The sequence below is a fragment of the Pholis gunnellus genome (genome assembly GCF_910591455.1).
Source record: "Pholis gunnellus genome assembly, chromosome: 3".
NCBI classification, from domain to species: Eukaryota; Metazoa; Chordata; class Actinopteri; order Perciformes; family Pholidae; genus Pholis; species Pholis gunnellus.
Genome location: NC_136529.1, coordinates 17,969,266 through 18,226,097, shown reverse-complemented (window position 1 = coordinate 18,226,097; position 256,832 = coordinate 17,969,266). Strand labels below are relative to the sequence as shown.

Here is a 256,832-nt window from a genome sequence, read left to right as displayed (position 1 = left end):
AGTATGCATTTATGGATAATATACAATGTGTTCTTTAGAAAGTAAAGAATAAAGTTAAATCTTATGGTTCACTGAATCAAAAAACTAAAAAAAATCAGTTTTATAAAAGGTGGCGATTGAAGTTCCTTTATAAAAAGAAAGGCCACATTTTTGAAAATGCAAATATCTTTTTACAATTAATTGCATTGTTTCCCATCGCTCTTCACTTGTCTTTGCAGGTTGTAGACGTACAAAACAAACAATAGCAGTGGATGTGGGGCGACTATGGGATACAGCAGGTTGGCGGTTAGATCCCCAGCTCCTCTTGCCGCATGTCAACGTGTCCTTGAGCAAGACACTGTGACTGTATGCAACGATAAAGTACTTTTTTTAAGTTTGAAGTTTCCTGCACATTTCTCCCTACCAAGAGTGGGAAGAAACTTTATCTTCCAGCTCACACAGTTTTGCCATCTTAAATTATTCAGCTTGCATTATGTTCTGTGTACATATCTTGTCTCAGCAGACTGGGGTGGAAGGGATGACACCTGTCATAAAACCCAAAACTCAATGTAAAAAAAAAAAACATTCACTTCAGCTGACTGTAGCCTCATAGCAGCAGAGTAGTGGTGCTCTGAACACAGCAGGTGATGTATGCTCCACTAAAAAAACAATATACAGTCATCTTAAAAATGCTCTTTCATTAAACGTCCACTCATCTTGTTTCTAAAATGCATGGTATTTAACTGGGCTTTCCTGGCCACATTTCAAGTGAAAGTTACTGTCTTGAACAAATACATTTGAACACACTCCAGAAATGTCTGGAGTATATTTAGTTTCTGGGTCAAGAGGAAATAACAAGGTAGGGAAAAATAATGATTTCCAAAGTTTTTGGATGGACTTTATTTGTACTTGACAAGTTACTACACCGTATTATTCCCAGGTTGACAGAATGATTCAGACAGGCTGAAACTAATGAGCATGAAAGGCAGCCAAATAACGGTTAGATAAAAAGAAGGTACAGTATCTTCTCCACTGTCATCCTCAAAGTTCTTTTTGTTGTGTAGGAGCCCTTTGCTGCATTGCAAGTCAAATGCATGCAGTCCAAGTTCATGCACATGCTTGCACAATACAGTTCTGAAACAACAACCAATGAAACAAACTGGTACATTACAAAAAGCATCAACTTTTGGAAACATAATGCCACCAAATCCCATGTCAAGGACGAAGTAAATACGAAGTCCATATTAACTGGGCTGTATCTGCAAAACACTCACTGCCAATGGTCTTCACTGTGTTACTCCTACAATATATTGTTATGTTTACCAAATAAACCAAATTACATGTCGTATATTATTACTTTAATCCATGAAAAATATAAATGAAAGTAGCGGGAAAATTATTTATTTCATTAATTTTGTTTTTTAAACAGATTTCTTTTTTTAAAGATATAAACGTATCCGGCTATGTCAATAAAGCAAGGAGAAGCTCGGGTAACAACGCACACAGTTCATTCTCTGCTCTGGTAGCCATTACTCCATTTTATCTTTAATATAGCAGCAAACAACTATTTGATATCTAATATTCAGAATGTTAAATATAGCTCCTTTAAGGTAAATTACATCAGACATTCTTGCATCACTATACGTCCTTTCAATTGCTCATCTCATTTTCAGGAGTCGCATTCTAAAACTTAAACGTCATTCATCAGATTATTGATTTGAGCTTTAAATTCTGAACCAGGACCATGAGTATTTGGATCAAGTAGCTCGTAAAACAAAAAGGTGTGCCAAATTTAGTTCACAGGTCTAATTTGAATGTGATACGTGTCTCCTGGTCAATGTATCAGATTGGACTTGGATTGTGGCCATAGAAAACCAAGAAGATTAGAAATGTACAATATTAACTGAGGGTCTCACATCCCAAATCATCAAAGCACTTCCTAACATAAAATTCCTCTACAAGGCTTTGTACAGCCTCTATTCAAGCCACTGGAGTGTTTCACAGAAATGAACACCAGAAACAGTTTGCCACATCTATTTTAGTTCACCCACATTCACTCTGTGCCCTTACTGTGTTGTCTAATGCATGGCATCAAACAACACCTGTGCTTTGGCACAGGACAGCTGGCCTTTAACCTTTCTGCATCAGCTCTGTGGTCATACTCAAGGGCTGCTGGTGTTTCTACAGTCTCCCACAAATGAGATGATGACGGCAGGAGCAGCTGGGATGTTAACAATTATCTGCCCAATGCCAAAAAAAGCAGTTATACGACTTGGCAGTCGCTAGAGTCATCAAATGAGTGGCTGGTATCACAGATGTTCAGCTGAATTAAGGACCGAGCATCTTAACTGCGACCTAAACAAAAACCTTGAATGGAAATAAATATCTGAGCCAATGAGGATATGAATTAAAATCCACGAGTGAACTAATCCCTTCTTTATCAATCAGCTGGGCAAATGTCAAATGCCATTTTTTTTTATAGATACGCAAAAGTATGGAAGCCTTACTGATTACCTGTCCAATAACAATGTTTTTTAAATGCTTTATGTCAGGCTTTACAGATTCTAACTCCAATAAAACAATTATGTTGAATTATGTAAGTGCTATTGATTCTTTTTTTTACCATCACAGAGAGTACGTTTTTTTCTATATCTGCTGTGTCTTTTGTTCTTTACAGCAGTGAAACGATTCCTCCCCGTCTCTCTTAAGAGTATCTGCACATGCAAAAGCTGACCCCAAAACAGACAATTCTTCTGGGACGCCAAATGAGGATAAGTGGCAACCGGCATTCCTGACGGAGCTCAATTCTGCATAACTATGAATGCATTATGGCATTCAATGCAACCACAAGACCTCACAGTCTATGCTCCTGTGTTCTTGGCTGTTGCTGCTGAAAACGTATAAGTTTAGTCCCATATGGCTGTAGCCTGCAGGTAGTGAGAGAAACTGTAGATACACTCTTTCTAGGTCAGGCTCCTTTGTAGGGGAGCTGGCTTCACTCTGCACATTATTAAGTAGGGAGTTCAGGAGTTTCATGCGACTGCTCTCGCAGTAGAGAAGTCCACTGAGGTGATTCACACAGCTGGTAAGCATGTGGAACATTTAAAAACGGGCGTCTGGCATGACCTACATTGAGAGGACCTCGGACTGGAACCACATGCCAGTTGGTACCGGAGTAATAGTTTGTGGGGGTTTTGTATATCACACTTCACAGGGAACTCTAAAACAAGACAAAAAAATGTTCTCTTAATGTGTTCAACTTTCCAAAACAATGGATCAGCTGGTAGCCAGATGAACAGGCAACCTTTGTCTGAATGTCTCTGTGTCTACTCATGGTTGCGAAGGATTCAACAGAAAGTTTATTTTAATAACTTTGACTAAGATTTTATCAAATATTCCTCTCATGTGGTTTGTAGACACTTAGCTCAAGATGATGAAGTATTACAATCACCTTTAAATATCAAGCAAAACTAAAAGTTTTGGCTGAAATCTTTATCATTCATGACATTTCTTCTATTTCAGTAAGATGATGCAGCCAACAAATAAGGAAAAATGTTTTAATTTGCCATTTGAAAAGGGCACTCACCCAGACAAAAAGGGCAGTATAGCTTTCGTCCACCAAACCCCCGACACCCACCCATTCAGGCTACTAACTCCATGTGGGACTGAATATCATAAACATCGTACTCCATGTGAGGTGACACAAACAGGTCACAGTGTCTGTAGATATTCAGCTGGAACACATTATGGGCTTACTCAAAAGAAACTCCAACAGAAATAGCCAACATGTTCATATACATTTCCATGTCAGAAAAAGGCAGTAACTTTTTTTCCAAAAAAGAGTTTTTAGTATTTGTTCAAATCACCAGCACCACTGTGAATTAAAATGCACAAAGAATAAGCCATGCAATACACTAATTGGTCAATAGACCACGATTGACTAGCTAAGAGGAAAGGATGTGCAAACTGTGTTGAGAAGAGGATAATTATAAGAGCAACAGCAAACAAGTAGGGAAGACAACTTCTAAGACAAAGTCTATAATCCTTGAGAATTAATTAATGTACTTGAAAGTCTACGTACGTTTCCTCCAGAGGATTAACAAACTAAAATACACAATTAAAAGATGGGGACCGATCTGTACCATCAACGGTAAGTTGTCATGTGGATGTAACCTCGCTGTCAGTCATAGTCCAATCTGTGCTCAGTAATTCATGAGCTGCTACCTCATCACTACATTGGACTTTGAAACCAAAAGTTATACTGTATATAAATACATTTTTATGCAGCAAATATTTCAGGATTTTAATACTGTCTGAGAAAATCTGTATTTGTTTCAACACAGAGAATATAGTTCCTTCATCCTTTGACATACTAGACAAGATACCCATCTGAGGCACAAACAATAATGATGAGATAGTAGAGTGTGATTGTGACGATATGTGGTTAGAGGATCTAAATGATTCAGGATGAAAAATGAACATTCAGCTTACTCCATACATCATTATTAGTTCAGTTCAGCCAACATACATGGAAAACAGAGTAGATATTTGCGGTATAGACCCTGACCTCATCATTACCCACAAGAAAACAAGCTCAGCACAGCAGAAACTGGGGAGTGATGAACATAAACCGCATTACATAAAGATCTCAACATTATATGGACTCAACCATGTGTGGGCCAGACACCAGCGGACATGTGTCTGATCCCAACAAAGCACCTCCAACAAGGGGAACACACCATCTAATGAATAAAGATGTGTACATTTAAACCCAGCAATTGATCTCATGCGCAGCAGCAGGCTAAGAACATGTCCTATATGCAGCACATAATCATTAACTTACAGGAAATGAAACACAAAAATGCAAGAATAAACAGCACACAATCCCTTCTTTGATATGTTGGCATCTTGGAAATGAGGAAGCCTACTGGTGAGTGTAGCAGCAATGTACAAGAGCTCAGCAGTTAACATTAAGAGTTGTAAAAGCTAACTGGCACATTGATGCACCGCTATTAAGTTGAAATATTAACAACAAGACAGTAGTTTACATCCCTAAGGCCCAGATATTAAATATCAACCTTTACCTGCGACCTGGGTTGGCAGAGAGCTAATAGAAAATCCCACAAAACAAAAGGCAACAGCCTGAAAGGAAATCAATTCAGCCCATAACTGACAATAGCCAAACGTGAATATTCATATCTCAACATTAGGTTAATTAACAACGAGGACACACCCACAATGAGGCATCATAATGAATGCGTCAAACAAACAAATAAGCTCGTACAATACAACACAACATCCAATGCAAGGCATTAGCAGCAGTGTGAGCAAAACATTGCAGCCAGCCTTCGCCAAGACATCACAAGCAGATCTCAGAGACACAGCCAGCAGTCTCACTTCAACAGAGCAGAGACAATGTGTCCACTCTTGACATGCATATTAGCATAAACAGCAACCACCTAACTTTGCTGATGTGAAGCAGTGGTCCCGGGTATGTGAGCAGAGGTTGGCTCTTTTGGGAACATCTGTCGCGGCCGCAAAGTAAACTCCAGATTCTGGCTTCAAGTGAGGCCAAACAAGTCAAACAAGCAGCTAAAGACCAGCTGGGAGCAGCACAACCGCGAGTCCTTCTCCAACCTTCATCAAGTCACGTGAACTGATGGCAGGTTAGCTAGCCAGCTAATGATATGCTGACTTCACCTGCAGCAGTTGTAGCAGGAGTTTGCAATAGAGGTCAACTAGCAGAGCAACTCATAAACGTCATGCATTTCAAATTGTACTCAGTAAAGCACAAGAATATTAGCATTGAAGCATACATAAAGCATATGCAAAAGTACTCATAATGCAGAATGGCCCCTTTCAGAATATATTACATAATCTGAATTTAATTATGAATGCATTAATGTGTTCATCACTTCAATGTTGCTGCTGGTAAAGGTGGCTTGTGATTTCCCCCTTTTAGGATCAAAAAAGTCTAATCTTATTTGATCTGGTAATACATCATCTAATTTATTTGTTGTTGATTATTTTAAAAATCTAAATAAACAACAGACAGTGGCAATTTACATATATTGTTTTAAAGTAATAAATTACAAATTAGGAGAGAATGTGATGAGCCAAAAGCGGATCATTTTAAATCAGCACTCTGTGCTTTTGTAAAAATATAACAGATCACAAGCACAAAAGTGCAACAATGTGGAGAAATTCAGAGTGACGTGCTGGGAACATTTAGTGGTGCCAGCAATGGAGTAAAAACAACAAAACCTGCAACTATTGATCAGGTATGTCATTACACAGAGCCAGAGGATCCCAGCTAAGCTCAGAAGAATTGGAAGCGTCTCTTCTCTGGCTTCTCCTAATTCAACAGCCACAGAAATGACTCCCTTTGGTATATATATATATATATATATATGTCTTATATATATATATGTCTTGGCAGCCTGTCTTAGTTTTTTTGATCATCAGCCTGTATTTTGTGTTTTCTGACTTACTAGCTTCTCTGTTGGGTCTCATACTGCCTTGTCTGATGCTTACGCCTAAAATCACAATGTCAATTATTATGTCAGAGGAAAGGAAACAGTAGAATTACTCATTTGCATTAAGGAGACAACAGTTGCAATTTGATTTCCTGTTAAATCTGGGTTTGTGAGAATTTTAGTGTAAAGGTCATCCACCGCATTAGTAATTTTTCATGCATTTTATTTCTGGTCTTTGTCATCGATTTCATCATAACGCTCCATAACAAAGGCGTTTCTCCTGACACTGGCATATTTATTAAAGTGTGCTGAAGGTTTGCATGAAGAGGCTCCAAAATCTGTGTGCTGTGCTAAAACTATGCAAATAAGCAAACAGAATAACTAAAGCCTGTGTGATCTCCTTTTGTAGGAATGATACTATATCTTAAATGGTTTGTTGATAATTGGTTACGCCCATGGGTTCTGTTGGATAGCATATCTTCCTGTATCAGTGGATGAAGTGTGGGTTAACAATGAGCTTTGATGATGTTTATTTCATCTGCGGCCAATTTTCTGTGTTTGTGACATAAAACTGACTTTAGTGTATCAGACAGCACGGAAGTGAGTGTGACAGCCCCGCTGATTATCCGGGTGTAAGATTCCTAATTTAAGACTTTACTTCATCCAGATAAGATGGAATTGCAAGAATGGGCAACCCAATTTTCATCTCTTTTTTATCTGACATGTCAGAGTACGGTATTTCATCTTCTCTGTCAGTCCTCACAAACAAGGCAGCTGCCAGAGTGCTGCGAAAACAAGACGTCGTTACCAAGATGAGTGTAAGATCTGGTGAGAAGAAACAAAAGAGACCAAAACCGCACAATTCTTCTATAACATAACCTCCCAATTTGGCCTTAGTCTTCGGTGCTGTTGATTCGAGGGTTTCTGGTTGGATGTTGGCATCAGTGTAACAAGATGGATGCAGAGTTCTACAGGCGGAGGAGGGTTAATAAAGCGCACACTGATTGGCTCCTTTGTGGACAGAGAGAGAGGAACACAAAATATTGTGAAAATATATAAACTGATAGGAGCATAGAGAGGTAGCAGACCCTAAGACACAAAGCTGTTCCCAAAGTAGATGCTAATTTGCCTGGAAAGGGGGAACCCAAAACAAATTGCTTTTACCTGCACTGGGATCTAAATTCCATTTGCTTTCATGCACAACATGTTGTGGAATGACAATAAAATGGCCGCATCCTTATACAATGCAGGTGCATGGTTGGTTCCGCTAGAAGACAAGTGACTGCTGGATGGAGATGTACAAATACCTCATTGTTGGTGATTAAATCAGTCAGTTTAATGGTGTGGGGGCATTTTGTGGTACTGTGGTGTTATGGTGCTGCTTGTCTCTGCATGCCATCCTCCTGAATGATAGGTGCACACCAAGCTAATACATATATGCATACACATCATTGGATATCTGTTATAATTGGAAATGTAAATAATGCAGGTGCTGCGGTAAAAAACAGAATTGTTTCGGTGATCAACCTCAATTTTTTTCAGTCACAGTGTTTGTGTGAGTGCATGGAAACCAGGGTGGGGCAGCACATAACAAAGAACGTCATGAGTGGGGGAATGTCACCATCTTCTGGAGGTAAAACGCAATAACAGCTAGTGAGTCAGTGTGTTTGACCATCCCTCAGGTTAACAGTGGTCAAATCTGAGTCAAACTGTTTTACTTGTGATTTTTTTTTTAAAGATTTTATTTAAAGTAAGTTAGTACATTTTGGTAATAGTCTAATGACTGGAGTCCCCTGATGTGAGCAACAAAAACAACAATATAATATGAGAGAAGTCATTAGTGCCAGATTTGAATCTGTCTAGAATCTTAAAACAACAAAATAAACCCATACTAAAGTACCTTACTTGACTTTTTTGAGATGAGCACAGAGCTATGCTTTGAGCTCAATTTGCCGAATGACAAAAATGTTGTCTCTTCATCAATGCAGTGGTTATCCATCCCCAGGCCTCAGACTGAAACTTGTCCCTCTTACAGTTATTTATCCTGGTACCCCAGGTGTAAATCAGTCTCTGATTATATGGCAAGAATAAAAAACAGTGAGCTTAATCTCCTGATGTTCTGTAAATACTGATTGTACAGTAATCTGTGTGCATGCATGATATATACATGTAACACATAGTGGGAAAGAGACATGCATAAATACATATTTGCAGTGGCTTTACAAGCTTTTCATTGTGAGCTCTGAATGTATTTCTGGTTGGGATAACTACCGAATCATACGTTGCTGTGTGTGTTGTATGTTTGCATACTCATCAGAGCTTTGTTATGAAGTTATGTACTCTCCGGCCATAAAATCATTCAAATTACCTGCCGATCATTCTTCTTTAATGACCTCCAGGGTTTGTTAATTTTTTTTTCAACCTATGGACCTTCTTTCTGATCCCATAACCGCAGCTGTTGGTTTATCTTAATTATGTTCCATTGTTGTTTGGTTATTGCTTCTTTCCAGGGCGGCACGGTGCTGCAGTGGTTAATAATGTCAGCTCACAACAAGTCCAGTAGGTGTGAGTCTGTCTCCTTGTGTCCACCCTGTGATAGTCTGGCGACCTGTCCAGGGTGAACCCCGTCTCTTGCCTAATGTCAGCTGAGAGCTCCAGCCCATAAAGGATAAGCGCTTACAGATAATGGATGGATGGATGCTTCTTTCCACGTCATCCACTTTTAATCCAGTTTTGAAAAGATGGCCGACTATTTCATTTCCTCCATGAGCTGATACTACTTATCACAGGACACAATCAATATATATACTAGGGTTGAGGTAGGCCGATGTCAGGCAAGGCAGGCACCTCCACTAAAATGTGGCAGCTTTAATGCAAGGTCTGTTATTTTCAGTTTGTCAATATTGTGATATCTGTCTCTGAGATTTCTACCTCCAACCCAATACAATGAAGGTGAGTGGAATATCCAAGGACAGTTTAGGGGTTATTTCTTAGTACACTCTTTCAATGGAAAAAGTTTGGAAAATTATCCTCTCACCTCTTCTGTGTTGGGCAGGAGATGTTGCTGTTGATTTAAAACTAATAATAATAATAATAATAATAATAATGCTGTGAGCATCACCAATAAATCCCACTGACCTCATTTGTATTAAAGGTGGATCTCAAATCTCAAAACGACAGATTAGATATCTCAAAACCTGGAAAAATAAACACAAAATGACCTGCATGGATGGATGCCACTAGAGACACTTTAGAATCGTTGTACACTAAAACTCTTTGTAATGTTCAAGGACCAATAATCGTGCAGAAATGTGTCAAAAAGCCTGATGTTCAGACCTGTAAACCTACAACTATACAGCTTAACTAAACTAGACGACACATAGGCCTGTTGATTTCAATGAAAGCTACAGAACCAGCATTTCGGCTCCGTACTTTCCTCTGAATAACTCCAGGTGACATGTGACCATATATGGCTGTGATGACGTACACTTTGAAACCGGAAGCGCAATCGTAATCAACCCTCCGTTTGCGGCTGCGCGATCTGTCCGATGTTCCATCAGCAGCAATGGCTCCGATTACACCTTTGCATGTCGAGTGGCAGACGGAGCAAATAATCAAGCATCTGTTTGAGGACGAAGACCATCGAGATCGATCATTCGACGATGGTTTGGAGGTGGACAGCGTAGCGAGCGACGGTTAGTTCAAGATAAAATGTGCTCGTGTGAGAGATAAGTGTTCGTACCGAGCCGGTGTTAACGTCAGCTACACTCAGTGAACTTTCACTTTCAGGTGATTAGATAATAAGATGTCAAAGTGGTAAACTCTAGTGTTTCATGCAGTAGGTTTTACACTCATTTTTTAGTCGATATCATGTTTAATGGAGCGTTATTAGACATGTTACACACACAGCCTGAATGTATAAAGTGTGCGTTGCTTTTGTTGTTTACAAGCTGCTCATTGTGAGCTCCGCAAATATTTGGGGATTGAATAACTAACACATTTGTTGTGTGCATACCGTACAACTCTCCAGCCGGAAAATAATTCAAATTATTTTCCACCTCGGTGTTGTTCCTGCTCTCTAGTTTTGTATTTCCTAGTTCTGCCGATATCAGGCTTCTTGACTAACCTCCGGGGTTTGTTTGTTTTCTCGACCTAGTTGGCCTTTTTTTTAGACTCCACAACCCCGGCTGATGGTGTACCTTCATCATTATGTTCCATTGTTTTTGGGTGCACTGTAGCTTCACAGGTTTCGATTTGCAACCCCGTAAATGGGTGACATTTTACAGTAAAGGCTATTGTACGTCACTGTTAACCTCTCTGTCTCAGCACCTACAACTTGTTGTTGTTGTTGTTGTTGTTGTTGTTGTTGTTGTTGACGAGGACAGGGTAGGTGGGTTAAGAACCCCCCCTTAGTAATGCTCCTACAGTAAAGTGAATCCTGATGTTTAGCCTGTTAAAACGTGACATTTTTCTTTCAGAGGTTGCTGTTGACCTAGTTATAATAGCTGATAAACTGAAGCAAGTGAGTGATGACATGATGAAAAACGTCGAATTTAAAGCTGCAGTCGATGGCCTCACCAAAGAAATAGCAAAAGAGGTACACACAGTGACAACCATTTATTTCTATTTTTACTTTCTATACTTTTTAATTATTTATATTTAACTTTTTTCCCCCCTACTTTTTATGTCCTTGTGCTGCTGCAACACCAACATGTCCCTTCAGTGCTAAACTTATCTTATTCTATATTAATCCATCGTTGAAATTTAGTTTCATTAGTAAATGTGGAAATACCCAGACATGTCAAAATACAACGAGAAACAACGTTTTCTCATTTGCATCCAGTGTTTTCCGTCCATGCAGTAAATGTTAGTGTTGTTTGCCTATGAGCAGTTTTCATCGGGACAGTTTCTTATGTGTAAACTCGATCACCGGTAGCTCAATTCTGCTTACATTGTAAAATCTGTTAGATTTGTGTTTTGTACAATGATTGTAAACCAGCACACAGTTTTAAAAAAGATCAAACAAAACATTAAGATTGATCCAACATTAAGTCAGAATGTGTTTTTCTGTTTCCAAATGTTAAAATGAAGTTAACTGGAGCATTGTAGGTGTATCTACTATGATGTCTTTACATTGAATTTGACCCCTCTATAATATCTGGACTCCTGTCTCATCTTTCCCCAGGCCATGGAAACGGCGTTTAGCCGTGGCGTGGACGCTATCTGCAAGACTCATGTCTGTCAGCAGCCTGAAGTGTCTTCAGAGATGCAGCTGATCAACGCCTCAGTGGCCTTCGGATTTTATCTCAAGAAATCCTCCCCAGGGCTGAAAATGAAAATCCAGGAGGTCATGCTTGCATTCATAACCAGGCGTGTGGGCCCATGGTTGAGTCAGCAGGGTGGATGGGTAAGAAGGTTTTTAATGCCTCTTCAGAAGCGACAGCTGTGAATGGACGCATTTTCGGGTTGTCAGTTCGACAACTCGCCAACGCCTTGAGCCAATTTCTTCAAATTTGGCGCAAACGTCCACTTGCATTCAAGGTTGAATTATTTAGAAGTTGGTGGTCGCAAAACACCGTTTTTGGCCATATCTTAGGAATTCATATGCTAATTAGGACAATTTCACACCAATGTCTAATAGGATAACACTATGAAGTGATGACATTTTGGACAGGCATGGATGTAAACTACAACATGACTGGCTGGGCAATCATTCTAGTTTTATGTATTTATCACTTGTGCAGGTCGGGACAGGTGGAGAACTACAATATAAAAGGGTGACGGTTTTGAACAACAAACACCAGCCCTTTGCACCTGAAGAGTGTTCATTTTTACGACACCAAACCCAGTGGTGCAAACAATTCAAATACTGCACAAACTAAATTACGGGAAGTTTCCGTTCACATTGTGCCACCACTGACCTTTTAGGTGCAACCGTTTTTACAAGCAATCGACTTATGATGTAAGTGGAGAAGATTTTGATCAGAAAAAAATACTTTTTGTCATTATTTTATGTGTTTTTCAGTCACTATAGTTCATGTCATGTCCCTGATTTTACAATAGATTATTCTTTTAGTTAAAGTGCGTCCTCTTCCAGTTTTATAAAGCACCACATCTGACTGAACCTGAATAGGTGCAGCATTGTGGCCTTGTGCTTACCCAGCAGTCTTTTATTCCTTGATGCAAGTTTAATTCTTGTGAAATGAAACTGCACTGAACTCGACTAACTTGTCTGCATTGACTTAACAGGGAAAAGCAGTAACATAGTTTTAATACCGCATTTAGTGGATCATATTTCTTTATGTCACCAGTACCTGAAACAACACGCCGCCACCAACCACCAATTTCTTTGGTTTGAACGCTCAATAAAAATGCATTTGTAGTCATTTTAAAAACTGAGATCAACCAGATGCACAATGCTACGTTGGACTTTGCATACGTGTCTACTGAGCGTGTATCCTGGATTAATACTGCAGCCATTTACTACTTTATTACACAGCATGATTTATTACACACACAATTAATATTGCAGCACAGAGGTTAAGTGTTTTGAAACCATTGCACAAGGTAATTAGTTTTATCAACACATTGAGAAACCATGCAGTTAAAACCAGAGCTCCACCTGTGCATCTGCATCCTTAACGTTGTAGTTCTGTTTTTTTTTTTTTTAGCCCCATGTCCAGTTTCGTTCTGACTGACTCATGAGTCAGTCAGAAGAGTTCTGTAAGGTTGTAAAGTTGTATTTCTTATTTATTTTTTTCAGGGAAATGTGGTTTGAAGAGGAATCTTGCCAAACCAGCCTCTCTGCGATGGAGAATGCTGACCTGAACAACAATATTTCACCATATGACCTCGTGGAGCCACTGTATTATTCTGCACTCTGTTGTCACGCAGGCAGACATCTGATCACACACTAAACTTCTTCATTTTAGAATATCAGCGCTTTCATGCTGTGTTTCAGTTTTATACAATCTTGCTTAAAATCCCAGCTGGTGATGCAGGTGCACGTCACAGGTTAATGCAATCATGTGTGTTAAGACAGTTTGTTGGAGTGTAACTTCTGCTAAACAGACACAAAAAAACGATTTTAAATAAGTCACTTTCACATTCTCTTAAATGTTTTTTCATCAGAAAACACTTAATATTACAAAATGATATTACTGATGTATCAGTGATGTTTTTCTCCACTACGGACGTCACTGCTAGCACTAGTATAAGAAGAGCTTGATTGTCTCCAGAGGAGTTTTCCAAGTGATCAGTGCTGAAGGCTCCAGTTTTGTGTATTTATTTTCTTGCATGTGTGTTCATCTATGGAGCTTCTGCATACATCACTGAACTAAATTCATTTAATATTCATTTAAATTCTTTAATTTAGCTGATGTGTCTCTTCTTGCAGTTGCAATAACTAAGCTGTTAAACAGACCACGTTCACACTTTGGCATCCATGTGTGTCTAAACTGTCTACTTGATAAGGATAATGCCATTTTGGGTGCTCAATCAAACTGTGATTTCATGTCATTTAAGTGTTTCTGTCCCTTATTTTTACACAAAATAGATACGGGTACTCTATTATGTCTTAAGCTAAAAAAACCTGTTTTTTGTGTCTTAATCACATTCAGTCATATTCTGCATGTACCTCTGGCAACATTTTACACACTGCATGCAATTTTTACATTGGGTGAAACATTTTAAAAGGAACATTTGGTATATTTGGAAACTTTGATATCTTGCATAAAGTCCACCAAATCATTTGAATTACACGTTTTATAGCCGCTTTGTTTCTATTCTCAGCTTGTTCTTTTTTGGTATTTTTCTTTTTAATGATTTTAATAAAAATGGGAAATTTGGAAATTATTTCTGTCTTACTAAATTCTAGATATAGCATTGTTGAGATAGTTTTATGGTTTTGATTTCAAACAAGTATGTTTTAGCATTTTATAAACAAAATGTATTAAAAAAATAAGTTAAATGTTGCTTATTTTCAGAATAATAGTTGTGCTGGTTTGGAGGGTTTCTGTGCTGAAAACCTGCTATAATATGGCTTGAGAATTGGAAGAAACACAACACACAAAATCTTCCAGTAATATGCCATTGTGTTGAAGATAGCAAGACTTCACCTCGTGTGTGTAAGAAATTAGAACTGTAGATATTTTTATCTCCTCGCAGACAATCATGTTGGATATCATTTAATCTATATCCTCTAATACTTTAATACTAAAAATACAGTGTTAGGAAAATATTTTGGCGACAGGTTAAATGATATTGGGACCAAGTTCTTTCTAAGACTGATGATTGTCTTCAATAATCATTGACACAAATTAGAATATGTGACACGGACGGGTTCTTTTTTAACGTTTTTTAAGTTAACGTTCCTCAGCCCAGTGTTGCCTATGTAGTTTCACTGTTGTGCAATAACCAGTAGAGTGCAGCGCTGACCGCTTTCAAGCACTAGATGTGAAAAATGCCCCACATATTTTATGCAACATAATCTACATGGAGTGATTTTAAGGGACCAAGAGAAGAACCAAACAAGCCTGGATCAAATTTGATATGCTGTTTCAATGCAACCTTTCCTCTATTATGCAGAATGTATGCATGGAGGGTGGACATATTTTATTTATTTAATTTTCAAATTGTTCTCGATCACAGAGCCTGCAGTTCACACTGGGATGTAAAGGTATCTGACTGTAGGTTTTCACCTCTGTGAGAAAGGTGGAGAGTCAAGGGTGTGCGTGTAAATATGTGAGACATTCTTGCCGACAGTCTTGACACAACACACAACTAAAACAGTGTTAACAGAACAATTCATTTGAAGTGACATACATGTGCTTGTCATGTAGTGTATTTGTTTTATTTGAAGTAATACAGACATCTCATTCTTGGCCTGTAGCAGAGATTCACGACCACTCCCGAAGTCGAGCTGTCTGCACATTCACACCGCTCTGTGCTGCTGTTTGGCAGTCTGCATCAACTCCACACTAACTCTGTGAGACATGACGGGGGACTTCTGGACCAGGCAAGCCAAACACGCTGGGAAGCAGATCCGCCGCTGAAGGCTTTACAGCGTGAAGGGGGAAATAATCTTTGACCCCAGACTGAGCTGAAATCCATTCACTTTTATTTACCATTTATAAGGTGAATACTTCCAACAGACACTGCCTGTGAGACTGCATTTCCATTTAAAAGTATCATAACCCAGGGGATTTATTTAGAATAAGTAAAAACACACCTCATTCATATATGTCAAACATTATACACACTTATATACAAGATTATATAGGGCCTTGAAGAGATTATTCATAGAATGAAGGTTCAGTTCATTGCCATAAAAACATACCCGGACCTTGACAACTTTGCTAGTATCAACACACTCTTGTGTCTTTGTTGTGCCCAAATGAGTGAGATTGTTGCACCTTTTCACATTAGATAGTTTGACTCGTCAGTGCAGAAAGATTACAGGTGGAACCAATAATATCAACGATGGATCTGTTGCAGAAAGTGATGCGGTGCAGCATTGAACAATGCTATTAGAGACACCTGTGCATTACAAGTCAAAATGACTCCTGAGAAAAAAGTCTGTTCAGTTAACAAGTTTTATAAAAACAAAGATCTATTTTATATCAATTTATAAAATGAAATCTAAAAGTATTTAATAATTGACACCGACCAACAGTGTGTCATACACTGTCGATTGCGCAGCCCCCTGGGACAAACCTGTGAATTCAGGCTATACATAAACTTGACTTGACTGTATGAGTGTGTGCATTTGACAGAAAAAGTGAGCAACTGAGAAAGAGAAAGAGATATCCTGGTATTTGAGTAAGGATGTTGTGTTGTTGTGACCTGCAAATGTTATCAAATTCTTAGTCAGCGTTCCATGATAAAAGCAACTTTATTTTCTTTCTCTAGTGTTTGATGGAAGTGTATTTGCCAACAGCACAGCGGTTAACATAAACTGCATTAGAAAAATGTTCACATTCAGCTGAGATTAAGAGTCTGCTTTTGGTGTCTTGACTCCATCTATTGACCTATTTATTCATGTAATCCTTCATAATTAGAGATTTGACAAAACCGCTCACCATATTATTACGCACTGCTCTAAACATCCAGCACATGATTCTGATTCAGAACAGTTTCTACATGTACAATATATAAGCCATGAATTGTCTTCTGATATTGTTAATGTACATCTGAGAATTTTGCACAAATTGTGTTTCATTTACCACAGTCAAAGTAAGCAGACCAAAACTTAAAAAGTCACAATGTTTAGAATTACAAATATCCAACATTGGCGCCACCCCAGTGGTGGTAAAAAAAATATACTGCGTTAAACAATGTGTAATCCCAACATCGCCACCCCCATGCATATATTGTCCTGACCTGAGGACCAACACATTTGTCACTCCCAATTCATCGAATTGGGGTCAGTGCCCCTGTGCTTCAAGCTGTGACGGTCCATGTACCCGTCTTTAGCATCGGTCTTGGATGTGTCACGGGCGGTGTGTCAGTTTCCTCTCAATGCAAGCATACAGTCTCCTTTCAAAATAGATTCCTACAATAATTTTAAAATGCTATAGGCTTACTATATTTTATATAGTGTATAATAAATTCTACACATAGTAGATGTATAAGCATTTTACAGAAGCACAAAAGTGAGAAAAGTATTACTTGGAAACATTCTTACAAGAGCAGCAGTGAAAATAACGTGAGTACACTTGTTTGACCAAGACTTGTGTGTGTATGTATGTGTGTGTGTGTGTGTGTGTGTGTGTGTGTGTGTGTGTGTGTGTGTGTGTGTGTGTGTGTGTGTGTGTGTGTATGTGTACTCTTGTAACAGAGTTCCACAGAGACTCTTTTACTCCTCGACTCCAGGAGTCAAATGACTTGTATGTGCACGCATACTTGGCCAATAAAGGTGATTCTCATTGATGAGTTCCTCAGCTGCACTCTCGCCTTCTGGTTTCCTTGTTAACAGAATAATCCTTCCCCCTTGGCCCACCTCACCACCCTAATACCCTCCTCCCTTCTTCACACATGAGTAGCTCTCTGCTAAGTGACAGAGGATCAAGGTGTGCACGAAATAACGGCCTCCCACCACCTGATGACTTCAGCCTCGATACAGAGAAGCATGAAGAGAAAAGTAGATGCCATTTCTGTCATAAAGCACAGAATGGATTCTGAAACTTCCACCTGCTAATGCACATTCAGCATTATAAATTTAAATTAGGGCTCACTGTATTCTGTTACATATTTTGGTCTATGTCATTAAAAAAAAATCTATTGTGATGCTTGAAGGGTGTATTTCCCAATCTGCTAACTCAATCAACAGCTGTAAGAGGATGTGGCTCAGATCACAGAGGTGAATTTTTTACGGTACCTCCCATTTACACGTATACACATATAAGCTACATACAGTACACATTATAAGTGCCAGCATTTCCAATGTCCAATCTCACTCATTTTAAAGGGCAACACTGGTCTGTTTACTAACAGAAATGACAGACAGTACGTGATGATGCTACATTGGTACACCTACTTTGTCAAAGATTCGGGGGGAATTGTAAAAAGTAAAACGCTTGCCAGTAGTGGAAAGGACATGGAGATATATGTACAGTATATAGAGCTCCAACATCCTTTAGATTCACAGTCCTGCAGCCACAGTTATAAAGCTACTAATAAGTGGCTCCACAGTTTTTTTAAATTGACCATTTGACAAATATCTAAAGGGGAGCATCAGGTAATTTTTCTTTCAGCATGGATGCTGTTTTCAGCTACAACTATAAGCTGTTATTATTAGTCATTCTGACAGTCAAATGGTCTTAAAAATGTCCAAAAAAATCCACCCATCTGTAAGGGCCATGACTCTAATGAGTTACTGTGTAACTGATATTAGTACATTGAAACCACACCTTCATCGTACCAAAGATCCTTGGTCCAAGCGAGTCAATTTACATGTTTTCATCCAGCCTCCACAGACTGTACATCCTGTGTCCCAGTCATCTCAAAGCACCAAGCTGGTTGCTCAAACTTCCTGCTTGCCCACGATTGGTTTACCAGATTAAAACTACTAAAATTGTTCCTCTTCATTACATTTTCTATCCTTAAGGCCACAGAACTAAGCATGTAAATCTAGCACACAATACGATGCACAACTATTTGTGACCATTTAGGTCATGAGTTTTAATTTTAATTCAGATCAGAAATACAATACAGCATTTACAACTTCTAGTATTTCTACCGTATGTGCTACAGATATACACTTACTGATTCAAGTTCAAGAGGTTGGTGTTGATACTGATGAGAAGTCCCTTATGTTATTCGAAATCATCTTCATTTCGTCAGTAAGTGTAGAAATAAATAATCAGTCTTCTTCAAATCAAAGTCTGATTTCGGATGTTTATCCGGTCTCCATGCCGATTTGTCATCCTGTCCTCTCAGAGTGTGTTGGATGGAAGAAATCAGTTAGTCCACGAAGGAGTTTCCTCATCTCTTTCATTCCTCTGAAGTCCTGCGATGCCATTAAGACTGTTTTGACCAGTAACCCCTCGAGCATGAAAATGTATCCAGAGTCTTTTCCATTCTGTGAACCAGTGGGGTGAAACGTAACAGTTACACAGCGATCCAATTAGTCGCCAAGGGTCACACATCATCATCATCATCATCATTCTGCCTCAGCCTCCTCTCATGACTCTGTCCTCTCTGACTCCCTCTTTGAGGAAGCCGCCCGACTGGATCCTGACAAAGCACATACTGTTTCCAGATTTTCCGGAACGCTGTGCGGAATTTCTTGATGCGGAAAGCGTACACGACGGGGTTGACGGCCGAGTTGCCGTGGGTGAGGATGATGGCGATGTAAATGAGGAACATCGGCTTATCACAGGCAGGGCAAAAGAGGGTGATGCAGTTGAGGATGTGAAGAGGGAGCCAGCTGACTGCGAAGAGGAAAAGAACGAGGGCGAGCGACTTGGCTAACTTGAGCTCCTTGCCAAAGTAACGGCTTGGGTCTGTGTGGCTAGCCGTCACCTACAAAGAGATAAAGGAGACGATCGTCAGCGTATACATTTATATCTAGTCTAATTAGTTCACATTAAGTCTGTTTTCATAGCAAACAAAGCGACCACAAGAAGAGGAAGGCCTCACCTTCTTGTTGAGCTGCTTGTGGATCATGTAGAAAATCTCGACATAGATGGCCAGCATGAGGAGCAGAGGGGGCAGCACCCAGCCAAAGAAGTTGAAGTAGACCATGTAGTCCATGCTGATGACTGTCTCAAACTCACAGATCACCAAGAGGTCATCAGTGACCAGGGAGCCATTGTCCCGGAGGAGCTGCAGGTTATTCCAACCCAACATGGGCGTGAGGCCAACTATGATGGACACCAGCCAACACAATAACACGGCCGTGCCAGCTCGTCGAGGAGTCACCACCCGCTTGTAGCTACGGTAACAAAGGGAGAAAGTCTTGTTTTTTTATTTAGTCCAATACAACATGTAAGTCACTGCAAAAGATTTACAACAAATACTCCCTTTGTGAAGCTAATAACTTTGGAGATTGTATCGTGGAGTGATTTTTTATTTTTTATTTTTTAACCCATGTTTCATCAATTAAGATCTTACCTTCTCGAAATATTAAAATTCCTACAAACTGTAACACATAATAATCGATTAATTCTCCATTGTAGCTTTAAAATCAGACAGAGGGAACAATTATCAAGTCTTTTCGAAGGCTATTGCAAGTACAGGGAGCAGAGACCATAAAAGCTTTCTTTCCCAGTTCAGTCCGTGCGCATGGAACAGACAACACATCTTGAGAGCTCAGGCTTGAACTGCAGTCAGATTTCTGTGTAATGAAAGTGCAAATGTATGATTGCAGTTTACTCAGAATGGCTTCAGAACAAGTACCGATGACGAAAAGGTCAGAGAGGGCCAACCAGTAAAGCCTACAATAATGAGTCGGGCTCAAAGAGAGACGATGTCACTTTTGTTGAACAGTGTCCACCGTTGCCCTATCTAGCATAAGTTTGGTAACATAAACATTGTGTAACCATGAGCTACTGGTCATACCAGACCATGTAAGGCTGTAGCAGCAAAACCCCTGAGTGTGTTGAATTAAGCAGTGGTGCGTTTTATTGCGGATTGCCTTAGTAGTTATCTGACATTTTCTTAACATTGATAAAGTGAAATCCTTGTTCAGAATATGTGTATTTTGCTGTACTGCCCCAGTTTATGGGCAGTGAGGTTAAGTAGCTTGTTGGCATCCATCTGTAGATTTGACTGCTCTACAGTAACATATAGTCTGTACATTTCATGGATATGTTTACAAAATAACATTGACCAAGTCCTTAGTTATACATCACATTACAAGTCCTTCATTGAGCACAATACAACAGTTTTTTTTGTTTTTTGCCCTGTGGCAGCAGGTGACATGGTTTCAATTTGATCTTCTTTCTCTGAAAATCACAGCTGTGTTCCCAGAAACAAAGCAAATGTCAAGCAGACACAAGCAAGACATCTCTGCTGTTCAGAAGGCTGTGGGAGCTGTTACCTAACATAACTGTCTGCAGTTCTTAGGACGCCACTCATCCTGTCTCTCCCACACAATGGTCTGCTATTGGACAGGTCCATGAATTAGTCATTGTCGGGCAGACATCAGAGATTCCTGTGGAAGACTGGACTGTTGATTTTTTTAGTTCAACCTTTATTTCAGAAGAGTTGGTGCTGACTCAATCAGACGACAGGGCTAAATCAACGCAGGTGCTCATTCTTACTCTAACACCCTCACCCTCTTGCACAATTTGTCTCTCTTCTTATCGTGCCTCCTCCCTGGCTAACCTCACTAATGCTAACATAGAAACACACTGAGATATTTGCCAGAGCCAAACCATCATTTTGTGCCCCCCCCCCCCCCCCCTTTGCTTTCTCTCACTTGTTCTTGCCTTTTCACTCTCTGTCACATAAAGCCCACACACAGTTCTGCCAGGGTGAGTCAGACACAACACAGGACGTATGAATGAATACTCAAAAGGATCAAGCGAGTCTGGAGTATTCCCATATGTGACGACAGTTTTTATCTCAAGTAAAAAACATTCTCTCCAGCTGCTTGTAAAGCTTGGCTGTCTGTCTGCATACAGATCAGCTGTCTGTTCTTCCAAAAATGACTTTTTGGGACTTGACTGCCCTCTATCTATCTCTATTTTCCTGAGGGATTTCCACCTTCTAAATTCCAAATATCCTCCAGCCAAGCGCACTAGCAATACTTTGGACATTTTCAAATCTCAGACACACCACCCTTATCACGACAGTGTGCTTGCAAACCACCTCCGCTATAAAAAGAAATCAGCGAGTGGTAAATTGTTTCGCTCTAGTCACAGGGGTGGTTTAGGGAGGGGGACTCAATTCTGACTCATGTCACTTAGTACGAGACAGTAAATTACAATTCACTTGCGTTTAAAATCTGATGAACAGATGGAAGTATCTGCCTATAATGGATCAGCAGTGAGATTGATGCACATTTTCTTAGATATGTGACTGTAAAAAGACAGAGCCTTCACCAGACAAAATATTGTATGACCTGATATAGAATGTGATTTATAATATACATGATACACAAAGTTACATCCAATACTGTGAGCTGAAAAGTGCTGAGAAACCCTGGAGCGCACTGATATACAACAGTTAAGTCAATAATATTTATCATTCTGTCACTGCAACTAGTGCAATATGTCCTCTGAGTAACAGTTTGCATGTTTTTATGTGAGCGTTGGTTGTCAGCTTGAGAAATTATGCAATCCATCAACCAGCCACCATGTGCCTATTGATCAATCATGCATTCTCTGCCAGGCTCATTGTCCGATGAGGCAACTTGAAGTGGAAACTTGAGTTTTCAGGGAAATTATGGGTAAGGAAAGAGGAACTTTCCATCTAACTGATGACATTTACAATTTTCAAACATCTGCACCATGCAACAGAAATGGCAGTCTACCATTAAGTTATAAACCAACCATATCAGAAGTAGTAAAGAAAGAGGGGCACATTGTAGATGTTTAGCTCAGACTGGAAAACAGCTGGCCTCCCCACAGATCTATCTATCTATCTATGCTCCTTGTCTGATACAAATACGTTTGTTGCTAAATTATATATTCAGATTTTAAAAAATCATGTAAAAACAATATAGCCAAATAATTTTTTGAGGGAAAATATTTAACAATCAAGATAATCAATAAGATATTTATTTATTTGTACATCACTAATTTATTTTGAGAAGAGGGCAGTTGATAAAAGATGTTTTATAGGTGCATTACTTTGTTCCTTACAGCTTGTAATTGGGATACAATTATGTATTGGAGGTGTGACACTTAAGGAGTTGAAAATAAATACATGAATAAATAATTAATTAATAAGTCTAAATATAGTTTGAAATTATATTAAAAACTGTTCATAAAATGTCAGCCTTGAAAATCACTGACTTTTGTCAGGCACTGACACCGTCTGGTTTCCCGTTGAGATATTTCAGATTATGTCAAAGCAGATTAATGTAGCCCTATACTTTAAGGTTACTGTAAACTAATTCAAATGATTAGACACACCTTCACACTACATATTAGCCTACAGTCTATTTCTGGCTGCAGCTGAAATTAAAATCCTGCATGGCGGCTCTGGTGGGTGCCCTTGGTCCGAGCAGCGATCCAGACACAAAGGCTTCTGTAGCTAAATGAGACAAGATATTGGGAAGTAGAATAATTCACCTTTAGGCCTACCTCATGGGTATTTTGACTCTCAGATAGCGGTCGATGGCGATGGCCAGAAGCGCCAGGATGGAACTTTGAGTGAGGACGAGCACTGTGCAAGCGACCAGCAAGCAGCTGTAAAAGTGCGTCTTGAGTCCGATGCTGATGGTTATGGCGAGGGGGATGACAAGAGCCCCGACCGCAATGTCAGCCAAGGCCAGGGAGACGATGAAACAAAACGTGGTGTCTCTCAGAGACCGGTTAATACGCACAGCCCAGACGACCATCACGTTACCGATGACCGACGACACGGCGATCACCACCTCCATCCCGATGTAGAGGGCTTTAGAGGAAAGCACACCCGAAGGCATGTTCACGGATGCTGGAGGAGTGTGCGCTCCGCGGAAAAACAGCCTGAACGCGTCGAGGGAGTTCCCTGTTTGAGTTTGTGGGCACCGACTGAGACTCCCCGACTAAGGTTTCGCATGTTTTATGTCCCCACAGAGGCAGACGTAGTGTCTGTTGCTCTGAATTGTTTTAGAATCTGGTCCAGGACATGGAGCTGCGCGCAAGACGCAGGACTTGGTGCTCCATATGGTCCGAGACGGTGATTCCGCGAATGAAGTGGCGATCCTGCCGTCTTGCTGGCGGAGGGACAAGACGGACACGAGATACCAAATGAATCACAATCAACTTCCCAAAGCGCTGATTGACAGTGTAGCTTTCATCTAAGTGCTAAAGCTTTGAAAAATAAGAAGAGTAATGTCCTGCTGAAGCTGAGTCATTTGCTACAGTTGGGCTACTTTATCAGGGTTTAGCTCCTCTATTTGGACATGCTTTAGTTGTCCCAAGGCACTCACATGTTTATTTGCCTCAGGGTAATTGTTTCTTGTGAAATAATCCCAGTTTATATATGTCACCCATGGGAGTTTAAAATATGATTGTCCATTGATCTTCTCTTTGCAAGGCAACCTGTGCTGAAAGCTCGCCCTCTTTCTGGACACACTGAGGAGGAGAATATCAAACATTGACTCATATGACAGGTGCATTTTACAGTCATTGTCAAAGATGCAGTAAATAGGCAAATCACACATTTCCCACATGCTTTCATTATTTAGACTCACTCTTTTATGTGATAAAAATACATATTTAGACCACAAGGCTCCCAAACATGTTATTATAAAGGGGGCTTTAACTGCTTTCCCCCAGTGTGACTGTAGTTGCAGGCGAGACTTAGAGTGGGTAAAAAGTACAAGCCTGTGAAGCTTTGACTCTCTGGAGAGGATGCACAGAAAGAAAGCTGGAGGAAGACAAATTGGCAGATCTTTTGTATTGGAGGGAGACAATAAACAAATACTGGACAACATCAGCTTGGTATCAGTGGAAAACAGCAGGACTCAGCTGGAAGACAGATGCACACAAACAAACCTATTTAGATGCAAATGAGACTCATAAACAAGTGACATAAAGAAATTGTTTTGCATACAGATAGGAAGTGTACACAGATACAGTACATATAGCGCCTTTATGTGCAATGTATTTGATTGCAAATGCTGCAGGTTTTGGACAAACTTACCATCTTCCCCAATCTGGATATCAAAAATACAGACCATCACTCTGGCAACCTGTTCAGACATAAAAAATGTGATGTCAAGGCCTCTCGCCTACCTTGACTACAGTGAAGGTCTGCGAATGATCTGTGTGTGTCATCATTCATTCGTCTGTTACTCTGTTCCAACCTTCTTCAAGCCTACAGGATCATTTCCACTACCTTCAGTCATGGACACTATTAGCAATATTTAATTCATAAACTTTTAGCAACCTCTTGCTGATGAGTCAATTCTACAATTCGTTCCTGAGCTGGAAAGAATTTCACAGAAGAAAGTTAATCTTTTGGCTTCATAGTGTAAGAATGTGCAATTTTGTTTAAAGTGTACTTTACAATCAAAAGGGCGAGAAGTTGGATAAATTGGTGGTAAGAAGCCTCATCTTGGCTCATTATAAGCCAATTGTCTACTCCTTCTTTCTTCTTTTTCTCTCTATAAAAAACAATTTGTCATTCAAGAATTTTTTTACTCTGCGCAAATTTTATCAAGTTTTCGTAACCAAAGTTAAAGGTGCTCAATCCAAAACTCAGAGCATATCTCTTGCCTCCACACGGCTCACATAATGGCGACGGCTGAGTCAGCGGCTCATAGCTAACAGTTCAAACAGCGCTAACAGTGCACACAGCGGCAACAGTGCCGACAGAGTTAACAGTGTTTACCTGAAGTGGGTGGGTGCTACACTTCCGTGACAACGCCGTTTGTTAGAACGTCATTAGTTGTAACCGCCATATGAGTGGAGTGCAGAGCAGCAGCATTTGGGGCACGCTCACATGCACTTAAAGCTCTTTGTTGACATAGCTGGGCTGGCTGCACAGAGAAACTCAGATTACAACACACACAGAGGAAGAGAGACTTCATTCTCTGCTCAGGTACTCCACTATATCTTTCCATGGATAATAGTCGTTTCCTGCTATGTGAATTCTTTGATTATTGTAACTTTTAAGCAACCTCGAATTAGTTCATATAATGCTCTTGAAGCATGATACAATGTTTGCTTACTGAATGGAAGAATGCATCAGGACAATAATCCTGTTTGGGCTCATATTCACGTTGCATAAACAAGGTGCTCTGTTGTCTTCCAGGCAGCTTTTGGGTGGTCTGTATGAGTGTTCTCCATATCTGTGACTCTTCTATATTACTAAGGTTGTATCTGTTGAGCAGATTGGCTCAAAACATCTGATTGATGCTATGTTTGATTTACTATCTGAGTGTAAATGCATAAACGCTGTGATTCTGTCATCCCTCCTCATACCGTACGTGCCACTTCTGAAGAAAGTCAGTGTGGGACAAAGTCTGTGTGTGTGTGTGTGTGTGTGTGTGTGTGTGTGTGTGTGTGTGTGTGTGTGTGTGTGTGTGTGTGTGTGTGTGTGTGTGTGTGTGTGTGTGTGTGTGTGTGTGTGTGTGTGTGTGTGTAAGTGCACAAATGGAAAGAGAGTGTGGACTCTTTTACTCGGTTATTATCTCCACAGACTTGAAAGGTCTTATCTTTGCTGGAACAACCTAGTTTTTATGATACATGGCCATGATTTGATGTGATACATACAGACTAGCTGCAATCAGTCACAACTGATGAAATATCATGTATGTAACAAGTATTTTTTTTTTCCAGCAACAAAGAAACAGCACTGCATGTAGTAACAATGGATTCCAATCTTTACAACAGAAACAGGGCTCTACAGTAATCCCAGGAGTGTCACACAATGTCTAGAAGCTGCTTTAATTAGACAGGTGGTGACTATTTTTCACAATGACCCACTTTAGCTGCAGACTGTCAGCTCCAGTCTGTGTCCGCACAGCAGACCGACAGCAGGTGCAGGCAGGCAGCATGAGAGCACGGACTGATGTAAAGAACAATACTGTGCTTGGAGCGGACCATGGGTTCAGATTGGTCCTTTCTTCAGTCAGAGTTAAGTTGCAGTGATACGACAGTACCACGCACATCTTTACTCCACTTTAAACCCCAGCAACAGGGCAGAGTTCATGCAGGTAAAAAAACAACTACAAATAAACAACTTATATGCACTGTACTTAGATATTTGTACTGGTATTATTTATAGTGCAATTACCTCGTTTTGGCATTACACTACCAAATTAAGAGCAACAATGCTCCCATACAATGTTAACGGTCTATATGATCACACTGCTCATAGTCTCTAAGGCTAATGCGATCTTAATGTAAATACGGAGACCCAGCAGGTCCATAAGCATTGAAACTTGCGAGGCAAGACTATTACTTCACTGTGTTATAGCCTCATAACATTGCATTAATTTACATCTGTAATACATCATTTTTACGCATTAACTCCAGCAAAGTTGCAATCAAACAGTTGTTTCACAAGTACTTTACTTATCAAAACAGAACTGAATCATCCAAAAATGTCACTTTCTGTCACCCAGCAAGACCTGCTCTATTGGTTGTTTTAGGGAACAAGCATAAAAAGAGTAGCAGCACTTTTTGAGTAAAATGAGTAAGACTGTTTTTGTGTTAGCTACAGTTCATCAATTCAAACAGCGGATAGTTTTCATCACCTGTTTATATGCACTGCAGATCAAAACAATATTCTATCTGAGAGCAAATTTTCTTCTGTCTTTCCAAGAAAAGAACTTTCAAAGGCCTGCTGGATGTTTCCCAGCTTGCATTTAGGCCCATTGTGTTGAATCTGTGCGGTGGCTGTTGAAGCATGATAATTTAAGGAGAGAACATGCAGCTCCTGATCAACCCTCTCCAGCTCGGCATAAATAGAGGGAATTGTTCAGACACTTTACTGGGGTGAGCCTCGTATTACGAGCACTTCATCTGCTGCAGGATTCAACAGAAAAGTAGCTGAAATTGAAATCTGTAATCTGTGCAATGACTAAAATTGGTGTTCCTGCCGCTCAGCCAATCTCATCATCACAGATTTGATGATGAACACAAAGATTTGATGCAATTGAACACAATGTTGAATTTTCACTTTCCTTGACTTTATCTTAGATTAAGCTTTAAAAGAGTCTGAGTAGGTAAGAAAAAAACTTCAACAGAGATGAACCCTCAAGTGCTAAGTCACTGTATATTTAGTCTTGCTACAAACCTCCATAGACAGACACGGGTGTGAGTAGCTAAAGACTTACGTGTTGTTTGTTTTTAACTTGCCATTCAAATAACTGATTGCTTGTGTCATTTTGAGGAAGTACTGCACCAAACAACTACTACATGGGTTCACAGGAACCTTTCACAACTTTGTCCTGTTGCGTAAACTTGTAGAATACTTTGAGTCATTAGTCATCGCTGTTCCCACAAGACACTGAATCACCATCACTCTCATATCAGTCATCAGGAAGCCTTCCAGCAGATTGTCCTTGAACTAATGTATTCAATGTATTCAAACTAATTTGTTTGAATACACTGAGACCTGAATCATCTAAAGCTGCTAGGGCTTGTTCAACACAAACATTCATTCACATTCACAGTAAGGAAAAAAACATATAAATACATAAATGATTGAAAGTTAATTCTTGACCTAGGAAACAGCCGTAAGTAAAGGGGCAACATAGACGAGAAGTCCTTAAGGTGCAACATTTCAAATTTAGATCATATCCATAACCTCCACACGGCTCTCAGCATGGCGGCGGCTCACAGCACTAACAGTGCAAACGATGTCAACAGTGCTGACAGAGCTAAAAGTGTTAACCTGAGGGGTAACCGGAGACAACAACTCTGGGTGAGCGTTATCAGCTGTAAACGCCGTATGGGCGGCTGTGAGAGAGTGACTTCATCCCACTTGAATCACCAACAACCTGCGGACGCAACGTTTATCTCCTGTGATTGGGTGCTGTTTCCTTGGCCTTGGGGTAGGAACACACTTGACTCACCTGTAACTGCAGGACTGGACCCTTACTACACAGAGTTCTCCTGTGACACTGGTGTTGATAGCAGCGCGTAGGCCCCTTCAGGCTTTGGCCAGCTCTCACTTCTCTTGATGAAAGCAGTTTAGGGTTACGGGTAAAAGATAGATGAAAAAGTGCCCCAAACGACAAATCAAACAGGATCATCATGGCTCCGCTCAACAACCACACCGATTGCTCCCCATTTCCTGGCTGTGTTGCATCAGTGGGTAACGAGCCGACTTCCCTCTCTTTCCATGCAGTTCTGACTGCAAACTTATCATCACAGATGATTGTGTATCAGGGAGTCCTTCAAGATGTTGTTTTCCACAAGTCAATATTCAACCTCTTCTCTTTTCATGCCTTTTAGTTGTCATTTTTCAGCATAACTTCTCCATGGAAAGAGAGCATGCCAGATCGTTCAGCCTCGGATTGAATGATTTTACATCAGTTGTTTGACATGATGAAAACTAGAAAATGCTGGAAATAGTGGGACACATCCCAGATAAGGTCACAAGAAGATCAAGACAAATAAAATTGAGCTAGATGATAGTAATTGCTAAAAAATTGTATACTTGACTGTTATCTTTTAAGTTTTCCAGAAGGACACATTTCAGAATCTTGTGGCTGTGTTAACATATTTGAGTTGTGTTTCCACCCACTTGTTGTCCTGAAATCTGTCGGAAGTAAGTTTGCTTTGTCCGACACGGTATGTACTCAAACAACTCAAAACAGTTATGTTCTGTGACTCGGCACATATGTACCAATTTTGCCATTAACTAACCTCTTCTCAGGAAATCCAATGACGTTTTCATGCAGCAGCCGATAAATACAAAGTATAAACCAACCCAGAAAGCCTGATGACCTCTGGAGGAACAGACCAAGCACATAATTTGTCACACCACTTTTCCCTTTTTCCACTATTTATGATGCTGACCTGTTTTGTAAAAAAACATTTAAGATGTACTGCATCGTGTTGCACTTCATCGGAGAGGATTTCTCAAGTGCCACTGTGTGACTTTGACTGTTGCACGAATGCCCATAGCAAACGCCAAGTATTATCAAAGGAGAGGAGTAAGAGCGAATTGGTTTAAGCAAATGGTGTGTGAAGGGATCATGGACAACGGATGCATGTGTGTCTTCATACTGCATGCAAAGACTGTAGTGCTACAATAACTGAAAAACTCAATCAGGTTTAATTAATTCCTCATTTTGGTAACACAGACTTTTTTTTCATTACAGTTGCATGGTCCATAAAACACTGATATTGCAGATGTGTGCTGAAGTATTAGAAACAGAGCAAAGAGTTCAGTGATGCGTGAATGTTTGAGGCAGGGGAGGCTTGATAATCCTGAGAGGAATGTATGCTGCTGATAGAAATGCTCAAAACATCACATATATGAAACACTCTGGATGTTGATGCCTCCAAGTAAAGTTGTATTTTATTTTATTTTATTCATTTCATAGGGGCACTCCTCTTATTTCACTATCCACAGGGAGTCCTACACAGCCTGTGAAAACAGCCACTTTATTAGGTACACCTGTACCATCTAATGCAATCTAATACAACTGTTCTGCTATAAAGTCTATTAATATCATACCCATTATGTTCATTTGTTGTTGACGCTGTCACAGAGGTGAAGTTTAAATTATATTATTTAGCATTGAGGTCACAGTAATGATGTTTTACTGCATTATATTCGGAGGGGTTTCTAATATGCCTCCTCTAGTATGACGTTTATTTGAGCAGATAGGGGAATGAGACAAACACACATCAGAGGGGGAAAGAGATAGAAGAGGAGAGGCTGAATCTCCTGGAGGACGCAGATCCAGATCCAACATTTGGAATGAGGCTCCGACAGCCAGGAGTGAGAGAGAGAGAGAGAGAGAGAGAGAGAGAGAGAGAGAGAGAGAGAGAGAGAGAGAGAGAGAGAGAGAGAAGTCCCAGGAAGGCGGATAGTCAAGCACAGAGAAGCCAGAGAAGAAGAAAGAGAAGAGAGACGGAGAGAGTCACACAGCTGTGCTTGTGGGACACAAACAACAAGAGGGTTTGCAGTGGCTTTTAGAAAGATGTCTCAACCATGTATACTCCTTTCCCACTAATCACCTGTATCTGCTGGAGAAAGGTTGTTATGTTTGCATTTAGAAAATGTCCATACATGCAAGGTATACCTGCACTATAGTTGCCTGAGAGGTTTGCTGAGGCTAAAACATTATTTCTTTGTAAGACTGAGTGGAGAACCAGTTGGTTTAAACTATTACTGAGAAGATTTTACCTTCTTTCAAGTTTGAGTGTTCAAACCAAGTCTCCACTTCAAATGAAGCTTCAAAGAAATATCTGCTTAGATACCCAGAACTCCACTGTGCTTTTGATGATGTCTGGAAATATTTGGCGAACAATTAAATGGAAGCGATGAGGAAAACAATCTATTATACATTTTAATTAGATGTTATTTTGTGTGCACCCTTTTATTTTCTCTAAATCTGGAGACACAGCTGAAAGATAAAAACGTAACAAGGCTTAATCAATAACGCATTAGTTTAAAAGGATTTTAATAAGTACACAATCAGTCGATTCTCGAGTTAAGATACAGAAGTCCTTAGGGGTCTTCGAAAGTTTGGGAATGGATTTTTTCATAATTTCTCTAAACCTCAGTTCATTGTTGCAATACAACACTAATGATATAATCAAATTCGAATCAATGCTGCATGCTTATGACTTTATAAAGTTTGACTTTGCAGTACAACTTCAATTATTTAACACCTGGCACATATCTCACGTCCAGTAAGTCTTTGGTTAATATTTCAGACAAAACCAGATTCAAAGAATGACAGAAAAATACCGGAGCTTACAAAGAATACTTGTGTAATAAAAAAACACTCAATGATTATATGTAATAATTATATACTGCATCAGTACATTAGTGAATGAGGTTGTTTTCCAAGGAGAAATACAGTAAGTACAACATGGATTAGATCATGTTGATTGCAAAGGATTTATAGACCGATGCATTGAAGTGCTGATGGATTCACAAGCAGAAGACAAAAAAGAACAAATCAATTCAGTGTTACTTTACCAAAGCATATTATTAGCTTTGGCATTAGCTTTGAGCTTAACGCTATCATCAACATGCTAACATGCTGTTTAGAAGGAATAATGTCTGTTAAGCGTCTTAGTTTAGTTTGCTAGTATGCGATTAGGGAGATTCCATTGTCAAGGCAATCTATCCAATAGTTATTGTTGAGCAATTGTTGGGATATGTTACTCAAAAACCATGAATGTCAACCTCATGGTGGCAGGTGATGTCTAAATTCATCATCTGGGAAAGATGAATGTCTTTGAAAAATGTGTCAATGCATCTTTCAGGTGTTGAGTTTGTCTGTTTGTGTTTGTGTTAAACCTGTGATGGATAGGCAACTTGTCCAATGGCTTTAACATATTGGTCAAGTGTTAATGTTTGATTATACCTTAGATAATGTATATTTAGCAAATGAACACCAGGATACTGGTGCAACTTCAAACGTAGCTGTTGGTGAGATGTTATTGAGTGGACAGTAGAGCTGAGCATGAAGGGATGAAACAGTGAAATTACATACCTGTATATGTATATATATATATAGCCACACTATATAATAGTCTAACTATTGATCATAAACCCTTTAGAGCAATAAAACACCAACACATTCTTACTGCACTGTCTAATTATGGTTTCGAACGTATTTGGTTGCAGATATCTATGTGGCATTTTCAACAATACATTTTACACGGGTACATTTCTTCACCACATTCATTTCTCATTATTCATTAAACAGGAAGTTTCACGTCTCAGTCTCTGGTAAACAACATGCTAATTATGCATTTTTGAGCCATGCAGTGTTGGTAGTGTCTCTTTCAGAAGATCCCACATGGAGCACGATAATGAGCAAACACTAACTCTGAACTTGCTTTTCTCGTCTTTTTTTTATTTAATTTTACATAAACCAAGTAAATTGTCTGAGTGTGTGTTTGTCTCACGTCTTCATGCACCTCAGGCTTCTTCTCAACTCTCTCTCCTTTCATATTCTACTGATGTGTTTTGCACAGTATGTTTTGAGACTGGGTGGCCTTGGTGGAAGCTGTGCTAATGAAACATCATTAGTAGAGAGGTATAGATGCTGATCAGCAGGAGGGCTCGTTACTTTATTTCTCATTTGTAACATTGGAATATCTTGAAAAAATAATTGATGATCTGCCTGAAACAAGAGTTAAGTCATGCATTTTAATATGTAAACACTCAACTCTCATTCAAGGTTGAGTTGGTGTCCAGTCTGGTTTGTTCATGACATTCACCAGTGTTCTCGCTGGGCCACGAAGCTAATGCTTTGGATCAACGGTCTGTGAAAAGGGAATCTTTAAATCCCTCTAATCTGTTTTCACTCATCTAGTGATTAGAAGATAAGAAATATAAACACACATATCTGCTCATCATCATTGTTCAAATACTCACAGAACACACATCTATGTTAGACTCTGAGGAAAAAATGAGTGGCTAACATTTTAAAAAAAATGTCAAGATATTTTATTTAATTCCACTCTATTCAAGCATTCAAATACCCATTTGAAATTTAGCCTACAACATGTTTTGTATTCTTTACTGTTATAAACAAATCTGTCTCATCTGATTTGGTGTGAAACTGTTTTATATAAAACGTATAGAGATATACCTTCATGTATTGTGTATGATATTTGAAATGCGGTAGACTTGCTCACAATATGAAAATGATATCATGTGTATATGTTGCATAAAGCCTAACTTTTGCCTTAGTATTTTTAAAGTCAGCCTCTTTCACAGCTACTCTGACAGAGGCGAGCAGTAGTCGGACAGCTGAGCCTCCACCTGTCTGCTCCTCTCCTGGTGATAACGAGGGCCTTTAGGTGTGTGTCCTTTCTTTGTTGTTTTTCTCTCTGAGCACAGATCACCCGTCCATCAGTCTACACCCTCCCAGTCCCACATGGCGTGTTAACAACAAGCCAGCAGACATGTGGAAGTGATAAACCTCTGATGGAGGATACATTGTAATCAGACTCTGATGGTCTCATCAGCAGGACCACAGTAGGATGTCTCACTGCAGTTGGGATATCAGATCATCATCATCAATGAGACGAACGAGATAGTCGCTAAACTTGAGATTTCACAGGCTGCATACAAAGAAGTATCTAGATAGCTGTTGCTGTTATTCATTGTGACAGTTGGGCTGTTAGCATTGTTTTGTCAGAGGGTTCAGATAGAAACAAACACCCAAATCTCTACTTCAGATTAGAAATGCCAGATCTTTAAATTCATAAATAAAATACTACTTCTTTACAATGACATGTACAGTTATGACCTAAACCTGATTATTTGGTCTTCATTTGATCATATAAGAAACATCCTTCCATGGAAATATTATTCATGTAAAAACAGAATACAAAATACGAAGATACCTACAAAACACTATATCAACTGAAATCATTAGCTGAAGACAAATGTACCTGCATGTTCTCCCTTTCTCTATCTGTGATGGAAAACTGGCAATTTAAATACTCAGTTTGTTATATTCGACATAACTAAATGCAGCAGCAGCTAAACCCCGATGACGATGAACAAAAAAACACTAAATAAACCTGGCTAAAAGGTAACTAGCCTATTTTAGCGAGTATCTTTGATCAAATGTTGATGTCTCACACAGACACATCTACTGCACAGATTGCTTTTAATTAAGAGAGTCAGTATGGTGCCACAGCTGTTCGGGGTAACACACACGGTATGGGGGTGTGCATTTTGTCCCCAGAAGGAAGGCGAGTCCCCACAATGTGGCTGTGTAAACAGATTCATGTCCCCTTAAGTCATGAAAACACACACGAACCTGCTAACTTTCCTTTTGTCCCCCAAAAATTGTTAGATACCTGCATAACTATAACATAGGCCCATGGCTAAACTGTGGGTGTGAGTATGTGTGAGGAACCCGTGACTCACCCAGCATATGTCTCTGGGCCCCAATTAAAATGAAAAAGAAAAAAAAACTATGACAGTGTTGGAACAATGCTGGTTTTGATGATGCCCATTACATCATCTGTGTTTGGCTCATTGGGACGCGAAAGTGGCTGTGGCCAATCAGCCGGCCCTGCTGGGCTTTGTAAAGGCTCTATGGCATCCTTCAGCTTGTTTCTTGTTTGTAGTTGAAGCAAATATAAAGTCTGCTCCTGCACTATGTCCTGTAAAATTGAACGCCTTCAGCATCTGCTTCTGGTCAGCAGTTTACCTGTGATTGTTGCTTCTTCTTTTGCAATCGAGGACCTGAGGATAGGAGCAACGTTTATATTGTAGAGGAAGTTATTCTCTATGTCTGCTTTGTAGTTAAGCAGATGATGCTTTGTTTGTTTCAAAGAACCATCGCAGATGGCGCTTTTTTTCAAATGTAAATGAGTATGGAGATAAATGTTTGTTCTCTCTGCCTGTTTGTGGCATTTACTGTAGCTTTGGATTTCAAGCTTTTCTCAAGTGTTCTACATTAAGTTCTTCTTCCATTCATTTTTTCTTTTATGTCTCAGACTCGACATTCCAATGTCTCTAGTTATAACATTTTAAAATGACATGTGTGCACACTTAGAATTGTAAAAGCAGTTTCATGTTTAATTCATCCATTCGGCCCATTATCACAACTTCCCTTCTAGCTTCTTCTCGTTTTATCCTCATTACTGTATTCTGCCTGCCTGAATAAATCAAAAAGACTTAACCCCTGGATAGATTTTGGATACCTTCTGATAACTTTAAGGTTTAAGGTCTAGGGTCATGCCTGAAATGAGGCTTAGTGTACACACAATGATCTTACACACACATCAAACTGAGCTCTCACAGATAATGCCGTCACATCAACCCTTGACTCAAACAAGGATTTCATAATATCCAGTAAAAAATGGTGCTGTGTGAAAAGACATTCCAATCAAACAAGAAATATTCCTTCACTGCCAGGCAGGAGGTTATGCCTTTGCATTCCTTAGATGTCAGATTTCTCTCTCTGTCCTTTCTCTTTTTCACCCTCAGTGAGCTATGAGTCTGTGGTTTAGCTTGGCACCGTCTATCCATCATCCAGATGAGTCCCCAGGGAAATGAGTGTGTTCACAATAAAAGGATGTTGGGTATTAGTGGTAGGATGTAAATAGATTTATATTCTGATTGATTTTGTCTCATTTCTTCACTGAGCCCTCCAAAGTATTAATCTTCAAACTGTCAGCCGCAAGGATTTGAAGTTCCAGTCCAAGCGAGTAAGATCGTTTGCGGCACAGACGTTTCAATTCAAATGAATTAAAATAATAATAATCGTTTTCCTTCGCAAGAATTGGATGATTTACACACAGATAGGCAAATTATCAATATCAGCTTTATAATTTTGTTTGTAGTTTCAAATTTACATAAACATTACGTTTATTAAAACCAAGCAGACTGTTTTATCCCAAGACAAACAAATAAACAAAGTAATTCGGCTACTTGAAGATGAATTCACAGATTTCTTAGACACATAATCTGTACATTATTGTGGGTTTTTTTTGGAAAGCTCCTTATCCCTGTGTAATAACACAGCGTTCTCATCTTCGACTGCTGTTAGAATCAGTTGCTGTTAAAAATAGCAATTTTCTTCTCTCCAAGACCAAATAACAAAATTGTTCAGCTCAGTGGTGTACTTTTATAGCCCTGCAGCTCCCTCCTGGTTTAGAGTTAAAATTCTGCTGCAACCTTTCTCCTTAGTGTCACATCTCTCTCCCTCCACAACAAAAAATAGATACATTTTAATGTCTGCCTTCTAATTCATGAGAAGCCTCTGGAATACAATGACAGACATGATTACTGAGTCACTTGACTGTTGATGTTGCTGAAACAGAGTGATTGAAGAGTAGTTTGTGGCCAGAAAGGGTCTCAAGAAGGCAAGAAAAACAACACCGGATTGTTGTTTAAAGCTCTCCTTGATTGTAGAGACGATAAACTGGTCAAATGTGAGAAATAAAGCCAATCTTTTAAGATTAATCATAAATTGGACACTGACAAGCTTCTGATTTCATCGAGACAAGTCTTTGCTTCTCTGTTGTTTAAACTAACATCACACGCTTTCCATTTTAATCAGATTTGTATGCAAATCAAGATAACTCTGCATAAACAAACTAAATCTAGTTTTGCATTACAACATCTCTATCCAATCACACCTCACAAGGTCAGAATATAAATGAGTCAGGTGCACACCAAAAAGCTTTTGCCGTTATATTGCTCTCTAACAGATATTGCTGGATGGGATGGATGTTGCACTTTTTTTTCTACTTTTAATAAGCTCAACCTCAATGCATTACATATTTTTTAATACACATTGACTTTGATCATTGTAAAAGCTGTTCTCCCATCCAAACCTTTTACTGGTTGGAGCTTTGAATCTCTTCCCTCTTTGATTTAAAAGGGGGCCTGCTGGGAAAGTTAGCCATTGTGGGGCAAATAGGATTAATTGGGTTAAATGCATGCAAGTTCAAAGTGAACCCATCAAAAGGGAACCTGATAAAACTGATCTTGTGTCTGTGTATTTTCTGACTGTAAAAGAATAGTTTGACATTTTGGGTACAGGGGTAACAGCTGGGTTCTAAGGTGACAAAATATGTCTGTCAGCACCTCTAAAGCTCAACTATAGAGAGCCAAAGTCCTGCGTTCATATCCAGGCTTGCCTTTGTTCCACTATCCTGTAACCCAATGCATTGTGCCATCCAGCATTTCTTTCATCGGCCGGAAAAAATGAAGCCTTACTTTCCACATTGTAACTAATGCATTAGCGTCTGTGACTAGACATGTTAGAGTTTGGAATTGTTAAAACTGCACAAAAAACTTTAACTCACATGAAGATTGACCAGTGTTACAGTCGTGTTACGACATTGTAACTTGGTCTTAACATCCACCAACTCTCTCTTTTAAAGTCATTAGTCAGTGTTCCTGCCAAAGTAGCAACTTATTTCTCGAGCAGAGGACATTTTGGGCTGGCAAGCTCAGCAATTTGTTGAAGGTCAGTTTCATTAAGAAAACTGCTTACTTGAAACTGCTCACTGCATCAACACACTGTCTTGCGTCACAATTTAATTATAAATTGCCAACATTCCCACACAAGTCCTTGCTGTCAGCAGATAGTTTAGAGGTTTAGTTATGGCTGTTTATTAAAGCAGAGACTGTCAAACATGCGTTTCGTTCTCCATGCTTCCACCGATCATCAAGACCCTGTCAGTTGCACACGGAGAATCCCAAAGAGTGAACCGAAACAAGCTTTAATTAAGGCAATTATTTAAAATATGCTTGTAGGCAAAAGGTAGAAAGTGCATCAATCATAAGATATAATTTCTTAATGGGTTAATTTGTTAGCAAAGATAGTAGAATGAATAGAAAATAGAGAATATCTTCCTTAGCACTTATTGTGTTCATATTAGTTTGTTGCACTTATTATATTTGTATTAGTTTGTTTCTGCACTGTACTTTTGCTCTGGTTTATGCTCTTAAATGCTTGTTTAAAAAAGGAGATGCACTTATGACTTCTGGTGCCTAGTAGTTCTCTTGAATACCGATGTTGAATACACTTATTGTAAGTCGCTTTGGATAAAAGCGTCTGCTAAATGACTGCAATGTAATGTAATGTAATGTCAGTGATCCCTTTGCTTTGTTTTCTCCTCTCTGTTGCTCAGAATGTTGTTGATAAAATAAGCCCATAAAACAATCTCACTCTCTCAGTGTTTTCACTTCTAATTTACCGTTTCTTCACTCACCTGAACCCCCCCCCCCCTCCTTCTTCTTACCTCTATTTCTTTTCCTGTGCCTCCAGTATCGACTCAGACAGACTGCGAGCTGAAGTTCATTGTAATGCTGCACACCACAGCACTGGAGCAGAACAGTGTCTCCGCTGTAACTGAACGACCTCCACGTACTGTATATCTTTGGTATGTGAAAGTCATTTATTATTTTTATCCTTTATTTTGCGTCCTACTTCCAACAGAGTCACCGCTTTGTGATCTCCCCGTAGACGGCGACATTTACATACAACCACATTATTTACTCAAATAAGGTGCCAGGTTTGAATAAAGATGATGCAGCCTCACACGAAAGTGGAGAATCACACAGACAAAGCATACCCTCCAGAGATAAACTAAAAGGAGCTTTGCTGACAGCATACCATGTGCATGTTGGTGGTGGTTGAAAGGCGCTCTGTTGTTTTTATATTTTTAAGGACACCTAAATGTCATATTGAGGTCTCTGCTCAGGCCCAGAGCTCATAAACTAAGTGTTTTTTTGGCATTTTGACATCCTGCTGCCACAGAATTAACAATAAAGGGGTAGTTACACTATTTGGAAATACACTTATTAACTTTCTAAAAATATTGACAGCTCTCATGTGGGAGAGTGGTATCGATCTTTCTCGTCTAACTCTCGGCAAGAAAGCCAACCCCAAAAATGTCAATCTGTTAAGAAATTGATTAATTCTTATTAATGTTTCTGTTGTTAGAGTTTCCCCTCATTTCCTCAGCCTCCACCGGCTCAGATTCTACTGTGAATGTCATTTTGCTCTCAGTGTGTCATGATAGCTATGTTGTCTCAAACCATCAAGAAGCTCAATTACTGCTTTATTCTAATCTTATGCAGCCATGGGGGGGTGAGCGTTTGTTGTCGTTGTTGTTTGTTGCTGAATATTTTCCATAGTGGGGCAGCTGAATTCCATAAATGCTGCATTTCATTGACACTAAATGTCTTGAAATTGCCTTGGGCCCTTCTCTCCCCAGGTACATCATTGTGTCTGGGATACAGCACTTTTGCAGTGACAATTGTCAGCACTCTAGTGTTTCTGCTCCATGTTGGTAATAGAGTACAGGTCAGGAAAAACATGTTAACAGGACATGAAGGGGGCATAGTACACATGGCATCCATCCAGCTGACCTTTAGATTTGAAAAGGTTAATTTGACAAAGAATAAATCATGCCATTGTCTATCAAAGTGCTCGTTGATCACAATAAAATGGTGAGCACTACTTCACTGTTCATATTGTGTCTCTCTAGAGCAGTGCATTTCACCAGCTATGTAGTTTGTAGCACATGAGAGAGGAGTGTGGTATTGCACAGAGAAAAGAGTGAGCGGAAATCTTGTTGGTTTAGACAGCTGTGGGCACCCGCAGTGTTACAGCTGTACACGAGGTGGTCGGTGCTCTGACATTTGTTGGATACGTCACTGCCTCAAAGAAGAGTCTGACCATTCATGCAGAGACACATCGTGACTGACTGCTCCTCTCTGAGGTACCGAGCCGAGACTCTCTTCGACCCACAGGCCTCCGTGTCTCTGTCTCAGCTCGCTCCTGTGCTTCACTCTGACATTTTGAGAAACCATCTCAGTGACTGAAAAAATGCAGAGGGATATTTGTATGGATGTGACCGGACTTGCTGTTAACAAGACTTTAATTTGCCAGCTTGTCACGTTTTCACTGTGTGTCCTTTATAAAAACGCTAGCTTTGACTTTCGGGTTTGGTGGGTCCTATTAAGAAATACTAATCAGAACGTTAATCTGTTCCTCTCATAAGCCCCGTCATTGTTCAACGGTGTGTTGTTTATTGAATGAACTATTGAATGTTGAATTGTAATGTGAGTGGTAAACTATGCATCTCTCATGTTGAGATGTACCTTGTAAAAAAAAGAAACATTTATCTTAAGTAGTACTGGTACCGAGGACGAACGATTGAAAGTCAGCGCTCAGCTTCAATCACCGATGTTAAAATCCAGAAATCTAGGTGTAGTTATGGATTCAGACCTCAACCTGAACAGCCATATCAAGACAATTACAAGATCAGCCTACTATCACCTGAAGAATATATCAAGGATTAGAGGACTTATGTCTCAACAGGATTTGGAAAAACTTGTCCATGCATTTATCTTCAGTAGACTCGACTACTGTAACGGTGTGTTTACAGGTCTCTGTAAAAAGTCAATCAGAAAGCCGCAGCTGATTCAGAACGCTGCAGCTGCAGCTCGAGTCCTCACTAAGACCAAGAAAGTGGATCACATCACTCCAGTTCTGAGGTCTTTACACTGGCTTCCTTTCAGACAAAGAATTTACTTTAAAATCATGCTGTTGGTTTATAAAGCACTGAATGATTTAAGGCCAAAATACATCTTTGATCTGCTGAACCATCCCGACCCCTTAGGTCATCTGGGACTGGTCTACTTTCTGTTCCCAGAGTCAGAAGTAAACATGGAGAAGCAGCATTTTACGACTGTATTTTATTTCTTACACAGCGTTTTAGTGTTTTACTGACTGTTTTTAATGTTTCTTAATTGTTTTTAAATCTCCCTTTTTGCCTTGTGTTTTGATGCTTTTAATGGTTTTATGTGAAGCACTTTGAATTGCCTTGTTGTTGAAATGTGCTGTACAAATAAACTTGCCTTGCCTTAAGTAATATGGGAGGATATACCAGCTGGACGATTACCATACAATCAGAACAAAATAGGATGGATAACATTCCATTCCCATGCAAACTCTGCACAAAATAGATGCCCATGTAATGGGATATAGGGGGTATATATATTACAAAATGCCTGAAACTTGTATTATATACGTTTCAGGCATTTTGCATTAAGAAAAAGAAGAAGACTGAGAGACTGAATACACACAGCGAAACCAAATTGAATGACATCCACTCGGGATGTCTAAGGGCTCCGTCCTGAACCAAGGTCGCTGTAAACTCATTTCAGAACAAATCTCTCCTGAGCTCTTATACAGTAATGTATAATAATAAAGTATGTACCAGGAAATGATGCAGCGCTCCTTGAAACTGCATAGAGATGGTTGTTTTGATATAGGATGAAGGAGGGAGAGCTTTGATGATACACTCAGGAGCTTATTGATTTTATCGGTTGTTTATCCCTGGGCAGCCTCTTATTGCATTTCATTCTCCACAGATGTTTGACTGAAATGAACCCTCCCTGCAAGCTTAACTAAAGGAAGTCTCGTCAGTGGAAAAGCTGCAGTCTCTAAGAAAATGGTTAAAAAAAGCTCTGCCTCAAATTGGACAATGTATTGTTGCATTTTCAAAAGACCGACGTTTTTCCCAGACAACGTTTTAAGATAGCTGCTACCACTCTTTTTACTTCCATTTTCTTTCATGGTGGCAAAAATATTGAATCCCTTTATGTAGAGGATGGATACGTCTTTTTGGCTTGAAGATTTTAAAGGTGTATTTATTGTCTTCTAATCATCCGTCCAGCTTTTGGCAGGATGCTGGAGAAAGAGTGCAGTAAATCACTTTCTACACTTACTGTGTGCCTAAACCCTTAATCCTTCCCTGGAGCCAGGCCGATTCGTTTAATGAGCAAGTCCATTAATGTTACATTGATCTTACATAAGGATAAATTATTTCTAGAAGGGGAAACAACAGAGGAGCCCCAGGGACCCGAGTGGGGCACCCCTAATGCAGGGCATCCCTGTCTCCCCACTTGGGTCAAAGCACCAGGGTTGTTAGCAAGTATCCTCTTTCATGAAGCTTCATCTCTAATGAGGCCCACTAAACTCAGTGCCCAGTCAGCCAAGACTCCCGTATCCTTTCACTTGCTCTCTCTCTTGCCCCCTTTCTCTCCCTCTGATACTGGCCAAACTAAAAGTCCTCAATATTATAGGAATTCCTGCATTTCAATAACTTAGAGTAACTTCAGAATAACCAAGCAATTTCCAAAAAGTAAAGATGACCCTATTTATGTAAGTTATTGTGGCTACTGGCAAGTTTATATGTTTTTAAGTTGCATTACTTTCCCATAAATTGCTCGTAGTGACTGAAACTGATAACCATCTTACATCAAACAATGTGGCTGAAGCCAAATTCAATGTTGTTGGGAAAAGCGATGCACAAAATTGCTTGATAAATGATATTCAGTGCCTTCAATTAAAAATGAATTGTAATGGTTATTTCTGGTAAAACTACCAGACATAGGGGATAGGGGGGATATAAGGTCTAAGACTGCTTCTGTGTGTAACTCATATGTTGCATGTCACCCCTTGTGTCATTCTCCACTTAAAACTGTCCAGTAAAGCAGAAAGGCCATAAAACAGCATGTGATGCAATAGCCTACATTGCTGGATAACAACAGGAGGCAAAAAGCACCATACACCTGTCAAGCTTACCATTCTTGCGATGCACACGTAGTTTACAGTAGCAGATTGACCACTTGAAATTCACAGTATTTCTTGAAACAATCGGTGTTACGTGTGGTATTTCATTTCTCCCAGAAGAGAAAAAAACGCACGGGCTACACATTAGTTTTAGCCCTTTGGGGCCCCAATGACGGCTTTCCCAAATGTAAGCTGCCCACAGAAAAATCCACAAGGCCCCTTTGGTTGAGTTAAAACTTTTAAATGTTTAAACATTGTAGAAGATCAATCTGATGTATTTATCATCCACATGAGAATGTTGCATTAGCCAGAGGTCTGCAACTATTTCTTGAGAACATTTTGTTGGACAGAAAAGTCTCATTCTTTCTTTTTGCATCTATTAAATTCACGCATATTTGAAAAGTGTCTGAATTTCAATAACTCATTGTATGGCTTTGTAACTTCGAACAGGGATGAGCACATGTGGCCTGACTAAATGATGATACTACTATATGCCTTGGCTTTGGAAGTAACGCTAGATAAGGCTACTGTAGGTACGCTAATTATCCAGGCATGTTAACTTTTGCAACTTACATTAGAGCAAAAAAGCACACTTTAAATATAGGATTTGTGAGGTGTATTTATTTGCTCTCATGCATGTTTATTTTTCTTATTGTAAACTGCAAACGTTAGCATGCCTGGCAAACAAGCTTATATGCCCTGTGAAAGATATTGTAGCAAGCCGCTGGTGTATTAGATCTGTTTTGTCAAACTGTGGTTGTAAGGCGGGCCAACAACATGGGACATAATTATTATTGTCACTCCCTGTTGATTTGCTATCCCTCACAGTGTCATGAAACTCTGAAGCTGGGTGAATTATTTTGCCACTTACAGGCGATCACTGCCAGAAGGTGGAAAAATACACAGATTTACCTGTTTGCCTGTTTGCCTGGATAGGTGGATCAGAAATACGGCTGCACATGTAATCCCGGAGACTTATGGTAGTACATGTGCACCTATCACATCAACATTAAAAGACCGCTGTGAAATATGAAAGCAGGGCCAAGAGAAAGCTAAGCTGCAGGAGACAGAGGAGGAAAGTGATGGATAGGGAGGGAGGAGAAGGGGGAAACACAGAGGTTATGGAGAGGTGGAGAGAGGATAAAAAAAGGATGTTATTTTGTAAAAAGGTAGCGATGAGGTTAAATAGAAAAAGAAGGGGAAGAGCAGATGTAGGAGGATGAAAGGATAAGGCCCAGACTCAACAAAGCATCAGTGTATCTGAGTGAAAAAACTGATATTTGACTGTGCACATGAACAATGAATTTGATCAAACATAAGAATGATTTGGGCTTGCATAGATGCTTGAGGCTGCATCCCACTCTTAAATCCCAGATGGGGTGTAACTTAATTTGGTGTCAACATTGTTCTTGAATTCAGATGTGGGATGAACAGATGTGAAGTCATGTCTCTCCTGCACAACAATAATTCTCCAAATTCCTCGTAAATGTTAGACTTGTTTTTTTTATTCACACATTCTAAAATGTCCTATCTTCTGTTTCCTTATCTGTGATCCCCAGTGAGCCTTTGAACAACTACATTTTGAGTAGCATTTTGTATCCAAGCATTTCCCTCCAGCTCTTTCCAAAAGCTGGCAGCAAGAGAAAGAAACAAAATGTGTGTTAGCACTGTGTGGTTGATGGTATTTGCACCTGAGATCTGTAATCCTATTATGGACAAATTCATTTTCTGTAGTGCTTATTATGGGTTTCCCCAGAGATTATATAGTAATTAGTGCACATGGCAAATCGTATTAGTGTAAAGCCACAACACTTTATAGCACGCCATAGACCTTTTCCTCTGCAAATTAAGAGGTCAAAATAAAAAGGAGGACAACTTAATAAGTTTTCATCTGTGCAATTAGTTTTCAGGAAAGCTAAGGGAAATTTGAAAGATAGATCTGAATCTATAACATCCAACATACATGAAATTATTTCACAATATATACAGTAGGCTATATATCTTCATCATTCTGTTAAATTATCACTCACAGATATGTAAAATGCATTAATGCTGCAGCAACAGTGTTCACTGGCGCTTTACATTGGAGCAACTTGCTTCAGCGCATCACATTAGTTACTGACTACACTGACTTACTATTGCCTCTGTTTAATTACTGAGAAAGCATTATTCATGCAGCGACATCTTTCCGGGTTAGGGTTAGGTCACATCTTTCCGGCCGGCCCTCAAATCACTTAAACTCCTGTCAGCATACAATATATACTTTAATTTCCACAATCCTCCAGAGGCCGTGTTGTATCTTGAGATAAAAACATCACACAGATGCAGGCGTAATCCTGCCGTCTCCTCTCTGTGAAGAAAACAAATCGATGTGTCATAGAGTGGTCAGACAGAAGCTGCAGGATGTGTGAGGTGTGAGAAAAATATTGACATATCATTAATTTTTCAGCTGACGTTTATATGTGTGTGTGTGGGTGTGTATGTGTGAGAGAGAGAGTTCAGAGATAGCAGGAAAATGAAAACATCCCCAGAGATATCATGTTTGCCACCACAATTGGATCGATTGGATCGTTCTCACTAGGTAATGACTCATCTTAAGCACAGACAACCTGAACCTGAAAGCAGAGTTGAAAAGCAGAACTGTAATCTGTAAAACGGTGGTTTTCTATTAAGGTTTTTGTCAACGTGTAATGTCTAAATAAGAGCCCTAACATATCATGGAGTTTTCGGACACAGTTGCTTAACGATGGGACAACGATGAATTCTTCTGATCTAAAATGTCTGGCAATATTGAGGAACTTTTGTGGTTTAAGCCTGTTCCACCTAGTCAAACAGATTTGTAGGCTGACCTGAATCGTCTGCCCAATAACCGACAGGACAGAACTGATAGCTCCAGTCAAGCTGCAAAAACTCTGAATCAGCCAACTGTCAAATTCATAAGCAGCAGCCTGTTATCTGACATTTATGAGAGAGATCTTCCAATAAACATTCCCCTTGACATAAATCAACATAACTAACAAAGTAGTGTCTGTTCTACATTACATTATTAGGAGCCAGTGAGCATCAGTTGAATGTGAGAACGCCAGTTTGTTGGTATTTACAAAACATAATCCCACCACCGCCTAATAAAAACTGCTCTGCTGGCTCCATCTGAATGAATATTTGCCAGCAGATTGTCATGACACATCTGCTGTCATTGTGGTAAACTAAACTCTGATCAGTGAGCATCACGCAATAAGAGATTTGACCATCTGATTGAATAACTGACAGTTCTTTATTTATATATGAGAAAGGAAACACATGAATCATATTTTTTAAACCCTTATTTATACATATAATGAGTTCTGATGAGAAACACTGAATGTAAATATAGCTTTTGTTTGTTTCCAAGAAACCTCCACAGCACACCTTAGTGCACTGTACTTCGCCGTAGTCTGCTGGGGGAGCAGCATTGGAGCCGAAGACACCAACAGACTTAACAAGGCCGGCTCCATCATTGGCTGGAAACTGGACAGTCTGGAAACGGTGGAGGAGAGGACACTGAAGAAGCTATTATCCATATTGGATAACCCTGACAGCCCTCTCCACCACCTACTGCAGAGACAGCGGAGCACTTTCTCCAACAGACTCATCCAGCTCTGCTGTCACAAGGACAGATACAGATCATTCCTGCCCTCTGCTATAAGACTTTATAATAAATCACCTCGGGACAAATCAATCACACATCTATAACACCATTACACTGTTTGTTTGTTTGGTTAAATCTTTGCACGATTGTTTAGTTAGTTAATTTAATATTATTCTATTTTATTGTATATGTTGTGCATTTTCATACTTAATATTATTACTCTGTTCTTTTTATTGCTTTACCTGTATCTATAAATGCTGCTTGTGGGAATAATAAAGTAACTATCTATCTATCTTTAACTCAGAAGAAAGACTGCAAACGGTAGGAAAACAAATAGCCTGACTCTGTCCAGATGTAACAAAATTCATCGACCATCTTCTCCACAGTTCACTGATAAACACGTTGTATCTCATTTGTTTAATCTGTACATGAAGACAAAAAGCTGTAGTTTTAACAAAGGTTCATGTGCCACACTATTTCTTGGCAGGAGGCAACGACTTCTGGAAATCTCAAATGGTTGCGTGGCAAACTCACAGTGACGACACAGAAAGTGAATACGCATATTCCCCAAAATCTCAAACTAAACCTTTGAGGCTGTCTGACATTTAAATGATGATTTATGTGTTTGTGATACACTTTGGTACACATAGCTTCCTCTCGGTCATCTCAAAAGATTAGAGATCTTAGAAACATATTTGCAGGAAATAGAGTAGATGACTAATTCTTGCTTTATGCAAAACTATGTTCCCATTTTATGCAAAACTATGTTCCCATTTTATGTAGTCCAGTGAATACTGGGCTCAGAGAAACTCTCTGCCTGCAGGGCCAGATAATAAAGCTGTACAGACTCCCTGCAGGCTACTCTGAACAGATGAATGCTGTTCCCCTGGAGTGAAAGAAAAGTCAATACTTGTTCGGAAAACATATATATCTGAAAGAACAGGGACAGAGAACCACACTCATGTGCAACATACACTATAATACAGTACTTATCTATCTATCTATCTATCTATCTACACATCAGGTACAGTATGTGTTGTGTTCTGTCTTTGTTAAAGATGAATTGCTGTTTCTAAAGCTGAAATATATTAATTGATGGTCAGAGATCTATTTACAAATGTAATGTAGACACTCGTTTAGAAGATATATGAGAGCAAATGACTGATATCCATCTCCAGTGCCCTCTGCTTCTAACCTACATGCAGCTACTGACCACAAACCACATTCATAAAACTTAATATTCATGCCAGTGTGGGCTATAAACTGACATCTTCACTGAATGCTTAAACTGGAGATCCATCAACATTTGAATGAGATCCCTGGAGAACACTCTCATCTCACCGCTCACTCAATCAATAACCAGCTGTCAGGCATTGAAACCTCTGTAGCTCATGAAGTTTTGATGCTCTCTGCTCAATTTAAGTATAAAGGAGATGGCGGTTGCTCAAAATGTAAAAATGTAAAAATGTCTGACAGGTTGGCTGAAAAGACTATGAATGCATTCGCAAAGGTAATTCCATAGACATCAGCTAGAGAACGAAATAGCAGCTCATTAGCTGCATGACAATTCAATTCATTGTATTTCTGTTGGTATTGTTGCGGTGCTGTGCAACTAATCGGTGATGTGGAAATGACAAACGGGTTCGATGTGATCATTTTACAGTTGAGCTACTTTCAGCCAAAGAAATAGTCCAGATGAATAGTGTTAACCGCAAACGTCTGTGGACTATCCAGAAACATGGAGACTGAGTTTGGAGAGAAAGGTTGCTGTTAAATTTATAAATGTACGACAAAATCCCAATCAAACCGGGTTTTTTCTAAGATAGAAGCAGTCATTTCAGAGATGTAAAAGCGTTGGGCAAATAAGGTCAAGACTATCTGCTTGGCGAGACACCACTCGAGTAAGGGAATATATTAATTTTTCTCATCATTTGAAACTGAATCATAAATTGTATGAATATCAATTACCCGAGGTTTTTTTAATTAACCTCTGTAAAGCCTCCAGGTGAAGCTCACTGTGAAATATAATTAAATTTTCTGTCATGACGGACTTAGTAACTCAAATCAGCGTGGGGTAGATTTTATTAATTAAATGCTGAGGTAAGTATCAAACTTCTATGGCGACAATAACTGTTTTAAGAGATGAGATGCTTCATGTTTTGCATTGAGCCTAATGTACATTTCGTAGTTAGCAGTTCGCAAAGTATTTACATATTTAGAGGTTGGGAGCCACCACTGAGTGAATGTCAAGGATCCTTACATGACCCCTTTACATGTGTCATCATTTGGGGTTGATGGCTGATTACACCACAGGGTCTGATTTGATTGCCTGTGATTGGGTAATGTAATCATATAATAACAGAGTAGAGTGATTGTTACATTGGATTGTGAGAATGATTTGCCCTAAGAGGGATGTTTTTCTCAACACCTTCTTTTTGGGAGCTAGTTTAATTAAAAGCGCAAATGAAATGTATAGTGTACCATCTGCATCTCCCTCAGTCTGCTGACTCCTGTAGTGTGCATCCACCGTTTCCTACCTGCCAGCACATTGAGGAGATGTCCCATCGCACTGCAAGTGTGATCTGATAAGTCTCCTTGATTTTGCCTTTTGTCTCAATATGCATGGCTGCTTTATAGTCGACATAGAAACATAATGTACTTGTAGGACCATGATAAATACCACAGAACTGAGCGTTCCTTCACATCTCATAAGACAAATATGATGAAGAATTGGAAACATATTGTAGTCGTTCTGAAAGATTAACTGGAGCATAAAGCTTGTTCAGGCTCAGTGACTGTCTCGCTCTCTTACTGATGTACTTTCCTCAAATATATTGAGCACGGAGGCTGCCATGTGCAAAAACATGGTCCAGCACAAGGTTGCATACAACCAGATACTAAGAGCTGCAGCCCTGAATGGGGAGTTATCAGTGTCATTGACACACCTGGACCCGGTGTGCTCCATGCATGAAAGCTTGCAGAAGTCATTTGTTGGCAGATGTCCTCTCATGCCATACCCTTGTTGTGGCTTTTGGTTGCTTGTCTTTGTTTTTACAGCTCCGCACCCATACAGCACATTTTCACACATCCAATCCCTACACTGCTGACTTTACAGATTCCTCCCATTCATTTATTTAACTCATATCGATTTATTTTTTGGTTAATATACTACTGGTTTTGTCACGTTTAGAGCCGGGCTGTGACAACATACTACAAGGCTTTATGATCTTATGATGGTTAAGGTAAATTCCAGTTTCCAGTGGTTACTTTGATAATGTTTTCTTTTAATTGCTTTTAATTTTAGGTAGATATATAGTTGGAAAGCCACTTATTGCATTTAATCAATCACTTGGATAATAAACTAAAAACATCTAGAAAATGTGCCCTTGCAGGTGGCAATTTTAAAACTACTGTCAAGTTAACGCATTAAACAAATTTAAATGGAAAGTACCCCACCAGGTGTTGTATAGCTGTTACTACAATTATAGAATACATATGCTTTACTAGGAACCAATCTTTTTGCTGTAAAGATGTAATCTCCAGTGGGCATTTGTTACAGCAGACGTTTTCTATTCAAGTTCCGTAAGCCGTGACAGTGAGCCAGCATTCACAATAACATGAGTCCTTTTATGTTGTTTTACACTTGTGCTTTTCGCACTCTGACGTCAAGATGCCATCTGTGAAAAGGGCACATTTCCTTAAAATATGTATCAGGTGATGATTATTAAAAGTTCTGTGTCTACATTCAATGGAGGTCAAACCTCTGATGCGCGCCGACTCCCTGGGTACGTATATAGATGCATCGTTACCGTTATAAGCAACACCTGAGCGTTCCCTTAAACGACTAACCAGAGTAATGAATGCTAAGACCTGCTCATGCAAAGGCTGGAGGTTAGCCTCTATAAAACATTTCATGTTAGATTCTTAAAGCTAGCTCTTTACATGTATACTGTATATATAATACAAGACAATTACAATGGATACTCAATTACTACTTTATTAAAAAATAACATTTAATACGCAATGATACAACACTGTACATTAGTGTGTGTGCGCAGGGGGAGCAAAGGTGTCCCAGAAGACTGTAAGTGAAGGGCTGCTGGTCAGCTGTGAGGACGTGCTGTAGTTGTCTCATGCTGCATTCATCACGCACGGAGGGTTCACTAGTGTGCATCAACTGACCTCTGACACACTCTGAAGGTTTCATATTTTATTTTAGTTCATCTTCTTGCAGGAGGTTCAGATGCAAATTGTTGATTTTTATATTTTGAATTGATAATGTCATGTTAATGTCTGCAACAAGCAGGGACAAATTCCATGGGAAAAGCCACAAACCCTGAGTTTCTGACTTTTATAAGAGCTGTTTCAAGTCAGGCGTTAGTATTTCTGGTATGCCCTCATGTGATGAATGCAGCATTAGTCCTGAGAGGAGGAAAGGTGACTGTAGGGTCGACTGTTCATGGAGTCAGTCCAAGGTGGGCAGAGGAACTACCCGATTCCACGATAAACAAACATCACCTTGAAAATCAACCACAAACGAGGCCGCTCCAAAAATAACCTCACATGTGAATGACAATTGTGGTGGAAACACAGGTGAACAGAGATCTTTGCAGACTGAAACCCCTGAAGAACCACAGATAGTCAGCTAATACTGTAGGGCCCTATTATAGAGTGAAATTATGCACCGTTTCAGACAGATGCCGTAGTGCATATCATTAAAAAAAGAAAACACCACACAATTCCAAAAATGAATGGTAGATCGAGACCAGTGGTATTTTACAGAATATCACGTTACTTCACACAATAGTGGAGCAGTCTCACAATAGATTGATCCATATTTCAATGGACAACATGAAGCACTGACGATGTGAGATGGCAGTGTTCAGCTCTGCAACAATGCAACAGCACTCGGAAGAAAAAGGAAGTTAAAATTAAAAAGTGTTAGGTCAGACTTCTCCTAGTTAGTCAGTCAAGCTTACAGTGTATGGGCGTTTTTCAGTGGCTTTTTGTTAGCCTACATTTTCAATGTTTAATTGCTTCATAAAAAAAATTTGAAAAAAGAAAAAAAAAAAAAGACTACTGGCAGTGTTACTGGCAGATGACACACACACAGGCTTCATTTGTCAGACCATCAATTCTCTAGTTAATTGAGAAAATGTAGATCACTTCATGCACTGACTCTTAAATCTTAGGTCGTAAAATAACGATTACAAGATAGATGTCAAGTATGCAGATTTTAAACTCAAGTGTAAACTTATGGATACGAAGCGACTGGTCGATAATAAGCTGTGTTGAACATTGTTGCATTTCTCAATGCATCTCAGTTTCAAGGCATGTGTGGAAGACTTCGTCATGCTAATTATATGACTATGGAAGGACTAGATAATTCAGAAAAGCTAGCTAAAAACTCAAATTGTGTCTTAGAGATGTAATACTCAGCGACAAGTACAAAATTAAGTAAATGACATACTAAACTGGCTAATACAAATTCTATGGCATGGAGCAGTGTTAGGTTAGATAAGAAACTTTCTCCACGAGTTGCAGAAACCCTAGTTCTTGGACAGTAGGAAGAAAAAAAAGCCTTGTTTTATTGGCAGCGATTTTAGCTTTTTGTAGGACATTTCCCTCATCAATATGATTCACAAACTGGGCTGTTTAACAGCATCATTGCCCTGAGAAATATGTTCCCTCGCGGCTATGGGTCTGGAGATGCCTTTTGATTTTGTCAGAACGGCTGAAGCATTTGCCACACACAGGGCAGCTGTATGGCTTCTCCCCAGTGTGGATCCTCATGTGAACCTTCAAGTGAGCCATCTGCGTGAAGCCCTTTCCACAAATCTGACAGCGAAATGGTTTTTCTCCTGTGTGGCTACGCTGGTGCTCCTGGAGTCTTCCAGACGAGCTGCAGCATTTCCCGCATACTCCACAGCGATAAGGTTTTTCTCGAGTGTGCACTTGTACATGCACATGCAGGTGGCCAACGTGACTAAACGCCTCCCCACAAACCTTGCAGCAAAAGGAAGACATGTGGCCTTGAACGGGGGATTTTTGATGAGGGCAGTCCACGGCATTGGCTCCTTGGTTGCGCATTTGAGAGGCCTGTCCTCTGTTGGCGCCACTTCCATTTCCCTTAACACCAACCATCTGTCCTCCATTCTCCACCCCGATAATGTCAATGTTGTTCTCATTTGAGCAGTTTGGGTTGACTGGTGCGAGTGGCTGGGCGCCGCTGTTGGAAGAAGCCGAGCCTCTGTGGCCTCCTCCACTCTCTACCTTCACGTGCCTCGAGGAGCCTCGAGATGCAGGATCCCTCTCCCTGTTCTCCACGCCTTGACTCTGAGGCTGAGGGAGGTTGGATGTGTGGGGGCCATCCTGAGGATACTCGTTAACAACACGCGGGGGAGTGAACAAGTTCTCTGGTGTGCTGCAAGAGCCGTGGCCACGGAGCTGATCCTCTCCTTGGTTGGCCCGGATATCTCTTTTATCCTTAATCTGAATGGGGATGCGCTCTTCATGCCCCATGCTGGGACTCCACTCCCGACGTGGGTGCTCACCCTCCTCCTCGTCCAACAGTGCCATGGATGGACGATCTGCGAACAAACCAAGAGGAAGATCAGATGAAAATATGAACTTCATTGCTGTAAACATAACAGTGCACATTGCAACGCTAATTGAACTACATGGCACTTGGTGTGTTTGTTGATACTTTCAGAGAAAGGTGAACCAGCTACTGCTTCTGGGAATTATCTATAGTGCTGACCATTTACAGAACAGACCGTGAAGCTGTGGCGGAGCCAACCGGAGCACATGGAAATAGTAATGTGGTGTTCTTCGGTAAAACACTCCTTTACCAGACTTTTCCCACCAAAAATGTAAAGAGCTGAACTCCCCACCTTGTCATACAATTCTTAAGAAACATCCATGTAGAAAAGTGTAACTGTGTGGTGATACACTGACTGAGCAGGTCAACATAGAGTACCAGTGTTTACCTCAGGAAACTGTGTAACAGAAGTGATAATCCAACAAAACCCTGACACATTTAGTTCACGTAGAAAAATAATGGCCTAAGCAATAGACTCTCTTGTTTAATATATTTAAATATGATACAAATCAGTCCGGGGAAAGCATGAGTACGTATAATAGGCAATAATACAGTATGTGATGCCTACATAAAGTATTCACTCCCTTGATTCTTTAAGTGTGCACTATGCCATTCATTCACAGTATTATTTAACACTGCTAACGAAAAAAAAGACTTGTCTACTGTACGTACACAATCTCTACAAATAGTTTGAAATTAAGAGGGCAATACTTATCATACTCATAATAAATATTTGGCACCTTTAGCAATACTTACAGCAGTTTCAGCCATGGGTCTACTCTGTGAGGGTAGGGAGTTTTAAAATTGGAGTAAACAAACACTATGACACGACAAGAGTGTAGTGTGAATCCGTTTAGTTAGTGCTCACGTGTATCTGTCCTGCCCTGTCAAATAAACCGTGAATTAGTACACTGAGTGCGTCAAAACGTTCACTAGCGTACAGATATAACAGTTAGCTATATGCTAACCCCGGGTGTAGGCTAGTCGGCTAAACTAGCTGGTTGGCTAACGAACAAAGGTTGCTAACGCGCTAGCCGCTCCACAACAACAGCAGCTAAAGTCAACTAGCTCGCTAACGGCTAAAGTTAACTTGTTTGGAAGTGAGGGAACATTACTCTGATACTATTTGTTGTGTTGTTGCATTGTTTCTGCACGCGGTCCTTCCCATTACACTACATAACGCCAGCCCCAAAAGAGTTGGCAGATGGGACATAAAGGGGCGCCACTGCACCGTTAGCTTTCAGCGGAGCTAACCTGGCCATATTTCAATTCCAGCGTCTCGCAGCCTGCGTCTCAAATGGTCGTTCTCCCGCTCCCTGATCGCTATCTCCTCCTGGTACTCCAAAATCGTGTCCTCGACAGATTTGTAGATCTCCTGCGCAGCAAGCATGAGACGCTCAGTCAAAAATACGTTTAAAAACTGAAGTTTGGTCATTTTTCTTGGGTTGCACAGCGCTCTTGCTACCATCCAAAATGGACCAAAAAAGATGCTCGACCCTGTCACGTGACCCGGAGTTAAGTCTTCTTCTTCGCCTCCTCCTTTCACATCGCTCCCCAAATATCTTCTGTGACACCACTTATTCTGTAGTATTTATAATCGGGTCTCACGTGACAGAACAACATGCCTGAATGTTGTGAAAGTGCCAGTTTATTTGACATTAATCTATGTTCACATTTGGAAAACTCTATTGATCTGCAAATGAGGAAATCAGTAACGCTCAGCTGAGCTCTGCATATATACAATGTAAAAGCGTCTCCTGACTATTTCCTGTCAGGCCCTCAATCAGTTTTCTCAAAGCATCAAAAAACAATCTTACACCTTTAAATAAAGCCACAATGCATATCTCTTGATACATTTTCAAAGTAAAAACATACTCATGCATACATAAAACTCCTTCATCAAGTCTAAACGTAGATTAATGTACCAGTCACCACACATCTAAAGTACAACTTGCAGTTTTGGTATGTTATTATGTACCTTGTCAAAATAGTTTAGCATTTACATAATTCCAAAAGCATCTGTAAAAAGTATGGATATACAGAGTAAACGGGATGCAGTTTGTCATCGAGCTAAATACTTCTTTAATATTATGATATATTATAATATCATAATATTAATATTTCTGCAAGCTTTGACATTATTGCATGAAGCCCAAACAAAGCATTCTTTATCTTTGTGGGAAAATGTGCCCTCGAAAATAATACAAACAAATACAAACAACCCAGTGGCATAGCTACATGATACATACTGTAGTCTATACTTATTGTGTTTGCATACAGTGTGTGGAATATATATTATTACAGTTACGTCTCCAATCAGGTGCCAAAGTACCAAATATACCAAATTTAACAACAAATAAACCAATGGATGCTGTTAATACCCTAAATATACAAAACACAATATGTAAATATCTAAGTTATGTTGCCGATACTTAAATATAATGAGTAGTGAAATAAAACATGGTAATAAAAATATAAATAAAAGTGCAAAATATCTTGCATTTGCTAAAGCTATGTTTTTTTTGTTTGTATTTTACATTGTTAAATAACAAGTCTTACAATTACTTTTCACGTTCAGTCATCGGATTTATTATCAGCAATTAATTATTTAATTAATCGGTAAAACGATGACAAGACCTGGAGGACTGGCTCCAGGTCTTGTCAGCGTCTTGTTTTTCATTTTAGATTGTGTCATTCATTTCCAATGACACTTCACATTTTCAAATAAATCTTAAATATTTTCAATTGAATTTCACCCGTTCCTTTTTACTATTTATTAATATTTATTATTCATACTAGTGTAGAAGAACACTAATCGATTTTAACTTTTTGACCAAAATATCCTCCATACTCCAGTCTGTATAAATCTCTCGGATGAGCTTACTATCCTCCAGCTCGGCAGGCGGCGAAACCTACATGTGCGAAACATGCGCAGAGAAAAGCGGAAATGACGAACCGTCAAACTTGCGGACTTCTCCACGTGCGAGACCAGCGCAGTCACATTGGCAGGTCCGCAGCTCCACGATGAAACGACCAAGTAAGTAAGCCCTGATATGAGCTCATAAAAACACATTTTAGGGCTTTATTGTTCGGATAATACATCCAACCTTACACCACCTGTATTCATCGGTAACAACCACCATTGGTCTGTCTGCTTTACCGTCGTTTTTGACTGAATGTTAATTAAATGTTCAAACCACGTTAAACGGTTTTACTTCTATCTTTTGTCTTCAGAGTTAAAGAAAGCAAGTAAGCGGGTCTCATGTTCCAAACGTTATAAAATACAGAAAAAGGTGAGTGTTTTTATCTCTTATTAACGTCACTTTAACGATAAACGTTTACAGTTTTTCGGTCGATGAGGCCTGTGTGAACGCGGCTGACGCAGCTAATTTGTAACTCGTTTTGACTCATTTTAATGTCTACAAGAAATTAAGTTACAATTGTTTTGTTTTGCTTTATGTGTGTTTAGGTCCGGGAACACAACAGAAAGTTAAAAAAAGAGGCGAAGAAGAATGGAGTGAGCAAACGCCCGAAGAAAGATCCCGGCGTCCCCAGCAGCGCTCCCTTCAAAGAGGAGGTCCTCCGCGAGGCGGAGCAGAGGCGGCTACAGGTCGGCCTCATTTAATCTTCTAACGTAGTTTATCACAACACCTACCGTTGTTTAAATTTGCATTTTGAGTGTTTTTTTTGTTTCAAGTGTGCTGTGTTGGACTGCTGTAATACTCATCCAACACGTTCTCGTGTCTCACAGATTGAAGAAGAAAAAGAGAAGAGGAAACAAACTAAGATAGTGGAGCGAGCCAAGAAGAGGAAAAAGGAGACTGCGAGTAAAGGATCAGAACCCACGGCCAAGAAGGCTCGGCAGGTAAAAGGCAAACACTAAAATAATCTGTTGGTTCAGAATTGCATTACTCTATGGTTGACTGACTTTTATTTTTGCGGGGTGTCTTTGTTTCCATAGGATGTGGTTGAGAAGCAGCCAGAGAAACCGTCTGCCCCAGACAAGAACTCCAAACACTACCTTTGCTCTGAATTAAATAAGGTAAACCTTCCCTATCCCTGTCAGTGGTTTACAGGAGAACAGGAATGTCTGTCACCTGATAATCTTTAGCGTGATCCCTCCCTCAGGTGATTGATGCATCCGATGTAGTCATAGAAGTCCTCGATGCTCGGGATCCACTGGGGTGCAGGTGTCCACAGCTGGAGGAGGCGGTGCTGCAGAGGGAAGGCGATAAAAAACTGATCTTGGTTTTAAGCAAAATAGGTAAGTGGACACGAGACACTGCCATGTTAGCTCATAGTCAAGAACACATGAGTGTGTTGTCTGTCGTGGATTTAAATAAAAAAATGTCTGGACTCTAAATGTTTGTTCTGTGTTGCAGATCTGGTACCCATAGAAAATGTGGAGAGGTGGATACAGTGCTTACAACTGGAGTTTCCAGTTGTGGCGTTCAAGGCATCAACACAGATCAAGGACAAAACAGTGGTAGGAGGTGCATTTGATCAAGAACACATATTTAGATTTATAAAAAGTATAATGGTTTATAAAGACACTAAACCGTAATTTTATAAACCTGTGTCTCGACTACAAGCTAGGGGCCTCCAAACTCTATTTTGACCAACACATGTTCACCCCCATCCAGCTTTATGCAATATAATTGGAATTTTGAATAGTCAGAATTTAGATTCATTGCAATTTAAATGTGTGACGGGACAACTATCAATAAGACAGCTTTAACTTTTCAACTTGAGGTGTGAAGTGAAATGTTCTCCTCCCCTCTTACAGTTTGGATTTGTTTATTAAAAACAAACGTGTTACATAGTTAATTAATGTGGAGGACTGAGAAGGTTGAGCAGCTTGTGCTGTGCTGTTATAACTGGTTATAACCTCCAAGAGTAACACACAAACCACTCTATCACATGGCTCTGTCACAAGCAGAGCTCATCTGTAGTGTGTTTGTTAACAAAATAAATGTGTTTTTCAGAAATGTCTTCCAATACGTGCATGCTGTGTTGTTCAGACAGTGAGAGTTTCAGCCTCTTGAAATGCAAACTAATAAAAACGTGGTTAATTTGTGGACGGTGCTTTATTTCAAGTAACTTAACTGGTCTGGTAATGTCGTCCTCAGCAAGCCAGGAAGAGCAGGATCGTGGCCTCCCATGAAGTCCTGGACCGATCCAGAGCAGCGGCCTGTTCTGGAAACGATTGTCTCACTGAGCTCCTCACAAGTTTTGCTGCAAACAAACAGAATGAAGCTTCGCTCAAAGTGGGCATAGTTGGTAAGCACAGCAGCATCCCGTTTAACATTATATTATGTTAGTTGTCAATTCTGGTTGTTTCTTAGAGTTTGCTCAAAGTACAAAATCTTGATGCTCATATTTTTTTGATGCATTCTTTTTTTTTTTGCCCTCAGGTTTTCCAAATGTGGGGAAAAGTAGTCTCATCAACAGTATGAAGGGGATCCTTGCATGCAATGCTGACGCGAAGCGAGGCATCACAAAGTGAGTGACGACTAAGCAAAAAACCTTAGCGCCAAACACAATCGTAGAATTTTCTGTGGGATCAGTTTTAGTGCATAGTCGGCAGAACTGGCATTTACAAATTGTAGTTATGCACATTACTGTGGGATTACGTTTATATTGTTTTAAGTTCTAATTACCATAACATGTTACTACTATTAACTACATACTTTTTCATCCTAATAGTCAAATGTTGCCTGTTGCCACCCCTCAGATCCATGCAGGAGGTGCACATCTTAAAGAACGTGAAGCTCATAGACAGCCCGGGAGTTGTGGCGTCGGCATCAAACCCACCAGCCTCCATGGCTCTGAGGAGCCTGCAGGTGGAGGAGGGCCAGCAGAATGTGCTGGAAGCCGTCAGGACTCTGCTGAAACAGTGTGACCACAGCCAGGTAGGAGGAGCTCCCATCACAGGAGAGATGTGTCGAGTCATGGGTGAACTGGTTAGATTGATTTACATTTTATGTGGTTTCAGATCATGCTCCAGTACAATGTCCCGGACTTCAGAAATTCTCTTGAGTTTTTAACCCTTTTCGCCAAAAAGCGTGGCTATCTGCAGAAGGGTGGAGTTCCTAACACGCAGCAGGCGGCCTCAGCGTTCCTCGCTGACTGGACAGGGTGAGTGCTTCTATGAACACAAAGGGTTGGCAGCTGTAGAGCATCAGTGGGGAAATGAGGACACAAACGCAAGTCTAGATTTTATTATGAAGACTTCTAATCCAACTCTGATCCCAACACTGTGCCAGAATAGCTGCATTATGTAAGCAGGTGGTGCTGTGTCTCCATTGATCTCACAGAAATCTGTGTCCCCCTCAGAGCCAAGGTAAGCTACCACTGTAAGGCACCGGAGAACCACAGCCTCCCCGCCTACATGTCCGATGCTGTTGTCACAGAGATGCAGAGCGGCTGGGATCTGAACAATTTGAAGAAGGGCAACGAGGAAACTCTGAAAGGTAACGGTGGTGTTTGATTTGAGTCCTTAAGGAGTGTTCTTCACATATTGTGTAAAGAGCAACATTTCTTCTTGGTGCCTCCAAACTGTTTTGACCCATCCAGCTTTATGCAATATAATAAAAAATTTGAATAGTTGGAATTTAGTCATTGCAATTCAAATGTGTGACGGGTCAACTATCAATAATACAGTTAACTTTTCCACTTGTGAAATGTTCTCCTCCCCTCTTACATTAAAAACAAACACGTATCACATCGTTGTAATGTGGAGGACTGAGAAGGTTGAGCAGCTTGTGCTGTTATAACTGGTTATAACCTCCAAGAGTAACACACAAACCACTCTATCATGTGGCTCTGTCACAAGCAGAGCTCATCTGTAGTGTGTTTGTTAACAAAATAAATGTGTTTTTCAGAAATGTCTTCCAATACGTGCATGCTGTATGTGGTCAGACAGTGAGAGTTTCAGCCTCTTGAAATGCAAACCCCAAAAAACGTAGTTCATTTGTGGACGGTGCTTTATTTAAAGTGACTCTAATGGGCTTTTAGACTCTGCTGAAAACAACTTTTGCTTTTTAGGTGTTAAATTCCCGAACCAGGCCAGCAGCATAGGCTTCATCTCTAAAGGCCCGACTGCAGGTCAGCTGAGTGTCCTCGAGTCCTCTGAAGAAAAGCCTGTTGCTGTAGAGGGAGCAGCAGAGCAGAATAATGAGAATGAGGTAATATTAGAAGTTTTTGTTTTTTAACTTCAAGTAAGGCTCGCAATCTGGTCTCCAGGAAATGAGGACAAAAATTCATGTCTTGATTTGCGTATGAAGACTTCTAATCCAACTCTGATCCTGCTGGCTGGACCATTCTCATTCACATCACTTTGCATCTGGAGTGTTAGACTTTGAATAGTTAAAACATCTGCTTGTCTTGCAGCCCGTACAAAGTGCAGAGGAGGCAAATAAAACAGAAGAACCAGATAAACCACAGACAGCGCCACTCAAGAGTAAGTTCTGTTTTTAAAAAAATGTCCTTTCATTTCTTTCTTACTAAAATATGCAGCTAGTGGGGCTTATTTTTACGTGTCGACTTGTCTTCCAGAACAACCAGGCCATGTGCAGTTCCAGTCTCTCCCCATCGACATCAGCCGCTCTGCAGCGACAACAGATGATGTCTATGACTTCAACACGCATTTTAAATGAGCTCTGCTTTCTTTGTCTGGAGGACATTCAGATGTGGAGTTGTCAGCATACACAAACATGCTGACGTACAGAATCACTGTCAGGGTGCCTTTGATCACCTCGTGACAGGCAGAGTTGATTCAGAATCCCAGTTTAAAAGGCACTACCTAGTTGAGTGGTGTCAGGACGGTCGTTGGTGTTTGTGCCCTGCCTTTAAACTCTGAATCTGGAAGATGGTGGGACAGTTTCCATACAGGGACCTTTATCCTCGACAACATTTTTCAGTTAACATAATTGAATCGTTTGTCTATGTGGTCATGTGTATATCCACCGACGACTTCTTCCAGATGTTGTTGGTGAATAATTGCCTGTTTTAAATGTCAAGAGGTCATTTGTTGTGTTCATGCGGAATACTGTATATAGATGTACTATAAATGTAATAAACCCTCTACAAAGCCTTCATTTGTTATATTTTTATAAAGTTACACTACAGCAGTTTAATGCCACATTTTCTTTGTGTGTGGCTCTTAACTATTTCACTCCCCTTTCGAGGCAAACTGGCCACAATCTTGGAAATGGAAAATCTTAACAAATGTAATTGATAAAATCTTTATTTCATGTGCCATACAAAGGATGACCAATATTTACAACGGCAAAGCAATGTGTATACAAATCCTGACTGAAGGGTTATAAAGCATAACATTGTGCAAATATTATTCAATTTCTGCAGAGGTGGAGTTGGCTTAGTGGTCTGCATAAAATGTCATTAAAAAACACTAAATATTAGCATGAGATTTAGTGTTCATTTATATTATAAAAGGCAGCGCAACATTAAATAGCTGCCCTGGATTAACAATTAATCTTTGTTTCAGAATAATGGAATTATAGAGGAAGGATAAACCATCTTTTGTAACAAATGCTGCACTAAGTACCGACCACTGTTAACAGGATCTGATAAATGTGTAATTAAGTGTAAAACGTGCTACTTTTCCACAGGAAGTATTGATTGAGGTAATGACATAATCTGCGTGGCTAATACTGGACTGGCTGTGCTATATCATAGTTAAGGTAACTAAAATTCTCCAGTATGCAAATAAAGTAAATTCGTCAGTATTCAGCTGTGTGTAAACAAACCTGCACATGGTTGTCTTGGTATGTTGTTGCAAGGTACCTCATTGCTGTGGCCTGGGATTGATGCATATGTTCGTATATCCTCCATTTCTCTTATCACAGGGCGGAACAGTCTATAGGCTCAAATATTTGTGCGCTCTAAGCAATAAGATATAGTGTATAGAAAAAAGCTGTTCAAGGGAATGTGAAAGTACACAAGTCTACAAATTCGGAGGATTACAGAAGTGGCGAGTGAAAAGGCTTCACTTGGATCCTGAGATATCACGAGGCGCGGTCCTGCTTGGCTGCTCGAAAGTTCCTGAAACCACATTTTTCAGTCTAGTTGTCCCCTGTGTGTTTTCGCACGGGGTTAAATTTTCCCATGGGGTCGGGAATTAACCACTTTTCCCACACGTCAGAAAAGGAGGATGTCCTCCCCCAGGGTTTGTAGTGTCCGTTCCAATGGAGGAGTTTGGCAGCTTTCACAAACTGTAGGGAGTAGCGGTTTCCAGCACCTGTAGTGCCTGAAAATTAAATGATAATATGAGTTTTATACTGTCCATTCATTATCACAATGACTTTCATGGGAAACAATAATTAGGCTTGGATCTAAAATGTGTTGGATCTACAGCCGATGGTTGACTGAGTAAACATGTAATGTATTTTAGTTTCCCTTCAGTAAGTAACCAGAACTTACCAAGATGCCTGACGTGCCACATCGGGTCGATCGTGGAGTGACGTTTGTAGAAAACGATGAGGAGTGGAGGGGTGGTGATACTCTCTGCTAGTGTCTTACTGTACAGATCCTCCCTAAAAGGAAACCAACAAATGCAGCTTAATTCTAACAGAAGGAGTCCACTATAGCCTCAATATTCACACATCTTTTTCACCAGTGTGAGTAACATACTGTGTGTTGAGTTCCATCCAGTCCTCCAGCTGCCGGGTTATGTTCTGGTTCCTCCACTCGGTCAGGTTGGCGATGATGACCCCGGGGTTGAAGGAGCACGTGTTGGCCCTCATCCCCAGCTTCTTGATAGCATCCTTCGTGAAGTCCAGGAAACCTATATAGTTATTCTGTTGGAGCAGATTCATTATTTAAAATCAAATGTCACCACATTTGCATAAAAACATTCGTCATGAATTGTTTATTTTTTTTTGCATAACTCAAAGAGGAGATGGCCCACCTGATTTCCAGCACCTCGAATGATGCCCTTAGCAGACGCTGAATCACAGTCATCCGAAAAGGCAGCTGCGTGTCCTGGTTTGAGGTTGGTTTCATAAAGCTCCTGAATGTCCCCTGTGATCCAACAGAACAGGCAAAGTCCATTCATAAAATCCCTTCCAGAGAACCTCTTCTCTCACTGTTAGTTTATGGCCACGGTACCTCTCTTTCTTTAAGGTGGTGTCTTACCTTGTACAATGGTATCGTCGTCCAAATAGATCGCTTTCTCTGCATCGGGTATGAACACAGGCAGATAAAACCTGGCAAAAGTCAACTGACAAATAGACCAACAGAACAAAGTTGGCAAGAGACAACCATTTGTAAACAGTAACATGAACATTTATTCTGGCACCGTGATAAAACATTCTGTTGTCTCACCGGTTTGGCAGCTTCCAGCGTCTGAGTGTCTTTAGTTATCTTCCCATTTAGGAGCTCAGGCTTGAAAATAACTATCTTATATTTGACATTTTTTAGCCGCGTATTACTAAGCCAAACACTGTTGGTGAAACAAGGAGATAAAGTTATGTCAGACAAGGGTGACTTAAATCACATGAGAATTACTTTTCACACATTTCTCTTCTTCAGCAAGACATACAAGCTCCATTGTCTTACTTTAGGTGATCCACCGTGTCATTCAGGGTGACGATGGTGAAGACGACATTGGCTTTACTGTGCTGGTAGACACTGTTCATGGCAGCAACCACAGCTCCGAGTCTTTCCTCGACAGCAGTGATGAGGACAGGGATCTCCTCTCCTTTCCTCACAGACTCCAGTTGAAGCTCCGGAGACAACTCGGATTCAAAGGGAAGACTCGCATCTGAATGAAGACATATTTAGGATTTCACAACTAATGCAGTGACTTTGTCTGATGACATATTTACAACAATACACTTCAAAGTCTGAGAAGAAGGCACAGAGCAACAAGAGAAACATACCTGGGGTTTCCATGTGTAAAATGTCTCCGAGGTTGAGGAGATTTCGTTGAACTATGATCAGGAAGGCTACAGCCAGCAGCAAAAGAATGACCACGTTTACTGAAAGAAACAGTGAAGAACTGATCTTAATGATAGCTGTGGTACACTGTGAAAGACACAAATCTGTTGAGTAATGCAGAATGTTAATGTTCCTATTTAACTATTGTTTTACATCCTCACTGCACTATCTAGACATGAAAACATGCATCTACACTGACTCACCTTTCCTCAGTGTCATGATAACGGCCTCATCTGCTCCTCCTGCACGCCTGATAAATGTAAAAATAAAAACAGGTGAAACGGTCAAAGTTGATCTGAGCGCAGCCCAAGATGTAACGTTATTAGCTGGCTAGCTACTGAAGACTGCATAAACCCGGCTTGCTGCTGCATAAACACAACCGGACCATCAGACTAGTGGCTTTTAACTGTGTGTTTATATGCTTAAATTAAAAATATATTCGGCGCAGGGGAAGTAAGCTACTAAAATATATCGGATAGGACAGCAATGGTAATTTACACTACAGCCAAACTGCCAACTCAACATCAACAAGTTGAACGCTCTCCGCCAACAAACGCGCACGTCGTAATAGATGCCCATGCCTTTGCCCTCTTTTTAACATTTAATTTGCTTGCTGTTCCCAGCAAATACAAAATTAAATAGTTTATTATTGGTATGTATATATGATTAAATAGATAGGTAAATAAATCATATGCTTAATCTAGGATAGCTAATAGACACTAAGCATATTGATGGACAGTCATTTAAACAGGCAACGCTTTTGCCTACTATGAAACCAGATCTGTCAACAACATGGGCACTTCAGTCAGAGCAGGGGTCCTTCACAACACGACGTATCTTTTTGAAACCGGAAGTTAAACTGCTTCGCTTTGCAACCAACCTGCCATCGTTAGAGCCTAATTCTTACCGTATTTGCTCGTTCCATCTTCAGTGGAAAGATGCTGTCTATATTCAAATCCATTCCTTCGCACATGGTAAGAGATGACTAGCGTATTTTTTGTGGAGCTGCATAGTTATGCTCGCTATTCATCCATGCTATTATTTCAAGCTAACGGAAGCTAACCAGTGCAGTGGTTAAACTAACGTTACGTTGGTAACAGCTGCTAGTTAAAATTGTGAGAAGATAACCAACCATCCAGTATTCATAATCTGTTTTAGGTTTTAATAGAATGACACATCGACATATGACTGGACTATAGCTAATTGTTGACTTTAGTATAGCCATTAAGCTCATTTTTGTATTACTTTAACGTTATTTAACCTGTCCCTAAGGTTAGTGTAGCGGTAAACGAAGCTTGTGGGCAAGCTTTGTTATTAATGTTTCTCTTTGGTTACAGGATTATAAAGGCCAAAAACTGGCTGAACAGATTTTCCAAGGAATAATACTCATCTCAGCGGTAACTAACCAGGACTCCTGCAAAACATCGCACTAGTGCGCCATTTAGTTTTTACCTGTTGTTAAGTTTACTGATAATACTTTCTCTCTCTTTTCAGGCTATTGGATTCGTGTATGGTTTGATCGTTGAACAATTTGGGTGGACCGTGTACATCGTCTTGGCTGGCTTTGTTGTATCCTGTGTGGTACGTTGTTGTTTTAATCATTTTTATGTGCTTTATTTGAGGGAAGGAACTATACAAGCTACGCTGTGCTCCCAGTAAAATGTATTATATATATATATATATATATATATATATATTTATTATTATTAGTATAATTATCTAGCCACTAGTCTGTTTACACAAGATAACGCCATAGATTAGTACAATTTAACACACTAATTGAACATAGCTGCTTGTGGTTGCATACAATGTAAATACTTCTTCCTGGGAGGCTTTACCAGACATCATTTTATAATCTCTCTTTCTGTCCTTTACTGTAGTTGACGCTGCCTCCATGGCCCATGTACAGAAAAAATCCTCTGTCCTGGCAGCCAATTATTCCAGACATCAGCACGGAGTCCAGCCAAAAACCTCAGGAAACTCTCAAGAAGAAGAAACACAAATAACTCACATCTGGCCCTGCCCGGCTGATAACACATCCTGATGATACATCCTTTGGTCACACAGTTCGCATTTTGGAAAGAAAACATTGTAACAGTGATAAGTAATTACTTGTGTCCGAATAATAAACATCTGATATTCTGTTTTATAAATGGGACGTTTCATTTTTGTTTGCAGGACTCATTGATGATGCTCTTGTTGCTCCCATTGAAACTATTTTATTGAGGTCTTCAACATTATGGAAAATGGGTGTGAACATAAAAAAAACATTTAAGATTTAATAAACAATTGAAATGTTAATATCTACAATACATCTACATCACATTATTGTGTTTAAGAAAATACAATACAGCAGAAGTGATCAAGTATCTTCAAAGATACAGCATGGGTAAAACAATTATTAGCTTGCCTTATAAATAATCACGAGTATCTACTAAAAGTAGAAAGACAAATGCTTTAACATGACTCAAAATCTTTGCATAGAAATCCTGAAAATTACAGGAATAATAAATTCTGTGTTTGAAGAATGAGGGAAAACAACAACTTTACAGTCATTTACATAAGATTGCTCGCAAAGGAGCAGCTGCATTGTGGAAATTCCACGACAACCAGAAAGTGGCAATGGCAGAGAAGCAGGTTGGTTTTTTGGCAAGAAACTAATTTTCATGAACAATAATAACCGTTTGTCAAACCATTTGTTTCTACTTAAACTGTCAAAATTCTCCCAAAGACAGAGTTTCCTGTTTGAGATCTTTGAAGACGCTTACCTCTTCTAACAAGTGGTGTCATAGAAATGTGTACGCTCCCGTATACACAGCGTTTTCACTAAACGTTCACGGCAACATCCTCAAAGAATTTCAGCTGCCTCACCATCACAGCATACGCTTGGTACTTCTCATCTCCCATCTGGTCACGAAGGCACAGCTGCAGGGAGAAAAAAGGAAGCCAACTGTGATCATTATGAAAACAAAGAACTGGTGAATTAGCTGCTGGAGTTCTCATGTAATACCATGGGTACAGTGTACAGTATATGGTTTGGTGTGATGCGATTTACTTCTTTAAAAGCATACTTCTCGTTTGGTGTCATCCTCCACCTCCATGATTTCCAGAACTCTGTCCAGCAGCTTGACCCCCAGACCCTTCACCACATCTGTTCTCAGCTGTTCTATGGCTCTCCTGATCTTGGCGGGACCAGATGTGGAGCCTTTCAGAGAGAAAGGCTGGTTAAACACAAGAAAGCTCCAGAATGGCTGACTGATGATAATAGAGAAAAGTATCTCACCGATTGGTATTTCACCCAGCGACAAGTTCTCTGCTTCCTCTCGAGCCTTCCCATGAAGCACCAGGGTATCTCGGTACTTCCTGTTCAGTTTAAATTCTGGTAAACCTGTAGAGCCAAAGCTGCCTTTGTCCGCCTCACTCACACCATCTCCAATATCCATACTCAACGTCTGGGTCATCATGTGGACCAAATCTTGCATGTCGCTGGATTCAGTTTTCCTGCATAAATCATGGATTACACAGCAAATATGTCAATACAGACTTTCCAGAGCTAATAATATGAATATAAATCAGTATGGTGACTACACTCTCTGGTCGTGTCTTTCACCTTTCCCTGCAGTCTCCCTCCGATCGTTCTGTGGAACTTGTGGATGAGCTGCACTCATCTTCATCCGACCTTTGCTCCGCCAATTTATCCTGCTTTGATGAAACACAGCCCACTGTTGTGACCACCATTTTGACACAGACCTCTGTTTTAAATGAACTGTGAACGTATCACATTAGAATCACAAGGCACATCGTTTCTGTTGACCAAAAAGACGTTGGAAAAAGTGTAGCTCCCTTCGTGTGAAGTAGAATAGAATGTCCCAGTGATGGGATGTCAGTACCTTATAGTTGGTCCCAGTGAGAGAGTCTGAAACAGATCTGGTTACTGGAGCATTGTAGTGCTCATCCTTGGTGGAAGAAACATCATAAGACGCCCTTCTTATAACACTAACACCTGTGGAAAGAGCAGGAAAGTAATCAAGAAAATAAAAGTAAACTACCAACTCTTTTTGTTGATGTTTGTTTCCCGCTGGGATTAAGTGTATATGTGTGCATGTGAGCCTGTGAATGCTTTTTAATTGCGGTATTCAAGCCTCTCATAACTTTAGTGTTCCTGTTGTTTTTTTGTGATGGGTCCAGTAATACATCTCAGGCTTCAGTTAGGAAAAGAGAGGAAGTACCTGGTTGGCTGGCAATCTCCCCGGACTGCCTCAGTCGTCTTCTCTCTCTGGCAGACAGAAGACGATCCTGGAAATACAAAGGATACATCTTTTCTGTGTTTAATAGGCTTCATCCGCTGATTCCAGCAATAATAGACCAATATATCAAAGTCATCAGCACAAAAAGAATTTTTTATATTTTTTGTAATTATTTAATATTTCAATCATTTAGTCCAAACTATGGCCTCAAATGCTTTACATCGACTGAAAAAATCGACTGCTTCAGGCAGAATAGATATTCAAAAATATACACATATTTGCAGTAAAGCAGCTGTATACAGGGAGCCGGTGGAGGAGCACTCTCACCTGTGGCAGTGGTAGGAATCCATCCGCAGAGGAACTAACTGATGTGGAGGTTGCAGCTACGCTGGCTTTCTTGCCCTCTGTGCCTCTGCTGCTCCTCTTCCTGCCGTCCATGGCTATGCTCTTTACAGGAAGTGGAGGTAAGGGTCTAGGAGCAGTCACCTTGGACTAACAGGAGGCAAGAGAAAAAGAGAAATATAAATTAAAATATGAAAAAAAAGATTAATTGAATCAACTGACTTTTGATCAGTGTGTTATTTTAAGTCTCCATGAGGCACTAGCCTCAATGATGAATGGAATCATGTAACTGAACTGCTTTAAGATTCTTTTATATTTGTATTAAGAGCCCAACTTGCACTTCAAGATCCGAAGTATCGCGTGACAATCGTTAGCTAATGTATCTGCCGTTACCTTGTCCTGATCCCCATGTGTCCGTCTGATGTCCCGCCCTCTGTGCTGCTGCGCTATGGACGGGTCTGATGACAAGTACAGAGGAGTTTGGTGTGGAGTGGTCGGACCCAGCTTACTGGCCGGTAAGGGAGATTCCTCTCGAACGGGCTCCTAAACAGACACATTTACACTTTTTACACTGCGGCAAAAATCTTTCCACAATACAGCCTATAGTCTTTATTCTGGCTAGAGTTCACAGAAAGAGTACAAGAATTTTAAAGCTCACCAGTGTTGAAGGGAACGGCTCTAACAGCTTTTCAGTAGATTCTAGGCTATCCTATGAAGACATAAATTAACACGTTAAAAAAGTAGGCACGAACTTGCCCTGAGGAAACAACAGAAACGCCCATCTATCACTCAGAGCACTTACTTGGATGTCTGAGGTGTGGTGTTGTGCCGGAGCTCCCTTGAGAAGGGTAACGGTGTCACCTTTCCCATCCATATTTAAGTCCACAATCGTTTCAATATTTTCTATGTTGGATTTGTGTGCAGATCTCCTCTCATGGATAGAAAAGGTACCCTCGCCCTCCACTTCCAGCTTTGGGTTCTGCATATCAGCCTCTTTAAGTAACTCCATGGTATCGTCCTTATCACCTACATCTGACGTCTGTTTCTCCCCACCGACAGAAAAAGCATCCCCGGGGCTCGGCGTGGCCTGTGGATTAATGTCTAACAATCCATTGGATGCCCTCCTCTCATCTGATACCGACTTCAGAGGGGGCTTAACAGGGGACGGATGTGGAGAGGGATCTGGTTTTCCTTTCCCCTTGCTGTCTTTGTGCACACTGTGAGTAATAGGTTCATTAACTCGACGGTGGTGTGACACAACTGACTGGGGCCCCGGCACCTGTCTCTTCATCGGGTCCTCGTCTTCCTGCAGTTGGACATCGATGTTGCTGATCGTTGCCAGGGATGCGATGCTGGCTTCAAGAGCATCGGCTGAGGAGGGTTTGGGTGGCTGCGGCGTTTGGACCGGAGTGTCTTCTCCGACGGCGTCCCGGACTTTATGTTGATGTGGTTTCTCTTCTTTCTGAGGATGAAGAGAAAGAAACTAAAAACAGAATTAACACCGACGATTCGCTGGCTTAACTCAGAGGTGAAGAAGCTTGGGTAAACGGGTTCACCTGGAGCAATCCACTGGACTGGGTTTGACCTCTCACTACTTGAATGTATCGACACAAACATGTCGAAAATAAATATACAATAATGGAATCTCTTATTCTGGACGGAATTAAGGGATTTGGAAATCTGGACACAATGTCATGTAGGTTATAAATCTAAAGACAATGCTGCAAGAACAAGATATAGTTTGTTGATTATGTATAAATTCCCCAATCAGATTTATTAAGCTTACATACCAGTATTTGCCAAGCACAGCAGCATACTGCTAGAATTCATTTTAACCGACATTGTTCAAGTTTAGCCAACACATCACTGTCCATGCCGGCCATATTCAAGTGGCAAACAAACACTTTCTATAAAGAGAGGAGTGAGCTGGCAAAATAAAATGCCTTAAAACGTGGTCACAGACATCAAGACCAGTTATTAAACAAATCAAAAAGTTCCTCCTCATGTTGAACCAGCATGGTTGAGCATTGCAGAAAATACCTGCATGTTACTATTAGTCTATTTTCAGATGTAAGAAATATAAGAAAATGATGGAATACATTTCAATACGTGAAAACACAGAAATCGATCAAATGAAAAATGTCAATATTCTAGAATGTTATAATATATATAAGATTATAGTATTACAGCCTTACTATTCTATAGTCACTCACGTGTTTCACCCGGACAAGAGGTTCAGGCTGGCCACTTCTCTCAGGCTTTGGCAGACAAGACCCCACAGGTCCACTGTTGGCCCTACAATCACCACTGCCACCGACAGATTTCTTTCTTGACTTGGCAGTTTTTCTGGTAAGAACCAAATCAAACATAAACATATAAGAGAAGATATAGATTAATGATAGCAGCTCACTGTGGCAAAGGAACAAAAACAGGGGGAGGGTAGAAACACATATCTGACAGTAGAAAATGCTTCTAATTGAAGCATAACACAGAAAGAAATTCAATTTCCATACAAAATATTGCTTTAAAGACATTAGAAATAACAGCAAGGCAGTCTGCTGTCAGTGCTACCTACTCCTTAGTGGCCTCGAGGAACATAGCAATTTGTCGTTTGATGTAGGGCTGCCTGAGGATGAGTTTGACTTCAGGCCTGTCTTCAGGTCTCTTACACAGCATGCTCTTGATCAGTTCTCCCAGCTGTAGATCATACCTACCGGGCATCTGTGGCAGCTGATGAGAAAACCAGAGAAATAGTTATGAGTCTTTGTGAAATAAATTACATTTCCAGAATCAGGTTTCGGAAAAATAGCATACTGTATAAAAGACAATTAAATACTAAACTCCCGATCAAGATTGCTAAAGTTACCAATTGAAAACCAACCGCTTTGTGGTTCCTCGGGACAAATTAAGACTATTCCAAACTCGAGACAGTTTAGGAAGCTAAAAATAATGTCCAGGAACTCATCTGAGGCTCTCAGGAAATGACAAACAAACGTGAGCCTCAGATCAAATACTAAAATATGTATCTGTTTGCAAAAAGACGACTGTCGTCACCTGGAATAGTACAACAATGTATCAAAGACAAAACCATTCAAACTTGACCTTAACAGAATGTCTAATAAAATATATGTAAAAAGATGAAACCCACCTTTCCTTGTACAATGCGGTAAACCAGTGAGTTCATGTCCTTGGCGTTGAAGGCGTGTTTCAGTGTGGACATTTCATACACACAGCAGCCCAGGGCCCATACATCTGACTAGAAACAAACAACATCCGTTTGTAAAGCATCGACGATGACCAGTCACAAAGAAACTACGCAGTGTCTGAGCAAACGACCATATTACCTTGTGGTTATAGGGTTTATTAGAGAAGAGCTCTGGACTCATGTAGTACGGGGTTCCTATGAGTGTGCTGGCCATATCATTCTGGTTCTCCAAGACTCGTGCAATGCCAAGGTCCCCAACTTTGATGATATTCGTCTTGGTCAGGAAGATGTTCTGTGTTTTAAGGTCCCGGTGAAGAATGTTCCTCTCATGCAGGTACTGCAAAGCAAAATCACAAATGACTTCAGATGTCCCGAACTTGTATAAAGAATAGAAATGATGTGTGACCTTGCATGGCCTTTCACTTTCAAACCACACCTGTAGTGCCATGGCTATCTGCACAAACCACTCCACCACCTGCCTCTCGGGTAAGAGTTCGCCCTTTTGCTGTTTGAGTCGGTGATAAAGGTCGCCGGCTTCGCAGAAACCCATCACAATGTACAGCTGGCAGTCATCTCCTTCCCAAGACTCCCTGTATGTCACAATGTTGGGATGTTGCAGCTGGGAAAGGAGCTGCGCCTCCTGCTCTGCAGCACGCCGCTCCCGCTTGGTGGAGGTGGTTAAATTCAGCTTTTTTATAACAAACTGTAAAAAAAAAAAAATATGCAGTCAGTTGGAAACAAAGGAAAACATATTATTGTGAAAAGGAACATGATTCTATATCAAAACGCTTGGAATCAAACATTAAATGTCACCATAAGGGGGGGGAAACTGAAGCATTTCCAACCAGATACAATCAACAGAACTCAGTTTTAATTTACATTGACACACGCATATATGATTTTAGCTAAAGTTAATGACAGCTCTTTACCTGAAGTAGTTTTTTGTTATTTTTACAAAACGTTATTTACAGGAGAGGGATAACAGTCACCATGCTGGTTATATGCATTCATTATCCAGCTCCAGTTTGTTATGGTTGAATGGGTTCAAATAATATACATGTCCCTGTTGTTTCAAACCCTTCGAGGTTCTAAACAACATTTATCAACTGTCAACGTGGGTGTTATTGCCCTGTAAATAACAACACACATTACCTTCACTAACATATGACTTTGCTTCGTCATGTCTTGTTGCTAACATTATAGTGTTTGCTCCATAAATCTCAAACATAACGTCAAAGAGCGTAACGCTGACTGTGAGGTTTTAGCATTCTTTAGCTAACTTTAAGCTAGTTGAAGCTTAGCTGGGTCTTTTGAGCAGTAAAGCTATAAAACGTTACGTTGTTTATAGTTGAGCTATTTTTGTCTGTGTTGAATTCCACACATACGTTTTTGTTTCTCACCTGTTTTCGGTCGGTTTTGTGTTTCACCAAGTTCACCTCCCCATAGCTCCCTTTACCAACGACCCTGATGAAAATATAATTATTCATCGTTCTTCAAAACGCTTCATAACGCGACCCCTGAAAACGCTGAAAAACGCTAGGCGACTTTTCCAGCAACGATAACGGTTTTATTTCGTCCCATACTCCAGAGACAACCATATGAAATCTGTTTGGAAAACTTCGCACTAACTAGCTCACTTTGTGCCAGCGTTGAGATTTTGAAAACGCAGGAAATCAGCAGTTCGATAGTTTTTCGTCACTAGGCAACTGTCAGCCGGACTGCTAACGACGAAGAGAGGGTCCGACTGGACCGAACACAGCGCCGTGTGCACCACAGCGCCCCCAGCGTCTGCATCGAGAAACGGTAACAGCTTTACTAGAGCAGTGTTTTTTTGTTGGGTCATTAAAGTTATTGAGTTCAACCTGTACTCTTTCTGCCATAGAAAAATGCAACAATCTTATGGGAAATAAGATCTAAAAATAAAATAATAATTAAAAAAAGTAAATAGTCACTATAAACATTGATGACTAAAAAATGAAAACAAATAAAAAGCACAACACAAATATTTAGTTTACTTAGCCTAAAAGTGCACCCGATATGATTCCCAGCATCACAGCATACTTCCAGTCAGATTGTTTCTATAGACTTGCCATATACTTGACTTTGCCTGTTTGGGGTCATGCAATCCACTAGATGGAGCACACCACCACCACAAGCTGAGACAACACACATTCAGTGTAACCAAGTCTGTTTGCACCTGGTAGGGTGAATAGACAAGGAGTCCATGTGGGCTTTATTCTAGGTTTTATTTTAGAACAACGTCACAAATAGATTAATGAGATTGGTTTGGTATTGGTGGTTTTATTTCATTCATAAAACTATATACAAACAACGCTCTCACTGGTCCACTCACATAAGATGCAGATAACCAAAACCAAAACAAAGATTCAAGAGTTTTAGAAACGCAAGTCTATAATTGTCGCTATACTCATGCTATTAGGCTACTACTATATACAATCACAGCTAATCGTCTCATCACTATGTTAGATTGTGACAATGTCAGCTTTCAGTTGGGGGTATTTGCAACAACTATGCGCGTCTCACTGAGGTTGAACGCCCTGGCGCCTACACACCTCCAAGCATTCCATCCCACACTACAGCATGGGTGTCACGGGTGGAGGCCGAGAAGTGACCAATAATGTCGCAGAGCTGTTTACCTGCGCCACAGCTCGAGCGGCGATTGGTCCATTGGCTGTCCCACCATGCGGTGACGTCAGGATTAGCGCTGCTGGTGAGGTTGCCAAGTACAGATTCCGTACGAGAGCGCTCCGAGTAGTAGAGACCGACAGACACGGACACTGGACACACGGCCGTTGGACCCTACCGACTGTTAAATTTCAGGTATGAACGACTGCCGCTACACTGCCACGACACTAACTTTAACTCCGACTACTTCCCTAAAGGCTGCATGGATGTTGGAGCGCGCTTTCCTGCCAGTGGGTTTTTTTTGACAGCTCATTTATCAGTAACGTTAGCTGGCATTAACGGGGCGCTTTACCTTTTCGCCCCGTGTAATGGGGACTTTTCGTTTGAAGGGGACGTTGTAACAACTGTTCTTTGAGGGAGATTGTGTGACTTTAAAACTATCAGTAGCGTTACCACAGGGGAGGCTGCTAAAGTTCACACGAAGAGACTTGTGTGAGACAGGAGCTGCACTTTCGAGGATCAGATACTGTCATGGAATATGGGAGGAACTGCAGTGTCCAATATGGCAAGACTATCCTCTGAATCAATGTGATAATAAAGTCAAGTTTATACAGTGTGGTCTGACGTGACGTGCATTTTTTGTTTTTACCCACTTACCCCCTAATTTCTCACACACACCAACTCATCTGCATGTGGGGATCTTGTCTGCCTATCAATTAATAAGCTTTAAGAGGAGATTTGGTGTGCGTCATTGGCACCAGCTGACCTATTAGACTGCTGTTAGAAATCTCTCTGTGTTTGCCATTCAGCCAGTGAATGCATAGAGTTGGTGGATCTAGGGCAGTGCGGTTTTGGACAGGCACTATGGCAACTCTGATGAGTTATTCCAATATGAGTTTATGAGGTCGATGTGTTAGAATTAGACATCTTTATTGTCGACTCACGTGGGAATTTGTCTCAGGCTTCACAGACATCCATACACTTGAAAAACGTCCTTTGACATGGTTTAAAATAGGCTACATGAGATTTAAAAAAACAAAGTAAATAGTAAGTGGGCCAAGCAGTTAGGATGAAAGTGCTTAAATATGAGCAATTACTGCATATCTTAAATAGACATCATAAACAGGAAATCACAAAGTGCCTCTTAACTGCTCCCTGCTCCTTTTCAACAAGTTGCTGTTGGCACGCAGGAAAAAGCACTTTGTCAGTTCGACCGTTAGATACAGAGAATCATTTTGTTGTTGTTGTACTAGACGTGTGAATGGAGTTTTTATTGTGCTGGCTCCAACTTCTTCGAGCTGTATGTAAGAGACTATTAAAGCCATTAAGATAACACACGTTAGAAGTCATAAAAAGGATTGCCATCAAAAAGTCATTATTCTGTATGAAATGTGATCCCGAACGTGGGTAGCGGGATGTAACAGATAGTGCTGAGCTTTGGTCTTCAGGCCGACGTCTCCTGCAGCTCTGAAAGCTTTAAAGATCAGAGATGCAGCAATGCGCCTGACCTAACGATGCCCTGAAAAGAAGAAGATGAAAATGATTACAAAAACTGTAACGGGAATGCAGACCGTTGACATGAGTTAAGTCTCTGTTCTTAACTTGGCGGCAGAATCTTCTCACGGTTTTGAGCTGTGCCGTAGATTGCCTGCTGAGATATGAAGTAATAGTCGTAAATGTGTTTGACAGTGTTTAAAGACAAAGAGGAGCTACGGTCAAGTTGTACCTTAACTTTTAGACATCTGGTTTTAATGTTAACTCCACGAGTTTTTCTGTTTTTCTGTTTGGCTATTTGTGTTCGTGTGTGTGTGTGTGTGTGTGTGTGTGTATTTAAGTGTTGCAAAAAGTTCTAACACCATTGCAAACAAAATTTCACACTCTAACACAGTTCCCACTTGTCATTTCGTCACGTTTAACTGTGGTCGTGTGTACATGTGTGTGTTTCTTCTGTCTACTGCACATCACAGGAATGGGAAACCAGTGAGTACAGCGACGCTCTTTTGTGTAAAGGATGAATGCTGCATGTCGCATACTAGTCAAGGATTGTGGTTTTGATATTGTGCATCTCCCTATTTCTAGCCTCTTCAATCCTTTTGCTTCTTGGGTTTTTGTCTTGAGCAGCTTATCTTCACCCGTTGGCCAAAAGTCATGTCATCAGTGGACATGGAGGGGCTGTTTTTGGCCTTCTACATGCTCATACGATACCTGCATGTGTCTCTCTCCTCTTCTATCCTGCATTTTGAAACTTGCCCCTATATGCCTTCAACTTAAACCGTATTCTGCTGTTTACAGCAGTTGCTTGTTTGAAAAACAGACCCCCTTGCTCAACTTTATCCTGAAAGCTCCAATTGTATGAAATATGTCATTTTTAAATGTTATATGAAGTTGCCTGAAAAATATCCAAATGCTTGTGCCATTGAAGTGAAATCCAAGTGTTTTGAAGGCGATTTAGCTGCATGTTGGTATTTCCTGTCGATTTCTAAAATGTATTCAAACCCGTGACGAGCAAGCGTTGATGCATTCATAGATTTTAAATGACTTTGATGTTTAAATGACTTTGATGTCCAATATCGCACATTCTCAGCGCATGAATTAACATGAATCTCAATGAATCTCCATATGAGCGAGGTGAGACGCTACAAACAAGCAGTGTGTGTGACGTGTTCACTGTTTCTCTGACTTCAGTGTTTCCTTCAAATGGTCTTATACTGTTTCTGTTATTTTTAGCCTCAAGGTTACTACTCTCTAAAAAGATGTACTTTAATGCCCTGTCTAAATAATACTGAGGTTAGAGCTGCAACTATTATTTTTGTTTTTATTTAATCCTTCTTGATACATCTTTTCAATGCATCAAATCATTATTTTGTCTATAAAATGTTCACAAATCTTCACATTTAAGATTTGCAATCAGCAAATGATTGATATTTGCGCTTAATCAATGATCAATTTGTATAATTATCACGAAATATTTCTGCGTTGACAAGCTAGTCAGTTTCAGCATTACAGTCATTTAGCAGACGCTTTTATCCAAAGCGACTTACAATTCAGATTCTGTCACACCGTAGGCACAGCTACGGGAGCAGTTTTGGGGTTAAGTGTCTTGCTCAAGGACACATCGGCATGCGACTAGCGGAGCCGGGGATGGAACCGACGATCCTCTGATTGAAGGACGGCCCTGCCCTCCACTTAGCCACAATCTCATAGTTCTCAACCTCGAATCCACACATTCAAAAGAATCTCGACATCACAGAACATACAAAAAACGACCCTATTCTTTGCATAACAACTGTCTTGTTAGACATGGATTAGTACGCATTGTCCTACTCCAGACTATTTTCAATGAAAAGATCATTATTTTTAAATCATGCTCAGTAATGGATCCTCGCTTCTCAAAGAAAGAGGCCGGTTTCAAGTTGAAGATGTGCTGAGGAATAGAGTTGCGGTCTACTGTCTATTGTTTGTTTGTCCCCTACAGTAGAGTAACGGAGGCTCCTGTACGGCAGATTTACAGCTTTAGTTTTAGACTAGACTTCCTCTTATCACTTCCCCTAAGCACATGCCTTTGCATGCTGTTTCATCATGCCAACTTCCTTTTACTTTGGTTGCTTTAAATGGCATGCAAAATGCAGTGGAGGAAATAATGGATGATATCAGGTTGAATGTTCAGCTGTGCCCTTTGTTCCTTCTTTTGGTTACATTGTTCAGTGAGTTTATATCGGATGCTGTATGTCGTGTGTGTCCCTGGTCAGGTTGTACGGTTTTTCACTGCTTCTTGTGTGTGATATGTCCTTCTAATCCATATCCAAGAACCACACATCGGAGGCTTGTGTGTGTGTGTGTGTGTGTGTGTGTGTGTGTGTGTGTGTGTGTGTGTGTGTGTGTGTGTGTGTGTGTGTGTGTGTGTGTGTTTAGTTTTTTTCAAACTAAACATAACACTCTGCAGCCAGCCATCGAAGTGACCGTAATGATTTCCACCTTAGGTGCCACCTGCCATCAGACACTAAAGCAATGGCGTCTCTCAGATACCGTAGCAGCTCTTTTGGGTTTCCATGGCGACATGTATGAAGCCGATTTCTGACATTAGTGAAGGCGGCAAGAGGGCCACCACATTGGTGTGTGTGTGTGTGTGTGTGTGTGTGTGTGTGTGTGTGTGTGTGTGTGTGTGTGTGTGTGTGTGTGTGTGTGTGTGTGTGTGTGTGTGTGTGTGTGTGTGTGTGTGTGTGTGTGTGTGTGCAGAAATCAGTGACTGTACCTCAATACAGCTAGAAGAGGCCCTGTCCTTTCAAACATTTATTCTGAGATAAAAGCAGTGTTACGCCCACCCGAGTCTACTGCTTAATGCCACTCATTAACAATTCAGCATTTAAATAAGTTGACTCTGAACCAAATATGGGAATGATTCACTGTGCCATCATCTAAAGTCTTAAACGATATTGCTCTTGTACAATCCAGAACAATACGTTGCATCATCTCACACAGACGGAGTGTGAAGTTGCCAGGCAGGCAGCAGGAACAGAGGAGGAGTGAGGCATGCTGATATGAACAGGGCTATTTTAGTCTTCCAGGTCTTAGAGTTATAGGCACTTTCTGGGTTTAGATGATGATGGCTGTGACAGCAGGGTCCTCTGATCACTCCCACTCTTGAGAGCGTGGTGAGGACAAACATCTGAATTTTAGCTTCTTCTGAAAAATTAGGAGCAACTGAGACAAAAGTGGAATTAACATTGTTTGTGTCTTTTCTTGACACTTAAAGGAAAGGAGTGTTTTTTTTTTATGCTTTACACCTTGACAGGATTTTTGATTTGCCCCAGTTTGTGAAGCTGCTTTGTATCACCTCACTAAAACTTGAGCATTACACAAGCTCGGTTAAGTCACACACACACACACCGTACACATAAGCTGACAGTTTTGGCTCTTCGAGTCGTCTGCGCCGCCTCAGACAGCGGCTCATCTTAAAGTGTCACTCATATCATTGTAGGTTTGACGAGACCATTGTAACACCAAAGTTAGCACCAGGGTATAATGCAGCTCTAACACTGCTTTGCTGTGGAAAATTGTATATTTGAACTTATTCTTCTCCAACAACAGTCGGGATACTAGAGTGAAACTATAGTTTACTTATTACCTCAGTAGATATTGGCCATGACTTTTAGCCCTCCAGGCCATAAATTCCACGCTTGCCGATCATAAAGATTTTTGAACGTGACTGACTAAACGAACAACAATGACTCTGTAGTTACCCGTGACAAGTATTTCAGTATAATGGATGAAATGCAGCCGAAGTGAAAATTGTTTTAGTGAGGAAGCATTCAGCGCATTCTTAACTCACCTGAGACACTAGCCGTTGTCTATGTAACAGACCGATCGGTTCTGCAACAGTCTGTTTCTCACGCTGCTCGTGATATCTTAAAATTAGGACAGTTCGTTTCCTGAACCTGAAATAGAAGTTGTCCTTTTGGCATCATGAGAATCGATTGTGCTAAACAATTAGTTACTTCACTTCCTTATGTGACCCACAGAGCTAATGCAAACGCCGGCCATCAACCCTACAACAACGTAATGCTCACACAACCATAGGACCTAATCTAATCTATGGTTAATATTAACTACTTTCAATTGCCTGCCAGTATTTCCAGACATGACATCATGTATTGCATACTGTTAGTGTGTCATCACAACTGACAAACACTGTAAAAAAATCCACGGATGTCATTAATCCAAGTCATAAAAATATCTAAATGTTGATTCGCTTCAACCGTATAAGAAAAGGCAGCCGCACAATAAGTGCAGTGTTGCATTTATTGCAGGTTGGAGATGGAAACAGTTAAACTGTTGGTATTAATGAGCTTCTTCTCCTTATCCTCTTTTTCTTCACTAGTATTGTTTCGGACCGTAACACCAAGAAGATGCCACTGGGTGACGATTGCCATGCCTGGAAAAAGAAGACCACAGATGTGAAGGATCAGTTTGACTTCAAAGAGATCCTGGGAACGTAAGTTTGTCAGTGCCAGCGGCAAAACCACTTGTGTTTCAGCTTTGTATGATTGGCTTTGTCCCACTCACAATAACGCAACAAAAAGGTGCTTGTTTTTGCATTTAATACGAATCGGTTAACCGTTCTCTTAGATGCATGAAGCACAGACTATTTTGAATTTGTTTTGTTTCTGACCCTTTAGTGTGGAATTACATTTTATAAATTATCATGCAAGTATTTGGGCAGATTGCTGTGTAATTGCTCAATAGACCGTACTTGGTAGGGATGGACTGGCCATGAATTTATTACAGCGCAACAAGACTCCTGACAAGGTTTGGCTGTATTTTGTAAACGTGTCAATGCTCTAAGTATATTTATCCTGGGCTGTTCCTGTCAGTGTCCCTAAATAAACAGCTTGATGCTTAATCGGACATAACAGGCTCTAATGGGAACCTGATGTGGTGCAAGCAGCACACATTCGGTAATTGTGTCCTGTTTTTTTTCAGGCCTTGGTAATTTCATGGTTCTTAACAAATTTGCTTATGTCAATGTAGGTGGAGTGTCACAGATAAGTTTGTTTTAACGTGGATCATGTGGTGCAGTGCAAACTGGTGCGTTTGTTTTGGCATGAAATTGCACCTGCATTTTCAGCTGCTCAGATCACCTCGTATTACAATGTTAACAACGACAGCTATTTTTTTGCTTTGATTAAAACACATAAAGACTTCCACAAAATCATATAAAACAATATTTAAAGCAATCAATACAGTCTGTCCATGCTGGTTAACTATTTCCTTCAGCTTCATCAAGTAAAATAATGCTGAGTACAGGAGGAGTCCCAAACACCATTTTTCCATCAAATAAACAGGCTTATTTGGAAGTATATATAGAGTCAATGTATGCAGTCTAATGCAAATGATTACAAGAACCCTGCGGTAGATTTTCAGTTATAGAATAGTACTGCTAATATTATCTATGTGAAGCTTCTAATGCTCACTTTTGTTGACACTGTGTCATCAGAAACCTGTTGATTTTCCTCTCGGTGTCACAGTGTCAAGAAACCAGCCACAAAGCATGACATTGAGAGGCTCATATTCTGCTCCCTTCATGTAAATGATTGTAGGCAGAACATCAGAAACGCCTCTTAACAAAGTGCAGTTCAAAGTGAAACAGCACCGCTAATATTAAGCCTCTTAAATTGCCTCCACTGACACAGTGTTAACAAAAACTGAACTTCATACGCTTCACAAAAGTAGGAATTATTGCTGGGCCGCTGTATTAGATTACATCAGAATGTACTTATGTAACGAAGTGGTAATTCTCGAGGATCTGTCAATGGACTTTACAAAGGCACGATACAGCTAGATCTAACTAATCAACAATAATTAAAAAATAAATAAAAATGGCTCAACACAGTGCAACTTAACTACATGTAAAAATGAGTTTTAATTCCAATCAGTTCCAACCTTGGATTCTAGCTTCTCATTCTTTCACCGTGTGTTTATGTCTGCATAGCTGGTGAGTGTGACACATCTGGGTGGGGGAAGGGCTGTTTTTGTACTGTGAGTAATTAGTTTTAGACTTTTTGCTGTGACGATGTTAATGCGCGTGTGTCTAAAACACGTACATTAATATTACATAAATTCAGTGCCACATGTACGCTGGGATCGGTCCTGCTTCAGGTCAACATGTGTTCAGGTCAACATGTGTTCCTACATTCATCCATTATCTTTAACTGCTTACCCTGTCCAGGGGGACAAGTTTGGCGACTTGTCCCCCTGGACAAGTCGCCAAACTTTCACAGGGCTGACATATACAGACAGACAACCATTCACGCTCACATCCTACAGTAGAGCCGTAAACAAGGTCTTTGTATGTTTGTGTTTTTGGTCTTAAAAAAGGCATGGGTCCATTTAGCAAGTTGGCAAGTTAAATCCCATATCAACAGAAGCCTGCTTTCTGCGAATAGTCTTGCACTGTGGAGTACTCTTGGGGTATTTTGAGTTATGTTGGATGTGTCTGTGTTGTGACTCTGCTGTTTATTCTGCTTTTCCTGGACATCTGCCTTAGACCTCTTCACTTTTGAGTGCAGTGTGTGTGAGTATATACTGTCTATTCTATATTTAACCTAATTCTGGTAGCTATACAGGACACTTGTCAAAACCCAAATGTAATTTGGCGCTCACAACAATAGAGCATATTCCATCACCAAGACAGGACCATCTCTGTCCTCTTGACCTCTCCTGGGGTTGACTGGGTCCTCCTGTCTAAATGGTCCTGCTATCTATCCCACAATGAAGTGCTTGCCCAGCTTTCCCACAATTGGCAGAAGCAGTTTGGAACCCAGTTTGCTCTCGAAGAACAAATTACTCTGAGAGTGCACTGCAGTTAAGTGTAACTTTTTTTTAAAATCCTACTTCTCTGTTTTATGATCCTTAATCATGGGTGCAGAGTGTCATGAGACAGGATGTTTATCTAAGGTGTCTCACTTGATGCGCCTTCTACAAACACCCGCATCCTTGTTAGCCCAGGATTAAGATGTGTGAACACAAGCTGAATCCAAGATTACACCTAAGCATGCATTGTGAGTTTATGAAGCCATCCGTAGCCTCTTTAGTTATTGATGCGCAGAGTAGAAACTATGTTGCAAGCACCTAATGAAAAGGACTGAAGTAACTTCCACAGTTACAATTATTGCAACAAAAGTCTTGATGGAAACTTGCCCTCCTTGTCAGTATCTATCTCTATCTCTGATAAAGGACAAATCCCACTCAAAAGAAAAGCTGCAAAGGCCAAATAATCTGCTGCCAAATGTGCAAGTGTGTTGACCAGAAAATGATTAATTATTTAAGATTCATGGGAATCAGACTCCTTTCTGAAAGCATATGCCTCAACACCGATAAACTTGCAAGAGCAACCGTGATCTTCAGTTCAAAGGGATGACTGAAATGACAACGCTTCATGATATGCGACCCAATGCGGCTAGTTTCTGTAAATGTGATCCATGAAATGTTTAGATTATTTTGCTAGCACCCTGTGTATCCGGACACAAGTCGGATATCATGTACAGGTAAAAACAGTATAGCAGTATCAAGCCTTAGTTGTGTTAGTGTAAGAGTACAATTAATGGGTGCATACATGAACATGTTTGCTCGTTCTTTCAACGCTCTCATTGTCATCCCTTCAGTCCTCCACCTGCCCCGGGTTTGGTGCTGAGCTTGTTTATGTAGAGATCACCAGCTCACCGCATCACTCAGCTGTGCGCCACATTCGTTCGCAATTGCTGGATTGTTGTCTTGGTAACAACAGGAGACACTTTCCATAATGGACTCAAACAGTCACTATGGAAACAAAGTTTTTTTTTTTTTTTTGATTTGCTAATAATAATCCTCCAACGGGTGCATATGTGTGCATTGTGCAAGAGATGAACTCGCTCTCTCTTTTACATGAAAACAGAGAAAAGAGGACACAGGTACAGATATTTCTCTTTAAATGTGCTCATGTTTCTAGAGCCTCCTTCATTGATATTTCTACCATGAGGGAGATGCACTGTAGGTGCTACAAATAACCTCATCACTGAATACCTCTTTCATCACGTCTAACACGTGAGCAAATTCAAATCATCATATTCAAGTATCAAATTGATTATCTTGTTTCTCTGTTTAGATGTAATAGATCATGTGATCATAAGTACACTATTACAACATAACAAATAGTTCATACGTTTGAATATTTCTTTCAAATGTCTGGGTTTGGTGACACAAATAGTAATTATGCAGGAACTTAAACCAGATACTAGTGGTACTGAATCCCCAGCTGCTGCCACATGTTGTTGTAATCAAAACAGATGGGAATTAATAATGCACACACGGGCAACGGCACTGTCACTGCAATCAACTCAAATCCTCTTTTGCCTTCCTTCTTTTCTCATTTCTACTTATGTTAAGCTATCCCCCCTCTTTCTTTTTCTCTCTCTCTCACTCTGTTCATTTCCTTCATGCTTTATTTGCACGAGTGTAACAAAGACAATATTGCCACGGTGTCAAGTAACAATGAGATGAGATTTAAAAGGAAAAGGTGTTTTTGTATGTGTGTGTGTGTGTGTGTGTGTGTGTGTGTGTGTGTGTGTGTGTGTGTGTGTGTGTGTGTGTGTGTGTGTGTGTGTGTGTGTGTGTGTGTGTGTGTGTGTGTGTGTGTGTGTGTGTGTGTCTTTCTCTGTTCAACCCAGCCCGAAACTCAAATCCAGCTCCCCATCCCTGTCACCTGCTCTCTCACTGTATCCTGGTTTCACACTGTGTTGGCTGTGGAACAGGAATCCCAGTGTGTCCTGCATCCCTGTTTTTAGTTTTAGCTGAATGCTTTCATCTAACAGGGCTCAGGACACAACGGGGCCAAACCATTTATTTTCAATGAGACAAAGTATAATTAATCTACTGTTACAGTTAAAATGTGGGTAACTTTAAAAACCTTTTTATACCATGTCACACATGCATACCCACCTATCCAGACCTTCTGGCTTCCCCAGTGCTTCCCTTGGCTTTATTTCAAATATTGACTTATACCCTGCACTCTCCAGCATACGTTGTTCAGTATGTCAGCATTCAAACCTGCTTGTGGATTCACAGGACACGTATTTGCAAAAGTGATATTGATATTTTCAGTATTTCGCTGTGACTCTATTACATCACTACAGAAACTATTTTTAGCATTGCACCAATTCTACTTTCATGTCCATCTCAAACAACTCTACCAGTTGACAGGTCTATGCCAGATAGTCATTAGGAATGAATGTACTCTGGATCTGGAAGTGCTGTGATATTGCTGTAACATACTGCCGAATAAGTTGTGCGAAAGATTCTTGAATTCAATAACGTAAAAGGCAGCTCTTTGTTTTGTTGTTGTGTTTATTATTTCCACGTTCCCAGACTCGGCTGCCAGCTTCGAGGTTTCTCTACTGATGACAAATTGCACTAATGGGCCACATTGCCTTTTCTGACATTTGAATGAATGCCGAGAGCGGCGAGGGGAAATTCTCTGCATTTTCAGCCCAGAATACATTGCGAAACACAGAGTGGACGGGGTAAGGGATGAAGTGAAGGGTAGGGGAGCGTGGTGTAATCATCTAAAATCGTTAGGGCTGATGGATTGGCCCCCGCCTGTTTCTGTCACTCATGTCGAACGGTGACCTAGCAGCCCAATGCGCTCGCTGGCTGTATGATCTGCTGGTTGGCTTCAATTGATTTGGGAAAAGTTGTGAATGTGTGGGTGAGGGTGAGACACACAGTTTTGGTTATGTTGTTCGTCTGTTTTTTCTGCACTGATGGTTCAGAGTTGTTCTGTACATCTTTCCTCTTTGTGTTTTCTCCTTGATGACCTTTTCCTCCAGTGTTCCCGTCTCTCTCTCTCTCTCTCTCTCTCTCTCTCTCTCTCTCTCTCTCTCTCCACCTCTATGAATGAACGCATAGCACCCATTCATCCCATATCTTCTCTTTTTACAAAGCAAGGATGCCTCACGCCCACAGGCTGTTATTTTTGATTTGACAGACTAAAGATCTGTTATTAAAACCTTACCCTGGCATTTTTTGTGCATCACGACTTCAGAGTTGTTGCCCTTTTATCCATTTTCAGTTGATAGAAGACCACAAAAATGTGTAGTTTCATTAGACACGTATGCTGATGTTTCAAATCTCGGATCTTGGATCCACAAAGCTTTTTGTTGTTTTGTGATTCACAAATTGTAGTCTGGGCTGGGACACAATCTAGTAGTCAAAAGAGGAACCTTTTGCTCCACTTGTGCCCGCACACTTGTGCCTCTCGGCTAAATTACATGGGTTTTAACGCTAATTTACCACTCGAGCTGAGGGCTCTCTGCTTGTGGAGTGGAAAGATTCAATAACTCAATACTGTGTGTTTGTGTGTGTGCACTTTTGCTTGCAGAGGCATTAGTGAAAGTCTACAAATTGTGTGACAAGAGGTGAGGCATTGACCCCTTGGATTAAATGCAGTAGATGAGTACAAGTTAGGGTGCCACTTCAACTCAAAATCGGAGGACATTACGAGTTTTTTAAAACTAAGGATTGTGTTATAGGTTACATAAAGAATGAACATTGTCGATTCAGAAATGAGTTGTCACATTTAACCAGAAACAGTTTATTATGGCCACCATTAATCAAAATGCATACTTATCCATTGATATTAACAAGCCATCATCCACAATGTACAGTGTGTTGCACACTTTTCAATCGATCTTCATACCGATAACATTTTACATTATATTGCAACTGTTGCACCACACTTATACTTACTCTGAATCCCTATTGTTGAACTTCATTTTCCTAATTGCTGTGATGTCTATCTTCCTGAATTTCAGATAGTGAGTAGGCAAAGCAGCCCGTGACAACCGATCCATCTGTAACCACACTATAATTTAGAGGTGCAGACACAGTGAGGAGCCCAGAGAAGGGGCTTGAGGGAATATTTAGACCAGACCGATTTTTCTTTTATCTTCATTATTACGCGTTTGTGTGCCAAGTTAGAATCAAATGAATTCAAAATGATGATAACAAAGTGGTTCCGACAAAAGGCAACAGCCACCTTTTATAGAGCAGATGAGTCTCCCAGCATGAGAGCTGTCCCACTTCATCTATTTTTCATCTCTGTCTCTCTCAGTGCTTCTCTTTTGCTGTCTGTGTCCCATCTCTTCCTCGCTCCCCATGATTTATATGATATTTATATCACATATATATTTAATATTCGTTGTATTCCCGTGATATCTCTTATTACAATTGAACTCTTCTTTATCTTCTTTGAATCATGTCTCTGTTTCTCTACAAAGGTGTCCCACATGCACCCTCCTGGCCTTTCTAGAAATGTGTTAATAATTTGTCCTTTCCTTGCTTAGCTTCTCTCTTGTTATAAGGTGTGACTGTGTCCAAGCTGTAGGATGAGAACAGCGCTAAGACCTTCCTTCATCAAAGGGGAGGAGGCACCTCAAAGCTCATGCAGGATAACATTTTACCATATCTGCCCTTGTAATTCTGTCTCAGACATGCATACTTTTAATTCAGTGCTCAGGCATTATTTGTGCTCCAAAGGTCTGCAGATACCATCCTGGACCTTTTTTAAACTTGATGTTGAGCCAAGGCTTCATTACAGGAATATAACATCAAGTAAGCTACGGTTTCATTCAGAGACTAAATCACATTTATTCCGTCACTCCAGCATTCATAGCAATTACAGTTTAACCTTTATTTTGAAAAATGACAACTTGAAACAATTCCCAACCCAATCCTGAAAATCCATCCCTGCTTATGGCACCCTCAGCCCTTCAGCCCTGCCCTGACCTAATTCAAACAGAAGCCTGCATCTCAGCACAGCTCAGCTCAGCATGGCATAGCCTGCAGTTCTTGGAATACACACACACACACACACACACACACAAACACACACACGTATGCCCAGTCCCACTGTCTGGCCCACTTATGTATCTCCATCTGCTCACAGCAATATATACACTTGCAGGCTTGTCATGTACATCTTCCCACAGTCTTTCGCAATCCTTATAATCCCCTATTGCCCATACTCTCCACATTACCAGCTGTCCACATATCAGCAAACTGGCTCGAGAAGACTTTCTTTGTGTTTTTTTTATCTCTGGTCCTAGAAATCCTTAGGGAGGCAAGTTCTTTGCTTTGCAGCTAAATTACCACTTTAGGAATTGGAGTGTGTGTGTGTGTGTGTGTGTGTGTGTGTGTGTGTGTGTGTGTGTGTGTGTGTGTGTGTGTGTGTGTGTGTGTGTGTGTGTGTGTGTGTGTGTGTGTGTGTGTGTGTGTGTGTGTGTCAAAGCAATTCCTTTCTGTAAGTGGAATTAAGTGCATTGAGCCACTTAACAGCTAATGTGTAAGGACACAATTACCTGCTTCCAAAATTATCCCTCCGTCAGGTTCATGTTTCCTGCGGCCTGACATATTTTCAGTCTGACATTTGCTCTGCTTTTAGCTCCATTTTAGTCTCCTGGGCAAAATATTTGTGTTCGTCATTCCCACCTTTTGGATTTACAAATGGACAGCAATGTTTGTGAAGCAGGTTGGGGAGGAAGAGTTGGAGGAATAGTGGAAGTCCAGTGTCGCTGTCCCCATTGCCACACACCTTACTGAAACTGTGTACTGACGGTACACAATATGAATATTTTATATTTCTTAATATGGTCATGACATTTCCTCTTGGTGAGCCATAGTGTGGCGTGCAGTGCACTGAGGTGTCCAGCCAAAGGACACAGTTACTGGCAGTTAGTCAAACATACCAGCACCATGGCAACACTCATATTAAGGGATTATAAAGATGATGGTACCAGCAGATTATATTTGTTATCAAAGTAGACTAAATTGATCCCTTTTTTATTACAATTGCAATATTTGGGGTATATGTATTCATCTGGAAACATTTTCTGTTCAGTATGCAACCAAAACAATAATGAACAGCATAGTTTCTTATCACACATATGTGCCTTTACTCAGAGTAAAACAGAATCCAAGCATACGCTCAAAAAGCTTCAGTACCAGCGGCTGGATTTTAACATAAGAATTGTGGCCAACCAGGCACTTATATTATTTTTAATTAATGCTTCCCGCACTGTATCACAAACATACCAGTCATGACCCCCAAACCACAGGATATATATCAGAATTAGACTTAAACCGGCATCAACTATTCAGCACCGTATAAGGTTGCATGTGTGAAGGAGCTAAAACGCTCAGTAGAGCTGACTTTAAGAATCGGGTGATAATTCCTTGTGGGTTTATAATAACTTATTTAACCCATTGTTGGTATAAAAATAGGTATTCTATCAGCTTTAAGATCTCACCTTTTCACCAAACATAATTATTATGTTCTTAAAAGTATATATCTCCCTTCCATATTTTATAGAAATCTATCTAGAAGTTAAATTGCTCTATATATTGTATTGGAGTATTAAATCTAGCTCGCAGTGCTTGCTTACACTAAGTTGTTATGCACTGTGTTGATTTTCAGATAAGGAGAGCGATTGTGGTTTGGTTTTGTAGATATTTTGGAGGGCCCACAGAGCAAAGATGGTCTTTTTATGTGTCAGGGCCAGAATCACAGTTGGGTATCTCTAAGCTCTGATTGGACCAGATGGTCCTTCCCTATGTCTCTCTGACCTTTCCACAGTTACCATTTTGTCATCTGCTTGCATACTTTCTTGACCAACTTCTCAGCAGGACAGATGGCACAATTGGTGTTTGAGAAATGTGGGATTTATAGGGAAAAGAAATACATGGCAGATAGTAAGAGGAAAGGTCTGTAGTCTCAAAACACCACAGTATAAGAGGAAAGGTCCTTGTTCGTTTCTTAATATAAAATCAAAATTGACATTATTTGAGTTCAGAATCAGAACCGTTTATTGCCAAGTACATTACACATACAAGGAATTTGACTTGGTGAATGATGCATTACAATGAACACATTGCAAAAATCAAGACATAATTAAAAAATATTAAAATGTACAATACAATGTGGTAACAAGCCAAACAGATAACAGTACTTTAAAACAAGTATATTATAAAAGTGGCAAGTGTATTTTAATATAGAAAGGATGAGCAAGGGTGTGTAACAGTAGTAAATTGTTCTGGGGATGGAAAAGTCAGAGTCAGTGGGGGGCCTGGGCTCTGTTGATGAAACCAATGATGTGACAAAACTGTCGTGAGGTCCTGATGGACCGCAGCCTCCTGCCAGAGGGAAGGAGCTCGAACAGTCTATGTTCAGGGTGAGAGGGGTCGGCTACAATCTTTCTTGCACGCTTCAAGGTCCTGGAAGCAAGCAAGTCCTGGAGGGACGACAGATTGCAGGCAATCACTCTCTCAGCAGAGCGAATGATGCGCTGCAGTATGCCCTTGTCCTTGGCTGTGGATGCAGCGTAGCAGACGCTGATGGAGGAGCAGAGGATGGACTCAATGATGACAGTGTAGAAGTGCACCATCATTGTCTCTGGCAGGTTGAACTTCTTTAGCTGCCTTAGGAAGTACATTCTCCGTTGAGCCTTCTTGGTGATGGAGCTGATATTAAGGTCCCACTTGAGGTCCTGGGTTATGGTGGATGGGGGCACTGGGATGGGATCAGGACTGTCACATTGTCCATCAAAGCGACAGTAGAAATCGTTCAGCTTGTTTGCTAGGCGTAAGATCGTTCATGGAGTGGGGGGGCTTTAGGCTTGTAGTTTGTTATCTGTCTGAGACCTCTCTAGACAGAAGCAGAGTCCCTTGCTGAGAGCTGGTGTTGCAGTTTCTCAGAGTGCTGTCGTTTAGCGCCTCTCACCGAGTTTACTTTAAGACGGCATGTGTACTGTGCATGTCTGCATTGGCACAGACTCCTTTGTAACACAGCAGATGGTAACAAAGGATAAAAACTGTTTCATTAAAAGAGAGGAGACTGTAGCGGCATATAGAGTGGGCCCTGCAAAAAGACAAGGCAGGTTGTTTTTGTCTTTTGATAATTGCATTTAAAAGTGTGACAGTAATATGTATACGGTCTTTATTGTTTTCATTGAAAGTCATCAGAGCTCTGCTGTTTTTTTTCTGTGTGGATGTAACCACAGCATCTTATAATGGTCTGCTAGTACATGTTTGTATTTATGTTGCGTGTCTCTGTGTTTGCTGTATAGTCATTAGCACAAATGTGTGCACGATGACATGTGAGATTATAATTCTTTGGTTTTAAATTCCTTTGATGCACCGAGTGAGGCATCGTGGCATGCACACATGAAAAGGTTCCTTGTAGCGACAGAACGGGTCAGAACGCCAAGTGTGTATTTTAAGCAAGCAGCTTACTCAGAGACAGAAAAGAGTGCTGTAATAAGGAGCTGAGTGATTTGACTATGCTAATATTTATTTATGCTAACTTCTTTGATCAGTGAAAGTTAAGAGGCTATGCACAATGCCCATCACTGATATAAATTGCATGTAAATATTTACTCTGTTTGAGGCTGAGGACGTTTACATTTTGTTGCTGCCTGTCTATATGTAAACTCTTGTGTAATGTATTTGCACAGTGAATTTATGAGAACACGCCCTACTGTTTGGATAGTGGCAGTAAGCAAGTATGTCTTTATTGAGGGTTTAGTGGCTAATAGCTGTAAAGTGTTACGTGTGTGTGTGTGTGTGTGTGTGTGTGCGTGTGTGTGTGTGTGTGTGTGTGTGTGTGTGTGCGTGTATCCTTTTCCTGGACACATGTCCCATGGTGGAGATAAGAATGTCCTGCAAGGAACAGGAACAGCTCGGCAAACACAGTTGTTTACCTCATAATCCAGTTGAAGCCTTCGCTAGGATTAAGCTCTCAGCAAACTCACCACACTACTTAGCATCCATCAAATATTCATCATAATCATGCTCTTCATATTTTCTGGGCCTGCACTGTGTAAGGGGCAGGGTTGATTTTTTGTATTATCAACTAGAAGGTCATTTTTGCCCTAATCAACTAACCTCTGTTCCACAGCTGGACACAGGCATCATCTATCGTTCAATAATAATCCTAATCCTTATTGTAGTAATGTTGTGGCTCTCCACAATATAGTCTGTTAAAAGGATGAGTGAGCGGATGAGAGAAGGGACAGGACTTGAGTGTGGAAGCATTGTCTTCAGCAGTGTTTTTCCCCGCGTAAAATTTCTATCAAACTTAAAATTGAGCATGATTATATTCTCCCTCCTCCTTCTCATCACAATAGTAAGCCGTTGTTTTAAGCAAGTGACATTGGCAGATCACTGCCAGCCAATTGCTTAATATAATTATTGCTATCACGCACAGAATGAACATCATCATGGGCAAAAGGGCCTTGTTTTATGGGGTGTACTGCATAGTCCACAATGTACAGAATTCACCTGTTTTGAAATGGTGTTGTGTTAGAGATTGTTGCTCAACACAATGAAAATGATACCCTGCAGGTCACTGACATTCAGAAAGAAGGAAGTATTTATTGGGACTTCATGAAAACAATGTGCAGTGCCATTTGATGACAGGAAGTCAAGGGTTAAATACTTTTGTTTCTGACTAACAGGCTTTGTCTGAAGTCCAGCGGAACTAGGGTCATTGTGTCACTGACTGTAATTAGGGGAATAATTAAAAAGGGAAACGTGTTGCAGTGTGTCATTACCTCACAAGATAACTATGTGCCACTGGAAGGGGTTTGCTTGCAAGAACCGGACAGTGGGACTATCCATAGTCAAAAACACATTAGTAATCTCAAATTTTCCCAATGTTTTTGTGAACCACTGTTTGACACTTCCCCAGAGGCCCTCGGTGGGAGCATGGAGAATGTCAACTAAATCCTCCAGATGATACAGAGGAATTTGCAGCACTGACAACCTCCTCCACACAGCTGGATTCATGCCAAAGCTAATGGCCTTTCTGTGACAATTTAACGTTCTTGTTGAAATGTGAACACAAGGCTTTGCTCCCAAGATACTGTTGTTGTTATTACTTTGATCAGCAAAGGTGTTCAGTGTTCTGTTAGCTTTGAGGTTAATATCACCCGAGAAGTTTTATGTAGGTCACTCCGGATAAAGTATGTGAAGGAACCAGAGATTAATTCTGTTGAGTACTTTAAGAAAGATGCAATTAACTAGTAGTAGTTTTTTACGTACCAGTTGTAAAATCATTGGGTTGGGACCCCTTGTTTCAGCTAAAACACGTACGTTTTTTCCCACAATAAACAAGATGACTCATCTGTGAGTGCAGATTCTGTATTTCTTTTGTCATTTCTTAGACCATGCACTCGCTAAACCGTTCTAGATTAGAAGCCATGCTCGCTGCATCTTTCCAAGGCTAGATGTACCCACATTCAAAACGGAATCACCAAATCCACCTTAGTTGTTTGGTCATGAAGCCAATGGAAATAAAGCAGCACCAAGATTATCATTAGCAAGGCAGAAATTGCGTGCTGTGTGCTCGGTGCACTTTCCTAAAATACACACTTCATTTCCTGTTAAAACACCCAGAGGGTCTGCCCGAGGAAAATATACAATTTCCAGTTATGAGCTGAAAAAACACGGTTGTAGAACAAATGTGATTTGCATAAAAGCAGTCAAACTCACTGTGGATTAAAAACACCAATCAGGGTGCCGTATTTAGGTTTGTTCATATTGTGTGAAGCACCTGTAAGGTTTCTTTCTGGACAGCAGTGGCTTTACACTGAAGAGTAAGGGTGGTGTTTGTAGAGGAGTTGTGTTCTGTAGGTCATGCACTTTCTTTTCTGATCACTGTGGCATGAAACCATGCAGTTCTTCCTTGTTGGCCACGCTGATACAGTATCTACAAACCTAGTGACCGGATGATTATGGTTCCTCTCTGCCCACACATACAGCTATGTGTGGCTGAGGAGATACTGTAAGATAGCTGACATTCCCCCCCCTCCAACACACACACACACACACACACACACACACACACATACAGTTTTGCTTTAATGAGGTAAATGCAGGATGTTTTTTTACATTTAGCAGTTTGCAAAAGCACACCAGCAGCTATAGTGGTGTAAGGTTGTCTTGTCTTTGTATGATTCCCATAAGTGATGCAAGACATCTGCATGACTTTTCTTCAACCTTCCTACCACATTGAGGAGACGGAGACATGTTTGAAGATGCTGACTCTGCCAACATTTATTGGCAGCACTGTTAGTATAATGATGAGATGATAGCCTGTTTCAAAACAATCATTTTTTCACCATGGGCTGATGAAAAGTGAATGACAGCGTGGTAGGAAAACATAAGAGGAAGCATGAGTAAGATCTGATGTGCAAACTTCCCTGTGAAATTGCAAACACTTTCATCCAGAGAAGTTACTCTCTGCAGATGAGGTTTGAATGGTCTTTGTTACTGCGTGACATTCCTGCCATCTATTGAGCAGTTAAATAGAGACAAAGACTTTAAAGCTGCTGCAGTTAAGTACATTTTGTGACAGCCAGGGTTGTAACAATGCCTCAGTTCTATAAATAAACACAGCAGCACATTCATATCACAAAGCATAACTGTGAATTAATCAACTCAAATAGATTTTGCCTCTACTGCAAGCACACAACAGTCCTGAGTTGTCTGGTGAAGTGAACGCTTACATAGTCATACACATGAGAATCTTTCCCATCCCTACAATCGATCCGTGGTGTGAAGTCACCATATGGTCTTGTTTGTAGGAGACGTTTTGCATCTGGGCTAATTACTGGAATGCCTATAGATACACTTTTCTGTAACTCCTGAACGCTTTGACGGAGAGTAATTTGGACGCTACCGTTGAACTCTGTGTGAAATGCTAGTCCAGTTAGCTGTGTGATATGCTAAGGGAGAAGCAATTGTTCCGGTTTTCGAGGCATTCTCTGAGTTGTTGTCTTGCCGGCTCTGGCGTAAAATGCGTGATATTGTGGCGGATCTTCTTAGTTAGTTAGTAGAATAGTTTATAATGATGTTTGCAGTGTGTAAAATGGTTAACATGATTAAATTAAGGAGACTTTTTTCGATAAAATAAAAAAAAAAAAATTGTTTTTAATTTCTTTATGAACTTTGATTTCTACGAAGCTCTCTTCGATTAAAACTCTCACTCTGAACCCCAAATGGGGCTCGCTCGGGTCCAAAGCAGCATTTCTTTCACACTTTGCTCACACTTGACTGATTCAGTATTCATGTCAGAAGGCTCTTTCCCTTCCTGTACCATGTCTCCTAGCAGTTATGTTGCTAATTGCGTTAGTGGGAAATTCATTAAAAACCTATAATTGTGGTCTGGGATTCCACGTAGTTATTGTAGAGGTTTTGGTCTGAGTGATAAAATCTCTGGACCTCGTCCAAAAAAACGCAAGAGGTTGTAAGAAACGTCTGCCTCTACCGTTGAATGGCTCATGAGAAAATGCATAAACAAAAATGCTAGTTTGAGTTGCGTTGCTTAACTTGTTTTCCATTGTTGATTTTAGTCGACAGAGAGACACGTGGAGAGAAAAGGAGGAAGAAATGTAATTGTTTATTGTAAATGGTGTCAGGGTAGAGAGAAAGAAAGAGGAGAGGTTTGTCACCATACAGTATGTTCCACAAATGATAATGTGGCTCAGTATTGGCAGCACATGAGTGAAACTTTACATTTAAAACAGTTTTAGGCCAATATAAAAAAAATGTCACCAAGATAAACCTCGGCATTTGATATTGGTGCTTCGAATTCATCTCACCAATTTGTCCCTTCTCCAAAACTTGACTCAGCAGCAACCCAAAGACTTCAGGGGGAGGCCGAATTTAGAAATAAACACAATCTGGCATCAGCAGGCTAGAATTTCTACAAGCACTTAGATGTAAGTAGCCAAGTTGTCATGAAAGTTTGGCCGATTTAACATCAAAGCAGGAGTTTCTTTTTTTTCCCTCCACAATGTCACAGATGCATGTGAAGAGCTCTGCACACGAAGATAAATGGACTGAGGCTTGACAGACTGACCTGTGTGTTTGTGTTTCAGGGGAGCTTTCTCTGAGGTGGTCCTGGCTGAGGAGAAGAGGACCCAGAGATTGGTGGCTATCAAGTGTATCCCCAAGAAAGCTTTAGAGGGCAAGGAAAACAGCATTGAGAACGAGATTGCAGTCCTGCACAAGTAAGTGGACCCAGTATTTCTTTAGTAATCAAAAAAACAATGAAGTACAATGCCATTTAAAATGAACGTGCATTTTTAAGCCAGTATGTATTGTAACCACAAACCTTTACATGTTTGCCGATGTGCAGTATTAGCCTGCATTCAAAATAGGCTACTAGCCACAAAACTTTTACTTTTTTCCTCACTGTATCTCCATTACTGCATCATGTAAGTTGTATCACGATACCATATAAGTCATATATGATATATACTGCACCTATTATGCATCATATTGAGCTTTTAGGACTTTGATCTCTATGTCTGGATTCATATATTCAGTGAGGAAAGGGCCAGTTCACTCAAATGAATCTAACCATCTGGTAGAAAATTCACGACCAACTTGTATTTCAGGAAACAATTTCCTGGTTATTCAGGGGAAAAAAACCTCACCTCACTGTGAAATGTTTTCATTGGAACTAGTTTCTACTGAAGAAGTAGTTCCTGTGAAACCTGTTCTGTGGATTAACCGAGCCCCAGGAAAAGCGCTGGGATTTGAAGCAATGTTGCATAGTGGCCAAACCGTAAATTACAATTTTCGGGCAAATCATTTGATGCCATTGGGCCCAAAGAGGCTTTTTCCCATATACTTACATTGGGAAAGAGATGTCTGTAACTAAGCAGATAATTAGTTTTGAGGTAAATCAACTTGAATAGCTTAATAGTTAATGAGCCCAAAACCAAGGCTAGACCCAGGGCTGGGAGGCAGGGTTAAAGGTAAGGCTAGTGCACTTGATCTATGGGCCCCATGGATGCAAATGATTGCTGGAAGATCCGGGTATTTTAGTTATTTTTATACATCCATTGGATTAACCTGACCTGCAGCTTCTGGAAAAAAAAAAAAGAATACTGCAATGGTTTGTGTACGTGTAGTTTTTCAATGCTGTGACCATCGTTACGTTAAATACATTAGCATTCAACCTCCAAGTGACAATAACAGTCCTTGTACTTGTGGAGCGGTTCAAGCGTACTTTCTTCAGATGTGGGGAATTACAGACCAAGGTGAAAATGACTGATCTACGTTGTGTCCCAAGTTATTTTTAGAGCTCTTGTTGCCTGGGTTACAGGAGACACAACTCTAGCCAATATACAGCTATGATCCGTCCTGAGGTGAGGCTGAAGGAATGAGAGAGGTGGGGGTTAGTTAGCAGTTACAGTTTTGACAAAAATCATTGTTCGCTTGCTTTGTCTGAAGTTTGTGAAGACTACAATACAAAAGGTTTCCTTGATCATTTTAACACGTCATCCTCAAATCCCCCTCGGTACACAGAGCATGTGGACAGGGTCTGACTGAGTTGTATTTCCTCAAAGCTTCATTAATCAATATTTTCATATTAACAGTGGATCAAATGACTACACTTAATGTGAGAGGCGTCACCCTCAGCTCTGTAATCTTTCAGACCATTTGCTTTTTATGGTTCACAACGTTACTGTTTGTTAAGAACCAGATCTTTTCTGATGCTTTGAAGGTCTATTTATAAGCAAAAATAGTTTTATATCTTAACATTTCCTTTGGTTTGCAGGAAATCATCAGATTAAAAATATATTTCCTCCTTTTGGATTATTCAGTCCAGTTAAAGGTGTAATCACAGCCACATGTTGGGGGGGAAGAAGAGCCAAGTCGACCTATCAACCGGTAGTATTGATAACACTAAATTGATTGTGTACCTGCATAATTGTTAAAAAATAAAATCCCACTTTTGTGTCAACAATGTACAATAGTCCCACATATTGACACTGTCCTCCCCACGACACTGAAGATTTACAGTGACGTAAACCTGCTCTCTTGTTTTTGACCACAGGAGACAGTTGGCACCTAAAAATGTTCTTCTGTAATAAACATGCCTGAGACTGAAAGGGTAGCAGGACATTATACGGCCCACTCTATATCCGCTCTTCCTTCCTGTGATGAGCCAAATCCGTCATCTAGATTGTTCTTCAAGGGCTCCTGTTGTCTCTCGCTGTAATCTATTGTTGTTAACTTAATGTTTACAACCCGTGTAAAGCACTTGTCACAGTGTTTTTATTTGAATATGAAAATAAGTTAATTTATTATCAATTTAGTGTCTAATAGCCCAGTTTGTGTTGGAGACACTCAGTCAACTCATCTCTGTTCCGATTACCGTTTGTTAGAAGCCTAACAGTAGTTTGATATACTGCTAATGTGGCCATATGGTATCCTCAAATTGGTTAGCTGGCTGTTCATCCTCTCCCCCTTTTATCCAGACCAAATATTTACTCAGACACAGACGTGTGCGAATACAGTGACTAATCACATGCTGCTAACTCATTTAGAGCCGTGCCAGAAGAATTGGTGTGAAGTTGCTACTATGAAGACTTTCTAACATGAAATGTCAAGTTGGTCGATTTCAATTAATGTTGGACTCCTAATAATTGTGTGTTTCTGACCACAAGCCCATTGAACACCCCCCCCCCCCCCCCCCCCCCCCCCCCCCCTCCCGCAGGAGCTTTAAGATCCTACAGATATTGTAAGAAGTATTAACTAATTTATGGCCGACCCACTCAGCGCTCTCGAAAATACTGTATATCAAAAAATACAAATTGTGCCACAGCTGTGAGAAAATACTAAAAACTAAAAGAAGAATTCATGTAATTCCAAAGGACCTGAGGCTGTGATTAAACACATTAATAAACGTTGTAATTATTTGAGAAACTCAACAGAATATGGATTAAAGAATCAGTAGATCTGCCAATTTCACTCAGATGTCTGATGCAGTCATTACTAGCTGCAGAGCTGGAAACTCTGTCCTCTAATTCTATGTTGAGATGACTCACCAGCTCTCAATAGACATTTCTCTCTGACAATCACCATGACCACTGCGTCCACCATGAGTTCATCACTAACACACTTGCACAGACCTTCAAATTCAATGCATCTTTACTGCATGTTTCTTACCTTCTGTAATTATGTGTAAAAGTGCATGCTTGGGCTCACACGATTTGCATGTGTCCGCTCACTTTGCAGGTTTTAATCCATTCATCCTTCACTGGGTCCATCTCTCCTTCCACACTGAGCTAAGCAGATAAATGAGGGTGTCCATGTATTGTTACAATCTGGATAAGAGTCGTTGCCGTAATCCAGCATGAGCTCATGCTGACTCGTACTGTACACAGTTACCTCTGGTACAGCTCAGGCTCATAGCTTTGTGTTGTCTTTGTCCTCCAAGCACACATTCATAGTCCAAACACTGAGGTGAATTAAACGAAAGGGTTGCACACATAAATATTATAGCAAGATCATTTCATGAGAAAGGAAATGCAGTTTGTTAGACCTCAAGGCTACACATACTGTGTTGTGATGAGAGGCACTGAATGTAAAATCAACTTTGGTTTGTTACCTTTTAAATTGAGAGTATTTAAGTGGTCACAAGGTAGGAATACGTGCATCTAGGGCGTCACCTGACACTTTCTGATACTAATGCTGATATGATACATGAGGTATATAGAGGCATGATAAAAAAACACTACTTTTCACCATACTGTGCCTTACTTTTGGAAATAAGAACATGTTTTTAACTAAACAAGCCACACTAAACACAAGCAACAATGCAATACATTTGTCGAAGTAGGAATGGCAAAATATTGACAGGAAGTACCTGGTGGATGATTAAGTAAACAACATTATGAACACTTCGGTTTATACTAGAAAAAGTAGTAAGGTTTAAAACCCAACCCTACAATTATTATGGTGGAAGGTGAAACAACCATTAAATACATATATTATTTAAAAGGAAAATAAAGGTTTAAACAGACATAACACCCTCTAATATCCTCACATTGTTCTTTTATGGTGCAAAAAGACACTTACATCACCCCTAGTTTGCAAAGGTAGAACTTATGGCAGATTAGTTGTACGTAATTGCATTAGATTGTACAGGTGTACCTAATAAAGTGGCCGCTGAGTGTAACACAGGTACGATACATACAGTTGTCATACCAATCTTGATCTTGTGTGATTCATCTTTTCATCCCTGTCACCGTACCGACGGGTCTCAAGGGGCAGCAGAGCACAGAGTTGAGCCAATTAGGGAGCTGAATGCCACCACACAGTGTAGCACATGTGACTGTTGGATGCAACTCTGTGGTGGATACTTACACTGACTGTGAGATCTTGTCAAATACTAATGGCTAAATAAAAAAAAGAGTTCTCCTCTCTCCTTCTTCACAGGCTTGAACACACCAACATCGTATCTCTGGAAGAGATATTTGAAAGTAAATCACACCTCTACCTGGTCATGCAACTGTGAGTATTCACGTGTGTGTGTGATTATTGATGTGTGTTTCAAACTCTCTCTCCCACACGCTGCACGTCACGTGCCATTTAATTGCACTCTGTAACACACAAAACAGTACTATGCCTACTCATGAACACGAGTCGGGAGTTCGCCCTCACACCTGCAGCCTGTGAGCCTCCCACCCACCTCAACTCCTGAAATGTCAGAGAGCGAGAGAATGAGAGGAGGAACAGATCAGGATCAGAGGCACTGTTAACTGTGAGGCTCCAGAAAACATAAATCATTTAAGCATTAATCACAGACAACGTCACATCAGAGGCATAAAAGGTAGAGGAAGTGAGGGCGTACCTTTATCAAAGAATGGACTCGTGGGAAATTCTTTTAAGTACTTCCCCATTCCCGGTAGTATCATTGTGTTCCCTCATAATAGTGTTTGTGTGTCCTCACAATATGTTTTGTGTTCAGTCTGAATAACAGGCGCACACTCTTTCATATAACACCCAGTGATTCCTCACAGTAGTGGATCTACTCATTTATTGTTACCTTGACCCAACGTCAAAAATGATGTTGCGAGGAGAAACCCCTTAACGCTCAGGACCACGCTCTTGTTTTTCTTCTTCATTTTACCATTTTTCCTTCCCAAGGTGTGTCTGTTTTGAGTGTGTATGTTAATATCGGAGGCTCAAACAAACTGCTTCAGATTAACTGTCGACAGGGCGACGTCTCCATCTAGTGGCTTCTAAAGCCTGAAACAAGTTTCCTTGTTCAGATTAGTGGGGATTTATTTAACAAAGTCCCTATTTTGTATTTCCCTAATGGCACTTCCCTCTCAAACTCTTTGGCACTCTTTTTTTGTTTACCTATATTTTCAAAATGTGTTTTCTTTACACCATGCCTTTTCATACTTTATCTCACTATTCCTCCGATGCAATCATGTAAGTAAAATCTTTTAGCCGTCTCTGCCAATCGCTGGGCTCCTTCCATTATTTCCAGTCCAGTCTGATTGTGTGGTTGTTGTCTCCATACCGTTACAATATATTCCACAAGCTTCCTTTTGCTTCAATGAATTAATCTCTCTCTCTCTCTTTTTGTCCAGGGTGTCTGGCGGGGAACTCTTTGATCGTATCATAGAGAAGGGCTTCTACACGGAGAAAGATGCCAGTAAGCTCATTCAGCAGATTCTAGATGCCGTCAAATACCTCCACGACATGGGCATTGTGCACCGGGACCTCAAGGTCAGTCCAGAGATACCAGAGAGAGTTTGCATGATTTGTGTGATGGCACTCTCATCAACTTTCTGTTTTTTGTCCCTCCTCGTCGCAGCCAGAGAATCTGCTGTACTACAGCATGGCAGAAGACTCCAAGATCATGATCAGTGACTTCGGTCTGTCTAAAATTGAGGGCTCTGGCAGTGTGATGTCGACAGCTTGTGGAACACCTGGATATGTTGGTAAAGACGTCAGAGATATCTTGAACATCTACTTACAATAAATCAGGTGTACAAGGCAGGGAACAGTGTGTCATGCAATATTAGCCCAATGACACTATCTAACTGGTACCGTGATGCAAAATCTTTCATAAAACACCATCGACAGCTTATCGGAAGCTCATACAGATAATAACTATAATGAATCATTTTAGCCCAGTAAAAAAAAAAAATCAGTCTAATTTTATAAATTACTTTTGCAACCACAGTCACACTTTACTCACAGGCCAAACTACAAAATGAATAACTTATAAAGTTGACATGCTTAACACGTGTCAAACTTCATTAAAGATCTATCTTCATGTACATCTATTACCTTGTTTTGTTCTTTCAGCCCCTGAAGTGTTGGCTCAGAAACCCTACAGTAAAGCAGTGGACTGCTGGTCTATTGGTGTTATATCCTATATTCTGTGAGTACACTTTCTGACAGGAATCCAGCCCGACACAGCATGGATACATGTATTGTCATTGATGCAGTCATCTCCATGCTGACTGCTTTTATAACTTATTTTATAGTTATTTTAACCTCCTGGGATGCTCCTAGTAGAAAATATGACATCTGTGCTGTACTGTGTGTCTCAGGTTGTGTGGTTACCCTCCGTTCTACGATGAGAATGACGCCAAACTGTTTGAACAGATCCTGAAGGCAGAATACGAGTTTGATTCTCCTTACTGGGATGATATCTCTGAGTCAGGTACAGCTCTTATTAAGCTATTTTTCTTCAGTCCTCATAAAGGCATGATCTACATTTTTCATGTTGTGATGTGTAGACCTCATTAGAAGCGTAATCGAGGTGCATAATCTAGCATCGAACACCAGGGAAACACTATTATTAAAGCAGCAAGAACATTTTTTTTTCAAAGATTTCCCTGACCTCAGGTCAGCTTGGAAACTGCCCTTGCATTGTCTTTTCCCTTCCTAGTGCCCAAGCATTCTGAATTCCTCTTGATCTATTTGAGAAGTGGCCTAAAACCATCATCCTCCCTCCTTGCTGAACTCCTTATCACATAGAGGGATTCTGTTGCTTATACCAGTGATGCCTTTCTTTCACTCACGAAGTGTGTGTTAGAACGTAGACTTTAAAAGTCCACACATGTCCTGGAAACACTCAACAACCTGGCGTTCTTTAATGCAGCTTCCAGTCATGAAAACATCCCTGATAATGACATAGAATACAAAAATGTCAGAAAAATATATAAACCTAATTTTACATGCAACAAAATGATAATCACTTCAGCTGAATTCAAATGTAAATTGAGGGACGAGGTTAAGCCGAAATCCTTTCTAGTACGATTATCTTTGCCAAAGTTTTCTCCGTTTGCAATATTCCCTTGATAAACACTGGAATAGGATTCAATCCTATACTGTAAAAAGCATTAATCTAAACCATTCTTAAACAAAGTCCTCTCCTGCACCGTCTACTTTAAATAGACTAAATACTCTGAGCAGCTGTTTGGCACATTGATGTGCAAACAACAGTGGAATTTTCCTCTTTGCAACACACAGACCTTCTCATCCAGCAGGAAAAAGAAGTGGGCTGCCAGAACTTGTTAGTATCCACTTACCAACCTGACGCATCTCACCCTGAGCGAGGCGGCCAAGTACACGACAGAGATCACCTCTTATCCAAGAGTGTGTTTCCAGAGCCAGCTAAGCTCTTTCTCCTATAGAAAGAATGATGTCTCAAGTTTTATAAGTTAGTAAATATGTTCTCCAATCCCTGCCTCCCACCTCACAGGTGTTTAGCCCACAGGCCAAGGCAATAACCCCATGTTTATCCCCCCCCCCCCCCCCCCAGTCCCCGGCTCTTGAACTCCTCCCAAAATCCGTTTCCCTGCTTTGGGCAAGGATCGCTTCAACATTTAGAACAAATTATACAATCGATGCCGCAGCCAATTTTTCTGGCACATTGGAATTACCTCAATATTTGTGTTCTCCTGTTTACAGCACTGGAATATTGTTACATCAATGTAACTGGTGACCTTTGTAATATTAACATTTTAACCTTTTGTACTTCTTTTTAGCGAAAGACTTTATAGTCCACCTGATGCAGAAAGACCCCAACACACGATACACCTGTGATCAGGCTCTGGAGCACCCCTGGTACTGGTCCTAGACTCCTCTATCATGATGCACTCATTCTGTCGTCTAGTTAAAACCTTGATACTCAAGCTTCAGTGATTTACTTGTTTTAACTAACCCAGTTGAGAATATCATGTAGCACCTAGTGCTTACAAAATTCTGATTATGACTGTGGCTGTACATGTGACTACTATCTACAGCACACACACTCTTATGTTTCCTTAACTATCTGCTTGTCAGGATTGCTGAGGACACTGCTTTGGACAAGAACATCCACGAGTCTGTCAGTGCTCAGATCAAGAAGAATTTTGCTAAGAGCAAGTGGAAGGTAAGTCAGACTTCCAGTTTATCTTTGCGTGATTCATGCCATGTGATCTTTTACGTTGAGAGTATATAGTTTAGCTACAATAAAAAGCGTGGTCTTGGTCTGAACTTTAAGAATAACTCCTTTTTAATTGTACCTTTTGGGAATGTGACGTGTTTGAATTACTAGACACATTAAAGATTTGGGACTGCAACAAATCTCATGGGCAGTGGTTTCAAACCTGGAGGTCAAGGCCCCCTCAAGGGGTGCAAGATAAATCCATGAAGTCTTGAGATGATTACCAGTGTGGGAAATAAGAAAAGTTTTGCTTCCCTTGATTGTAGTTAATGTTTTAAAGCTTTTTTTTTAACCTTCTCTTGTTTCTAGTCAGATACTGTACTGTTGAACTCTCGCGTCCTCTGAAAACTACTAATCTAACTAAAATGGAAGTAGTCTCTGTATGTATGTCTGTCGTAAGTGATCATTCGATTGACTTCACACTTGGTGGGTGTGTTGCTGAGGAACGGAGGAAGTGCAGTTTTAAGTGTGAACATGTTTGGCTGAGCGGTTCTCGAGAAAGCTTCAAGCAGTCAGCCAAACGGGCACTGCACTGATATGAAACATTCTGAGAAGGTAAAAATCCTTCTTTAAATGGACTGCTCCCAGCTCACAGACATGCACCCTGTTGAGAGGAGTTGCTTCCGCCTAGAACATCTACTGAGCGAAGAGCTCAAAAGATATTCAAAAATACAACCTTCTCCAGCCACAGCCTGTTAACCTCCTGCCGTCTGGTAGCGATACATTATATAAAGGGACTACAACTGCATTTTGTTGCGTAACCCTTTTTTGTACAATGACAGTAAATTAACCTTGAACCATGATTAAGCAGAACATGTCAGGAACCACTGCTTTAGACTGCTGTGAGGTTTAGAGTTGGTCACCTTTCAGGTGCAGATGAATGAGATGTTATGGTTTTCTGGCTTATATTGCCTTTGCGTTTGTTCCACTGCAGCAAGCGTTCAACGCCACAGCAGTGGTCCGTCACATGAGGCGTCTCCAGCTGGGCACCAGTAACGAGCCAGAGGAAGATGCAGGTACCATCTGTGGTTTAGTTACTAGTGCTGCTACATTGCCGTTGGTTAATTTTGTATCTCACACACGCTGTAACTACAGCATGAAATAAGCAACGATTCACTGTAGCCATTCACCGGGGGAAATGTTTCACTGCAGCTGTTATCATTTCTAGTATAACATATTTATTAGATTAAAGAAAAAACAGGGACAGAACTGAGTACGTCCTTTTTCTCTCTCAGAAGCTTGCGAGGGAGGGTGCTCCCAGAACGTCGATGGCGGAGCTGACCCCAGGTCCAACTGCACCTTTCGCTGCCACCCGACCAGCAGGGTGTGATCCCTGCACCTGCTCCACTTACTTGCCTGATCAATCCCAGCGACTTTCCAATTTGAACCCCCTCGGTGGAACTGGTGACACCATCTCCCCCCCCCTTATCTGGTTAGAAATACAGCGTAATTCCAACCTTACGCCTGCAGGGGGGGCAAGCCTGTCCAGCCTGAGAGGGAAGACCTGAAATGGGATTAAAGGAGGAGGAGTAGGGAGACTTGAGGATAATAATGCACCAAAGGAATACTTTTACAGACTGGGCTGGTAGTTTGGGATAAAATGAAATGGGGAGAAGATACATTGGAAGAAGCATGTCAGGGGGATTGTTTTTGCAGAAGCAGAGCTTGTTGGACAGTGTTTTTACTCATGATTTTTGGTTCAACTTGTCTCTTTGTTTGTTTTATTGTTTTATATATTTCTCTGTTGTCTTTTTAACCTCCTGCTGTGGAGTGCAAACCCAGAGACAATATCTGCATGATCAGGAGAGAGTTCCCCCCTCGCATGTTTTGCTATCTTAGAAATATATCTTGTTGCAGAAATGCAGTATCGCAGTACAATGCAAATGATGGAGTGTTGTGTGCAAAGTTGTTTAAGGAGGAAAAGCATAGAGCATTTTGCTATGTTGCAGTATTTGAAATGAAATTGAGTCAAATCTTCTGCATTCTATGTCTTTTAAGTCGTGCTTTTAGACAATCAGTACAGAATAGTTTATGCAATGAAAAATCCATCTATCTACTGGAGCCTTTCTTGAGGCAATGTAGTGTTTCCATGCAGCAGTTCGGATTTTTTAAAGGCAAAGGCTTCTCCCTTCTCTTTTCTTGACCCAGAACCCCTTTAACCACTCGCACAGGGATATATCTTTCTCTAAGGTGCCTTTAGGATGATGAGTTTAATTTTGGGTGGCGTCTGAAATTCTTTGTCTTTGTTTCTTGAAGCACAGACTTTTGTATGTATCACATTTTATGCTTTGAAATTGAATTTATACTTTTTGTCTCAAATTTGAGTATTGTAATCTCAGATGGCAGGCCTGCGTACATACTGTACACTGCCATTATAGTCTAAGGGAAAATAACATCAATATGAAACAATCATATTGTCAAAATCTTTATGGCAAGCTTCTTTTTTTTTATCCCTTAAATAGATGTTTTTCGGAAATAGTTATATTTTGCCAACTCCCTTAATGATGCAGATGAAAGTACGGTCTTCATATATGTCAGTACAAATCCTACGGTACATTTTGTGCAAAATAAATTGTATTTCCAAAAGTGATCAGTGTGCTTAGTCATACTCAAGACTAGGCTGACTTTGAAGGATTAAGTAGGTTGTGTGAAAGCTAAAAGTCGAAACAAAAACTGCAACCAAAATTGAATATGCATCTGTCACTGTAATTGTACCATCCCCCTCTTCTTACATTCTTTTACCGGCCCATTTCCTCTACATGCAGCCTGTTTAGAAAGGATACCTAGATTAAAGAATGTGAATATGCATCAGAATGACTTCATCTTTACTGTCCATCATCTGTGTTTTTTATGTTTGTATGTGCATGAAGAGTACGTACTCTGTATTCATTTTATTCATCCTACTCTTTTTTTTTTAAACTTGCATAGACAAACTTATAGCAGTGTTGGCTCTTTTACAATTTAATTTGTTCAGAGGAAAATGGTGTTGGGTATCAGTTGTAGAGGAGCTAAATGTACATTTGTTCGAATCCTCTGTTCTTTATTTTGGGGCCTGATACAGTCAGGAACTGAGGGACTGTCCTGCTGAGATCTTCCACCAACATGAGCTTCATCTATCCTCTGATCGCTCCGTCCCGTCCTTGACAGGATCTCAGTTTCATTTGAACGGTTTCATTCTCTCTCTGATGCTATAGACATTTGGTACCGATGTGATTTGCATGATGTGGCTTGAACTTGTCAATACCATGATCAGCAATGAATGAGTGAGTACACTACTAGTACAGATGTAACAGTTGCCATGAGATGAGTGCTTTGAAAAGGACATATTTTTGTCAGAAGTTTTACACTTTTAACAAGTTCAGAATTATCCTCAAAAGTTTGTCATGCAGATGAGTAAAGAGCAACAAGAGTTGTATTAATGCTTCAAAAGGTCAAAACAAGTTCAATGTGCTGCTTAAAAAAAGTTCTTGCTTTCTCCTGCATTACTATTGGATAGACGTTGTCATGTATTTGGACGGTAATGTAACTGGTGACTCTGAACTGTAAAGCATATAAAGAGTGATTTACTCCTCTGGGATGTTCAGTGTGAATTGTTTGTACTTCATAAATTACTGTGACAGAGGAAAACCCAAACCAGCACAGGAAAGCTGAGTCATGGATGTGGTTGTTGTCTGCAGTCTTATCAAAGTTGGCAGACTGACAATATCACAATTTATCTCCTTCATAATAAAAACAACTCTGCTCATTTTGACATATAGCCACAAACACTGTCATTAATTTCCAGCAGTGCGATTTGGCTCCTATAATTTGCCTACTAATGATTATTAATTTTATCGATTATAAAAATGTACATGCTTCAGCTCCTTTTGGTTCAGCACACTCAATCCCAAGAGTACTGAAATTAAAATGTTTCTCAACAAACCCTGAACCAAAAATTAGTTTCAAAGAATAATCCACTGATTTGTGTTAAGATTTCTCCTTTGATCGCTCATTAACCGCTTGTAATGAAAGACCAACGTGATAAGATTTGTTGTACGAGGATTTGTACCATTAATATGTTGCCTTTTAAGAAATGCTGTTTGGGGCTACAGTACCTACTGTATACGCAGATGCAATGCATCATGGGTTGTTGAAAAGTGACTACTGCTCAGTGTGAAAGCCAGTGACTTGTGCTTAAAACCGATTTGTAAGTGAAACATACATTAAAATACCTGTCTATGCATTAAGAATCTGTCTGAGTCCATTTGTTTGTAAAAAAGACATTTTGTAAGCTTATATTTCATGTCACATACATGTTTAACACTATGCTATACCAAAACATGTAGTCATAGGGCTTCTTATTTCTGGAACACAATGATATTAAGCATATGTATTATTTTAATAATGCAACCAATACTGTCCTGACATATACCTAGATAGGATGGCATGTCTGTCTTTATGCAATAATACCATATACATGTTTTTAATTTACATAGACTTTAAGGAATAAGGGGAAATCATAAACAAACAATGTGTCCTTTTAGCTTTTCACTTACTGTTAATTATTACCTTTGAACTAATCTAATGAATAAATAAAAAATAAATAAATGATCGAACATATATTATATCAAACATATGTGGTTTAAAAATGTCACACCAAATCGTGAATGCCACTAAATTACCAAGATATTAGTTTGCCAAAATGTATCTAATTATAAAGCAAGGAATCATCTCTATGAGTGTGTGTGTGTGTGTGTGTGTGTGTGTGTGTGTGTGTGTGTGTGTGTGTGTGTGTATTGCTGGGAGTGCTTTATCGAATTTGGTACAAGTTGGACACGCATATTAATAAACTTTGAATATACAACACAGCTCTGAGCAGCAGGGGGGGAGCCCAGTGACTCACCCTAAGCCTTTTTTTAGGCCTCTTCTCGAAAATTGTAACCCATACAAAAGAGACTACAATTCTGTAACTACAAGGTCTATTTAAAAAATGTTGATGCTTGAATAACACTAGGGATTGTGAGATTTGATGAGATGAGTAAATATTGTGTATATGTTTCTGGTTAATAGTAGCTGAAGACTGAACACAGCAAACAGGGGAAATTCCCAGGTTTGTCTGAAGAAAAAGCACTGTAATTTATTAAATGAGGTCCTGGCTAGCCTAAAAACATTCCCAATTCATAGCACAAAGGGTGCAGGTGCCCCACAAAAAGATTTGGTGTAAATAAAGTGAAGCAAACCCCAGTTATAGGTGTTTATCTAAAAAGAAACATGCCAAATTCTCATTTTCGAACCAGAATTTGCAGCTGTTCCATTGTACTTTTATATACTTTATAAATATATATTTCACTATATTTCACTTTGATTATCACTCATATTGTACAATCTATCATAACAGAGCTGTTTGGCATAATTCTGGCATCATTATGACCCATTTTGACCCATTTTGACCTCTCATATCTCTCCTGGATGCATTTTCCTCGTCTCTGTCTGTTTGTCTGAAGCCCTTGCTCAGGCTCTGCCGGGCGAAACTTGTCATGTGACCACTCGTTAGATCCGGGTGCTTATTTGTGATTGGCAGAATTTTCAGCCAATAAAACTCCAAAACCGTGCCACGGTCAGCCCCCAAGCCCCAAGCCCCCTGTATGATTCGCCGCCGGCATTCTGACCACCATTTTGGCTCAGATGAACGGAGAAACACCATTTTAAGTTCCAGACGTACACACTTAGCAGACGAACATATTACCTGTACGGAATAATTCGGAATTTCCCCTTTTTGGACCTGAAAACCGACTCAAGGTATGATACAGTTATAATATTTCGCAGTGTGGGAGTTGTGCTTTCTGTGGCTTGTTGGCTGTAACTCCTGAACGCTTTGGCGGAGAGTACTTTGGACGCTACCGTTGAACTCTGTGTGAAATGCTAGTCCAGTTAGCTGTGTGATATGCTAAGGGGGAAGCAATTGTTCCGGTTTACGAGGCATTCTCTGAGTTGTTGGCTTGCCGGCTCTGGTGTAAAATGCATGATATTGTGGCGGATCTTCTTAGTTAGTTAGTAGAATAGTTTATAATGGTGTTTGCAGTGTGTAAAATGGTTAACATGATTAAATTAAGGAGACTTTTTTCGATAAAATACGTTTTTAATTTCTTTGATTTCTACGACGCTCTCTTCGAATAAAAATCTCGCTCTGTACCCCACATGGGGCTCGCTCGGGTCCAAGAGATTTTAATCTCTGTAACTGCACATTTAGCATGTTGTTTTCTTTGAAAATATATTTAAATGGCATCATAAACATTTTATGTGACAAAATAACTGACTAAATATAGTTTTGGCTTTGTAGGCAGAATAGTATCATGATAGTTTTTTTAAAGTTACTCACATCCTTTGTCAGAAACAAGAAACCAGCAAGAAAAGTTATAATAATAATACAATAGCAGTGATACTTTTCTTAACGGTGAAATCCTGCAACTGTTGCTCTCATGAAATAGTTTTGTGGCTTGCAAGGTTTGTCATGAATGTTAATTTCATAGTCTGCTACATGAGGCCCCTCTCGTCTCCGAGGAATACTGGGTAATTGAGGCTTGTGGTTTGGCTCTCTGGAGCGTTTGCGATGGAGGAGACCAGAGAGCTGATGGTCAACCTCATTCAGGAGACAGTAGACAGAGTAACAATTATGCGGTTAAACCAGGAACAAGAGACCGATTCAAAATAATAGGAGAGAAATTGCATGGATCACAACTTAGAGTGCTGAAAGATTCAAGCGCTGTTTAGATGTGGAATAGTGGAAAAAATCATGTGAAACATGGCCAAAAGTGAAACTTGGCACCGTATAGAAACGTACGCCTAAATAAAAGATGGTACTAGAAGACATTTCTAAAGCTAACACACATGTCTTTCAGCCTGGGTTTAATTTCCTCCACACGATGATACGTAAGAGCAGCACATTGATGAAGACTGTGCTCACTCCACATCTTCCTGCCATCATTTAGCAACGTTGCCCATGCTTGCATGGAATGTGAAATAGAGACTCGATAGAGAGAAACAAGCCAAGCCAAAAGGAGTATGACTGACTCACAACTTCATAATTTATGTAGTTGATTTATCTGAGCGGTGTCAGCACTTCAAACCTTCTGCTAACGAGCACTTTGAGCAAATTCCGAGTGTGACAAGAATCATGAATTTAGCTGCTACACAATCACAAAATCGTGAGCACACTGCAGGATCTTTGGCTGGTAAACAGATACTGTCTTTTTGTTCTTTATTATTAGATAACCTTTATCCAGCCTTTTATACCCGACTGCTAACATCAACATGCTAACATGTTCAAAATGCTAATGCTAACATGCTGATGCTAAGCAGGTACGTTTGCCATGTTCACAATCTTGGTTTAGCGTGTTAGCATGCTAACATTAGTACCAAACAGTAGCCTATAGCTGATGCCAAAGTTATTATAATTCATCCTGATAGGCACATGATTGTCTGTACCAAATCTCACGGCAATCCATCCAACAATTGTCAAGACATTTCATTTAAAACCCACAATGTCAACTTCATGGTGGAGCTAGAGGAAAAGTCAGAGGACATGTACAACATTTCATGTCAGTCAATCCGTTAGTTGTTGAGATATTTCAATCTGGATCAAAGTGGTGGACCGACCGACAGACCAGCATTGCTATCCTTACTAGCAATGCCAAAAGGCCAAAGCATTGTTCTAACCGGCAGCGCTGCTGTCTCACAGGTCCACAAACCTTTGTCACTCCCATCCAAGATGACCAACTATATATGCTGATTATACTCTCCTTAAATCTCTTTATAACCCGGCATGATTCAAGGTTACCTGTTTCACCTTATGTCAAAGTGTTGAGTTAAGGTTTGAAATTAAATGTGTTGTGTGCACAGTGAAAGATCGAGCACACACTCTGCCCTCCTGTCTGTCAGCAGGAACCTATTGTGCTTCTGTCTGTCAGTGCTCTCAGGAGGTTTATGTCCATGTTGTCCTTCAACATTACTACTGTCTTAGGTGTGGAGAGTTTTCACTAGTTGTTTGAGCTTTTCACTCTTTCTCCACTCTTTTTCCGGTCAGAAGTTATTTAAGTAATTATATGGTCAATATGTACTAGACTGGTCTTCTATGAGGCCCTTTGGGAAAATTTAAAGGGAATAGAAAAATCCAATCAATGGTTCTTTGGCCCATGACGCAACTCAACAGCATATTTCATCAAACTCTGAGTAGAAACAGAAATAAGCAAATGAAAACATTTGAAAACAATTCAATGGCACGTCTAGTGTGATGTGCTGTTTATTTTCATATGACATAGGAGGACATTCACAGTTTAGTCTCATCATGCAGACACTGTGCAGTGTATGATGCCATATGAGAGACAAGACTAAGACTTATGTGTGTGTTTTGATTCTAAACAAAGGCGTGTTGCAAAAAAAGTTGATGTTTCGAAGGAGCTTTTATTTTATTTTGATATGACCAAAGTCTCTCACGCACTCAAACTAACACACACATCTTACAGACTGTGTGTTAGGCAGGCCAACACACACATACCACGGCACAAAGCCCTTTACCAACAATTTGCAAGTCCTTTGGGATGATTTAGAGTGGCTTTATGAACAAAATACCAAACAGTCATATTTCCTACTACACCTAATCACTAAAATCTTTTCCTCATATCTCATTTGTACATTTGTTTTGGATGCAGCGTCAGATAGCTCAGAGGGTCTTGGCCAAATATTTTCTTTGGACCGAAACACCGAAAAAAAGACAAAAACCATTAATGTTAAAATATTTTCCAGTTCCATTTATCCTCGGTCCTTTGGCCTCACATTGTTGCTGAGTAGAAGCAGGCTGTTTTGAGTTTGAGCAAGTCAAAGTCCCTGAGGTGCTGGAGCACAGTGGAGGGAAAGAGACTTAACTACACAGTGAGATCACTCTCCCTCTTTTCACCCTGATGAGTGACGTGCAGTTTCTGAATAATTCACTTGCTGGGAATGAGTCATTTTAGCCGATCTGAGTGGGAGAGAAGATGTGAAAGTATTTTAAAGGCTAGCTCTTCAAAGTTTGTTCAAATCCAAAAAGAAGTGCAGGGATCTCTTTCTAAAAAGCATGGATTGAGCTCTGAGCCTTCTCAGAGCATCAACCCTCAGAGTGCAACAGCTCCTGAAGCCAAAGCACCACAGTTTATGAAAAGTTGCAGACCCTCAAAGTCCTACATGACTGTGCAAACAACAGTTGGTAATAATAAACAGGATGGAGAGCAGGATGGAGGATTTCTGGCAGTACCAGGAGAGCCACTCATTTTCCACTTTTGGAAAATTCAGCCTGCAATTAGGGTCAAACATCGGCAGAAACTTGACATCCATCTTACTTGCATTAGTCATACATTTGATACCGGCCTGCGCTGGGAGTTAACCCCGACTCTGTCCATCAGACGACACAGCAGGCAGATGAAAAGGAAACACACCGTCAGAAAAAAAAACATGAAATCATGAAAGAGTGTTGTTTCCACACCTTTGACCGTCTAGAATGGGATTTGACAGATTTGTGTAGGGACAAAGGATCAAAGCAAACATCAGACAGGATGCAGAGTGGAATTCTGGGTCATCTCATTGGGGGTCAACGTCACTGAGGACTCCAGCAGAGAATGTGTGAAATGCGTGTGTCCATGTGAACGACTTTGTGATAATTCACTTTCATTCATTCAGTCATTTATTCGTTCATGCACCCTAATCATGTCACCAGTCCAACACTACCAATCCTTTGCACGCAAAACATACATGCTCACACACTGTGCATCCGCAGCCTGCAGGATTGTGCTTTTTGAAACCTTATCTCAGTAATTTATGCTCAAATTAAATTGTACCATCGTGCAAAGAGTGCTGTTGATCGACAGAGCTGCAAATTAAATCTGCTGTAACCTGCCCAGTGACTCATGTCAAATGGATCAATTTCAAAACTGTTTTTTTATTAAATAGTTGTCTCCCGCAGTCGAAAGACATGCAGGTGTGATTAATCCGTGAGATTGTCTGTAGGTGTGAATGGTTGTCTGTGATGCATTGCCAACCTGTCCATGAGTGAACCCTTCCTCTCGCCCAATTTATATACTGGGATAGGCTCCACAGAACCCTTTATTGACAAATGAAGGCCTTAAGGTAATTCAGGGGTGTTGGGGGTCTATTGATGGAATCCTAAAACGTCTTCTTTTTATCACCTGGTTGTCCAAAAAGTGTTTTCTTTTTGTGTAACATCTTTTTCTCTATCTGCTTCACATGCAATAATTTGCTTTCGCTTATCTGTCTGCCAACAAACTTATACTGTACCTCAAACCTGCAAGAAGAGACTTTTTGGACAGGATATGAATTTACATTTGACGGATATTCTGCAACACTTCACTCTTTATAAGTGGTTGAGCTTCATCACCTCACTGTAGGATCTGTCTGGCTCCACCACTGTTCCACCAACATCTTTCCATCTGATGCTCTAGACTCTTCTGGTTTCACCATCAGCTTTGACTCAGCTCATGATACTAATGATCTGATTTGTAGCACTGACGTATACCGCACTCACATCTGAGATGCACGCAACACCGCAGTGTTTATCAAGATATCAACATCGATCACCAGTAGCCGTAGTGAATTCACAAAGAACAACAGTCACCTCACGGCATGATACTATTCTCTCAAAACTATGCAAATACTTGGTGCAGTCCAGAATGAAACACAGAAAAAAACTCAGATCCTGCACAATCACTCAGAAATGCTGTAAACATTCAGGGTGGAAAATACAGAAACACAAACCCAACATCCCAGAGTCTAACCATTAGATATAAAAACAGCTTGGCCGCGCTAACAACAAACACATGAAGTCAAATTCCTCCTGCTTGACTTTGTCAGCAACCCAGACGAAAAAAGGAATAATTACAAGTGTAGGATAAAGGGAGAAAGAAAGGGGGGATGGGAAGAGGAGGGAGGTAAAGAAGTAGGTTTTTTGTAAAAGTAAGAGCAGTCTACCTTTATGACAGAAGAACTAAACTAAATGCAAACATGCTTGGTACTATTGACAAATAATGTTTGTGTGTCACGGCCTTTAGTCAGAAACTGAGGACATGATAAATGGTTTCCCAGATTGAAAAAACAACAGTGAAATCCAAATTCTCAAGTGTGAACCATGACCTTTTTGCATGCCATGACTGGGCTGTGAAATTGAATCCGGTGTTATGGTCTTTTTGGCTCCACAAAATACTGCATTTCCCTCTCTGGAGTCTCAAGATTGAGCTTACAGAACGGGTCTGAGACTAAAAGGTATTGTGATTGTAGTTTGACTGGAACAGCAGAGGTCTCTGAGGGAAAACACACACACATCAGTCATCCTTATTGATTCAGACGTGAACAGGCAACAATGAAAAATCACCTTCTCCTCGCCGGAGTACAGTTGGTGAAGTGTGAAGAGATGCTGAGGAAAGGTTTCCACTCAAATCAATGCCATGTTCACGGAGGTGCTGGGTAACTTTGTGAAGCAGGTGACAGACTTGAAAGGAAGGTACAAACTGACAGAGAGAAACTGTATTGCTGACTTCATCAAATTTCAAATTTTTGATATGAATTGCAGATTCTCGTGTTATTACATGTATGTGTCTCCTGGGGATGAATCCTGCTGACTTTGGTGATACCCTGACCTCTAGCACCATCACTAAGTTGACATTTGTGGTCCAAAATGCCCCCCCCAAAAAAAAAAAATGTTTAAAAGAATAAACCGAAATTGATTATCGGAAGAAAGTAAGAAGTGTTAGCATTTAGCTCAAAGCACCACTGTGCAGAGCCACTTGCATGGTTGTAGAGTCTTAGTCTTTTATTTCATGTAACAGGAATGACGAACTCCAAGTGAAGACCTAAGCAACTACCTAAACAAAAACAATGGAGTCAGTGGCAGGTTGGAGAGTTCAAAGTTAGAAAGCTCTCTGGTGGATTTCTTCATGCAGGGCGATGAATGACAGACAGAGTGAAATACTCAAGTGTAACTGTTTGAGAAAACATGAACAGGAAGGGGGGTTAAAAGGGGAAAATATATACTTTATTAACTAATCAGATGCTCTTGGATTATCAATACAAAAATAAAAAGGAAACCAGAGCAGCCAGAGAAAGTAACAGCATTTGAAAACACAAAACAAGGCTAGATAAATAAACCATGTCCACAGATATCCAGGTCCTCTGGAAGGGACCACCACTGTGCCGTCGTATTGCCTGACATCTGTTTTGCAGCTTGGCTCTGCACGGTGGTTTATGTTCAGAAAGCAGTGTGTGTATATCATCTTTGGCCCAGGTCCATGGGATTTTGACAGTTGGCTGCAGGCAAGCTTGTCTGATGAAAAGGTTTCACGGGGAGAAGAACGAGCTAACGGGGAGACAAGACGAGAAGCTGTTCTCTGCAACACTTTCTGTCTTTGCTCAAGAGGTCAAATGATGCGCGAATGGAAAGCTCGTCAATGTCCACGTTACTGCAGATAAATCCATGGAGAGTTACTGATATAAAACATGTTTGAAATGTGTCCTTTTTTGTTTCTCCTCATGCCATGCCAGCCCCGCCTCTCGTTCCCTCTGTTTTATACAACACCACCATATGGAAGAAATTTGGTTCAGCTTGTGTTGAAAATTTCCTCTGCCAAGATGATTTTGCGTCTCAAATGGTCCTTTGTTTTCTCTGAAAGTGCACCGGATGTAAAACTGGACAAAAGCTTAACAAGAAGAGGTCAACATCGGGCCAATTCATCTTTAGGATTTACGTTGCTTTTAAATTTGCAGCAGTTCTTTGAAAACTTGATTTAGTAGCACTGAATCACACTAAACACACTGTCATTTCTGACTTGAATACATGGAAAACAGGAAACGTTTGTTCTGGTGTTTGGCTAGACACGTTTATTAAAAGAATCAACCAAGAAACTGGTCCAAATTGTTACGTGAAACTGTAGCAGATTGGACAGGTGTGGAAAAGTCAATGAGGCAAAACATACAAGCATAAAAACAGAAGTAAGAAGAAAACACCCAGACTACAATCGACATTTCTAGATGGCAACTACAAGAGTTTCATCCCTTTTCCCACTGTGGGATCCCGGTTGTGCACAGGAAACTACTTCAACAACTTTACACAATATTGTCTTTTATTGCTTTATTTATAAATGTATAGCTTAATTAAGTTAGATGTTATAATGACTGGAGGAGGCTCTAATCCGTGGATGTGTTATACCAAAATAGTGAATAGTGAAAATAGTGAAAAGCAACATGCAGTACATATGAAGCTCTAGCGTAAGTGCAGTCAGGAACACTCTTGCATGCCTAAGCCCGTAGTTTATTTCTCATACATCTGCCATTCACTCTTCATGCATGCTCACTCACTATTTCAGTGCTGTCATTGTTCAGGGCTGTCAATCATGATATCAGCTGTTTAGATGAGCTCGTCTCCTCTATCCAATAGCACAACAAAACAATTACAATGTTAGTTTGGTAAATTTGTATTAATTTATTTGTAATCAAACAATACAGTAGCTGTTAAACAAATGAGTATGCCATTGGCAAAGCAAACCATATTTAGTTTAGGGAAAGCAACAATTATAATAAAAGCAAATACATCAAATATAACAAATGCAAAACTTTAATTTCTGACACAGAAAAAGCCAATCCTGTACCATGCCAGGCTCTCTGGCTGGACTTAATGAATGCTCAGCACTCTGTTTTCAAATACAAAAATTACACTTTCATTCAGTACAATGTGGTTGAACATACTTATATAAAGGTAGACGGTGGGGGGGAAAGGCACTCTTTGGAAACAATTCACTGATTTTAAAGAATCATAGTTTTTGGGTATCAATATATACAAGTAAATGAAAAGCAGGCAAAGGTAAAAAAAATACTGATTCAACACAATGTTAGGTCTTGCAGCTTTGTAAACTTTGGCATTGCTAATTATACGCTCATTTACACAGTCGAAACATTATGACAAAGACGAGACATGTTCATATCCCTTCATGTCCAAGAGTGGACCCACAAAAGACGCAGGTTGATTTGGAGAATTTTGATGACAGTATTTCTGAAGCAACAAACTAATTCTAATATTCGTGCAATGCATAATGTGTCCAGCACAGAAAGAAACAAGATATTAAATGTGCAATGCTTTAACATTGTCCACATATTGTTCAACAGTGCATCCGCCAGCTGAGAGCTCTGTCCAGAATTAAGCTAACAAAAGACAAAAGTAAAAGTGATTCAGAGAAACCAATCATAATGGGGTGAAACAAGAGTTGAGGAGATTAGGATGAAGATCTCCTACCCCTGTGGAACCATTTAAATCCTTTATCTCCATTAATCCTTCCCTTTAGTTCATCTGGGAACACAAACTAGGTGACTAAGTGAAAGCCCTGTGTATCCTTAAATAAGTATTTTAATTGGGTTGAAAACATGGAGAATGTAATTAAATTGTGTTACTCTAAATTGGCCAGCACTGTTATTTGTAGTCTAGTGTTTTAGCGTCCTGGAGGGGACTTTTTTCAGGCGCTGGTTCTTCTGGTCCAGGGTAGTGTCCTGATCGGGGTGAGTTTGGGGCGTCTTTGACTCGTAGAGCTGTTTGAGGCTGAGGGTCTGCTGCTCCTTCGTCGTCTCTCGTTGGGCCTGGCGTAGCAGACGTTTCATGGTCTTCACCTTTTCCCTCAGGTGGTCGTTGGCTTTCTCCAAGGAGCGCACCTTCTGTGAGAGAGTCCAGACCCTCTCCTCCTCCTCAAACAGAGCCTTCTGCACCGCGGAGCACAACAACTGAAATAGGAGGAAAAGTGAGAGGGGTGTTTGATTAAGTGGACTGTGGTCAAACGCGATTAACTGTGACTTATTTAAACACAGAACTGTCAAATCATTGATCAATTACTTTCAGGTTACTTGTTCGAGGAAGGCCAGTATCCGACTATGTACTGTGAGATATCCAACAGATTTTCATCTCGCTCTTCCTTTTGAATTAAATCATATACATACTTATCCCATAACTAAATAATAGTGTCAGATTTAGTATGTTTATGACACATATATGATGCAGCACCTGACAGATAATACTATTCATTTTTATGCTAGATTTCTTTCAGATAAGTCATATGAGAGAACACATCTGGCATGCTCTTTGGGCCGACAACCATGGTGCCAACAGCTCGTAAGTCTTTTAGCATTGTTTGTGTATGAGTGAGTTAAAGAAAGTGAAAGAAAGATTTTGGCTGTTGGAGCCTAAAAGTGGAAAAGGACAGGAGATGAATTATTAAGTGTTTGAAATCATACTGTTCTTGCCATGCGGTAATTCATAGAAACACTTTAAGTGTTACCATACTGCATGCCCTAATCTTTATCTACCAGCCAATTTACATAAGCCAAAGAAAACACACAACGTTGCTTCAGGTAGGGTCCAAGAGGACTTTGAGGTAAAATGGTTGCACAAGTTGCTCCCTCTGTTTCAGCAGAACATCACTGCGAGATGAAACCCAACATGCCTGCGAACATGCGACAGAGGATCCAAAGGCCCGGACCTTTTCCTCGGTGACAAAATGAGCACCAGCTGCCTCTGACTGCATGCCTGTCTGCCTGAGTGTGGATTTCCTCCACAGATCCTAATGATTCCAAATGGGACCAGCGTGAAACGCTGATGTATATCCCTGCCATCAGATAACAACTGCTGAGGGTTTTGAGGAAATGTTAAAAATGTGCAGCTGGCTGCCGGCCCACATCCCTGCTTAGTGCATTACCTGCTGTAATATTAGCTGTGGATATTTCCCATGTGCTCTTACTTATGTCCCGCAAGGGATTTGAAAGGGGTATGAAACTTTATAGTGCAAAAGATGAAGTTCAGGAGCAGAACAATGAAGTTATGTAAAGCAGGAGGTGTCAAATGGCACATCACTGTCTTTCTGTGCACCCAGGTATAACTTTCACTCAAACACAAAACGCCTTCAGTCGGTTCGTATGTCAAGGATTACAGTGTTTCAGGCTAAGCTGCAGTGTGGACAAATACTTTGCTAATTGCCCTTGAAAAAGTCTGGAGTCAAGACTGAGACACATACAATATAAACCTGCCTCTGTGTGGAAGACAGATTTTGTTCATGATAAGCTTTTATGTTTTATCAATGTGACACTTCAAGCCAGGAGACAAGAAAGGTACAGCTGTTGTGGTATACCCTTGTGTAATGTAGAGGTAATAATAAACACTTTCTTGCACCACATGTCTGGGATAGAGCTTGATAAAGAAGCTAATTACAGTTACATTGAGACATAGAATAATAACAACAGACATAGTGCTAAACAGACAGAATAGTAGATAATAAAGCAGATGTATCAGGCTCAATTAAAGCAGTTATATATGTAGACCACAGCACTTACAGGAAAAGCACTCTTTCCTACATTAGTTCCGATATATATTGTTTCATAAGCATTAATCAATCATTAGGGCAGGTTAAGTATGGGTCAGAGATCCAGAGCAGCAAAGATGAGATATGACATAGCGAGTCTCCAACAAGGGTTTTGTAGATAAATGTAGACCAGAGGTTATTACATCTCAGTCAGGGAAGAAAAGTGATCTTATTTATCATATGCAATGCAGATAGACACAGTCATATATTTGTATATATACATATGAATCATATCTCCATAATGCTTCATACAACTCATGGGGAAGCATTGTTTTTATGTTTATGGACAAAATGTTATTTTTGAGTTCAGTCTGATTTACTTTGGCTGACACTTGATTACGTGATGCTCATGGCATTATCTGTTCTGATGAGAGCTTAGGTCAGTTGTCTAAACAATGGTTGCACAGTTCTTGTAAAAACAAAGTCTGTTTTTATTTTGCGAGGAGGAAATCTAATCACGGGAATTATGTAAGAAAGCAGCAATGATATCTAAATGTTTCTCTGTAATTATAATCACAGGCCTGACCCAAAAGTTTGCAGTTAATGGAAATACAAACCATGTTTTCATTCTCTTTACCCATGGCGGATTTTCTGCTTTTATGAGTAGTCAGCAAATGATTGGAAACAGACAGAAGACTGACCTAAATCAGTCGGATTAGGCCAATGGTTTAGATTCATTAAAGAGGATAAAGCAGTGTTGAGTGACTTGAAACCATGTATATACTGACACATTGACTCTGGGACGAGATGCAAGAAACTTAAGAGTCAAGGAGCACCAGGTGTTAGTGTTTGCTAACGGTGTTTAGGTAAAAATGAGCTTTTATATATTAAACAGTGGAGCTGAAGCTGGTTAGTTCAGGTCATTTTGCCATAAGCAAAAAGTCGTCTATCTGCATTGTCCTGTGTACTCCAGGGGCTATTTTATGATTCATTAACTTGTATGATGTATCCACTTTCTCTGGTTTTACTTTAGTTAGTGATTTTCTTTGTTTCCATAAATTCTTTTCAGTAATCCTCAGAGGATGGATATGTAATTGTTGCATTGATTATCTAAATTGAAGAAGTGTAGAGTTGTTTTTTCAAGTCCGAGGAAAAGTAATCTATGTCATCCTCTTTACTTAATATTCATCACATCTTGTAGCTACACTTGTTCTGTTTTGCAAACGTTACCGTTTAATCTGTAATGAATTTAAACTTGCTTGATTGTTGAACATCCACGTAAAACAGCACTTGGTATTTGATTCTGATGGACTGATACCAAAACCTGACTTCAGTGTTTTGTGAGTTATCAAACACCATTGTAGTTGCACTGGATATATCACCACGCGATGTCCCTCACTTCTTCATTAGAGCTGTCGTCTTTGGGCATAAGAAAATACTCCATTAAACAACAAAATGGTTTGCCAAAGAGCTAGTATACAATGCTGTTTAAAGGAGATTTCTCCTTTAAACATAGTGAGTTCTTTGCGTAGCCAAAACCTCAGGAAATGTGTGTTTGGTTTACCATGCATTTAGAACATATCTAAATTGCCAGCTTCATGGTATTCCTTTGAAAACAACAGGATGTAATATTGAATCCTTTTATGTGTGCGCCACAGTACTTTGGGCTATTGTGGCTCACTCCACTCTTTTTCCCAAACCATTTGTGTAGCCACCATAAATCTGAATCAGAAACTGATTCAAAGTAGATGTCCTTATTACTATCTCAAACAACACTCGGAAGTAGTTTGTGGTGGTGATTCCAATGGGCTACATACCCGGCTGTCCTCCTGAGCCTCCCACTCCGGGGCATAGCTGTGGACCTGGGTACCAGACGTGCAGTTGGCAAACTGGAAAAGGCTGGCAAACGTGCGGTGGTTCTCCGCAGTGTCAGGGAAAATGGGGTCCTGGAAGTTCACTCCATGAGGGATAATATTGTAGTTCTCATCCATCCTGCATGGAAGAAAAGGAGGATTGTATTCATGTAGTGGAGAACAAAGGCAACAATGAACATATGGTAAAATGTTGTGCATGTGTAAAAACAGAAGCAGATGCAGATGCACATAAACAAAAGTCGTGAGCAACGAGAATATGTTATACTTAATCTTCATGTCATCAGGATTTCAAATTGAAGCAAACTAAAAGGTTTTAGCTATTCATCCTATAATGTTGACACACATATGTCCATAATTAAGAAAAGAGAAAAGTGAACTATATACAGAACTGTTTACAGTCCCTGGTATAGTTTTATGCAAATTCAACCATTATGTGGATGATTCAAGCCAGCAAACTACAAGCCAAAGGGATTTGCTGGGCATGTTTCATATCTTCTCTTACGCCATGAAGTGTGTGAGGGAGGAAGTCCTGAAGCAGCGTGTTTCCATACATCTGGATTTCATCTCGCATCCCTCGAGGGACATCAAAAGTTTGGTTGTCCCTCAGTGACCGTGTGTTTGTGGGTGTTTTTGTGTGGGTGTGTGTGCATGTTGAGAGAGCACAAACAAAGCTGATGTTTTGCTTCAACAGGAGAGGTCAGGGGTCAGCTGTAAGCACAGTGACCAGGAGGTCAGAAGGAATTGTGGATCCAGAGGAACTTGATGTAAACATAACTAAAAAATAATAGTGACATAAAACTTATCTTTTACAATTTGTTGAAACAATGTAATTGCTGTACATATGCAGCACATGCACACCCCAACATATTAAAACACCTTGATTGTGATAGTTTACTCATTGCTCAAGCAGAACAGTCAGTCTATTTTATTTAAAAGTCCTGAGGGAGATCCAAAGCTGCATTTTTCTCCAAGCTAGCCTCAGATTTGTCCTGTCCTGAGAGCTTGTGCTCATGATTGATTGGCAAGACTATTCTGGTCTGAGATAAGTGTTGTTGGGGCTTTTACAACAGGAAATAGGCATTCACTGGAGACAGCAATGAGAACTTTTTTGTTTTGGCTTGCTCGTACAGCGTCTGAGACTGCGGAGCGGCCACAACGACACATGTTGATCCATTTTAGGTTTTTGACAGAGAATCTCACGTTAGTGAGAAAGCTACATGCGAAGATGAATTGTTATATCTAATTTCTTGCAATTTTCATGAAAGTTAACATCTAATCTGAATAGTGATACCTCTCTACAAGGTTCAATAACAGTAGCTCAATGAAAATTTGAATGAATAAATGTTCAGATATTTAAGGAAATATTTTAATTAGCTTTTTTCATAAGACGTAGATCAGAAGATCGATATCATTCCCAAGTCAAGATCGCCATTAGCTTAGCTTAGCATAAAGACTGGAAACAGGGGAAACACCTAGCCTGGCTCTGCAGAGAAGTTACAAAATGTGTCTACCTGCACCTCTGAAGCTCACGAATAGAGTGCTGCAGGAATGAGTCCTAAAACCCGGATACGAGTTAGCATTTTTGCACTTCCGGGCTCCCTCGTCAATGGGTGTTTTTTATGTGTTTTTGTTTAGATGCCTGAAATAAGGTATGTAGTTAACCCAAACTTATAAGATTTAGTTTGTTCTACGATATAAAATACCGCAACAAATAACCCTCTCATGAATTTGGAAGCCTTTTAGTGTTTTTTAAAAAGGCAGTTGCTAACAGGTGGCTTAATGAGAAAACAAAACGTCATCACTCCGTCTAGTCTGCCTTCACTTCCTCTTTGTGTGTACTCATGCGACCATGCTGTAGTTTGTTTGTATCCTCATATTACCTTTTTTCTTCTGGCAATTGCATTCAGGCTTCAAAAATCCTAAAAGTTGTGTTTATCTTGCTGAACTGAATGTTGAAGTATAATAAACGTGTTTCAAAAAGAGCTTGTTTTCTGCAAAAATCCAAAATCCATTGGAAGAATCCCTTTGGCTTTTGGTCGAGAAAACCAGTGCGATGCTAACTTCCAGGTTGGCTTTCAAAATACACTATTCCTGCATCACACTAGCAACACGTTATATCCCGTTTATTGAATCCGAACAGAAACTGATGTGTAAAAACTTCCTGTTGGACACAAACTGTATTTAATACCCATCTGAACCAGGTCTCCCGGTCTACGTGCTTGTGGGCTAAAGTCTACTGGAAAGGAAAAAGAGCATGAGGGTTTTTTGGAATTGCTCTCTCCATTACAGTATATCCCTGGTAACCACTGGCAAGAGATCACTGCTTTGGTTTACTGGACCAATCATTGCTTCTTAATCATCCTCGGTTCTGCACTTAAACACAACTGTGTTGTGACTATAGCTTCAGGAAATTTTCCGATGGTGGTCGCCCTGGCTGATTATGGGGATAACGTCCGGATAGCATCACAACAGGGGACCGTTAAGTCATCCCTGGAGGTGTACTTAACTAAAGCCAGTGATATCGTCATATAGTATCTTAGCCGTCATCAGACAATACACGATCACACAATGTGAGTGTAATTCTGTTCATATGAAGTGGGACATATGCTATAAAGGACATTATTAAAGTCGGCCCTGCTGCAGACCCTCATGTGGGACAGCCCAAACATTAAACTTCATGAATACTTTTCAGTGCCCCACTCTGAATATCTAACGCTTCATCTGTTTGAGAGAAAAAGCAGAGAGTAGACAGAAATATTGGTATGGCCTGTCAGCACACGTTTCCTTCATCGAGCGGCAACCTGGTGTGTTTCAGCAGGACAAAAGGTGGTCCTATACCGATCGGGTTTACCTTCAAGCTTTTGGGAAATGTCTGGCTCTGTAATTACACTGGCAGGAATGCAACGTTTCCTGAGTAACAGTGTTGTTTCTGTCCAACACAGACACTTAAGAATCAACCTGCCACATAGTTGTGGAACATTTGGAAGGTTATTAAATATGTTATTAACCTGAAATCAATATGGTATCACATGGACAGATGCTGATTAAAAGAGAACATGTGAGGATGGTTCTAAGCTTCCACTTTTGACTGCTGAATGTTTCCTTACTGGCGGACGATTGATTGAATCCCCATGAGAGTCCTTACTTCCATGACAGATCTCTGCACCGGTCTGAAGAGCTGCTGGTTTTCATTGGCTAGACAGGCCAGGAGGAGTTGATGGATAGACAATACATTACCAAGGTGTCTTGATGGACTATTGGTTAAGACACACACGATGTACTGTGATGGTATCAACCCAGTTCAATCAGTGACATTCCCCCCCTCTCTCTCTCTCCTTATTTTCTGTCTTCTTTCAACTCACTATTGAATAACAGCAACAATGCCATTCTTGCCATACAAATTCTAAAAATAAAGGATGCATCTGATTGGATGCATAAGTTGACTCAACTAATCACTGGATAGTTCTAGTGTGCTGGAGGGACTGATGGTGTATGTGCATGTGTGTACATTTGTTTGCAAAATCATCATTTAGTATTGCCAGGGAGAACTTAACATCACATCGTTTACAGCGTTTTAGAGATTTAAATATTGTATGTAGTTTTCTTTCACAATCAGTCATCATCAAATCATTAACTTTTTGCAATTCATAGTAGTGCATTCCAATAAGAAGTACTATCATCTTTGCTGGCTGAGTAGCTGCCTTTACAAAGCTGATGCCTGACTCTCAAACACAGTTCTGCAACATTTTCAACCGCTATCTTTTCTCTTCAACATAAAATATAGAATAGCAAAGACAAACACAGTTGGAAAAGAGGGTGCAAGAGGGTCATCCATGTCATGTTGTCTTTGGGTATCAGTTACATAATGTTCAGCCTATGAGATTATATTCATATTCTTGAAACCTTACCCTAATTATAACAGAGATGTATATGTGGGACAAAGCTTAGCCTAAATGAACAGGTTTTTTGTGTTGGGAATTAATCTTTAAAAAAAGTTTGTTTTGTACATATATCATTCTGCACCAGGTGAAAAAACGTAATGCATCTGAGACAGGAAATTATTGATCAAATCAAAAGAGAATATCCGGGATTCTCACCTTAGAAAGAAGTAGTAGTTATTGTTTTTGGTGACACTGTATGAGAAGCAGGTGAAATAGCCCAGGCCGGTAACATTAAACCTGGAGCCGGCGGGGACCTCCAGCATGCTGCCCCACGCCTGGTCGCACAGCAGCTCAATCTCGGCGGAGAAAAGCAACTCTGTGTCGGACGGCTGGACAGGCAGGTAGTTATCATACACGTTGTAGAACTCCTTGTGCAGTGCTAACACCTTGGCATATACTATGATCTGTGCCAACTCGGCACGGCACGCTTCTGTCTGCTGTCTCCAGTCGCGGGGAAGCTGACATCCCCGGCTCCCATCAGGACCCGCCGCTGCCAGAATAAACGCCAATATAATCCACATGATCCGACAGAGATGGGACGACTGTGGGTCAGAGAGGCGAACCGGACGCGCTATGCTGCTGAAGAATAAAATCACGAAAAAAACTACAGGGCTTTCACTCCATGCACATACTTCCACCGATGCTGAATCAACTGATATTCACAGTAAATCAGTGTGACACAACAAAATAGTCCCGGGCAGTTGGTAATTTCTCTGCTCTCTGCGGCCCTTGCTCCCTCCTCCAGCTAGAATACCTGCGATCAGTGGATCAGCCCGTTCATACACCAGCATCCCATTCAGAAATCTGCCTCTGACTTTTGAAATGAGTGCAGAAGGAGCAAGAAAGAGTGTGTGCATTTTGGTCTGCGTGTGAATTCATCAAAACAAAACTTTCTGAAACAACAAATCCTCTACCTCCAAATTTGTGATATAATGTGTAATTTAATGCAACAAAGAAACGTTTTAAGGCTCTACACAGCAAACAATAAATTCAGAATTAATATGTGGCGCCCTCTAGTGATAATATGACCACAGGGTTGGTGGTAGAGTTTACTTTCGTTAAATGTTTTTTTCTAGCTTTTCCCCTGTTAATTGTTTTCCGGAGGCACACTCCAGGCTCTAAATGGAAATGTGTAAGAAATAAAATTGCGCAGGCTCGCTGTCCCATCATGTTATCAATGTGCTCGGGTAAGCTATGACAGGCTGATATGTTGTTCAGCGACTCCGATAGAAACTAGGCTGTTTGTGACAACAACTGAATCTGTGTAAACTCTGTCAGGACGGAGCCTGTGACGCAAAATAAAGGGAATATTGTTATAATCGTCTGACTACGGATCAGAAGATTCTAGATTCGACTCCTGGATAGCTCGTCTTTTCATTATTAGTACAATGTCTTCACTACTTCTAACGTGTAGCCTCGTTCATGGAATAGTCATAATAAACCGGCATAACAAGAGTTGTTGGGGATTTTTTTCAAGTTTACTTCAAAGTTGCTTATACAGACATTGCAGGTGTATGTTTCTTGTTTTGTAGTCAACTTGTGGTAATTTCTGGTGAGGTTATGCCACCTTGTAACATTTGCAATGTAATCTTTAAGCCTAAGTCTGATGTAAAACCATTTCACTACACAGACATATGTAGACAAATACCCTAATTAGATTGTCTTTTCCCTTCATTTCACTTTTGACATTTCCCTACTTTTAATTAACTTCATCATTTACAGTATCCTTATAGTTTGTTGTTCTTAAATTGGGTTTTTACGGTTGTTTTTTGTTATTATTGAATTTATGATGATGGAGGACTGCTAATATCTCAGTATTTTGATTGCACTAACACCTGTCATGCTTTTAATTTGTCTTTATCAGGCAGGAAATAGGCTGCTTGCCAACTTCATGTCCTTCAGGACCAGACCAAACATTTATACAGCTGCCAGCCCAAGTATGTTACAAAGCATTTATTAAATGATTATATTCCACTTATACAGTAAACATGTTGCCCATTGAATGCGTGCATGTCAGCTGAGACATACATATATTGGGCGTTAAAGGGTTTCTTCTCTTATATATCAGTCAAACGTCTCTAATGGCAGACTCAAAATGTGTCTCTGCAGTCAGTTCAAACACTAACGATCTTACCTTAGACAGCGAGTATAAGTAATAAGCTCACAGTAACAATGACGGGATCAGTTAGTAGTGTCTGAGGTAAACCACAAACACTGAGCCAGATCATGATGTTTTAACAAAAGCACAGTCTTCAGCCAGTATATTAGCAAACACACTAACAGCACAACAATCAGCTTGAGACATGCGATCCAACTGTTCCTCTGCAGCCATTCTTGATTTCTGTCAGTAGATGGAGGCATCAGCATCAAGTCACTGAGATCCATCGTTCTCGTCTCTGACTCACAGTAAAGTCTTCAGCCTGGGGTTTCTGTTCAGGTCCACACAGAGAAAATGACTGGTTGACTGAACACAAGTGTAGAGGCATGCATCACTTAATGAATGGTACAGAACAGATTTGATGGAAGATCAGCTCGTATTTAGTGATCTCACTGACATGGCCAATGTTGGTGACGTCATTAAACAGGCAGGAAAACATGCATAGGTTATAGAATTGATATATTTTGATTTAGTTGATATTTATAAGGTGTGGAAATATTTATTTGAGTTTAAATATTCCGACTAATAACAATTTGGTCGGACAATTGCATATCGACCAACTAATCGACCAAGGGACCTTGAGTTTGTTGTTATCCTTGAAGTATAAATCAAATGAATTTAATATGCTGCAAATAGTTTTTATTTATAATTAAGTCAAGCTACCAGGTATGGGTGCACGGTGCATTGTAACCATTTAGTTAATCTAGAGTAACACGCATATTCTTTTCCCCCCATCAACGAATGGATTGGTTGAAGAGTGGGTAGAATTTCAGTCATCCAAGATTTTCTTGGTCGACTACAGCCCTTATATTTTAAATACATATAGCCAGAGACCACTTTCCATTCAGGAGAAGCCCCATTGTGCTCCGGACCCATCAGCTTCTCATACTCTCATCTGGCTTGTGCCTCATGTTTGTATCTGTAACTGTAAACGGTACACAGAAACAATAATTAAAAAAAATGAATTGGTAAATTAATATTCTGTGTTGAATTTAGAGACGTTGGAGTGGGTCGGTTTTGTAGGCAACATCTTCACAGTTCATTGGTGTAAATATTGACTATTTGTCTAACCCTCATGATTAACCCTGCACCTGCCTCATCAGCTAGTCTTTACTCAAGAAGACTTTTAAGCTGCATGAGAGATTTGGGGACAAGTTCCTTTTGGTAATCCTCCCTATCCATCAGTGCAGTAGAGCAATGTGGCCAAAAATCTTCTTTCACCTTATATATGAAACAACCACAGCGGAAAGCCTTTTTTATATACTCTTGTGAATTCAATACTGTTGAAAAATGTACTGAGTATTTTTTTATTTTACTAAGAACTTCAGTGACAAATTAACATAATAGTTGCAAGTGAAAGTACAGAGAAAAACCTGATATTTCCAGCTAGAAACTGACTATGCGTCCACACATATACAGACAGAGACATCAGATCAAGACTTGATTTAACGCAATTTGATTCGATTTTCTGATACATTCGAGATAGTATGTGCTTGTTATTGATCAATTCAGACGTAGTTGTGTATTACGATATCTCGGTATGAAGATACAATTCTATTGAATGACAATTAATTCTATTGAATTAAGGCCTAGCACTTTGGTGCAGCACTCTTTGGACGGAAACTGAAAAATGTGAAAAGCATACAGATGCATGGTAGGCTACAACTGCATGTAAATACACCGTATACAAAAAGAGCCACTCACACTGGCTATAGTAAAGCACCGTGGAGCCGCGGTCGTGCACAAAACCGCTGACAACAAAAGTTACGCCTCAATGCTTTGTATGCTTTCATTTGTTTTCTTGAGTAGAAGGATGTCTCGGGACAAATCGCTCCCCTTTGTAACATGGGGACGAGGTCCATCATGTTGTGGTTTTCTCTCGTATTATCGACTTAGCTAGCACAGTGCGGACTTTCCTCCAACTCGTCATAACCGGTGTCGTAAGCACAAGCGCATGCGCACGAATGTGTCGGCAATTCCGTGACGTCAGCTCGGTTATACTTTGCTCGTCATCGGAATCACGTGACTGTAAACAACATGTCGGCATTTCCATGACATTTATGACGCGTTTAGTGACATCCTTTTTGGCTTTGAATTTTTTCTGCTTTTCAGAATTTCTAAGTAATCCTGGACAGTTAGGAGAGTTAATTTATAATACACCATTACAATGGAGAAGGATAGCCAACTGATTTCTGCTGCAAAACTTACAGAACTGACAAACACAGTTGATATGGAGAAGGATAACCAACTATTTTCTGCTGCAAAATCTCGAAAACGTTCATACACAGTTTCAATGGAGGATGAGTATCTGTTTACTACTGCAAGACTTCCAGAACTGGTTGAGTTATTTCAGAAGACTCAATGTGAATATGGTGAAGGACTGGATATAGATGAATTTCGTGGAGTGCTGAACGTTGTCCTCACTGCAGACAATGCTGATGAATACATTGCCTTGTTCCATAAGATTGACACAAACTGTGATCAAACTGTGGACCTTGATGAGTTTTTGGCATTCCTGATATTTAGATTTGATGTTTCGAAAGGCTTCAGATATGATGCTATCTTTCCCAAACCTATCAAAGTGATACCTTTGAATCACCGTAAAAATGTTGTTGATGTCAAATTCATTCCCAACAAAGAAGAAATGGAAGATGGATGTAAATCTGCTTTTCAAGAAGGACCCACCAGGACTTACCAGAGAGGTCTATACATCTTGGTCAGCTCAGATGGTATTTTCACCGACTTGTCTATCAGAGCCGACAATCCTATTCAACATCAAATTTCATTGAGCAAAACAAAAAACATAATTCCATTCTCGCATGATACCAAAAAGGACATAATTCGCATGGCATACATCGAAGAACTCAGACAGGTGGTTATCGCCACTACTCAAAGGGAAGTGTTATTCTACAACTTTCAAGAAAGAACATCCTTTCAAATAGGACATGCTCTTATTATAGAGGACAGCCAAATGAGTGCCTTAAACTACGGGTCCAATGGCACTAAAGCAGTGTTATCCATTGGGGATGTGAAAGGTTTTGTGTATGTGTTGATCTCCGAAACAGTTAAAGCCGGCATGTTCAACAACACGGCGTACGAGGAAATGTCTCTGCGGGATTATCCAACTGCTTATGTTTCAACCCTGTTGAAAAGCAACACTGAAGAGTTTCAATGTTTTAAAATCCCCATCTTCAATGACATCTGCACTCAGATCCAATACATTCCATCAATTGAGTCATTGGTCATTTGCAGTAATTCATCCAAGACAATGGTCATTGTTAACACAACCAAGAAAAACGGAGCTGAATTCCCCGAGAAAAACGGAGCTGAATTCCCCGAGAAAAACGGAGGTGAATTCCCCAAAACCGTTTTTAATAGCCCTGTAAATGAGGCGTTTTTCACCTATGTTGAATACTCCCGTTTGACTGGGTTACTGTTGACTGGTGGTAAAGACGGCTTATTGCGTCAGTGGGATCCCCACGAGAACATGTTATTCAGACAGTCATTTGTAGGACACGTCAAACCCATCACCCACATGAGCCTAAATTACAAAGATAAAGTTTTGGTCACTTTATCTGAGGACAAGAATGTTCGTGTGTGGTCCGAGGAACACATGCTGCCTTTACAAAGCTTCCAGGTTGACGGCTTGGAAGAAGGCCCTATCACCAGTATGTGTTATAACACAGACAACAATGAGTTAGTCCTGGCTAACTCAAAAATGGGAGCATATATTGGAAGAGGAACAGAGCTTTTTCACAATTCCTGTACATCCCATCTCAAGCCCCTGTGCTGTGCTCTCTATCACACCCTTTACAAACAGGTCGTCTCTGTTTGCCAAGATGGTATGGTGACCGTGTGGGACATCTCAACAGGAAAGGCCAACGCACAGTTCAAGGTAACTCCAGAAAAGCATGTGGGGCACACTGCCATTGCATTTGATGAACCGCAGCGCAGACTAATCACAGCTTCTCGGGATGGGAAATTGAGATTCTGGAATTTTAATTCTGGAGTATTACTTGACGTTATTCCTGTTACCATGCCAAAGGAGGTGATAGGTATTGTCTGCTTTAAAGATAGGCTGTTTGTGACGGGACGGAACTCCAATATCATTTATGAAATAGATACAGTGAGACACGAATACAGATTTTGGAAGCACTGTTTTTTAAGTGACATTTCCTCAATGGATGTTTACAAAAACCTACTGTGTACTGCCGCCAGCAATGGAAATATTGTTATCTGGAATGCTGACTTTGGCAGTGTCCTCAGCTGGTTTAATGGCAGTAATGGCCCTCAAACATTCCATACACGCCACGGAGAACAAGGCCTGATAGGGAGTCAGTCTGATGAAAAGGATCCCAAAAAATCTCAGACTAGGAACAAGACTGTTGTGAAAGCCCCTGTTCTTGTTAAATGTCTGAAGAAAAGGGAGAACAAAGCTGACACAGCCATACTGCTGACTTCTTCAGATGGCTACATATGGGCCTGGTCTGTTGCCCTCGAGGGAGGTTTAATTGGAAAGTTCAGGGCAGTGGATGAGGAAGGTGCCATCATTACCACCATGTCGACTGACGTCGAAGAACATGTATTACTGACTGGGGATAGTACTGGCAAGATTTGTCAGTGGGACATTAAAAGATTCGGATTGAGAAGACTGGCAACGGAAGGGCCATTTGAGGATACAAAAGGGTGGCGTGTGTCATTGGCTCGACCTCCTCTGTTGGGCTCCTGGCAATGCCACCGTACAGAGGTGGTGAGTGTTCTGTGTGACCACAGTTGTCAAAGGTTAATAACTGCAGGGTTGGACTGCTACCTCCATCTATGGGAAAACACAGGCTCCCTCATAGGCAGCTTTGGGGCAGACACATGGAGTAAAGCGCAACTCGGATGGATGACGAATGCTGAGGAGCAGGCAGCTAAATTAGACATAATATTTGGAAGAAAAAATGAAAAAGAAAAGTCTCCATGGCCCACAACACCAGAAGAAACCTTTGATACGCTCTCTGAAAGAGTTTACGTGCTCCTCAGCCATCTCGCGGATGATACAGTCAGGCAGGGGGCTGAACACAATTCAAAGCAAAACGTCACGTTCAAAGACAGCGTCCTCACAACATGTCCACCAAACACCTTGCCAGGCAAGCAGGAGAGGGAGCCTATATCAGAGCAAATACCCGTTCCACCCATCTGTGGTAAGGCTCAGCTCACACAAAATCAGGCCCAGCTGAAGCCACAGCCACCTCAGACCCCGCTCATTAGCGGTGGCGCTCACCTTAAACAAAGTTCTCTCCAGACATTAAATGACACAAGGTCCAAATATGGACGTGTGCCCAAAATTCGGCAGAGGGCCACTTTCAAAGACAGCGTCCTCACACCATGTCCACCAAACACCTTGCCAGGCAAGCAGGAGAGGGAGCCTATATCAGAGCAAATACCCCTTCCACCCATCTGTGGTAAGGCTATGCTCATACAAAATCAGACCCAGCTGAAGCCACAGCCGCCTCAGACCCGGCTCATTAGAGGTGGCGCTCACCTTAAACAAAGTTCTCTCCAGACATTAAATGACACAAGGTCCAAATATGGACGTGTGCCCAAAATTCGGCAGGGAGACACTCACACACACACCCAGCTTCAGCCAAAGCTACCTTGGAGATGACCACTATTTCATGTCTTTCTCCCTCTTCCTCTCCTCTCCCCCTTGTAGTGAAGTGGAGCTTCTAAAGAGGACTCTGACACATCTGGGATCTGTTCATGTGAACAGAACTCGACATATCCATTTTTCCACACTATCATTCTCGTCATTAGCGTCAAGAAGCCCGTATCAAGCAACTTCCTGGCTTCAAAGTAAAAGCACTTCCGGTTTCAATACAATCACAATCAAAGTAAATCAGATCAACACCCCTTACTTCCTCCACCTACCGACATGGTTTCTACCCATAGTCATCTTTGCTCCCTCTCCCCTGCTGATCTTCCCTCTCTTCTCTGTCCAGCTCTTCCCCCACGGCTCTTCCTCCCCTCTCCATGCCCCATCTTACCCTATCTGGCTCCTCTCTCCCCTAAAAAGGGCCTCAACCTTGTTACATCTAACCGCCCCACCATGCACTCCCTTGACCCGATCCCTTCCCATCTACTGCTAAAGCTGCGTTCTTCTGCTCTAAAGTCCTAACCTCTGCTTTAAATCCTAAAAAACTCTTTGAAACTTTCTCTTCACTTCTCCAGCCCCCACCCCCACCCCCTCCTCCTACTTCCTCCCTTCTCCCTGATGATTTCGCCAACTTCTTTGACAAGAAGGTAAACGATATCAGATCCTCCTTCTCTCAGCCCCCCTGTCCCTGTCCTCCCTCTCTACCCTGTCCAGCTCTTCCCCCACAGCTCTTCCTCCCCTCTCCATGCCCCATCTTACCCTATTTGGCTCCCCTCTCCCTTAACGAGGTCCTCAACCTTGTTACATCTAACTGCCCCACCACGTGCTCCCTTGACCCGATCCCTTCCCATCTACTGCTCTAAAATAATAAAAATAAAAAAATAATAAAAAAATTATTTTACTGCTCTACTGCTCTAAAATAATAAAAATAAAAAAATAATTAAAAAAAAAATAACCAACCGAATTTTTATTTCATGTTGATGTCGTTATAAACTGTATGACTTTATAACTAATGTGACCATGTGAGCTTGTTTAGTATGCTCAACTTGGCGGGAACAAAGCTCTTTGGGGCATTTTCTGATGTTCATTTAGTAAATGATGGTCCCTTTTAGGCGCCCGAGCAAATCCATCACGTGAGAGCCAATCACGTTACCTATCGCGACCAAAAATCTCCCAAGATTTGATCAATCAGAGGCCTCCCCTCTACCAAGAATTGTACCCTACCAATCGCCTTTCACAATTTCACCAATCACAATCGGCATAACTACCAAAAATGACCACTTAACTGGTGAGATAATACATTTTTTTAATTAAAGTTATAGGCTATAATATACAATGACACACTAGTCAAACCCTGTTAGCTACAACTGTCTTCCACTTTTGAAATATTTAACTCTTATAGGTTGGCAAACACTGTGTCAGAGAGGTCGCAAGGTCGGCATGGGCAGATAGTTATTCATCCCAGTATTTCGCATAAAGAATTTTCAAGAAGAGGATTCTGATTCGGGAACTAACACATCCATGCTTCCTCGAGGGCTAGTATCGCAATAGATAATGCGTCAACCTACGGATCACTAGATTCTAAGCTGAACAGGAATTGGGCTTTTATCATGTAGGTTTGCATAAATCAGTAAATGTCATGGCAGCCACATGGTGACTGTTCAAAAAGGGCATGCAGTCAGATTACATTTGGTATACAAATACACCTCTAGGTGCAGCATCACCAAGCATCAATGCCTTAAGAATAAAGTTACTCACCACAGCAAATACAAAGTCCCTACATTTTTGATTGCTCTCCAAAATTGTACAATTCTTCCCAGACCTAAATCCATCCTGAACTCTGCACTCTCCAAACACACATTTTTTTTGTCATTACTCTCACAAGGCCTTTAAAATACAGTAAAGGTTATGTTGTGTTCTCCACACACTCACACATTGTTTCCTCCAGGCCCCACTGCTCAGTACAAATCCATCCCCTGGCTGGTGTCCCTTTGGGAATAAAGCTGGTGGGCGTGGAGATGTATCAGGTGACAAACACAAAGTGCCATGAGCTGCATGAGGGCTCAACACTCAAGTGTGTGAGAGATGAAGAGTCTGCATAAGGACATGGCTGCAACACTGCTGACTGTGATGCTCACGATCCCCTACATCTGCAAAGGAGGTGAGAAGTTTTTATGACAAGAAATAATGCAACCTCTTGGCTATCATTTGGGGAGTTAATGTATCTGTGTTACCTGTTCGTGTGACAGTGCAGCTGAGAAAATCAACAGCGACGGACTTCTTTCAAAAAATACCAGAGACGCGTGAATCAGAGTGTTTTCCTGGAGGCTGCAGCAGAGAGGTCAGCGAGGCTGGAGAACTGATGGAAGCAGACGATGTAGAATATGTAAGTTCTCAGTAAATTTCTTTCACATTTAATTCTAATAGAGGATTTCAAACATGTACCTGGAAACACATTGACTTGACATCAAATTTGTCTTGGTTTGCTTTTATATTTAAGAGAAACACATGTTGACATATACAGATTAATATCGAACTTATTAGATACTTTCTGTTCTTTCTATTAATTTTTTATCTCTCAAAGTTCCCCTTTACACAGATTAAAGTCAAGCTTTTAAGCATAAATCAAAGCACAAGTTTGATTATTTTAATATGCCTCCAGACTGAAATTCTTCACAGAATTACTCTACAAGTATTCAGTTTAAAAACAAGTGTAATGTCAGTAACTATAGACGATGTCAACAGGAAGATTTCAATTAAAAGTGGGCCATCACTCTCTGTACAGAGGGATATTCTATCCACATGGAAGTAGGAACAAAGACCATGTCCAGAACCTTGACTCAAGGCTGGAGAAGCACTCCTCTGTTCGACAGGCATATAAAGTGTAACTCAATCAAGCTAGTCACTGAGGCGTTTACCATTACTGTGTTCCTACATACCAGGCTTGCAATGAGAATACAGAGTAAAAGCAGGCCATTAACATCGACTTTGTTGTAGTGCACCTGCATCAGATATCAGGGGACCAGCATGAAAGTCAGCAGAGAGGTGGAATGTGATCAAGTAGTACAAATGTTGTACATTTATATACATGTTGATTCTTTGTTTCACATAAAGTCAAGCAATAAATCATTTTTTAAATGTTTTTAAGAGAGACCTCATGGATACTATCGCAACCACAGCCTGCTATTCTTGTTTGGAATAAATATAACAACTTATTTATAGGAGGAGAGTTCCAGCATGCTGTATAATGGAGCTGCTGCACAGAAAGAAATAAACCATGTAAGTTGTAGTTTGGTTTTGAAGCTTAACTTCAATATGTTGTTTTTCATAAATAAATAAAATGCATATTGCACACAAAGTGTATGAATAACGCTATTACAGCAAAGCCTAAAAACACATTTGTCTTGTAGCAGAGCCCTGGAGAAGAAGCTGCAGTGGATGAAGGATCTGGGATGTAGCCAAGAGCGAGAGCTGAAGACGACTATGTTGTTGGGTCGAGGGAAGCTTTCCCAAAAGCAGCCTGGTACCAAGGGCAACTTGTATTATTACAACTAGCAATACACTATAAATATGAAGTATAATCTCACATATGCATCTTTGAACAAAGGATTTATACAATTAAGATGATTTGTTTCAAGGATTAATTTGCATGCTTAATTTCATTTCATTCAAATATTAAAAACGGTAATAAAGAACATTTACTCGATACCAATGTTTCATACTTGACACTGTCGCTTGCTACAGTTCAGTAATTGTGACTTGTTAATCCATAGGAAATAGAAAAAAGTAGTTTTTCAGAAAATTGAATTGGGAATATCTTGTAAACTGTTTCAATACATACAATATAATTTTCAAGAGTTTAAAAGGTACATCAATATTAGATTAATTTTGTAGTGTATAATTATATTTCAAAGTACATTTGACCTCCCATCAAACTTAAGAGCACATTAAGTGCCATCTAATCATTCTCAATAGCTTTATATGAACAATTTAATACATGTATATTGTATGCATATTTGCTCATTCTGTGGCCTCATGGGTAAATTACAGGACTTTAACATTAAGGGTCTAAGTAAGATGTTGGGCCACAATGAGCCACCTCTTATCACCCTTTTTAATGCTCTGTGATGACCTGTAAATGCTGTCACAGGGAGTGTAAACATTTTTTCTTTTAGTTCTTGGGCCATACAATTTGATTCAGAGGGTTGTGAACTTAGCTGTGTGTAGTCCTATCTTCTGCTATCTGGACCTGTGTGTGTTGTATGCTTTGTTATTGTTGTAGTGTTGGTATTATTAGTCCATCTACTAGTTAAACAAATCCAGGGAATTAGCCTCAACACACGGATTAATTACTTTACCAATGCACTCACTGCAAGGGAAAATAGCACATCTTGTCCTGACCTGTAGCCCTTAATTCATATTGGAAACAAAGAATAACAGTCCTCTGTTGAGTTTCTATTTATAAGTCAAAGGAATGCACACAATCAACCAAAATGGCCCAGCAGTTTTGTTTCTTGATCCAAATATTTCACATTTAAAGAACTAAATCTAAAGAAATCATTTGGACTACATCTTCTTCTACTTCCTTTTGCAGTTGCAACATCAGAAATATAGAATGTTAAGTTTAGTTCCCATGTGTCACATGCTGATCACGAGCGTTGATGGTCGCCTTCTCCCCATTATCTACAGGACAGTTAACGAATAGAATGAATGGAGGGTGGAAATATACACATTTAAGGCGTTTCTCTTCTATTTTTATGACTTATCTTCCATCTTGCCATATTTTCAAGTACAAGTTCGCTTTAATGTTATAATCCAATTTCATGCGACAATAATCGTGGCTATGCCCAGAGGGTGACAGGCTACTGCCTCTTTAATGCTGCCTTCAGGTTCTTCTCGTAAGATCACTACTTATCTTTGTAGTCGTAAATACTAATGCCTTCTCATCTGATAACAAAATGTGCTAGATAATGATGATATTTTATTTTGGGAATCAAGTACCCCAGCATTACTTTGTGCATGATTACACCTTGAATAAGGAATACTTCAAATCGAGAAATTGGCTTTACAATTGTAGGCTTCATATATTAATTATGCTAAAAGTTATTCTGTGGACAGTATTATTTTAATATCAAATGTCATTACATTTTGGTACAGCGAATCAAAGTGAGAATTCCAATCTTACTGTTTTTTTTAGTACATTGATTATCTGTCGTTGCCATACATATTTGTTTTCCTATTTCCGATAGCACCCGAAGGCTACATAACGAGCGTCGGCAGTAACTGTTACGGCTCGACACTTTAGCTTTAGCTCGGATACCAGAATCAGCGTCGGTGTCGTTCAAAGAAATCTCATCTCACAATGTAAGTCTATCGTGTTTCTACCAAACGTTTTTAGAAAATCAAATGTTACTTTGTGAAACCTGCCTAACATACGGGCCTTCCGGGTAGTTTGGTGAAACAGGATCACAGAAAAAGAGCAACGCCCTAAACTTTGCAACTAACATTAGCACGCAACAAGTGCTAGGATGGTGTCGTTAGTTTTGGCGATTTGGCTAAGCTAACTAACGCTTCATTAGAGCCTGGTTACTTTACCCAACACAAACCATGTCAACGACCATTTACTAGTTAAGAAAAAAAGTGAAGGAAACTATGGCTGGCTTTTATAACGTCCACATCTGCTTAACATTAACTATAACTTAGGACAATGAGTTTTATGCTAGCTTAGCTGTTCTTTTTGGTTGACCTCACGTTGCCCACTACCTACGTATTATACTTACATTCAGTTAACCCTAAAGTTACCCACTACCTACGTAGCCTACGTACATTCAGTTAACCCTAACGTTACCCATTACCTACGTAGTCTACGTACATCCAGTTAACCCTAACGTTGCCCACTACCTACGTAGCCTACCTGGTCAAAAGATAGTTCCTGTTATAAAATGTTCAAGAGGCATTGTACTCAATGATTTAGTGATAAGTCAAAGGGAGTTTTCCATGGATTTTGCATATTGAAATTGTTTATTTTTTGTTGGATCAATAATCTAGTGTTAGAGACATTGTTTTTGTGATGTCAGGACTGCATGAATCCTTTAATCAAGATTATCACTTCATGATTTGTGATGCATCTAGCCAGGTGTTTGACAAGAAGCAGTCATATATCTCACTACACAGATATATGACACATGATCTTAAGCACCTATTTTGATTGCTTTACAATCTTTTTTCACTTCTACAATGCAGCGGAGAAATTCACAGACCTCAATATTTTTCCTGTTTGGATATATGAATAAGTAGTAATTGATACAGGAAGATCTGCTTAGAGATTGCGGTCAAACACTTGAGTTACGTTTTCAAAGTGTGTATCCTAAAATCATGTTGTCTCTGCAAGGTAATATTACATCAGACCTCTCATCTTTACATCAAAAGAATATCAGCTTGTGCCATCACACAGAAAAAGTAGCGATTAAATTGTTTCACTGCATCTACTTTTCATATGATGATGTATGTTCAAAGTAAGGTTTTGTTTGTTTTCATGTTGCTTTTTGTATTTTTGTGAAACAGTGTACAACTTGGGACGCATAACACATTTCATAGAATATTCTAATAATAAAGGGGAGTAAAATAGTAGAATTTGTGGGTAAACATAAAGCCATTTAAACCCATTTCCTGAACAAATAAACAGTGAAACATCAAAGGGAAACTAAGCCCTATAATAACATTTTTCATGAAATTGCCCTTACTTTGGACAGTTGTAACAGCTAGGTTGTATGATCACTGGCTCTTCGACAAATAGGTTTTGTTTACTGATTTTGTTAGGCGGCAGTGTACTTCAGGACTGTTCACATAGCGATGCTAAGCTAACGCGCTGATGGTATGCTTGCTCTAGCCCAAGTAATGCTTGGTTTTGTGAATTCACTGGTAGTTTGGAGAGAGTGTTGAATCTACGGAAATAGCTCCTCTGTTACTGCTGCCCCACTCTGCTTCCTCATAATCATATTTAATCTTGAAACTAAGAAAGCTCCACTTTCTGTAATACCTGGAGAAATAAAACCCGGGGGTGGGTTTGGGTTTGTCAGAAGTCAGTTTAGGTGGAGATGGTTTGGTTTGTCAGCCTCATGTGAGATTTGGTGCAAAGCTGATCTAACCTGCATTTAAATACTAATGTATTTTTTACTGCTCACCATTGGTTTCTTTAGGTTTTCTTTATTTGTGGTTTTGTCACTTTTGTTTCATACCCTGATGCCCTAATATACAGCTGATATTTTAATTTGATTCGCCTATGTTTATCAAAAAGGCACAATAAAGCCTGTTCTGCAATAAGGATTGAGATATTTATATTATAGTACATAGTAAATGTTTCTATTCTAGTATGCATGGGTGTGCCTGCTTGCTGAGAGTAATAACTGTTTTGTATGTAAAGGAGTGATCCACCTACAGCTGTCTTTTTAATGTTGACCGAGTCTGAACATGTGGTGTAAACTGCCACAGGTCTGTTTTACTGAGTCATGACAAACTGTGTAAAGTAAACCATACGCTATCTATTGTCTTTTTTTTTCAAGAATGTTTGGTCATTGCAGAGCAATGCTGTCTGATGTCAGAGGGTGGCAGTAGCTAACCACTGACTGACTAACCTCTAAAAGAAGGAAGGCTCATTACGCCATGTGACAGCGTTCTGATTTTCCAATGGTGCGAGACGTTTTTGCCACTTCCATTAAAGTTAATGGGCTCGGACGGCAAGCCTTACTTAATATCTGTGTTGTTTAACCTTTGGCTAGAAAATGCTTCCACAAAATACAAATATAAACCCATTACATGTTTGTTTTTTTAATGTACAGTTTGGTCCAAGATAGCTACATCATGACACATGACCAAACTATTATCGCAGACACAACTGGAATTTATTACCAGATCAATTTATGAACGGCTCTGATTATAACTGGCAGGCCGGACTCAAGGATATGGCCCATCAGAGCACGGTAAACATCCTTTACTCAGACTTGATCATGTGCTTCAATGCCTTGCAGCTCCCCGTCTTCTTTCTTTTACCCCGTCACAAGGATTATCTCTTACTAACGTTAAAGTTTTATTTCCAAATGAATGTAGGTAGTTCTAACACATGTTGCTGGCTCATGATGGCTAAACAAAGGGCAAGTGCCTAATCGCCATACAAAGTAACATACTGGTATCACGGTCCAGATATATAGAGGCTTAATAAATATGACGATCAATGCCACCTCCTGATGTTAGCCCTCCTACATGTTATTAAATATCATTAAGAGTTTTCTGGCTGATTAGTTATTAATTACAAAGATGCTATATTGCAATCAAATACATGTAGAATAGTACCAGCTTGGCACCAATGTGAGTTCAGTTTTGTAATTACCCTTCCTTCTTTTTTGGGTTCCTATCAAATCCAGAAACATAGATAAACAGTTAAAGTAATGGGTATGATTTTCTTGTTCCAGTTTCCGTTTCTATGTTTGTGTCCTTGTTAAAAAAACAATCTTCCCAAGTTGTTATGAAAGAAAAAGCTTCAAAATATAAACACTGTAGATGCATGCTTGCATATCTATTGTCAATTATTTAACTTGTATGAAGCATTAAACCGGCAACGACTCTTATTATTGCATGTTATGGAAGCTCTGCTTTATGATTGCCGTTATTGGCAGAAGGACAAACTAGAGCATCAGTGCAAAATCAATATTCATATAAAACGCACGTCTTGAAGGCCCCACCTCTTCCCGGCCCAAAATGTAACAAATATGTATCACCTAAATATATGAATATTTTGCCGTTTGTGGCCGGCTATTTTTGGATGGAATAACTAGTTCAGTTATTTAACATTGTTATAATGGCTTTAACTGTGATTCAGGAATTGTATAGCTATGGGATGGTCCAAGAGAGGAGTGTGATAAGACATTTGCCATTGTTGCTTCTACCCATCACAAACATTTGTCAGTCCGTTGTGTCTTAACGGTTGAGGTGCAGATTGAGTTCCATGTTATGCAAGATATTTTTTTGTGAAATCTCACAGACGGCTAATATCTACAATTGTCATAATTTCACCAGGTCAGCAGCCGGTCCAGAAGGTTCTGGCGCAGCGTCAGGGAACAAGCGCTTGCAGCAGACCCAGGCCCAGGTGGATGAGGTATGATGTGTCTTCCAGTACTGGCTTACGAGGTCCAACAATGTGTGCGTCATTTCTCTCACCTGTGCCACTCTTATTATTGACACACTGTGGTTTTGTTCTTAATCGTCTTTACTGCTCTCTTTCTTAATTATGGCCCTGTTGATGTTGGCCCCTCCTACACAGTACTTTAACCATAGCATGTCATACAAAGCCTCCAATTGGCTGCTCGAGCCTTATATAATCACTTCCTCCATGGTTATGTAAGACCTGCATGGCCCTACACACTTCCCTCCACACTGGTGCGTGCGTGCGTGCGTGCGTGCGTGCATGCATGCTCATTCATGACTGATTTTAGGTGAACCCTTGTCCATAAAGCTGTAGGTGTTAGAGGTTACTCAACACATTTCAGCATTGATGTCAGCATTCTGCATGGTATATAAGTGCATTTCCAATCAACTCTATTAATTGTAAAATAACTTATCAAGGCAATGTTTGTTTGATCTTCAATGATGTCTAGTCAGAATTACCCAACATTCAAATCCAGTACACCAAGGTACAGTAATCTAAAAAGTACCGATATTAAACCAAGTGTTCTTGTGTGTGTAGGTGGTGGATATTATGCGTGTTAATGTGGACAAAGTGCTGGAACGTGACCAGAAGCTTTCTGAACTGGATGACAGAGCAGATGCACTGCAGGCTGGAGCCTCCCAGTTCGAGACCAGTGCAGCGAAGCTGAAAAGGAAATACTGGTGGAAAAACTGCAAGGTGCCTAAAAATAAATAAATCTCACCCCTTGGCTTGCCATGTTCACCAAATGAATAGTTTGATTTGCCGACACAACATTCATTATATATACATAACCACTTATGTGTCACTGAATGTTCTATACCATGACCTCTTGCAGATGTGGGCCATCCTGATAGCTGTCATCGTGATCATCATCATCATCATTATTAGTGAGTATCAGGCCGGTGGTCTGAAAACCTTTTCACCCACAGTTGCAGTTTGTTACTTCAGATGATCATAAGAATAAATATGATTTTCAATAAGTTTCTGCTCATAGCCCTTAATAAAAATAGTTATATTTACTTTAGAAAGGTTTCAGTTTGATCTTGGGTGTTGATGTTGATATCCAGTATATTGTTATGTAATATATTTGAATTAGTGATACTTTTGTTATTATATTCTTGGTAATACTAATACGTTAATTTAAGTCTTTCGTCTAAAATGTTCCAACTCCTTTATTCACAGTTTGGAGTTACTCCTAAAACAGCAACAACAGGCGGAGGAGTGGAGGAAACCATGAAGAAGAGGAGAGAAGCAACGTACATAATTCAAGTCTCAGAAGATGACGTCACGTGATAACTGGCTACTGAGCGCCACAACAAATTTTCTCCTAGCAGGGGGTCTTCATTCCTTGTCCTGGTTTGCCCCGTGTGTGTGTTTTACCCTGCATTACTAAACTATACCAGACATCTTTAAACTTATATTAGAGTTCTGTGTCACTTGCCAAAGAAAACAGAAACATACATTCAGAAACAGGTTGATAATTAAACTTAACTAAAACCTATACAAAAAAATGACCTGAATTATCTTTGACTGTATGATAAATTACATACACACACACACACACACACACACACACACACACACACACACACACACACACACACACACACTTTCTCCAACCTCAGGACTAGAAGTGAAGAATGTTGTTAACTCTCCTCAACTTATTTACTTTCTATGTTTTATTAATAGCCATTGATTTTGTGTGCCAGGCTATGAGAAGTGCCTTTGAGGATATGCTGTTCCGTGTTGGTTTAGATTGTAATAGTACTCCTGCATATCATTGAAGAGATGCCCTTTTCTAATACATACACATTTGTACTTCTCAGATGCCAACATTTAGATATTTGTCCTCATTTAAAAAAAGAAAAAGCTGTTTTATGAACTAGTGTAGTTCCAAACGGACCTGTTGGGAGCAGGCCGATTGCGTGGCTTTCTCGAGAACCACTCATCCAAACGATTTCACTCTTGGCACTGGACTTCCTTGGGTTCTCAGCAGTACACCTGCCATGACAAAGTTGCATCCCCGAGGAATGCTTGGGTATACGCATCATTTGGGTGCAAAAGCTCACTCAAGCATAAACTTGAGAGCCAGCTGTACCCAGCATGCCATTCGGCAGTTTAACAGGCAATAGGGATTCGTCTCAATACACTACACATTGTGTACTTTAACCCACTGAGAATGCATCCACACTGCACTTCGTTGTGTCCTCGACCAGCCAAGTGTGAAGTCGATCGAATGAACGGTTGTCGAGGAAGTCGAAGGACATACTTGCATACTGACAGAAACTCCTTCCATTTTAGTTAGATGGTTACAGGCGACTGGGTAATGGTGGGATCTGATGCCTTATTTTATTTATACACCTGGCTTAGTGCCAATTCATTTTTTTGTATAAAAGGTTTGATTTTGGATTTAAATAAAGAGGAATTTCGTTGGTCACCTCACAACAAATAAGCTAACCAGTAACACACTGTTGAACCACCTGATCATACCTGTCCCTGTCCATCTACCTTCCAGTTAGGACTTCATTAAGAAACAGTTTGAGTCTGTGTTTAGATAAGTGCCTATCCGTTAAGACCTACGGCCTCACAGCAAGGCGACGCTAGACAAACTGCCATGAAGTTTAAAAAAAGAAAAAGTGCTACACTGGGTTGAAATTGGCAACTTGTCTCAATCAGGTGCTCTCAATGATGTGCCAGAAAGTTTGCCTTTGTGATATATTCAAGCCTGAAAAGTAAGAAAATATAGTGTTAGACAGATGCCTTCGTGGGTATCTCCAATGGAGAACCGCCAAAATACAGCCACGCCTTATTTATCATATAATCCAGCCAATAAAAGTAGTGCCTTATGAACTGTCAAAACAATTACTGTGCTTCTTGCTTATTCCGCTGAGCTTATTAACATTTAATAAAGTCTTCTGTTTGGTCACACTGACATCTATCCCAGCTGATCAAAACGATGTACTTCTCACGTGTGACATTTTAATATTCCTCTAACAAAAGCTTTTTTTTTGTAGTATTTTTGTCTCACTGCTGCTGAGCATCATATGTTTTGAGTGTAGAGAAAGACTTTGCTGGGCTATGACAGTGGTGTATACCAACACTGGATGATTGCCTTCCCTGCTGTGTCCACCATCCTGTTGAAATAAATGTATTTTAAGGAGATAAAAGTGTTTGGAATTCATTTGTGCTTTCATTTCACTTTGCCTGGAATTTCATTGCTGGAATTACAACTGTTGATGTTGCTTTTTTCGGTCGTCTTTAAGACATTGGCCTTCAGTGTATGTGTGAAACTGGTAATTACAGTGAGCACTATACAATAAGACAGGCTCTTTTGACATACAGTACAGGTATATACAGTGGGGGAAAAAAGTATTTAGTCAGCCACCAATTGTGCAAGTTCTCCCACTTAAAAAGATGAGAGAGGCCTGTAATTTTCATCATAGGTATACCTCAACTATGAGAGACAAAATGAGAAAAAAAAATCCAGAAAATCACATTGTCTGATTTTTAAAGAATTTATTTGCAAATTATGGTGGAAAATAAGTATTTGGTCAATAACAAAAGTTCATCTCAATACTTTGTTATATACCCTTTGTTGGCAATGACAGAGGTCAAACGTTTTCTGTAAGTCTTCACAAGGTTTTCACACACTGTTGCTGGTATTTTGGCCCATTCCTCCATGCAGATCTCCTCTAGAGCAGTGATGTTTTGGGGCTGGCGCTGGGCAACACGGACTTTCAACTCCCTCCAAAGATTTTCTATGGGATTGAGATCTGGAGACTGGCTAGGCCACTCCAGGACCTTGAAATGCTTCTTACGAAGCCACTCCTTCGTTGCCCGGGCGGTGTGTTTGGGATCATTGTCCTGCTGAAAGACCCAGCCACGTTTCATCTTCAATGCCCTTGCTGATGGAAGGAGGTTTTCACTCAAAATCTCACGATACATGGCCCCGTTCATTCTTTCCTTTACACGGATCAGTCGTCCTGGTCCCTTTGCAGAAAAACAGCCCCAAAGCATGATATTTCCACCCCCATGCTTCACAGTAGGTATGGTGTTCTTTGGATGCAACTCAGCATTCTTTCTCAAACACGACTAGTTGAGTTTCTACCAAAAAGTTCTATTTTGGTTTCATCTGACCATATGACATTTTCCCAATCCTCTTCTGGATCATCCAAATGCTCTCTAGCAAACTTCAGACGGGCCTGGACATGTACTGGCTTGAGCAGGGGGACACGTCTGGCACTGCAGGATTTGAGTCCCTGGCGGCGTAGTGTGTTACTGATGGTAGCCTTTGTTACTTTGGTCCCAGCTCTCTGCAGGTCATTCACTAGGTCCCCCCGTGTGGTTCTGGGATTTTTGCTCACCGTTCTTGTGATCATTTTGACCCCACGGGGTGAGATCTTGCGTGGAGCCCCAGATCGAGGGACATTATCAGTGGTCTTGTAGGTCTTCCATTTTCTAATAATTGCTCCCACAGTTGATTTCTTCACACCAAGCTGCTTACCAATTGCAGATTCAGTCTTCCCAGCCTGGTGCAGGTCTACAATTTTGTTTCTGGTGTCCTTTGACAGCTCTTTGGTCTTGGCCATAGTGGAGTTTGGAGTGTGACTGTTTGAGGTTGTGGACAGGTGTCTTTTATTCGGATCAGTGTGACTGGCTGGCGGAGACAAAGGCGGCGCTGGCACAGTTTGAGTATCAGAACACACGCCAGACTCTCCTCCAGAGACACGGAGCGCAGGTTGTACAGTACGTGTACCACAGCAGCTCCTTCAACTGCATAGTGACTTACCGTGGTTGACACAAGGTAGATTTCTGTTGATGGACATGAAGACAAAGACACATTTGCAGCTCTCTGTTTGTAATGTTCAGATTCTAGTCTTGTAAGTTCATTGTTATTGGAGTGTATTCTCTTATTCCATAGGTCTGTTTCCTCTTGTGTAGAACATTAGCTTTTATGTTACTCTTGACTTTCGGACAACAGCAAACATGATGATCATTTCAAATTGAATTTAGTGCTACATAACAAGTCCACCCCAATGTCCAAAACGTCCTGCAGCGAGTCCTTTCTCCACCCTTTATCCTGGTCATCACCCTACAGTACCTGTAGCTTACCTTTTTAAATTGTAAACACACAGGGTGGCCCAAAATGTCCTCTGATCCTAGGTTTACTTAATGTATGAATTTCCTCTTACTCTGTGTCTATTTGACTGGATGTGTGTTTGTGTGTGAGAGAGAGAGACAGACAGAGGGGGATTAACTAACGCCTTGTAGCTCTGTGAACTCTTTTTCTCGTACTGGCTTCAGATTGCAGGTGAGTTTGTAAATATGTGTGTGTGTGTGTGTGTGTGTGTGTGTGTGTGTGTGTGTGTGTGTGTGTGTGTGTGTGTGTGTGAGAGGATGTGCACTGATTTGAGAGCTGCTTCCTTTGATACAGTTGTCCAACAGTGCTAGACAGACCAGGGTTTTCTACCATATTTTTAATTGAAAGTATATTACAGTACCATTTATTTTTGTAGAAAAAGGACACAAAACAAACTTCACAAAGTGTATAAAAGGCCATTTGTCTTGAATTCAGGGACTGTTTGTTTGTGACACAAAGGAATGAATAAATGAACTATGTACGTATATGTACTTAGGTGTGACTGTCTGTTAAGATGAATACATTAAAATTAAGAATAGCTATGCTGATACCTATTTTCATTTATTTATACACTCATCAGTGCGACCAGTAGGTGCAGACTCGACACAAAACATTCAAAAAGCGCAGATATCAGCAGCAAAGTCTGTACAGAAGTGTGTACTTGACACCACAACCAGGGCTGTTTCCACCTGAATTAAAATGCATGCAAAACAGATGGTCCGAGTCAACAAACACAGGTGCAGTTATTAACATTTAAGTAAATGTAATGCAGCATTTCATTGACTAAATTGCTGGAACACAAGTCATTTTTTTAATCTTTTTTGTTCCACCTGTGCTTTTCCTGTGAAGTGAAAATACCTGTTGTGGAAAAGATCTACGAATCTGGCACATTTGGGAATGATAAAGAAATATAAAAGACATGTCAGTCAAATCAAAATCATGACGAAGCTTAACTTGTTCTCAACTTCCAAATGAAGGAATGGCCTACTTTTGACATGTCACGGTAGGAAAAGCACAGGTATAAAAACGGTAAAATCAACTATGACTGAATTAATTTATCTGCTTCATCTGTGCTCCTATCCTATTTCCAAACGTTTCTTTTGTCCACACTCACTTAATAATATGTAATTCATTTGAATACAAATAGACAACGTTATCTCGTCAAACAAATCATGAATAACCAACTTCAGCTAAACATCAGCCTCAAACTTGTCAATTGTAACACGTCAAAATGATACATTTTTACATACACTGCTTCATTGGTCAGTTAGCATACAGTTAATCAAAGCCAACAGGAAGTAGTACACACTGATAGTAGCCTCTCAGTGGTGCCTCATTCCAGTCAGTTAAAGCCAAGATGGATTTGTGAGTAAGAAAGAAATGAAAATATGTGTTTAAACTTGAGGAATAATGACCAAAGCTGTAATAACCCATAATTCATATTCACTCAATCACAACTTAATTCAATGTATGCACACTTGCTCTTTCATCCAACAGCCAAGGCTCGGTTTAGATTCCCCTCTGGGTGGCGCTATTGTGCTGTGCACAGTGGTCCAAGTCCAGTTTTTTTTGTACAATTAATACAAAATCAGCTTTTCTTTGTTACTAATACGGACAATTTGAAAACACAATGCCTGTATTTACTGGTTTTCTGAATTTGTACAACATTTTTAATCTCTTGCTGTCTCTCCTGTGTTGAGGTGTTGAGTATGTGCAGCAGCCTCTGGACCAGCCAGTGACTCCAGCTTCACTGTTCCTCACTTAGAAAATTTCTGCATCTCTGCAAAGAAGCCAAGCCAAGAATAAGATGAAGGAAAATGAGAAAACAATTAATGATGGCTGGCTTGTGTGTGTGTGTGTGTGTGTGTGTGTGTGTGTGTGTGTGTGTGTGTTACCTTTGTCAAGATCGATGACTTTAGGCTGAGTGTTCATGTGGACCTTCTCTTTCAGCAGGTTGTTCTTGTAGTCTAAAATCACAAAGGAGAAAGTCAGAACACGCAGTCAAGACAAAAGTCACTTTTTCTCTCTTCCATCTGACTCACCAAATCTTCTCTCCTCCCGACTGCACGCGCTCACTTCAGTAACGTCCATCTCAAACTCTTCCGAGCTGCTGTGACTTCTGCTGGACCTATCACGGGAAGAAAAACACATCTGAGTGTGAGTGTGTGTGTGCGTGTGCGTGTGTGTGTGTGTGTGTGTGTGTGTGTGTGTGTGTGTGTGTGTGTGTGTGTGTGTGTGTGTGTGTGTGTGTGTTAAAGGGGAAAGACAGTGATTATGTGAGTGCGTTTGTGTGTTCTCACCTCATGGATGACTGCGGGTTAAACTCTGAAAACACAGGAAAAATTAGATAAGATTCAGAAATGTAGAAATGTAAATCTACAGTCAGACTGAGGTACTGCAGGTCAGACCTTTGGTTCTCCGTCTGCGTGTGATGAGAATGATGATGAGGATAATGAATGCCAGGAGCAGGAAGGAGGTGAGGACGTAGCCCAGTGGCATGAGGAAGTGATGCCTCTGGTCGGGCAGAATAACATTGATGACTCGCGGTGATTCAGCCTTACTGGTATCTGAGAATCACAACAGTCAGCATGAAGATTTTCCTTTTCTCTTTTCTTTTACAAACAGACTAATGAATCATTGTGAGTTTTTACAAATGTAATAAACAAGACCAGACCTTCCATTGAACAGACATTACGTACATCATGAGTAACCCAGAAATCCATTGAACTTTATTTGTGGAGGGGTTAACTTCTGAATTATCTTTCTCAGTCATAAAGTGTTTAGCTGCACTAGCGGTGCTGGTCAGTCCGTCCACTGCTATGGTCCAGACTGAAATATCTCAACAGCTATCGGATGGCCTTGTTGTTTGCCTGTGAAACATTGCAACGTCTCGTTTTTGGATTGGCAGACATTCATGGTTCCCTGATTATACATTTTCTGACTATCTTTTTCCTCCAACGCCCTCATGAGGTTGCCATTTGTAGATTTTAGTGAAATGTTTCAACCTTTTGATGGATTGTCATAACATTTTGGAATATTAGTATCCCCTTTCGTAAGAATAGTTCTAACTTTGGTTATCCCTTAATCTAGTGCACTCATTGTGTTAAACTTTTTGCTGTCATGAATTTCAATATATGACCATCGATATTTCCACCAACCTCAGTAACTTTGTATTTAGTGCTAACTAGCAAATATAAGCACGCTAACATGCTGAGCTAAGAGAAAAACATGTAAATAATGCCATCTTACCATTAGGTTAGTGTACCAAAGGCATTGTGAACAGCCATGTATAGATGCTAGTATGGATGCACATATGTACGTTTTCGTTATATCATGACCAGGTTACTACAGTACAAAATCCTTATTTCTTCAGTGAACAAGGAAATAATTTAAAGAATGAAAATAATCTATTTTTTTATGTATGAATAATATATCTGATTTTTTACACACTGTCACTTTGTTTTTCAGAATTTCAATTTTGTTACCAAATTAGTTTTGGGCAAAACACAAAAGGACTGGATCAAAGTAATCTAGTCGTTCACCCCGGTGCACTCTGTGATTTGTGTCTGATGTGTGTTTGTAGCAGCGTACTAGATCTAATGCTCGGAGACGCCATGCCCAACAAATATCATTTTCTGTCTGTGCGTGTGGCTGCGTATGCGTGTGCATTTTTTGTTGCACGTGTGTGAGTGTGTGTGATGTAAACTCTGACACCTTGCAAATTGTTTCATTTTACATGTAAGGACATTTTATGGCTGTAAAAAAAATGCTTAAACACATTTCCAGGGCCGCGAGGAATAATTAAGCATCAGGTGATATGTGCGGTTCTGTTGAGAACAGAGTGTTGAGAAGCAGAGGGGTGAGGGAAAGCCTGGTTTCATTTTGCCTCGTTAAAAAAAGTGCAAGGCAAGAAGCAGCTGTGGACCTCAGACTCAACACATTTGAGACAAAATGAGATCCAGAGAGAAAGTCATGCTGTGATTTAGTTTTCCTGGCAGTAAAACACAGAGAAGTGAGGAGAGAAGGAAGGACAGATTGGGGTGGAACAGAGGAGGAGAGCCAAGGGAGAGGAAAGGGACGGTGAGATGTTTCTCCAGAGGTTTGCCTCGCAAAATGAAGCTAGAAAAGACCTTGATCCCAAACACAAACTTAAAGCGCATACACAGCTGCAGAGTACATGAAAACATCATGTTCATTAACGTTACAAATCCTCTGATCCTTTTATTTAGTTTAAAGCCATTTTCTGCTGACTCGTGCCCAGATGGGAACATATGTGTTTGTGGTTAGACTGGTTGCCCCGTCCTCTTCCTGCTCAAACTGCACTGAGAAATAACTCTGATGGGTGGGAGGGAGGGGTGACCTAGATCTCTTCTCTGCTATTTCATCAACAGAGTCTCAAAAACCTCATCCATGGGCTAGTCTGTCTGTGTTGCCAGCTTGCTGTGCTTCCACGCAGAAGAAGCAAACTTCCTGCTCTTGTCCATAAACCACCAAAAACAGTTCCCTTTCTTCATGAAGGAAGGCAAAAAGAAAGTGAGAAATGCGATGGAAAAGAGCGAGTGACATGGAGCAAAGATGAAAAACAAACCTGAGCATGTGGGATCCTTTAAGGGGGAAAATCAGAGAGAAGGCTGGACAGACGTAAGAGTGAAACGTCTCCAGAATGTCAGGAGAGAGCCAAAGTCAACAGTGCAGCAGACAGTCAGAGAGGGCAAAACAGGAGCAGATAAGATGATAAAATACTACAGACTCTGCTGTCTGTGAGCACAGAGGAAGAAACTGAACAAACTCACTGCTGTGCTGGAAGATTTATGATTTATGCATCTCGTTTCTAACCAGTAAAATTCCCATGGTGCAATCCTACTGTATTATTACAGCTCCGGGAGTGAAGGCTTAATTGTGTCCAAAGACTGTATCCGAAAGATTCCTCCGAAATGAGATCGGACTTGGCATGCTCTTTGACACACACACACAGACACACACACACACACACACACACACACACACACACACACACACACACACACACACACACACACACACACACACACACAGAGACTGACTTGACCACAGGCCTTTTTCATTTCCAAACCTCTCTCAATGAGTTCCGCACATTGATACATCTGCCATTATGGGCTTTGTTTCAGTTACCTTCTGGAAACACAGACACACGCACCAAAAAAACGTTCTCATTCTACAGGAATTTGAGGTAGGCAACTGGCACGCCAACGAGTCAATGCTCTCTCTTCCTCTCTTTTCTGTCTCCTCTTTCTAATTTGCACTCAGGGAAAGAATCTCTTAGGCGGGTCAAAGCACTCAGAAATGTGAACTAAACAATTGAGAGAGGAGAAACGGGGAAGGGCATGTCGAAAAGAAAGTTGAATGGCGCACTAAAGACAAAATCAGACCCTGCAAACAAGACAAAGCAATAACACAAAAGTGGGTTGACTAGTGGCATAGCGACGAAAGAGTGGAGGGTGAGAAGAAAGGTGAGGGTGAGGTTTGGAGGACTGGGATGTGAGGGAGTGTGTGTGGTTTCAGGGGTCTGGCGTCTGACAAGCTGACAGTGCAAGAAAGAAATCTCTCATGAAACAAAACAAAAAAGTTCGGAAATAAGAGCTTTTCTTCCCCTCTTCCTCTTCTCTCCATCCATACCGTTACTTTGAACCTGTGGAGAGTGCGAGGCAGAGACGAATCACGGCACGAGGACAGAACGAGAAGGCACAGAGGGGAGGAGTGAAGGAAAGAACAGATGTGTGTTTTGTTTTATCCTAATTGTTCTCAAGATAGCTCAAATCCACTAAGTCATAACAATTCTCTCTGATAAGGCACTTACACTGACTCACTATAACTAGAGCAGGAGGAGAGTGTGTGTGTGTGTGTGTGTGTGTGTGTGTGTGTGTTACCTTTGTCTTCACTGGGCAGTGCTTTGGCTGGCAGTGTGGTCTGAATCACTGGTGCTTCCACTGTGACATGAAACTCTCTCCTCTCATGTAGACCACAGTAATGGTGGTGGAGGTGGCAGGAATACATCCCCTGGTCTGTGTACTGTGTGTTAAATGTAGACAGATAAATACACACACTAAAAAGGCCACTGTATGTGCCTTCATATGAAACCATCTGTGATCAAAATGTAAACAACACCAACAACAAAAAAGAAGCTGGAATTCAAAAACACCTGAATTAATTCATTTGAATGTACACAAAAACACAAGACACCAATTAAATCCATGCTAATAAAGGTTTCTGATGTTGTTAAAGATCTCTTTACATCAATTTAAACCTTAAACCCCTGTTGAAAGTGCTCTGCCTCATTTGAAAATAAAACGACTATTATTGATGGTTACCCTTACAACAAAAGTAGACATAAAAATGTCAAGAATGTCTGACATCCGAGCAGTTTTGAAGGTAGAGAAATGCCCTTTGCGTGCACTTTTGCAAAACATAGCCTGTTCTTGTGTAGAATCAATGCTCATTTAAGCAAATGGGATCATTTGAGAACACTTAATACTTCTGATTTAGCAAAAAACGTTCTAGATTTTGTGTTACATTAGAGCTAATTGATTCTTCTTTTAAATTTTGAAACACAAAACATGAACAGAAGTGGTGTGGCAGTGGAATGAGTGTTGCCTGTAGCTCACAGGAATCCTGGACACAGTGTTGTCGTTAATCCCCGGAGCCCGCTGAGCCTGTGTTTAACCTAAATGTTCTGATTTATGAGCTGTAGCAAAAGAAACACCGGGGACCTTGAGATTCCTAAACTGTGACGGTAAACATTTCTCTGCTTGCTATCACTACAAATGGCAGCAAGGGGGCTGGTAGGAAGTCCTTTTGGATAGATATTGTACAGTTTGTGATGTTACTGTTGTTATACAAGAGATGTAGCTCAATTTACTTTGACTGCCAACCTCTTTTTCCCAACAGAGCGATAAAGAGCTGCATTACTAATGAAGGTTCCATGTGTTCTGGAAACACCGTATACATGTACACACACAGTTAGAGTGTACTTCATATGGAAGTATATTTTTACTATGAGTACTGAAGCTATCAGGCTCTTGAGGCGTTTTCTGTTAAATTACTCTTCTTTTACACACACAAACCTGCAGATCGGATATGGAAAGAGAAAAGTCTCCCTCTGAGAAGGCTTGATTGCTGATGTTCATCTTCCTCTGGAGGAACAGCGGTCCGTAGCTTCGCTGCTCCCCAGAGGCGTACAGGTCCACCAGACGGTCAGCGCGGTTGTGGCGGACTCCTTGGGACTGACGGTCCCAGTGGACCACCTGGAGGCCACCAAGTTAGGAAGGGAGTTACACTTTTCAGTAAATATCACATAATCCCTTTGAATTAAAAGTAAATCTAGACTGAGATCTAATGTCTGAAGAAAACCTCCAAACAAGCTTGTGCACTCCACGCACCTGCTGGTCCTCCTCCTCGTTGCTCCAGTCTGTCCACACGTTACGCCGGTTGATGCACGGCAGCACCACAGTACTACCAAGCAGCACCACGTACACCGCCTTATGTCCATCCCAGAAGCGCTGCTGTTTACGACCTTTAATGAAAAGACAAACGGAGTCAGCTTTAAAGTTGCTACGCGTTGAAGATGCTGATAGTCTGTGTCGTGTGATACGTACGTGACTTAGTGACGTTGAGCTGTACTCTGACTGTCTCGTACAGGTTGCAGTAAAGATGGTGGAGGTTACAGGAGTACAGACCTCTGTCATTCATCGTCACGTCTATGATCACAAGCAGAATGTCGGGTAAAATCAATGTTATCACTCTTAAAAGACTTCAAAAAACAACAGTGCTTTGCTATAGTGTATGAGTTATAAATCATGTTAACGTCACATTTCAACCATTTCTTCATTCTGGAATCAAAATATTTTTGCTTTGGAGTCAACTTTGAACTGTGTTATTGTGTGGGTGTTGCGAGTTTCCAACAAGCGCTTCAACTTTTCGAAACATCAGTTTTTCACACATGTTTTACGAGAGAGGTGGGCTGCCTCGCCTGAAACAAAGACCACTTCTGTTAACCACATTACAATGAACACACTTTTGTGAAATAATAGATAAAGAGATGACTGTTGTGTAGGCTGAGATGGGATGCATTAACATCTGGTTTACCATGTATACTAAAGGGAGTGAGCCCTGAGCTGACATTCTTTTCAGCTGTATTACTGTGTGCAAAATGCAATTCAAACAGACAAACAAATGAATGAATGGACAAGTCAAAGACAATGAGTGTGACCTTTGATGACCAGAGAGAAGTTTCCGTCCTTGAAGGCTCTTGGGCTGAGGCCAACCCTGCCCATGTTGTAAGAGTTGTAGATCCTCTGGTCCCCTGCGGAGAACATGTCCAGCACCCTCTCCATGGCGTGGTCTGGACGGGCCCGGTACATGTCCCAGTGGACCACCCTCTGCCTGTCCCTCAACCTGTCCCTGGTCCACACCATGCGGCCACTCACACACTGCAGCACCACCCTCGACCGAGCGGGGGCGCTCACATTATACCCTGCCACCACCACACTGCTGCTGCTGTCAGACTGACCAGACACTGAAGGGCAGAGAGGGTGTTGAGTTTACACACTGAGACATCCAGAATGAATTATAACTGCACACACACAAAGAGAAACATACCTGCAGTGAAGAGGCAGGCCACAGGGACTGAAATAGAGAAACAGGAGGGAAAGTTAACAGGATAATCACTAAAACAGACCTTCAGACGGCCACTCCATGTCATGTAAATAAGATCTCCAACAGACAACTTACTGCATCTGTTTTGGAAAACTAAATAACATAATTACTAAAAACTAACTAAAAAACTAAATTAATTGAAATCAATACCCTAAATTGTACTCTTCGATTGCTATTCATGATGTGCAGTGGGGCGAATCTTGATGCTTTTGACACTGAGTCAGTAAAACTCATCTGACAGGAATGTGTGTGCCTGTGTTGGAAGCATGAGGTGGACAGGAGGGAAGCATCAGGTCTGGCTTTAATATTAGACTGACAATATTTAAATAGATCATGTCTGTCTCTTGCTGTCAGCAAATGAACAAATGTTTTCTAACACTTTAAATAAGCGTAGTAATTTCAAAGTCTTAAAATATGAAGCTAAATCTCTTCAAAGAAAAAGGAAATAATGAAAATAATGAAAACCTGATGCAGATTTTTGGCCTTAATAGGCTACAGTTTTAATGTACAATAATGATAAGTTATTATCTTTGCGTACTCTACATGCACCTTTATGTAAAACAATGATACACAAACCAAACTCCAGCCTACTTACTGTGGATCAAGAGAAGAGCCTGAAAAACGATGCCCTCCCTCTCGGACTTCATGTTTACTATTGAAACGGTACTGCGACTTGTCAAGGCTGTGCACCTGGCAGACGGTCCTGAGGGTAATAAAACTCCAAATATGTACCTAGATCCATGCGCAGCGGCAGCAGGACTTGATTTGGTCAGATTTCTCAGAGTCTGAATAAGTAACAGGCAACGCCACGCTGGGGCTTCAACACTGAACCAAAACAGGACCGAACTGAACTGATCCCACCCGGAAAATGAAACCCGACACCACCGACCTGCATGTACATCCCCCTCCTCACAAAACTTAAACAAAAACATCTCAAGACACAAACATCTCAAGATGCAAATATTGCAAGAATATATTATATGTTCTCCACTTTACACAACTTCATTTGTATGTTAGCTGTTTACTTTACTTTTCAGATCAAAAGTTCCAATCAGAATATAATTCTAATCTACATGCATTCTTATCGATTACTCTACCCAATGGTGTAATAAAATTGGCTCAACCTTAAGCTGCCAGAAGTCTGACATGCTGCTTGAACAGAGCATCAATAATAATAATAAAAATAATAATAGTAGTAATAATAATAATAATAATTGTAATAATGCAATGGTAATTTTCATTGCTTGACAAACATTTAAACTAATGGGAAGTGAAAACTAATTTATTGAATAAAAGGAAATGGGAACGTGTGCCGATACGAAAAAGTTGCCTAAACTGACGGGAGACATTCTTGAAAATGTTTACTTTGAATAAGTGACAGTACTTCTGTAGGTCTTTTAGGTAACGCAAGTTTTGAATGGGACTTTTAAAAACAATTTGTTTGGGGAAGTAGTGTGGTTTCCACTACTTGATCTCTGCATTTATTGATAGAGTGGTCATATCCAACATATCAGGAGGCCTACATGAAGCTATAATATGTCCCTAATCGTCATTATTAAATTAATCCACCACACACGTAACAATATATAAGCCATTTGAAGTGCACCGTATGACATTTACTGGATATTACAATAATATTTAGCCTAATTATCCGGCAAAAAAGTTCAGTATCCACGTGTTTCCACTGCTCCAGATGTTTTTTATTCAGCTCCAGGACGACCCTTAGTGGTTGCTTACGTGTCATGACATGAACATTTACAGCATAATCTTCAAAGCTCACCTGTAACAATATTGCAAGATGTATTTCTGAAGGGTGTCCGTTCATAAGCACGGAAGTTATATCAATAGACAGCTCTACAGCTCTACATTGGGTCTACCTGTCTCCGTGACCATAACTCGCTGCAACCTTAAAAAGTGGTTCCCATACCGGGAGTACGAACATTGGTATTATTTAATTAAAATAAAACGAATGAATATACATCAGTATTAATAGATTGCAAGGTCTGTTTTCTATCATCCACGTATCATTGAGTGTATATTCTTTGACAGTGAATTCTGATTGTCCTCTGTGATTAGTCTGATCTGACTTACATGATCAAAATAAATTCTTGGTCTAGAACAATCCTCATAAAATAGTCGTTCAAGAGACAAAACATGATCATTCTTATTAAACCTTAAATAATGTTTCTGGGCAGGATTTACCATTCCCAGCTCAATTATTAATCTGAGTTCTTGTATTTAACACATTATTACAATAGCCTGCAGTGCCCAATAATGTTAAATGTGAAAATTCATCACATTTTATTTCATATAAGATAAGTTAAGATAAGATGATCCTTTATTAGTCCCGCAGTATGGAGGTTTACAGGATTACAGCAGCATAGTGGATAGTGCAAACAAGAGACATAGTAAAAAAACAAGATCAAAACATGTGTTATAAATAAGTAACACACCAGTAAAGAATCCAGAAGTAAAAAATCCACAATCCAATAACTAAATTATTCTATACAGACAGAATAATTGTATTGCACAGTGAATTTATATTGCACAGATTTTGTGTGTTGTTAGTGTTGTGTGGTCAACAGTATATATACAGTATATATCAGTGTTAAAGTTATTTTATAGCAGACACTACAACGTGTCCTCGTCGTTAACAAACAAAATTGTAGGATTACATGAATGCTCAACGACAGCTCTGCACACCCGGAACCTTCGTTTCCGATTCTTTTGACAACCGGCTTGTTTGGGTGTTACACCCTCAGACGCTTCCCCTCAAACAAGCGAACTCATTGAAGTGTTTGTGGCTGGAGGTAATTGAGTCTAACAACTACAATTATTTAAAAGAGCATCGCGGAATAGTTGATAAATGTTCTTTTAAATGTTATAATAATGTCTGAGTATCGACGATAGACTTCTGTGAGTGTTTTCTGTTCCGTTTCAGTGATTGTCTGCGTCAGTTAGCTATAGCATGCTGCTAACTTTAGCTAGCTAATCTCCCGGTGTCACGGCAAACTCGGAAGCGATGCATTGCCATTGCTTTTCTAATTCCTTTAACTTTTTTTTTTAAATAGTGCACCAGTCTTACATATCAATTCCTCTCTTTTGCAGGTCCCGTGTTAAACGTTTAAAGATGTTTTTGACAAGATCGGAATATGACAGGTGAGTGCAACACAAACTGCTTTGTCATTTATTGAGCGCTCCTCAGTGGGAACGAGGAAGATGAATAAGAGAGCACAATTATGTTAAGAAGATGCTTGAACATTTTGCATGTATTGGTGTTGACTGCTCCAGGACTGTTCCCTTTGCTTCCATCCTTTGTTGTAACTTAGTTGCTGTTTGTTGCAGGTAGTTAGCTAGCAGCTAGCTCGCCACTTCGCATTGAGTTAGCCTGCTTTCACTTTCGGTGTCGCTATTTAAAAAAACTTTATTTAATCAGGAAAACCTAATTTTGATTAACATGTTGTGTTACACTCAAGATAGACAGCTAAAGTACTCTTTTAAGTGGTATCTGTAAACACAACATAATGCTAAACATATTTATTTGTTTATTTGCAAGTAGTTTTCCACCGATGTCGAACTGATAACTATTATTAATAATCTTTCTCTTTCACGTCTATCTTCCAGAGGTGTGAACACATTCTCTCCTGAAGGGAGATTGTTCCAGGTTGAATATGCCATCGAGGCCATAAAAGTGAGTATTACACACTGAATCACTTAGGTTGTGTAACAAAAGAGATGAAATGTCCACCTCCACGCTCACAATCTTTCTTTGGTCTGGCTTTGCCTTCCCAGTTGGGCTCCACAGCCATCGGTATCCAGACATCAGAGGGGGTGTGTCTGGCTGTGGAGAAGAGGATCACCTCTCCGCTCATGGAGCCCAACAGCATTGAAAAGATCGTGGAGATCGACACTCACATCGGTGAGTAGCAGTGATTCTCAGCTGTCAGACACAGATTTACTGAACCTCAAACCTGGGTGCTGACAGAGGACGAGTGCTCGAGTGCATTTACTGTCTGTTAACTTGAGAATGACGTCTGTCAGCCTCTGTAATGTTATGTAGATAACCAGTACCAGTGAACATTGAGTAGGTGCTTAAATATTTTGGGAGCGTTGGGATATTTTTGAAAGGTTAACCTTCGTCATATTTTTTAATTGATAAGCTGCTGTCTGTCATATTTCTTACATATTATGTGACTTCAAAGATGATGAGGTGTACCCTTATACTTTGCATGATAACGACAGTGAATGACATCACATTTCTCCCAGTCTGACTGATTGTTGCTTTACGCTACAGCATGAGCATTTTCTTTCTTTCTGCCTCAAAGGTTGCGCCATGAGTGGCTTGATAGCTGATGCCAAGACTCTAATTGACAAAGCAAGAGTGGAAACCCAGGTATGAATGCTGAGCAAATAGGAATATAATGCAGTACCCTAACCGCCTGGTGTTCTACCTGTGTATAATCTGTATGTACTTCCTCAGAACCACTGGTTCACGTACAATGAGACGATGACCGTGGAGAGTGTGACTCAGGCGGTGTCCAACCTGGCGCTGCAGTTTGGAGAGGAGGACGCTGATCCTGGTGCCATGGTCAGTCACTCACTCGGCTCATCTATTCAAACCTCAAGTCAATGTTCTTTTTTCAAAGACATAATGTTTGATGGTGTTGGAGTAAACTACCATATCCTGTTCTCTGCTTTGTTCCTCTTTGCCGTTATCTATACAGAGTCGACCATTCGGCGTAGCACTTCTATTCGGGGGAGTGGATGAAAAAGGACCCCAGCTGTACGTAAAGATTACCATCTGTGCTCCTTGCAAACTTTACATTTCAAACAGAGGCATGTTCACCTTTTTATTTCTGATTTGACTGTTATTTGTTTGTGGATGCAGGTACCACATGGACCCGTCAGGAACCTTCGTGCAGTGTGATGCTCGGGCCATCGGCTCCGCTTCTGAGGGAGCACAGAGCTCTCTGCAAGAAGTCTACCACAAGGTACAGACCACTGCGTCTTTCCATCTAACAGGAACACCAGCGAAGCTAATTATGATGTCAATAAGCTGCTATCCTGTGTGAGATTTAAGAAAATGAACGGTTTTCAATTGGTGTAGTCTAAAGTAAAAAGACCGATGGACTGAAGAGTATCTTTTCTGTTTGTCCCCCTCTCCCTGTTTAACTTGCAGTCCATGACATTAAAAGACGCCATCAAGTCGTCTCTCACCATTCTGAAGCAGGTGATGGAGGAGAAGCTAAATGCCACCAACATTGAGGTTCGATATTTTTCACCCATTTTCTGAATATTTGATTTTAGTACGGAAAGGTGCTTGAAGGTTTAATTTGACTGTGAAAATGTTTACTTAAAACACATCAGTAGTTATGTTGGAATATAGCACTCAACAGTGTTCAGTATTCATTACTTCCAGAGTTCCTCAGGTTTCATGTAGGTTTTCTTTGTCTGTGTTTCTTCTGTAGCTGGCAACAGTAGAGCCCGGGAAGACCTTCCACATGTATTCCAAAGAGGAGCTGGAGGACGTAATCAAGGATATCTAAAGCAGCAAAGACCTGGAAGTCTTGCTTTGAGTTCTGGGCAGGAGAGGACATGGAGGAACACCTGGGCTTAGTGTCACAATACAACCACATCTTTTCATCAGATCAGCACATTCTCCTTGCTGCATTCAGATTTTTTTTTTTTTGATTGCATAAGAGGTTTCTATTTTGAATGTGCTAGTTTACTTCTTGTCTCAGTATCTGTACAACTCTGTGCAGGAGTCTGACCAGCACTCACAACTGAGTGGCAGGAAAATAGTGTGGGGGGGGGTAGGGCGGGGGGTATTCTTTTGTTACGAATCAGTACTACAATTAAACTGTTGTATTCAGAAAGTGGTCTGACTCTTTTTATTTCTTGTTTCAAATGTTCACTCCCCAAAAAATAGAAAGTCAAATAATCTATTAGCAATAAATATCCACACTTTGTCTTTTATCACCACTTCCCTAGTTATATTTTCTTACACAACCAATTAGTTGGTTTTATTTCACTAATTTATTACACTAGCTCCTTAATTTTCCTATATTTGTGTGTATGATTTTTGATCTTTGCAAACATTAATAGTTTATCTATTTCAACAGATCAGCACATTCTCCTTGCTGCATTCAGATTTTTGGCTATCAAAATGTCCTAAATTCCTCACCACATTTTCCATTTTATTTGCAATACAAAAGTCAACTGGATGCCTTTTTGATTCATGAAACCAAATGATTAAGCTGAGATAGAACTTTATTAATCCCCAAGAAAAGTAATGTGCCAGAGATTGATTTAAAGATTACAACTGGAGAATATGAAAAGGCAAGTACAAATATAAACACATGAATAGAGTAATACGTATTGGGTGTCCAATAAGTAATACTGACTAATTAGAATAGCAATATTTCATTCCATTTAGATCACTTAACTATTTATTATGTTAAAGTTGATATATTTTCAGGGCTTCATTATCAGGAACTGCCAAAATAACTGCAAAATTGTTTTCCCATATAAATAGTAAACTAATCCTTTTCTTGGAAAAGCATCAGCCAGACTGTTCTACTTTGTCTTCCCTTTCTTGGAATTGAATTTCAAAGAATAAACTCTCCAATAAAACCGTTTCATGGCCCTTGAGCGGTCTCTCCACCAGGGGGCAGCACAACACCAGAAAGCACGTTACATCGCAGTTGAGGGAGATTCCTGCCGTCCAATCAGAGCGCAGGTTGTTCTGGCGCTGGCCAATCGTCTTCCACGGTGGATGGGCCGTTATTGAAGAAGCATTAGGTGATTTGGGGATGGGGGCGGGGTGGGGGGGGTTCATGTGGAGCCGACTGCTGGGACGAAAAAGCTCTTCGCAGAGTCCAAAGTTGTGCAGTCTTCTTTGTAAACATGATCTCCGTATCTTGCATCTTGGCGCTCGGATTGTTTTCGTCTGCACTGGGCACAAAGTTCCACGAGGGAGAAAACTTCTCCGGTCTGAGGAGGCTGCAGCGGGGTTTAGGCGGGGATGAGGAGCGACGAAGTTTAGAGAAGTCGGAGCTCTCGAAACGCAGCGCAGGACTGAATGAACAGACGTGCACAGCTCTGCCCGGAATAGAGTCAACCCTGCACAACAACACCCACTCTGTAAGTGACTTATTCAGGTTTCTGTTAACCCACACACTACAGCATCGAACTCCCTCAGTCTTTGTGTTCCTGGTTGTTTGCTACAGTTAAAGTTAACTCACTGGCTACCTCCATGTGTCTGTGGTCACTCAGCAGCACATGGAGCTGCTCACAATGTCCACACTGTAAACAACTTCACTGAAACACATGTTCACGTAGATGACTGAACATGTGTAACATGTGTAAAATGAGTGGTGCTGTAGTTGTACTCTGTGTGATGTGAATGAGGGGAGAAATGCTGCAGAATAACTGATAATTAAAATATCAATACGTTGTAATAGTACTTTGCAGCCCTGCTCTGTTTTCAACCAGCTTGTTTTTTCCTAAATATATTCAGTTTACTGTAATTTATGACAAAGAAAAGCATGAAATCCTCACATGTGAGAAGCTGAAAACTGGGGATATGGGTGTTGCAATATGTTGGTACAGATAACTGTGATATATAAAAAAAGAAAATAAATATATAAAGTTAATAATACACATATGACAATATATTGTAAATAATCCAGCGCCTCTTAAATCATTTTATATTTACAGTTATGATTACAAATTGTCTCTCCACCCCCTACACTCGTCTCTGTGTATTCATTTGCCAGAAAAGAGACTAAATAAACAGTAAACAAAGTTAAAGATGAATTTGACTGACAGTATTGGTATTTGCTATTACAATGGTGATAATACACTTATTGTCAATTATTTTGGCCATGATAATTATGTGGTGAAAATCTGATACAGTGACAGCCCTGCAGAGGAATGTTTGACGTTTTTGCTTGAAAGAAGACAGAAACAATTAATCGATCAACTAGTGGATCAGTCGTCTAATCGTTGCAGCTCTAATCCATTTCACAATTATACAAAGGAGAGAAAATGAGAACATATTTGCTGGAATAATATATTGCCAAAATATTTGCCAGTTTATTTCCTGACAACCAGTTTATTGTTTCTGTCTGTTACACTCTTTTAAAAAATGATCTGAATCAATGTAGGTCGTCAGTCCGGGTCAGATCCATTAGTCCTACTGACGATGAAGGATGTCACTCCAAAAATGATTTTAGTCTCCCTCCTCCAATCTTCTGGCTAATACCTGTATGTTGAGAATTTGATTGCACGTCCATGTTTTCTTTGGCCTTCTCTTTCTCATCTTAACCCTGAGCCCACATTAAAATAGACCAAAGGACACCTTCTGTTGTTTTAGTTCTGGACAACCCAGATGTCCAGAGGAATGTTCAAGAATAACAGCTTGGTCCAAAAGCCTCAGCGCTCCACAGGACAGTCTTCCTGTTGTGTGTGTGTGTGTGTGTGTGTGTGTGTGTGTGTGTGTGTGTGTGTGTGTGTGTGTGTGTGTGTGTGTGTGTGTGAGAGAGTGTGAGTGATGGACAAAGTTACATCATTTCTGTGGTTCAGACACCTGGGCTTCGCTTTGGAGCATGAAAACGATTCGCTGTGCTTTACTGAGAGCAGACCCCTCCCGTCTCCTCTGGGCTTTTCTCTCTAACAAATATTCCCCACGTTTTTTGCTGATGGATTTAATCCGAGTGCCAATGTGGGTTCAGGTTTTCTGTTGTCAGAGGTGCAGGCCTAGATCAAACAGTAGAATACACTCTTTATTTTTTTACTTTGCTCTGTAAATTGCCAGATCAGACAGTAGATAACCTACTCCTAGGATTCTTATTATGCTATTTTAGGCCCTGATAGACTACACAGGATGTGTTTTGTCAGCCAGCCCAAGCTTTGTCTTTGCAAGGTTCAAAAAATATTGCAACATGTCAAATGTTTAACAAGCAAAAATGGCCAAAACTTTCCGGTTCCAGCTTCTCAAACAGGAGAATTTGCTGCTTTTTCTCTATTCTGCATCAACATACATTGAATCAGTTATTTTCTTGATTGATCCATTAATTCGTTGGTCTATAAAAATATCAGAAAACAGTGAACAAGGCTTACAACAACAAATCATTGGAATTTATTCCGTGTCTTTTACAGAAGGAGGAACGCTAATGGCTCTGTGAGGCTGTACTCAGGAACAGTGGTGCTTCGAGCTACATGCTAACGTTATAATGCTAACACACTCACAGAGACAATATGCTGAGGTTCAGTAGACATAATGTTCATCATGTTCATCTCAGTTTAGCTGTTGCACCTAACACATACTGTGCCTTCTACTGCTCATACCACCATACTATTTAGTAAGCCAGAAAAATATTTAGTATATCCCAATACATAATATGTCAAATGAGGTGTGCCAAAAATACCAAGATGTTCTGCTGTGTCCTGTATACAATCCTCTACGCAGCAGACACATGAGCAAGAGGGCCGAAGTTGAAGGTGCAAGGTTATGAAGAACACTCATTGAATGCATGCTGCATGCAGCTGTACGTACTTAAGGAAGCCGAAGTATGTACTAAAAGTAAAAAGAGAAAGTATGTGATCTCTTTAAGGTCATCCCTAGAGCCGTGCTGCTAGCAAGGCTAAAAACAAGCTAAACATTTGAATCAAAACAACTTTCTGTTGATCGACTAACTGATGAAGCAATTCCTCATTCAAGTACTAGATTGAAATTGCGATAGACATGTTTTCCCTTTTTTGAGATAGACGTAGACTGAACTGAAATAGACATTGTTACGCCCCAGCTTTCGTCTCTGCCCGCTGAAGCTTAGTCGAGCCTCAGAGGAATGGTGGACACAGCTTCATGTGTGTCGATCAAAGCCAAGAGAGTTTGACCCGCTCTTCTGAAGTTTTATGTGTGTAAGCACGGCCGAAGCAGAAAGGTTAAAACCCAGAGCAGAGGGAACAAGGAGCTCATTGTGTTTGACTCTGACCTCTGAGAGAGGACTTTACTGTGCTCCCACCCACCAACAGTGTGTGTTCTGCATGGACATATATATGTGCGTGTGTGTGTGTGTGTGTGTGTTCACGTACAGCAGCGTGTGTGAAACGCACTTGCGCATCATTGCTGTCCACCTCTTGACAGTCAAACGTACCGACACACCTTGAGCGTCATGAGTTGTTGTGCGGAAGCAGCTGAGAGGAGCCTTTTCAGAGCAGACGTGAACCCTTAAATTTAACACGATCCAGCATGAGGTCATGTCTGGTTTGCGAGGCCACCTCCAGCCGAGTCAGACACTCATCTCTTGACTAATAAGCGTCTTTTTCTTCTCTTCACCGTCTCCCTCTACGCTTCTGTTTTCCCCATCACAGAACGGGACAGAAAGATGACTCAGCTTTACGTCGGCTGGTTAGATTTAACACAGGTGTGCAAGCAACTGGCAGAAACATTTGCAAAAGACCGTGAGACAATAGACGATAGACACGAAAGCGGTTGACCTGCAGTGACGATGGTAGTTACTGTTTCAGGCAAAGTTTGCATCCAGACCGAAGTCCTTCTTAAGTGTCAAGTGGGACGATGACACTAACATTTAATTCATATCCACATGCCAAAATAATGCTTTATTTGTTAAGATTTTTTCATTTTATAATCATGCCTACTACTTCAAAGACAGAAAGGGAGAGAAGCAGGAAATGTGGGTGAAGTGGGAAACCTGCCTTGTACTAATGTTCCACAACAGATCTGAAGGCAGAACGCTGTGGTTTAAGGGTAGAAAGACTGTCGGGAGGACGGGGCACGTCGTACTTTTCACCTTTTCACTGATCGACAGATCGAATGAGTGACTGCAAGAAGAGCTGAAAAGCATTAGCTGATTGAAGAAAGAATAGTTGGACACAGGGAGGCTGTGATGAAATGATTTATGTCGAGGAGAGATGGAAAGTTGCGTTCACACACTTGGGACAGCCGGGGGTCGGCCAGTTTCCACTGGACCTTATTTACAAGGAGTTTCCAGCAGCCAGCCCCGGCCGTCTCCTGTGGCTTTATAGAGCTCTATGCAGACTCTGCGGGGCTGGGCTCACCTTGTAAACATGTCTGCCCTGCCAGCAGGAGAGAGGAGGGGAGAACCCTCCGGTGGCTAAATACGTCGCCGAAATGGCCAAACACTCGAAAGTCACTCTGGATGAATCGACTGGAATGTTGTTTGCAGTCAGTGCACTTGTTGCGAAATGTATGTTCCGGTCTCAACTCTTTCTACTCATTCCCTCTGATATTATGTAACAGGGAGGTTTTGTTTTTAGATTTCAGTTCTGATTTAAATCCTGTGTGGCTTGGCAAATGTATTAATGTGTAAAAAGTAAGTTTTTTTGTATTCTGTTATTGTGAGAATAGAATACTTTCAGTCTACATTTACCGTACAGTGTGCGAGTGTGTGTCTTGCTGTGCTCGGGACATTGGTAATTGTTTTGTTCTCTGGCCCGGGCTTTGTCATTTAGGCCGGAAAGTAGGTCACACACGCAGAGTGCATTCAAATGGCCAAGTTACTTTGGATGATAAGAACAATTCACTCTGTCCTCTCGTTCAGCAAGTGACCGAAACACACACACACACACACACACACACAAACTCTCTTGTGTTTTTTATATTTCAGACTAAACTCTGGACTCTTTGGGTGCGTGTGTGTGTATGTGTGTGTGTGTGTGTGTGTGTGTGTGTGTGTGTGTGTTCCTCGGGTTGATTGCCTGACATAGTATTACGCAAAAAATATCAAGCGAGTCTCAGAAATGTTTAAAATAATCTCATTTCTTTTCTCCTTCCGTTCCAGTTCACCTTCAAAGTGAGGACCATGGGTTCACTGTCGCTGGCCTGGGTGGGAGATGGATCCGGGGTGAGTTTGTTTGAATGATTGAATATATGACTAAATAAAAAAAAAAAAAAGACCCTGAGGTTCTAGAGACGGTTGCGTAATCCCTGCTCTCTTCTCCCAGGTGCTGCTGGTGTTGACGACATTTCAGGTGCCGTTGTTCATGATGCGTTTCGGCCAGTCCAACCTCTACAGGAGGTGAGAAATGCCTGCTGGTTGATAAATGGAGCAGTAAATTGTTTGCCATACCTGTGGTCTGAGGGTCTAACGGCAACTTTGTCACTGTGTCAGTGAAGACTATGGGAAGACGTTCAAAGATGTGACTCACCTGATCAACCACACCTTCATCCAGAGTGAGTTTGGCATCGCCATCAGTCCCGACCACTCTGGCAAGGTGAGCCCAAGTAGTGTTATTCTTAGTTTTTTTTTATGCGCTGAAGATGCAGTACCTTCCACGTACAGACCCTTGCTTGTACCGTACGTAGGGATTTGTGTTTTGTTGCGGTTGGTCTGTATATAAATACATACCGTTGCGTCATAATGACACAGAAAACCCTTTTCTAGCAAATGCATGATCTTTCCTGACAGCTCCTCTCTGTGTTTGGTTCCAGGTGATGCTCACTGGCGACGTGTCAGAAATCGGGGGGTTTAAACTGTTTCGCTCACAGGACTTTGGCGTGACCTTTGATCCAACTGACCTGCCGTTTGAGCCTCTCATTCAGATGCTGTACAACCCCGGAGACTGCAACGTACTGCTGACGCTCAGTATCACGGTAGCAGCTTTTATTCTTCAGACCAAACCAAACCTCAGATCCTAGTTTTGAGTTTTGATAAAGTAAACTAAACTGTACCTAGCGACCTCTCTTAATTGAATGCTGGACTTCTGCGTCAAGGCTACTACGTTCTTGATTAGGCATAAATAAATACCTAACAGTCTAGACTCACTTTTTTTTTTTACTGACTAAGCCTTTTCCCTCCAGTTGGACCTGTGGCTGTCTGAGGACTTTGGTGCCACCTGGAGGAAGATCCATGACAGTGTTTGTTTGGTCAGATGGTGAGAAATGTCCCTTAAATCAGTTGCGTAATTACATTATAAATCCACACAAGACATGTGGGTACTTGGTACTAAATATGTAACAGATGGCATAAAAAAATAACCAAGACAAGCTTTAGGGACTATAAGAAATGATTTGGGTGGGGGGGGGGCCTCAACCATATGTTTGTTATTAATATTTGGTTTTGTCTGTCCCCTCAACAACACTAATTATATTGTATGTTAATTCTTTATGATGCATTTGTCTTAAGTGTTCTCTTAAAAAAAAATATGGTGCAATCTTTATTGAGATAACCTCTAACTACTGTTTCCAAAAACATCATATTATTCCTATTGGCTAGAAAATAAAGCCCTGATACAGAGAAGTGATTGGTGTACTCTGAATATGGAAAAATATATATTTATTATCCATGGTGCACACATAATAAAACAGTAAACGTTGCTAGAAAATAATAAAATAATATATATATATATATTATATATATATATATATATATATATATAATATATTTATACACCCCCTCCTGTTCTTCCAAAATAAAATCAGCCTACCCTCCCATTGGCAACAGAAGAAATACCAACTTACTCGTTGGCAACAGAAGAAATACTTATCCATATTTGTTGCCACACATCCTCCCTGTGCATCTTTGTTTTTGCTATAACAGGAGTGTGCTTGTGTGTTCTTCGTCCATCGTTTGTTATTCCAGCTGTTTCGCTCACCACAGTTTGTATCACTCTCCTGACTCTCGTTTCATTTGGGCACCGGAGTTCATGTGAGGTTGTGGTGTCAGCCTGTGGTTGTTAGCGCTGCATTGTGGGAACATTGTAATAGCTCTGCGTGACCGCAGTTGTTATTTAGACCCCAAACTGAATTGACTGCAGAGAGAGGGAGCTGAGGCTGCTGTCAGACTGAATCATGAGTCAGCAGCAGCATTCTTATTCAGCCCACAGTCCTTGAGCCGGCAGGATCTTTGCAGTGTGAAAACCTTCGAACAAAGCCAGAAAGGGCTTGGAGTGCGGCCCGGGGGGTCAATGTGTGCCTTGCTCGCACAGCAATTAAAAGAAACTGTAGAATATTCAACATTCAGGACTGCACGAGGGTGTGCTGATCAAACAGGTTATTTGAGCAACACTATGGATGTGTGGTCAGGCATAATGATACACCAGGACAATCCACTTTATCTGATTTATTGTACAGGTGCAGGGCAAATGAGGCTGGCAGGCTGGTTTTTATCTAAACAGAAATACATACAATGTATTATTACTATGCACAAATTTAATACAAAGGACTCTTTAACAGACTATAATTAACACAATATTCATCGGTTTTATCTTTACAAATAACTAAAGGTACTGACAGTACAGTACAGTACAGTACAGTTAAACACGGGGTTATCAGTGGAAGCATGGAGACGTAAAAGAAGGTAAACAAAGAGGACGAATCAAATCACATCATTACTCAGAAACATCATTCACTGTTTCTTTTTCTCACATACAGGGGTCCAAAAAACAGCATCTACTTTACAACAAACTACAATGGATCATGCAGTAAGTGAAGACTGTAAAGTCACCGATACATTTAAAGTTCTGCAATACATCTAGTGACTCCACCTTCTTCTCTGTTAGGTGATAAAGGAATGCTGGAGTTAAGGAAGACGGCAGACTACGGTCAAAGTTTTCAGACCATCGCAACAAGAGTTTACTCCTTTGTGTTGGGAGGTCGCTTTGTTTTTGCCTCCATCATGACTGGCACGGTATGTGTGTGTGTGTGTGTGTGTGTGAGAGGATGTCTGAGCAAGTTGTTGTTGCCTCTTACTTACTGAATCTGAGAGCAGAATGTTTGTTTTTCTGTGAATCTGCCTCGCCCTGTTTTTCCTGATGCATACAGTATCTCTGTATATGCACCTGTTTGTTTCGTTATCGGCATTAATGGCACCAATACATATTTAGACACCTAGTAACATTTTTGAAATTTATTTTCAATACAGTCAGTTCACCCTAAAAAACATATTTTCTCACTTATCACAAGTGATATCCAGACTTTCTTGACCCCTTTTTCACCTAGTGTTACCATGTGATCTGGATAAGGAAAACCACATGCTAATGCAGGGTGGGAATGCACGCAATGTACGTGGTGATCCAAACATGATCGGATGAGCCGGACCACATGTGGAGGTGGTTTTGGCTTATAGTGTGATAAGATCTCAGCCAGCTATGAATTTAATCCGTACAGAGTGACCACATTCTGAAGCAAAAAATCTGCCTAATATCACCTAACTCCGCCTCTTCCTGCAAGCCGAAGATGCAACGTTGAAGCTCCATTTGGTCGCTGAAGCTAGTGACTGATTAACAAATGACTGACCCGTGTTGACCACCAGACCCACCTAACTCATTTGCATATTGCGAACTGCAGCTATCTCAACATTTTCGTGTTTATGTGTGTGTGTGTGTGTGTTAGGGTACAGAGCGTATGATCCACGTGTCAGTGGACGGAGGTGAGGTGTGGAACATGGCTCAGCTCCCTACAGTCAACCATGAGCAGTTCTACTCCATCCTGGCAGCCAATCAGGACATGATATTCATGCACGTGGACAACCCTGGAGGTCAGAACCCGAGAGGATGCTCATAGTGATGATTGATGCGGAGGATGCTAACAGTAACAATAATGTAGATAATGCAAAAATATCCTTTATGCAAACAGTCTCATTAGGCGTCCTTGGAGAAAGTTTCTCTGTGGGGATCAGTAAGCAGAAGTCTCACACAGTGTATGATCCAAACCTGTGTGTGTGTGTGTGTGTGTGTGTGTGTACTGTGTTGACCAGACTCCGGTGTTGGAACCATCTATGTGTCTGATGACAGAGGAGCCGTGTTCTCCAAGTCTCTGGAGCGCCATCTTTACACGACCACAGGGAGCGACACCGACTTCACTGCCGTCGCGTCACTCAGGGGCGTCTACATGACCAGCGTTCTCACAGAAGGTGGGTCAGCACACTAACTAATATATGTACTTACACATTTAAGCGGAATCTTCTGGCTATTCTTTGTCAACATTTTTAAATATGATATTATCATCTTTCCTAATAGTAGTTAAAGTGAATGTTATTGATTGCAGATGGTGCAATGGAGACAGTGATCACCTTCGACCAAGGAGCAAAATGGCAGACGCTGCGCAGACCACAGAACAGCCACTGTGACACCGAGACCTCTACCAACAGGCCTAACAGAGTGAGACACACATAGACACACAGTATATTTGAATATTTACATTGTTATGTACATACAGTGACGCTCACACAGTTGACCTGGTACCAACATTACCCTAATCATTGTGTCTTTACAGTGCAGACTTCACATCCACGCCTCCTACAGCACCAGCATGAAGATGAACGTCCCCATGCTGCCTCTCTCACAGCCCAGTGCTGTGGGCCTCATTCTGGCTCATGGTAAAAAAAAAGAAAAACACAAAGATGTCTTCACCCGGAATCCTTTCACTGCATGGTTAAATGTCTCATAACAGCGTTGTCCTCTGTTGTCCTTCAGGCAGCGTCGGTGACGCAGAGTCAGCTCTCTCTCCTGACGTGTACGTGTCTGACGACGGGGGCTACTCGTGGCTGTTGGCTCTCAGGGGCCCCCACCATTACGCTATACTGGACTCTGGAGGGCTGCTGGTGGCTGTGGAGCACACCAACTCACCTGTCAACCAGATCAAGTGAATATAATTAAGTATAGTAGATGACTTGGTTATTGTAGGATTGCTTTTAATTTTTATTTATCATTTCCTCTCCCTTTCTTTGCCCTCCAACGTCGTCAGGTTTTCAACAGACGAGGGGCAGTGCTGGCATACGTATAACTTCACCAGCGACCCACTTCACTTCAGCGGTATGGACAGTGAGCCCGGCTCTCGCTCCATGAACGTTAGCCTGTGGGGCTACAGGAACGACTTCAGTAAATGGGTGGTGATCACCATCGACGTCAGGAAGCTCCTCACCAGAGACTGTGAGTGTGTCCGAGAATGTGGGTGTAACGGAAAGTGTTTCGCCATTTTGACTTACTTATATATGCTTGTATGTATGTGCAGGTACTGAAGGGGACTATGTCCAGTGGCTGGCTCACTCTACAGACCCCAGTGGATCTAATGATGGCTGTGTGCTGGGCTATAAAGAGACCTTCTTACGCCCGAGGAAAGACTCTGTCTGCTGGAACGGGAGGGAATATGCCGTCACGAAGAAGCTGTCCCCCTGTACATGTACAATGGACGACTATCACTGGTATGTTTTTGTGAAATACAAATATATATATAGTATGTATATAGTTTATTTTCATCCTGCATTTAGTGCAACCATGAGAGTATATAGAGAACAGATTTACACAGTTTGTCTCTGTAAATTTGTAAGAATGCCAGATGAGCTTCTGTTTTGTCTTACAGTGACTTTGGATATCACCGGCCGGAGAACAGCTCAGAGTGCACGGAGCAAGAGGAGATGAAGGGTCATCCTCTGGAGTTCTGCTTGAATGGGACCACCGAACAGCTTCAGACCAGCGGGTGAGGACGCATTGTTTTTATCTTTGCTCTGTCCAGAAACTCAAACTCATACAAAATATAGAAAATGTATACAGAAGTATGTTAATGTTTGTTTCAAGTCTTACCACTGTTTGGTTAAAGGTTATGGGTTTTATGAACAGCACACAAGCCAACAGTAATTCAGGCACTGTAAGAAATAGTCACCTCACCAGCTCACTTCCAGAAGCCTATTACAGATTAGTAGTTTAAGATTAAGTGCCGAATGTTGTAGGACTTCTGCGTGAACCCATTGTCCTGTGAGGATGTAGTTCATTAACTAAAGAAATACAAAGCACAAACAGTAACACAGCCCAAGTAAAGGCTTCCTTAGTTTAGTCACTAGTAGTGTAAAAGATAAAGGTCAAAGCCAATTATTAAAACTTGAGCTTTATTCATAAAACATGTTAGTATGTTTCCATTTCTACCTCTAAATCTCCCTCCATTAGTATTATGAATCGTATCTTGAGTTTAGCAGCTGTTTCGTCCTGCCCTGTGTCCTTTTCAGCGAGTTTTTCCTTACATGTCTCTTTGTCTCTTCTAACATTTAAGCTACCGGAAGATTCCAGGAGACCAGTGTGAAGGAGGTTTTCAGCCAGAGAGGAAGGAGACAGACCTGAGGAGGATGTGCACCAGCAACGCCCTTTATCCAAATTCTCTGGTAACGAGACTATGCTGGTTAACTGCATATTGAAATCAATAGGGCAACCTATGATCTTTTTTATTGTCAATACTGAGTTGGTTATCTAGTAGCGGTGTGACATGAGCCAAGTTTCTAACCAAATGTTTTGCAAATCTCAACTGAATTTTTATGAAATCTGCAAAAGAAAGGGAAAATGTATGTTTCCATCTACGTAATGTAAATACTAGGAGTTGGTTGCATCGAGATAAACAGTTGTTGGTCCTAATTCTCCAGCCGCATGCCATAAAACCCTTGTAGAGGAAGTGACGTGGTTAAAAGATGGGAAAATGGCATTTATGTTTATTACATATGTTCATATGAGGAAGGTTACGGTCTCCTCATCAATCCACATAGATGGTATTTTGTCGTCTTCCACCATTTTTCAGTAGAGTGGAAGCTTCAGTGAACGCCACATGCTTCATAAGTGTCAGGATTTATACATCTCTCAAGGCTGTTTCCATTGTACTTTGTAGCATTTCGCCTTTTCACCTCAGCCAAGCATAAAAAGGTTTTTTTATTTCCAGCATTTCCACTGAAACGCTCAAATAGAAACAAGTGGATGGAAACACATTAATTATTAGAACTTTAACAATCTCAAACACACTCAAATGACCTGAGTATGTCACAAAAAGAGGATAAATTGCCAAAGAAGCATATTTCACAGTGAGGTCAGGCGGTGGCTGTCCACCTTTCATTGGTGCACATAAGATTGTGTGAACAGCTGCAATGTTCCCGGTCCTGATGCACGATGTCAGATTTCAGCCATTTCTGTTTTTTTGTAACTCTTCCAGACTGAGAACAGCTCCCCGAACACCGCTGTCATAGTGATGGTTGTCATAGCGATGCTTCTGACCAGTGCTGTTGCAGGCGTTTGGCTGGTTAAGAAATATGTCTGCGGAGGACGGTCAGTATACGTCTCATCTTTCCACACACACACACACTTTATGCACACAAGTAAACGCTGTGAGTACCGTATTTCATCTCTGTTTGTGTCTAATGTGCGCTGATGTCGTCATCAGGTTCCTTGTGCACAGATACTCTGTCATGAGGGAACACGTCGAGGCTGATAAAATAGAGGGAGTCGATGATGTTGATGCTCACTACATGGAGACAGGAAAAGCACAGTACAACGAAGACTCGGATCAGGTATCTCATGCTTTGTAAAAGGCACTATTTCTAGGTAAACTTTGTCATTGTTTTTTTACTAATCTGTGTCGTTGTGTCCCTCCACAGGACCTCTTAGAATAAGGTGGACGTTTGTCCTCTCAAAGGCTCTACATTTAACGCAGTCTTTCATGATGCCTGGGGACTCCTGTTGCTCCCACATGCCGATTAACATCTGCTTCTCATTCTTGCTATCCCCTGGTGGCTGGAGGACTCAACAGCAACTCACATTGCTTCCTTGTACCAGTTGAGTCTCCCACAAAAAGGCGAACGGGTGGTTTGGGGAGGGGGACAAACCCAGCGCGGAACAGAAGAAAGCCTCTGGGGTCCCTGGAGAGCTTTTGTTGTTTCTGTCACAAAGAGTCCTGTAAAGACCACTGAGTCTGAATACGTGCTCTGTATGTTTCCTCTCATGCTGACCTGAGAAGATAAGGCCTTTCATATTGTGATGAACTGCAGAAGCACAATAGAGAGGCTAGCTGTATAGACGCTTACAGAAAGTTTTATATAATAATAATAAGAGTTGGGGAACATCCAAGCAACAGAACACAGAAAATATTAATCAGTATGTTATCTCTGCTGTCAGTTAAGTCGTTTTTGTACTCCGTAAATTCAACACCAGCCAGATACAGTCCTGTTGTGCATGGCGGCCATTTTAGCATTTGTTTTGTCAGCTTCACCAGTGACTCAAATTTGGCACTAACATTTTTTTAAAGACGCGGTTACTCACCTGTTAGTCACAAGTTATTTAGAAGTGATCACAGCAGCTACTAAGAGCAGCAGTTTTATTTCATTTTATGTTAATGGTCACTATTTCCGACTAGCTGTGTTTTTGTTTTTACCGGACACATTATATACTTTTTTCGTGGTTGAAATTGACCAGAATTTTAATCAAACGATGAACTTCAGATATGAACCTTTCAGTACACTATTATGGCTTTTTTTTACTGAACAGAAATTACTTTTTAATTAGTTCTTTTGTATTTCACACCACTTTTAAAAGTAGGTCAAATATAATCATGACTAATATTTTATTAGTCAAAAGTTGTTATTCGTACATATGTCATCATTTTTGTTGTCATCTTTTTATTTATTATTAATTGGTTTAAATTTGTAGATGAGCAAACTAAAATGCAATTGTAATCAGAACGTAGAAATGAGTGCAACTACAAAAGCCTAATTAGTGACTGCTAGTCCTTACTTTAGAAGAACTTGTAACTATATCAGCTGCAAGATGAACTATGTTGACTAAGAACAAAATAAGTTCATTTTTAGTACCTATTGAGACTTTTGGAATAAATGTTGAAAGGGCCTGCTATTGTTGTGAAGACAAAACAACAATCACGTGTTTAATACAGTGCAGCTTTATACAAGCAGTATCTTCTCCCCTGTATGTGTGGTGAACATGAAAGACTTGAATTATTGCCAAAGCACTTTTATTGTTTCGTTTTCTTATTGTAGAGGTGAAATCTAACCGTAGCCCAGCATTATATGAAGTATGGTAATGTAACCCAAACCCTTTACTTGAACTTTATGATTTTTATTTTTTTAGCTTAACAAGGTGCACCAATATATTGCTGTTCTTGTGTTTATATTTTATTAATTTTTTTTTTTATTTAGCTGATATTTTCCCCATATCAGTCAATATCAATATGCATTTGTCTAACAATCTTAATGCAGGTTCAGGCGTAATCCTCAAGCTAATCAAGTGTTTTAGAGACCATGCCGGCCTGTTCCTGTTACTAATATGACAGCAGAAAAACAGTCACAACATGCTGTTTGTACGGCTTCATATTAGCAGTATGAACATTTTCAGAATGATTCTGAAACTGCTTTTTTAAAGCTACAATTAGTCGTTTATATATTGGTGCATCCCAGTTTAATAATCTCACAGATGTTACAAAACATCAAACAACAACTCATTTATCAGATTAACGTGTCTGGTGGCCATGACGAGCTTTAACTTTATTAAGTTAATTGAGTTACATATTTTTCCCACTAGACACTTCACTGTTTTATATGAACTGTTGAGATGTTGGCTGGCTACCATTTCTTTTATCTGCAATGTAAGAACTGTAACTTTGGACACGTGCAGGTCTTTTGGCCAATGCTTGTATTCTCCAGCAGAGTGAGTAATATCCCAGCGAATAAGCTACTGTAATAAGCTGGCCTGATAGAGAGGCATATTTTCAGATTTGTCAGATATGAAAGCAAATTAATATGCTTGATGCTTCTTTATTACACAACTGTCAGTAAGAACAAACCCAGCTATATACTAGATTTAATGATTTATTTTTGCACTGTATCTACAGATCTGTGAAAAGTTGCATTTGTGCTTCCTTGTACATCAAATGTTTGTAAAGTGTTCGGGCCGTGAGTTGTGATCTTCATTCCATTTTGTTTTCTTGACCGTTTGCTAGAATATCAGAGATGAGTATCTCTGAATTAAACTATTCTGTAGCACAAATGTTTTATAACAATCTTTGCATTTATTGAATGAAATAACACAATCTCTCTTCCATCCGTTCAGTTGGTTTTGGGTTTTGTTAATGCAAAATTTCTATAAATAACGAAATACTTGATTCAAAGTCAAGTCAAGCTAATATGTAAATATGTGTTCAAAGCAAAATACAGCCTACTAAAATGTAAAAAAGTACAAGTATCCATTGACATAGTGTGGTTATCTTTAACAGTGTTTTATTACTACTAATGGGTGAGAAGATGTAGTTAAATCGTCTTTTCAATATACTGCTGGTGTTATTGTAACCTTGAAGGACGAGGATGCTCCTTCCTACAGTATGAAGGAGTACAGTACTATACACCGAGGTAATAAACAATGATGAAACAATCATAAATTAAGAACGTGCAGTTTTGAAATATTTGCATTAGTTGCTTACTGAAGATGCTGATTTATCACTAACTACTTAATAGTGTTAACAAATATTTAGGATAAAGTTTTGGTGCCACTTAAAATAATTGGTTTTATTGGTTTTCATTTATTGGCTCTATTTAACAAATCATTTAGCATTTATAAATGGAGTAAAAACATATATAACTGCATTATTACCAAATATAAATAATAAACACTAGCAAGATTTTTCACAAACTGGTAACCAAAATATGTTACATCATTATTGACTTATAACTAATATATTTAACATTAGTTACTGAATCATTAACCAAATATAAAGCCATTAGTTACAATTTAATAATCTTTTCAAGAGGTGTCACTATTTTTGTAAAGTAACACAAAGCGTTGTGTTAGTAAGCCCATGATGCCGCCGTAGCGTTCATTAAACACGAGGGGGCGCCACACTCCTGGCCTAAGTAGTTGTCCAGCCGGAAGTTGTTCTAGCCATATTCATCGTTTTGAATCTGTAGTTCAGCTATGCTAACTGTCTGCTGTTTGTTAGAGAGAGCTAAAGTTGAAAACCCCAAGATTTATTAGCTATATGCATATGTACAAGATGTCGGTTGGTTGTTAAGGCCGCGGTGCGTGTGGAACAATGTAAAGTAATGTCAACTCTTTACGGTAAGTTCATCTTCAACGAACTTCTCAGGAACTAGCTAGCGAGCTAAGTTGGCTAACGGCAGCTCCGTCGTCACGTTAGCTAGCTAACACGTTTGCGAGTAACGAGAGCAGGTTTGTCACCTGCCAACGTTAACGTCACACAGATGTTCCAGTATAACTGCTGAGCAGTAGCTTGCAATAGTTGTGTGCAACTTTTTTTGTGTGCTAACATTTCAACCGTTCTTCAAACGTTACGCTAGCTCGGCTTTTGGGGAAGGTTGGCCTTGTAATTTGAATACAGTGGTTAACTGTCGCAAAATAAAAAGTAATGGTGGAGTGGTGTATCTCAACCATCCTGCCTGTCAAGCGAGCTGATTTTGGTGCAGTCTGTTAAGCTTTAAATTAGACCAACGACATTTAACGTTGTTTAAACTGTTTTAGTCTCGTAGGTGTTGCCATTAAATGTAACGTTGTTAAATAATTCAAGTGTACAGTTATTCGTCAATTTGGCCTCGTGGGCGTTGGTATTACGTGTACAGTCTAGCTAAGTGAAGACACCAGCGTTTTGTGATGGTGGTAATGTAGATGATGATGAATTGGAAATCTGATTTATCTGACATGCTATCGTTCTGTATTTCAGACTTTGTTCGTTTACTATGAGCTCCCTATCAGACCAGCTTCCTGCATCAAGCAGGACACTACCTGGAGATGGAAATCAGGTACAGTAAGAAAAAAGAAAACATGTCTTCTGCTTTGCCTATCAATTATCCAACATTGCACTTCTAGTTCATATTAAATCCTTACTGGTGGTACTCTTCTTTACCCCCAGGTACAACCAAAAGCCCCTCTTCTGCAGATTCTGCGCGTTGCCGGAGCCCAGGAAGAAGTCTTCACGCTCAAAGAGGTGAGCTGTTCTGTGAAATGTCAAGTATGTTTGTTAGTATGCAGCCTGTTTTAATTAAGTGGTCAGTCCAGGGTTTCGTAGTCTTTTATACTGGGTTCCTATAAATGTGCCTTGTGGTTTCTGATATTCAGTATTGTTGTTATAGGTCATGCACTACTTGGGTCAGTACATTATGGGGAAGCAACTGTACGACAAACAGAGGCAGCACATAGTCCACTGCCAGGACGACCCTCTGGGAGAACTGCTGGAGGTGGAGAGCTTCTCCGTCAAAAACCCAAGGTAGTCACCCACATCAACAATGGTCAACACTCCGTAATGCTCAACCATACATCTAAACATATACGTCTAAAATACAGAGGCCCATTCTAAATTCTCATATTCTCATTTCACAGCCCGGTGTATGAAATGCTCAAGAAATACTTGGTTGTGCTCGGTTGCTCTGGTAAGTTACACATTGATTTTCTGCTCCATATATTTATGTGAAATAATGATTCAGTCAGGGGGAATGTATGTAGTTCAGTACATGTGTGATGACTTGTAATTCAATTGTCTTCTTGCTCTTAACTTTGTGATTGGATTCTGTATGTTATGGGTATATGGTGATTATCTATAAATATATTCTATCCAACTTTCTTTTTTGCCTACTTTTGTGTGTGCTTGTTATAGTTTGTGCATCTCTTGGGGGATGCGGGCACTAGAACTATGCCATTTTGCAGCTTGTCCTACCAAGCCCCAGAAGAAGGCATTAGTGTGAGAGTGTATTGTGCTATAATTAAAGGGTGGGGATGTCCTTTTTCTGTTACTGTGTCTCATCTGAAATGCAGATGCTGCAGAGAATCTTTCTGTGGGCCGTGAATGTGTAGAGGGCGGAGTGGAGGATCGTGGTCAGGTAAAACCGAAGCGTGGTGCTAAGGAGAAACAGAGCCCCCCCAACCATTCTCACCTCACTACACACAACTCTTGTGAATACAAAGCTGTCAATAAAGAACATATATTGTCCTAACATGCACTGATCACAGTGCTGGATTAAGACCAGTAGGCTTTGGTTTAGCTTAGTCACTAAGACTATAAAGCGAACGGCCGTGTGCTTGTGTGTAATGAGGAGGGAGGGTAAGGACTGCTGTCTTCGTTGGTGTGCATTTGTACAGAGTGGCACCGTCTCTGTACAGCCCCATCCTTGGTTTGGTCTGGTGGTACTCCACCAGCACCACCCAGTGGATGGGGGGCAGAGTCACCCTCTCTGTCTGTCTCAGAGTTCTCTTCTCTGCTCCGAAACTGGAGGATCGTAGCTCCTGATCCAGCCGCAGGCCTAGCAATAACCCCCCCCTCCCCCTCCCCCGTATTCCTTCACCTGTCTTTCCGACCCCCTCCTAAATCCACCTTGATGTGTAAGACTTTGTCTAACCCTTGTTGAGCTTCAGTCCAATTTTGCTCCTTCATCAGTGGCTTTATGAATCAAAAGAGTTACTTTGTTTCTAATTAAATCTCATGTTAAATCCACTTCAAGGTTCAGATTTAAGATATGATCTATATTTCCTCTATCAGCTGTGATTAATAGTTATTAATGTTAGACATGAGATCTTAATCATTTTCTTCTGTTTCCTTTCTTATCTGAAAACCTTCCATAGATATACAGGACTGTCTCAGAAAATTTGAATATTGTGATAATCCCCATACGTGTGATTTAGTTTACTGAACCAAGCTGAGTGTTTTTCAAGGCTCAGGAAACCCTTGCAGGTGTTTCGAGTTAATTAGACGATTCAAGTGATTAGTTGAATACCCTACTAGTATACTTTTTCATGATATTCTAATATTTAGAGATAGGATATTTGAGTTTTCTTAAGCTGTAAGCCATAATCAGCAATATTAAAAGAATAAAAGGCTTGCAATATTTCAGTTGATTTGTAATGAATCCAGAATGCATGACATTTTTGTTTTTTTAATTGCATTACACAAAATAAAGAACTTTATCACAGTATTCTAATTTTCTGAGACAGTCCTGTATACTGTACAAGACCAGGTATTTTATATAGTATCTATGGATCTCCTAAAATACGTAATTACTTAAATCCTATGATTTAGTTTGCACAGACTACATATTAGAACAGTTTTCACTGGACTGGAACTAGATTTTTAAAAGCTTTGACTCACTCGTTCATCACCGTGTTAATTAGTACACTGGCTTTCCTATCTCATCTGTCTCTATTCATCTGTGTGTTTTTTACCCTCCACACGGTTTTAGTGTCCTAATTATATCCTAAATTTGTTATGACCTCCCTCCCCACTAGTCCGTACCCAAACTGCCCAGCCCCCCTTTTCCCCCGATCACATACCGAGAGGCCATCTTGAAAAGGAGCTGCGAGTCCTCCAAGAACCCAGTTATGGCTCTGTGTTCTAATGTTTGTCCTTCACACCCCCCCCCCCCCTCCCTTAGATGTGTGGAGGTGTGGTCAAAGCAGTGCTGGAGGCCGACAGTGATGGCCCTCTCCTGCAGACCCCCTCCCAGCGACGTCCTCGGGAGCCAGACGACGGTAAGCAAACGGTTCCAAATGTGCCCGGGGACGAGACTCGCTCAAAATGCTGAATTTAACGGTTCAACGCCTCTCCAGACTCCCTTGAAGGCCTGCCACGGTCAGCCTGCAAACGGCCCAAACTGGATGTTTCTTTAGACGAGTGGGACCTCTCTGGCCTGCCCTGGTGGTTTCTGGGTAATCTCCGTAGTAATTACAGCCGCAGGAGCAATGGCTCCACCGACATTCACACAAACCAAGTAAGAAACCTCATTTGTAATAGCTCGTTCAGGGTTAAGTTGCGAGATTTCAAGCTTAAAAACAGACATAATTACTTGTTGTCCAAGTGCATGGATTGGAGTGTAACAGTGGTGGTCTGACTGATGTGTCAGCTGTCTCCCGCACAGGAGGAGGACACGGCCATCGTGTCGGACACCACCGACGACCTCTGGTTCCTGACCGAGGGCGGGAGTGAACAGGTGAGCGTGGAGATGAAAGAGGCGGCACTGGAGGAAGGCAGCGCGGGAGAAGGGGAGGCTCTACCTGAGGATGAGGATGAAGGAGGCAAGGAGGAGAAAGCAGATCGCGAGGTACGACTTTGTATCGGGACTTCATTGGCCAGGCACACACCACATATGTATTTACACTCCAGGATAAAGTTCTGAGATGTTTGATCTAACGACTTGTATATCTATCCAGATGCTGGAGGAGCCGGATGAAGACTCGCAGTGCCTAAGCGATGACACTGATACAGAGATCTCCACACAGGTTTGTCTCTGCTTTGTTCTCACTTGATGTTGTAGTTTTAGGTTTTGATTAGCTGTAGGTTAAAACAATGCAGATGTGCGACTTTGTGTTTGCCTTTGTCCATCAGGATGCGTGGCAGTGCACTGAGTGCAGAAAGTACAACACGCCTCTCCAGAGGTACTGTGTTCGCTGCTGGGCTCTACGTAAGAACTGGTACAAAGATGTCCCCCGACTCGCCCATTCCCTCTCTGTTCCTGACATCCCAGCATGCAGCTCTCTCACCACCAACGACGAGGAAGATGACAGTGACACGGGCATTGACATCCCAGACTGCAGCAGGACGGTCTCTGACCCCGTCATCCTGCCCTCCCACTCCACAGCCGACCGCCCACTGCCCACTATGGCCACGGGGAAAGGCAAGGGGCCGTGGCCCTCCGGCTTCCACAAGGACGGGCAGCTCTCGGGAGGGGAGAGTCAGGAGAACCTGGGCATGGAGATTGAGGAGGTTAAGCCTGAGGCACTTCTGGAGCCTTGCAAGCTGTGTCGAGTGCGACCACGCAACGGAAATATAATTCACGGACGCACGGCTCACCTTATAACCTGTTTCCCATGTGCAAGGAAGCTGCACAAGTTCCATGCTCCTTGTCCAGGATGTGGGAAGATCATTCAAAAAGTTATTAAAATATTCATCCTGTAAAAGGGACACGCACGCACACATCTGTCAGGCTCTGGGGAACTCGACAAACACATTTGACCACACGGATGCATGCACTCTGGTTCACACTCTCTGCTCGTAGATACATACAAGACGTGCACCTTAAAACGTACAATGATACACACGAAATATAGCACTTGGTGAAGCTTGCTCTTGGTTGCATGGTCTATTCTGCATCACACTGCCTCTGAAGTATTTTGGGATGAAACCTTGGACACAAGAGTTTGTCATGCCAGATTGGTGCCACATTTAAATAAGGGACATATAAAGAAAGGCAGATGTATTTATTTATTTATTAGAAGAGTGCACGTTTGTCAGCTATTTGGTTTCATGAAAGCTTGTTTTTTTTCAGGCTGTGGATCTTCTCATTTGTTTTTGAATGGTGCCATTTTAAACCAGTATTGCTGGCTTTAGTTCTGTTAGTTTTCTTCCTCCATAGATTCACTTCAGTCATCTGGACAGAAATGGAAAGATCAGTCCAGGTATTCAACTACAATAATATGTTTGTAAGCATCGTCCTAGGTTATTTTGTTATATATATATATATATGTTTTTAACCGTTTTCATATCCTCTTGTTGCTCTGACATTTAAGTTACGAAGACGAGATTGAAGGAAGAAAAGGAAAACGGTGATTTTGTTGTCAATGGCTGCAGCTCCATGAAAGTGTCCTCCTAAGCTTTTCCTAACGAGAAAAAGTCCTGTTTCTCTCAACCTAGTATTTTAAAATGTAGAATTGAATTGAACCTGCTTGAGAATGCACAGCTGAAGTATTTCCTGTACTTTCCTCTCGGGGTAGTAATTTGATGTTAATATGTACTCCGTACCGTATTTACGATTGCCACGCCACTGGTGACAGTTATGCCTGCAGTAAGTTATGTTCTATAATTGTTTAATGTTTAAATGTTACTGTTCAGAAAGAGCTACTTAACACCCCTCTCTGAACGTATATGATAAATGAACAATTTCTGTATATTTTGTATTTAATTAATTTATGATTTAAGTTTTGATTGATTGGGTGATCGTCTCTAATGAAGCAGGGAAAGGCTGCACTTGTTCCAGAGCTCTAATGTGTACTTTTACAGAAACATTACTTTCTGAAAGATAGGCGGAAAATCTTAAAACTAAACTAAATTACTAAATGTACTGTTTCCAAAAATGACTGGAGTACTTATTGGGAGTTGGAGGTTTGCTTTCAGCGTTACACTGCCATGTAATGACTTTTAAGTTATGTATTATAGATTTTATTCTGATGGATTATTTGAAGAATGTGTTGTTGGACCACGTAGATACGATTTACTCTCAGTAAGCGTGTGAGCTGCCTACCAATACCACCGGCTCTGCAACGCTCAGTGACACAAAGCATTTACCTCTCGGCTCTGCTCGGCGGAGAGAGAATATTACAGATCTTTGATCGGATCTTCACTTGCGTTTAATCTTTCTGCCAGCAGGTGGGGAGAAGTCTGACTATGGTATCTGGTGTACAGTACCAGTAATAACATGTAACGCATTTATCGAGCATGCTGTCGTGACTAGAGCCAGCACTGAGCTGGTGTCAGAGCTATATTAGCTATATAAACGCTATAATAAGTTAATGTATGTACTTATCGCCATAAATGTGCTTTGAGGAAAAACAAACCTCTTATTACAGAGGTGTCATAAAAATGACTTAGCTTACATATTATAGCCTTGATCCTGGTTCAGAATGACTGACTTGTCACAGGTATTGACATTAAGACTTTAATTAATTAGCATAAATAGACTTTTTGTTTTTAATGAACCTGTCATGGAATGAAATGAGTTGTTTTGTAAAGCAATAAAGAGTTAATTGTTTCACTGAGTTCACTCTGTTCAGTCCGTGTGTGTGTGTGTGTGTGTGTGTGTGTGTGTGAGAGAGAGAGAGAGAGAAGTATAAGTTAGTGTGTGACAGGCCAGCTGTCATGTGTTCTCTCCTCTGCTTACTCACCGTCCTGCTTCTTGTGTCTGCCGTGTTTTAGGGACAGACGCCCCGTCCTCTACAGTATATACTGTATTTAGCTGTAACGTATTCTGCCTTAGGGCAGCTATCCTATCCCAGGATGTTGTATAGATAATAATTACCCATTAGGGAAAATTCCCTGAGTGAGGGAAGTCCCCTGTGAAGCTCTCCACCATCTGAAGGGTTCACTAAAGCCTAGAGGAATAGCTCATATTTTCATTAAATATGAGTAATTTCATAGTGAGAGAAATGTATTTTTAAAGCTCTTTGAAGCTGTACTTTTACTCCGGGCTTTACAGAGGGAGGTATTCTAGGTTAAAACATCAAAGGTGAAGGAAGTACAAGTGTATTATCAGTTAATTGTACTTTAAGTATTAAAAGTAAACATCTCAATGTAAAGACTGTCATACTAATACATAATTAGATTACTATTGCATTAATGCATAAGCACTTTTCTTAGTTGAGGTGGAGCTCATTTTAGGACTCTTAACTAATGACTATGCTACTTTTATGAATTTAGTTTGGTATGTAAAACGTTACAAAATAGTGAGAAAAGTCCATCACAACTACGTGGAGCCCAAAGGGACATCTTCACATTGATGTTTGTCCAACCAATAGTCCAAACCTCTAAATTATTCAGTTTACTGTGGTGTTACAGAAGGAACGCATGCATTCTCACGTTTTAGAGGATGGAACTGACTACGAAACGAATATCAAAAATAAATACAAACTATTTCTATCGACTAATCAGTAAATCAATTAATGTTACTGTTGGCCAGTTTAATCCACAGCAATGCATCATACTGTATGAGATCTTTGTGATTTGTGAAGTCTAACTCAAATACTTGTCGTGAAGCAAAACTATTTTGTCTAACGTGTCCTCGGGTACAGTACTGAAGACAGGCCTACTTGGTTACATTCCACCGTTGGCAAACATCCCGTCTGAGGGGGGTGTTGCTGTCCTCCCTGTGACTTGCCCTGCAGTATTAAATGCTCGTGACAGCCATACTAAAATGCTTTTGCGGACTCTGCATCCAACTCAAGAATGGCATACCGTTTTGTCCGCGGCGTCTGGCAAGTCTCACGGCGCAAAGAATGGCACGACGCCCCCGGTGACAAGGCACCCGGAGCTCGGCAGCTCTAGAATGGCACGGCCCAGGGAGTGGTAGGGGATCTGCATGTTTCCATGGCGACAGTACATCTATCCCAACATCCCAGAATAACTTAACACATTCTCCCTTTATCCCCTGTTGCGTATATGCAATACTTCCTACGGAGGAAATAGTTAAGATTGAAGCTCTCTGCTGAACATTGCTCCCATATTTTTGCCCATTTTTGTCATTTTATTGCTCTCACTGGCTTTCTCGTACTTTTGATGCACCTTTATAAATATACATCTCTGTATCATCTCTTCTTGCGTCCTTTGACTGCATACCTCCGGCCTGTTTACCCTCCTTTGCTTTCTTCTGGTTGTGTGTCTGGATATCTGTAACCGTATCTGTGTGTACAGGACTTTTCTTTCACCTCCATGCAGACACACACACACACACACTTTCCCTCTGTTGTGTCCGGCTATTTGGTCGCTCCAGAAACCAGGCCGCTAAATGTGTCCCGTTGCTGACATGGGAGAAGGTCAGTGGAGCCAGATATACATTAAAAAAAAGGCATAAAGACAAAGATAATTTCAAAATAAGAGTTGACATGAGGAGGAAAATAGAGATGTGACACATTAAAATGCGATTAGAGGAGAAACCTTTTAGAGCTTTCCTGGTACCCACAGCAGGAGGTCTGATATGGAAGATGATATACGGAAGCTGGGCTGAGCATAGTTTCCACATAACTATCCACTCACATCTCACAACACTGCAGTCGTACACACAACACTGGCCTCAGACAGGATTCAGCCGCGTCTCCTAGAGGAACAATGCAGATTGTGGTTTACACTTGGTCAACGTCTAGGTGTAAATTGTCTTCAAATTAAACTGGATTGATTTTATGAGGGCCTGGCTTTACCCTGTGAGATACCTTTCTGATTAACAGGAAAAGGCATTTTCTATTTTGAGTTACCACAGAACCTGTGGCAGTATTGGAATATGATGTCACAGTGGAGCACGGGTTATTTACATTGAATGTCTTTAGGGCTATCATGTGCTGCGAAATGTGTTTGTGGGAAGTGGCTTAAGCGCGTAAATATGAGTATGCATATGTGTTTGTCCATGTGTGCTGGAGCCTCGCAGTGAGCGGGATGCCAGTGCGGGGAAGGGCAGCGGATGGCTCAGGGGCTCAGTCCATTCCTGTGATTTAACATGACACCACTTGCACTAAGACTGCGACAGCTGCATATGCACATGCCGGCCATTCTGTTTGTTGTAGGGGATTACCCTGCGATAAAAGGCCCCAGTGAGCAGCAGCATGGCTGGGCTACAGAACTACTGTTTCCCCCCTGACTTAGAAAGCTTTCTCCAGGCCTCCAGAGCCCTGTGAAAACACAGGTGTGGGCACTTCATTCTGAACTGCAATGAATGGGAGTATTCTCCCGATAATTAGTTGGGCCGTAGTAGTGTCACATCACCTTCAGGCATCAGTCAAGTCAGCACTGCAGCTCATGCACGGTTCATTACTCAACAGAATTAGTGCACGGGGCGCCGTGGAGTAGTAATCAGCTCAGACTGCTCCCATTCACTCACCTCAGAGTAGTTGGCTGATTGATTTGCGTTCATGGTGTTGTGTTTATTATGGCGATCTGGCAGGAGCACACTGCCTTGTCATCTTTCACTGATAATGTTGTGTAGTCAGCATAAAATCACCGTGATCTGAGAGAAGAGAGCCGTTTCTGAGAACAGAAAACTGTTATCACAGGGCTCAGCAGTGGACATGCAGTTATCATGGCGACTGTACGGAAACAGTCTCCGAGGCGACAAAGTTGGGCATCTGTTGCTGTCACTATGGTGACCATGTCCCCTCTGAAAGGCACGTATCCAGTGCAGTACATTGTTGCATGAGTCCAGACCTCAACCACAACAATGCATACCAACAGAATCACTCCAGTTTAAATACAGAAATAGACACACTTCCCTTCCTTTTCCTTAACCGCACATGCTTTAAAATATGTATCCCGTGTTTATGTTGCTGCTACCACAACCACGTTCTCTATATAATTAAATGCACCCACTGTTTAGTGATGTCAATTAATTGCATTACATATTAAGGAAGTATTTAAATTTCTATGAAAATGGGTCTTCAAGGCAAAATGATTATGAAAAAGTTTCCAAGTTTTCCAGTTTGCGGAAAAGTAATTTTAATTTGTTCCAATGAATTGTAAAGGAGCCTGGGAAGGACTATGTTTTGGTTTTAATTTTAGGGAACACTTTCAATTAGTACACTTCCAATTAATACATTCCAAATAATTGTTTACTAACCTAAGAGAGTCCTTTTCTTAGTGCACAGCAAGAAACTACCATCTAATGAATCAGGCTTTAGATGATGAATTCATATTTACTTTAGTTTTAATAAATCTCTGTCAGCTTTTCCAGCAATTACAGCAACTCAAATAACAAACATTGTCTCGGTTTTCACTATAAATTGTACAACATCATATAGTTATATCATGGAAACCTATTGGTCACTGGTTATTGTGTATCCTATTTTATCTCACTGGATAGAGGTCCTTGTTTATCCCCCTTTAATCAACACTGCTCCACTCTTGTTATGTTATTCTCCTCTTACATATCTGAGATTTCCCGACTGCGCTCAGATGACAGTTCTCCAGGTCAGTGATGATCTTGAGGCTAACCTGGGGTGAGGAGGGCTGATCCCTCCCCCCTCCTCCCTCCTGCTCAGCTGTCCCGCAATGTGCTGCTGCTTGTCACTGAGGAGAAGTGGAACAGTGTTGCCAGTGACAGGGCAATCCCTGCACACACACACACACACACACACACACACACACACACACACACACACACACACACACACACACACACACACACACACACAGGGACCCATATACACTTGCATACACATGCATTGTGGATTTTGAGTTTAAACACTTGTTTGAGCTTCTACTGCTTTAAATCACAGTTGTTTCCATCAGCCTCACAGCAACTCTGCTATTGCTTTCTTTAAAATAAAATAAAATATGATTATAAATATTCAAATATATTTTATTTTATGTTACCTCTTGTAGGTGATTCAGGTGCAAAGAGTTAAAATAAAAAGTACCCGTCTTAAAAAGATAAATATAGACCAAATGTAGTTAAAATCGTATTTATCACTTGAGTGAATATTTGATGTGATCTGTATTTTGTTAGTCTACTTTGACTTCCTCACTGAATTTAGGATGGAAGATACAGAAGTATAGTATCTGCAAACAATAAACTTCGGATCTCTAGTTTACTGTGTCTCAAGTGTTCACTTCAAAATGCTGAGAGGGGACATGTTCCTCAAACAAGACACAAGTGTGTGCCTGAAACGACTACAAAACACACACACACACACGCGCGCAAGATCTCTGGTTCTGCTGACAATGGGTTACGATGACAGAGGGTTATGAGTGACTCTGACACACTGCAGACCCCCTCCCTGCTGTACCCCTGAGAGCAACACAGGCGTCTTTGTACTCGCTCCACCATCAGTGACTATCCATCACAGACTAACCTGACAGCCCACCGCAGCCCTGCGCCAAACCTCGACTCTGCACTCTGCCTCAACCCCAAACCCGAGCCCAAAGCCCGGGAATAGTCCACGAGCCACCAGCCAGTCATGCCAGACCACCGCCGGGCCTCCCAAAGGGTTGTTGTGTCTGCAACGACAAGTCATCTTACATTGAAAGGGATACTTTCACTCACCGGACATTATTTTTGTTTTAATTGTAAATATAACTTCATTGTTAACATCTTAAAATGTGAGAATAAAGAATAAGTATAATACTGGAATAGGTATACATCAGAACAATATGGTGTAACAATAGTTAGAATTTAAGAAGAGAATAATTAAAAGAGAAATGTAGTGACGTTCTTGCGAATGGCTTAATTTCTCATACCAAGCACCTGTAACATGTATGTATGTTGTATATTTGTCTTGCTTGTGAGCATTTGTTGTGTGTTTTCACATATATTTCCTGCACGTTTGCCTTTAATAAAGCAAAATAAGAGTCCCATGAAGCCGTGAGAGCTCTTTAAAAGCAGACATTTAAACTTGTAATAACAGGAATAACACAGGTGTGATTAATTACAATGATTACAGCTCTGCTCCATGTAGGTGTGCCAGTAAATTATCCCATAATGAGACAGCATGTGCCATACCATGACCCTGGAACAGACACATTTATATTAAATGCACCCATAATTAATGTTATTAATTACACCTGCGCCTTTTCTAAATGTCAAATGTCGGCCATGACGCACTTCATAATGCATCTTGATGTGCTGTGAGACAGCTGCTAGATAAAACATTTCAACATACCATTACTCAGTCTGTCTTACAAAGAATTGAAAGGATGGCTAAAAAAACTTTTAAACAGCAGATTGTAGGAATAACTATGAAGCTCTTATGGATTGTTTGATCAGACTAATGATCAGATACATGTTCAAATAAAGAAAGTCACAAATATTTCCTACTCCTATGCCTTTACCGTACTCAAAGTTAATTTCCTAATTTTACACTTTAATTTAAAATTACATTGCTTCAACCAAAAACTTTCTTTGTTTGCCAACTAAAATGTTCTACTGTAACAAGAGTTTAGTGATGCCACAGCAATATGCAGTACATGAATACGCGCACTATTTACTCTCTGCACTGGTAGTTTTATGAAAAGCTGTAGCTAGCACGCTCTAAAGGCTCTAAAGGCTCTAAAGGCACACGGTCCTCTCAGTTAAGTTCATCTCATTGTCTCTATAAACGTAATGAAAGTTAGAAAATGTGGTGAAGAAGATAGCAAATGTCGGAAATTAGCTACATCATAGAAGAGTGAGATGAATCAGGTTTTTATCTATTTCATCAACTGATTGGAGGTTAAATGAAACATATAGCTTTATAGCTTCGTATTTCTTTTTACTCTCCATTTTAATCATTCAATGTTATTTCATCCCGTCTCAGTGTCCTTTACATCTAACACGACTTTTATTTTTTAACTGCAATTAATTATCTTTTTTATGTCTTTGTTTTCTTTGAGGCCACACAGTTGAGTGATACAAGACAAAAAACACCCCCCCCCCCCATTTTAAGAATGTTGTCTTCTCATTATGAGAAAGATGTTTTTAAGAGTGAATATAAACTTGTTTTAAAGATTGTTTTTAGCATTTTAGAGTCTAGAGTTAGAGAGATGGAAGTAAAGACAAAGTGTGTATTACGGTGATAAACTTATAGTAGTAACACACGGGAATGTAACACATCTCACACTATGCCAGTCATTCCAGGCCACTTCTCTGCTGACAGAAGTGTGGTGTTTTGGCTGTTTGTTAGCGGAAGCCAGTCTGAATTAGCTGGTGAGCTGTTAGGTGAGACATGTCCTGGTAGGATTAACACCTGGTGGCTAGGCTAACACTGCGACTTACTGGAAGAGGTCAGGACAACGAAGAAGGCCATACCTCTGCACGCTCATCTGATTGTTGTTGCTTGATTTCTGAGAGTAGCGGGAGCCACTGTCAACTTGGTTCTCGACTCACTGTACTATACTCTGTCCGGTCCTTTCACAGGCCTGTCTGACTCTGAGTCCACCGTAGCTCAGAAGGTCACTTGCATCACCGTGTGCAATCATTTTTGAAAGTCAGTAGATATGAATGTGGTTACATAAAACCAAGACCCAGCAATGGCATGAGCTTCTATGCCACCCAAGCTTTTACATATTTAGGATCGACCTAGATGATCAGTCTGAACTTTCAGTCACAACAGAGTACAAATGTTTATCTGTGACCTAGTTTTGAGTGAACAACAATCTCTGGCCTCATTTCCTTCCCATCCAGAACTAGGAGTCAAACAACTTCTTGTCATTGCTTATCATTGGCTCCTCGTAGAAGTGACAGCTGGTCCCAGACTGTCCCTACTGCCCCCTCCTTCACCCCCATGGCAGGGGACTTTATGTATGGTGTCAGGGAGGGAGGCGCGAGTCTGGGATTAGCTCATTAAGACGGACATCTTTGATCCAAGGTATAACTACCAATTCCACGGCAACTTGATCATATCCTGGCCTCTTCAGACACACAAGAGCGCACAAACCCACACTAGGGTGCATACACACACACACACACGCACAGTACGGGTCTTAAAGCCCTAGAGAGCACAGGGCCCAACAGAGATGTGAAGTGTAGATGTGCAGCAACAGCTAAACGTCGTGTCAGGTTTCTGGGGGCTCGTGCTAAATTTAACCCTGTGATCCTGCAGCAGGCAGAGGGGTTTAAATGCCAGCCTACAGTTGCTCCACACCAGTTGTTCTCCACACGTCTTCCACTCATCACAAACTCAGGCCGGGGGGACGAAGACAGGCACACGCACGTACACTCTGACACACACGGTTCAGGCGCAGGACCGAACACCACATACAGTAGAGCAGTTCCAAGGGGAGCAGGAATCTTTGTCCCCTTCAGACCACAGCGTTGTCCAGTATGGAGCTTTTTGAGACCAACCCTTACTTCTTCCCTGACCAGCGCTTCTACGAGGGAGGGGACAGCTACTTCCCCTCTCGTCTGCCTGGGGGGTACGACCAATCCACCTACCAGGATAGGAACTCCATGATGGGCTTGTGTGGGAATCTGTCTGGGGGTGTTGGGGTTGGGTTGGCAGGAACGGAGGACAAAGCCTCTCCGTCCAGCATGTCACCTAACTCTGAGCCCCACTGCCCGGGTCAGTGCCTGCCCTGGGCCTGTAAGCTGTGCAAAAGAAAGACGGTTACCATGGACCGCCGGAGAGCGGCCACAATGAGGGAGAAGAGGCGTCTGAAGAAGGTGAACGAGGCCTTTGATGCTCTGAAGAGGAGCACCCTGATGAACCCAAACCAGAGGCTGCCCAAGGTTGAGATCTTGCGGAGTGCCATCCAGTATATCGAAAGGCTGCAGGCCCTGGTGTCTTCCCTCAACCAGCAGGACACTGAGACGGGACAGCAGGGACTGCACTACCGACCCAGCCCGGCCCCACCCAGAGTGAGTAGGACAGAGGAGGGATGATTAGAAGCAGAAGGTCACATATTGATGACTGAGACGACAGCCAAAAGAACAAACCAGGAAAAAACATAAAGAGGTAGAAGATGTTTTGACAAAGATTAAATGAAAGTAAAGGAAGAGATAGAAGACAAGGCAAAATTTGGAAAATGTGTCAAAGGTAAAATGTTCTTGACAATGTGTGACTTTGATGAACTGATACACATTGAAGCATGCTTCACAATTGTCAGTGTGGCTACATGTTAAGGGTTTGGGGGGGAATGGCTGGTGTGGAACGAACAGATACACTTTCTCTTATTGTCTCGCAGTTATTTAAAGAGGTTTTTCAGATTATAATCCAGTGTTCAGTTGTAATGTGTCAGACTACACAAAGCTTTCGCTTATTTGAAGGTTCAAAGAGAGAATGATGACAAACTGACAAGACAGGTGGCAAAATATATCACTCCGACATCGATTAACCGGCTGTTTACGGATTGAAAAGTCTTGCTTCTCTGGTTTAAATGCTGTTAATCATGTTCATTTGCCTCTGAGGACTGTTACAGGATGCATTAGTGGTGGTGGTGGTGTGTGTGTGTGTGTGTGTGTGTGTGCCGTGACTGACAGCAACTTCTGCGCGTTCATCTCCATGGTAACAGGTGTCGTCAAGCGAGCCCAGTTCAGGCAGCACCTGCTGCAGTAGCCCAGAGTGGAGCAGCACTCCAGAGCAGTGCACACAGAGCTACAGCAGCGAGGGTGAGTACACTTCACACACTTGTCTCATTAGACAGCACAAGCAGATCTGTGCACCCCTCACTCAATTAATGTGCGACTGGGTCCCTTTTTCAGATCTCCTGAGTGCGGCCGACTCTCCCGAGCAGGGGAACATGCGTGCCCTGACCTCCATCGTGGACAGCATCACTGCTGCGGGCGGACCTGTGGCCTTTCCTGTGGACATTTCCAAATAGGGCCTCCAAAACAGCGGACCCATAGGTGCACAGAGAGCCACAGACAAAAAAAACAACGAAAATGACAATTGGCAAAGCAGGCTGATAACCGGTCCAATTTAATTTATTTTTCAGCTCTACTGATCTGAGTGTCTTATGCAAACAAATTTAAATCGTATTTGAATTGTAACTCTGCTGATCAATGGGTCTGCTTGCCAAACTGAATTACTCCTGTTCACAATGAGGCCTTATTCCCTTTATTTCCTGCCTTATCCTCGGTCCAGACCTGTCTGTCAGAGCCACTGGAGCTTAGTCTAACTAGAGATTCAAGGACTTTACTGCATGAACCCAACACTTAGTTACTAGAGTGGATCTCTGTTCGGCTTGCCTTCAGTCTGATTGAGACACAGAGGAAGGATGAAGCCTGGTTTTCTTCTTACTTAATTTAAGTTTTCCTCTTTTCGAAACCTTTCCCTGATCCCTTGATCTTTGTGTGTTCATTTGTGGGGCCAATATGTACCATGGCAGTTTTGACCAAGATCTGCTTAATTTAAACTGGTTATGAATGCTAGTGATGTAAATACGTTCCCTTTTTCTACAGAGTGGTTTTGCCATTTTATTTTTTATTTTTTGCTAACTTATTTTTGACTTTTATAACTAAGATTGTTGTGTATTTGTAGATGTTCTGAAAAGTGATATTTTCTGTCCAAATATTTCAATAAAGACCATTTTCAATACATTGTTTGCCCTTAATGAGATACTTTGACTGCGATAACATAAAGAAGGAACACAACACACAAAATCTTTAAAAAACAGCTTTACTTATGTCTATATAGTGTCATAAATACTGTTCACTTTTTTTTAAATAGCCAAATAATAAAATCTTGATTTGTCAGCATTGTTTCACACCTGGAATAAAGACACAGTACTCATAGCTGCCACATAGCACATTACACCTTTTAGACACCTTGGAAAAACTCTAAAATAAAAAAAACACCCATCCAGCACTTCACTGGTTCATATGCTGTGTTCTCATTGGATGAGGAGTTGGTCAGCCAAGAGTACTGACTGCTCACTGGCACGTCTCCATGGCAAATAAATAGGAGGTGACGGGACGGGATTAGAAGAGTCCATCACATTGAGCAGTTTTCGTGTTTATCATTGGCTGATGTTGAGCAGCAGTTTACAGTTTGATTTGAGAGAAAGTAAGGATTCAACAGAGAGGAGCTACAGTGTTCACACTACCCGTCCACAGAGAAAAGTCATGGTCACACGGCTGGGGTCGGCCTTTCACACACAGATTCTCCACACGTCTTGAGCAGAGAGACTCATTTGCTCACACACACACACAAGCATACTCTTCATATTAAAGGATTCTCTCTATTCTAGGCTACATAGTGTCATACTGAAGGCGAGAGAGGCAAAAAGAGGAGAGGTAACAGCTACATAGTGTCAAAAGATGAGGAGGAGGAGGAGGAGGAGGGAAAAGGAAAGAACAGGAGAAGAGGCAAAGAGAGAAGTCTGAAATTGGACCCATGAACCTGTGAAGAGTCCTTGTAGAAACACACCCCATCCTTAGTGAGACCCTCCCACTAACAAGTCACACACTTACGGCATACAGCAAAAGACACACAAAGGTCCGACACAGAGAGAAAGAGAAAGAGAGAGAAAGAGAGAGAACAGTCACTATCGAATACAGGGCATTGGGTTTCATACAGCAATGATATTATATTATTTTCCATATATATTTCCAATATATATATATATATATATATATAATATTTCTATAAAAAACATAAGTCATCCATTTTATGTACAGAGACGATAAATGAGTAATACCTTGCATAACCGGTAGAGGGGCAATGTGCAGTGGGATCTGCCATTTATACAAGTATTCATCATTCCCAAATCCAAATCAACAACTTCTCACCAACCCTATGAATCTTTTTTTTTTTACACCGACCGACTTTTGTGTTGCAGAGGTCCTGATGACACTGGAAGATTGGTTTGGACTTGGCCATGTTGACAGATTAGAACCAGACAAGAACCCACAGCTGAGACCAGGGGGAGCAGGAGCACAACACCACAACAACAAGGCTACTGGGAGCACTGGGGGTAAACTGGGAGAGACGGGGATGAGTCTCCTTTACAGCAGCGAGCGCAGCCAATGAGCACTCTCAAAGAGTTCAAAAGATCAGAGTTGGCCTCTGTATTGCACGTGTCCGAAGGAGAGGTGAGAGGTGAACGTTGGGAGGTGAGGCCGGGCAACAAAAAGGGGGGGGGGGGGACCCCTCCCCAGTGGCACCCGGGACTCCCTCTCCAGATTTGGCATATCACTCTCAAAAGGCCGCAAGCATGTGTCCGTATAGGTAATGAGAATGCACTGGAAGAGAGAACAAACGTTGAGGAATGTTTGAAGGGAGGTAAGGGAAAGACATGTACAAAACAAGCAGATGGTAGAACAAATAAATATCTTCAAATCAAACCACTCTGCAGCTATTGACTTATAGTGGATTTAATGAACCAAAAACTAGGGCTGAGCAATGATTCAGCATTATCGTATGTAGACTTTTAGCAGAACTATATCCTGTACAATCATATCATTATCATCATCGTTTACTGGCTAAAGGGCTTTCATCTGCCAGATATACACCAGCACAGGAGCCTGGTGCTGTAAAGTTAGTACCACAGTCCTACCTCATGCCACACAGCTGGGCAATGCTGGTTAAAGGTCAGTTCAGCAGTTTCAGCTCGGGATTTGTTAGCTTACCTGTTAGCATTTGCGCTCCCGTTAGTAAGCAGAGAGAGAAGTTAGCATGAATAGGTCCGCACGGCCGAGGGATCGAGTCTCGGGGTCGCAGGGGGAGGAGCTTGAGCGGAAGTGACACAGACGGGTTTAGGCGCAGCAGGACAGAGAAGACACAACATGCAGTTAGTCAGACAGGATGAGCAGAGAGCAGCACGTAGAAACACACAGAAAAGCACACGGGCCAGAGGGGTTTGGTTAGTGTTGTGTCACACCTTCAGGCTGAAGCTGTTTCTTGGGCATCAAATTCACAGAGGGCGGCATGGACATGGAGGGCATGCGGAAGCCAGCAGGCAGCGTTTCCATGGAGCCCGCCATCATGCCGAGCCCCACCCCTCCCTCGCGTGCCCGAAACCTCTTGCGCCACGACGGAGAGCGTCGAAAAGACTTGTCATCCCCACTCTGCAGCGACAGGGAGGTGAAGAGCAAGGGTCAGACAATCGACCCCTTTCCCAACATGTATTTGATCAGAGCAGCAGCTTGAGTGATCACCTCCTCTAGTTGACGGTCGGTCCCCAGGGCTAATATGTTGTTGAACTCCCTCTCCAGAACCTGCCGGGCCTGCATAAAAAAAAAAAGAGCACACACACACACAACTTCTGTGAGCAGGTGTGAAGCTGTGTGTTAAAAAACCCGGAACAGAAATGAACAAGAGCTGATGGCAAAATGTCAACGAAAGCTCTTAAAATTACGTCTAATAAACAGGAGTAATTGGCATTATTTTGTTCACCTGTTAATATGAAGCTGTGGTGCATGTAATCTGTTCTGAAGCCTGCGACTGGGAAATACTTTCAAGTGAAACAACAGAGGCCTTTTGATCAGAGAACAAACTGAAACAGAATCTGAGGCAGAAGTAAATGTTGGCAGCATGTGGCCTGCAGTAGAAAGAAATGCTGACTGCGCACAAACTGCAGAGTCACAAAAAAGTAAATCAACCAGTCTCATAAAACAACTGTGGCTGTTGGAAGATGGACTGTTTGCAGAAAGGCTAAAAGGCCTGTCATGAGCTTACAGTGCTGGGAACGAAAGTGTTGAATGTGTAGAATATCTTCATGTAAAATAACATGATGTCGTACAAATCTCTGGTTTGTATATTTTACTTCATAATTCCTTAAGTCTGCCCACAAAATGGACCAAACTTCTCTTAAAAATCGGATCATATTTTTTTTGCTGTTCACATCATTTCAATCCTTGCACGCTGAGTGCAAAGAGTTGTGTTTTCCTCTTTAACCACCTGTGTGTTCTGCATAGGGATCTGCAGGATGAGCGCGAGGCTGCTGTAGTCGAAGGTCTCGTCCAGAGAGATGAGCGCTCCGTGGATGCCGCTCTCCAGCAGGTTGCCGCTATACTCCCTTAAACCAATGGACAGGACCCAGTGGATCACCTGCTCATTGGTCCACACCAACACATCTAACGGAAAAAAAAGAGTGGCTCAGGCTCAAGGTACTGGAACATTGTGTTATATAGAGTGTCGGCACACGTCATTACTAGCAAGTAACAGCAACTTGATTTAGAGTAAGAGAGCTAGGAAGAGAGAGAGAGAGAGAGAGAGAGAGAGAGAGATAAAGAGATAATGTGCATGTCCACATAGTGTCAACTCGCTGGCACACTCCCTTTGTTCATTTTAAGCACAGCTGTTAGACAGCTTTCCAAGTTGGAACAGGCGGTGTGTGTGCGTGTGTGCGTAAACAGGGCAGGACTCTGATTTGACATGACAGCTGAGTCAAGTTCATGTGCAGAACTCAAGGTCAAAAGGGCGAGGGGGCTGGCTAGATTTAAGTGTGTGTGTGTGTGTGTGTGTGTGTGTGTGTGCGTGTGTTTGGGACCACTCTTGGTATGTGGAGCCTTGGATCATAAGATTGTAGGCCTGCTTCAGCTGGCGTTCTGACAGTCCAATGGGGCAGCTGTTTCAACGCTCAGGCCAAATCAGGCAAATCCACTACTCTGGCCTGATGACACTGTGGATGTGTGCTTTCTTGTGAGTGTTTGAACGTGTGTGTTTTTTCTTTTTTTTTCTCACTGTGTGTGTATCAGGGTGTGTGTAAAGTGTACCTTTCATCTCGTGTTGGCTGTCCTCTCTCCGGCGCTCCAGGTCTTTCCTGTCATAATTTAGTCTCTTCAAGGACATAATCCCATACTGCAGACTAGCCCTGGTACACACACACACACACACACACACACACACACACATATAAATATAAACACACACATACAATCATGACAGAACAAACAAGCTCACACACAAACACAGAAAAGCACATAATCATCAGGCTTCATCATCTCCGCTGCTATGTGTCCAGTTATCTGATGAAAGGGGAGGCTGATCAAACAGCAGCTAAGCTGATTGCGCCATAGCTACAGACCTATGGAAGCTGTCCACCATCTTGAGGTGGCTCCTCAGGTCCTTCTTGGTCAGGTGGTCCAGCATGCGTGCGTCCACCAGACACTCCATGAAGTATGAGCGGTACTGAGGCAGGCCCAGGCTGGGCAGCCACTCGTTCCCTATCCACTCATGATTCATATCGCCATACGCTAGAGTCTACATGGAGAGTTGTACAGAATGTTAGTAATTTGTGCGACGGAAAAGGGGGAGAGAGAAACGGCTCTTTGTTTCAGAATTATATACTGTATGTGTGCGTAGAAAATCTGCCATTTTGTATCACGAAATGAAAATTAGTAGAAAATGATCCTCAAATTGCTTGCACAAATATTGAGTAGATACACCTGTGCTGAGACAAGCCAAAATATGCACTGTGAAAAAGTTAATTTTGTTCATTTGTCTATCTCAAGAGCTGAGAAATGTTCCTGGGGATTTCTGTTTATATTTTAAGGTGCATCAGTACTGCCCTAAAGGACAGGGAAATTTGAGCACATCATAACTTAACATGCTTTACACACCACAAAAGGTGTTTTCAGTCATTTTTCACAGGCGCCACCTTACCATGTCAGCATAGGAAAAATACAGGTGTAATCAATAAAGTTAATGATAGCTGAATTCCATTTTGCTGTTTCGGTTTCAGGGTCAAAACGTCTGCTGTAAAAACGTCCTATTAAAGTGACGAGGGCATTATTTATACGCCAATCGCGGACAGACCGTAAACACGCCAGAAAAGCGCTCGAGTCAGGCCAGTGTGGCTGGACCGTGACTGTGTTGGTTCTTTAACACAAATAAAACAAACTGCTAAAATATTGGTGGATGGAATGTGTTGCAGGTGAATGCAGACAAAATAGTCAATCATGATTTATCTTGATTAAAGGGTCAGTTCACCCAAATTACCAAAAATACCTTTTTCAACAGAGGTACACATAATCTAGTGTGTGGTGCCCAATGCTTAAAAAAATGATTTTCCTGATAGAACATCTTTTGGTTCCAAATATTCTGTGTCTCCTCTACTCTGTGTTCACTTTCCCAATGACTGTGTACATAGCATGTTATTGACGGTGAATTGGCTGCCCTCTCCTATTCAAATACGACTATGAGTGAATGCGTTAGTGAAGAGCATCGGTTTCAGAGTGTGTGCAGGCAGATGTTTACGTAGTTAGTTCATTTATTTCGGTCATTTATTTAAAATACAATAATTTGACCATACAGATATAGAAGTGGTTAAATAGTACTAAATCATTCTATCAAAAAAAGATCAAAATCAAATGTAATTTTGTGAGTGAAAAAAGGTTGTAACTACCGTTAGTTCTGAACAAAGCATTACCTGAATTCTACCCAAAATAGTAAAACAACAATATACACAGTAAAATAAAGAACCACAACATCATAAATTAGAAGCAAATAATCAAATCACAAAACAGATACTTGTCAGTTCTTTCTAAATTTTAGTCCAAATAAAGTAATAAAGAAACAGATATAATCAAGACGCAGCATCATAAATCACAGATGTAAGCAGATCAGCGACCTCACCTGTGCCCAGCTGCCCTCCTCATTGTCCTGAGTGGCAGCATGGCAGAGACAATATACAAGGTCAGAGAGAAAGGGGACAACTACACACACACATACGGCACATTCAGAAATACTCACACACACACTCTTCTCATATCACATATCTCATATAATCTCTAACACTTGTATCATTGACCGAACTTTCACAGGTTAAAACAGTTCAATCCAACACACACATACAAATACCAGCACGAGCACAAAAATGCGTTAGTGTGTGATGTATTTGACGGGGTCTTCCGGGAGATGACATATGTGTGACACGGTGGGGACAGTGTAAGTGTTGGGTGGGGGAGGGAGGGGGGGGGGGGTGAGCGCCCAGATGGTACTGACCGCTTTAGTGGAGGAAGCCAGGTTCTCCATCTCTTCATGAGTCAGCCACACATTTCCGGAGGACTGCGCAGAGGACGAAAACACACCCGAACACACACGCACACACACACACACACACACACATGCATACAGAAGCACGCATACGCCCACAAAAGCGCACCCAAGAATGCACTTGTGCATTTTTTCCACACACACCGACGCCCGTGCACACACAGCCAATCACACACAGACACACAGAGACAAACATTGTGTTGAGTGATGCCCAGGGAGGGAGTGTATTTCAGGCAGGTAGCTTGTAGCTATATTTGTGTGCCGTTTTCCCACAGAGCCCCATGCAATTGATGGCAGCGGAAAAAGACAAGTCAACCCAGTACTGTGGTCCGAACAGAGGAACAAAAAAAGTCAAAGAGTGAGGACTCATCACCCCAGGGTGCAGAGTGAAGGTTAAGTCTAACAGTGGAGGAGGTTTTGAGTGTTTATGTGTCGGGTAACGTGTTCATATTCACATCCTGGATTATTTATTTGCTGTTCACGTATGCACATGTGCGATCATGGAGGTGTATTTGTCGCGTTGTTTTACCGTTCTGGAGGTAAGTGGTGCAGACGGGCTGGTGAGGGACACCATCTCCTGGATGGCCAAGCGGAGTTTGAGTCGGTGCAGAGGGTTGCTGATGCCAATCTCCCTCTGAATCTCTGTGTCGGACAGAGCTGACATGACGGCTCCGCTCTTCACGTTTGCCCGACAGGCTGCCACGTACCACGCTGGCATACCCACCCACAGCTGGTGAGAGTCATCAAGATATTCAACGTCACCATCATTGAAAGGTCAAATAGACCGGGGAGGAGACTGCAGATCAGGCTGTAATCATCTCTAGTGTTTGATATTACTGTATTTAACATTGATTTAGACGTAGTAGCAGCCTGACATGAAGATCGCTCGATAGAGGGAGGCTTTCTGAAATGAATTTATGGTTGGTTGATACATAAGTAAACTAGGGTAGTACCTCTAGCCACGAGACAACAGTTGGGCCGTCCCAATGGGCAAATGGCAGGCCTCTTTTCCTGGCGTCTTCCAAAAGCTCGTGTCTAACAAGCAAATTAAAAGTGGACAGAGAAAGAGAGAGGGAAGTGAGGATTATCAGAGAAAAGGCTTAGTTACCAAATTCAAATAGCAAGAACGAGAGAAAAAACACAAATTCAGACACAGAAAGTATGCTTTTACTTTTTCTTCATCCTGCGGTCCCTCTCAGCCTGTGTGCCCAGCTTTCCCAGAGTCATAGTGTCACCGATGCCCATTTCAAAGTCTGGAAAACAGCAAAGCAGTGTTGATTTCTATCTCTGTAAATCCCACACAATCTCACACTGTCTTTATCGGTGTTAGAACTGGTATGTAGTCTGCAGTGTACCTGTTAATGCCGGTAGAGGCTGTCCATCTCTGCATACAGTCTGCTCCAATCGACCCTTCTCCTTCTTCCCAAACAATCGGCCAATAGATGACTTGATGCCTTTCTTCTGCTTGCTGCAAACAGCAAATTATGTGAAGCTGAAATCTTTAAACTCATTAGCTCATTGTTGTCAACTCTGAATAAGCAAGGTAAACAATTGTCTTTGTGTGTTTGAAGCAAAGAGAAAGATTCAGATCCAATTCCAGCCGCAACACTCTTCAGAACTTGTTGGTGGAAAGTTGAAGTGGACTCGTAAAACAATCTGACATAAGTCTAAACTGATGCTAATTTATCATACTGTGTGTGTGTGTGTGTGTGTTTACCCTCGGCCGTCCTCTAGACTGCCTGTGTACTGCGCGAAATTGGTTTCTAGCCGTAAACTGCGGGGGGACGAGGGAGGCGATGTTTCACACTTGATAGTAGCTTTGTCCACTTCCACAGGAGACTAGAAGAGTCACAAAAGTAACTCAGCTCAGTCACGAAAGCCGCAGCCGTGAAAAAAAAAAAACAGATTTAGTTGTGTTTGCAAACTTACTGCTACTTTCCTGCGATGTTTCCTCAAGTCGCTTGGCTATGAAATAAAACAACAAACACGTTACATTTACAGCTTTTTACAATGAGCATACTGCTGTACAAAATATGGAGCGTGTGTGCTCTCTGACCAGAGTCATGATGCCTAGTTGGTGGCTGGCGTTGCGTGAGTGGTGTTTAGGTGTGGAGTGGCCACTGGTGGGTGGGGAAGAGGACGATGCCAGAGACTGGGCAGTGGCGGAGGTGGGCAGCGCCCGGGGTCGAAGCGTCACGTTGAGTCCGTCCATGCTGCCGCTGTTCACGCGAGACTCAATCTCGTCAGAGCGGAGGTCCGCTGACTCTCTCTCCACCTGGATCATCCTGCACAAACACACGCAAACATACATCGTTATTTTGGAGCACAGAACAAATCAATAATTAACACACACTTTATATTTCTCTAATTAAGAATAAAACACCTATATGGAGTTAAAAATAATTTATATAATACAAATAAACTTTCTTTGAAGTTCAAAAATTAAATAATGCACGGATCTTGGCAAAAGGTGCATTATCAAAAAAAAGTTTGTAGTACAGACATTTTTTTAAATGTATTTCTTCAAGGGAGTCTGGCTCCTCTGCAGCATAATCAGTATCTATTTTGCATCTCCTCCCCAGGAGCATATTCTGAGGCGTCACAAGAGAACCTTGTTTACTGTAAACTGCATTAAACAGTGTCCTCTTCCCAGCGGGAAACAACTGAAGAAGGAAGAGTCTTATCTACATGTCATCATCTTTCTATCTAATGCCGCTATCAGATGTGGTGCATCCCGTCTGGCCACAGGTCTTCGTGCATTGCATTAACAAGATGAAACAGCAGCACCTTCATGTTGCTGTTGTATCTTTAAAACGTCCCTTTTCTTGTAATTATTGGTTGTATTATCTTGAACACTTTGTTCTCCTTTTATCTGTATCCGGTTTCTCGCTGCTGCACCGACCTAGTTTCCCTATTGGGATCATGAAAACTGTCATGTGTTGTAATCTAATGTGCCTGTGCCTTGTCACCTTATCTCTTCATTGATAGCGTCGAGCTGCTCCTGCAGCATGAGAGCGAGAGTCTGAGCGTCAGATTGGCCGCTGGGGGAAAGCAGGGTCGAGCTAACGTCATCATCCAGGTCCGACTCGGCCTCGATGTCGCTGCCGAGGAGGTGGCTGACGCTTCCACGCAGAGACGGGTAGTCCTGTTCAAACACAGCGTACACCTGGACACAACAAACACACATGAGCTTTAACATCCGTAGACGCAGCCAACGTGTTAAATACAACTTACATTGATCATGAATACATGTACCTGAAGAATGTGCTATATGGATTCATTCTGATTACATGTAAAAAAAAATACCATGTGACACAGTGTGTGGGCAGTTAAGAAGAAGAAGAAGAAATGAATGAACAGGGGACTTACATCAGACAGGATGTCCATGGCAGCAGGTGAAAAAGAGACAGAGAGACAGAGAGGTTAGTAGAGAATGGCAAGTTAGGCAGCCAAGCACTGACACTTGTTAGCAAAGCAGACATGAGCTTGGATAAAAGCACTGGTCAGGAGCTGTATGTGGTTAGAGGAATAGTTGACACATGATGTTGGGATCTGTAAGTTGGCCATCCGGCTCAGTGTTTGTGTGTGTGAGGAAGTGTGAGGTCCTTTTGGCCTGATAAAGTTATCATTGACACCTTGTTCGGGTCGTCTCGTAGCGACATTCTGCCTTTGTGTGCCCGCCTGATCACAGTTGTGCTGTAGTGGCCATCTTGGCCCTCCACCACAGAGAAGCGAAGGTCGCTGGCGCTGCCCAGGTGCGACCTGAGAGACACGCATAACAGTTTTCCATCAATAATGCATATAGCACCATGTTAGAGGGTGTGTATATGAGAGAGAATGTGTGGAGGGGGTGCACAGGATGTCTTGTGTGTACCGAGGGTGAGTTCCATCTCCAAACGCCCCACTGCGACGTTTCAAGTGGTCGATCTCATTTCTCAACTTCTCAATCTCTCCAATTAGCCGTTCCTGAGGGAGAGAGGGGCATTATGTGCAATGCATTCAGATTGCTTACTCAAGTGAAAGTAGCAACACTGTTCCTTAAGACTAGAGTGAAAGTCTTGCATTCTAAATTGTACTTATTGTTCAGTGGGCCACGTTTTCAGAAGGCTAAGGGCCCGGATGTTGGACATTTCCTTGAGCTATTGGTCTCATTATGTATGTACACTTGACACAGTCAGCTAGTTTTGGTTGTCTGCTAGCATGCAAAGGAGGACCAATAATGCATGTTGTGATTGCAAGTTACTGGCAGCACAGGAGCGCTCTGCTGGAGTTGGCCTACGAGGGGCCAGTGGAAAAAGGCAAGCACTTGAATAAATATTCTGTTATGGGGCACATAAGTTGGAAGTGAGGAGACGATTGTAGTTTTCAGTGATTAGGTGATCGATAAGAGTCTCACTGACCCTGGTGTGGTGGAATTCTTCAAGCTGTTTCTGGCAGTTCTCGAGGTCCTGAATGAGGGAGTTCTGGGCAAAAGAAATCACGAAACTGTGTCAAAACAGACTGTGTGTCCAAGTATAACCCGTGCTATACTGTTTATTCATTTGTTCTGTGAGGCAATAACAACAGCGGTATGAGCTGCTGCTTAGATGAATGCATGTGTACAGGCCTTGCCTTGTCCTCCAGGGCAGCCATGCGTTCCTTCAAATGGAGCTGCAGTCTTTCATTGGACTCAGTGAGCAGACGATCCACGGTGTCTGACAAACGCTTGTTGTGCTCCTCATTCATTTTCTCTCTCTGACGAGCCTGGTGAGCGGAGAGAGAGAGAACCAGACGGGTGGGAATGACATCATCACATTTTCTCTTTTGACACAGACACCATTTGGGTGTATTTATGCAGCTAATCAAGCATCTCTGTGAGGATTAAAGGATGAAGTGTGTATTGAGCCCAAGATCACCAGCTGCCAGATATAGGTCCTCTTGGCCAACAACGGATCTCACAGCCAGAGTGATTTAATTACAGTCATTTACAGGACGACGACAAGGGGTTAAACGCCTTCTCTTAAATGGAAAGTGCTGTGCTTAAATATGTATTTTACGGTAATTTCATGAAAGTGAATTAACACAGACACACACATACACAAATGTGCTTCCTCAGAGAGCTCTTTCAACTAAATATAGTCATGAGATCGCACAGCGAGAGAGAGGAATTAGCCTTGCGTGAATTATTCAGAGTCTAAAGATAGCAGCCAATCAGGATTGTGTTGCAGCAAGATATGTGGATTTGTTTCGAATTCATGCAACAATGCACCGGGAAAATGGAGGGCTCCTCATATGTGCGTCTGTCCTGTGTGTTTGTGTTTGTATGTGTATGCATGAGGGAGCACAGAGCCATGAGTCAAGGCGTCCAACTAATGTGAAGCATCAGCCCACACACACACACACACACACACATACACACACAACAAAGTGAGAGGTCAGAGAAACCCTGCAGGGCTGGTGCACACACACACAAACACACACATATGCTCACGCACCCTTCCTAGCTCTTGGTTCTTCTCCTCCAGTTGTGACTCCAGCTGTCTGAGCCGCTCCTCCACATTGCCATGGCGCTCCTCAGCCTGCAGGGGGAGACACTCGCATGTAAGTACAACCGCCTCTGTAACAGTGTTCAATGTCTAGCTGCTTCTGTGTTTTCTATCTGTCAATAACTGATCCTTGCTGTATTGCATCAGCACCCTTTGCTGTGTTTTTATACAGCTCCGTGTGTGTGTGTGTGTGTGTGTGTGTTACCTTGGAAAGTGCCGCTACTCTCTGTGCCAGTTCAGCTTCCACCTCTGGAAGTGTCTCAGCCTTCCTCATGGTCTGAGCCAGCCTCTGCTCTGCCATCTCCAGCATGTCCTGCAGCTGGCGAACCTTCTCCTCGCTCTGACAAACGCACACATAAACACACACAAGTGCAAAGAAAGAAGAGGGACATTGAGGGCGATCACATGTGAGGTGTAATCAGTGTAGTGTGCAGCCAGCGAGTAGCAAGGCCACTGCAAATATACACAAATGTGTTTCTGGTATTCCCCATGTGGAGCTGAACTCAGATTGACCCTGAACTACACATGAACCTTGATGATGTTCTTATTGCACGCGCACACACTGACAATAACATTCTTCAATACCTTACACACATTGTCACACTATCGCAGCTTTATGTACTTTTATTGTAGATGACATTGTAGAGGCATTAAATATTAAAATGTTTCAAGAGAGTACACATTAGCCTGAATCCATAACTCACCTTGCATCAAGCTACATTTTTTTTGGTGTCACTTAACAACACATTAGGATTGTAATGCATCCAAGGAAGCCTAAACATTGCAGAATAATTACACGGCACATTTATAAATATTGATTTAGTCCTTATGTCAGGCTTAATTAACTGCGTTTAAATTCCAGTCAGGAACCCTCTATGACTAGTCTATGACTAGTGTTGTTGTGTTACCTGTCGGTGCAGCGAGTCCTTGGTGGCCAGTTCATTCTCCAGTTTGTCGTTGAGGTCGTGGATGTGTGTGGTCTCCCGCTGAGCAGCCAGGTAGCGTTTCTCTAACGTTGTTATCCTCTCCTCCATATCCTCTCTCTGTGGTTGCAGAGACACGGCGACAAAAACAACAACCATGAGAAATCATGAGAAACAAGTCTTCAGCTACATGGAAAAGCAATAACCAGTGTGCGTTATCTCTTCATGTATACATTATCAGTATAAATCTTCATAGTATATTGCATATAGGCAGTTAGCATACAAGACATGTATGTATTTTACTGTTTTGTAATGAAAAGAAATGACACAAATGTACCATGACCACTGACAAAAATGCTAAAGCTAGGTGGCTATAGCAATCAATAAATGAAACATTTTCAAATGTTTTGCCTTAAAAACAATCTAGTATGTCGCTGGTAGTTGGTGAGTAAAATGCAATAAATCAATAGAAAATAGTGGATGTTCAGTCATCTGCTATCATTTTCTCTGTACACAGTTTCTCTGTAGGAGTAAGAAATCTCAATAGCATAGAAAACAAACGTGCATTTTTTTAAATGAATGATATAGTAATGTATTAACCATGTTTTTTGACACAAAACAGCAGAATTTTAAATTCAATTGGCTTTTTGTAACCTGCCGTTCTCAGTGCTCGCTCCCAGAACAAAACACACGTTTCCTTGGCTCTCACCTCTCTCTGTTCCCGCTGTTGTTTGATTGACAGTTCCTCGCTGCGGCTCAGTTCTCGGCGTGTATTTGCGAGCTCTGCCTCGAGGTCGGCCATGCGGCCGCTGAGAGTGGCGGAGTGGTCACGGCTCTGGGTCAGCTCCTTATTGGTCCGATCCAGCAGCTCCTGAAGCTCGGACACCCGGCTGCCATCATCGTGGGCATCTATGGAGCCGTTAGGCAGTCTCTATAAGGTGGACACACAACATTAATGGCAATATTTGCACATTCTTCCGTGAAATGTATTTTAGGACTGAGACACACAAGTGTGCACACTATGGGCAGAGGGTATAGAGAGTAGTTGCCGAACTGATAAAGTTGTCTGACCTAGATATAAAAGTGTTGGGTGTTATGCATAGGAGGGTGGGCTGTGGTAGATTAGGCTGCCATGTTGTTGTTTTGATGTTGTTTCTCTTCACAGCTCAAAGTGCAGTTAATTCCAGGGCCTTAATTAAATGAGCCTTTGGGGACGCATATTCAGACAGGCAACACAGTGGGCAGTGAAAGTTAGTAGGACCCCCTCCACCCATGTTCCAATTTTGCCTGCTCATGAGTACATTATAGAAACATACCCAGAAAGGGAGGGGGGAGGGGGCTAAAGGGTCTGAGGCTGTGTAATAAAACACCCCTGGTGATTTATGCAATTGTGCATGATTCCAGTGTAGCCATATGAACTCATTAGATGTACTACCAGGGGTTTTTGGAAATAGCATTGCACAGCCCCATGTGACTGACAGACATCAGGTACGACGTGGCCCTACAATGATCGTCTTGGTTAGGGTTCCTGCTGAAAAAGTAAATGTGGTCATGATCATTTTATGGCATTTTGAATTCAATTATCCTCTTATTGCAGCATCCGGGGGCAGTAAATGTCTGCAGGGCAGCGTGTGTCGTGGATAAATGTCCTAACAGAGTTCACACTCCTCCCAACGCTCGTACTATAGCCAATTCTCGTCATTGTCTTTTCTCCCTTACTCTCTAAGGCTATTCTCTAATACAGTCTTCTTGCTCTCTTCCCTTTTTCATGGTAAGTGATAGATTTTTTTCCAAGTTTGATTATTCCTTTAATCAAACGACTGACATTTCATTTTGCCTTTTTTTCCTTCTTCCTGAAGCCAAATAAATAAGAGTGGGTTAAGTGGATCTTGTGCCGCTCCCCCAACGCTGCCGGCCTGTACATAGGAAGGCCATTTCCATCCAGATACAAACAGGCTCTGCTGTTTAGAGAGGTTTGTTACTCCTTGTGGACGGAACGAGACACAGTTGCATAATGTGTGCTCAGTTCAGGGCTGGAATCAAACCATGGAGGACAGGGCTCGATTAAAGAGCAAGACTTTGAATGTTATCAGAATAAACTAGAAAGGAGGATTCATGCTACACTTAGCTCCATTAACCTATGTATGTGTGTGTGTGTGTGAGTGTGTGTGAGCAGCTATGTTAATGTACTGAAGAAAGACAGAAAGAAGATGCAAAGACAGTGTTTGACAGCCAGACGGACAAATACCATAGGCGGACATAAGATAAAGCACAGAGCAAAAAAACAATCACACAGCCAGGAAGACCTTCCATGTAGGTTTGGATCCATCTGTTCGCTCCACTGAGTCACCATCCTTCCTCTGTCTCACCATGTTCAACTGCAGTGTAGATTAAAAAGAAAGAAAAAAAAAAACAATGAGCAAACCTTCTCTTTTCTGTTTCTTTAGTGAATCCAAGAACAAAACTTCCCAAAGGGAAGCCTGGCTTCCAGGCTGCCAGCATGCTTCAGACAACATGCCCGACCATATTTTACATAACTACAAAAATGAATTAGAGGAGGGAGGGGTCGCTTCAGTGCAGGTCTGCTCCTCTTATAAAAAAAAACTGTGATCAGTGCAACTTAACAAGCTTTGACTTCACATCTTACATAACCCGCTGGGATTCTGCTTTAACTGAGCCTGCTGTGAATATTTAACATCAGTTTATCTTTAGAATGAAGTCTTTGACGACATATTTAAACAGAAGAGTACAGAAGGCGAGTTTTTGCAATGCACGTGTGTGTGTGTGCGTATGAGTGTATGAACAGAGGGCTGAGAAGGCAGGGCCTTTCACCCAGTGTGACACTTGAAGCATATATCAGATCAGACTGGAGGCTTTAACAGATGTCTGCAAGGGACTGAACAGATGTTTCCCTTACCAATAACCACATATAGTAACACGCAAACACAGTCACACACACACACACAGTCACGTTCACAAGCATTCACACACCTCACCTCTTGTGTGTTAACTGCTAGCTGTCCCTCCAGGGTGGACACCCTCTCCAGAGCCACACGAAGCCTTTCACGTACCTGACAAGACACACAAAGAACACACACATCAAGACAAAATCCGGAAACATGAGGACACGCTTCTGTTAAAGCACAATCCTGGATATTATTTAGATCTGTATATAGAGAGTGTCTCACAATTCATGTCTTAATTGACTTCGCTAGTATAGAACATAATATTGGTTACTAGAAGTTCTCAAATGGTGCCTTGGGCCCTTTATTTACCTCAACTGAAACCAAAACCGAAAAGCAGTTTTATAATTTTTTCATTTCACATGTAAAAAAAAACGGATTTGATCAGAATGAATTAGTGAGGAGGACAGCAATGCTGTTGAAAACACTAGGAGCGACAATGTGGCGTGCATGACCAGACTGATGGAAATACCATGTACTGAAGACACGAGGCAATTGTCTCCCCTGTATAATTCTGTTAGTGTGTGTGCGCGCGAGTGTGTGCGTGTGTGTCCACCTTTTCATCCAGAGCCTTGTGGTGTTCAAACAGCGACTTCAGGGCTTTGAGGACCTCCACCTCGCTGGAGACTCCAGATGGTGGGGGTGCCTGTCTCTTCACCACTGTCATCCTCAGACTGCGTTCGTGACGAGACACCAGACACTCCAGGTGCTCCAACAGCAGCTACAGCACACACACACATGAATGTATTCACGACCAAAGAGAATACTAATTTCAATCTTAGAAACATTGTTTGTTTTCATCAGCATCACCACACACATACACATGCACACACACACCTACACACACACACACACACCTACACACACACACACACACACACACACACACATACCCTGGTGTTGTTTCTTTCAGCTTTCAGCTCCGATATTTCCTCCTCTTTCTCCAGCAGCTGCTCCCGGCATATGTTCAGCTCCTTCGTCAGGGTGGCAAACTCCTACAAAACACACACACACACACACACACACACACACACACACACACACACACACACACACACACACACACACACACACACACACACACACGCACACACACACGACCATACAGAGGTTAATGCTGTATCAGTGATCAATATTTTGTGAAGCTGAGCACATATGCAGGTGGCACAAGCACACTCCTGGCACAGCGCAGCACAGGATGAGCCCACCGCTAGTTAGAGGAATACTTCATCTGCAGGTGACGTGAGGGCAGGCTTAAATAATGGGGAGTACAGTCTGGCTTCTCCTAAAAGAAAACATGCTGTCTGATGGATGCTGTCTGGGAAAAACCTTTCTGTGCACCTGCGATAAGAGTTGGTCTGAGCGGGCGGAGATGACCGAAATGGCACTGTGCTATCTGATCTGCATAAACACAACCTCAGCTGTTTCCCTCTGCCCACCTCAGCGCCTGCCTCTGGGGTTTTGGAAGCCATAATATTACCAGCAGGCAAAAAGAAATGTCCTATGTCAAAATCACACTTTTTGCTAAGTACAATAAAAAATTAAAAAACAGCAGGAGTGGAATTAACACATGACATTAACTCTTGTTTTTTTTGGTGTAACTTTTACTTAAGTGCGATTTATATTGTACTTTTCAAGTTGAATCCGTTACAGAATGATACAAAAAAATGTCACATGCAAAAGTCCTGATGAACTGTGTGAGACTGGAATAGAAGACGGGAGATAAATCAGCAGCTGCACAAGTGGGTGAAGGATTTCCTGATGAAGGGGAAATGGTGTGAAAGCACAAGTTGGAGAGCGAAATTGGAAATGAGGGTACGAGAGGATTTAACAATAAAATAAAGAGGAATAGTAGTTCAAGGGATTCTAGTCAATCAAAGAGGATGAGAGCTGTTACAACAACAGACGGGTTTTTCAAAGAGTCCACACGTGGTTGGAAAGATTGTTGAAGAAAACTTTGAGTAGTAGTTTAGTGAGGATCACAAGAAAAATGGAGCGGTTGTCATTGAGTGTGTATCAAAGTGTCAGAGAGGTAGAGCCCTGAAGATTTGTGTGTTCAGAGATTATAGCAGTTTGACTTGCTTCCCTCTCGAGTCAGAAGTAAGGAAGAAGGGAGATGCTCAAGCTGCTCAGCGAATGAAGAGAGACGACAAAATGGTTGCGGTACAAGAGAAACCGGTGCGGAAACGAAATGAAGCTGATCAGATCATCTTTATGGACAAAAATTGATTTTTGTCATTTATTGCCATGGTTGTAAATTGTGCTGTTGAAATACAGGGGAGGTCGGAGAGGATTAAACTGATAAGATTATTGTGGACATATCTAGTGAAGAACTAGATACTACACTTGCACTAACGCAGGCAATTTGGTCTCGGTCATAGAATGGACAGTGTGGCGAATGGGATCACTTTGGGTGTGCACTGTAAATTAAACTCAACAGAAGAGGAAGAACGTCGGACTTGGAGTTCTACAAACAGCAATGGAGTAGTTCCACAGGGTGGCAGCAATGTAACATAACAGATGCCGGTTCCCGTAAAATCCCAAAAGAGGAAGAAGCTGCAGGTGTGTCTGCGGCCCGCAGGAGGGCAGAGCTCCATGTTCAGAAAGATGACGCTCCGGAAATGATACCTTATAAATGTTTGCGTCCACTTCAAGTTTGCGCAATCCAATTAATGATCACATATGGCTTGTGGTTGTAATCAGCGTTATTGTATCTGGGAATAGTAAAAAAAAAAAGTTGCATCTAAAATAATGAATTACTGATTTCATACCATTCGCCAATACGCTGAGTCTGGCTATAACATGCTAAATGCTAGCATGCTCAGGCTGATCCACCAACAGTGCCTGTGTAAACTGAGGACCTTCTACCTCCAGTGAGGTAAAGAAGCTCCTTTTATAAATATTTATCATTTTATTGATGATCAGTTGTTTGTACGCCCGTCTGTTGGTTTGGGCAGATGAGGTCTTGTTGCTGGTTGTGTTCCACATGTGTATAAATTGAGATCGATGCGATCCATTTTGTAGCCTGAAGATGTAATTTAACAGTAATATCGTGTCCCCCCTTTTTTATATAATGTAATGCCGAAACATTTATTCAGAGTACGTTTTCACTGACCTACTTTTTACGTGTACATTCATACACAAGTACGGTTACATGAGGAATATTTCTTAAAAGTAACAGTACTTTTACTTCAATACAATATTCTAGTCAGCCACTCTTTCCACATCTGAAAAAACAGAGCAGGATTTGGACTTAAAATCGAGACACGTCCACAATGTATTAACAACGGTCCAGCTGAAATAGTACAAGAATATACAAAATCCATTAGACTGAAAATAAAAAATAACCATCAGTCTGTGTTAATCTTTCCCATTACCAACAAATGTGCAACACTGAATATGGAATGTCTCAACATATCATTTTATGGCAACTGAAAACATTATGAACGGCCCTGATCACACATTCCAGTATATTGTCCGAAAAGCAAACACAATGGTGTGAAAACAGTGTCATCTTACTCTCTCTGACAATCAACGCACATCCATAAAATCCAGTTCCCAGTGATGATAGAGGGACTTAACATTATTAACAATAGATTATTCAAAATGAATTCTTAGCCGTGTTACAAAAGTATATTTCACTTGAGAGCCATTTGATTTATTGATATTCATTTTTCACGCTCCTCAGTTTTGACAGATGGCTTTTGCACTTCACTGAAGCTTTTAAGCACTCCAGACGTCCTTTATAGCCACATTTGAAAAACTCGACCTTTGAGCGACTAGAATTTGGACCACAATGGTTTCTGGTTGGTTTGGATCCACTCAGTCGGTCAGACATGGCATGTTTGAAGCAATTTTCAGTCCAGCATTCACTCATTTGTGCAGACGCAACTTTGAGATACTGTTCACTCCTTGGTTCATATCATACTGCAATAGTGTCATTTAGATGTTGTAACAAGATAACATCAAGTAGTTGTACTGAATAGGATGAATACATAAAATAGGTTTTGAGACCTTATGGAGCAATGACACCCTTCCTTAGACACACATTTAAAGGTTTAGTTCACCACAACAATACAAGTCAGTATCTATACTTCCCCAATCTGTTGAGTGTGCAGTTTGTTACTTCATGCATCACAGCTGTCTCCCACACTCTTCGAGATGGAACCACAAACAACCACGTATTGCAAATTTGATGGACATTTTATGCTCTTTTGGAGCTGTAAAAAGATTGCTCCATTAACTTTAATCTTTTGGGAGAAGGCTGTGATGGAACTGCAGCACTAACCTGCTGTGTGTTTGATTATTACAGTATATCAACTTTAATAGCTCTTTACCTGACCCTTTTTTCATTTTGGGGTGAACAAGTCCTTTAAGGAGCATATATATATATAGAGATATATACATCTATATATGTACAGTATGTATATATACATATACTGTATATCATATCTCTTGCAAAAAACAATTGATATTAAAATAGTAGAAACCAATAAGAGAGTATCTATAGAGTATACTGTACCTGACTGAATATCTGATATCTATTAACTGGATGTAATACACCACACCCGTCCACTACTGCAAGACAACATGTAATGCATTTGTAAAGAGTTTTATAAATCCTGACAGTGTCAGATGTCTTTAGCGGAGAATGATAAGCTTCACCTGCTCTGGTTTGGGATTATAATGTCTCCATTCTATCTCGCTCATATAAATCATAATAGCGTAAACTGATCCCCACACAAGTCCCTCCAGATCAGTGGAAGAGAATGGGTGAAATGTGAGTCCCAGCTTCTGCCCTTCCTGTACAACTAATATTTGAAGTTATGTCTTGCTGCTACCTGTGCAGTCAATTTCCCGGTCTCCAAGTCCCATACGTTATCCACTTGCCCATATGATTTTCTGTTATTCTGTCTGCCATTGATTAGATTTACACGAGGCAAGAGGCCAACAGTGCTACTGTTACAGTGTATGACAGCGAAAGAGCCAGTGACACACAGCTTCTGCTGGAAGTTCATTTTTAATATTTTCTGCGGTTTGATCACACAGAGATTTAGTGGCTGCTTGTTTACTAAAGTGTGTACATCTGCTAGTGCGCCAGTGTGTATGTGAGTCAGTTTGTGTGTGTGTGTGCGTGTTGTTTTAACATCTCTTGGTGCTTTGTTGGCATTTCTTGTAAGCTTGGCTGTAGTCCAAGCCAATACCAGGCTGATGCTGTCTCTTCTTGTCTCAAACACAGACACAGCTTTTAAAGTCCTGGTGCTCCCTGCAGGAATGACACTGCATTCTTGGTCTTACGTTTCTCACTGATGACCCAAACATTGCACATGACTAAGATTCTAACTAATTCTACTTTGAAGTTGGTATTGGGAACATTCCATTTTGCTGCCCTTTTAAAAAAGATGGTGGCGCATAATTTGCTAGGCCTGGTTAACTTGCCATCAATACACCTGACGCCTGTCTGAGCCTATCAAGAAGGCCGGTCTAACTAGAACAGATGTGATTGGATGACACTTGTAAGTTATGAGGAGTGTCTCTAACCATAAGAAATTGATTAATATCCCAATTTTAGGGCAATATATTGTATGCCTTGTATGAGACACATTTTGGTCTTTAGTTTCACAGTGATGAACTGGTGATAATGGCCAATAAAGTTCTGGTCTCTCCGGTGGTCACTGTTCTACACCGGGGTGGGCCGATCCTAAAGTGGGTGTTTTATGAATATCCGCTCTCCTTGCCTTTTACCTGGGAAATAGGATGCACAGACTGATGCACAGTTCAGAGTTTTTTTATTACCTGCAACCGACCTGACCCGCAAACCTCCAACTTTATGCATTAGATATCAATCAATCAATCTGGAATTTGGAGTGTCATCACACAAATGTGTCTCTTTAAATTCGCCATGTGCTTTTAACATTTGCCCTATAAACTGACCTGTTGTGTCTTTTCTTTAAATATATAAGATACATATAAAAACAACATTACATTGTCGTGTGACAGCTGAACTGAGTTGATAATAATAATCTAAATAACAGAATTCCGATCTGCGACAAACGCTCGCACTCTTACACAGAAACTCTCACAACATGATCTGGATCTGTGTTGACCCTGAGCATCACGTTGCAGGCAAAAAACAAGTCAGGAGAGGGAAGAGAGAGGGAAGGAGCAAAAGGGGGAAAATGGGTCAGCGTGTTCATTTTACTTTCCCTTATTCCACAGGGGCGCACAAATAGACAGGAGCTCAGCCCCAATCCACCAACAGATGTTAGAGCTCACTGTCTCTTTCAATCATGGCAAAAAGGCTCAACCGCCACCTCTCTCACTCTCTGTTTCATCCCTTCATCCTTCTGCCTTTCAGGAGCTCTGTGCTTCTCCCCACAAACTGCTTGAATGCTAAAAAACACAAATGTGTGACACACGCACTGACAAATAACCAAGAATAGATAACGGTATAAGTACATACCCCTGGTTAGGGGTATTATACAACAGAACAGACGAGTGTTATATATAAAGTACAACACATGACTGTCTAGACAAAAGACTTCTCTTTAATTTCTTATGGAGGTCTGTCTAACGTCTTCCCATGGGCAGCTTCTACCTGCTTTCGCTTTTATTCTCTTTTCCACATACACACACACACACACACACACACACACATGCCACACACATGCTGTTGCTCTGTGCACTATGCAATCCTAACCCCCCTAAAACTGTATGAGTTATTAAACTTTATAGTCAGATACAGAGAGCAGCTCTTTGACAACACAACGTCAACATCCGTCAGAGAGTATATGTATATAATATATATATATACATATATATATATATATATATAGAGAGAGAGAGAGAAGGTTCTGGCGTCTGGAGGAACGTAGCTCCTCTGCCTTCAATCACAATGTGAGATAGCAAGCGGTTACCAAACACCCAGAGCCCAGACATTGTAAAGGGATTTCTCCCCTTCGCTTCCTTAAGCAGTTTGGGATTAAAGGATGAAAAAAATGCTGTGTGTGTAGAGAGAGAGAGAGATTGGAGTGCAGACTCACACACACAATCCCCAAAAATATATGGTCTATTGTGAGTGCCTCGTCCTTCTGTGTCTGTGTGTGTGTTTTTTGGTATTTTGCCCAGAGGTCAGCACTGTTGACCAACACCACACACCTGAACTTTGTCTGAAAAGTACTTTGGACCTTCATTCGTCGGCCCTGGCCAACAGTAGTCATAGTACTTCTAAAAGCTCCAGTTTAACATGCAGCAGTGGAGCACTATCGTGCTAAATTCCTCTACCAGTGTCCTGCTGAAGCTGCTTCAGTATCGCATCTCTTCTCATAGTTACAACTGGACCGGCTAAGTAAGTAAATACTGAACTTCAAGAGACTTCCTTCCAGTACCTTGCACCTTATAAATGGACTTAAATTTAAAGCAGGAAAGTCTCATCCCTCTTGGAAAAGAGATCTTGAAGTACTTCTCTTGAAAACTGCACAATTAATGACGTAGCTATTTGAATGACTTCACTGAGTAATTACGTAATCGCTGTTAAAGGTCCACAGTGGCATCCTGACTAGAATCATGTAAGCATCACTCAAAGATCCCTCTTTACTCCAAAGCGTTGTGAAAAATGTATGACCATCGTCTCTTTTATAGGACAGCAAGACAGAAGAGGATTCACCTAAAAAAAGAGCATCCGCTGAGTTGCATCTCTTTCCCAATGTTAGTCTATGTGACAAAGTGTTTTTGGGCACCATGGCATCACATGACGGACCCAGAAGTTGTAATTCCCCCGTTTGCCGCTGCAAAATGTGCTTCAAAGCCCGGCGCTCTTCCTCGGGGCTTGATAGCTACCTAATGACACCAATGACGCCACAATTAACAATTTAAAAGACATTTCTTTAACGTATTTTTTCAATTTTTTCCCATTAACTGATTGAATGTTGTCTACCAGTTGCAAACATTTCTGCAATGTAACCAGGAAACCTGTTGTTTTGAGTACAATATTTACTTTTCTCCTTTGGAAAAGTCTCTCTAACACATGATTTCTTTCACAACTGTGTTTGCCTTCACTGACAGTAACTCTCTGCAGAATGGAACAAGTTCTTAGGGATGTATCGTAGATTACAGATACAGTAAATCATACCTTCATAAAAATGAATGCACTGAGCGACAAACAGCCTCTTAACTCCTTCTATGTGTGGGCAGATTAACAAGACAGAAGGCTGAGGCCAATACAAAAATAAATCAATGTCTGCCAAAGCTCGAGAACAGTGACAGTGACATCGTCTCTGTGATCGTCAGTTGGTGGGAGGACAGGAAAAGAGGAAAATATGTGACTAAGAATGAAAGGAAAGAGATGGAAACTGTAAACATGACTATCAACTCATTCACACATTGTGTGATTCACACGGTGGGTTTGTGGTACCAGACATCATTTATGATAATCTGAGGATCCTTACAGCGCAAGTGCACATCGCCAGCAATCAGATTGTATTTTGCATCTCGGAAAGAGCAGCAAACCTCGAGTAGATGAATTCCTCATGTTTCTTCAGCACAGAAGTAGGCGTTAGTTAGCTAGCACTGCCTCAGTGTTAACATCTGTTTTTCCTCCTGTCATTCAGTAATAAGGACAGAAACACTTTCACCTTCACTCAGAAAACAAGGTTCTTGTTTGAGCTACAGGAATGTGGTAGGCTACATGTTCTACAACGCAAGAGCGGAAAATGATTCGCTTCACCAGTAAACCCTCAGAAATGATAATGAGAGAAGAAGGAGACACCTCATCAAGAGATGGTGTAGAGTGGCTGAGCTCCAAAAGACACTAAATTAACTCCGATGTAAATCTCGGTCATTCACTAAGGAGTGCCGTGCTGGAGATGAATGCAGGGCCCGGGACGGGAGAATGAGTGAGTCCCCGGGGAGGCTCTGATTTCACAGCTCTGTAACTCTTCACCACTGCAGAGAGAGCGAGGCTGCAAACGGCACAGAGGTGGACTCGACCTTGCTCCGACGAGTCTTAACGCACACCGACCGCGCCGCCAACACCTTTTTGCCGGGGTGTTGGCCCTGTAGGCAGTGAGTAATCTGTTGCCATGACGCCGCATCGCGCACACTGCGGGGCCGTCGCCACGGCAACGGCTCATTAGGAAAGCGGAGTGTTTGAGCAGCGTGCGAACTTCGCACGAACGTCTCGTCGGGCGAACGCAGACGCACGTCGCTGCAAAAACACGAATCAATGCACAAAGCCGCCCGAGAGATATTCCTTCTGCATAATAATGTGACAGCTCTCGAGACCGGGGGAGTGAAGCCGCTGACTGCAGCACAGATCTCCACCCTGACTGGAGGAACAACTCTCACTGAAAACTTCAAAAAAAAAAAAAAAAAGCTTCTCCCTTCAGAATGCAGAACGTGGAGAGTAAATAACGAAAAGCAAATTTGTATTTTTATTCTTCATGGCTGAGAGTGATGTAGTACAATTAGGCTTCTGCATAATCATTTTGAGTCATGAGCAAATCAGCCTAAGTGAAGCACATTAGGGATAATGCCAAGACTGACTGAAGCCGTGCCAGCTCTGGACTCACTTCTGAAGCGCCGATAACACAACAGCAAATGCGCTCGGCGTGAATACAACTCAGTAAACCCCACTCTGAACACCTTGGAAAGAGGGGATTTCTATGTGAAATCCCAAGCATAAGTGAATCTAGAAGTTTTCACCACTTTTGAAGGGATTTAAATGAAACCTGGCAAGAAAAAAAAAACCCACCAGTGTAAAAAAAACATGCAAATCAAAAGTAATTTAAAACCCTGACTATTGTCCATGAAGTTGATTGACACAGCAAAAGCATTTTCACTGCATAGCTGACACATCAACTATGTCTCTCTGTCTCTGTTTTCCAAAATATCATTTTCTTATGCTCGGCAAACAAATGTGTCAAATCTTTGTGAGTTTTCCCAACTTTCTCTTCTCCTCTGTGCCCATTGAAGGCCCGAGCCCAGAATAGCATCCATTCGTGTATCCAGGTTTTCTTCATTTAAGAAAAACAAAACCTGCTCCAGAAAGAGGGACAAAGAAAGAGAGGAAGGAAGAGAAGGGAATACTTCCTCTGCTCGGATGAAAGGAGATACACAAAGACTTTTGGTTGTGCATCAGCAGAGTCGAGTCTCTCGCATGCATGCTGCAATAAACATATAAACACGCACAGCAGTCACAGAAAAAGAGAAAATTCCCCACCAGTGCTTGACAGATATATTCATCTCTGTTTTTCTTGAACAGTTGGAGGTTGAAAACATGCAACTAGCCACATTAACCAGGGAAAAGCCTTATTGGAGGGAGGGGGTGTGCCCACATTTCTAAACCGATATGCAATTTACATCACTGCAAAGCATTAATCATTGTTCACAGCTTGATTTAGGCATTGGTGGGGAAAAGGAGGAAGAGGTGGCGATGAGGCCATATCTCAGTCCTAGAAAAGAGTCATCAGCACTGAAATCAATACTCAGGCAAGGACACGTGGAGACCACAGAGAGAGAGAGAGAGCTATTAGAGCTGGAGACAATCCTTTACCAGTAATATCCACAAACTCGGGTGAGTCCCTACCTGGTACATGTAGGTGTTAAAGTGGGTCCCATTCAGAAGGTGGATCTTCACTGTTGGGTTCATGGTGAAGGTTAAACATATCAGATCCCTCAAACAGACCCCCCATAAAAAGAGAGACAGAGACAGGTAGAGAGGACGAGGGGTGATGGGAAGAGAGGGTGGCAAAGATGGAAAAAGAGGGATTGTTCCTCTGAGTCCTAACCGACACTGACTGTAGCAGGACGAGAAGAGATTCCTGTGCTGCTCCCTCTGCCCTCCGCTCGGGACAACAGCACTCCGCTAGTCAGCCTGCTCTAACTGCAGCCGAGGGACGAGGGGTAAGGAGAGAGAGAGAGAGAGAGAGAGAGAGAGAGAGAGAGAGAGAGAGAGAGAGAGAGAGAGAGAGAGAGAGAGAGAGAGAGAGAAAAGAGAGGGGAAGGGAGATAAACAGGGACAGGCCGAAAAAAAGGAGTAAGCAGGGCTTGACGTAAACATGGATGATTTTGATCAGAGAGAAAGATATGATGAGGACGCAGGGAGGAAGTGAGGACAGAGCTGCTAGTGATCAGCTGATGGAAGAAGGAAGAGGCAGGGTTTAGACAAGGACTGTTGGGGGCTCAGGCCACCTGTTCTCTATTGCTCAAACACACACACACACACACACACGCACACACACGCACAAAGGGAGTTTTTAAGTCACATTTGGAACTAATTCCATGAATTAGCATTAATTAAATGCTCTATTTCCTCCTAATAAAAACTCCAGCCAGTGCTTACTCAACACAAATTCAGGAGACCAATTTTCCTCCAGCATGACATTGTGTGCGCTGATTCTTTCTATTTATAAATGGCAGCCTGTTTCGGCCCTCCTCTCTCAGTAGGAATTCAGTGCATTCACTTGACTGGAGTCTGAAACACCTTCCGGTGCTTTTATACAGCAAAGAATATCAATTCTATTCTCATATTGTTAGTGGTGTCTGCACTGCTGTGGAATTCCCTTTGAAACCAAGTTTTTTTCTTTCTGGTGCCATGACACACCAAAAACGTGTAGTCCACCTGATTATTAAAATGTAGAAAATGTCTTCTTTGATTCTACATTAATGGCTCATGTCGTTTGATTTAGAAATTTGTATTTTGAAGTTTGGGGACTTCAAAATACAAAATACTCAATCACTGGGCCACTCTTAAATACTGATTTGTTTCTGATACTGCTTCTCATAAACAGCAGCATGCACTGGTATTAGTTTGGTCCTTCTGATGTGCATCATTAAAAGTGAAGAAATTATTATTATGAAGCTCATCATCAAGTTGTGTTTTATAACCCACATTTTCTTCAATTTATATATTTTTTTAAACTAAAAAAAGTGCAACTTGCACTGATATTGATATTTGTTACATCAATGAGCAGCGTGAGCTGCAAAACGTGTGTGAGAGTCGTGTCCATGATTAGGTTATGAGCCAGTGTCTGTTTGACTGTTCATATACTTTCATTCTGCATCGCTCCCCTCTTTATGCCTTCTCTTATTCTCATCCCTGTACTCTCCTGTGCTTCACCACTCACCGGGCTCAGCCACTCACCGATGCTATGCTCCATCTTCAGTCAGTAAAAAAAAACACTAAAGTGCTCATTCAACATCATAAGCATTGGGAGTGGCAGTACATAAATGTAGAAAAAGACACAGGTCTACTTGCTTGCACATGGTTGTCAAGGAAACAAGGTTCACGAGAGAGCGAGACAGAGCGAGAGAGAGAGAGAGAGAGAGAGAGACAGAGAGAGACAGAGAGACAGAGAAAGCAGAAGATGAAGCAGTGAGACAGACAAGTCCCTACACATCAAAACATCTGTTAGTGATTGTGGTGACATGAACTGAAAGCAGCTCACTGCAGGCTCGAACCTCAGCCTCACATCTTGTGAGTAGCCAAACACACTGGTCACTGCTGCCATCTGGTTTGGTGGTGAGACAGAGACCCCTACTGGCAGCACATGGTGCTCACACAAAGTAGAAGCAAACCAAGTCATCGTGGCTACATCCTCTCACAGAAACGGGCAACAAATATGCACCGAAGGAGGCCAGTCTACCAGCTTTAGAGTAGCTACTGGTGTCCAAAGAAAGAGGAAGCTCTGACTACATGGTCCATGTACACGGCCAACGATTGAGAAGAAGGAGACGCAGGGAAACGAGAGTGAGAAGAGGAGCTGGAAAGAATTTAGAATGCATTGTGATAACTTCGCATCCTTGACATCAGTGGGAGCTACACCTGGCACAACCTGCGATCTATTGTCAGAGACGGAAACAAAAGAACGCATTCAAACAAGCATTGAACAGACAAACACACCACAAAGCACACGTGCACATCAGAAGTGCTGACAAAAACTCCAAACATTTGACACATTTAAAAGAGTATTTTCTGTAGCAGAATTCCTCTGACTATTTTTTTTTATCTGACATCTTCTCACAGTTTCTCTCTCTCTTTCTCTCCTCCTTGCTTCCTCAGTCTCTCTCCTCCTGCTGCTGCCTAACTACACTTGATTACTTCTTTCACTCTCTATCCACTCCAGCTCCACCATGCTTGCTCTCTCATTGTTTTTTACCCTCCTTTGCTCTTCCTCTCTCCTATTTTTCTCAAGCGTTGCTAATCCCAGCTGAACCTTCCCTCGACGGAGAGCAGCCATTTTACATCATAACATAACATGGAGCAGAGGGCAAGCCCCCCATCTCACCACCTCCACCGTCACATATACAAAACACCACCACAAATAAATTCACAAATCTACACACCTAAATAGGTGAAGGTTTGGTTTTAGAAGAGAGCAATGCCGGCACTGAATCCGAACCACAAACAAACATTATAATGAAAACGATCAGGTTTCCTCCACAAGTCTAACTGAAGAATTGGAAATACTGAATTAGTTTTTGTTTTATTCGTGTAATACACTAACCATACTAAACAGGGTCACTGATAGACAACATAGAGTGAGATAAGACATAAGGCTAACAGGCTTTAGCCAGGCTAGCAGCTCTTTGAGGCTGTACTTTGGCACAGCCGTGAGCTGAATGCTAACATTAGCGTGCTAATTTGCTCACAGTGACAATGCTTATACGCTGAATTCACATGTTAGTTTAGCATTTTAGCTTACTAAGATTTGCTAATTAGTACAAAAAAACTAACTTCAACTGAAAATGATGTGAATGTTATTTATGTCGCAGGCACATGTATTTGGTACATTTGGTCTTCCAGAAAACTCTTGAGGGCAAACTTCTCCCATGTGCCAATTAGCTCCACCAATAAGATGAGGAGGCTGAAAGGCAAAACCCAGGGCAAAAATAAAAGTCCATGACTTTGTTGCTGCTGCTCACAAAGCTGTGAGCGCGTATGTTAAAATGTAAGATGAAGATATCTGCATTTCTATCAACTCAGATCTCGTGTCGCTTATGCGGGACGAACAGAGACGAATAGATTTTAACTGTCAAACTGACAAAACAGGGATGCTACTACACACATTGATGTCCTCACTGTTGGAAGATGTATCCGTCCTTCTAGATCAACACTTTCCTTGTCACCTCTTTCTTTTGCTCCTCCTCCTCCTGCTCTAATTTTTTTTCAGTCTCCTCTGTCACCTCCTCCCTTCTGCCCCTGTCTAAAGCACCTGTGTCAGCTCTGTCTCTCTCCCCCGCTGTCCTCATCACTCAGTCGGAGCGCACGGCTTACCCCTCTCCATCTCTCCGTCACCGCGTCCTCCTCAAGCTCCCGGTCAGCCCAGAGGGAAGCCTATTACTACCACAGTGCACACAAGCATTGCAAACAACAGGCGCTGTTCGTATCCACGTTCTGAACATACAGCCTCTACTACTCTGCTCTCTGTCTTTCCATATAAAGACTCAGATTTTCATAAATAAATATGTTAATCATATTCTGCTTATTCAGAATAAAAAAGTCGACATAAAAACAATGCCTAACCCATTTATGATACACGTGTACACAGTTTCAGTCAAGTCTGGCTGATAACATTAATATATACTGCTAGTACACACTGTCTCATTCACTGAAAAACACACAAGCTAACACACGTATACTCCAGAGACCACACAAACACACACACACACACTTGGTCCGTCCCAGCTGCTCTGCTTTGCAGATGAAAGTGCATCACGGTTCTGGAGGAAAAGCAAGAGATGCAACAAACACAGCTGTATTAATATTAATCTTCATATTCAGAGTAAATAAACTGCTCCGAGGATACCTCCGGCATAATTTTCCATAATCTCTTCTCTTCCCAATCCTTCTTGTAGCTAAAAATGGCTGAGAGTAATGAGTAGCCAAGGTGTTATGTGTTTGTGTGTGTTTGTGGAGGTCAGGAACGCTGCTCTTGCCCTTCACAGAGTGCAAACTGCAGTAGCAGGATGTAACTCTACACCACTGAGAGAGAAAGAGAGAGAGACAGAGAGAGAGAGAGAGAGAGAGAGAGAGAGAGAGAGAGAGAGAGTGTGTGTGTGTGTGTCTACAATAACTGTAACTGTAATGACAGAGGAACGACAAGCACCTCTCATGGTGCCTGAAAGTGAGGCGTCATACTGCTGTCCTGTCCTTCTCCCACAGCCTCTGTCCTTTTTAGACCTGGAAACACGTGGATGGAAACATGGAGAGTGGGACCGCATACAGAACCAGTATCTGAGTATAATTGTTCACTAATGCTAAATAAAGTGTCCATCGCTGACCTGGGTTAAAAGCTGACCAGGTTCTTGAAAGACAAGTGGTACAAAAATGCTGTGTTTTATAGAATCATTGTTTACAAAGTATGTAAGTATGCTGTTACACACACACACAGCACGCGTTCCACATTGCATACTTTTTCTACATACTGCAGCTTACAAAGTACCTACTCTTGCATGCAGTATTAATTGAATTGGGACATACTTCTTCGTCATAACATTGTACCCTAAAACATGCACCTTGACCTTCTCGCTCATATATCCGCTGCGGAGAGGATTTGGGGTGAGAATAGCCAGAGATGCATCCTGGCTTGCAAACTGCAAAATGCGACAGAATGCAGTTGAACATCCTGGTACTGCATTTAACATACTATGTATTGGGACATACTAAATATTTTTCAGGCATACTAAATAGTATGGTTGTATGGGTAGTGGAATACACAGACATTGTACCCCCTGTCCTCCATCTTTGTTGTCCACACACATCCCATGGGACTGCAATACCCTTGAGTTTGATCTTGTCTCAGGGATACACTAATTACAGGGATGCACTAAAAACCATATATATATATATATATATATATAAGAAAGAGAGCGAGAGCGATAGCGGCAGATATAGCTGCAAGTTAAAGTGCACTATACAAGATAAACAAAGAAGTCCCCCTATCTTCCTACTACATTTCATCACTTGTGAATCCTATCATGGGTTCCTTCTCATCTCAAAATCCCCTTCCAGCCAGTGAAACCTATAAAACTGCTCATTCAACACCATAGCCTTTGGGGGTGTCAGTGTGTGACGGTGACAGGAGGGGAAAAGCAAGTGAGACAGACGAAGAGACAGAGACAGAGAAGTATGAAGAATGTAACACAAATTACTTTCCCTCACGCAGGTTCCTAAAATACCCTTTTCATATAGCTGATACACACACATACAAATACAATGGACTGGCCCCATGTGGACTACAACAGTTACTTTCTACAGGGTCTGATGTTCATTCATGTACACATATTAAACCAATGTAGCAGGTGTTCAAATTGATATCAGAGCCATCTTCTTAAGTAAGAGGTGTTAAAAAGGGATACTGCACATAAGCCAACATGCTTACACACACACACACGTTTCTACAATTACAATGTTGTTTGACATGGAATATAATGATATCGAAATCTTCTGCTCAAACTTAAATACGTGTTAAAGGATAAATGAATGGCTGGGTGTTGGTTTTTTAGAGCTGTGGACAACAGGACACATAAGACTCTACCACCAGCTTAAGAGCATGAACACACACACACACACACACACACACACACACACACACACACACAGCTCTTTAAAAATGATTTGCCTCTAATCTGGTCTGTACTATGATGGCCATGGAATGAAGCATTGCTGCCTTGTGTGTGTGTGTGTGTGTGTGTGTGTGTGTATGTGTTGTGCACATCCATCGCAAGGCCCTGGATGATTTATTTATGAAATGTGATTTTTCTTTCTGGAGCTCTCCTGCCTTGTAACTCAAGCTCACACGCTCAGTCAGTCACTCACACTCACACACACACACACACACACACACACATACACAGTGGTCACTCTCAATCATACTTTGCTGTTACACTGATGTACAGTATTTACTCTACCAGTAAATGATTTAGTTTATTTAGGGATATGAGGATTTAAATCCTGTGTGTGTAATATGCACATGTTTGAGGGGGATGGTGGGGTCATTTAGTGTGTGCGTGTTGTGCCTATATTGTGTTTATACGAGCGTGTGTATGCGGTTACTGTGGCAGTCCCTTACTTTTCCACTGGTCTAATCCCTCACCAAGTACCATTCCCTCTCCTTATGACTCACACCATGGCAGCTCATTTTCACTGAAAATACAGAGGCTTTTTATGTCACAGAGCGTATGTGTGTGTGTTTGTGTTTTCTCATATTTTCCTCAATGCAGTAATAATAATCTTGAGCAGGGTCGTTCTGAATGAAGTTAAATAATTGCTGTATGCATTGTGGTGTCTGTACGTAGAACACTTCTCAAGGGCAGAATGGAGGAGAGCGGAGGAAATATTTATGTGCGCGGGTGTGGCACGGATTGCGTGAGTAACTTCTCTGCCACTTCTTTGCTCTCTGTGTAGGTGTGTGTGTGTGTGTGTGTGTGTGAAGTGAAACTAGTCACACTGAGTGACTGAGTGAGCTCATCTGTTCTCGGGGTCTATAAATATTGTAGATGCCATGTGCCTGCAGTAGACCTTCTCAGCAAGCTACTGTATGATGTCATCCTGGCACACCTCTAACCAACACACACACACACACACACACACACACACACACACACACACACACACACACACACACACACAGCTGTGCTGCCAAGGCCTAATATCCATGGCAACACTGGGGTGTGGTAGGTATAGGGATGCAGAGCCCACTGCTGTTTAGTGAATCCAGTAGCTCAAACACAAACATCTTCAAACTTCTATTTTTCCTTCCTTTTTTATTTCCTACATATTCCTTCCATTCTTCCTGTCGTTCCTTCCTTCGTCATATTTCTTCCCCTTTATCTGTTTCCCTATATTTCCTGTTAACTATCTTTCCTCCCTGTGTTGAATTTCTGTTTGCTTTGAGAATTATAACCTCGTTTCCCTGAAGTTCTTGTGGACAACGGGAGGATGAGAGAACGGTAGATGAAATCCATATCATGATTACTTGCAAACCATAATACAATGATACCAGAAAATAATCTTTAATGTATTTTGACAATCTCAAATATGAACATTTCTGGGCTAAGTCACCTTGGAGGTCATTTTTCATTATCTTCCAGCATTTTATATCGACTAAATCATTAATTGAGAAAATAATAAGCCAATGAACTGATGATAAATAATTCTTCTCCCGTGTAATACTGTTTATATTAATCTATTTTTTTAAATACACCTGTGCATAAACTTATCTGTCCTCACAGTTCACCTCTTAGTACTCTATTTGTACATATTCAGTAACTAGAAATCGTTTTAGAAAATCAAAGAATAAGTCATGTACGCTCTGTTTATGGACATCCTCTCACTCTCTCTCTCCTTATTTTCTGTCTATCTTCACTCTATCAATGAAGACAAAAAGGCCCCCATAATGAGTAAAAAATGCTCTGTTTCCATTGTTCTCAGTCGTGTTGTTTCTTTTCTTGGCCATGCACTCATCATATTACATGACATGATTGTGTTTCAGGCCAGAGATCAAATTGCTCTTGTTTCCTCTTAAAGCCGCATTTTTTTGACTTATTTACTTACTTACTTTTCTTTCTATCATCTTTATTTGAATCCAACGTGCCTGACTGGTTGTTTGTACTTGAGGTTAGCTGTGATTTGTTTTTGTACCTTTGGTACAACACCTTTAGTTGCATTGCAGGATTGCTCTACAAATATAATCATTCAACTGCTCAGCCGTGGTGATGGGACATCGTAAACAGAGGATGAAACATGCAGTGCATCCAGTACAGTTTAGTTACTACTTCCTGTTTGTTCTCTACTGGTCCATCACTGCTTTCATCATCCTGTCCCAGTGAACAGGGGATTCCTCCACGTAGTCCTTCAGCCAGACCCACTAACACACTGAGCTGCTCAGCTTTTGGCAGTCGATCAGAAGCAGCCATCCAGGTTAGAGCTTCACAGCCAAACGAATACACACACACACAGAAAGAAACAGCCTGAGCTTTAAAGTGTCAAATAATCACTTTCATAGCTACTTGCACCTGATATTATGATTTCAAGACTCATGCTGGCCAGGCTAATATTATACATCATATTAAACACATGCGCACGGCCATACACACACACATATGGAGTTGCTGACAGTCGGTGTCCCATGGGACAGAAGGTGTCAGGAAGTCAACATCATCCCCTCCCTCTCCTTCCCCCCTGTTTCCATGGAGACTGAATTTGCAGGGCTTTGAGAGGTGAGGAGAGAAAAGTCTCACGAGAACATGCAGAGAGTTTTAAAGGAGCGGCCAGGACTCTGAAATGTCTGCCATGTCACTTGCTTCTGCCTCGCCGTGTTGCGGGTGATTGGCCGGCGTGTTTGGTTGTGCCTGTGTGATTGATACTGTGCCCTTTTTAATCGGCGGATCACAAATCAAACGAAACACCACAACAAGACAAAAAAACGTGCAAACACCGGGAGCCCAGCACGACTCAACTTTGCAGTGGAACGTTACAGTGCAGTGCCTCTAAAAGGTTTTGCTCTCGTCAGCTCTGCTGCCTCCGCCCGGTCTCTTTTCCAGGTCGTCAAATACTGACATTTTGTCGCAGCCCACGACGTCTTATACGGACGCACAAGGCACCCTTTAACGACGCACCCGGCTTTCAGCTCTAAAGTAAACCCATCCGCAGTAATATTAGATGCTTATAGAGCAACTGCTCTAGCCGTCCATTCCCTCTGTCCGCGTAGGGAGGAGGTGGTGGTGGATGGATGGGTCAAACAAAAACATGACTGATCACATGTGATTAGTGATTTATTGATCAGTCCTAGTTTTGTTTAGAATGAAACATTTTGTGATTATAGTTAATAATCTCTCATACAATTATTTCTTTATTGCAGAGGTATAGCTTTCATGCAGTTATCTGACTATTATTAATATTAATATTGTTAGTAGTAGATTAATATTACAAAGTAGTTTTGGTCAAAGGCTCATCTGCTCTTTGAATGGTGTGTTATAGATCCATGATCCATTGCTTTGTCCAAAAATCCCATCCACACTAACTCTGTAATGATGCTATAATGATGGTATCTATCTAGTCATGCTAATCTCCTCAGATTAAAACAAGCCTGCAAATTGGTGTTATGTTAGTGTTCATTTCGAGTTAAAACTAGAACCCATGGTTTACATAATGCATTTTTGTTTGGTGGTTTGCTTCTAGCAGCTGACTACTTCACTTTTGTAAATGAGCTCAGAAAAAAGGTCCCACTTATTTCTCATTCGTGACTGTTAGACTTTAAAGGTTCTTCAAAATGTAAACAGTTATATGTATTCATGTAGCCTATACATTTATGTTTCAGCCAATTAATAGTAGAATATTATTGCAAATTTTACATCACATGTTGGCCACCTCCAGAGATCCCTTTGCTACACCTGGTGTACCCGATAAAAAAATCCTAGAACAGCACCTGAACAAACACACACAAAGCATAATGTATATGGAGTCTGACTGGGCAACACACGGACAAGCAGAGATGTTGAGTAGGTAAAAGGACAGACAGAGGGATGCAGGATATCGATGAATATACAGTATACGTTGTGTGTAGATGTATGTGGGACTCATTGGCGGCGTGCCCTCAGGATGAGGGGGAACACTGGAGGGATGGACATATATTCTGTTAGGTCAGCATTAAGCGCCAACTGGAGTGTATTCCCACCAGACTGTTGTGTGTAGTCTTCAGGTTTGTGTGTGAACGTGTGTGTGTGTGTGTGTGTATGTGTGTGTGTGTGTGTATGTGTGTGATGACGATGCACCGCAGATATGGAATGTCATTTGTAACGGGGAGGGAAGGAGAAGTGATTTTGCAAATGACAGGAATAAATATAACCTGACGACGAATTTAGATGATCTTGCAGTTATAATAAATGCCCAGTATTTGTCATTGGGAGCAATGACGTCAGCTTGTACAGTTCTCGAAAAATAACTTTTATAATGGTTAGATAATATCTTATTTTCATAATTTAAAAATAAAAATATAATCTCGCTTGCAGAACATGTGAGAATTCCTCAGGGTGTCAGTTCAAATGCTCTAAACTCAGACTGGAGGGATTTATGCAGCTGTTTATGGATGTTTGCCAGTCAAAAGCAAGTACAGTTGTGCCATTTAACTGTTAATCTGTGACTGTCTGTGAAGATGGGTGGCTTGTTAAAGGAGCAAAATACGACATTCAGACCATTAATGTAGCAGCGAACAACTATTGTCTATTTAAAGATACAGTGGAGAAATGTCTACCTGAGCAGAGAATGAAGTCCGACCTGTAGTCCGACCTTCTCCTTGCTTTGTTGACATAGCCGGGCCAGCTGCGCCTGCCTTTAGTGAATATTAGTGCATGTGAGCGTGCCCCATTGGCTAGCTCACGGTCGCCACTCTGCACTGCTCATCATACGGCGGTTACAGCTGATAACGCCGTCCAGACCGACAGCGTCGCCGTGAAACCGTAGCGCCCACCCTCCGGTTCCCCACCAGGTAAACACTGTTAGCTCTGTTAGCACACTTACCTACGAGCCACCGGCTCAGGTGTTTTCATGTTGAGAGCCATTGAGAGGCGATCAAAATGCTCCCAATCTCGTATTATGCACCTTTAAAACCACAGAAATATTAAACCTCACTGATGGATCAAAACTGCACAGTGCCTCCATTAAATATATGCTTGATCACATAATGATATCCATATTGCAACATCATCAAGGGCTCCATTATCACTGTTACTGTGTATCTTGCTTTCTGCATTCTCTTATTATCACTTACCCTCGCTCTTCAATATGTTGACTTGTTTATAAGCAGGGAGGTCTGTTACCATATTTTTGCAACCATGGAAACAGTATAGAGTTACAAAACGGTAACGGACTACGGATGACTATATGTTTTTGAAAGAGAGAGGACAGGAAGGAAATATTAAACAAAAGTCTTGTGTGGCACCCCCCCCCATTACGCGACTCAAGTAAGCAGAGAGAAGAGAAAAGAAAAGAGGCGAAGAGAAGAACAACAGAGTAAAGGAGAAATGAGAAGAGAGGAAGAAGAAGAGGAGAAGAGAAGACATTGCTGACACAAGATGCTGACATGCCAGTACTGGCTGAGAGAACAAAATGTGGAGAGAGGAAACTCAGGATCAGATAGGAGACGGCACAAAATGAACAGATCGCAATGACAAAAAGATGTAACTGAAACTGGAGAGGCAGAGGATGGAGAGAAATATCGGAGGATGGCAGCGGAAGTGAAGAGGCGGGGGAGGGGGGAGAGATGGCCCTGTCTGATGCAAGCTGCGGAGCTTCTTATGACCTTTATGTAACTCAACTATCGGCACTTCCTCTCTGTCTCAGTCCATCATTCATTCACAATTGTCTTGCCTCATTCCTCTCATTTGCAAGAAGACACTTGCTTAATGGTGTCAAAATCAAAACAGCTTTCCACAGCGGCTTCAAGCAGCCTTCACTGAACTTGAGTAGAGGGGACGAGTGCAACTCCTCCACTCGTTACCACAAACAACGTCTGCCATTCAAACTAAATTCAATTCTTATGTTTCCCCTATGATATTTTAAAAGGTGTTAGCTCACAGCTGTCACATCTGGAAAGCAAGAGTAAATGGCAAGTATTTCATTATTTTGCCAAGGTTATGCACGCAGTGCTGTTTGGCACCGTGAGACTGCTGTTATATTTACCTCTGCAACACGCTGAGGAGTTGGCCTGTAGACAACATGGAATATCACACCGACATCCACTGATTTACATTGTTGAAAATAGATAGCACCAAACGAGTTTCATCAACAACCACAATCTTCCTTTTTTGTTAAATTTAGTCAAATTTAAGAAAGGAAAAGGAATAAAAGAACTGGTAAATGTTGTGGGATGATTTTTGTAGTTAACAGAGTTATTTGAGCGTACAGTCAAAGTCAAAGGTACGACTATTACTTTTAGATTCAGGGTCAATTTTGTATTGCTCCAGTATACTGGAATTTTCTCCACCAATTTCCACAACGTCGTACTGGCTACTTGGGTTTGGTAGTATTTAGAGCCACGCGACCAAAACAAACCAACAGAAAAAAGAGAGAGAATTCAGCATATTATTAAAAGATAACTTTTAGACTCCTTCACCTCACAACTGGTCAGGATCAATATTATCAGACACAGACATCTGAAGCAAACAACACACTGTGTATATTTGTCACATAATTGATAATAGCACAACAATCTTTTACATGCATACACTTATGTAAGTGTTTGCACTTTCCTGTGCACCTGCATTTAATAAAGCACCACCTTAAAGCCCCATTAGGATCTGGCTTTCTAAAAATAATTGTTCCAGTAGTAGAGAAACACTGAATATACCACTACCACAAACTGTACTGAAATGATGAAGCTTGTGAGCGGATAAAAATGTTCTCTACATGTAAGGGTGGCCATGCCATTGCTGGCACTGTTTGTCTTACAAGAACTGCCAAAAAAGCACTGTGTTGCACATTACAAAATTAAAGTAAACTAGAAAGGAGTCCTGACTGACCTAATGTGCTGTATGTAATGACAAACAGAGCTACCATCAGGCTTAAGTCAAACTGACTACAGGTGTTCAATTATCCAGATCTAGGTCATTTCCAATCGCATACTGCAGGCCTTTCCAATTATACAGTCAAGCGTTTCTCAGTGCATTTATATTGTTTGTTACTGTTGTAGTATCTAAAACGAGTGCACTGCTTGAGATTCAAACCAAATTCGAGGGGTTCAAAAACATCCAAGGGGCATCTGATGTCACTGACACGGAGCTTGTGTGCTTAAAGTCTAATTGTGTGTGTGTGCACGAGAGTGGGATGGGTGAGAGTCAGTATGAGTAAATGAAAGGGCTATTAGAGTGTGGAATTGAGGGCAAGAAGAGACGGTGCGGGGCATACGGCGACAGAGAGAGAGAGAGAGAGAGAGAGAGAGAGAGAGAGGGAGAGAGAGAGAGAAAAAAGCAGCTAAGTGTGAATGATGTTCTTCTTGCACTGGGGCAGGCTAGTCACAGGCCCCATTATTCTAATGGGGCACCACAATGCTTACTGACCTTCATCATCGACAGACTGAGCTGGCCACAGAGATGACAGTGACTTTGTGCATATCAGTTATTCATACAATTACAATATGTGGGAGCGGTTCAGGCTATTACCATTGTAATGAGATGAACTACATGGACTTAACAATGCAATCACACAACAAATGTTTCCTTAGTACCAGTGAAACAGTGCATATAATAAGACACAGACACAAACACACACACACACACATACACATACATGCACATATAAGCATAGCCTCATGTAAACATAGTAAAATGGTCTCAGGCTTTATGAAGATGTGAAGACCTCCTGGTTTAATGAGCTGATTTAGATTAATTCAATGCACACATGCAATTGCTACAGGACATACACACACATACACTTCCACTTCCAAGATAATGAACCTAAACAACATTTTGAGCTCGTACTCATCAAGCTCACAACAAGAGACTGAAATCAATCACAAGCTGCAAACTATACGTATATAAATATATATACTGTATATAATTTAAGACTGTGGATGTTTGTGCCCTCGTCTCATATCCCGGCGGCTGTGCTCCCACCTCATGCAGTAAGAGCAAAGCTGTAAGTACAGTGAACTAGCCGAGAGATATGAAGCATTATCTGACAGAACGATAGCTAACTAATAGACCTCTCAGCACACGGGCTTAAAGCCATCAGCACTGATAAGACATAGAGCGAGGGAGCGCAAGAGCTTGAGAGTCATTGAGACTGAGGGAGAGACGAAAGGGAGGACAGCAAGACTTTGAAGAGAGGGAACACATCAGTGTCTCTGTAATCTCAATATGGATATTGGGTCTTGACTGAGTTAACTACAGTGTATTCATGAAGTCATTTCAAACAACAGTTTCACAAGGAGACACAAAAACTAATTAATCAAAAGATGATGAACAAAAAGCTGCAGAACAACTTCAGCACACACTCAAAGACGCAGGGACGGAGCTGGATGGAGTTGGTGTCTGCACAAACCCACACGTCTGTGAATGGAGCTGGAAGTAAATGAATAACAGACTGCCGCTGAGAACTGTTGTAGGTGGTGCTGAATAAACGAATCGTGATTTAATACAGAGACAAGACGATCTGAGAGCTTTCTGTGGATGTACGTGCGCTGAAAATATCTTATTAGTTTCTCCAGTATGTACTTAGCGAAGTCTGCCTCAGATAGGCTCTAGAAGTGTAAGGTTGGCGCATGTCTTCATGTATTTATCAAAGCCTATCCTCAGAATACCGCGGATTTTGGTGTCTGGCCAGACATGATAGCGCTCTCAGCCGAGAGTGTTCTGTATGCGGTCCTGCACATGTGCACGTGTGGCTGTGTGTGTGGGACATATCAGCCCAATTCGACACAAACACACACACACACACACACACACACACACACAGACACACACACACACAGTACCAGTAAGTGCTGACTCTTTGTGGGCAATTCATCACTTGAACCATTTTCTTATGCAAGAAATCAATACCTCTAGCGTCTGTTTACCAGGAGTAACTAATTGAGAATTATACGAGGCAATGATCATATTCTATGTTTTACAGTCTGGGTCCCTTTTGTAAGGTGTCTGCCATGAAATCTATCACTTACATGAACATTCTACGCAAATGTGCACTCCCTGCATTGAAAGCAACGGTGATTCGACAGAAGAAGAAGAAGAAGACAAGAATTGACAATCAAGTTTAAACCGCACAACTAGACCAAAATGAAAACATAAGTGAACAAGAAGTATTACCCACACTTCATTGCATTGCAGAGTTACTTCCTGGTTCCCAGCACTTTGGGTATGTTGACTCCTGTTTTCACCTCTAAATAAGTGGTTTAGATAATGCGCTATTGATGCACTGATCAATATTTTTATATTAACAATGGATCAAATGACTATGTGTAATATAAACTGTGTCTAATAGCGCCAGTGCCACAGATAATTATCATGAGACTGCAGTTCCCCTCAGCTCTACATAGCATTTTAGCAAATGAAAGGGATAGTTCCGGTGTTTTGAAGTGGGTTGTATGAGGTACTTATCCATAGTCAGTATAATAGCTATATAGTAGATGGCCGTCGACACAGAAACAGACAGGTACCGACCGACACAGGAGCAAAGTAATGTACTGCTGTGGACGAGTCAGCAGCAAAATGTATTTTAGCACCTAAAAGAAGGACCCACCTAAATCAATATCAGTTTAAGTGTAAGCTATATTTAGAATATTTGAAACTGAGCTTTTCTGTTTTTGTCAATGGAGTCTCCTAGCTTTCTTTCACTTTCAGTTCAGTTCTCCTTTAGAAAGGGCCATCTAAAGGCAAGATAAGATACAAGATACAAGACACTTCCAAACACCCAAACTATCCTTTGTATTGCTAATGTTGCTTCAAATCTGCTAGGTTTGTAAATAAGCAACTGTCTGCTAAACACTTCAGACACATCAACTGTGATGACTTGTCAATGTGTTAACAATTGACCATAAAATCAGTTAATGCAAATTATTTGGTGAAATTAATCTTCTCACGATTCTATGAATAGTGACACTGGTACCTGTGTCTACTTAGCTGGTGAGTACAATTATTTTATAACAAATGGAAATTAAATAATGAGCCAATTTATGAACAAAACGATTTCTTCTTTACAAATCAATTTTAGCTCAGGCTTTATTTTTTTTAAATATAATTCGTTGTACTCTGAGATTAATTAGTAATAAAACATATTGCTGAACACTCTACTCCTATTTCCATATCACCCACAGGTTTGTTCATAAAGGCTACTCGAGTAGAAAAACATCAGTAATATCAAAGGTAATTTATATGGGTAAATGTCGCTCACAGATGCTTATTTATGATCCACATCCTGGAACCAATTCAACACAAATGATTAAACAAAGAGCATAAAAGTATAAATTGTTCCGCAGCTTATTCACATAACGTGCATATGCCCATAGAGAAATACATGCTTCACAGGAGCCATTAGCTATATACAGCAATATTTGTCCTACCACTGTGTCCTTCTCCCAAATCCTGCATTTCACTTGCACCGCCACACTCTCTCAAATGTGTGTGTGTGTGTGTCTGTTATTGACAGTCAGCAGTGGGGGGTATGTGCTATGTTGTGAGATTCTGACAAGCTGTATTTCATGGAGCAGATGAAGCATTTTGAAGTTCTTTAAATCCCTTTAAGGGTCCAGCCGGGGACTTAGCTTCTGATGCCTGCCGCCTGTGCTGCAGCTGCTTAAGTCTCTTGCTGGGAAAAACTGGGGTCTAGAAGATGTCGCCCTTCCTGCTGTGTGTCTTTGCACATGTGGGGGTGAGTACAATTTCAGAGTGTATGCCCTTGAAGTTCATAACCTTGGGCATTGAGACCGTGCCACGCTTTTCTGAAACAGACACAGTCTGACTTCCACACTTCCACAACAAGACTGCAGTCGAATATCCACACCCCCTACCGCCCACCGACGCCTTATCTTCCATTCTTAGGGAGTTGCAGGAGGGAAAGAGAACTGACAGAGTTCCAATAGGTTAGTTGTTAGACATGGCAGGGCCGCTGGGGGCTTAACTGCTGGCTTGAAAACTTCATCTCACATCCCCTTGCTGCTCCTCCTCCTCCTCTTTCTCATTCTGTCCTTTCCTGCCTCCCTCCTTCATTACTCTCGCCATCCCCTCTGGTGGTCCTGCAACTCCAATCACTCTGCTATTATTACCAGGGAGAGGGAACTCTCTCACACGCACACACACACACACACACATACAGTGACTGTTCATTCTATCCATTACCAGAGCATGTCCCTCACTACTGGGGACCGTCAGGTATGCTTGATTCTTTTCCTGACTTACTCTCATTGTGTTTCTCTTTGCTAAATCTTACTCTCCACATCTATCTCTCTTTCCCACTCCTGCTTCCCTCACTCTTCCTTCTCCAGGGTAGCCAGGGGGACAAATTGGCGCCCGGCTGAGCTAAATGTGCCTGGTGCTGAGAGCCAGATGGTACTGGCAGAGGGATGGAGGGAGCGAAGGATGGATGCCACTGAGAGACGAAGCGCAGAAGCCATGGTGTGGCAGGGCAGCGTGGGGGAGCTAGCTTTGCACACTAATAATCTATTAGTGCTCAGGGGCCCGAAAGCTGTGCATAAGCTCTTGCCAGGAGCCGGTCTGACCATGTCAGAGACTGGACAACACACTCAGGAAGAGGAGAAGTGAACTGCTGAGGAGTGGATGAAAAGAGACTGACAGATGATGTAAAGCTGTCGTGATGCAGCAGGAGGGGAAGAGAGGATAAGAAAGAGACAGAGAGAGAGGTGTGATGTCAGTCTGCTGCTGGGAGGTAGTAGACACCTTGTTAATTAGATTCACTTCTCACTTCTTCCTCTCTCTCGCAAAATTTTGGGTCTGCCCATCGTTATGGGCAGAAGGTGTCTGACTCGTCCATCAAAACTGAAGGTTAAACAAGAGATTAGAGCATAATAAAGTAAAGTGCCGACATCTGGGAATGTGGCAAAATTGCCAATCCCTAGTTTAGCTAATCTGAGAGAGAAAACAAAGGCGAAGGGCAAAAATTCAAACTGTCCATTGTAAACATCCATCACAGCTCATGATGTCCGTAGTTGTACGCCCACATAGTTTTCCTGTCATATGAGGGATGATTACAAACATTTCAGACGTGCTACATTACCTACACACTGAAGTGATGAAGATAATCTTTCACTTTAAATAGTGAAATAAAATACTGGGATTTTCCTGTTTAGATATTAACCATAAAATGGATTAGTTTAGTGGATAATGGTTGGAGGCCGTGGGGTTAAGACGCCAACCCTGAACTCCAACAGCGTGACCCTTGTTGAATGTCTTCTTCCCTCTCTCTCTCTCTCTCTCTCTCTCTCTCTCTCTCCCTCTCTTTCTCTCTCCCTCTCTCTCTCTCTCCCCTTGCCCCAAAACATCCTTATAATATAAATATTGGAGATGGTTGAGGATAAGCAATGGTTTGGTGCGGTTAAGGGGTAAGAACATGGATGGGGTATCTTTCTTTCAGTTTCATTTTCTCTCTCTCTCTCTCTCTCTCTCTCTCTCTCTCTCTCTGACTCTCTCACAGAATGCCTCTCTTTTCTTACAGGGTTTCTTGGTGACATTCAGCTGCTCACTTCATGCTCCACTTTCCTCAACATCAACCCAAATTCCAGTATTTGGTGCTTACATAACATGTAGCACAAGATGTGGACTTCAGCAGCAGACCAATGAGATGTGGTAATTTTTCCACTGACTTTGCCCACCCTCCTCAATATTCTCCTATCATGGTGCACAAAGCTGGCTCAGCCATCCATGCAGAAACAACACTAGCCGTGGGCATGCTCGCTCACACACACAAACACACACGCACATACTCGACACGACATGTAGACGCATGCTGACATTTAAGAAAACACAGGCAGTGTGTGTGTGTGTGTGTGTGTGTTATTGTGTATTTTATATTATAAGAGTGTCTGTGCCATGCCGAATGTGTGTGTGTTATCATAAGCTCAGGCCACCTACACAGTGCAGGGGGACCTTGGAGCTCTTCCTCCTTCCTCTGAAGTGTGGTATATTAGCTTTGACGTGCACCCCCTCTCACACTGTACCTGTAAGCGCAACACACCTCTAGTACAGTTACTGTGATGGCTGAGTACCAAGCTTGCAAGGCTCACTTCTGTTGGCCCTGGTTCAAGTAGGGTGAAATACCCTGCTCTCTATTGGCCGAGCTAACCATAAGCCCATATATTAATTAATTGCAAAACTGGGGTTGATTAAGGTCCATGATAAGGTCCTTTCTTTGACTTTCATTACACTGATTTAACCTGAGGGTGCACATCTGCTGACATCTGCTGATATCTTCATAATATCTTCATTTCTGAAAGTTTCATTTACTTTTGTAAACATTGGTGATTGTTGACTTAGGCTGCCAACTTTTTATTCATCATTACCTCGTTTCAGTTTCTTCTTCGACAGAATTGCAACAATTCCTCACAATATATCACACCACATCATATTATATGCTCAACCAAATCTGCATTTAGACCAAATGACGAGATAACCGATGCCCGACTGTTATGGTGTCACACAGACACGGGGCGCTTTCGAGATATTTAAACAGTGAGCAATTTGTGTAACCTTCCCTCCCACTCTAGACTGCGTTGTGCTGTGGGCTAAGGTCAGCTGCAGGAGTAGGAGGGGACAAGAACTGTCTGAGGGACCAGATAATGGACTACTGGGTTATTGATGAGTTAGATAAACAGAGAGTGTGAAAGAAAGAGAAAGAGCGAGAAAGAGAGAGAGGTAAGAAATAAGAAATAGACAACAATTTAGGGAGGAATGAAGAGAAAACACCAACAAGGATGACTAGTGTCACATCTAGACCTGAGACAAAAAGAAAGATGGAAAGAGAGAGAGGCTCACACATGTAAACACAGAGGCATATGTTTAGCATGATGTATCATTTCAGCATCGACATTGCGATGTGTGCATGCACGTACTACAACTATTTTTGCTGCGTTATACAAAAGGAAAACTTGCACGGCAGGGTTTCCAACCCTGGTGGCCCGCCGGGTAGTGTGTGCAACATCAGTGAGTGTGCGGTAGAGAGAGAGAGAGCGAGTGTGTTTGCAACAGTGTCCAGTAAGCAGTAACGTTATAGCTGTGAATGTAGCAGTGCAGTGTGTGTACAGTTTAGGCTATATGACAGTGAATAAATACCACAACTCCTCAAGACCCAAACTCCCCTGTCTTGCTTGCCACCTGCTGATTAAAGTGAAGTGGGTTAGCTCCGAAGTTAGCGACAACTTCGGCCTATAGGCTCAATTAAAGATTTTAAGGTGGACCAGGTATTCTCATTTTAGTGACAAGCCAATGCTCCGTTGCATCTGTAATAACTCGTGGATCCTCTCAAGGCAACACTTCTTAATTCACAGACGAGCCACCTCATTTTAGAGTAAGTGATATGCGTTATTAATACCGTGACTTGTTAGATCATTGACTTTAGTCTGGATTGATGAGAGGTTAATATATGAAGACAACGGTGTCATGGTGAGTCAACCAGTGTATTATTCTAGTTGAAAACAATTGTATAGCTATAAAGTTAAAGACAGGATGGTTCACATCAAGAAAGGTCTTCAGAGTAAAAGTCATTTTCCAGGTTTTTTTAAGCTATTTTAATTTTCGATGCAGATGTACTCAAAAATCAACCCAATCATTTTAGAAAGATTAATTATTCCCGAATAAAGCTATTCAAGTCATCTGGTGAAAATTCCTGTATCTTTTCTTCATATTGCCATATGTCGTAGAAAAATATATTGCCATGTCATTCTTTTCTTTATTCTTTATCGTGCAGCCCTGAATACCTTACATGTACTTATTCATAGAGGCTTAATGAATAGACCCATGTGCACAATCTATGTGTGTTAATTTGTGTTCATGTGTCTGTACAAGAGTGAAAGGACAGATCAGTATGTGAGGTCAAGTAAACAACACAGCATGCAAAAGGTTGTGTGTGTGTGTGTGTGTGTATGTTTAAATGTGTTTCAGTGTGGACTAAGGGGTTAGAATTCAGAACAACAAGCAGTTGTTGTTTTGGAAAGGAGGTGAGGTATGTGTGTGTGTGTGTGTGTGTGTGTGTGTGTGTGTGTGTGTGTGTGTGTGTGTGTGTGTGTCTTTCTCTCTGTGTGCTTGTATAATGGCAAAAATAGCCAGTGTTGTCTCTGACTGGAACAGGTGTCCAAACATAACACACACTCCCATCAAACCCAACATGAAACTCACATCCCACCATGAGGCTATGGTGTCATCTCACATAAATCATTTCTCAGACTTTGGAAAGCTCACTTCAGAGTCACAAGGAAAAGTTTTAAAACTAAATTGGCGGGGTTTCCTTTAAGGAATAGTTTTACATTTTATCTTTTTTTTGCCAAGAGTTGGATAATATTAATCAAAACCAATCTTATGTCTGAATGTGAAATATGGAGGTAATGACTTACCTAGCTTAGCATCAAGACTGGAAGCAGAGGGAAACAGCTAACCTGGCTCTAGCCACAGTTAAAAAACCCACAACTCTTAAGTCATTAACCCGTTGTATCTCGTTTGTTTAATCTGTACCCCAAAAGACGTGAACATTTTTAAATTTGTGCTTTTAAGGGAAATTCTGTGCTCTAAGCAACCAGTGGAAACTAAGCTGTTATTCATCAAAAATAGTTATAATAATTATAATAATAAAAATAGTGATCAATAGCTATATGACCTCCCCTAAAACTACAAATCGTCATATTTACATTTCTCTTTCTGTATGGATTAAACCAAACACACATAGAGCCATGCTAGATGTTTCCCATCTGCTTCCATTCCTCATGCTAAAGTAGCTAATAACCTCCGGGCTCATGACACAGACTAGATGGTATCAATCTTCTCATCTAATGCACAGCAAAAACCCAAATAAGCACATTTCCCAAAATGTTGAACTATTATTTACATCATTGACATCATTTTTTAAATCTGCATTTCCATGTTATAATATTACACTTAATAATTGAAAATAGTAGTAATAAAGGAATATATGACCCAGCAATGCCAATGTTGTTGGACACACAGTGTTCACCCACTGTCTGCTCTCTCTCTGCTTTACACACACACACACACACACACACACACACACACACACACACACACACACACACACACACACACACTCGCCTTACAACACATTCTACTTGACAGTGTCGGAACAGTTTTTCTCACACAGAAGAGGAACAGGCACTATGTGTGTGTGCGTATACGGCGTAAGCGTGTGTGTGCATGCAAGCATGCGTGCCTGAGTCTCAGTGTGTGTTTAAAACCTAATTTGTCTTTGAGCAAAGCCATCTCTGAGGGCTGAATTAGAAGCATTTTGCACTGTAATGGGCTGACATGTTAATCTGAAACTCTATTCTCTGTAGCTAATGAACATATCCATCCTAGTCTCTCGGTGTGTGTGTGTGTGTGTGTGTGTGTGTGTGTGTGTGTGTGTGTGTGCGAGCGTGTGTGTCTGTGGTAAAATGGCAAAGTCGTCCCATTTTTATGATGCTGCTGAGGAAAGAATTGAGCGCCGATGCCAAGGTGATGTGGGTTTATGTATTTTTAACAATGACGACATTGAAGAGCATTGCATTTTGAATCACTAACACAGTTTGTTTGTATGTTTGTTTGTTTGTGTCTGTGTGAGTGTGTGTGTGTGTGTGTGTGTGTGTGTGTGTGGTTATATATGTGGAGGAAAGACATAGATCTGACGGTTCTGGGTCGGACCAGTCCCATGGATTCAGGAGACCTACAGAAGACAACAAAAACAGAAATACACACACACACACAAACGCACACACACCTTGTAGGTGAAGATGACAAATGTTTGTAGGCAAACGGAAGGAGAAGAGTGGTTGGATTTGGGCAAAAAAGGCTGCCTTGCTGTGCCAACACTCATACATCAGTCTACACCTTGGGAGCAGAGAGAACTGAACGAACACAGAGAGAGAAATACATCTCACATAGTCGTCAACACACATGTCGACAGACTGACTGGAGGGCTACACAACAAAGGCGGCGAGAGCAAACGGATAGCTGTGATGTTGCATTGTAGTCAAGGGCAAAAACACACCAACTACTGTGTGTTGAGCGCAGCCGCGAATCAGCCTAATTACCACTGACACATAGGATGGTGGGGTCAGCAGCATCGCCAACTGCTACAACATGGCTCGAATGCATTCATCACACCAATACTTGAGATACCAGATACAGTATGTCATTCTTTTCCACACTTCCCCTCTCATCATGAGAAGATGCACGCTGCAATTTCCAATGATGCATCAAGGCCAGACTATCCTCATATGTCTTCAGTTGAGCAGACAAAAACTAGAGTGGAAATCAATTGCAAATGAGAATTTCTAATTTCTCTGGATTGCTTCACCCACTGTCCGTTGCATCATCTCTCTGCTGTGTCTGCTGTGGAAATGACCACTGCTGTGTATGGTGCACGAGTGTGTGTAATGTTTTGAGAGAGAGAGAGAGAGAGAGAGCGTGTGAGATAGAGAGAGAGACAGAGAGAGAGAGCAGGAAACAGTTTATGCATGTACGCGCCAGTCATAATGTCTGCATAATGTCCCTGAGGTCTATGACTGTATAACTAATACTTGTATTATTGCTAGAATAAAACATTACGCTGAACCAAGCAGGATTAGAAAACAAGCATGACAGCCTCTTCCCACTCTCTCCTTTATCGCCCTCTCTCTTTCTCTCTCTGACACACACACATTCACACACACACACACACACACACACACAAATAGACATGTATGCATGTGTGGAGGCAAGCAGCTCAGGGCCATGTACACTAGCAAGCGGCCATGTTTCTTTCACAAGAGGCTGCAGTGAGGCTGTCATCGTCAGCATGGTTCTCTGCCTCGTTCTCTCTCTCTCTCACACACACACACACACACACAGACACACACATACCCACACACCGTACTGTGACATCATGCCACGCATTTAGACCAGAGGGTCAGAGGGTAACGCAGCTTTATGTGCTGAGGCTTCATTGTCGTCATGCTCAGTGATTGCACCAGTCCTTATTCAGCTCTCTTTTTCTCAAATACACACACTTACACGCACACACACATGGGCGACAAACGCCAAAGATATCCCAGTTTACCATCAGCTCCTTTCACTCACATTACTACTGACAGGCAGCTCACCGCATACAGAGGTGAGGCTGTTTCAATCCAGATAATGATAGGTGGGCCCTGCCCTCTTCTCTGACCAGCAAGGCGCTGAACAACTGGCTTAGACCTCCACAGTCTGAGCCAGCATTCTTCCTTGTGTGAGTAAAAACCCTCCATCCACCTCCGATCCATCTTTCAACCTACTACATTACCTCTCTCACTAGACATTTAGATCCTCCTTTTTGGCACACTGCCACTTAAAAGCTTCTGAAGTGGCATGTGCCATCATCCTCATAGCTATTCTTATGGGGATTTCTTAACAGGAGTGTGTATACCTCGAGAATAGATGTATTCAACTTTCTCAGGTCTAGCTCTATAGCGGTGGGACTTTAGATTTGTTCCAAGCACGTTTCAACCCAACGGCACTTTCTTCAAGGAATAGTTTCATTTCATCAGTACCACCATGGCCACATTAACCTGCTAATTAGCCTCGAGGCAAAACAAGATGCTTAGCCCCTATTAGCCTCCCACTTTCTGAGCAATCTATGTATTTTGTATGCTCTAACATTACCTGGCTGGTATAGGCAACAGTTAAGCACAATACCGAAATAAGGAAGGTCTTAATGTTAGATTTTGACACAGATTAGGTAAAGCAGGGTCCACCTTGATGCCATTTTAAGGCCATTTGGTGCATATTCCAATCAAATGTTTGACATTAGCACTCAACAGTGGAGCTTTGCCTAGTTGGAGGTTTCAAGATCACCACTGACCGGTCCACAGTGTAGACATGTGTCCATTCAACACCACCTTTGTACCTTGCGGTTGTTGCTGTGTTGTGCAAAATGTAATCCGTCTCACCCCACACCACAGCCCGACCCTCCTCACCTGAGGCAGCGCGGCGTTGATCTGCCGCTGGAGCACGTCCCTCTCGTGCAGCGCCCCCTGCAGCTTAGTCTGAGACTGAATGAGGGTCTCCTGGGTCTCCCTGAGGGACTCCAGGAGCTTGTCCCTCTCGTCCAGCATGTTGACCATCAGCTGCTCGAAGTTGGCCTCCTGGTCCGAGCCGTTCGGGACGCTGGTGCCTCTGGGAGGACCAGCCGAGTCTCCCTCGTTAATGGTCGGCATCACTTCGCACATCATCTTCCCCGCTCTGTGGTCTGGGCAACGCTATACGACAGTGTCGCTGTCGGGATAAAAAATGGGATATATGTGGGTTATAAACCTGATAAACAGACTTACAGTAACTGAGAAGAGGGCCTTTTAACGCCCCGTAGCAACGGACCACCAATGCAATCGTAGATGCGCGTCTTACTCTCTTTGCATTACATTCCTCGTGCATCAAACGTGCATCCTTACATCGCCTTACCTAATCAGAGTGATTGAAACGATGAGATGATGGTTGACCTTTCATCCATATTAAGCGGCGTTTTTTCACCCCGTGAGCAGATCCGCCCTGCCCGGCGCGCCATGCACTCACATGTAGAAATCCCGGCGTGATTTGATTGACAGCTCAGAGATAGACGGGTACGTTTGGCTGGGTGGTGCCCGCGAGCACGACGGAGATCATAGCATATTGGCAGAAAAATGTAAAAAAAAAAAAAAAAGGAAAAATATCCGAGAGGAAGCGTTTAATCTGCGTCCTTAGACTTGGGGACAGTGAGAGCGAGTCTTATCTGCATCCGCCTTCTCCGCTTCCATCTCTCCACACACCGCCACCGAACCGACGCTCACTCCTCCCACCCACACACACACATTTACTCAGCCACACACACACACAGACACAGGGGAATCTGCAGTTGTCACCACTAAGCTACAGCTCTGGAAATAAGGGACCAACTCCCAGCGTTTAACCTATAGGGCTAAGCGTTTGGCACCACTTGCGCGTGCAAAACGGAGGACTGCAGTACGGTCACTAATGTCACAGCATCATTTCTAAACTCTGTACTGGTATCATGCTTCTGCAGTTTTCACAGACTTGACCCTTAACTGGTAAAATGTAATTAACTTTTCACATCAGCACCACTAGGCGCGTTCACGACACGACAGCTCCTGAGACACGATGCGCGTTCTCGCAGCATCAGTTTAACCAAGCCACAGAGGCAGGCTGTGCACTAAGAGTGAGCAGCGCACCCTGCAGGATCTAAAACGAAGTTTAATATTATACATATTAACAGGCGTCTCCTTGCACTGTTTTGGCTGTGCCTTGCTCTGAGGGACTAACAATGAGTCTCACTAAATTGTTGTTAGAAAGCATGTGCAAGGGTGTGTAACAGTAGGAAATTGTCCTGAGGATGTAAGAGTCAGAGTCAGTGGGGGTCCCGGGCTTTGTTGATGAACCCAACTGCAGATGAAAAGAAAGTGTACTTGTGGCGTGAGGTCTTGGTCCTGATGGACCGCAGCCTCCTGCCAAAGGGAAGTTTATGTTCAGTCTATGTTCCTATGTTCAGGGTGAGAGGGGCAGCTACAATCTTTCTTGCCTGCTTCAGGAAGCAAACAAGTCCTGGAGGGACGACAGATTGCAGCCAAACACTCTCTCAGCAGAGCGAATGATGCGCTGCAGTATGCCCTTGTCCTTGGCTGTGGTTGCAGCGTAGCAGACGCTGATGGAGGAGCAGAGGATGGACTCAATGATGACTGTGAAGAAGTGCACCATCATTGTCTCTGGCAGGTTGAACTTCTTTAGCTGCCTTAGGACGTATCCTCTGATGAGCCTTCTTGGTGATGGAGCTGATATTAAGGTCCCACTTGAGGTCCTGGGTTATGGTGGAGCCCAGGAAGCGGAAGGATTTCACAGCGTTGACGGGGGAGTCACACAAGGAGATAGGGGCAGGTAGGGCTGCATGTACATGTTGCTCTTTTTTTAATCCAATGAGTGAACTGTCTGATAATGTATATAAAAATACATATACTGAGCTGTATCTTCCTTTAAGATTATTTGTTGATTCAGCATATTTGAATAATTGTGTTGCACTTTAAATGGTAAAAAGGGCAAGGCAAGTTTATTTGTATAGCACATTTCAACAACAATTCAAAGTGCTTCACATAAAACCATTAAAACCATCAAAACATAAGGCAAAAGAAAAGGAGATTTAAAAAGAATTAAGAACATTGATTCAAACATTACAAACAGTCCACAATTCCACATGACCACACAATGATCAGGTTTGTATTTAAATACTGCTCTGACAAAATTCTGCAGGGGTTTGGCTGCTGTAAAGTATGAAGTGGATGTCATTATTAGGGTAAAAATTCAATCAATTTAAAAATAATACGTAAAGTTAATTTGTCATGGAAAGATAAAAGAAATAATTTGCCTACCGAAGACAAATTAAATTAAACAAGAGCTTGTTGGAAGAAGTGTTTCACCAACTGATTATGAAAGAGGTCTAAACCCATAAAATATTACACATCATTAGTTTCTTCAATTATGTATTCATTTTCTCATATGTGCCAATATAGATGATGTCATTTAAAATGACTTTTTCTATCAATTTATATTACCTTTTTATTATGAGTAAATAAGGATTAGTCATGTATACTCAGTGCAAGAAGATCACAACTTGAGTTTAAAAGACTCAATTATATTTCACCTTTGAAGTTTAGATAGAAGCTTTAAAGATTAGGCTAAACGTCATTAATATACTCTAAATATATTATTGAATTGTAATTACTGATAAATTACATTATTTCAATGTTGAAGCTGGCAAAGTTTGGACTTTTATTTTTTGCTATACTTCCTAAAGCTCGTGAATTTCACCACAGGATCATTGCAGTCTTATCTTTATCCATAGTAATATACTTCATACTTATGTGTAGAGATAAGAGGGTTTTTTGCATGGAGTTTATTACAGCTTTAGCCCAAAATTGCTGAAGGGCTGTTAGCAAGTGAGATGTGATTTTAATGGCTGACCTACTTGGTGTAGTTGTAGATTGGATGAGTAACAATGAGAATAGATATTGTTGTTGTTACAAAAGCTGTTTATAAGGGGAAACAACTGGTACGCACCTGAGATGCAGATAGTAAAGGGCTTGATGAAAGCTCTGGCTACAAATGAGAAGAACCTGATTTCTCCTGAAAAGTCATCTGATACATCTCTAAAGGTGGAGACCACAAGTCAGTTACTGTCATGGCTGTTGTCTGGGATTTTTTTGGTCGACATCATTTTAACTAATTTTGCTGTGTTTCATAGATTTTACTCCAGGAGATGTGGCTTTCTGCAGTTGAGTTTTAAATGCTTTGACAACAATGTTGTCAACAGCCATTTTGGGATGCTGTGGCCTGCAGCACTTTCACAACATATTTACATAGGTCACTGAACACAGCACTGTGGATCTTTTTAGCATTGTGACTCTAGGGTCTGATAACAATAAGTGATTTCTGCCAATGTCTTCCGTCTACCTGGCTCAGTGATGTCTGGTGTGCTTTGATGGTGTGCATTAGAAACATTATGAGAGACATAACGTCATAACGTATCTGTACTTTCATTCACTTTCTGATACTGCTGTTGAGTAATATGTGGATGGGCAGATGAAACGATTGACACAGGAACAATCTCATGGTTCCTTAGTGAAGCCAGGAATACCCTGAGCAAGTAGTGCTTGTGTGTGTGTTTGTCTTAGTATTTGAGACAATATCAAATGCACTAATATATAAAGATATAGACATACAGATGTTATTAAAACTGAAATCGAGAAATAAAAGGAACATCTATTTTCCCCACTGATGATGAACAAAGGTTTATCTTATTTTTTCTTTAGCTTAAATATTCATAAAGCATGCTGAAAAGAAGCCCAGCTGCTTCAGATCGTGTTACTGTTCCTCCAAAAAAATAAAAAAACATCAGCCAAATACTTGACTGACTCAATTTGTACGTAATTGGCTATAAAAACAAAGGAACACTTTTGGTCACGATCAATCATTGAAGTGCTCGCAATGACCAGCAGGGGGCAGTAAAGCAGCAGAGGGTGAAAACGACAACGATACTCTCGCGTTACTTGCATCGTCACGTCATTCCATGATGGCTGAAGATCCTGGCGGAACATTTTTCAATTTCTTTCTCATTTTTCTTTCTTTCTCTCTACTTCAGTTTGCCATAGCGACATGGCAGGACCCACAGGCCCGTTAAGTGTTCGCAGATCATTCGTGTCGACATGCCCAAGAAAGGGAACCGAAAACGGCTGAAATTTAGAGCTGGGGACGTTTGTTCGGAATCAGGTAACGTTACTTTTACAATAGCCGGTTAGCTAACGCTGCCTAGCCCATACATTCATGAATAGCGCCCGCTAACTGTTAGCACTCAATATTTAATTATTTGACTACTACGTATACTACAGTATAGCTGAGTGAGTACTTATTACGGTGGCCTTTTAGTGATTGTTTTCTGGGATTAGCAAGAGCTAAACGGTAGCTACATCTAACGTCAGCGCTAACCTAATTCACAGGTTACGTAAGTTAACGTCAACAATTGGCCTCCTGTCAGTAGTGGTCATAGCTGCTTCTGCTATTTGAAAGACGTATAACTTCTAGACGGTGTAAATATTAGAAAAGATATCTGTTTTTTTCCCCAGTGACCGTTGCTGATTATGCTGATGCCGACCCAGCCATTGTGAAGTCGGGGAGGTTGAAAAAGGCTGTTGCAAATGCAGTTGAGAAAGAAGGTAACATTTAATGATGTAGCGTCACAGCCTGACAATTCGGCATATTAATGATTTGACTTTACAGTGTCATTTGGCCAGATGATTCAAATGTCTAACATAACATATCTGTGTTTCAGTGAAATTACTCTGTGGCCTGGAGGCCTCTCAGGAGGTCCTCTCGTCTTCACTGAGCGTCACAGCCGACGCTCTGGACAGCAGCGATGACCTAGAACCGGAAGAGGATGGAGAAAATGATGCTAAAGTGGCCCACAAGAAGAAAAACAAGAGGAGAAAGGGTATTATTTGTGTACAAATCTGTAATGCACATGGAGGAATGAGGCATAACATTGAGGACTGACCAGTTAACTGTGATGTTTGCATGTTTTCACAGAAAGCATTGACAGCGGTGATGGGGGGGAGTACCCAGTGGATATTTGGTTAATGCTCGCCTCCTATATCCGGCCCGACGACGTGTGCAGATTTGCTCTAATCTGTAGGAATGCCTGGACGGTCACGTGCACCGCTGCGTTTTGGACCAGGCTCTACAGAAGGTGAGGTGGTTTTTATTGATCAACTACGTGCAGTCAATGGTGAACAGATAAGAAGAGCTTGTGAAGTTAACCAGAAAAATGTGTTTCTACTCCTAATTTTGATGGGATTTTGGTTGTTTGAAGTATTCCTTAAAAGACTAATTTGCTGGTTTTCTCCTCAAAGCCAGTAGAAGTGAAAGTACTGCTCAGATTAAAACCTGTCTTTCTTCCATGCTTTTACTTTACTCATTGATCAATGTAATATAATAATACATTTGTCAGAATGAAAACTACCTTACATGTAAAGTTCCTGATTTATTCATAAAATGAGCACCATATCCAATAAACGGACACTTTGTATAACTAACATGTCTTCTCCCACCTTCCATCTCTCACAAGGCACTACAAGACTGATGCTGACCTGCCGTTCCGTCTCCAGCCTGACTGCATTGACCGGATGTGCTCTTTACGTGCCCGCGTGATTCGCTCCCTTTTCCATTTGTATGAGCCATTCAGCCTGCGTGTCTCAAAAATTCCTGCCCTGCCAGAATCCACGCCCACAACCGTGCTCAACTCCAAGGTAAATACTTTGATGTGTATTCAGCCACCTAACTTTACGGATGTGGAGCTTAAGTTTTATCCTTATTTTGTTTATGATGTGTTAGTATTGCAAGCTATTAGCTTAAAGGCTTAAGAGATCCGGCCCTTTTATGCATATGCTGCAATGACTAAATAGGAAACCTTAGAGCTAACCAAGCCTGCTGATGTGATATCGAGGCTATCCACAACCAGCCTGCCAGGTAGCTCAAAGGGAGCCATGATAGAGGCCCCACACGTCTCATTTTGTCTTGTGCTTTATCTCATTTTTATATTTTACTCCAGGAAGAAACACACATATGCATGTCCAAACTTAAACTAGCCTTTCATTATGGAACTGTTGGTTTTTATGTGCTCAATATTTCCTGTTGCAGTGTTTACTGTTCTGGGTCAGAAAGGTGTCCGGTACTCGGCCTGAGGCATTGTGGGAGTTCAACTTCAAGTTGCTAAAGCAGGTAAAGCATGGTTTGTTTAAAACCAACTACACTTCTTTCCTAATATGATAACCTTTTACATCGCTGGTAATAACCGGGCTTTGCTGTCATATTTACTTTTGCGTGTTATTGTGGTCATTTCCATCCCAGCAGGGACACAGTAAGAATGGTTGTGCCAAGTCCTTGTGCTTGCCCAGACAATACGAAGATGTCCACACCAACCCAGACTCTGACTGCTACATGCTTCAGGTCACCACCCTCAACTTCATCTTCACCCCCGTGGTCATGGGCATGACACTGTCCCTGGTTAGTAACGCTTGAGTTTTGGTGGATACTAGGTGCTACTTTATATGGTAGAGAGAGCTGTGTTGGTAGAAGGACATTATTTTTGTATGAGTTACAGTCTATAAGAGTTTGTAGGTGTTTATCACCGTCACATAAAAGCTGAATGAATGAAACGAGCGACCAGATTTTCCCCACCCACTAGCAACGTGTTTGTGATTATATGCTAAACATTTTATTGTTATTGCATATATATGCGTATTATGACAATTTCACACAAATGTCTTAAAGGACAAAATGATGAAGTGATACTGATGTAAACTGTAACATGTCTGGTTGGCGGAGGCCTTCAACCCCGTGGCTGTAATTCTAGTTAATTATAAAATGGTGCACTACGATCCTTAACTCGTCTCCTAATTTGAACTGGTTTGTCTCCGTCTGCCTTATAGTTCACAATCAACGTTAGCACAGACATGCGGCACCACCGCGTCCGTCTGGTGTTCCAGGACACGCCGCTGCAGCGGTGGAAGAAGAGGGGGGATCAGGGCGGGACCCAGGTGGTGTTGGACCCAGTACACAGTGTGAAGCTCATGGACTGGTGGCACCCACAGTACCCCTCCTCACCCTACATATAGGAATCCGGCCCTGTCGGAAGAACGTCGCACCAAGAACTCTGCTCTTTATCTCTTCCCACTCATCAGAAATACAATATTGGATGACTCTGCAAAACCCTGGATTATGTTCATTCTCGGTTGATTCAACATTTCACATTTCGATCATTGTCAGATGATGGCAAAAGTGTATAATGTTTCACAATATAGAAAACACTGTGATTAGATCAGTGATAGATGATATATATTGATAAATTGCTCAATGTGTATATTAAGAGCTACCAGTTGCATAAAACGATTCACAGATCTGCCATTATTTTACATTAGACATGTTGCATGCTGAACCTACATGTGGAACACTTTTAAAAGTCATAGATGGAACATTTGTACCGTCCTTTGGTTTGTTTTTAAGCTCACTTGAAAAGTTACACAGAAGTATCTTGATTTTTGCATTGGTTTAGAATTTTACAATGTTGCATCAACAGAGTTGTACTGTTTTAAAATCCTGTTTTTTAAGTTGTGTGTTTAGTTTAAGGCAGCAGCACTTCGTATTATGTGGATATTAATGACGCCGCTCTTTACTGAAAGGGCCAAAGAGATGATTTACCTCAGACGTCTTCCACTCATCTATTGATTTGGATGGCGTTTCTTGTCTTTGTAGTCTTTCTTGGCTAAAACCATCTTGATTATCTCCTTGCTGACTGTGTGAGCCACGAGCCCCGCTGCCTGCTGTGAAATCTCATTCACAACTTTGAATGGCTCAAAGTGCTAAAAGTGGTCTTTAGTGAGTGTTGACTGTGAGTTGAATCATACCAATCACATGCTTGATTATGATTGGGAAAGAGCTACCATTGATTTATCCGTCTGTCAGACACATTCAAAGTTATTTAACCTGGATTGATTAGCACATATAGATATATTGTGACTGAAAAAACAATCAATTAACCACAAACAATTTACATTTTCAAGAATAAAAGTTAAAGACAGCTGAATGTTGTGGTTATCAGATTGTTTAAGTGATTAGTCTAGTTTCATCTGATGAGTTAATTGATGTATTGCACTGAATTAAAATCTGAAACTGCCCATTCAAAATGCCTCCAGTCTTTACAACATGTCTTTTTGATTTTGCTTCCCTCATGTTGTCATACTGGGTATTACCGCTGTGCTATGGTCCTCCTTATCTCTCTATCTATATATATATATATATATATATATATATATATATATATATATATATATATATATATATATATATATATAAGTTCTCCTGCTGTTTGGGCACTTATACAAGTGAACGTGCCGTATTCAGTCAGACATCCTGAAATACAGCAGTCAGGTGGTCTTTATAATCACTTAGATACACACATGCCTGCTGT

General features: G+C 41.1%; 18 protein-coding genes and 1 long non-coding RNA gene across 23 annotated transcripts; 12 read left to right on the top strand and 7 right to left on the bottom strand.

The window, feature by feature from the left end:
• The first annotated feature begins 10,004 nt into the window (after positions 1 to 10,004).
• LOC306715680 (uncharacterized protein) lies at positions 10,005 to 14,306 on the top strand. Its single transcript, XM_079186127.1, has 4 exons — positions 10,005 to 10,150; positions 10,934 to 11,052; positions 11,641 to 11,862; positions 13,219 to 14,306. Exons 1-4 carry the CDS (start codon positions 10,021 to 10,023, stop codon positions 13,231 to 13,233), a joined length of 486 nt encoding a protein of 161 aa, XP_079042253.1. The 5' UTR covers positions 10,005 to 10,020; the 3' UTR covers positions 13,234 to 14,306.
• Positions 14,307 to 19,094: 4,788 nt separating this feature from the next.
• On the bottom strand, positions 19,095 to 23,550 carry LOC306715983 (adenosine receptor A1-like; the record flags this gene model as incomplete). Its single annotated transcript, XM_079186501.1, has 3 exons — positions 19,095 to 19,478; positions 19,596 to 19,890; positions 23,210 to 23,550. The coding sequence occupies 3 exons, from the start codon at positions 23,548 to 23,550 to the stop codon at positions 19,095 to 19,097; spliced, it is 1,020 nt and encodes a 339-aa protein (XP_079042627.1).
• A 26,944-nt stretch (positions 23,551 to 50,494) lies between these two features.
• LOC306715979 (uncharacterized protein) lies at positions 50,495 to 54,516 on the bottom strand. The gene is made up of 2 exons (XM_079186496.1): positions 54,312 to 54,516; positions 50,495 to 53,046 (listed from the first exon to the last, which is right to left on the bottom strand). Exons 1-2 carry the CDS (start codon positions 54,490 to 54,492, stop codon positions 52,121 to 52,123), a joined length of 1,107 nt encoding a protein of 368 aa, XP_079042622.1. The 5' UTR covers positions 54,493 to 54,516; the 3' UTR covers positions 50,495 to 52,120.
• Positions 54,517 to 56,036: 1,520 nt separating this feature from the next.
• Positions 56,037 to 61,152, top strand: gnl3 (G protein nucleolar 3). Its single transcript, XM_079186488.1, has 15 exons — positions 56,037 to 56,094; positions 56,292 to 56,350; positions 56,527 to 56,667; positions 56,809 to 56,922; positions 57,019 to 57,099; positions 57,186 to 57,321; positions 57,440 to 57,543; positions 58,187 to 58,337; positions 58,472 to 58,559; positions 58,792 to 58,969; positions 59,053 to 59,195; positions 59,394 to 59,530; positions 60,105 to 60,244; positions 60,450 to 60,519; positions 60,615 to 61,152. Exons 1-15 carry the CDS (start codon positions 56,082 to 56,084, stop codon positions 60,713 to 60,715), a joined length of 1,656 nt encoding a protein of 551 aa, XP_079042614.1. The 5' UTR covers positions 56,037 to 56,081; the 3' UTR covers positions 60,716 to 61,152.
• A 166-nt stretch (positions 61,153 to 61,318) lies between these two features.
• On the bottom strand, positions 61,319 to 64,532 carry glt8d1 (glycosyltransferase 8 domain containing 1). The gene is made up of 9 exons (XM_079186497.1): positions 64,223 to 64,532; positions 63,962 to 64,060; positions 63,639 to 63,843; positions 63,405 to 63,522; positions 63,216 to 63,300; positions 62,989 to 63,101; positions 62,712 to 62,878; positions 62,502 to 62,614; positions 61,319 to 62,328 (listed from the first exon to the last, which is right to left on the bottom strand). The coding sequence occupies exons 1-9, from the start codon at positions 64,236 to 64,238 to the stop codon at positions 62,144 to 62,146; spliced, it is 1,101 nt and encodes a 366-aa protein (XP_079042623.1). The 5' UTR covers positions 64,239 to 64,532; the 3' UTR covers positions 61,319 to 62,143.
• Positions 64,533 to 64,854: 322 nt separating this feature from the next.
• On the top strand, positions 64,855 to 66,172 carry spcs1 (signal peptidase complex subunit 1). The gene is made up of 4 exons (XM_079186507.1): positions 64,855 to 64,993; positions 65,357 to 65,416; positions 65,514 to 65,600; positions 65,900 to 66,172. The coding sequence occupies exons 1-4, from the start codon at positions 64,958 to 64,960 to the stop codon at positions 66,023 to 66,025; spliced, it is 309 nt and encodes a 102-aa protein (XP_079042633.1). The 5' UTR covers positions 64,855 to 64,957; the 3' UTR covers positions 66,026 to 66,172.
• A 123-nt stretch (positions 66,173 to 66,295) lies between these two features.
• Positions 66,296 to 73,423, bottom strand: nek4 (NIMA-related kinase 4). Of its 3 annotated transcripts, none has more exons than XM_079186484.1 (15): positions 73,214 to 73,423; positions 72,250 to 72,516; positions 71,953 to 72,150; positions 71,757 to 71,864; positions 71,184 to 71,338; positions 70,822 to 70,954; positions 69,411 to 70,070; positions 69,267 to 69,317; positions 69,002 to 69,151; positions 68,594 to 68,758; positions 68,249 to 68,315; positions 67,910 to 68,022; positions 67,630 to 67,721; positions 67,091 to 67,520; positions 66,296 to 66,944 (listed from the first exon to the last, which is right to left on the bottom strand). In XM_079186484.1, the coding sequence occupies exons 1-15, from the start codon at positions 73,298 to 73,300 to the stop codon at positions 66,846 to 66,848; spliced, it is 2,775 nt and encodes a 924-aa protein (XP_079042610.1). In that variant the 5' UTR covers positions 73,301 to 73,423; the 3' UTR covers positions 66,296 to 66,845. The 3 variants fall into 3 exon arrangements, with proteins under 3 accessions (XP_079042610.1, XP_079042611.1, XP_079042609.1); XM_079186485.1 differs by lacking the exon at positions 73,214 to 73,423 and having other exon boundaries at positions 67,091 to 67,224; positions 67,303 to 67,520; XM_079186483.1 differs by lacking the exon at positions 73,214 to 73,423 and having other exon boundaries at positions 67,630 to 67,718.
• Positions 73,424 to 74,572: 1,149 nt separating this feature from the next.
• Positions 74,573 to 108,521, top strand: camk1b (calcium/calmodulin-dependent protein kinase Ib). The gene is made up of 12 exons (XM_079186498.1): positions 74,573 to 74,654; positions 80,338 to 80,451; positions 95,927 to 96,058; positions 100,284 to 100,358; positions 101,447 to 101,585; positions 101,674 to 101,800; positions 102,171 to 102,246; positions 102,419 to 102,531; positions 103,862 to 103,940; positions 104,160 to 104,247; positions 105,236 to 105,317; positions 105,537 to 108,521. Exons 2-12 carry the CDS (start codon positions 80,366 to 80,368, stop codon positions 105,629 to 105,631), a joined length of 1,092 nt encoding a protein of 363 aa, XP_079042624.1. The 5' UTR covers positions 74,573 to 74,654; positions 80,338 to 80,365; the 3' UTR covers positions 105,632 to 108,521.
• LOC306715864 (WD repeat-containing protein on Y chromosome-like) lies at positions 106,806 to 134,341 on the top strand (the record flags this gene model as incomplete). The annotated part of the gene is made up of 6 exons (XM_079186342.1): positions 106,806 to 106,817; positions 110,011 to 110,079; positions 132,447 to 132,521; positions 133,047 to 133,376; positions 133,965 to 134,073; positions 134,325 to 134,341. 6 exons carry the CDS (start codon positions 106,806 to 106,808, stop codon positions 134,339 to 134,341), a joined length of 612 nt encoding a protein of 203 aa, XP_079042468.1.
• On the bottom strand, positions 117,786 to 127,085 carry ccdc3b (coiled-coil domain containing 3b). Its single transcript, XM_079186503.1, has 3 exons — positions 126,625 to 127,085; positions 122,471 to 122,645; positions 117,786 to 119,085 (listed from the first exon to the last, which is right to left on the bottom strand). The coding sequence occupies exons 1-3, from the start codon at positions 126,987 to 126,989 to the stop codon at positions 118,792 to 118,794; spliced, it is 834 nt and encodes a 277-aa protein (XP_079042629.1). The 5' UTR covers positions 126,990 to 127,085; the 3' UTR covers positions 117,786 to 118,791.
• A 2,190-nt stretch (positions 134,342 to 136,531) lies between the features above and the next one.
• LOC306715992 lies at positions 136,532 to 137,815 on the top strand. The gene is made up of 3 exons (XR_013767703.1): positions 136,532 to 136,650; positions 137,487 to 137,543; positions 137,675 to 137,815. It is a non-coding gene; the product is annotated as an uncharacterized lncRNA (long non-coding RNA).
• A 1,716-nt stretch (positions 137,816 to 139,531) lies between these two features.
• vamp3 (vesicle-associated membrane protein 3 (cellubrevin)) lies at positions 139,532 to 146,627 on the top strand. The gene is made up of 5 exons (XM_079186508.1): positions 139,532 to 139,628; positions 143,337 to 143,415; positions 144,004 to 144,162; positions 144,302 to 144,353; positions 144,649 to 146,627. Coding segments are annotated over exons 1-5 (309 nt in total). The 5' UTR covers positions 139,532 to 139,626; the 3' UTR covers positions 144,666 to 146,627.
• Positions 146,628 to 149,146: 2,519 nt separating this feature from the next.
• LOC306715978 (matrix remodeling-associated protein 8-like) lies at positions 149,147 to 158,071 on the bottom strand. Its single transcript, XM_079186495.1, has 12 exons — positions 157,893 to 158,071; positions 157,241 to 157,267; positions 156,852 to 157,157; positions 156,238 to 156,339; positions 156,022 to 156,155; positions 155,707 to 155,886; positions 154,513 to 154,654; positions 151,015 to 151,173; positions 150,907 to 150,931; positions 150,649 to 150,734; positions 150,502 to 150,573; positions 149,147 to 150,386 (listed from the first exon to the last, which is right to left on the bottom strand). Exons 1-12 carry the CDS (start codon positions 157,942 to 157,944, stop codon positions 150,364 to 150,366), a joined length of 1,308 nt encoding a protein of 435 aa, XP_079042621.1. The 5' UTR covers positions 157,945 to 158,071; the 3' UTR covers positions 149,147 to 150,363.
• A 1,967-nt stretch (positions 158,072 to 160,038) lies between these two features.
• On the top strand, positions 160,039 to 163,103 carry psma5 (proteasome 20S subunit alpha 5). The gene is made up of 10 exons (XM_079186506.1): positions 160,039 to 160,107; positions 160,406 to 160,456; positions 160,922 to 160,988; positions 161,090 to 161,216; positions 161,623 to 161,690; positions 161,778 to 161,885; positions 162,022 to 162,080; positions 162,186 to 162,288; positions 162,477 to 162,563; positions 162,766 to 163,103. Exons 2-10 carry the CDS (start codon positions 160,428 to 160,430, stop codon positions 162,841 to 162,843), a joined length of 726 nt encoding a protein of 241 aa, XP_079042632.1. The 5' UTR covers positions 160,039 to 160,107; positions 160,406 to 160,427; the 3' UTR covers positions 162,844 to 163,103.
• A 1,100-nt stretch (positions 163,104 to 164,203) lies between these two features.
• Positions 164,204 to 176,888, top strand: LOC306715972 (sortilin-like; the record flags this gene model as incomplete). The annotated part of the gene is made up of 20 exons (XM_079186486.1): positions 164,204 to 164,440; positions 169,126 to 169,188; positions 169,289 to 169,362; positions 169,456 to 169,558; positions 169,776 to 169,937; positions 170,145 to 170,218; positions 171,717 to 171,766; positions 171,845 to 171,972; positions 172,677 to 172,821; positions 173,041 to 173,196; positions 173,331 to 173,443; positions 173,559 to 173,661; positions 173,759 to 173,927; positions 174,030 to 174,214; positions 174,297 to 174,486; positions 174,645 to 174,761; positions 175,329 to 175,437; positions 176,250 to 176,362; positions 176,478 to 176,604; positions 176,692 to 176,888. 20 exons carry the CDS (start codon positions 164,204 to 164,206, stop codon positions 176,704 to 176,706), a joined length of 2,433 nt encoding a protein of 810 aa, XP_079042612.1. The 3' UTR covers positions 176,707 to 176,888.
• A 3,113-nt stretch (positions 176,889 to 180,001) lies between these two features.
• mdm4 (MDM4 regulator of p53) lies at positions 180,002 to 186,840 on the top strand. 2 transcript variants are annotated; one of them, XM_079186493.1, is made up of 11 exons: positions 180,002 to 180,154; positions 180,774 to 180,852; positions 180,963 to 181,037; positions 181,183 to 181,316; positions 181,430 to 181,479; positions 181,862 to 181,926; positions 183,472 to 183,568; positions 183,647 to 183,807; positions 183,955 to 184,137; positions 184,247 to 184,315; positions 184,422 to 186,840. In XM_079186493.1, the coding sequence occupies exons 2-11, from the start codon at positions 180,790 to 180,792 to the stop codon at positions 184,989 to 184,991; spliced, it is 1,467 nt and encodes a 488-aa protein (XP_079042619.1). In that variant the 5' UTR covers positions 180,002 to 180,154; positions 180,774 to 180,789; the 3' UTR covers positions 184,992 to 186,840. The 2 variants fall into 2 exon arrangements, with proteins under 2 accessions (XP_079042619.1, XP_079042618.1); XM_079186492.1 differs by having other exon boundaries at positions 183,940 to 184,137.
• A 7,624-nt stretch (positions 186,841 to 194,464) lies between these two features.
• myog (myogenin) lies at positions 194,465 to 196,690 on the top strand. The gene is made up of 3 exons (XM_079186504.1): positions 194,465 to 195,117; positions 195,771 to 195,867; positions 195,961 to 196,690. Exons 1-3 carry the CDS (start codon positions 194,584 to 194,586, stop codon positions 196,077 to 196,079), a joined length of 750 nt encoding a protein of 249 aa, XP_079042630.1. The 5' UTR covers positions 194,465 to 194,583; the 3' UTR covers positions 196,080 to 196,690.
• Positions 196,691 to 198,869: 2,179 nt separating this feature from the next.
• Positions 198,870 to 248,505, bottom strand: ppfia4 (PTPRF interacting protein alpha 4; the record flags this gene model as incomplete). The annotated part of the gene is made up of 29 exons (XM_079186482.1): positions 198,870 to 198,928; positions 199,080 to 199,266; positions 199,357 to 199,425; positions 200,099 to 200,274; positions 200,917 to 201,014; positions 201,228 to 201,403; positions 202,778 to 202,804; positions 203,147 to 203,209; positions 203,727 to 203,927; positions 204,151 to 204,232; positions 204,369 to 204,450; positions 204,553 to 204,665; positions 204,915 to 205,036; positions 205,127 to 205,162; positions 205,254 to 205,482; positions 206,167 to 206,363; positions 206,833 to 206,959; positions 207,072 to 207,163; positions 207,598 to 207,660; positions 207,809 to 207,940; positions 208,672 to 208,755; positions 208,928 to 209,062; positions 209,631 to 209,765; positions 210,355 to 210,576; positions 211,952 to 212,023; positions 212,642 to 212,716; positions 213,165 to 213,329; positions 213,502 to 213,603; positions 248,251 to 248,505. 29 exons carry the CDS (start codon positions 248,503 to 248,505, stop codon positions 198,870 to 198,872), a joined length of 3,576 nt encoding a protein of 1,191 aa, XP_079042608.1.
• Positions 248,506 to 252,392: 3,887 nt separating this feature from the next.
• Positions 252,393 to 256,534, top strand: tmem183a (transmembrane protein 183A). Of its 2 annotated transcripts, none has more exons than XM_079186500.1 (8): positions 252,393 to 252,580; positions 252,934 to 253,023; positions 253,140 to 253,298; positions 253,394 to 253,553; positions 253,932 to 254,112; positions 254,504 to 254,584; positions 254,717 to 254,869; positions 255,295 to 256,534. In XM_079186500.1, exons 1-8 carry the CDS (start codon positions 252,517 to 252,519, stop codon positions 255,478 to 255,480), a joined length of 1,074 nt encoding a protein of 357 aa, XP_079042626.1. In that variant the 5' UTR covers positions 252,393 to 252,516; the 3' UTR covers positions 255,481 to 256,534. The 2 variants fall into 2 exon arrangements, with proteins under 2 accessions (XP_079042626.1, XP_079042625.1); XM_079186499.1 differs by having other exon boundaries at positions 254,714 to 254,869.
• The last annotated feature ends 298 nt before the right edge of the window (positions 256,535 to 256,832 follow it).

What these genes read in the sequence shown, in the direction of transcription:
- LOC306715680 (XM_079186127.1), top strand. Translation starts at nt 10,021, where the DNA reads ATGGCTCCGATTACACCTTTGCATGTCGAGTGGCAGACGGAGCAAATA. An exon ending in GGACAGCGTAGCGAGCGACG is followed by an intron (nt 10,151 to 10,933) that starts GTTAGTTCAAGA and finishes TTTTTCTTTCAG; the next exon opens with AGGTTGCTGTTGACCTAGTT. An exon ending in CCAAAGAAATAGCAAAAGAG is followed by an intron (nt 11,053 to 11,640) that starts GTACACACAGTG and finishes ATCTTTCCCCAG; the next exon opens with GCCATGGAAACGGCGTTTAG.
- LOC306715979 (XM_079186496.1), bottom strand. Translation starts at nt 54,492, where the DNA reads ATGACCAAACTTCAGTTTTTAAACGTATTTTTGACTGAGCGTCTCATG. An exon ending in TGGAATTGAAATATGGCCAG is followed by an intron (nt 53,047 to 54,311) that starts GTTAGCTCCGCT and finishes GTTTGTTCGCAG; the next exon opens with ATCGTCCATCCATGGCACTG.
- gnl3 (XM_079186488.1), top strand. An exon ending in CTTGGTTTTAAGCAAAATAG is followed by an intron (nt 57,322 to 57,439) that starts GTAAGTGGACAC and finishes TCTGTGTTGCAG; the next exon opens with ATCTGGTACCCATAGAAAAT. An exon ending in AACAGTGTGACCACAGCCAG is followed by an intron (nt 58,970 to 59,052) that starts GTAGGAGGAGCT and finishes ATGTGGTTTCAG; the next exon opens with ATCATGCTCCAGTACAATGT.
- glt8d1 (XM_079186497.1), bottom strand. An exon ending in GACACGGTGGATCACCTAAA is followed by an intron (nt 63,523 to 63,638) that starts GTAAGACAATGG and finishes TTTCACCAACAG; the next exon opens with TGTTTGGCTTAGTAATACGC. An exon ending in TGGATGGAACTCAACACACA is followed by an intron (nt 62,615 to 62,711) that starts GTATGTTACTCA and finishes GTTTCCTTTTAG; the next exon opens with GGAGGATCTGTACAGTAAGA.
- spcs1 (XM_079186507.1), top strand. Translation starts at nt 64,958, where the DNA reads ATGCTGTCTATATTCAAATCCATTCCTTCGCACATG. An exon ending in AATCCATTCCTTCGCACATG is followed by an intron (nt 64,994 to 65,356) that starts GTAAGAGATGAC and finishes CTTTGGTTACAG; the next exon opens with GATTATAAAGGCCAAAAACT. An exon ending in GAATAATACTCATCTCAGCG is followed by an intron (nt 65,417 to 65,513) that starts GTAACTAACCAG and finishes CTCTCTTTTCAG; the next exon opens with GCTATTGGATTCGTGTATGG.
- nek4 (XM_079186484.1), bottom strand. Translation starts at nt 73,300, where the DNA reads ATGAATAATTATATTTTCATCAGGGTCGTTGGTAAAGGGAGCTATGGG. An exon ending in ACAAAACCGACCGAAAACAG is followed by an intron (nt 72,517 to 73,213) that starts GTGAGAAACAAA and finishes TTTTTTTTACAG; the next exon opens with TTTGTTATAAAAAAGCTGAA. An exon ending in AGCCGTTCCCTTCAACACTG is followed by an intron (nt 69,152 to 69,266) that starts GTGAGCTTTAAA and finishes GTGTCTGTTTAG; the next exon opens with GAGCCCGTTCGAGAGGAATC.
- camk1b (XM_079186498.1), top strand. Translation starts at nt 80,366, where the DNA reads ATGCCACTGGGTGACGATTGCCATGCCTGGAAAAAGAAGACCACAGAT. An exon ending in TGGAACACCTGGATATGTTG is followed by an intron (nt 101,801 to 102,170) that starts GTAAAGACGTCA and finishes TTGTTCTTTCAG; the next exon opens with CCCCTGAAGTGTTGGCTCAG. An exon ending in GGATGATATCTCTGAGTCAG is followed by an intron (nt 102,532 to 103,861) that starts GTACAGCTCTTA and finishes ACTTCTTTTTAG; the next exon opens with CGAAAGACTTTATAGTCCAC.
- ccdc3b (XM_079186503.1), bottom strand. Translation starts at nt 126,989, where the DNA reads ATGTGGATTATATTGGCGTTTATTCTGGCAGCGGCGGGTCCTGATGGG. An exon ending in AACTACTACTTCTTTCTAAG is followed by an intron (nt 122,646 to 126,624) that starts GTGAGAATCCCG and finishes TCTTCCATGCAG; the next exon opens with GATGGATGAGAACTACAATA. An exon ending in AGGCTCAGGAGGACAGCCGG is followed by an intron (nt 119,086 to 122,470) that starts GTATGTAGCCCA and finishes CTCCTATTTCAG; the next exon opens with TTGTTGTGCTCCGCGGTGCA.
- vamp3 (XM_079186508.1), top strand. An exon ending in CCCAGGCCCAGGTGGATGAG is followed by an intron (nt 143,416 to 144,003) that starts GTATGATGTGTC and finishes TTGTGTGTGTAG; the next exon opens with GTGGTGGATATTATGCGTGT. An exon ending in ACTGGTGGAAAAACTGCAAG is followed by an intron (nt 144,163 to 144,301) that starts GTGCCTAAAAAT and finishes GACCTCTTGCAG; the next exon opens with ATGTGGGCCATCCTGATAGC.
- LOC306715978 (XM_079186495.1), bottom strand. Translation starts at nt 157,944, where the DNA reads ATGAAGTCCGAGAGGGAGGGCATCGTTTTTCAGGCTCTTCTCTTGATC. An exon ending in GGCCTGCCTCTTCACTGCAG is followed by an intron (nt 157,158 to 157,240) that starts GTATGTTTCTCT and finishes TCTGCCCTTCAG; the next exon opens with TGTCTGGTCAGTCTGACAGC. An exon ending in AACCCGCAGTCATCCATGAG is followed by an intron (nt 150,735 to 150,906) that starts GTGAGAACACAC and finishes TTCCCGTGATAG; the next exon opens with GTCCAGCAGAAGTCACAGCA.
- psma5 (XM_079186506.1), top strand. Translation starts at nt 160,428, where the DNA reads ATGTTTTTGACAAGATCGGAATATGACAG. An exon ending in ACAAGATCGGAATATGACAG is followed by an intron (nt 160,457 to 160,921) that starts GTGAGTGCAACA and finishes TCTATCTTCCAG; the next exon opens with AGGTGTGAACACATTCTCTC. An exon ending in GATGAAAAAGGACCCCAGCT is followed by an intron (nt 162,081 to 162,185) that starts GTACGTAAAGAT and finishes TTGTGGATGCAG; the next exon opens with GTACCACATGGACCCGTCAG.
- mdm4 (XM_079186492.1), top strand. Translation starts at nt 180,790, where the DNA reads ATGAGCTCCCTATCAGACCAGCTTCCTGCATCAAGCAGGACACTACCT. An exon ending in AAGTCTTCACGCTCAAAGAG is followed by an intron (nt 181,038 to 181,182) that starts GTGAGCTGTTCT and finishes TTGTTGTTATAG; the next exon opens with GTCATGCACTACTTGGGTCA. An exon ending in TTCTCCGTCAAAAACCCAAG is followed by an intron (nt 181,317 to 181,429) that starts GTAGTCACCCAC and finishes CTCATTTCACAG; the next exon opens with CCCGGTGTATGAAATGCTCA.
- myog (XM_079186504.1), top strand. Translation starts at nt 194,584, where the DNA reads ATGGAGCTTTTTGAGACCAACCCTTACTTCTTCCCTGACCAGCGCTTC. An exon ending in CCAGCCCGGCCCCACCCAGA is followed by an intron (nt 195,118 to 195,770) that starts GTGAGTAGGACA and finishes CCATGGTAACAG; the next exon opens with GTGTCGTCAAGCGAGCCCAG. An exon ending in ACAGAGCTACAGCAGCGAGG is followed by an intron (nt 195,868 to 195,960) that starts GTGAGTACACTT and finishes TCCCTTTTTCAG; the next exon opens with ATCTCCTGAGTGCGGCCGAC.
- tmem183a (XM_079186499.1), top strand. Translation starts at nt 252,517, where the DNA reads ATGCCCAAGAAAGGGAACCGAAAACGGCTGAAATTTAGAGCTGGGGAC. An exon ending in TGGACCAGGCTCTACAGAAG is followed by an intron (nt 253,554 to 253,931) that starts GTGAGGTGGTTT and finishes ATCTCTCACAAG; the next exon opens with GCACTACAAGACTGATGCTG. An exon ending in TGGGCATGACACTGTCCCTG is followed by an intron (nt 254,870 to 255,294) that starts GTTAGTAACGCT and finishes TCTGCCTTATAG; the next exon opens with TTCACAATCAACGTTAGCAC.